A 288,358-nucleotide genomic window follows, 5' to 3' on the forward strand; every position below is an offset into this window, starting at 1 on the left:
CCACGGGATCTACCGTAAAGTAAGCAGCACTTAGCCACACCCCTCCCCTCCTCATCTTTCTGTTCTTCCATCTTCTCAATCTATGGTACGCAAGCTTGTATTAGCCACAGCCTTGGTGTCACGCCAAAGCCTCACCCTGACCCCTTTTGTTTAGTGACTTCGAATAGTGGTTAGGATAGTCATCGCCAGACCGTAAGGCGGCTCAGAGAGAGTTCCATCAGTAGTGACCATTGCAAGAACGCAGAGCCCAGGGTGAGAAGAGCATGCTTGAGTCGCACAGATGTGGCTGTACATAAAGAGAGAGTGAGGGAGTGGGAGGGAGCCGAGTGGGGCTCAGCGGAGTCTGGGAATTGAGAAGCTTCAAAGGGTCAGTGTGCCTGTGATTAGACCAGCTGTGCCCCGTAGCTGGCAACGACTGAAGCTGGGCTCTTCCCTCTCACAGGTGCTGGGGACTGGGCCCTATCTTTAAGTGTTGGCTGCTACAAAGAGTAAATTTACTGTCAGCCTTGAGCTTCCCGAGGCAGGCATTTTGTGTGGGCAGAGACACATTAGGGATGTGGCCATGAATGACTAGAAACTATGTTAGCATTTGCTTCAGCTTTTATGGTGAAAGCTGAGCTCTAGTAGGGAAGAGGGCTTTGAGGAACCTGGCCAGAGTTGTAACCCGGAGAGAGGCTTTGGTGTCAAGAACCTTTTGAGATTTCCATTCACCAGCCCTGTTCTGTGTCCTTTGTCCTTTTAGTTTTCTCCCCCCTCCCCCCGTGCTTACTCCAGGAGTAAGGACACGTCCTAATGCTCTGTGGGGTTTGCCAGTGCTATCTCAGGTTGTCACTTCTCTAATCAACTGTCCACATTTCAGAGAAGCAAATCAGCAAGGTTCTTTGGGCTCAGCTGGGGTAGGAGGCAGGCATCGGTGTGAGGTCAGTGCCTAACAACAGGCTGTGCTGGCTAGAGGAGAGGTGTGCAGAGAGGTCTGGGTCGGAAGCATCAGCCAATCTCACTAACACAAACAAATCATGACAAACTCAAGCTACCGATGTTTAACACTTCTCAAAACCCCTGCCAGCGTGACAAGGTGGACAGTCTCTAAGCAGCCTGCCTCTGGGATAAGCCCCTGGGACACACAGGACTTTCTGCCCTTGGATTTTCATCCCTCAATTTGGGCAGAGCTCATGCAAGCCCAGATCAAGGGTGAGCAGGGTGCTGGGGTTGGTCCTTCTCACAGGATGTTCCTGATCTGGGGCCGATTCACTGGGATAGCTATTCTAAAGTAGAGCTCTCCTCTTGCAAATCCCAAGCCTCAACTCCTGGCCATAAGTGGTGGTGCACACCTGTAATCCCAGCACTTGGGAGGTAGAGGTAAGAGGGTCACTAGAACAAGATTCCAAAATACAAAGAAAAGACGTTGAATTTGGTTCATCATGCTGGTGGCTGCAATGTGCATTCAGCATGGTAACAGCATCTGCTGAGGACCCTCCTGGCTACACTGTAACATGGTGGAGAAGCAGAAGGGAGTGTGGTCCCATGCAGAAGGGGTCAGGCATAGGGCATGGCCTCACCTCATAATGACTAGCTCTCACAGAGACCCAACACAGCCCTGTAAGAAAGTCACTCATTTCTGCTAAGGGCAGAAACCCCTTTACCTACGGCCCTTCCTCCAGGCCATCTTTGAAAGGGTCTAGGACCTTGACACCACCACACTTGAGACAAAACACTTGCCACATGAACCTTAGGGGGATGGCCACGTCTTAACCCTAGCAACATGCGTGGGCCTTTGTATGAGAACCAGAGGGCTGTGTTGGGACCCAGGAGCTGCAAACATGACTGTGCTTTCTGTGTCCTGTATCTCGTGGATCCCTTCCCACTACTGCGACTGTACCACTTAGAGAGTCAGAATCTACTTTGTCCTTTCCTTGGTGACAGTTTTAGTTTGCCTTCTGCTATTGTGATAAAACACCATGACCAAAAGCAGGGGGGTTATTCCACCAGGGAAGCCAGGGCAGGCACTAAAGGCTGGAACGGAAGTGGAGAGGCTGGAGGGATGTTACCTCCTTCCCCGTGTGCCTCAACAACCTTTCTTATACAGCCTAGGACAACCTGCTCAGAGCCGGCACCACCCACAGAAGGCTGGACCTTTCCACGGCAATCAACCAGGGAAATGCCCCACAGACTCGCCTACAGGCCAGCCTGATAGAGTCCTTTCTCAACTGAAGCTATCTCTTCCCACATGCTCCTGGCTTGTGTCAAGTAGACGAAAACAAACAAGCAAAAACCAACCAACACACTGGCATGTCATTGATTGCTCTAAAAAAACTGTAGAAACGATGGCTCTCTACAATTCTATCTTGATGTTCAAATGAATATGACACAGTCTCTGTCCCCATGGAGCTGACACTTGGTGGAATTCAGAGAGAGTAAAGACATACAAGTCAAATGTCAGGCTGTGGTCCAGACATGAGTTTTGAGTGCTTCCTAGAGGACTGGGAGGCTGCCCTGGGAAGGATGCTCAGAGAGCACTCTTGGAGAAGGCAGGGCTGGGAGTGAGCCTTGAGGATGTGTTTCTGGAACAGGCCCAACAGCAACCAGCCAGAGACGCACAATTCAGCACCGACAGCACACCACAGGCTCACACAGTGCCAGAGGACGGCTTCCTGCTCCGTGCAGAGATGTCTGAACAATGCTGCCAGGAAGCAGGTTCGATGAGTGAGCTCTCCCAAGCAATCTGTGGCTCACACTGGAGAACAATCAATGGAATCTGTCCACGAGGAGAGAGGCTCCGACCCCACACGACGTACGCATGGATAGTGGTCGGCTGAGAGTTCTGGTGTGATTAGGAGAAGACTCACAAGCTCAACCAACAGATACAGGGGGATGATCAGGGAAAGTGAAGCTGCCTGGTGCTGACCTGCGACTCAGAGACACAGAGAGGAAGAACATGAGTGACAGTTGAACCAGGTCTCCCAGGTCCCATCACACCCTAGCTCCACATGACCAACACTCCGTGCTCTGTCTTCCTCTTCATGGACTTTGGCTTTGTTCTCTTTCTAGGACTTGACAAAGGCAAAATCCACCTCAGCGTCTCTTAGGCTTTTCCCACCTGGGCTCCATTTTCAGAGGAGTATTTTTGTTTTTGAGATACGGTCTCATGTGGCCGAAGATGACCTTGAACTTCTCATCCTCCTGCTTGGACATGCAGAGGGCTGGGATTATGGGCCTGTACCCCCACGCCTGATTCACAGAACACTTGAGGTTGAACACAGGGCTTCAGAATGCCAGGCAAGGATTCTGCCAACCTTGCTCTACTCCTGCTCTAGCCTAGGAGACATATGACTCCAGGTATATGGGTATATAAAATGAGTATACAAATAAAATAATTACTGGTAATAAATCATCAAGAAATTTACTTTAGCCACAGAAGAGAGAGGAAGGATGAGGAGCCAGAGGGGCCAAGAACACGACCCACAGAATCAGCTAAGCAGAGCTCATATGGGCTCACAGAGACTCCTCCCAGAAGCCGCAGGGTATCATACACAGCAGGGTCTGGGCTAGGTCCTCTGCATATGTGTATGGTTGTGTAGCTGGGTGTTTTTGTGGGACTCCTAACGGTGGGAGTCAGGGGTGTCTCTGGCTCCTTTGTCTGCTCTTTGGGACCCTTTTCTCCTACTGGGTTGCCTCATCCAGCTTTGATGCGAGGGTCTGCACCTTATTGTAACTTGTAATACTTTGTTCAGCTGATAAGCCTGGGAGGTCTGCTTTTTTTTTTTTTTTCAGGAAAAAGGAAAACAAAAACAAAACCAACCAACCAACCAACCAAACAACCCAGAGGAGCAGTAGATCTGGGGGAGAGGGCAGTTCAGGGGACAGACCAAGAGGAGTGGTGGGAGGGCAGGCTGCAGTCAGGATATATTATGTGAGAGAAAAGTAAATAAAAAGAAAAAGTTAATAATTACTTTAAAATAATGCTTTGGTACACATATAATTTTACCATTTATTAGTAATGGAGCCAAATTCACACGCTAATATAGGTATTCATGCTTGCCTAGTCCAATCCAATCCAAATATATTAATTTGATAATTACACGCTGAGGAGCAATCATAGAGAAAGAATAAATATCTTTGTTTCCTATGATTAAGCCTCCATGTTTTCTGTAGTAGAAAATGTCATATATACAATTAAAGTACTGCAAGCGGTAACACACAAGAGTCTTGAGTCCCAGCCATCATGTTTTAGGCAGGGTTTATGGTATAGGCTTTAGAGCTTTTGGTATTGTGTGGAGAGAAGGTAGGCACAGAGCAAACTGCTCAGAGCCAAGGCAGAAGTGAAGTCACACGGTACAGCTCAGGCTAGGGAGTGTTGCCGGAAACACAACAGAGTGCCTGTGTGTTGTTGCTGTGCACTGTTCCATGTTGAATTCAGTTTCAGTTATGAGGTCTTCGGGGAGCTCTGTCACCGTTCTGTTTTTGTGACTCCACTTGGGGTCACAACTCACAGTTTAAGGATCTTCAACCTATTGAACTGTGCAAACTGGAGAGCCTGCTGCATGCTACATAGTATCAAATCACTGTTTCTTTTTCTTCTCTTGTGTATTTACTCATTCAAGAAGTAGGAGCTTGGTCTCAGGAAGGCAACGCAGTACATGGATCTAAAGCGTGGGCTCTGGGACCCCTGTTATGCTCCTTATTAGCTGGGCGACTGAGAGCTACACATGTTGCCTAACTTCTCACAGGTTAATAGGAAAATAATAACCACACCTACAATATGGCTATTTTCAAGGTTAAAAGAGCTAGATAGTCTATGTAGGGTTCTTCATAAATGATTAGGGGCAGAGTTAGCTCCTGAGATGTTTGCTGTATGGCACTGTGATTGTCTGTGGTAGTATACTCATGTTTGTAAGTTTCACTGAGGTGGGGTGAAGGCAACAAAGGCAATCAGGTGACCAACGGTTCAACAATCCTGGCTGTTCAGCTATTGGCTGAGGTGGGTTTGTGTTAATAGCTGTATCACTAGAGCAAGTCCCTGACATGTTCAGGATATCGTTTTCTTCCCACGTACAAAGGGGGGGGGGATAATATTACATACCTGTGCACGAGCATGCTCTTCTCTTGTAAAATTGACTTAGTCTGAGTTGTATGATCAAGTCTGGGGCATCTAAACATCATCTTTGAACAGAGCGCCACCATTCAAATCCATTCAGGTTGGTTTTTGCATTGAAGCACACATGTATAGGACACGTATGTTACAACTAGTGATTTAGCCTGGCACTCATCCTCTGGCCATGGAAGTTGTCTTAGTCAGGGTTTCTATTCTTGCACAAAACATAATGACCAAGAAGCAAACTGGGAAGGTTTATCCAGCTTACACTTCCACACTGCTGTTCATCGCCAAAGGAAGTCAGGGCTGGAACTCAAGCAGGTCAGGAAGCAGGAGCTGATGCAGAAGCCATGGAGGGATGTTACTTACTGGCTTGCTTCCCAGGGATGGCACCACCCACAATGCCCCCCCCCTTGATCACTAATTGAGAAAATGCCCCTCAGCTGGATCTCATGGAGGCATTTCTTCAACTGAAGCTCCTTCTCTGTGATAACTCCAGCTGTGTCAAGTTGACACACAAACCCAGCCGGAACAGAAGTCAGTGTAATAGCCCCCACCCCCTTTTTCCACATACAGTCTGTGATTGCTGTTGCTCCACAGAATTCGGGCTAAAGATACAGGGACAATGATATTCTGTCCCTGATAGAAGAGGTAGTTCACTAGGGGCTGATTTGGCTAAGTCACTAGTTGTGACATGCAGTCTGTGGAGGAGCGGAACTGAGTCTCCTGTTCACGGCCTTCTGAGGGACTTGCCTTCAAAGTCGGCGCCTCACCCTTGGCTGTGTCCACTGGACTGTAGCCATGATACTCAGCAATGCTGTAAGAGATTCTTAAGTTATTGCTACCAAAGGAAACCTCTGAACTCTATCCCAGACGTTGCGGCACATCAAACATCTTGTTTTAAGCTGCTGTGCTTTTTAGCTTATTATAAATAAACTAATTAGTTTCTTACAAGTTAAAAAAAAAGGTCTAAAACACATGCCTTATTTGAGAACATATCTTATTATTTTGTTGTTGTGTAAAAAATTATACATTTTCAGGCCTAGAGAAATAGCCCGGTCGGTAGGAGGGAAAGTCTGCTCTTGGGGGAGACCTGGGTTCAGTTCTCAGCATCCATATCAGGTGGAGGTGGCTCACAGCTGCTTGTAACTCTGTCAAGAACCCAATGTCTCTGGACTCTATGGGCCCTTGCAGCCACGTGTACACACACACACACACACACACACACACACATTAAATAAACAAATCTTTAATACAGTTTTATCTCCTTTGTAGTTACTATTCTAGATGATGTCATACACCTTAGCTATCAATTAGTAATATTCTCATTGATGGTAAAACAAAACAAAACAAAACAAAAACCCATGGACATTTTCCCAGCGTTAACTTTTCCCCTGCCTTTAAAGCAATTTTATCAGATGTTCTGGTTTCTTTCTGTTTAGTAAGCCTCACAAGACACTCTAGCCCTCGTAGCACCAACTGCTCCCCCTGCCTTTCCGTGCTCCCCACACAGAGTGTTTCTACACGAATCACTCACCTCCTCATCAAAGATTATTTTTATATGCTCTTCCTCAAAAATCTTTTTGGTGACAAATACTGTGATTTGCCTGAAGCCACCTTTCTTCTGTCTCCTCTTAAAATTATATGTCCCCGATTGAAGAGGCCGAATCTTAGTCTTTCTTTTTGTCCTAACTTTGAAGACACTTTTCTGTCACTGTCCAGTTTCTTCTTTCCCTGTTTAGAAATTGCCTGTCAATGTTATGACGGCTCCTTGGAGGCGAAGTGTTGTTCTGGCTGATTTTAAGAGTTTTATTTTTTCTTCTGTTTTTCACTTCATATTATTTTTACTGTAATATATGTGTGTGTGGCTTCTTTAGTGTTTACCTTGCTTCATGCTATTAGCAATTAGTGAAGCTCTGTCTTGTTTGCCTGCTATCAATTCCTTAGCCGGTAGCTCTTAGAATATCTTCCTTCTGGCTCCCTTTTTCCTCTCCTGGAATTTTGATTCTGTTTATCTAATTCATCCCTACTCTTCGCATTACATATCTTATATTCAGTTTCTATATGTACTATTTAAAAAATATTGTGATCAAATACAGAAGTGGATGCTCACAACCATCCATTGGACTGAGCACAAGGTCCCCAATGAAGGAGCTAGAGAAAGGACCCAAGGAGCTGAAGGGTCTGAAGCCCCATAGGAGGACATCCATATGAACTAGCCAGTACCCTCAGAGCTCCTTGGAACTAAGCCACCAATCAAAGAAAACACATGGTGGGACTGATGGCTCTAGCTGTGTATGTAGCAGAGGATGGCCTAGTCGGTCATCAGTGGGAGGAGAGGCCCTAGGAACTGTGAAGGTTCTAGGGAATGCCAGGACTAGGAATGGGTTTGGGTGGGTTGGAAAGCAGGGGGAGGGGAAACTAGGAAAGGGGATAACATTTCAAATGTAAATAAAGAAAATAACTAATAAAAATATTTTGGTCTATCTATTTTTTTCTTGACTTGTTTTCTGGTTCACGAATATCTTTTCGATATTTCATTTTTATGTCTGTATCTGTGTGTGAGAGTACATGCCTTGTGTGTGGGTGTCTGTGACGCCAGAAGGAGGAGTCAGATTGTGCAGAGCTGGAGTTCGAGGCAGCTTTGAGCTTTCCAGTATGGGAACTGCTTTCTCTTAGCCACCAAGACTTTGTCCAGCGCACTTTAATTCTTCAGGGTGTTTTTGCTTCCAATCAGATCTAGTTAGTAAGTTCTTAAGTTTAAACATTTTCAGTTGTAAAACATTGGCTCTTGTAGACCAGTCCAGCACTCTGTCAACTAGTTAAAATAGTTAACTAGTTTCTGAGACTTTTTAATCATATATACATTTCAGGATTCATTTTGATTAACTACCATGAGAGCTCTCGATTTTTGTTTGGTTTTTACATTTTCAAAGATCTTGTTTGGGAATTTCATATGTGTATGTAATGTGTTTTGATCCAATCTGCCAGCCATTTGTTTCTGTCCAGTTCCTCCCTACCCCCCACCCATGTCCAGTCGGCTTCCTCTCTATGCCCCGCCTCCCTGCAATGTCCTGTCTGCTTCCTCTCTATGCCCCGCCCCCGCAGTGCCCCGCCCCCTGCTCCCTGCAATATCCCTGTCAGCTTCCTCCCTACCCTGCTTCCAATGTCACGCATTCGTTTTCTAAACCTATAGAGTGCAGTCAGTGCTAGCTGTGTGTGCACACAGGTGTGAGACTCTTTACTTACACCCCTGAAGAGCACCAACATTTTGTCTCCCACTAGCCATCAAATGCTAATAGCTCCTCACATGGGTTAGAACTTCTTGGAGCCCTTCCCCATCCGTGCTGAGGTTTCTGCCAGCTTGATCTTGGCAGGTCTTGCACACGCAGTTCCAGCCACTTTAAGTTTGGGTGTTTAACCGTTATACATCAGTATCTTACAAATCCTGGGACGTTATCTTTCATCTGTGATTTGTCTCGGTTTTCTGTTATCTGTTTATGTCCTCTGGTTTGCCCAGTACATACATTACATACCAAACTTTGTTGAGCTTATTTGATGCTCTGTATATTTGGGTTTGTTTGTTTGTTTGTTTTGTTTAAAGCAGTTTAGAATAATTTAGACGAATTTATGCAATACTGGGCTGGTTGGATTCTAGGCTCCTGTGTGTAAAGCTGCACTCTCTAGTCTCGCTCCTTGAGTATTCCAACTGAAATGTATGCTTCTTTACCCAGTAATTCCTTTCTGAGATATATATATATATATATATATATATATATATATATATATATCTTCATTCCATGTTTTGTCCCTTCATCCTTTAAGACTAACAGAAGTTTATAAACTGCTTAGTGTCACCGAGAAACAGAAGATTGACCTGAGGAGAAAAGGTAAAATCAAAGCTTTGTGTCAGGCTTGCCTCGTTTCTCACACACCCACACTCACGCCCTCTCTTCCCATTAGACTGGGTCCTCAAGTTCCTTGATGTTGGATTGATTTCTGCATGTGGTCACACATGAGCACAGACACATACACACAAACACACACACACACACACACACACACACACACACGTACACTTTTTGAAGCTTTTTGAAACTGTTCCCAGTAGGTGTGTTGGCCTCTATCACAGGAGTGTGTCAACTCGGGAGGGAGAACACTTATATAGTTTTCACAGACCGAATGTATAGCTAGCTCATTTCAGAGTAGGCTGCTTGGTATAGGTCTCAGAACCAGGCCTCTCAAAACCTAAATCATACTGAGAGTTTCAGTAACTGTGTCAGTTCAAGCCAAGAGCCTCCCACACTTGATTTCTCTATGCTTTGCAATGGCTTCCTGGATCCATGTAGGGAAAACTCAAGCTTGCCAAGAACTCAGGTTTGAATCCAGTAGTGAATCTGGAATAGAATTTTATTACTCATTCATTCGTTCATTCATTCATTCATTCATTCATTGTTTGTCTGTGGCAGGCTCTCACTATGAAGCTCAGGCTGGCCTTGAACTCACGATCCTTCTGCTTCTGCCTCTGCTTTCTGGAATTGTAGGTGTGAAATGTCACCACGCATGGCCGAAATGGTGAATTAAAAGATGTCCAAAAGCAAACCCCAGCAATCCAATGCGCAAACATGTATAGACTGTGGCCATTCCACAGTGACGCGGGGCATGTTGGACCCCAGGCTACGCATACCTTTGAAACCATTACCCGTGCTTCTCTAGTCTAGGCAGCTCCTCCAGGAAAACCCAAGTTCTGTGGGCTCTAGCTTGTGTCCTGACTCTGATACTTTCTGTTGTCCATGTGACCAAATGATTTCGAAAGAGAACGGTGACTCCTTACAAACCACCAGTATCCTGGCTCAGACCTGTCCTTTTAAAATTTGGTTGCATTAAAGAGAGGGCCCCCAGTCTTTTAGTATGTTGGAGACAGAACCCAGTATTCTTCATTAAAGGTACTTATTTTCCCAACTCAATCCCAGGATTCAGTGCTGAGACAGAGATGAAGAGACTAATAGACCCTGCTGAGGGAACCACCCGCTAAGTGGTAAATACAGTGTGTTTTAAACTAGTGACAAACCCAAGGGCTGAACTGACTCTTTGATCTTTAAAAGGCTCATAAACAGGGCAGTGCACTTCAGCCTGTATTTATGTATTCAAGTATTGGGAGGAAATCCAAGCAGAGTCTTGGGCTGCAGGAGTTGGCAGTTTAGACAGACGAAGGGCAATTACATGGCCTTTTTACACATGAGGCAGCCTTTCTTTTCCTCCTGTAAACCAATGAGCTAGCAGCTCGGGAGGCTTCTTTTTATGTGACACTTGAACCAATCATTGTACAGATGTAAGATATTTGCGAAGAGAAAGACAGTTGCAACCAAAAGAAAGAATGCTTTTGTTTCCGAGTTACATCTGTGGTCAGAGTCATTCCTGCCCGCTCTGATGAAGGGCTCTGACTACTCCATGCCTCAGTGCCACCCACATACACACATACACATCCCCCTCCCCCACTTTTGCACTGAGATCATGGACCACATCTGGACAGTGAATTTATGAATAGCTTGCCTATCTCATGGAGCAACCAGAGCAGGGGTGCCATAAGGGCTTTGGGGATGGCTGTTGTTAGAGGTAGTTACAGGGGTTAAGAGATAGAGACAACTCATATCTGGGAGTAGCCTCATGCTGGTGTGTTATCTCCTTCTAATTTAAAATGATCAAGTCCTTAAGAAGAAATACACTGTACATTGTGTGTAAGAGTCCCAGGAACCTCCGTAGTAATGCCGGCAGCAGCCATGCTGCCTTTTACCTGATTGCCATGGTGGCTTCCGGTGTGTGTCAGTCACATGACTGGTTGGCTTCTGAGATTCCAAAGGAATTGTGGACAGCAGTGAGCTCAACTGATCAAAAGTACACCTTGATCCGTTATCACTTCACTTAAACCACAGTCTGTGAATTATGATAAAATAAAGGTGTGAATATTCATCATCTAAGCTAATAGAAGATATAGCCTGCCTGGCGTGGTGGCACATGCCTTTAATCCCAGCACTCGGAAGGCAGAGGCAGGCGGATTTTTGAGTTCGAGGTCAGCCTGGTCTACAAAGTGAGTTCCAGGACAGCCAGGGCTACACAGAGAAACCCTGTCTCAAAAAAACTAAAAAAAAAAAAAAAAAAAAAAAAGATATATTCTAGAATCTGCAGTGAATCCTTGTCCCATAAAATATAACCAAACATATTAATTAATTTCCTGTCATTATCACAAAGTACGAGAGACTAGGTATTTTATGGGAAAAAGAAAGAAAGCTAAAAGCTGGAAATCTCAGATGGGTGTTCTCATCAGTTGGTCTTTGCTGAGGGAGCCGGGATGTGCCAGTCCACTGCAGACAGCACGTGATTAGAAGAGATCAGAGGCTGAGCCAGGAGCCAGGATGAGCCCAGGGAAGGGCCAGGGTTGTTCTTTTATCAACTTTCTCATGAGAGTTCATGAAGGTCCCATGAGAGAGAGGCGCACTATTTCCCAAGGCAGCACTCCCAATAGCTTACTTACTTGCTTACCTCCCTCTAACGAACACAGTCCCGATCCTCCCCACATTCCGGGGAAGGCACTTCAGACCTAGAACCGTTTAGAGGGTACTCTGCACTCCGACAACTCTGTAATCACTGAACAGTCTTAATCAGGACCTCAATTTTATGTCAACAGCCACAGATACAGTATCTGGGTGTGTTTGGCTTGGAGTTTCCTATAGATGAAATTATACTCTAGGTATCCACAGTGGTCAGCCATTTTCATCCACATACTCTCTACCATGAGAATGCAACAATGTATTTATCCAGTCTTCAGGTGCAGACCCCTGAGTCTCCAGCTGTTAGGAGCATCTGAGCCTATCTTCTGGTGCTCATGATGAGATACTATGAGATTTTATTCCCTAGTGGTGGGAATGCTTGGACTTTGGACAAAAATGTGTTCATCTTTTTAGAAGTGGTGATACATTGTGTCCCACGATGGTTATATAAATTTATATTCCCAGCTGCGGTGCCAGAGCTCATTCCTGGTCCTGTCCATGTTTTGTATTGTGTCTCTTTTCAGTTTCAGTTTATTATTTGTGGCAGATGGCTACATAAACCTTCAAACTTAATGACGGGTTTCTGTTGCTGTTTGCATGCGAAGATTCCCAGACATGTATTGAATAGTTGGAGAGAAAGATAACAAATGACAAATAAGAATGGTACCTTGGGGGAACTAGGGCCAGTTCCCTGAGGAATTCAGGCCATTACACACCTCTGGGAGGAGAAGGGGGTGGGCAGGCATCAGGGCACCACCACATGGGTGATTCTGGAGATAGTCTAGTGCTTCCCCACAACCAACCTGCCTTCTGTTGCACATGGTAGTACTAGAACATCTGGCAAAACTTGTAGGATGCTGGAAGGAATAAAATCCAAGAGAGACCACTTCTTCCACTAGTCAAATTTTCATGGACATGACTCATGTGTGGGCCGGTTAGGGTTAGGGCTCTCTCTAGTGATGGGGAGCCTCCTGTATATGAGGGATGTTTAGTAGCTGAAGCAAGCCATTGGCCATTCAGAGTTTGGAGGAGAGCTCCACAGACGCTGTGCAGGGCTCTGTCTAACGCAATGCCATCTTCATTCCTTGGGATGTGGTGTTCTTGACCTAACCATCACCTCTGCATTTTAGGGAGGAGGATCAGGAGAGGGGTAAGAGATAAAGAATAAAGCATGCACAGAGGCACACATTTAGGAGAATTCCTGGTAGCTGCCACACCCTGCTGCTCAGATAACATTAGCCAGAAACTTGTCCTTGGGAGCAATAAGTCAGAGGGAGGCTGGGACGTTTGTACTTCCTTCTACGCAGCCATGTGTCTGTCCATGGGGAGGCTGTTTACTGAGGTAAATAGATACGTATGATTGGCAGCTGTGCCTTCTCTGAAGTTCATTAACGGAAGAAAGGTGCTTATGTTTTTGCAGCACAAATCCTATTGCTCTGCATGTTGTAACAGGAAAGCCATTCTCTCCAACAATCAAGGCACTTAGAGAAACCCTTCCTCCATTCTTGACAGCTAGTGTAGGGAGGAGGTGGTGCTCACCGGCAGGCCTCGGCTGAGGGTCAGCTTACCCAGGAAATAAGGCCAAAGGAAGAGAGCATCTCTCACCTGTTAATGTGGAAAGTCAGAGTTCAGCCTTGATGTGGCTCTGCAAAGAGTCAGCCCTAGGTCTCTGGAGGGCTTCTCATCATTGGGTCTGGAGGAACTAGCAAAGATCATTCAGTTCTGTCTCCCCCTCTCCCTGGACCACTAGCCTGGGGCTACAAGATAAACTTGTCTTTCTCCAGACTTCCGTCTTAAGTAATGGCCACTTCATCCTTGGGTTGCTCAACTGCTAAAGTTTTTTCCTTAATCCATCAGCAGATCATCTCTACTTTCCAAGTGAGTTCAAAGTCTTCTTACCTGCTGTACCGCAGTAGTTCTCAGCAGGTTGAGAAAAACTGGAACCGCCCCAGCAACCCAGCTGTGTCCTAGCAACAGAGTCACTTCCTTTGCTCATGATTCTTTCCTCCAGGACAACAGGTTGATCGTTTTCACCCAGATGCCTTGCAGACTCACCAGGGGGTGGGTTAGCCCATCCCATTCTTTTCACTCAAAGCATCAAAACCCCATAGGAAAGTTCTCTAGGATGGCTTTGCAATGGCTGGGACTAGTCTCCTGTTTCAGCTCCATCCATCTCCAGGCAAGCTCCTGTGTTGTGCCCTTGGCAGTTGTTGTTTCTTTTGCCTGGAATAACTCATTCGCTCTCATCACGAGGAGAGAAGCACTTCCCTGGATCCCATCACCCCATCCCATCCCATCCCAGTGCATCCCATCCCAGTGCATCCCATCCCAGTGCATCCCATCCCATCCCATCCCAGTGCATCCCATCCCAGTGCATCCCATCCCAGTGCATCCCATCCCATCCCATCCCATCCCATCCCAGTGCATCCCATCCCAGTGCATCCCATTTCCGTTCCTTTTCATATCACTGACGAATTCACAGGGGGTTGAATCATAAAAAGACATTCTCAAGTTGGGACTTTAGGTTCCTCTGAATATGACCTCATTTGGAGATGAAGTCTTTGTAGATAAATGGAATCAGGACATAGTCACACTTGCAATGTGTCTGGTCCAATGACTGGTGTCTGTATAAGAGCGAAGACATGGGAACACGGAGACTCACTGGGGACGTTGTGTCACTGCAGGAGGCAGGGATGGGACAAGGCCTCAGGGCAAGTGCTTGTCCTTTGTGCTATTACAAAAAAATACTGTGTAATTTATAAACAACAACAACAACAAAATACTGTGTAATTTATAAAGAACAGGAAGTTGTTTTCTCATAGTTCTAGAGAGCAGAAAGCCTAGGGTCATGGAACTGGCTGTCCTGGTGCCTGGTGAGACCCCCTAGAGAGGCTCTGCCTCTCTGCTTTCTAGATGGCACTTTATTGCTGTGTCCCCTGGAGGGGAGAGACACTGTTTGTGATAAGAAAGTGATAGAAGGGGGGAGGCTTGGTACCAGTCCCTTTCAAACATCTTCATGAGATTCCCCGGATCCTATTAATCAGCTCGCCATCCTCTGACAAACTTACTTCCCCAAAGTCACACCTTGTAGCATGATCAGAGGGCAGCTTCAGCCCCCAGCAGCAAGGAACACAGCTGTGGGAAGTGAGAAGAAACAAGGCTCCAAATAGTTCTCCCCCAAAGTCTGCAGAAAGAACAACTTGACTGATACCTTGAGTTAGGCGTTTCATCTTGACCAATAACTGTCTGTCCTTTGAAGCCATCTGGAGATGCACAGATTCATCTGGCATGGGACACACTGCTCATCAGTCTGTCTGCCTCGTCATTAGGAGAGCAAGAATGTCCACAACCATACTTCTTCCTGTGACTTGCGTGGTTCTGGGTAGACAGTCAATACTACACAATACTTCCTGGAAAGTCAAATAAAAGTTTATTCTGCTGGGGCTGATATGGAGGGCTCTCCTTCCCCCTGAACGCAGACATTTTCTGCTCTATCCTCTGTCTTGTCCATTCACAATGGGTGACTGTCCCCTTGGTACCAAAGAAGCACCTTGCTCAGCTGTATCTTTCCAGGCTGCGGACAGACCAGAGCCTCCCTAGGGTCTCTTGCTGAGTCCCTCACTTCAGAGATGTGGTCCCTGTCCCTGGAACTAGGACTTGGGGAGGTTGAATATTACTCTAGCACAATATCTGGGACTTACTCCTGCTGGAATACCCCTTCCCAGATACAGAACATAGGAGAGCTGTGGTTAGTACATCAGCGACGTGCTCACGGCGCGTGGGTATTTCTAACACCACAGGCAATGTACAAAGAACCTTCTGTGCTTCCCTGCAGCCTCAAAACAAACAAAGTTTTCCCACTTTCCGCTTTTGCAGCTTTGTGAGAGGCACAAAGACATTTTGTAATTCACCCAAAGGTCCCGAGGGAGCCTGCGGTAGATCCACGGTTTGATAGGGTTCAGTGTCTCTTGCTCTCTGATGGCCACAGATAGCAATCCTTTAGGGCAATGCAGAAGGAATCTGCAGGGTGTGGTCCAATGAATCGGTAAGAAGCAAGACAGTGTGGAGACCGTTCCCTTTTTCTCTTTCGAACGCATCTTAGGACTCTCGTTTCCCTTTGACAGCTTTATCCTGTGAATTGCATTTAGCTTAGTAAACCTGGTCTTCTGCTTGCACTCCCGGGATCCCTGACTGACAGGGAGAGGTCCTGGGTGACAAACGCAAGCCACACAGGTTAAGTGCCTCTGATTCAGTGGGTGGATTCCCTGAGCCCTGGAATTGGGCGTGTTGACATCACACCCCTTCCCATGGAACTCTTCGTTGGGAAATGATGCAGGTGACAAACAGAATACTTATGTGCTTGCTTCAACTAAATGGCACGTACTGTGCTCCTTCTGCAGAGTCATAGAAGGTGACACTCACAGAACTCATATGAGACCAGAGTCTCTGGGACCTTGCTGTGGCCTTTGTTAGCTGCTGAAGGACAGCCCCACCACTGCCTTCATCTTCTCCTGCTCTTCTGATTGTCTGCCTGTCTCTTGGTCCATATTTCTGTCCTTTTACCTTTTCTTCCAATAGGGTTGGGTTAGATGGCCACCCTCGAGTGCCAGAATTGCACCTTTACCAAATCAACAGCAACCTCATGTCTCAGTCACAGGCTGAGGTGCTGGGAATTAGAGCATCAATGTCATGGCTTAAAAGAGAACACAGTTCAACCCACCATGGTGACTTAGCTACTTTCTCTTTAAACGAGCCCAAGCAAGACCATGTTTGTGTATCTGTGGTTGATCATGCTGCCTTAGACTGTGGCTGAGGTAGCAGCTGAAGCCAGAATGCAATGTGAGGCCCTGGTAGGGACTTGAGCAAAGCCTGGGCTTTGGCAGGAATATAAATCCGAAATTCATAATTTTAACCTGGTAAACTCAATGTCTCAGATGACCTTGGTGGTCCTAGTCTAGGGGCTCTGAGCAGCTGAACAAAGGGCATGTGTGTGTGTGTGTGTGTGTGTGTGTGTGTGCACGTGTGTGTGTGTATGTGTGTTGCGCACAGTTCTGAGAATTGTCTCTTTATTGCCCTTTGGATACAATTCTCACCCCCCCACCCCGGTCTTGTTTAAAAATAATTTTTAATACAATATATGCTGATTGTGGTGTCTCCTCCCCCAACTCCTCCCAGATTCTTCCCTCCTTCTTATGACAGGGTCTCACTTTGTAATCCTGGCTGGTCTGGAACTCACAATGTAGTCTAGGCTGGCCTCAGACTTGCAAAGATCTGCCTGCTTCTGCCTCCCAGGTGCTGGGGCACTGATACAATTGTTCTGACCTTGGCTGGTTCTAATATTTTCTCATTTCCACATGTCCCCACACCTGCACATGGAAAGAGCGTCATGCCATCTCCCTGGACCCCCAACTCCTAGGAGATGCTGCCACTTCCTCATTAGCTCAAGCCCAAGCCCCATCCAGATCACAGGCCGGCATAATGAGTCCTATCTGTCCGTTGAAAGCAAATGGCACTTATTAAAATCTTTCCCAACGTCCTCAGGTTGAGTTTTACAAGTATTTAAAAATGTTTTCCATGCCTAATTACTGCCCCACCTGCTATACTCTGACGGTTCGTTTACCTGGCCGGGAAACTGCCAGCAGTCTAATTTGTGGCTCTCATGCAGAATAGAAATGCAGGGCCTCTTATTAAAAAGTTATTAATAATTTCAAGATGGCAACAGAAGAATAGCCAGGCAAATTCGGGACTCTCTTAACAGTCCAGTCCCTGCAGATGGCCTTGTCTACCTGCCTCGTAGGCCGAGATGAGCCCCCTCACTTCCTGGATCCCTGCCATGCAACGGATGTTGACTGAAGAGATGAAATCAGCAGGAGAGCAGGTCTGATGAAGGTCGGCCATTTTGTGAGTGAGACCTTGCAGTTTAATAGAGCCCTCTTTGCCAGTCGCCACGGTGAGGGGAGACCACGGTGGCACGCAGTTATTTGTCATAACAAATAATGACACTTGTGTGCATGTAAGACTTTTCATCTTCGAAACGTTTCCAAAACATTAATTAATCCTTACAAAAATGCCAATGAAATCGAAACCTAAAGGAGAAGGTGAGATGTGCGGAGTTTAATTACCAATACTAAAATCCGGCTCGCAGACCACACTCATACCAGGAGAGCAGACAGACTCCATGTGCTTTCACTCCAGAGAAAAATGTGGGAGGGCCGGGGGTGCCCTATGTCTAATACAACAGTGAAGGGAGAAGGCTGTCTGTCTCCTGAGGAACATTGCTGTGTGGCTAGCAGGTCACCATGGCAGACAGACAGTAGAGATCAGTTCCCAGTGCTCCAGAGAGCAGGGAGAGTTGTCTGTTCCCGATGGAGCAGAGAGAAGTCTTCACCCAAGGGGCCTGTCCTCACTCTGTCCCCTCTGAGCAGGGGAGCCTGTGGGTTCAGGCTTTCCTGGTGCACTCTGAGTTCTGTCTTCTGAAGGGAAGGGCACTCAGGTCCCCAGAGCATAGAGGAAGGGCTCTGCGTGTGTGTGTGTGTGTGTGTGTGTGTGTGTGTGTGTGTGTGTCTAGGAAGGGCAGGTCTCTAACACCAGTCTAGTTTGAAGACCATACACACAATGTGAAAACAGAAGCCCCCAGGCTAGGTTCATGCCCATTGCAAGCCATTGTTCTCTCTGACTTGGCCTCCTCAGCTAGTCCTGCCGAAGCCCCAGGCAGTGATGTCCTGGGCTACCTCCTTCTAAACCCCTCCTCACTCTAATACCTGATGCTCTCTGCAGTCATCCAGAAGACTAGTTAAGGCCAGTCACCATCTCCCACCACCCAGTGGGAGATGGGCCAGAAGCTTTCCAGAGTGGTGTGTGGCAGGAGGGTGACGAGAGTCGCATAGAATCAAGACTATAATGCTAGTAACAGTTTGGACAGGGAGGAAAGAATTAGTCTTAGAAGTTTCTCAATCACCACCAAAGCCTACCTCCTCTATTTACATAAACAAACATGTACAATGGGACTGGCTTCAGGTGGACACATATATTTTCCACTTCATGTCTACGAATTCCATTTTTTCCTTTTTATAGAGGTGTGTCCGTCCATGTATATGTGTGCACATGTGTGCATGTGTGTAGGTGTTTTGTGTGTGTGTGCATGTGCGTGGACTAAAGGACAACCTTGGTTGTTGCTTTATAGGTTTCTTCTACTTCTTGTTTTGCTTGAGACAGAGTCTCTCACTAACCTGGAACTTGCCAAATATACTGGGCCCCAGGGACCTGCCCCAGGGACCTGCCCATTTCTGTCTCTCCCGTGCTGGGCTTACAAGCACACAGAATCACATGGGCTTCTGATGCAGACTCTAGGAGCTGAGCTCAGGCCCTCCTGTCAGGAGTACTTCGCTGACTGAGATCTCTTTAGCCCTTCTTGTGTTTTAAAGAAGAATTATAACGCACCTCCAAACCCCCTCATAGCTAAAGAACCTTCTGACCCCTGGGGTGCCTGGCCTTCCTTCCCAGGCCCTTAGCCTCAGCAGCCAGGGCTTATTAGAAGTTCTTCTGGGAAGGACTCAGCCTCGAAATTGAAGTGCTTCGTGGAAGAATCTACATGCTGTGTTACAATGCTCCTGGCACCCATCTCAGAACAGACAGACGAAATCGATCTGACAGGGCATAGGTGCTTGTCAAATTGTTTATTTGCCATTCACATGGGTTTGAATATTGGAGTTACAGAAAAGACCATAGTACAAAGGAAAGAAGACATCAGTAGCTTAGGGCTGCCCTGCCCTGGCTCTGCATGGCCCCCAGGAGAGGGGAGCTGCCTCACCGACTGTGTGCAGTGGGCAGGTGCAGTGCCGTGAGTACCCGCTGGCCTGGGCTACTGAGAAGCGTTCTGGGACATTCTCTCTTATCTATGTGCTTTAAGACCTGAGCCTGACAGTGCCCCTTAGGAGGTGTTCTTAATGTTAGTACCAGGAAGGAAAAGGCCCGGGCACTGATTTTGGGATTCCTCACGACCACATCTAACACTTGCCACATGTGTGGGCAGTAGCTGGAGGCTGGAGAACTGCATTTTCTGAGGTGTTTTTTCCCCCCAATACATGTGGTTTACTGCTATTTCAATTTGGAAGTTTTTTGTTTTTCGTTTTTCCATTGATCTTTTTACATCCAGAGTAATAGAAATATCCAACAGTTCATTTGAAGATTGATTTTTTTTGCACATTCATTTCTCCTAGAACATAAGGTGAACTTAAAAAAAAAAACCATTGGAACCATGCTTGTTTATTATGTTTATAAAAGTGAGTAAGAAGCAGCTTGGTTTTTTTTTTTTAAATCTAAAATAAACAAGTGAAGAGAAGCATTTTTCTTCTACAATATTTAGCGAACATAAGAAAAAGTCCTTAGAAACACACACAAAATGTGAAAAAAGTTATTACAGGCATTAACAATATTTTATAATGAAGCATGAAATCTATTTACATACATAAATACAATTGAGTTTGTGGATACAACTCTTCTGAGGAAAAAAAAGAAAAAAAACAGACAAATGATCAGCTTTGGCTATACTGACCCGGCTGAAAGAGGGAAGGCATTTCCGACAAACAGCGAACGGACCAACAGCCAAACCCACCGAATAAAGGTATACTGTAGAGTAAACAAAACAGTCCTTTGTTCAAATAAGGAAAAAAATATATTCTGAGATTGCTGTCAAACTATTTATTTTCATGTATGATAGACCCTCAACATCTCATGCCTTCTCCTACAAACAAAATGAGAAGAACCAAAAAAAAAAAAAAAACAAAAACAAAAACAAAAAAAAACCAAAACAAAAAACCCATCAAAACCAAAAAACCCCTAAGACCGAATGTCCCTGGGGGAAAGTTATTTCAAGAAAGAAATCTGCAGTCCTCAGTTGAGGCCTTTCGAGAGAAACGTATGGAAGAAAAGAGGCAGAAGGAGAGACAGCCTTTGCAGTCCCAGCGTGCGTTTGTCTGCACAGGACGTTTGGGCAGCAGCACAGCTGCTCAGCCACGGGTTGTGATCCTCAGAGTTTCTGCTGCAGTATCTGGGCAGAAAGCAGACTGAAAATGGCTGGTAACGCCTCGTTCTCTTGGGAAAAAAACCCGTGAGCAAGAGAATGGCTGACACACCCTGTTCTTTAATAAACGGAGAAGAACTAGACTTTCTGTGTTCTGGACACTTGGTATGGGGCAGAGGATGTGTGTGTGTGTGTGTGTGTGTGTGTGTGTGTGTGTGTGTGTGTGTTTGGAGGAGGGAAAAGAAAAGTGAGAAGGGCTATTGGGAGGATATAGATGGTGAGAAAACCAGAAGGAATGGAAAGTGTGTTAAAATTATAAATAGGGGCTTGAATAAGCAGTAGGAGTGGCTCATCCCATTTTTCTTTCTCTGGACCAGTATTCCCAACAGCTCCATTATCTCAGAATTGGCTTATGGGTCTTCCTTGAAGACAGTGAATGAGGAGACCCCTTGAAGCACCCGAAGGCAATGAACACAGTTTCTCAGGTAGAGAAATACCTGCCCCGTGGAATCTATCTCCAAGACTACATGTGCCTGATGGATTTTTTTTCTCTGAGACTAAATACTGCCTATGTTGATGAAAGTTTAGGAAGCACTAAATGGCTCTAACACAGTGATAAGCCTTCTTGATGCATGGTGCCCAGGGCAAAAGTTCAATGTGTGAGATTATCTGCTTCTTCTCTAAGGGCTAGAGTATCTTCAGATATCAAAATTAATATGAAAAAATAGAAATCTCTTTCCTTCGTCTTTCCCTACCGTTTTCTCAGGCCAGATACGGCAGCCTATGGTAAGAGGAACATCTAATGTTGGAGAAACAAACTCCTTTTGAGAAATTAAATTTTTAAAAATTTTTCTGACAACACAGCTGTCGAAGTGTTCTGTGGAATAACTGAGTGGAGACCGGATGGAGGAGGAAGGTATGGCTGATATGAAAATCTATTCTGAGTTTCTCTGAATCCTGCTAGCGCTCTTCTCCAGACAAGAACAACCTGGTATCACAGGTTACCAAAGTGCTGCTGCTCTATGTAAGACAAAGAATCAATATATAGATATAGATATAGATAACTCAAAAAACAAGCTGTATTTTTTTTTAAATAAGTCCAGCTGTTTTTGCTGCCTGCAGCCAAAGATCTAATCTGAATGCTTAGATTTATAAAATAATATTAATAATAATAAAAAAATCAAACACTGTGCTGAAGTCCTGCTTTCAAACGCTCTTCGGAGTTGACCTGACATCACTTCAACTAATTTAAGAGGTACATCAAAAAACAAAACAACAAAAAATCCAAACAACCAGATCATTTTGAGCACATGTATGTCAGAACCAGCGGTTAGGCTTCATATGTTGTAGAACAACTGGATTTTAACCAAGTCCTCCACTATAACAATAGTACCATTACATTTACAGTGACACGATGCACATCTGAACCGTAGCCATGGCAGACTGCAGAGACAGGGATCTATCACACTGATGCACCCCAAAGGTCAGGGGCTCGGCCTGGTGGGAGAAGATGCTGGTGAAGGGGCAGCTTCTGAGGAGCATCCTGCACAGGTGGGCGTGGCATCTGCCTCCCTTGACTGATTCCACTAAGACTGGGAGAGGGAAACCAGATCCTTCAGACTTTTGGGGTACACTCTCTTAAAACTCAGCCTTTAGGCCTCAAAGGCACCTGGTCTTACATCTTCTATTTGGATCTTTGGGGTACAGCCTCAAGTTTTGGTTTTCATCAATGAATGGGTACTATTAATGGAAGGCAATTTAAAAATCACATTCAGTGGTTTGGGTCTATGTAAATACTATGTAAGTAACCCCCTGACCAACAGCTTACTTGGTTGAGCTCTGTGATAAAGCATGCCAGAATGAGGAGGCCTTGGGGCAAGTATATCTCCAGGCCAAAATGAAATCCTCTTCAGAGCAAATCCTTGGCACCTCTCTGAACCCTTTCAGGACAGAGTTTCGCCTCTCTTTTTGTAGGGAAGGAGCCAGGTATGAGATTATTTGTTGAGCCTAGCAGAAAATTTTGTACTTCTGACCTTGGAGTGACCCTCAGTGTCTACAGTCCAATTAAAAACATTGCTGCGTTACCTACCAACTTGTTTGAATAACATAAAGGGAGTTTAATGTAAACAATATTTCTAGTTAACCAAGCGATCTCCTTTTTTTCCCAGACATCTTCAACGCAATAATATTTAACTTTGGCTATTATAAAGAAAAATGTAGTACTTGATATCTTTCTTAATATAAGTACATTTAAATAATTAAAAAAGTATCAACACATATGTAAATGTTCAAACATCAGATACATAAATATCTAGGGATTTCTTTGTGGAAATACAGTAGTTAAAAAATGACCCAAAGCTGTAGCTGTCTCTTCAAAAATAAAAACAAAAACAAAAACCAAACACAAATAAAACCCCCAGCTACATGAAAGTCTAAAAGTTAAATAAACCTTACAGAGAAGGGAATTTTATTTCTTTGAGTTGGTCAAAGGAAGAAAAAAGCAAGCTCAAATCTATACACACTTAAAAATAAACGACCACCCAGATGCAAACAGGCATTTTTGCAATCGATAAGGTGCGGAAAAGAAAACTCCGAAATAAGAAATAGATGCCAAACAGGATGGGCTGCGTTTTCCCCACCCCGAACCGAAAACATTCCACACTCTTTGGAATAAACAACGTGGTTAAAAAGTGAAGTCAAGGGTATAAAATCTTTCTTTTATTCACAGCATTGCTAAATCAGAAGCATTCACAGTTTCCCTCCGGGATTCTTCCTGTTGGCCTCCAAGGGCCCTCCTGGCGGGGTCTGTGCATGGACGGCGGGCCCAGTCCCTCTATGGCGATGGCGCTCAGCTCAGTAGGGCCGCCACACGGCCTCCTCCAGGCGCGCGGGGGGCATGTTGGTGGGCGAGTTGCTATGGCTGCCCTCGGTCTCCACCACGTCGCTCTGGCTGGGGAGGCTGGGGTTGAGCAGCGCGGCGCCGGTGGATGCGTTGGTGCAGGGCGGCAGGATGCGCGGGGGCGATCGCTCGCCGCCCACCATGGAGAACTGGTAGGAGCCGGCCGAGGCGCCGTAGTATAGATGGTAGGAGGGCGAGCCTGTCTGGAAGGGCCCGGCCTGCGCCTGCGAGGAGCCGGGGTAGGGCGGCGGCAGGTAGGTGTGGTAGCGAGAGGCCGAGCTCATGGCTGACATGCCGATGCCGATGCCCGACGTGACGGGCGGCGAGTAGGTGAAGGCGCCTGGGTAGTGCATGCGCGGGTCGGAGATGGACGGCAGCGTAGGAAACTGGCGTGGGTCGCCGAAGGCGGTCAGATCCGGAGCGGCTGTGGGCGGGCGGAGGAAGAGAAGGCGTGAGTGTGTGGTCAGGGAGGCTTCCTAGACTGCCTGAGTGCTGCGGCTCAGGACACACAGGATTGCCCAGGGTGCCCCTGCCCACGGTGGTGGGTGGGTGGGGCACAGCGAGTGCTCCTGCCCACGGAGGGGGGACCACAGAGAGTGCCTCTGCCCGTGGAGGGGGCGACACAGAGAGTGCTCCCACCTAGGACACAGGAATGCCCAGACTGGCCCTGCTCATGGGGGGGGGTGCATAGAGAGTACCCCTGCCCCAAATACTGGACTACCCAGAATACCCCTGCCCATGGAGGGGGGCCACAGAGAGTGACCCTGCCCACGGGGAGGGGAGCACAGCAAGTGCTCCTGCCCTAAGACACAGGACTACCCAGAGTGCTCCTGCCCATGGGCGGGGGGCACATCATGTGATCCTGCCCAAACACACAGGACTACCCAGAGTGTTTCTGCCCATGGAGAGGAGGACCACGGAGAGTGCCTTTGCTCATGGAGGGGGCTACACAGAGAGTGCTCCCACACAACACACTGCCCCTGCCTGTGGAAGGGGGGACCACAAAAATTGCTCCCACCCAGGACACAGGACTGCTCAGAGTGTCCCAGACCACCAAGACTGTTTCCAACCAGGTCACACAAGATTGCACAGAATGACTATGGTGGGGGGTGGCACAGGGAGTGCTCCTACTCAGGACACAGAAGAGTGCCCAGACTGGCCCTGACCATGGAGGAGGGAGCACGGAGAGTGCACCCACCGAACACACTGGACTGCCCACAGTTCCCTGCCCAGGGAGGAGGGGACCACTGAGAATATTCCTGCCTGAGATGTACACTTACCTAGAAGTCAACAGGACAGATAACTACCCAAGATACTGTCACTTAAGAAGATGAGATTCTATGCAGAGGGCTGCTGCCAGGGAATGGGGGGGGGTGGCAGGGACTATCTAGCAAGAAGTGGGCTTCCCCCAGCATGTTTGCCATGACAGATGTCAAACAGTGTGACACAGAGCGATGGCAGACGCGTTGCAGGGAGTGGTGGGCGGCATGTGGTATGTATCCTGACACGCCATAGTATATGTACCATATAGGTACCTGTCACACACACTGTAGTGTAATGTAACATTTCCAATACACATAAATGTTAGATCCCAGGTTGGCAAACTGTAGCTCATTGGCTAAGTCTGGCTGGGGAGAAGTTTTATGTGTCCTAGGAATTAAGAATGGATTTTACATTTTCAAATGGTTGTAAGACTTGTACTCTGTTGCAACATAGCCTTAACCTATAGCACAGGGTGGCACCTGTGTGCACTTTCATGGGCGCTAAGTAGCTCCTATTGCTGTTGAGTGACCAGGACAACAGAGTGTCCAAAGCTGAACAACTTCTCTTTACTGGGGGAGAAAAAGGCCTATCCTCTAATGAAAGCATCAATACTGACTGGTATATTGCTAATATAATCAGGACATTGGCATAACAATATTAATACAACAGTATACAATGGCATAACATTAAAATAACTGAGGTAATGCATCCACTGATATGTTGATAGTAGAATATTATATGTTAAGTATGTTATAATAACAATATTATGTCATTGCACTTAGTAGCCAGGTTGGATAATAGAAAACTGTCATTTTTGTAGACTCTGATCCCTTGAAAGTTGGCTAATTTCCCATTATTAGGTGCAGTGCGGCGTGTTGTGGTAGGGATGGCGTGAATGTCGGTGATTGACACATCACTTGCCTCTGTCTCTGCCTTCTGACTTTTTCCCATCTATAGTAACCTTAGACATTTGACTTCTTGTCTCGTCTTTATCTAAGACCTGCGTCACTGTTTTCTTCTTAAAGGTAATTTTACTTTGTGTGGTTATGAGCCTGTGTGTGTGCAGTGCCCCCAGAGGCTAGAAGTGGATGCCAATATCCCACAGAGCAGTGCATGCTCTAAACCACTGAGTCATGGCTCCAGCTGCTGTGTCACTAGCTTCTAACACAAATGGATAGCAAAACTTGTTTTGTCCGGAAATGACAGACTTTCTTTACAAGATTCATTTTGAATTTACAGTTCTACAGACTGCCCTTGCTTCACCGGCTCCCTCTGCACTTGGCACGTGTGCATGCTGCCTTTGAGGCAGACCAGGGGACAGGAGGGACAGGAGGGTTCCCTTGCCAAAAGTGCCACTGCTGGCATCTTTGGGCTGTATTATGTCTAGCGGGTGTTTGGAGACTGACAACTGTTTGGTGGCATCTTCCTTCTTTACCCACAAGATGCCTCTAGTGGCCTCTCCGTCGACCCCCTGCCGGCTACTTCGACATCCAAAAGAATCTTCAGACATTACCAGATAACCTGAGAGTGGTTAGGAAGGGATGCACATCCGCCCACCAGCTGAGTTAGGACGGTGTTTCCGGTAGCTTGTGTCTGTCAGTCAGAGCAAGGGCAGGCTGGGTCTATACTGTTTGCACCAGCACGGCTCAGCAGTAGCAACAACACAGGGCAGAGGCACGAACTAAGTGTTCAAAATGTTAAATTCTCAAATTAAGGTACAGAGTTGAGCCTGCTAGAGAGAAACTTGAGGGGACCGAAAAGCTTCCTTTGAAAGGAAAGCTACCCGGGTGGATTAATCTGTTTTTTGGAAGGCATGGGCTGTGATCAACTTCTTTCTGTTCCAAGCCTATTATTTCAGCACGGAGAGCTAGGGCTTGTGTTCTTGTTTCTCCCTCTCCCCCTCCACCCCCTCTCAATAATCTTTTATTGCTCTAACACGATTTTACAAAAGGAACTCTTGTGTACATTTGGGCTGAATGTGAGAGAAATAGACTCCTCATCAGAGAGGTAATTAGAGTTTATAGGAGCAGCCCAAGTCTGCAGCAAATCCCTCTACTAATGAGGAGACCAGGAGTCTGACTTTCAAACAAACACTCCTGTTAATCTTTTCAAAGCAAGTCAGACATGTGGGCAGGGAAAGGCTGTAAACCAACAGTGGCTCTGGTGCTGCCCTGGTAGGCTGCCCTCTAGCTTCTCCTCCAGCCAGCAGGCCACACCTCATTCCTCAGGGTTCATCTCGCACCCTCACCGGGGACCTCTATGAGCAAACTCTGTGTCACTTGTTTTGCTTACAGAGAGCCATGACATGCTTGAGAGTTAACAGGAAGCTCTACTCCATTTTTTTTTCCAGTTAGATTTATACAGTCTAGGGAGAAGCTGAGGCAGGAGGGAGAGCATTAGGCACACACACAATCAGCCTGTTGTCATCTGATGCAATACACTGGACACAAACAAATGACTCTGCCCATTATCCCTCTTGCTTCATTTGTCCTGAGACAAAAAGGTGAATCCACTGGAAAAAAAAAATGAAGGAGAGGTCACCACGTTTCAGAGCCGTGTCTGAACATGCTCTGCCAGTCTGTCCCAGTTCTTACATGGTAATGTGGTAATGGTACCACGTTACCGGAATCCCGAGTGAGTCCGTGATTTGTCATGGGCATAAGCGCAGGAGTAATGTTACAGTCTCAGCTGCTGGGGGCAGAGTATGTGGAAGATCTGAGATAGTGTGGCGTCTTTCTACGGGAGGTCAGGTTCTCTCTCCCTCCTCCCCCTCCTCCCTCCATCCCTCCCTGTATCGCTTTGCATACACTCTGTAATAAAAAAGACATGGGCCTTTTAGATATGTTCAAATTCAAGTGCTCTATTCAAATACTTGTTCTCATTTACAGCTATTTTATTTTTAGTTAGGGGTGTGTGTGTGTGTGTGTGTGTGTGTGTGCTTGCAGACACTGGAGGAAGGAGAGAGATGCCCTTGAGCTGGAGTTATGGGCAGCTGTGAGCCAGCTAATGTGGGGGGGGGGCTGGGAAGAGCAGCAAAGGTTCCTAACCACTGAGCTACCTCACCAGCTCCCCATGTTTTCATTTTTAAATCCGGTCTAACCTCTTTCCTTACACATCAGCAGTCACACAGAATTTATCCATCACCCAACTACAGCTCCTCTATTCTTTTGGCTAGCCCGGTGCACGCCGCCCCCACCCACCCAATTCAGGTGACGACTGCCCCCCTCCCCCATTCATGGGAGGACTTTAAAAGTAGGAAGTGTGAGGATTAGAAGGTTCAGCTACTTTCACTGGAAGTGTCTCTCCCTCTATGGTGCTAAGTCTCTATCTTGACAGAGCACAGAGTCTTGGCACTAAAGCTTGATGTGGATGAAAGAGGTCCCACCCTAGGCCCCGCCCACTGCCCCCAAAGGATTAAACAACCTGAGCAGATAATGACCGCCTTAAAAGGCTCTTCTGCGTGACTCAGATTAGTGCATGCTGTCTGTCGCCCAGGTTGGCTGCTAAACATTAATTAACCAAAAGAAAAGGAAGAGGGTAAAATAAAGGAAGAAAAGAAACGAGGAGGAAAGATAAACCTTCACGTGGCAGCTCCTTTCAGACAAGGTGTGGAGTCTGTCTGTCTGCAAGGGATAGAGACAGACAGAGCCCGGCTGCTGCAGCGCGCGCATGCGTGTGCGCTGAGCAGCGAAGCAGGTCGGGCTGGGGGAGACTGAAAGCCCAGAACTTGAAGCTGTCACTGGTGGGATTAGAAGGCACATCAGCCACAGAGGGGTCAAGTTCGGCTGACAAACTGTGGGCCTGACAGCCTCTTCCTCTCAGGGACCCCACCTACCCTCTCTGGCCCAGGTTTGTGAGAACACATTACAGGCTTTTGAGGCCTGTGCTCGGGGCTTGGTTTCTAGAGGGAGTTTTGCCAAGTTGAGGCTCACTCTCTATGCCAGTTGTTTGTCATTCTTTGGTCTTCCCTACTGGGCAGCAGAGGGTCACTTTGGGGTCCGGGTGAGGTCTCTCTCCTCTCTCTCTCTCTCTCTCTCTCTCTCTCTCTCTCTCTCTCTCTCTCTCCTCTCTACTCTCTCCTCTCTCTCTCTCTTCCCCCCTCTCTTTCCTGTACTATTAAATAAATACCTTTCCTTCTAGCTTGTATTGTTGAAGTCTGGATCATATAGCCATGAATTAGACCTGATACTTACTTTACTTTGTGTGACAGTGGCTGTGGATAGATTGTGGTAGTGAATGTCCCTAGTCCCATGAGTATATGGGTGGCACTCCCTGCACTCGACTGACAAGAAACACACACACACACACATACACACACACAAAACCTTAAAGGACATGAAGTTCTGAGAGAGACGGTATGGGGAGTTGAAGGGAGGAAGGGACGTGGATACGGTCAAACGGATCATCCCTGTGTACGCCATCCTCAGAGAGTAAATGATGAGTGTTAAAAGCCACTTTTACATGTGATCGCCGGTCAGCCAGAGGAGCTGGCCCCAGGTGCCCGTTTTGGATGGTGACCAAGCTAAAGGACTTATGTAATAAATTTCAAGGGGCAAGTCCACACTGGGGACATTTCCAAGGAAAACAGTATTTCAGATGGAGGCTGTGGCCAGTGGACACAATTGTCACGGGGCGGGGGGAGGGAGTCTGAACGTCGACAGGTGCTGCTGGAATCACACTGTGTCCCCGAGGGGACAGGCTTTTACACACAGCCAGCTGAACAAATGCCAGCATTTCTATGTCACCCTCTTAATTCTGGAGACCGTCAGCTGCCAGGGAGGTGCTGGCACTGACGGCTTCCAGTCAGGTGAAAATGGGAGTGAGCTGGCTTTGGCATTTCAGTCCAGCACCAAGGCCTAGTTGAAGCTAGAAGTTCTCAATGCCCCCAGCTGAGACAAGTGACAATGTCCAGCAACATTTTCTGTGGGTTTGTGTTTGTAGGGGGCGAGTGGGAACATTCTGAGTGTTCAGTGATGAGTACTCTCGCATGCAGGCTCGTGCTTGTGTGCGTGTGCGTGTGTGTGTTCCTCAGCAGCCATCTAACTTGGCTTTTTGAGGCAGGGTCTCTCCCAAGCCTGGAGCTTTCTAATTCAACTAGTCTGGATACTCACATGTCCCCATGTCCCTGTGATGGTACTAGCAGCCTGTGCCACTGCACTTGGCCTTAATACCTGGTCCTCATGTTTGCAAGATAAGGGCTTTGCCCACTGAGCTAGTCCCCAGCCTTGGAGATATTTCTGATGGACAGACAGGGCCATTTACTACTGACATCTGGAGGCCAAGGGTCATCTATCTATTGTTTGGTACATAGGCCAGTCCCCTGTCCCCACAACAAAACATGATACAGCCCAAATGTCAGTATGGTTGCTGGGGAAAGGCGGGGTGAATTGGGGGTGATTGTGAGGGAGCAGCTGACCCGCTGGAGGAGTCTTAAGCAATCGTGGCTGTCTGGAAACGTAGTCTTTCACAACATTTAAAGCAGCAGCCCCAACTCCTCTACCCGCCCCCTCATCTATTCTAATCTGCCTTCAAGAGTCCGAAAGCAAAGCCTGCCCCTCCCCCGGCACACATGGGAGTGCATTCACGGGCCTCTAAAGGATGAAGCTCTCTGAAGTGTTTCACAGTTTGCTTCGGCTCCAATTTCAAAGCCCCAAACAGTAAGTTTCTTCTTTTGCCTTCAACAAAGGAATTTTTTCCCCCCTGTAACTCTGATTTCCCTGCCCAGGAGCGAAGGTGAGTGTGCCAAGCCCAAAGGGCTCATAGGTTAAATGACTAATATTTAATGAGCTCGTATTAACAACAATTATGCTAACCATGACACCTGAGCGTTCTACCTGGTTCCTAGCCTCAGTCTGAACAGCTCTTAGCTGGGAATGTTTATCTTGGGGCGTATTTGTGTCCTATTCCAGTATGTACCCCACTGTGCTGTATGCAGGAGCCATAAAAACTGGCCACCTCTGGAAAGAGTAGCCTCGGTCTAGAATTCAGTTGGGATGTTAATCTCTTGGCCAAAGGAACAAAAATCCTTAGGCCACTTTCACTTATCAGAATAGTAACCCTTGACCACCAACATTTCTCACCAGATATGAGCAAACCCCAAATCCCCAAGGGATGGACTGTCTAAGGCATTGCTGCCTCCTCATCTGGCATCTCTTAGCATGTTAAGAAAGATCAGTGCTCAGGCACTGGACAAGCACAGAGGCAGGAGATTTGGTCTTTGAACCCTTTTCTGGTCCGTTAGCCATGTTCTGCCTTTCCTGTGTCTTTCTGTGTCTCCCCGAGTCTCCTGCAGTCCTCCGAATCCTCCCCTCCAGCCCCGCTGCAGGTGTGTTTTCACAGGGCTTACTTGAGAGTCGACTGGAAAGTTCTGCGGAGAGGCTGGTCATGCCGCTGGCACGGCCGGGTGAAATGGGTGTCGCTGGGTGGACAGAGGAAGAGGTGATGGATCCCAGGTACTGGTAGGACTGGTCATAGGACCACGGTGGGGACGGCTGGATCTGCCTGGCATCTGCAGGGAGACAAGAATGTTGGTCATGGATGGGGTGGGGCAAGGGTTTTAAGACGAAAAATTCTTATCATGATAATTATTAGCCATTATTTAAATGATTGTACATGTGTTTACACAGCTTGTTCACTTGTGTCTAATGAGACCACTAGAGCCCAAGTATTTGATGCCTCTGTTTTACGAAGGCCCATTAAAGATATTGAAGTACAGTTCATGGATTTAGGGAGAGTTTTATTTGGTAACTCTTCCTTCCATCTATCTATCTATCTATCTATCTATCTATCTATCTATCTATCTATAATATATATAGCATATATACATACATATATATATATATTCACACTAATACTGTTGGGAATGGTTTATACTGGACTCTGGTAGTACTGGATCACTTTAAGTGACACTTCAGGATGACACATTCATCCTGGCCAGCAATTACATTTATCATCACCAGAAACATTGTATCGGCTCAGATGGCCACCTGTGTTCAGGAAGCACAAAGGATGTAAGGAGATCTGGAGCGTGGGGGAACCCTGAGGAAAATGTCCATGGGCACGTGTATGTTTCCTACTTCAGCAAATGCCATTCCTCCAATGCCATAGAAACAATAGTGAGAGTGATAGTAAAAAGATAACTCTCCCCCGTACACACACACACACACATACACACACAAAGACAGAGAGAGACAGAGAGAGAGACAGAGAGAGACAGAGAGAGAGACAGAGACAGAGAGAGAGACCATCAGAGAGAGACAGACAGAGAGAGAGAGATACAGACAGACAGACAGACAGACAGTGCAAACATGGTGAACCCGAGAGTTCAGGCAAATGGCTTTTGTGCACTTGACTCCGGAGCTCAATAAGCCTTGTACCTTTCTCTCACTCACTTTGGTTTTAGTGTCCGGGAAAATAAAACACAACAACCACCACAAACTCGACAACGTAAGGACCACAGACCTGCTTGTTCCTGGGCAAACATTTTAACCTGGAATCTCTGGGTGAAGAGACCTCCTGACATCCTCGCAATGGTGGAGAGTTTGTCTGAAGGGACGGCACAGAAAAGGGAGCTGGCACACACTAAACTCATCAGACAAGTGCTGCAATGCAGGTGGAGCCTTGTGCGGTTTTACAGCCGACTGAGGCCTGGAGGTGTGCAGAAACAACACCATCCTGCATCCCACATCACTGTAAGGATCTTGCTCCATTGTGTGTGTGCGGGGAGCCCAAAGCTCACACGCTCAGATGTTTTCCACAAGGCATGCCAGTGCCTTCAATATACACACTTAGCAAATGGACATATACTACTCAAATATTTTAATCACTTAAAAAGCAAACAAAGGAGGTTCTGTAATTGTCATGAAGGCCCCCAGGGTGTGAATTGCGGTATTGTAATCCATGCCTTGTTGTGTAGACAGCCTAGCACCCCAGCCCTGTGTCTAAAACCACACTAAGCATAAAGTGTGGTGCCAGGGTTCATGCTCTGTCATGTTTTACTGTAGTGAAAAACTCAGGCTAGGCCTTTCTAAACTCGTAATTAAACCGTGCGAACGTTGCGTAATATTTCATAGCCTCGCTTCGGTGGAACGGCCTTTATGATTCAGGCTCAGGATCTGCGCCTTCTTCTTTTTTTTTTTTTTAAACACAGGTTATAGATTTGGCATCATCTTACTTCCCACCACAGTGTTGAGTGGGTCACTGACGCCATCAACCATCATTTCCGCCAGCACCAGGAACCTACTCCGGTCCTTTGCCAGGGGTGGGCCAGTAGGTGGTGGTGGTGAGCCTCTTCTTGTGATTTGGGTTGTTTTCAGCTTTTTAATGTTCCATTAAAAACAAAAACAAACCAGACGAGGCACGGAAATACAGTGCATTCTGCGTTTGTGGGAGAGGTTCTGTCCTTGTTAGGATGGGAGGGAGGTGGGGCTAGGAACACAGGAAAGTTAGAATCAGAACAGCCATACTGTTGATTGCCTATCAGAAAAAGGAGCTCTAGGCCCATCTGTTTGCTGAGAGGGCCAGTTGCCCCGGATCAAACCTCCATACTTCTCTCTCAGCAGAGATATGATCTCTAAAACCATCCAGTGGCCACAGGGGAGGTTCCCTGTTAAAAATAGTCCAACTCACCTTTGCTATATGTTGCCCGGGAAGCATCATGTAGGGGACAGGAGTTGAGGGGTAGGTACTTAAAATCGTAACTGTGTGCATTCTGGGAAATGCCACAAGGAGGGATTAAACTGGGAGCTATCCAGAAAAGGCCACTGGCTGAGAGAGTCACCGTTAGGCATTCAGCAAAGTGCAGGTGTACTAGTCTTGAAGGAGTTGCCTCTGGTAAGCCAATCCATCCAAGTGAACAAGAGTTGGTTAAACATATACCATGTGCCAGGCACAAGAAATGTAGCCAGTGATAGTGGTGACTAGGAGCCACATCGCCCCTGCCTTGGCTCATCAGGGAAAGGCTTCTAACTATGTGATGCTTGGAAAGGTTCCTTCCTCATGCACATGTCAGCACACTGAGAGTTGCTTCATTCATTCATTCATTCATGCATTCATTCATGCATGCATTCATTCACCCATTCACTAATTCAAACACTTGTATATTCATAGGCTGGGGAAATTATTTACTTGTTCCCTTATTCATGTTCCCACAAATAGTTTTGCTTCACCCAGGCCCTGGTGGTAGGGATTCACTAGCAAATGGTTTTATGGTCTTTACTTTGTAAGACTTACAGACACGGGATGATGTAAAGGTTGAATGGAGGCTGGCTGCTAAATCACATGACTAATTTGGACTTGCAAATGTCTGCTTCCAAGGTAGAGGCAAGGCAGCAGTGACTTTTGTGACATGCTTATGTTCTGCAGAGGGGAGGAGCAGGGCAGGAAAGCATTAGGATGCAAGTCAACCAGATTTGGGGTTGACTCTTGCCTCCACCATAAACTTAGCTTCAGGCAAGACTCACATTCTTCTGACTACCAAGAATAATATCAAGAAACAAGCAAGCAACAGGAAAAAGACCTGTCACAATATGTGGCCATCAAAAATGGTTAATTAATCTGAGTGATTTCCATGATTGCATTGCTAAAGGAAATTCAGTCCTGCCAAGAGACTTATCTGGTAAGGCAACACACACTTGAACTGGGGTGGGACTCAGGTAAACTACTGGAGTGCTTGGAGCTGAGTATCTTGAGAAGAGGTAGGCTCTGGGGATTAGATGCTGAGTGAGTAAGGAATCTGGAATTGCGTGATACAGAGAAAGCAGGAATTCAGTGTTTTAATCAATTCATGCTTCTGTTTTTAAAAGCACCAGAAAAGTTGAGCCTTCTGTATGCTGGTTGTTTTTGTTTTCAGGACAAATGGTTTTGATGAGATTACATGACCAGGCCATTACAAATAATAGATAAGAGGGGCTCCTTTTACATCCCTGAACCCCATTCCCTTGTATTTGAAATGGAGGTCAAAGATAAGGGGAAAGGTAGGGAGACAGTACAAAGCACCATGACATATTTCACTCAGGAAAAGAATGTCTTAAAGCTACCAACATCAAAACATCTTTAGAGTCCACCATGATGCTGCCAAATAATTCATATCAGAGTGGCCTGCTTCTTCCTTTTTTAGCACTAAAATGTAAAGAGTTTCGGAGTTACCATTCCTGTCCTTAGAACAAGGAAAAAAGTAGAACAGAAGATCCGTTACTTTCCTGTATCTCTCACAGAATTCTAGCAGGAAAGCAGGGTACCACCCAAGTCCTGGGAGGCAGGCAAGCATGTAAAACCAACCCAAAGTCTGTTGATTAGAAACAGAAGCTCATGGGAGTACAACATGGAGATGTCACAAGTTGCTGGAAGCTGAATATAGGCTGAAAATGAGAATACAAGTCTGGAGAGCTATAGTACTTGTACTGGCTATTTTTGTGTCAACTTGACACAGCTGGAGTTATCACAGAGAAAGGAGCTTCAGTTGAGGAAATGCCTCCATGAGATCCAACTGTAAGGCATTTTCTCAATTAGTGATCAAGGGGGAAAGGCCCCTCTTGTGGGTGGGACCATCACTGGGCTGGTAGTCTTGGTTCTATAAGAGAGTAGGCTGAGTAAGCCAGGGGAGGCAAGCCAGTAAAGAACATCCCTCCATGGCCTCTGTATCAGCTCCTGCTCCCTGACCTGTCTGAGTTCCAGTCCTGACTTCCTTTGGTGATGAACAGCAGCATGGAAGTGTAAGCCAAATAAACCCTTTCCTCCCCAACTTGCTTCTTGGTCATGATGTTTGTGCAGGAATAGAAACCCTGACTAAGACAAATTGGTACCAGCAGAGTGGGGTATTCCTGTGACAACCTGACCATGTTTTGGGGAGGACTGTGGAAGGACTTTGGAACTTTGGGCTTGAAGATCCATTCGTTGTTAAGAGCTCTGTCAGATGTTGTGTAGGAGCTTGGAAGGTAATGCTGAGAACAGTGCAGAAGATGGAGGCCTGGTTTGTGAAATTTCAGGGGGAAAATTAAAGACTCTCTTCAGGGCCATTGCTGTTTTTATTGTGAAGATTTTGTAGTTCTGGTTAGCTGGGGCTGAAGAATCAGCTGTGATTAACAAGATACCAGAACTACTAAAGCAAAAACTTTGCATTACTGGGACTATTGATGCTGGTTAGCTGGAGCTAAGAAATTAGCGGTGATTAAGAAGAGACCAGCATCGTTGAGGTGACATCTTCTGGGAAGTGTTTTCTGAAAGCACAAAGAGGCTGTGTTCCAGAGATAGGCAAGGTTGTACTCCTTCTGCAGTGGGACTTGGTAATGTGTAAGGGTCACCCAGGTGGTACTGGTTTTGAAGGCATGAAGGGGTCACACAGCAGCTCAGGCTCGGCACTGTGAGAGGCCATGGAAGGCCATTGGTGAAGGTGCAGCCCCAGTTGTAATTGAAGGCCCAGGACTGAAGAGGTCACGCAGTGTTTTGGAGATGCCAGTACCACGAGATGACCACCAAGAGCAGCAGCAGCAGTGGAGTACAGGCATCTGGAGCCCAGAGGACTACGTGTGTGCTACAAAGGGCATGGCTGGAGAAGTGACCCAAGCCCTTGGAGGAGCCCAGAAGATCGTGAGTTGGATCCCAGACGTTGGACAGTTGGAGATTAATTTTTGCTTTGATTGTGACTGTGCCCTGATATTTTCCCTCTTGAAGGAAGAAACTGTTTTAGTGGAGCCCACAGTTAAGAGACTTTTAATTGTAAAAAGACTTTGGATTTTAAAAGAGATGGATATTTTAAAGAGATTGAAATTTTAAGAATATGTAAAGACTGTGGGACTTTTAAAGTTGTTTAGACCTTGGGGATGAATAAGAATGTAAGGGTTGAGGCTTACTAGTGATGTGTTTGTGTGTCAAGTTGACAAGGGGTCAATTGTACTGGCTATTTTTGTGTCAACTTGACACAGCTGGAGTTATCACAGAGAAAGGAGCTTCAGTTGAGGAAATGCCTCCATGAGATCCAACTGTAAGGCATTTTCTCAATTAGTGATCAAGGGGGAAAGGCCCCTCTTGTGGGTGGGACCATCACTGGGCTGGTAGTCTTGGTTCTATAAGAGAGTAGGCTGAGTAAGCCAGGGGAGGCAAGCCAGTAAAGAACATCCCTCCATGGCCTCTGTATCAGCTCCTGCTCCCTGACCTGTCTGAGTTCCAGTCCTGACTTCCTTTGGTGATGAACAGCAGCATGGAAGTGTAAGCCAAATAAACCCTTTCCTCCCCAACTTGCTTCTTGGTCATGATGTTTGTGCAGGAATAGAAACCCTGACTAAGACAGTACTGTCCAGGAGAAACATGTTTGTGGCCCAGGAACTCAACTGAGTTCTCATGGGTTCCCATCTTATGGTAGACTGCCAACCAAAGAGCTTTAAGCATAGACTAAAGCAGAGTTCATGGGAAGCTCAAAGACAACAAGAGAGGAAGTAACAAAGACACTGGGGGAACTACATGCCTTTGTCAACTATAGCTTTGTAATCATTAAACCCAACTGGACGATCACAGAAAACTCACACCAAAGGTCTAAAGGGAACAAAGTGAAACCAGCCCAGAGTTTTATACCCAGCAAAACTATTCTTCCAGTGCAAAGGGAAAAGCAATACATCTTCTGATGAAATTGAAATCAATGATCACCAACAGACATGTTTAAAGGGCCTCAGACAGAAAGAAAACGAAATGGACCAGAAACTTAGATCTTGGGTAAAAAGGAGGTCATCCCAGAAGAAGTGAAATCAAATAAAATATAGCCCATTTTCTATTCATAATGGATCTGAAAGTTAACTGTTAGAAGTGATAACAGCCACAATTTGTTGGACAGTTACAGCATAAAGATCAAGGAAATAATTGGCAGTAATGACAGATAAGAAAGAAGCGATACAGCTCAGCAGAGTGGCGCTTGTCCAATACACGAGCTTGATCCTCAGGACCCACATGGTGGAAGGAAACCACTAATTCTTGTGAGTTGTCCCTTGACCTCCATATGTACAGTGCAGCACACACACACACACACACACACACACACACACACACACACACACGGGAGGTGGGGGGTGTGAGGTAGGGCAGAAAGGACAGGGAGGGAGGGAGGAGGAGGAGAGGGAGAGGCACACACATATACACAAAAAGAGAGAGACACTAAATTTAAAAATGTAAAAAAAATTAAATATAAGTAACATAACAATTAAGGAATAACATTATTTGATTGTGGGCTTAGTTTTTAAACTCTATAGCAATTATTGAAGCAATTTAAAAATTATTTATCTATTTATTTATTGTTTAATGCATATGAGTGTTGTTTTACTTGCATCATATCTGTGTACCTCATGCTTGTAGTGCCTAGGGAGACCTGAATCGTGTGTTGGATTTCCCTGGGATTGGAGTCAACAGACTGCCTTTAGCCACTAGTGGTTACTAGGAATCAAACCCAGGTCCACTGGAAGAGCATTCAGTGCTTTCGTGTCTGACCCATCTCCCTAGCTCCCACAAAGCAATTAAAAAAAATCATTTGCCTACCCGATAGGCAATAAACAAGCTAAAATGAAGTCACACAAAATGTTTCATTACAGTCAGAGGAGGCAGAAAAGCCGGGGGTGGGACTCAGAACCATGTGCAACAGGCATAAACGTTAGACCATGGCAGATACTAATCCAACTGTATCTATAAAGGTGAATTGTCTAAATCTACCACAGAGGTTGTCAGAACAAGCTACAAATAAAACTTAACTACCTGACGCATACAAATGGCTCATTTAAATGCAGATTCAGATAGGGCAAGCATAAAAGGGTGGAGAGAAATTGTGCTAAGAAAGCCCGAGTTGCTGTATCAAGTTTTCTACAAAGCAGATTGAAGATGGAGCTTTTCAGGGATAAGAGGTAAGTTACATTACGATAGTACGGAAAACCAAAAATACATTTTCCTTAACAGGTGCCCCGAGAACAGAGGGTCTCAACTGAAACACAAGGAAAAGCGGACAAACCCATCCTTATGGAAGGAGACTCTAGCACCCTCTTCCAGTCACCGTTAGACCATGCAAGCAGAAATTCAGACTCGGCTGACCTGGACAGTATCAGTTTGACCTACAGAACACTGGTAGGCTGTTCCTTTCTTCTGAGGCACACAGATCACTCGATAAGGCAGACTACACTTGAGGCCACGGAAGACTACTTGGGCTTAAAGGCATAATCATACGAAGTATTTCCTTAGGCCACAAGGACTTAAACTAAAACCAAACAACACGCTCCCCTCCCCCGAAAAACAAAACAAAACAAAACAACAACAAACACCAGTAACAGAAATATTACTTAGACATTTTCAAAAATTGGAGATTATCTGGAGATGCCATAGCCACCAAATAAGAGAGATCTGAAAAGATGTTCCGACTGTCAGTCACTTAATGAAAATGAAAACACCAACATTTAGGGACTGGAGAAGAGGCAGCTTTGGAAGGGAAATTTCTGGTTCTGAAAACATATTTGCAAGGAAAGCCAGAACACCAGTAACGAATGCTTATGGAATGAGGAGGGGGAGAGAATACTCCACACCCAAGGCAAAGAGAAGTAGCCATATCTAAAGTGGCCAATGAAGCTGACTCGTAAAATCAGAAGAGTAAATAAATGTTGCTGTTTCGAAAACTCAAAAGCATCCCGATTCAGCCTTGTGCCCTCCCTCCCTGTCCAAGGAAAGGACATGTGGGGACATCAGCCTAGTTCACTTGAGCCTTTGGTGGCCCTGGCACCTGACCTCACAGCCTGGGTTTCCTGGGTCAGGACATTGGGGCTCTGCTGTAGTCAGAACTCTGTTCCTTGAGTATTTGGCGGGCATCTCTAAAACAACAAGCCATTTACATTCGATCCATTGAAAATAAACAGTGGGCCATGCAAAGCAGGGCCACTTGCTTCTTAAAGCGCAAAATCTGCTCTGAGAACGAATAAACCCAAGGGGTTTTTCCTTAGAAGACTCCCCTTCTTTCTGCAAGGCAGAAGGCAGAGTCATCCTCAGGGCGCCCTCCCAGTGCAGCTCAGTCATGGGTAGCTGGTGTAATGCCCTCTCGGATGCCTCAGAGAACACAACAGGATGTGAGTCAGGACACAGAGATGTTGAGTCAGTTTCCAGGGTGATGTGTCAGGGCGAGCCCCAGGGGAGGCTTGCACCTTCTCATTTGGGACCCTTGTGAAGAAAGACCCAGGATACCTTGTGTAGGAAAGTGGTGGTGCCCCCAGATGCTTGGAGGCTGCCCCACCCCCACCCTCCACTCTGCAATGTCAGCTTTCACAGCCCTGGGGTTGGGCAGGTGACCCAACTGAAAGGCTGCTTGCCTCTGGTGGTTTTGAGCAGTGTTTCCTTTGGCTTCTGCGGTGGGCAGTAAACCCACAACAGCCCCAGAAGTCAGAACAGATGGGAGTCACCCCAGAGCTCCTTCCCCCAACCCCCACTCCCCAGGTAGCCAGCACTGGATTAGCATCGCCTAAGCACACCAGTGAGAACCAGTGATAACAGGAGTCAGTTCCCACCAGCTCTGGATCCTGGAAGAAAAGAGGGTTGTGAAAGAGCCCTGGGATTTGCCAAGCATTTGTCTCCCACTGGCTGCAGACATTTTGGTTAGTCATGTGCGTCTTGGCTGCGGTCACTGTTCCAACGGTTACTTTGAAGGGAGGCATCCAGAGTGAGCCAGGACGGAGACCTGCCTGGTTAGGCTGTTTCAAAGGCCTTCGGGGTCTGAGGGACCCATTCTAAATGTCATCCATAGACCCAGGAGGTGACAGGCCGCCTGAGAAAGGGAAGAAGGAATTGTGTGGCTTCATCTCCTGTTCCGGTACCCAAATTCCTCGCTTATCCTGGGGAGGCCTCCTGACTTTGTGGTCAGGATGCTACAAATCTGAAACACTTATTCCCAACATCAGGGACACTCCTCACCCTGGTGGCTCTCACCCCAGAATCCTTTTCCTTCCAAATCTCTGCTTCCTCATTTTTTTTTTTAAAATGGGGTTGGGGGGTAACCAGACTCACCTGCCTCCCAGGTGTGAGAGTTAATTAATGTTTGTGGTACAGCTTTGAGATCCACAGATGAAAGGCTCTCTATAAATGCAAAGTGCTATTCCTCATTAGAGCTGCCAGACAGTTCCCAGGGGAAATAGCTCAGTCCTCACCACGAGGGAGGCCGCTCCTCTCAGCCAGCTCAGTCTGAGACACGTCTGGAAAGGGCTCTGTATTTAGGCAGAGTCCTCCCTGTGCAAGGGTTCAGGGAGAAGTCACCCGCTTCTAGAAAAGACGCTGTTTTCATAACACCTCTCATTCTCTGTTGGCACAGTCTCTCCTCCAGACAGAGAGTGGCCTTTGGCATCCAGACAGAACTGTGCTTCTGAGGGCACCAAAGGCCCCGTCTGGTCTCTACAGTGTCCTTTCCTGCAGATAACTTATTTCGCTGAACTTTGTTAAAGAAGCCCCACCCCGACTCCTCACCTGCACGAACCGTCTGCACCTCTGACCTCCACTTATGTTTTCTAGGCCTATAGTCAGGCTCAGCCACCATGTGGCAGGGGCCATCCTAGGAGCACCTGCTGAGTCATCCTTTCCTCCATTTTTTTTCTCTTCTATACAGTCTCCAAAGGCTGAGGGTAAAGATGACTTCCTGTCCCCAGCCCCCAGTGGTTCTTCTCCAGTCCTTACTCCTTCCTTGAATAAGGTGAGGAGAAATTCAGTGTCAGGGGTCAGAGGCCCCAGGTAGTTTAGTTTGGGAGCTTGGGCTCAGCCCTTTGTATGGAGGGACAAGACCGTCACTCATACAGAAGCTCTTGACACCTCCTGTGGGAAGCTGCGAGCAGGAGGACCTCATGCCTCTGGGTGTCTTACAGAGTGGAATGTTCTGGGGATGGTTTACTGACAGTAGCACACACTGCAGGTTCTACTCGTGTGGCTCAGGTCAGGGGATGTTGGAGATATTGGTCCTGGCTGCCTGCAGAAGGTGGCTTGTTCTGTCCAGCTTGCTCTGGGCTGCTGCTGGGTCTTCAGGGTAGCACCAACTGTCTTCAGAAAACTGGATGCAGTAAGAGCTGGCCCTTGGGCGGTCACATTAAGTGAACAGCTGAGACTTTATGAGGGTCCTTAACATGCCTTAGGATGATGGTAGGTACCAAGAAAGGAGTGGCTATTCTTCTTTGGAATTGTAGAGGGTGGTAATGATAGATCTATTATTACCTGTACAATGTCAATCAGGGCCCAGCCTAGATTGAAGTCCGACCTAATCCAGGCTCTGTCATGCCACTAGGTGGCTTTGTTTCCTTTGGGGGTCACCACTACCTGCGCAGCTCCCAGATCTCTGTGCCAAGGGCTGTCACTGAGCCTACACTCGGGACCCTGGTGGGAGAGCAGAGGTCACCTCTACCCCAGCCCCATGGCCTGTGCGTGCTCAACCTTGTAGTCTAGCACTGTATTACTCATTTTGTTAAATGTTAGAACTGCTTGGGAATTTCTAAGGTGGCTTAATGGACAGAACTCAGGCCCTGTCCCCTGTGTTCCTCTGACCAGGGTATTAAGCAGAAATTACAGCATTCATTCTTCCTCAGAGTATTAAGAGAAATTCATATTCGTGGGGTCAGAAAAGAAGATCCAATGCAATATCCTCTAGAATATTCCCCAAAAAAGAACAGAGGATGCCAGTTGTGCTATGGCTTGTACTGGCTCCAAGCATCTCTAGTATCTGGGTACCGCTGCACTGTTCCCTATTCCCGGACCAACAGTGCTCAGGCAATAAGAGAGCAAGGGCATGACTCTCCAGTCTGAGAGGTTGCAATGGAGACACCAGTTTGCCTCTTACTGTTGAGGCAAGTGGGCATACTCCCCTCCTGTGAGGAAGGGTCATTGCATCAGCCTGTGAGGTACTGTTAGGGTGAGATAGTGAGATAGGGTGAGATGGCCTGATCATTAGCAGTTCAGTTGTGGTATGAAAAGGCAAGACAGTCTCCTCTTGCTACCCTTTCAGGGAATGGTAATGGTGTCCAGAGTGAGGACTGCTTGGGCTTTGTCCAGCACAGACTCTTTATCCTCACTGCCGTTGCTCCACCTAGCAGAGACACCGCAAGGCTACCAGGAATGAGACTTGTCTCAGCCAGCCAGAGTTCCAGGGTGCAAACCGTGGTTCCCACAACCATGCGTGTGTGGTTCCGGTGGCTAAGTGCCAATGCAGAGATGCAGCACGAGCGAGTGTCTCCTCCCTGAACACCACAGCTCCAGAGGGAGTCCGTACCTGCTCTGCAGAACACAGGCTCATGGCAGGGTGGCGCTGTGCCTGCCAGGACACAGGGTCTGAAAGCTGAATTGCAAGCCAGCGATTCATTGTCCTTTGTTTTCTGAGGTGTGAGTCATGTCAAAGGGTTGTTCTTTCTTTAAGAGCCTTCATTCCACACTCTCAACTCACAGAAGAACATTTTGACACAGGGTAATAGAAAAATTCCCCAAAGGTGAAGTGCCTAGCCCCCTTTGGTAAATGTTTGCAAGAGAGATCCAGCCAGTGTCTGCCCCCATGTTCTTCTCCTGATGCTTTGTGTATGTGTGTGTGTGGAGGGGTAGGGTTGGAGTTCTGGTCTGGTCTTAAATGACTGTTCTCTCTGGCCTGAACCCGGGACACTGCTGTGTTTTCCTTTCCTACACACCAGACTTGGCCTCTTAGAATCAATTCCCCTTGCAAAGCCCAGAGAGTGGCACCTCAGAGAGTTGTGGGGTGGGGGTGGGGCACTCCCTCTCGCCTCCTGTACCCATCCTCTAGCCAGGCTATGCACAGGTCTCTCTCTGCATCAGAAGAATCTAATAAATAAGTCTAGGGTTTTCCTGATTGGGGGTGGGGGGTGGTCAGCCTTTCATGATTCCTGGCTGTTCTTATCTGGGTTGTTCTAACACATCTTTCACAAGAACTGTCCTGTCTGACTGTCCACACAATGGACATTAATCATTGCACTTCCATTTGATCTTCCATGGCCTCCCCACAGTACTAGAAACAATGGTAGATCAGAGAAGCGTATTCTCATAGGTCTTGTTGTCCACCTAGAAAGATGTAACCCTCACATACCTTACCATCCCTCCTGCTGATGACCTCAAGATGACAGCGAGATGGGTGGCTAGGAACTATCATGAGCCATGCTATGGGCCTCCCAAACTCCAGCCTCTCTTTCATAGATGCGCCTTTTGGAGGCTCGGTGCTCATCACGTGCCATAAACACAAGGTTCCTCCTCCACACCCAGCAAATGCTCTCAGACCCAACTCAGTGTCCGAGGTTCCTAAATTACTCAGATGCTTGCCATGAGGAATAGGGTTGGGGAGAGGGGGCCAAGAAACTTCCCCGCCCCAGGGATTGTGTATCTCTACTCAAGCATTGGCTTGTTTAGGGTTCCCTGATGTCTTCACTTCACTCTCAAACACCGAGGCACCAGACAGTTCTGGCTTCTATGTTTCCCCACCTGTAATCTCTCATTTTCATGGGAGAACCACAGGAGGGGGACTCACTCACTTATATTTGCAGCCCCTTTGCACACCCCAGTAACTGACCTTGATCTGAACTAATTGGGATTGCAATGGATTAGTAACACAGGTTGGTGAGGTAGAGTCTGCCATGCAGGGGAGACCTTTGAAGATAAGAGTCACGCATGCTTTCATAAAGTAATCCCTGGTGCTCTGAACAAAGGACACAAACTAATAAAGGCAGACTCATTTGGGGGCACCCTCCACTCACAGAGGAATTCCACCCTGTGCTCTGATTCAGAGAGGCAAACGGAAGTCTGACAGAATTCTTTTAAACTCTAACACAGATCTCAAAAGACACATACCCATACAGCGTAAAGACTCTCGGTAATAAGCAGGCCTCTGATGATCTAAAGATCCATGGCTTCATTTATTGACTAGCGAAAGTAAATGACATTTCAAATACAACCTTCACACTTGAATAGATGAGGTCACCCTGAGAAAGATGATACCGAACTGAGCCCAGCAGTGGGAGAGCTCCCTCCAGAGAACTCCTTTGATTTACAAGGTCAAGGCAGCCTTTCATACAGAAGCGATAGGTTTTCAGTGACTTGGACGCAGATGGAAGCAAAAAAGCTATGCACAGGTTGAGATTGTGGGACATACCGACACATTTGATCACACAGTGGGACTGGCCAGTGGAGGAAGGAGGTGCCAGAGACCCAGAGGCCGAAGTGATCTGCAGACAGAAACCCAATCAACTCAGTTTTGCACATTGACATCTTATACGCTTGGACTAAACACTTCCGGCTTTTCCAGGCTGGTCTAAACCAGTAGGGAACTCTCCTCTAGAGGACTTTTAGTAATTTCGGGAAACAGGACTACTCTTGATTAGAGTCAGGAGAGCCAGAGACATTGAGTGAGTAGAGACCAGGGGTGCTGTTTGGTAGCTGTTAAGTGCATAAGAAGTTCCCGTAAAAGAATGGTTCAGCTCCCAAAGTCAAGGGTAACTAAAATGACAAGGGAAGACTGACCCAGGGAACGTCACACCGGTAGGGTAGTTTGGCCAACTTCAACATGGAAGCAGAGCATGTGACTTCTAGAGGCTGCTCTGATTTCGAGAGATGTAATCTAGCACGGTGGCCTGGGTGGAAGACCCATGGACTGAGGGGGCTGAGGTGGGGGCAGCCATGGCTAGGCAGCTCCTAAGGAGAACCTCATCTCCACGTCGGTGTTTGCAGAAACTGCTTTCTCACAGTCTCAGTCTGACACGCAGACTTGGCACTGGCTGAATCCAGCCCCAGGGGAGCCACAGGTGTAAATGGCCAATAAGCTTGCCCCTGAGTTGACCACTGGCTTTGCTACCTTGGAAGGGACAGGCCAGCACTTGCTTCTCCTGGGCTTTCTGAGCATGAGTCACATGTAACTAGATAATGGTGTAGATTGTTGTCAACAGTTCTGAGGTCTCATTCCAAAGACTCATGGAATGATGGGGCAGGAAGCAGCCCCAGAGGCTGCCTGTGCCAGCTCCAACTCAGAGAAAGCTGGTGTGCAAGATGAAGGGATGGTCTTTGTTCCCCACACAGGTTGGTGGTAGGATGAAGGTTTACTTCCATAAACCACCCCTCCTCCTACCTAATGATCATACCGGCAAAATGGGAAGGCTTAACCTTCAAAAACTCTAACTGCTGAGGGTGTTGGGGCTTTGAAGAGGGTAGTTCTTCCTATTTTCAGATCTGGGGGTATTCAGAGCTCCGAGGGGTCCCTCAGAATTCTGCCTTTACATTTGTGTCTCCTTTCGTACCCAACGCCTGGATCAAAGACAAAAGTTGGTGTCTTTTACTATAATAATTCACAAATAATTCAAAACCAAGGGCAGGGCAGGAAAAGACCATTTTAGGGTGGTCACAGGGAGGAACCAGGCTTCATAAAACGAGGACGGCGACTGGGGGAGTCACACTGTCACCCTTTGCAGTTCCTCTAATGGCTTTAAGCTGCCAAACACTGCACTGCGCTGACTTGAAACCCTTTTATAGAGAGTGCCATACTCCTTCTGTTCAAATCACTTAAAATAATGAGTTAGCTGCACTTGTATTAGTCTGTCTTTCAAGTGGATTAGATTCATGGGCTTGTTCCCCTCCAGACTCGCAAGCTTTGGCCTGGCTGTCTGAACCTCCAGATTAGACTGACGAGCGAGCGCAGGCCAGACAGCAATGAAATGCAATTACCTAGGCAAACTTTTGAAGGATTTGAGCCCTGGGGCACAGGCTGTTTACCAGAGACTGAAAGCACCGTTTGTACTGAGCAGGGCCAGTTGCTGTGGTCCTGGGAGCTTTGGATCCTGCCTGCCACTGGACTCCAGGCAGGATTTCTGGGGGCCGATAACATCAGCTTCTGTCCGCACTTCAGCACCTCAGGGGCTTTCTGGTTTTCAACAAGAAGACGCAAGCACCAACAAAAGCTGATTATAATATCTCCCTTTGTGTTACTGACTATCTCTCATTGGTGGGGCTCCCCCCTTTCTTTTTCCCATGTATTGTGTACCACCTTGGGGGAAAAAAATCCAGAAGCAATCCTATGGTCGATTGGCTCTGTAAGTTGGTTCTTTGAAAATGAACAGCCTTTCTAAAAAACAGGAACTTCCTGTCTTCTTTTTTAAAAAAGGAACAAAACAAAACACAGCTCATTCAAATCACTTTCCCCTTGATTTGAACAGAAGACCCTCCAAGAGTACCTAGTGAAGGTTCCTCCCAAAGGGGACTAGTGGGCCAGAGGACTTCCTGTGTGGGGGCCACGATCCGACACTCTTTCACACAGATGGTGGGTAAGGAGACAGACAGGTGGATGAGAGAGAGCATCTGGTTGGCTGTCCGAGCACCATCCTGTGACCAGAGAAGGACAATGAGAGGAAGACAAGCCTGACTTTCCTGCGTGGTGGGAGTCATACAGTAAAGTCCCCAGAAGCTGGGGACAGGGCCCTGAAGCCCCTTGACTTGGCACTGGATCAATTATTTTTAAAGAAAAGATTTCTTGTGGTCAGACTAGCCTTGAACTTGTATACGTGAGAACCGAGAATGGCCATAAACTTCTGATCCTCCTGCCTCCACCTCCTGAATGCTGGAATCCAGATGGTACAGAAGTCGGTGGGTGCCAAGTGCTGGGGATAGAATTTAGGGTTCGCACGCCCTAGGAAAGCACTCTCCCAGCTGAGCTCCAGCCCTGGCCCCAGGGCAAGGCTTTATTATGGTGAAAAGGTGGGAGGGAGAGAGAGAGAGAGAGAGAGAGAGAGAGAGAGAGAGAGAGAGAGAGAGAGAGAGAGAGCACTAAATAAAGAGTTTCGAAGGATGGATTTGAAAAAGAATCTAGAAATGTGGGTCTGGGAAGGAAGCAACAGACACACACACACCTGAAGGGCAGGAAGCAGGAACGTGGCTGGTGGAGGCAGTATTGTGCTGTGGTAGGGGTTGGGATCCCCAGGAAGTTGTGGGTAAATAAGACATCTTATTTCAGGGCCTAGGTCTCTAATTAAGCATGCAAAGCAGGTTCAAATATGTGGAAGTTTGCCTCAAGTGAGGCTGAGCTGTCTGCAGAGGAAGGAAGGCAGGGTGTCATGGGAGGAGTATTTGGTGTGGGTCTGGAAACAGCATGGTAGGGAGGGGCGGGTATCCAAGGCTACAACATTATGGGCCATAATGTCAAGAGGCAAAGGGACCTCCCAGTCACTGCGTTGTTTCCTGCCTGGAACTTTGAAATGGGGTTCACACCTACCAGTGCCCCACTTTGACCTGTGTTCCTAAGATCAGAAAAAAAAAATGCTTCTACAGGGGTTGGTGCTGGTCTCTGTACCTCATGGCCTGTATTCCTGAGGACCCAGAGAAGTGAAGGAGGGTTCAAGGGTACTTGGGACTCTGCTGACCCTTCTGTGGGTCTCAGAGCCCAGATGTGTGGGGAAGGCCATGCTGGAGCACATAGATTCTGTCCTCCGGTTAGCAAGCTGTGGTTGTTAACTGGACAGGATGGCGCCTCACTCAGGACAGTGAAGAAAAAGACACTTGACCCCACCACCTCTCAAGTATAACCAGAGAGCAGACATGGGGAGATGTTACAGTGAGAGGGACTGTCAGGCTTGTCTAGGAACTGGGAGAGGACTCGGCTTGGTCCTTGAAGGAAGGGACATGTGAGGATTGCTGAAATATGGGAGAGTGTGGGAACAGGGTGAGGAGGGAACAGGACTAGCCAGAGAGGAAGACAGGTAAGCTAACCTCACATCCACTTGGTACCCACCCCCGACCCCCTGCCTCCGTCCTGCTCCTGTGATTGGCTGAGAGTGATTTCAGAGCTTGGATGGACTAGGGAGCCAGGGAGCCTGGAACACCACAGGAATGGAGGCACTGCTCGAGAAGGGAATTTGATGGGCAGCGAAAAGAGCTCTGTGCACCAAGTCTTTGGCCTTCAGTTGGCTTGAAAGACTTCTTCGGCCGTGGGCATGGCCTTTGAAGGCTACATGATCAGACCAGGTGGACGCACAGGGCCTAGGGGGGTTTATAATGGTCACCGGACTCCCTGAAGGCAAAGGAGCCAAGGGGAAGCCACAGGATCTTCACTTACATTGCCACTCAAGAGTCATAGCAGCAGAAGGCACACTGAGGTCAGAGGCATCATTATTCCTGTACATTGTGGCCATTCTGCTGTGTCTGAAAAGCTGTTCCTGTCCACTGATATCCACATAGACATACAAGATGGCCGACGCAAGATGGCCAAGCAACAATGACTTATGCTACAAGAAGAATGTGAAATTCAAGGAACTTCAAGTCTCCTCAGTCCTCAGTTGCCCATGAGCTAACAGTGTTTGCCTTCCCTGTCGTGCTCAGAGATGGGCTTGGTGTGTAAGGGAGCTCTTTGTAGCTCTGAGAAAGATGGCCACAGGCACCTAAGCTGCCAGCTTACTGGGAGACTGCTGAGTTTTCTGAGTCCCCGAGGCAGGGTGGCAACATGGTGGGGGGCTGAGGGGAAGAGAAGCACCAACGGTTCCTACATGGCCTCCATATCGTGGGCTCTTGCATCACAGAATGCCTGGGATGGTTTGCACAACCCTTGTTTTGAGCCTCCCCTATACAGTTCTGTGAGGATGAGTCCATGGCTGACCAATCTCCCTTTAGGGACACCAACCCTGAGGGGGGCCAACCTGGGCTCTATCTATTGCTGTCAGAGCCTTGGGGCAGGGGGCTGGCTTTGCAGAGTTACAGGTGGGGCTGCCCATCGCCAGCTCAGTTGTCTGTTGACCTTGTGGGAGAGGCAGGCTGGACTGTAGTGAGATGTCTGGAACCTCACCAGTGAGAGATTCCCTTTCTCATGTCAGCAGAGGAAGGGAAGAACGAGAAGAGACACAACCATGAGTTGGGGCGGGGATGGGCTCAGGTTCCAGAGCTGAGTGGTGGTGGGCTAAAGGTTACATCCCCTTCCTTATCCTGTGTCTCTACAGATGGAAATTGATTTCCTAAGAGACCTCTCTCTCCTTATGCTGCAAGACGTTCTTCACACCAGGGCTGCTGTTGGTTAGAAACTATATTTAGTTTCTAAATATAAATTTATTAAATTGGGGGGGGGATGGGAGTGGGCAGGGAGGAGGGGACAGGAAAGGAAAAGAATGCAAGCATTGGCTGACCTAGGACTTCCCTAGTCTTGCCTTGGCTTCTTCAGTTTCCCCTCCTCCCAACTCCTCCCCCAAGTTCTGAAGGCTGGAGATGCCTCTAACAAGGCCCTCATTGTCCCAGACAGGTGTGAGATTGGACTTGATCCTCGGCCAACACCTCCAGCCCCAGAACCAGCCCTGTAAGCTGCAAACACGCACCAGCCCTCCAGTAATGCCTCTGCAGCCAGCCAGAGACTCAACAATTTAAGGCTTAACACGCACAGCATAAATCAAGGGAGGATGGACCAGCCGACCGGCAGCTTCTTGGGCAGGTGCCTGCAGACTGTCTGCAGATCAGACCCTGCCTGTTTGGGTTATTTGAGACACACACACACACACACACTTATAAAATATAAGGATGAGAAATTGGGTGGAGCCGTGTGCACAGGCACACCTGGGTCTGCCCTATCTTGTCCCAACAGCCCCTCGTTCGCCTGGATGGTGTTTGGAAGGGACTCCTTAGGACAGTTCCCTGTGCTACTTCCAAATACCAGGAATGTGTTCAGCGACCGAACCGGAGAAGACAGCCAGGCACTCGGATAACAGTGTATGCCACCTGTGGCAAGTCACTTTCCCCTCCAGGCTGCCATTGCTCCTCTGGGATCTGGAGGTGGTGTGGGGGAGAATCCTTTACGTTTTCCCAGAATGCCCTTCATTGCTCTAGCCTTATCTTCTTTAGAGACTTGTGTTTCTCAGACAGTGGAGGAGGCAAGCCCAGAGTGCAGGTCCCCTGGGAGTTCGGGTCATGACTTGTCAAGAGCACACTCCGTGGGTGGTGAAGGTGGAGATGACAAGCCAGCCGGCAGGGCTAATTAGTGAAGGGAGTCAAGTCGCCATTCTCTTTTGAAACCCGGTTAACTATTAAGTAAATATCACTTAAGAGCCAGGATGCTGGAGTCCTCTGTCTCTCAGTTAAGGAAGGGAGCCAGAAGCCACCATCTATGCAGGATATTGTTCCCTGGTAGCTCGGGTGGGGGCAGAGGGGGCGGGGGGGGGGGGGGACGAGAGTGGTGTCTAATCTTACAAATTCCAAAACGCCTCTGATCTAGCCATTCAAAGCCCTGACTCTGAGTTCATGGCAAAGACTTGGCTGTAACAGGGGCACCTCTGGCTGGATACAGGTCTCGGCTCATGCATGCGGTCTTCTGGGAGTAATGACAGAAGTCTGGCAGGACCATTCTGAACTGGGTCGAGGGGACTGTCCCTCGGCACCTCCCCCCTGTCCCAGCCTAGGGCCTGCCCGGAGTGGCTGTCCTTCCCGCAGCTGTGGCTGTGTCACCTCCCACACTGTTTGTTGTCCTCTTCTGGGTCTGACAGCCTGGGCTGCAGCCGAGAGCAGGCTTACCGTGGTGGATTTGGCAGAGGGAGGTATTGACTTAAAATCAGTCAGGGAGATGAGACCTCATTCAAAGAAACCCTTCAGTAGACGGTAACACTAAAAACACAGAAGAGTCAGGCCACTCATACGAGGCGAGTCTAATTCAAGAAAGCAACGGAGAAGGGAGAAGGGGAGGGACCATCCCCTGAACGCTGCCCAGTCAGGGCCGCTGGGTTCAGGAAGTGACCTGTCAGCTCACTGCAGCTGTTAGCAGTCTGGGAGTGCTTGCTGTGGACTGAAGAGGATGAGAAAGAGTGAATGGCCTTGTATATTTAAAACAAAACAAAAAAACAACCCTATTTTAAAATATATTATTGTAATTATTTCTTAAAAAAAAGTTTTAAAAATAAAATTCAACATTAAGCGAAGAAGAGAAAAGGGACCATAAGAAACTAAATCCTGCCCTCTCCCAGAGCCAAAATCCCATTTCAGGAAAAGGCTGAGTAAGGCTAAGCCAGCGCTGGGGAAATGAGCCGTTCCCCATATGACCGACTTTAGTACAATAGGACAGCCTGGGAGAGCTCAGTTATGGAGGGCACCTGGACCTTCAGGGTGTTGGCTGGGGTGGGGTGGGGTCGTGGGGCAGGGGAGAGGTGCTAGGCAAAGACGTGGATAGTGACTATGGGTGGTCCTGCTGGAGTTTACCCAAGGACCCCAAACTCAAATCACCAAAACTCTAAAGGCCATTGTCACAGAGTGGCTGTGAGCCTCGCAGGACAGGCCTCATGTCAGCCGGAGAGCGGGCAGCAAGAGCTATAGCAGGAATGGCAGTTACGGTTACACAGACGGCGGGAGCAGTCTCGAGAACTTTAGACACGCTGGGTGCTGTGCTCTGCACATCCCAGGATCGCATCTCAGCCTCAGTGAGGGGTTTCTGCAGGAGTGAGCAAGACACAACCATACCAAGACACAACGTGCTGGCCACCCAACACTCTACTCATGCTGACTTCGTCTTCAAGACTATCTCTTGAGTCAGGCATTATGAGCGTGCCCATTTTACAGATGGCAACAGTGTGGCACAGGGACCTGAGTGCTTCCTTCCTTCCTTCAAGGACCTATAACTAGAAAGTAGACAAAGTGGGAGTCTGAGTCCCAAATCATTATGGATTGGCATGAGGCTGTCCTAATGAATTAGGCTTTTCTAGGTACCCCCCTCCCCAAGTTTATTCTGGAGCCCCTCTGATGACCAGGTGTGAAGATGAGTTCTGTGCTGGATGATGGGATGGATGGATGGATGGATGGATGGATGGATGGACAGAGGACTTGTCCTTTTGCCCCAACATCTCCAGGTTCTGGAGTCCTCCTCAGAGGAAGCCATGACTGGCCAGGGAGAAAGTCTGACTGCAAGAGCTACCCTCCGTAGGCCTTCCACCGAGTCTCCCCTCCCCCAAGGCGTGAAGGACTCAAATGGGGAAACCGGGAAAAGCCACGGGACCATGAATAGCAAGGCTTCCTTCCCCTTCCACCTGAGCTGGCTATCTGTAATTTTACACAAATTCAATTTCAAACCCCTGCTTTGTCAGTTATGGAAAATCATATTAAATCAGACAGATCCATGTCTGGGCAGTGGCTTCTCTCATTTAGCAACATATGGTGGCTCTTAGCCTCTCTAAGCTTGATCACACAGCAAAAAGTATCACCCCCACCACTACCACAAAAGTCTGCCAATCAGAAGCAGCAGGGTGGGGTGGGGGCTCTAGGGCATCGAGGTCGGTTTCCCTGAGGGTGTTAGGGGTGACTCTAATCCCTTCAAGATACTGTGCCCACAATTACAAAATGTTTAGGACCAAGCAGTGACTCACTTGCCTGACAGCAAGGCCTAGGAAACTGTAGAGAGCAGTGCCAGGCAGTGGGAGATTCAGTCCGTGAAGCTCTCTCCTCACAAGTAGGAGGCCCTCAGTTTCATCCCGAGGACAGGATGTGGCGGCACATGGCGGTTACCTCAAGGATTACAGCGAGATAGGAGATACAGACAGGGGGACTTCTGGAGTTGGCTGGTCTTCTAGCCTAACCACTGGGCAAAGCAAAAGGCTAATAAGAGGCCCTGTCTCAAGCAAATGTGGCAGTTATTGGAGGCTGACATTTGAGACCGTCCTCCAACACCTGAGGCTGTCCTCCGACTTTCAGGAGTACATGTGTGTGTGTGCTCACCCATATACATCCCCACCCCCACACCCCCAGAGAAAGATATATACGGGGGTGGGGAGTGTCAGGCACTATGAAAAAGAAGGAGTGGCCCACCTGAGCCTTCTAGAGGGTATTTCCTCTGCCTGTGACCTCACCAGACCATTCGCAATCTGTTCTGGTCAACATGAACTATGAAGGCTTTATAATTGCCTTTGGTAAGTGTGTGAACCCAACAATATCATTATGCTAGTCTTTCGTGCCTCAACTACTCTGATGATAATCTGGCTGCAGACACGGTCACGCACCTACCCTGAAGTTTTAAAATTGGGTAGGGGTGACAGTAGGATTAGGTCTGAAGAGCTCTGGGCTCACTCTTAAGAGTGCCAGTGCCTTACTGGAAAACCAATGGAAGCGCAGCCTCAAAAGTGGGCCGTTCCGGTTGGTCTGTGGAGTGGGCGGTTTACCACAAAATACAGATGCTGGCGAGCTGACCTTGGGAGATGTAAATAAACCTCGGAACGGGCAGGAGGGCCAAGTCAAGCCCTTGAGCCTGGGCTGACTTTTACAGATATTTTAATAACCTTATCGTTCTGTAATTTGCCATCTGATATGTGCAGAGAGATGTGCTAATGGAAGGAGAGTGGCCGAGGCAGTGCTGTCGTCCCAGGAGACGCCATAAAGCCATCGTGTTCATTTCCCTTGTGTGAGCAGCAACTCTAAGGCGAGCAGTCCTCAGTCTCATTAGTCCTCTGCCCCTTTTGGTCTGAAGATACTCTCTCAAAGCCACCCGAAGCAGCCCTTCAAAGTGTGCGGAGAGGAAACAGCAAAGATTTAGCTCTGAGCCTCGGATCTGGTCCTGGAACGCCTCATGGGGAGAGGACCACTCCTGCCACGAAGCTGGAGACGGCCCTAATAGGTGAACCATCCCACCCACGAGAAGACCAGTTCATAGACCTTTCTGGGGAAGTTCTACTTTAATCCATCAGTGGCGTCTCTTCATTCCAGAGCAGCATGGTTCTAGCACATCCCCTGCCACACTCCCAGGACTGACTGGTCAACCCTGTGCCCAAGTCTTGATGAGTTTACCTGTGCTACATCCTGGAACCCCAAATTCAGTGCCTCAACAAGTGAAACTGTGTGAGAATTAAGATGGGGCAGGAAGGAACCAGGGACAGACAGACTTGGTGTCCTCAGACGGCATCCCATAGTTGTTGGATGGCATGGAAGGTGTCTACCCATCTGATATGGCAGAGAGATTCCATCCACATAATCCCCTCTTAGAGGAAAAGGCTGCAGTTTTGTGTTTAAAATGAATACCCACCTGTGATGGTTTGTATATGCTTGGCCCAGAGAGTGGCACTATTAGAAAGTGTGGCCCTGTCAGAGTAGGCATGTCACTGTGGGCATGGGCTTAAGACCCTCACTCACCCTAGCTACCTGGAAGTCACTATTCTGCTAGCAGCCTTCAGGTGGCGATGTAGAACTCTCAGCTCCTCCTGCACCATGCCTGTCTGAACTCTGCCATGTTCCCACCTTGATGATAATGGATGAAACCTCTGAACCTGTAAGCCAGCCCCAATTAAATGCTGTTCTTTATAAGTCTTGCCTTGGTCATGGTGTCTGTTCACAGCAGCAAAATCCTAACTAAGACACCAGCTTTCTAAAAAACGGTAAGGTTATGATCCATGGAGATCAGAATTTGAACCATCAGTGACGGTTCAACTCTTGCAAATATGTCTGGAAGGTTCTAAGCCTTGCATGTGCCCGAGGGAGACACTGAGCAATGAGGGAGGCCCAGGTTCTGTAACCTTTCGACCTGAGTCAGAAGTAAGGGTCCCTTCTGGCCAGCCTCTACTACCAGTGGCTTAGAGGCTCATTCTAGCTCAGGAAACATGGTTCTGTTTGCTCTGAAAATGCTCTACTTTTAAAGTGGTAAGCACTGCTCAAAGGAGCCAGGCTCAGCTAGGACTCAGCCTGAAGACCCTCCATCACCTGGTTACAGAGATCAACAGAACAAGGAAATAGCACAGTCCCTGTCCCACTTCTTTCTTGCTCTGTTCTCAGGCATGCACAGAGAGGCACCTGACTGATCTGTGTTTGTTTTCAGGGTGAGTTCTACTCTATTTTTCTCCTTATTAGTTTGTCATATTGACTGTGCCTGGGTAACCGAATCGCCCGACATTGACACATAAAATGTCCTGCCAGAAAGGGATTATGGGAGGAAACTCCGTGGAGAGATGGGAGGCTTGTCAGTAAACAGTGCGTTTGCAGGCTTTCCGAGATCCCTACCTTTAATCTCCACAACAATGGGCTGTTCTGCAGCTCTGCAGGCAATTGTTTAATATGAATATAGAGTCTGTGTGGGGCCAAGAAGTGTGGTAACAGGGCAGAGACTGGGTACTAGGCGGCTATTAAGATAAGGGGTACCATGTGCCTTAGTTCATGGTCCCCTAGAGTTAGGATGGGGTGTCCTGGGAGCCAGGGGGAAACAAGACAAGACAGAGTGATGAAGCCTTTGGGCTGCACTTACAAAGCCCAGCACTGGGAGAACGCCTAGGTGGCCCTTTCAGCCTGACACTGTTCTCTCGGGCCAAACTTTTGGTAAACTTTGACAAAGCTTCACAGCTGCTGTTAAAAATTCTCTTCCCCCTCCAGACTTGAAAGGCTATCTGTGATCTGTGACCTGTGGCTTGGCATGACCGGGGCCCAACGCAAACCATGGTCCTTTTGGCATGGGAATCTGGTTGACAAGACTCTGTGGTAACGCCTGCTGCTTGGTCCTACAAAACAACAACATGCCTGCCTCTGGCCTGGCTTCATCTGGAGGTCGAATTCTTGAGTTCCTCCCAAATGGCTGGCTTTGGGCATCAGGGCAAGTTTTGTTTCTCTGCTCGCTGCTATCTATGTGGCCACAGGATTCTGGAGGCTCCAGGACTCCTGTGTTCTGACATTACACCCTAGGTATTGGGGTAGGGGGATGGAAGCCTCCCTTTCCCACCACCATTGACCCTTTGGCTTCATCTGTATGGGTGCTCTAGAAACACTATATAGCTGATCTTGCCCAGAAAAAAAAAAAAAAAAAGAAAGAAACTCTATTCTCTGACCTGGGGAATGGAAGAATCATGACATGGCTCTGGCAAATGAAGGGCTGAGATGCTGAAGTGCAGATGACAAGACAGGGACACACAGGCATGAACTCACATTTATCTTGACACTAGGTCTACTCTGAGGGACACATGGGAAGGTGCTCACGGGACTGACCGGGATCCATCGGCTAATGTTCTGATGACATCAATATCTTGGTTTTGATCTCGGGCACTGAACGGTGACACCAGAAAGGCCAGGGCCATATTCTGATCGTTAGATTGTGACGAGGATCTCACTGGCAAAGGGGCTGGTCTCTCACACACACAGCTAAGTGAAGGGCCTGACGCTGTCTTGAGTAACCTAGGTCTAGATCCAGTGACACGTGACCTTTAAAGGAGAAGAAGGAGAGATGGAACAGAGAAGAACTGTCAGAAGAGAGGGGGTAGGAAGGATGCAGCCATGGACCAATGAGTGCCTGGGGCTGGCAAGGGTTAGAGGAGGCCAGAGAGTCCTTCTCTTAGGCCTTCAATGGGAGTGCCACCTCGTGTCACCTTAATGTTGGGACTTGTAGCCTCCAATTTTGAGAGAATAAACTCTCATTGTTTTAAGTCACTAAATCTGTGGTCCGTATGTTGCGTCAGCCACAGGAAAACTAGCCAAGATGGTGTTGTCGACAAGGATTATAACAGTGACCGCTCAAAGGACATTCTGACAAGAACAATTACCATTCCCATTTTGCAGATGGGAAGACAGAGGCTTTAAGAGGTTAAACTTCTTGCTAAAAATCTTAGAGTATATGCCGTAGCCAGTTTGGGACAGTATTCTTCCCACCTTATCAGCTAAGGACGTTCCTTTTGAAGCCTCTAATCTTTAACATCACCATTCAGCAAGTACACAAAAGACCACTGAAAGGTCCGGAGGACGAGGTTTAATGCACCTGAGTGCAGCCGCCAGAGTCATTACCCTTAGGGAGAAGTTCGAAGGACGATTTGATCATAGAGACCAAGCCCCATAGTAAGTGATTTTTCCCTTGTAATCAGAAAAGGTGTCCACAAGGGACTAACAGGATCCTGAGAACATGGGCAGACCTCTTTGAGCAACAGTCATGAAACGCTTTGGAAACCAGGTCCTATTAAACTGTGGTTTTGGGTTACAAAGGTGGTGTCAGTTTAAGTGGTAAGTGATTCTTTGAAGGGCTGATTAAGTGTTTGGGGGCAAGGTTAATACATAATACACCAAGGTCGTGACACTGCACAGTTTTAGGGTCCAAGGTGCTGGCACCTGTGCCCATCCTTAAGGTGGCAGGTTGTGTTAGCACCTCACACTCAAGAGATGAGGGGCCCTGATAAGGAGAACACCAAGGCCTGTTGGCGCTTCCTCCCTGACACCCATCTTTCTCTTCTCCTGAATGTCTATGGTACGGTTCCTTAGCCCACACTTTCATACTTTCTTTAGACATAGAGTTTGTGTTGCACCAGCTAAGAATATATATGCACATGGCAGGGCGTCCTCAGTTCCTGCCTAGAAGCGCTTCTCTTTCTATATACTTGGACTACTCCTTCTGTCTTCTCACTGTGGGGTGAGAGGAGGGGAGCACGCACCACGTGGTAGGGGCGGGGCAGCACATACCATGTGACAGAGGCGTGGCAACACATACCACGTGACATGGGCAGGGACTCACACACCAGGTAGCAGGGGCTCTGTAGTCCGCACTCTTTTTTTTTTTTTTTCAGGGTTTTCTCTTATCCACCTCTTCTTTCTCCCTTCCCCTCCCCACTTCCCTGTTTATTGCGTGAACATCTGATTCTGGCGTGTTGTGCGTGTACAACTCCGGTCCTGCAGCTCTTCGGAGTAATTACAGACAGGAGTAATTTTTAAGGGAAAAATTACTTAGTGCTATAAGCAAGCTGCAAGGGTTAATTTTTAGAACTTTATGCTGTGTGCAGAAAATGGAAATGGCCTAGGAAATCAGCAGGCCCATCCCACACTGGCTTTAAACATGTATGTGACTAGGGGTGGAGACAGGCATATGACAAAGACAGAGAGACAAACACAAAAGGTAGCGCGCGCACACACACACACACACACACACACACACACACACACACGCCACACTGATTGGGGGGTGGGGGGAGGCAGAGAAAAGCAGGCAGAGATTCTGAGCAGTCCCATGCTTTACCCCAGGGCGGCAAGGGCTTGCAGGTCCCTGTCTCTCCCCCTGCTTATGCTAGTTATGCTATGTGAGTTGAGTTGGTGGTGGGCAGGACAAGCTGTTTTCACATGCTCTTGTGGCCTGGCTCTCTGGATGCAGGAGTTCGCTCCTTACTCTGGAAGGTGGAAACGCTTCCTTCCCTTCCCCGAAACATGACTTAGCAAGACATCCAGCACACAGTCTGATGTTATTATCAACGTCGACAGCAGCATCAATCTCCAATTACAACCAAACACATTCAGTCCACATCTTCTACACGAGTGGCTAGCCCAACACCTCTCCATGCCTGTCGGCCCAGTAGCACACCAGTCCCTGAGCCAGGAGCACAAGTGTGCCCCTCCACACCACCTTCCTGCCTGTGCCTTCAGAGAGGTCTGGATTTGACTTCATGTCTATCCCCTAACAAAGCTGGAAGAAGTTGGAGAGACTGTGTTTCTGTCTAAAAGTCACACCAGAGATTACCGAGCAAAAAGAACAGTGTAGACCTCGAAGTCTGAGCTCAGCTTCATCACAACGAATCCGAGGAAAGTTAAAATTTACAGCAAGAGGCTTAGAGTACGTATTGGGTCTGAAGGATTTCGGAATCAGTATCTTTACACCTCATCTGCATCCCCCCTACCCCCCCCCCCCCCATAGGCGGAAGTCACGACACCTTCATGATGGTTCCCGAGGAAATCAGAGCCCAAGACCTAAAATGACCCACATGTGTTGCTCGGAGCCATTCCCGAGAGGGAGGTGTGAGGGACCAGGCCCCGATACCCCAGAACTCTGTAATCTGCTCCATCTCCTGCAGAGAAAAGTCCTGAAATTTGGCAGGACTTAACAATGGTGTCCCGACTTGCGTGAACAGGCAGCCATGACAAAACAGCTTTCTGTTCCACTCAAAGACTTGCTCAAATAGGAAGTCGAAATTAACCTCTGCTGTTTTAAAGTTAAAACCTCAACAAACAAAACAGTGGTTTGGTGGCATGGTAACTGTCCTCCCTCGCCATCTGAACCCCAGTGCAGATCACTTGAGGTGTCTATTTGGTAAGATAAGGAAATGTGATATTCTATACCCATGATCCTCTGCTGGCAGAGCCAAGGGGTGGCCCCAGCCTGCAGTCTTCTGCTTCTCCACAGATGCCTCCCTGCAGTGACTGACACCTCTAAGACTGACAAGCATTCTCTCTGTGATGTCCAGGGAACACCGCCCTGGCTACTTCTGGAATAGTTTTCTTAAAACTGTGACTGCCATTTCAGAGAGCCACAGACCCATGGTGCATCGCTTAAATCCCCACCTTAAATAGGCACGTGTGCTCTATGGCTAGGACCAGGCAGTAACTGTCCGTAACGCCAGGAACAATGTGAAGAGCTTGTCTGTTACACTATCCCTGTTAATGTTTACATTTCAAGGGTGAAAAAAAATCAGGAGTCCACTCAAAACTAGATTTGAATAAAATAGCACTTTCTTATAAGAAAAGAAGAGATGCGAGAGGAGAGCCGGAGAAGGGAGAAGGAAGAAAGAAGAGAGGAGAAAAACCCAGCAGGTGGGAGAGAGAACACAAGAAAGAGAAATTGGTTTTATATGCAATATCTTCAATGAGGTTTGAAACCGCGCGTCTGCCTGGAGGCCAGTAAATCCCCGCTTATTAAATTTATATACTGGAGAAATAAAAAAAAAACATCCACAATATAGTCCACACATCTTCTCAGAGTACCAACCAAGCCCCTAGGACACTCTAAGAGCAAGTGCAGTGCTCTGGAGAGCCACTGATGCACACCCACCTGTCCATGACCATGCCTCTGTGCACAGGTGGGCGGATCCAAAGGCCCAGGGCTCCCCTGAGCACCCCCACCCACCCTCTGCAGTTTCTAGGGACGAGGCATGTAAGATGGCAAACAGAAGCAGTCCAGGTTCACGAGGCAGGCAGAGGCGACCATCTGATTTTGCTCCTGCATGGTTTGGCACTGGCTTTCAAGACGCTTACCAGTTTGGGTTTGACTGTCTGTAAGTAAAAGACCAGCCTCCTTCTCAGCTCACTGGCGCTCAGGGCAGCCAGGAGAGGGCAAGAGAACAGCCTTTTCTTTGGGTTTTAGACATGGGGTCCCGGAGGAAACGTATGTGAACTTAAGTGAGGGTAAACAGAAGGCAGAAAAATGTCCTTGGACATCTCCTTCTCCCACAGTCCATCCATCTCACCTAAAGTGTCATTTGCCTCAATTCACCACCGAGCTGCACTGTGGGACCTTGGAAAATTAGTGTGGGTATTTTGAGTGATTATTTGTCACTATTAAACACACATACACACACACACACACACACACAAACACCTAAGGATTTTGGTGTGGCCTTTTTCTAAACATACCTAGGAAGAAAGCCTAATTTTTTGTGTCTGTTCATATAAAAGAGAGGCACCATGCTGTGCTAACACGGTCTCATGTATCTCTGATTGGCTTCAAGCTGGCTACGTAGCCATGGCTGGCCTTGAACTCTTGATTCTGCTGTCTCCATCCTGCAAGTACTATGGTAACTGAACTGTATCACCATGCCTGGGGGTATAGGCTTTCTATATTACATTCTGGAAAATGTGGGCCTATTTGTGAGCCCTGCATGTGTTTCTCCCCAGAGACAGCCATCGGCTCAGATAAAAACTTTATCAAGTAGATGCTGCCTGTACGTCTCCTGTGAAGCTCAGAGGACACTAGTCTTTGCTTTCTGTGAAGGTCAGAGCCCCACTCCTGCTGCCCATCCTCTGCCCCTTTCTCTGTATGGGCTGCTCATCCCTTCATTCGAGTTGCCCAGGCCTGCATCTCTGCAGGAGTATTGCTGTAAGCATGCCATATAAATAGCTGTGTCACAGAGAAAACTGCCTTTCAGTTATTATAATGGTATATCACTGAACAAACAGATTCCGACGTCAGCCGTCCGACTGGGGAAATGCAGTGAGCATTATCTAACTTGGCACAGAGGCTATGTGCAGTTATTACATCTTACAGCATGTTTGCCACTGGTGACTGGCCCACAGAGTGAACAGAACTCACACTACTGAGCTGAAAATGTTCTGCCTGATACAGCCCACACCACATACATACACATGCATGCCTCCTTCTTCATATTTTGAAAGAAGAGATATTAAATGAAAACTTAGCATGAAATCTAAAGGCGACAAGAACTTAAAAATCCCTTGCTGGATTTGTATGTGTATGTGTGTTTATACATGTATACATAACGCATACATGCATACATACATACATGCAAGCAACTGTGTGTATCGTGGCTTCAAGACTAATGGATAGATAAGAAAACAACATAGTAGAAAAGAGTCTTACAAAAACCTCTCGTCAGCTTCTATACAGGAGGCTATTTGTATCTGTAGGTTCTATAGCTAAAGATTAAACTGAAGGTGGGTTGATAATACAGCTTTTTAAATGTACACATATTGAAATGTATTTTCGTCAGGATTCCTTAAGTAATATAACTTAGTGATTGTCAACATAGCATGAATAGCATGTTAGATGTTAGCCGCAGAACGGATTACAGTCTCCAGGATGATGTTCACAGGCCTAGGCAAGTACTAGGACATATTGAACTCCTGTGGAGTTTGATACCTGGAACCGATAACTGCAAGGGTACCAAGAGAGATACACGCGTGTAGCCATGTACACATATGGCTTCCACAGCCACGATTCCCTCCCACGTTCAGCAGCCACACTTCTCAGAGTAGAGATACTCCGCAGATGGAACAGCGTTTTCCTCATTAAGCTCCCAGCTGATGCTGCGGGGTTTCAGCAGTTCCCTTAGAGCACCCAGAAAGGCCTGGCAGCCCCGGTGCTTTCTGCGCCTGGGACTCCAGCAAAGACAGAGGGTAGTGGGCTCCGTGGGGTACTTACCCTGCATCTGACTTTGAGGCTGAGGGTTAAAGGCAGTGGAGTGGTTCAAGGAGGCCCGAGGGTTGGGCGTGGGGGCTGGGTGGTGCGGGCTGACCCTCATGGCCGTGCGCCGCAGCTGCTCCAATTCACTGAGCCGCTCGGAAAAGGACAAACTCCCGGGCTTGGTCTGATCATCTAGTTTCTGCCGATGTCCTAGTGTAGGGACCGGGAGGGGAAGGGAGGAGGAGGAGGAGAGGGAGGCAGGGAAGGAGGGAGGGAAGAGATCAGAAAACGTGTTGTGGAGGGGACTTTTCTTATCTTTCCCCTCCCTCTCCCTTCACCCCCAAGGTGAGCTTGTTGGACATTGCCCCTTGGGCTGGCTGCCTGTGGGAACCAGGGCTATCCTTCCGATAGCCGGCTGAGGTTCCTTCAGCCCACTGGTCCCTGGCTGTTGCCTCAGTCTGGGACTCGGTGCCCACAGCTCTCCGCACATCCCCTCGGGTGGGCAGAACGAGAGACACTAGTGAGTGGAACTGCCGATGGTGGCCCTGGGTAAGAAGCCCGTTGCTTGTTGGCTGTGGGCCTTGGGCTGGGAACAGAACTGTGGCAGCCAAAAAAGGTGCCCTCCTGGGGTCAAGAATGCCCTGCCTTCTTGAAAACCTGAGCAGCAGGTCTGAGAGGTGCCAGAGTGGGCCCTGGAACGTAGCAGCGTGTCCCTTCAACAGGAAATTGGGTGCAGCTGCAAACCCACAGCTGAGGAGTGAGATTTCCTGTTACATGCAGGCAGGCACAGGGCATCCCTCTCTGCCCTCACACACCCAAGCCCCTTCCTCCTTCCTACAGGCTCCTCAGAAGCATCCTTTCTTCCCTGAAGCCCACTCCCTGGGCGGATCCCTAGGAGGAAGTAGGCAGAAAGGTGCAGCCTGGGTCTGTTCCAATATTTCTAGTAGGCCAGGCCCTTGGGAGCTCAGAGGGAGTGGCCAGCTGATCTGCTGATTTTCCCAGGGCCTCGGGAATGAAAGCAAGGTGGGATGCTGTCTTGTAAGGGTGGTAGGTGTCTCTGTTACCAGGAAACAGCAAGTAGGGGCATCCACATGGGCCAGTCAGGAGGGCTGGGCCTCCAGTTTTTTTTTTTTTCTCTCTCTCCATCCCTTTCAAAGTATCATACAGGCTGGAGATTGTAGAGGAGCCCAGCCTCCCACACAGTCACAGTGGAGATCCATTCCTCCTTTTAAGAGGCCGACTTAGTTGTTTCCTCCTCATTCTCAAGGTTTGTTTGACTAGAACCCTTGACTGAGCCAGGGCCATTTTCCTGTCAATGGTTACACAGCCTGAGCCACAATCATCCTCCTGTACACAGCCTCACAACAACACAGGGGAAGCCGTTGGCTTCTGCCCATAGAAATGTTGTTGCTGCTACCCCATCCCAGCCCAGAGCTACACAGAGGACCCTGGACCATTCTCCCAGCACAGGAGTGGTTACAAGGCTACCCCGCCCACCACCTAGTTCCCGATTGCAACAATTATAAAATTATGTCGTAGAAGTTGTGTTATGGTTTCAAATCCCCGCGGCTTGCTATTTCTTCCTGCTACGGGGCCTCCTTGGCACTGCCAACACGGTCTCAGATTCCAGGCCAGAAAAAGGGCCCACTATATTGCAGCGATTTTTATCACTGACAAGACCTGTTTGGCTCCAAATGGAGGGAAAAAAAAAAAAGCTTAAGCATAATATTTGTGTAGTTCACATGCAGCGCTCGCTCTTTCCACGTATCGCCACGGCAAATCTGGACTGTCATTCAGAGCTCACAACACTGGACTCAAACACAAACACCCTGAGTCACGCAGGCTCGGCCGGGGCGCATGGGAGAGGCCTCTTGTAGCCGGAGTATTTAAAGCTCTATGGACAAAAGAGGCCAAGTCCCTGAGCCACCCCCTCCAGCCTTTTACCAGCAGAAGTACAGAAACTTCTTTTTCTAGAGCCTTCTACCTTGCTCAGTCTTAGTATATGTAGTTCCGTGTGCAGCCCTCTCTGGATCCTTCCTCTTCTTTTCTTTGCGACCCAGTCAGTCCCACTCCTCATCCCACCTGAGAAACCTCAAGCTTTCTCACAGAAAACAATTCAAGCTCTAAAGCCATTTAAAGCGTGATGCGGCCCCTTTTAAGTGTCTGCCGTGGTCTCTCATGCCAGTCAAGGAAGAGGAAGGTGGGAAACATGACGCTGGATAGCTTGTATGGTCTCAGAAAGAATGTGGGTCAGCAAGAGCTTGCAGCAGGCTTTGTCTGTGTTGCAGCCTTGCATTCCTGAGGCACCCAGTGACATTTTGGAAGAACACCATGAAGGACAGTGTGTAGCCATAGGAAGGGCATGTGTGTGTGTGTGTGTGTGTGTGTGTGTGTGTGTGTGTGTGTGTGTGCGTGCCCCCTCACTTGTGTGCATGATCATTCTAAAGTCAGAGCATTAGTTATGGTGGTGTCTCTGGCCAGCCTTTGAAGAATGGCTATCTGAGTGTCTGGCTCTGTACATTTGGGGACTTGATCACTGAGAACTTAAACAGGAATTAGCTGTTTGTGGCAAGCGGGCAAGCCACTATGTGGCCAACACACGTGACATATTATTTTTATTTCTCTTCCCTCGTTACTCAATTAAAAAAAAAAAGGACTCCTAATATGTGATCTGTTTTCATAGCAGCTGACACCTGCCAGAATTGTAGTCATTTACAGAGATTAACTGATGACTGCCTGCTCTGGCAGGAATGACTGGGCCCGGCTTCTCAGAGCTGCTTCCTAAGCCCCATGAGTCTAGAAAGTCTCGAGCTGGGTTTAATGCTCTGGATTAGGGAATACTTCATTCCACGCTCTCCCCGTGTGCATTCTGGGAGTCTGTAGGAGAGGTTCTGCCTGAAAGAAAGCCTGAACCCCACGTTCACAGGGTGTTAGAGATTTGCAACACCAGGACACCCAGGGAACTCAGGGCATCATCATGTTCAAGGCGTGGCCCCAAGTGCATTTACAATCAAGAGCCCCTAATTCTCTTCTGAAACCCTTGGGCTTTGTGTGCCAAACAGCAATATTTTGCATGGAACATAGGAGCTTCCGATGGAAACTCTCAGGCTGGGGGAAAATGAATGCTTTATGTCTTTAGTTTCCTGGATCTGCATGCTATTAAAATATCAATTTGCCCCCTGAATTTTAAATGCAGGAGTATGGAAAGTGCCCACTATGAAATCCCCGCTTCACTCTTACTGATTACTGGGCTCTGGAGGGTAACAGGGAATTCAACACTGGATCAAACCACCGGAGGACTGTAACGTAGACTAAACACACACGTTCTGGTAACCTGGGCTTTCAAGTTCACTGCGAGTCCATCGTGAAGGTTTGCAGAGTGGGGCTTCAAGCTGTGACCACAAGGTACTGGGTGCATCTTTCTGAAGCTCGCACAGAGCTGAAAGGAGGTCCCAGATATTCTATTATTATTTTTTTACATATTTTGAGAAAACACTCAACTCAGAATGTTAATATAAATGCACAGCCTAGAAAACAACAAAAAATGGGAAGAGAAAGCTATAATAAAGTAAACTCATGCTACTCTGCCCAGTGGCTCCATCCCAGACAGATCTCTCTATTTCCCTGAGGTGGCTGCCCATCAGAGCACCCCTAAACGTTATTGTATTTTATGGTAGATAATGAGGTCAGTTGCCATCTTCTTTCTGTTAAAAACAGAGCAGAATAGCATGCACAACTCACTACCACCTCAGCTGCCTTTGCCAGGGCACCACTGTGGTCTGTGGCTGGAAATGACTGAAATAGAGCATCTGGTTCTCTATCAAGGCAATGAGGTGGAATTGCCAGATTTTCCTGGAAACATTTGATTAGCCAACCTGTCAGCTCCTATTTCTGACCGCAGTTTTCTGGTTTTCTTGATAGATCACATGGCATATACTGAAAGTCTTGTCCTGCTGAGCAGATTGGAAAAGTCTATACAAAATGGCAACACTGAAAATATTCTCTCTCTCTCTCTCTCTCTCTCTCTCTCTCTCTCTCTCTCTCTCTCTCTCTCTCTTTGTGTGTGTGTATGTGTGTGTAAACTGTGGTTCTCCTAAAATTAATGGTGAATTTTATATATTCACCTTTAAAATGACATCTGCATTTCAGAAAATATCCTTCAGCCAACCCAATGGTGGCTACATGATCTGGGTATAAGAGGCTCACTCTTCTTTGGTTGGGGCAGTTTTATGACTATGGAAGAGGAAGGGCAGTGTAGAGAACACCTCACCTTCTTTGTGTCCCAGTCAGTGGCTAACTGCACTGAACTCAGCTCTGACCCTTCCTTGAACTGTCTTGCAAGTAAGACAAGCCTTCCGACCAGCAAACCGGCTATCTCCCAGCTAATTAAATGTTGAGAAATACCGTCTCCTATTGCATATTATTCACATATTACAAAGCACTGGGCATGTAGCTCAGTGCGAAACTGCTTCCAAACATTCACGAGGCCCCAAGTCTCAGTGCTAGCATCGTAAAAGGAGGAAGAGAGAGAGAAAAAAATCAGTTTAGCAAACATTTAAATTAATTAAACTTCATTTAAATTAATCCACATGCTATACCTAAAACGTGCAATGATATTATATGATGTATGCTAATATATACCCTAATACATTTTATATGTGTATGTTTTTACAGATTGTCTGATGTTATGTGAACTTAGATGGTTTCATCTCGTCTCTTCATTTCCTCTCATGCCATCATGCCAAGAAAACAGGACACAGCTGTTACACCGAAGAACTAGAAAAGGACCAGAGAAATCAGCCATATCTTTTAAAATGACAGATGACAAGTCAAGTTCAGAGAGGTTATAACGTTTAACCCATCTCACACAGCCAGATGGAGGAAGAATACGGGTCCCAACCCACCCTCAGTGCCCCAGTCCTCCCATCTGACACCCAGAGCACCCAGAATGAGTTGTTTTGATTTTGGTGACCCCATCCCTGCCTAAGTGAAGAAATACAGAGACACAACCCAATTGAGACTAGATCACAGGTCATGCACTCCTCTTTGTCCCACTTCTGTCCCCAGTGTGACCCATGGGTGAGGAGGGCCAGAGGGGCACAGTGGTTTGCAGCCCTCTGAGGGATCTCTACGCCCGGAGCACCTGGAGACTCTTGCTAGGAAATGTAAAGACCTGTAGAACTTCAGTTTCTAGAAAGATCTGTGTGCTGCCGCTGTTGCTGGTGCCAGGTATATGTGTGAGAGGAGGGGGGAGGGGCTCCCCCCCCCCCCCCGGCCCGTGAATTTCCCACGAGCTCCATGACTTCCCTTCTCCTACAGACTTCTGCTTTGCAGAGAGCTGGAGAATAAAATACCACTTACAATCCCTACCTCAGTATATGTGGGTGACTGATTGCTTGATTTCTGTATACTACCAAGCCGGTGGCATTCAAGCTTCTGATCTAAACGGCCCCATATTTGTACCTACAACCCATGCATGTCTTCCTGAATTCTTTCCATTGTCTGAAACTCAGATTTTTTTTTTTTTTTACATTGTATCTTTTGGAGAACAACAAGAAGAAAAGTCTTCCCGCTTAATAGACATGCGTTTGTTTGTTTGTTTTTTAAAGAAGAACATTTCTGTTCATTGTTGAATGAGTTGGCATGTGCAGGGCTCATATTTACCAAAGGCTGGTTGTACTCTAAGTTCATGGCCACTTTGTGATGGCCCCGTTTGGTGTGAAGACTGGTGATCTTTTGGCCTGTTTTTAAAACGTTCTTAGGTATATACAGAGAGGCTCTTCCTGCTGATTGTCGTATCTCCTGCTGTGGCTAGATGGCCTTGGTGACAACAGTGGTTCTCAGCTTTCCTAATGCTGCGGCCCTTTAATACAGCTCCTCACGTTGTGGTGAACCCCAACTGCAACATTGTTTTTCATTGCTACCTCATAACAGTAATTTTACGACTGTTATGAATCATAATGTAAATATTTTTGGAGAGAGACGTTTGCCAGCGGGGTTGCAACCCATAGGTTGAGTAGCATGGAGTTAGAGACTCCTCAGAATTCTTGCGGGAGAAGCGGGACCTGCCTTGCCATCAGAGGGAGTGTGACCACAGCAGGGACCATGGTGCTCATACAGAGCTTATTGTTCTATTTAGGACATGTAGCAGGTTAGAGCTCAGAGTGCCCCTGAGGGCCAGGGTGTTAATGCAGCTTCAGACTCCTCCCTGCTGAGAAGGAGACACCACTACCCATCTGGCACCCCCTGTCCTAAGTCTGTGCTTCCTGCAGACTCTTCTGTAGGCTCCTTATCTGCAAGTCTGGAATTAAAGGACTAAGGTGAATTCCTCCCAAGGGCACCCATGGCAATTACGTCTGCCGCCCCCATCTCCTCTGCTGGGGCTGACTGGATGGCTCTACGCTTGCTGCTTCTTAACAACTTCATGGGATGCCTTGGCTCAATTTCCTTAGTGTTTCTTTTAGGCAAATACCTGGTCTTTAGAGCTTGTCCCCACCTAACCATTAAGACAGTCTTTAGAGCTCTGACTGTGTGTGTGTGTGGTGTGTATATATGTGTGTGGTGTGTGTGTGTGGTGTGTGTGTATGTGTGTGTGTGTGTGAGTGTGTGTGTGTATGTGTGTGTGGTGTGTGTATATGTGTGTGTGTGGTGTGTGTGTGTGTATATGTGTGTGTGGTGTGTGTGTGTGTGTGGTGTGTGTATGTGTGGTGTATGTGAGTGTGTGTGTGTGTGTGTGTGGTGTGTGGTGTATGTGTGTGTGTGTGTGGTGTGTGTGTGTGTGTGGTGTGTGAGTGTGTGTGTGTATGTGTGTGTATGTGTGTGTGTACGTGTGTGTGTGTGTGTGTATATGTGTGTGTGTGTGTGGTGTGTGTATATGTGTGTGTGTGTGTGTATGTGTGTGTGGTGTGTGTGTGTGTGTGGTGTGTGTGTGTATGTGTGTGTGTGTATGTGTGTGTGGTGTGTGTATGTGTGTGTGTATGTGTGGTGTATGTGTGTGTGTGTGGTGCATGGTGTGTGTGGTGCATGGTGTGTGTGTGTGTGGTGTGTGTGTGGTGTGTGTGGTGTGTGTGTGTGTGTGTGTGTGTGAGACAGGCTGCCATGTAACCAGGCTCATCTTGAAACCACTATGTAGGATGACCTTGAACTCCTGGTCTTTCTGAGTACTGCAGAGACATGTATCTACACCATACCAAGTTTACACATTGCTAGGGATTAAACTCCGGGCTTTATGCATTCTAAGCACGAACTCTACCCACTGGCTTCACCCTCAGCATCTGGCTTTTTCCACAGCACTGTTGTGTCACTGTGGTGTGTCTGCACCCGCTGAACCTTGAGTCCATGGAGACATGAATCCTGCTGTATCCTTAGTACCTAAGGCTCCGGGCACACATCCTGCTAAGGCTAAATGCTGACTAAAAACCAGCTTTAACCCAGCAAACAGACATTCTTGATCAGCGCCATCCACCCTTCCTACCCAAGACTAGAGGAAAGTAGAATTAATTCATTTGGGGCAAAGGAATCCAGAACTAAGTGTGTGAGCAGTGTGACTGCTGTGTGGACATAGTATGACTGCTGTGAAGATACCTGCTGAGGCAAAGTCTCAGGCTGGGCAGTGTGGCTCCCTGAAGAACTGTCCTGTCAGAGTCAAATCTGTCACCAAACCCCATTCACTTTCTTTTCATCATGCCGAAAAGTAAGACAAGTCCCTTGTGTAGAGCTGAGCACAGCACACTGGCATGAGTCAGCAGCCAGAGTGGATTCTGCTTTTCTCTGATGCATGTGTGTGTTCACACACATGCTTATGCCACACATGCATATGCCACATGCTTATACCATGTGCATTAGATGCATCTACATACACACGTACCACATACTCACACATGTGAATGTCTACATATTCCTATCAACTCATATGTTCACCATGCTGGTATACAGTACATACTTCTATCATATCATACATATATGTAATATATATGTAATGTGTGTGTATATATACATACACACACATATATATACATACATACATATATAAATTACACACATGTATGTAGCACATGTCTACTACACACATATACAAGATAGCACACATATATGTTATATGTACATACATGTACATACAATGTGTTTATATCACATATACATATAGCATGTTCTATATATGTATTATATCTATCACACACACATATAAGTCACACATATATGTATGCATTTGTCATATATGTGTGTGTGTACCTGTGTGTGATCCACCCATGCACACACACACACACACATTCACATTTCTCAATCAGACACAAACTATTTCTTGATCCACACATGGAACAGTAAAGCCTGCGAAGGCCAAATCCAGACCAAGCCTGACAGTCACAGACAACAGGCTGACAGGCCCCGCCTCTCTTGCTCCCTGAGGCTTCAGGACTCCTCTCTCCCTCTCTGAGCCCTGGGATTCAGGGAGAAAAAAAAGCAGCAGTCTCTATCAGTCATTCTCCATTCTGGGCCTTGAGTGACAGACTTCAGGTGTGGTGGCTCCCACGGGACCCTGGTGTCCTGAGAGCAGAGGGGTTTGTCTCTGTGGTCATCACCCTCCTTCACCTCCTGCTTTGTCTGGTGACTAAGGAGGTAATTGTAGCTTAGAGCAGAAGCTGTCTGGTTATCTTGTGCTCCTGACCAGCAGTGGTCCTCCGTGGGGGTGGCTGGCAGGGACTGCCTGTGGGAGAACTGCAGGGAACTCACGCAGCAAGACCTGCTCCTTTGCCAGCCTGTGATCTCAGCTGTTATCTACTCTCCTGAAAGCACGGTCTCAGGACCCCCTCTGTAAAGTGTAATTAAAAAGTAACCTGATGTAACTGTCCCTACCCATCTACCGGCCTAGCTCTGACACAGATGGACTTCAGGGAAGACAACCATGAAAGGTTAAGTCTGAGCTGCAGAGCACAGGCAGAGGTAGGAGAGCTCTATAGTCTCTGAAATGCACCTGGACTCCGGCCTTCAGCAGGGCAAGCCCTAGGTTGCACGGGCCTGGGAGGAAGGAGAAGACACCCAGAGGCCCCCACCTCCATCTCCATGCTCAGTGCTGGGCCTGAGCAACCCTGCCATCTCTCACTTCTCTTAATGAGCTGTCCTTCTTCTCCTGTTCCGGCTGATGCTACATGTGATTGGCAGTGGTGCTGAGTATGTTTGCACAGAGTCCAGATAAACAGAGGCCTCTTGGAGGAGGCTGAGTGATGTCCCTGTAAAACCTGGCTGGACGGAGGAGTGAGAGAGAGAGAGCGAGCGAGCGAGCGAGTGATTGGATGTCCTTCTCCGGGGTTCTCGGCTGGCAGCATCAACAATGATCTTTCTCCCTCCGTGCTTAGGAAAAGGGGTAAAGAAAAGGCACCATCAATCCCTAACCCTGAACGGGGAAAAGAGGAGTTGCCAATCAGAGCTCTAGGCTGGCCTCAAGGAAAAGGACCAAAGAGACAGCACAGGGCCGACGCCGAGCACCTGCCAGTTCACAGTTGTGTTTGAGCAACACACTGGCTGAGTGTCACATTCAAGAAAAGGTTACTTTCAAGTTGTTTGGGGGTGACTCTGTCTCTCAGCCACTGTGGTGTGTGACTGGGGAGGGGGAGGGGGAGGGGAGGCAGCTACAATCCAGGAACGGCCGGCCGAGTGAGCAGAATCTTGTCTATCAGTCACAAGTACCCATCAGCAAGCGGCCATGTACCTGCAGAGCACCGGCCTGGTCACTTACAAAGGGAGAGTTCTACTCATTCCAAATTCTGAGCACACCCCACCTCCCACCCCCATTTGACCCCCTGGTGACCTCATCTCAGGCAAGGAGTAGGGAGCAGTGTGGCTACCTCCCTATCAACCCAAGACAACTTTCTGCCTCTGAGTCCTTCCCACATTTGGCAGTGGTGGGCCTTGTCCCTGGTCACCTAGGGACTGTCCTATGGGAAGCTGGTCAGGTGAGATCCAACTCCCCTCTCTCTGCTGTCTTCTATAGGAAAATCGCTCTTTCCAATGGGTTTTTGAGTCTTTCTTTTTACTATATCTGTTCAGCCCAGACACTGCTGTCTGTTAGGACAAATTTTGGAGCCCAGAAAGAGAATCCCGGAACTGGGCAGACGGCTCTGTTGTCTCTTACAGCCTGGGGGGCGGGGCACCCCATTCCCTTCCTGTTCTCTTCCCCATCCCCCACCCCCACCCCCACCTCCCTCGCCAACACACACACACACACACACACACACACACACACGGTCACCTCTGCTTCCTCCATTTTCTGTGCAGCTGCAGCTGAGGTATAGTAAGGCTACTGTATAGGACTTTGAAAGCAGGGCCGAGCAGGGCTTTCCAGACTCCATACAAGCCAGCTATTCTCTGTCTTGTTTTCTTTGGCTTCGGGTTAAGCAGCACCGAATGAGTCAAACAGTATTAACTTTCAATAGGGAAGTGGTGTGGTCAACCAAAGCTGTTTGTGGCTAGATTGTGGAGATAGGTAGGGCAGGTAATGAGGAAAGGCCCAGCATACGCAAGGGGGGGGGGGGGGGCGGGAGGCAGCCTCACTCAGCAACGCTCTGGCAATTAAGTCAACAGAACTCACACCATCTTTTTTTTTTCCAGTTGGCTGAGGAATTAACACCAAGGTCTCTGGCCGGCCAGCTTTGGGAAGTTGGCCATTAGGCTCGGACAATTGAGCACTTTGTGTGTTTACAGATTTTTTTCCCTTTCTTCTTTTTTTTTCCTAAGGCTGCCAAAGTCATGGGAAATATAGTTTTGATGATTTCCCCTGCTTAAGCCACTCCACTCTGCATTTATTCCCGTCCCTTTGCAGCAGCTTGGGCTAGGTGGGTCGATCCTCCCTCTGGCCCTACTCCATCTTGCTCCTCACTAGCCCCTCCCCCACACTCCCAGTGGCCATCTCTTCTCCATCCCCCTTTGGACACACTCCTCAGAGCAGGTCACCTGCTAGAGGCTGGAAGAGGATGCCTTGCAAGTTCTATTGCTCCTGGAGACATCTAATCAGGCTTTGAGTCGGTCAGCGCCTTAGCCTTCACTGCACCCGCCTCCCAGCTTTGTAGATGACAGAAGTGAAGTTCCAGCAGAAGCTGAGAATGGCACAGAGCCAGGTGGCAGGGCCTCAGGGCTTTCCATTGGGCACTGCCCCCTGCTCAGGACTCAGGAGCCTGCTGAGAAGAGCTCCGCCCTCCAGACTCAGATTTCAATGTTTTCCAGTCCTTCCTCTCTGCACTCTGCTACTTATTTATTTTGAGAATGGCTGAATCACTCTCAGAGCAGAAAAGATTCTCTGATCCTGCCCCCAGCCAGTGTGTTGGCAGATGCACGGACTGCCCAGTGGCCTCCAGAGCCTCAGCATCAAGTAGCTGAAGGGTTTGAAGCAGGCACTGGGCACAGGGTGGATCATTTCACCTCCCAGAAACTGCACACACACACACACACACACACACACTCTAACACACACATTTATGCACATACTCACACATATACAAACAGGCACACACACAGAGACACAGACAAACACACAAACAGACATAAATATTCATACACAGACAGACATACACACTCACAGGCACGCACTCACAGACATACACAAACAGACATAAATACACATATACAGACATATGCACTCACAGACACACAGAGACATACACAGACATATACACTCACAGATACACACAGACATATACAAACACACACACACACACAGAGACATAAATACACATACACAGACAAACAGACATACACATTCAGACACACACTCACAGACGTACACACACAGACATAAATACACTTACACAGACAGACATACCCACTCACAAACACACACTCTCACATAGACACACTCACAGACACACACACAGACATAGACACACACTCTCTAACACACATTCATACACATACAAACAGGCACACACAGACACACACATAGACACACACAGACACACGTAAACATACACAGACACACAGACATGAATACACATACAGAGACACAGACACAGACGTACACTCTCACACTCTCTCTCACCCATACACCCACACAGATATACATAGACACACAGACACACAGATACATACATATATACCACACACACACACACACAGGGAACATAGACTCAGAAGCAGCAGGCTATGCTGTTCTCTCCTATGGTTTTGCTGCTGTGAGAGCCGTCTGCAGAAGAAAAACTATTTGGTCCTGGAAAAGAAAATGAATTTAAGTAAAACTCTGAACTGTTGCTAAAGATTGCTTTCTTTGTTTCCAAGTGCCTTAAAAAGTTTCTGGAGGGAGGCAAACGAAGAGGGAAAAGTTTCTCCAAGTCTAGCTTTACAGTGTTGGCTAATTTAAATGCGGACTTCCCCTGCATCCTCACCAGTCTGACAAGACAAGATGGAACCTATCTTCCAGGCGGAGAGAGAGTACTGCAGTTACGAGCACGCGTTGCTCTTGTAGAAGACCAGAGTTTGGTTCCTAGCACCTACATGGCAGCTCAGAATCATTTGTAACTGTAATTCTAGTTTGAGGGGAGGCAAAGACCTCTTCTGGCCTCCAGGGCACCAGGCATGCATGTGGTACACAAACATACAAGCAGGCAAAACACTCATGCACAAAATATAAAACAAGCAAATCTAACAAAACCAAAATTATCTTTAAGAAAACAATCATTATTTTCCTTAAGATCACTAAGGATCTTGCCCAATACCTGTAAAACATTAGCAGTCGGTTTTCAGGTTGCTTTGTTTGCAAATATCTCATTCATATCTATTGTATTCCTATTATTTAGTGGGTAGGCTATTTCTATTACTTAGTTGATAAGCCACACTTTGATATATACCACTCAAATAAGACGAAACCCTATACAGTAGAGAGACTCCCCTCCCCTGATACTCATAGCTGACCCAGTAGAATTTTCTAGATGCTAGGAGCTTTGGTAGGTGACAGCAACATGGATGCCCAATGTTCTGCTGGGAAACAGAGCTACATATGACAGATAAAGCCTCTATCTGGACCCACCTGCCTGTTCTCTGAAGAGGCAGGCTCGATGCAGGTTTCACAAGGTGGTGCCTTGGTAAGGCTTGGGTTTGGTTTCTGGTGCTTCGGGATTTAAAGTGACCATGAGGTCAAGTTGAAGGAGAAAAGGCTCCAAGTGCTGAGTCCTGTGGAACCAATTTGCCAGGTTTCCCCCTCATCTTTAAATAACTTGGTATTGGTAAATATTTGGTGAACACTTCGGCAGAATTCCATGTGATTCCTTTGGTAAATAAAAGGTTGGGGATGAAGGAGACTGACTTGCCTGTGTTCCTGGTTTGTGTTTTAAATGGTACAGGGTGCTTCTGTGCAGGGCTAGGTGAAGAACCCTCACATGGAAGTCTCCATGCATGGTCTTGCAATCTCTGTGATGAAAGTTTGTTATCAGAGCCAAGACAGTTTGGGAGCTGGAGTCAGGCAGCTAGCCTCAGAGCAATGGCGCCCACCTGGTCTATCTTGTTTCATCCCTTTGGAAGGTGGGCATCTGGAAACCCCTTCTACAGAGGGAAAAACAGAGGCACACAGCCAGTATGTATCAGAGGTCTGACTCCAATTCCCTCTCTTACTCCCTGTCGAACCCTCTGATTCTTTTCTGAAATTTGGGGCTGGGGTCCCAGGAGTACGGTCAGATTAGGAGTCCCTCCCGTACGTTTTCTCGTAGCATTATAAAATGAGTGCACCAGAAACGCCGTGAAGCCACTCACAGGCAAGTGAGGCTGAGATAGATACCTGGGTCAGAATTCCAAAAGGGACCATTAAGTCATCCTGAACTTACGAAGTGACTTATTTCAAATGTTTACATTTTTGCCTCAAATGACTAGAATATGACTTACCAGCCACGGCGTACAAAAGTAAAAAGATCCAGCAAGCAAAAAAATGCCCACTGTTCGGCATTTCAGGGCAGGCAAGTACACTGAACTCTTTTTTTTTTTTTTTTCAGTAACAGAGAGGGCTTTAGTCAATACTTGCTTTAATGGAACCTGGGCATATGGAATTCCTAGGAGCACAAAATTAATGCATCACCATTAATGTACTTCACGAGGGCCTGGGGAGTTGCAGATTAATTCCACTGTGTTGCTTTAAGGGTGGCGTGGGGGCGGGGGTGTTGGTGACGGAGGTGGGGGCAACCCACAGGAAAAGGACTTCCCTTTGGGTGCTTGAATATCTTTCTAACCTTGGCTTTCACTATGGACAGAGACTGAGAAGTCTGATACACTTACAGGTTCTCCCAGGGAAAACCTTAAGATTGACCTTGACGGAAACTGAGCCACTAGGAGGGCTTTTGGCACCTGGCAACAGCCGGTGCTTTCCCGGGTCTGAGGACAGCAGAAACACTCATAGGTGGATTAGAGTTAATGTACCCCCTTCCTAAGGGCACTATCTAATGCTGCCAGAGCCCCAAGGCGGGACACCTTACAAAGGTTTTCCGACACAAAACATGAAAGAAAGAGGCAGATTCAAATGAGCTACAATGAACTTAGATGCAGATCTAAAATGAGGAGGGTGAAGTTTACTTATTTGATCAAAGCTTTGGGGGAAAAATCCTTTTGCGTATGTGTGTGTGTGTGTGTGTCAGTGGCCGGGTCCTTTGAGACACTGTGTACCAGTTTTTTCCTAATGGCCTTTCCCAGCACACAGCTTTACAGGAAAACCTAAACCCTTGGGAAAACTCCCGAGTTCCTTCAAAGCGGAAAAGGGAAAGTGGTTAGGCCTTGAAAGAATTGAAATTGAAAGGGGAGAGGTAGGCATGGTAGTGTGCTCTGACAACAGGGGCTGTCTGCCACAGACCTTCAGCTAGCTAGGAGGTCATTTGTCCCCATGGAAGATGCACAACAGCTGAGTGTCCCAGAGCAACATCCACAGGTAGCAGGAGTGCCCTACACACACACACACACACACACACACACACACACACACACACACACAATGGGAGGGAGCCCTTCAGAAACCTGTCTAGGCTAGGTGCTTCCTGTGTGTGCACTGTGTACAGGTCTTGTTAGAGACTGCAGGCACCCTGGAGTGATGAGCCCAGTACTGTCTGTCTGTCATCTTTCATCCCTCCACATCTGCAGCTGATACAACCCTGGATTCAACCAAATCCAGGCTGAAAATACTTGAAGAAGAAAAAGTGCCTGCACTGAGCACACATGGACTTCCCTAGCAACGCAGTCTCATGGGTATTCATTTATCCAACCTTGTCTCCAGTACTTCAGTAACCCGGACAGTCTACAGGAAGATGCTCACAAGTTATCTACAAATAATCTGCCATTTGATATCAGGGGCTTCTGTGTGGCAGATATCTGCGGTGTTGGTTCCTGGAACAAATCCCCTAAGGTCAGCAAGGGCAGACGGGGGAGGTTCTGCTCTTTTCTAGAGCAATGTGAAGACTCTCCGTTAGCGGTCTCGTGCATACACTGAGGCCCGAGTTTCAGATCTCAGGTGTGAGCTGCTTTGTTACCAGGACATAAGTTTTCTTCAAGTTGTTTACAAAGTACAACATTTGGGGACAAGTCTTTTGGAACCGTGAGGGACTTAGGAACAGTGCCCAGAATATTTTAAGGGGCCATAATATGCCAGAAAAGAAATTTACTGGGCCTAAATAAATAAAAAAAAACTGAAATAAAAAAATCGAAATGCATAAATGTTTAATTACATCTCAAAAAGCGCAACATTAAGGCCACTTCATGAATTTTTAAATTTAGGATTTCACAGATCCCTTTGTTGTTGTTTCTGTCAAAAGTCCTTTCTCAATTTCCACAAGACTCCAAGGTAAATACAAACAATAGCCGACGTCTTCTAAATGTATACTGTGTCCCAGGGAAAGTTCCCAGGGACCCCATGACACTAATATGGATGGCCATTGTCTCTGTTGGATAGAGAGCCAGGTATCAGCATCCCAAAGTTAAGCAGGGCAAGCATGAGATGGCAGAGGGCCCCTTCCTTGGGCCCCTCCCAAGCTGAGGGGCAGAGACATCAGGGCTGTGGGACATTAGGCTTGTTACTTATAGCTAGAGAAACTGAAGATGAATTACAAAGCCCATTCAAAAACAGAGAGAGGGTAGGGGAAGGGAAAAAGAGGAGAGAGAAAGGGAGAGGGGAAGGAGGAGGGAGGGGAAGAGAGAGGGACAGGGAGAGGGAGAATCTGAAGACCACTGTGGAAGCCCTGGTTGGGGACATGAAGGATGATAACCTCCAGGGTTGTGGCCTGTAAAGGGGTCCCGTTTGTGAAGAAGCTATACCTCTGTTTTGCTGACAAGATTTTGTTACCCCAGCTTGAGTGGGAACTAATTTAGAGATTATCTCGTCTCATTGCCTAGTTTGACCCAAGAGGAAACCAAGGACTAAAAAGTACTTAAGATAATTGCCCAAGTTCACACCCCCAGGCCCGATGGCGCCAGGGTGAAAGCCCAGGTCCCGGAGTTAAGGATCCTGAAATCTTTTTACACATTTTAAGATTAAGAACGGAAGCCTCACCAGAGACAGTATTACATTGTTGGGTTCTTTTCTCTCTTTCTGCGCTTCGTACAATCATTCCTAACAAGGACTGTGTATCAGCGTAGACCCCAGTTTCACTGAGATGGTGTTCTAAGTAGCAATATGATTTTGCAGTGCTCTAACTCAAAGAAATACATTCAAAGGAATGGCTTAGCTTCCATTCATTACATGTTTCTTCTCTCTTTCTCCAGGCACCAAACTGAGGAGGTGTCTTGCTTATGCCTGTATAGTCTTACTGGTACCTGGGAAGAACCTGCTTCAGGCAGCAAGAGCCACCTAAACTTTAACAACTTCTGCACAGAAGTGGGGCATTGACTAAAATCTCACTCGGTAATATCAAGGTAGGCTGTTGTTCATGGGTAGTATCATAGTGAACTGTTGCTCATGGGGTAGTGTCATGATGGACTCTTGTTCACAGGCAGTGTCATGATGGACTGCTGTTCATGGGTAATGTCATGAAGGACTGCTGTTCATGAGTGGTGTCATGAAGGACTGCTGTTCATGGGTAATGTCATGAAGGACTGCTGTTCATGAGTGGTGTCATGAAGGACTGCTGCTGTTCACAGAGACAGAAGTATGATCTTTTCTCCCACATCCTCAGTTGCCCCAGAGAAACTTCTAGGCCTTAGTCTGAATTCAGGGAAATCTTGATGCTCACAAAACTCTTCTAGGTCTAGTGTCCAATAACTAAAATAATAAACAGGAAGAGATTCTAACATTCCTTAGAAACACTTAGGCACAGTTATTATTAATGCTTTTAAGAACTGCTTCCCTAAGACTCTAGGTAGTTAGAGAGATTAGCAGAGTGGGAACTAAAATCCTTGGGTGAAGCCCCCCAGAATCTCCTGCTTAACCTGAAATGCCTTCAGACGGGAAGAGTGGGCATACAGAGCACTGCCCTTGACCCTCTATCTTTTGCTTTCCATCTGGGTGGAAGGAAGGAAGGAAGGAAGGAAGGAAGGAAGGAAGGAAGGAAGGAAGGAAAAACTCTCCATTTTCCTTTATGCACCGTGATTCTGCCTTGAATTGATAGACATGTCTGATATTGAACACTCCAAGGACCTGGGAGGCACATGGCACGGTTCCCTGTGAGCACCATGACCAGCCATGGCAACCCTAAGAGCACACACTGAGTGTCCAAGCTTTACCTGGGGACCCTTTGCTAAAGCGGATCCCCGTTTAGACACCTGCCCCCAGGGCTGCTCCGGTCGGTCACTGTCGTAATCTTCTCTTTGGGAATCATATAGGTTTTGCATTAACCCTGGTTTACGTCCCATTGCCACCATGTCCTCAAGCAGACCTCAGTGACCCCCCAGAGCCAATCGTTAGCACATGTGGCAGCAGGCAGCATTGGGAACTCCCTGGGAAGCATGTGGGTAACTCAGTAGACCCACCAGTAGGAAGACTGACTCCAGTCAAACGTCTGGGGCAGCTTCAAAGCTATAGGAAAACCACATGTGAGTCACACCCAAGTTGATAAGCCTTCCTTATCAGAGATACGGCATCACAATGCAGTGAGGCCCAAATACCTTAGTGCTCAGAAGCAGACCTAGGTGTGCAACATCTGGATTCCACAGCTTCCATTCTGGCTGATTAGCTGGGTGACCTTGGGTGTGCTTCTTAATTAGCTTTGGCTTCAACTACCTTAACTGTTTCTCCCAAGATTTTATAAATTAATATGCCTGCAGCACTTTGAAAGGTGCTGGGCAAATAATGAGTACTATATAATGTCAGCCACTATTATTAGGGACTCTTCTAACCCAGAGAAAAGAATATCTTGGAAAAGATCTGCACTGCCTTCAGTGTTAAGAAAAAAGCCACAAACACCCATTTCACTCTTTTCTTTTTGAGTCCATTATCACCGAATGCTTACAGATGTCTTTCATGCATTTTTCTTTTTCATTAGAAATTATTCATCAAATATAAAGGTTCTATTTAATATACATGCATGCATACGTACACATGTAAGATTTTATTTGTTTGTTTGTTTGTTTATTGTTCGCTATGTCCCTTCAAAATCAAAGAAGAAAATAAATTCATGAGACTGAGACACAGTACAGTCAGTAAGGTGTTTGTTGCCCAAGTATGAGGAACTGAATTTAGACCCTCAGCATCCCTGTCTAAAAGCCGGGTGTGGCAGCGCATACCTATAACCCTAGCACTGGTGAGGTCAACATACAAGAATCCTGGAGACTCACTATCAGCCAATCTAGCCAGAATTTCAAGCTCAGTAGGTTCCAGGTTCAGTGAGAGACCCTGACTCAGACAAACAAAAGGGCAGAAGGAGAGCGAAGGACGAAGACACGCGACATCAACCTCTAGCTTCCACGTGGGAACACACTGTAGGTACACCTGCATAAACATGCGTGTGCCACTTCTTACACATGTGTACATGCATGCACACACACATGCAGAAGCATGTGCATTTACTCCCAGGACGACTTCAACAAAACTCTCTAAAAAGCAGTTGGCTGACAAAGAGGCCCTTGAGTTGATCCATTCTAAGGATACTTTCTTTCATCCAGAAATGATCAGTCGGTGAATGTGATGGTTTGGATATACTTGGTCTAGGGAGTGGCACTATTAGAAGGTGTGGCCCTGTCAGAGTAGGCGTGTCACTGTGGGTGTAGGCTGTAAAACCCTTATTCTAGCTGCCTGGAAGCTAGTATTCTCCTCATAGCCTTCAGAAGAAGGCTCCTCCTGCACCATGTCTGCCTGGATGCTGCCACGTTCCTGGCTTGATGATAATGGACTACCTCTGAACCTATAAGCCATTTCCAATTAAATGCTGTCCTTATAAGAGTTGCTTTGGTCATGGTGTCTGTTTGTTTTATTTTGTTCTTTTGTTGTTTTTTTCAAGACAGGGTTTCTCTGTATAGCCCTGACTGTCCTGGAACTCACTTTGTAGACCAGGCTGGCCTTGAACTCAGAAATCTGCCTGCCTTGGCCTCGCAAGTGCTGGGATTAAAGGCATGCACCACCACGCCCGGCTTGGTCTTGGTGTCTGTTCACAGCAGTAAAAGCCTAAGACAAAAGTTGGTACCAGGGAATGGGGTATTGCTGTAATAGGCCTTACCATACTTTTGTTAGGGAAAAATGTAGATTTTGGGACTTTGGATTTGGAAAGCAGTGGAATGCTTTAACTAGGGCTTAATGGGCCATCCTATTAGGACTATGAAAGACTTCATTGCTGAGAGTGATTTGAACTGTTCAGACCTGGCTCAAGAAGTTTCAGTGGAGAAGAATTTCAGTACATGGCCTGGAGCCTGTTTTTGTGGTATTTTGATGAAGAATATGGGTGGCTTTAGTCCTTGTCAGAAGAGTCTGCCTGAGGCTAAGGAGAAGAGACTCAGATTAATTGCAATGGCAAAGGAAATCCAGAAACACCCAGCAGAGACTTTGTTCTCTGGTTAAGTCTCATGAAGAGCATTTTAAACAAGCATAGCAAGCTTAGAAAGGAAAAATATAAAATATATGGTTTAAATATTAAAGGGGCACCAGGAAGCAGAATGGAGCCAACTCCTATGTTCTAGGAGATAGCAGATTAAGGGAGTAGGACTTTGGGGAAAGATCCTATTCAGCTAAATTTAGATCCAGGCATGGGTTTATCCTTGGAGATAAAGTCAAGAAGATCTCAGAGTTCAAGGCCAGCCTGGGACAGAGCAAGTTCTAGGTGAAGAAAAGCTTAAGTCCAGGTGTGGTGGTACACACCTTTAATCCCAGCATTGATAATGTAATAGAACAAGGGGGGCATGTTCCAGCACCAGCAAGCAGCAGAACTCAGCAGTTTGGGCTCAAGCTTTAGAGTCAAGAATAGAAGGGGCTACTGGGAAAATGGATGCTCGTGAGCTGGAGCTACAAAATTAGCAGTGATTAATAAGAGACCAGCATCACTGAGGTGAAATCTTCTGAGAAGTGTTTTCTGAGAATATAAAGAAGCTGTGTTCCAGAGATAGCCAAGGTTGTACCTCATGCTGCAGTGGTACTTGGTAATGTGTAAGAGTCTGCCAGGTGGTATTGGTTTTGAAGGCATGAAGGGGGCATGAAGAGCAGCAGAGGCTTGGCACTGTGAGAGGCCATGTTAGGCCATTGGTGAAGGTGCAGCCTCAGTTGCAGTTGACAGCCCAGGACTGAAAGGGTCCTGCAAAGGATTTGAGGCTTGGACCTAACCTGTAAGCCAGCCCCTATTAAATGTTGCCCTTTTGGTCATGGTGTCTGTTCACAGCAGGAAACCCCAACTAAGGCACTGAGACCTGCATCCTGATGGCTGAGTTTCAAGGAACTGCTCTCTCTTGTTCTCATCACTGTGAATCTCAGAGCTTGAACCGTGACTGCCCAAGACAGCTTTACCAGAGGGCAGAAGGTGTCGCAGGCGGACACAGCCAGTATTTGTTTCTTGACCGTTTTGAATTTTAGTGAAGTCTATTCCCCAAGTCACAGGTACTTGACTTCCCAAGACTCATCACGAGTGGGTTTTACATGTTTCTAGAAATATCAAAGCAACATCAAACCACTCTTAAAATTCTGTTTGTGAAGAGAAAATCCTTTTATGGAGCAGGGCCTGGTGCTAAGGAGATTGCTCAGTCAGTAGAGAGTCTGCCGTCCAAGTATGAGGATTCATGTCCCCATCCCTAGATCGAGTGTAATTGGCTGGGTGATTTGGTATGTCTGCACTAACCCCAGTGCTGGAGAATAGACACATACAGGTTCTTGGAGCTTACTGGCTAGTTAGCATAGTTCAGCAGATGAGCTACAGGTTCACAGAGAGACCCTGTCTCAAAGAACAAGTAGAGAGTTGAAGATGATGATGGTTGATGCTGACCTCCACATGAACCCATAAACACACACAAACACACACACACTTACACTACACACACACATACCCATATACACCCCTCACACACATATACCACCATCCTTGTAGCGTATCTTCTACCACACTATCTTCCAGCATGTTAACAAGTCATAAAATGGTCTACTTACTGCCTGAAAACAAAAACCTTCCGGTGGCACTCTTCCCCTCTAAGGAACTGAATTCCCCCAAGCTCACAGATTTCCCTATTGGCTGGAGATGTAGAAGGATCCCATGGACTGTGTGAAAAGCAAGTTTTGACTTACTCGGGGGCAGAGGGTTACTAGGACTGGCCAGTTACCATCTGAACTGCAAAAGGCTGGGGAGTCCCTGGAGCACACAACCTACTACAATACAGCTTCAGTCCTGACAACCATGTCAGCGTCGAGGTCACCTTGTGCCCTACAGGGCAGCCTCAGAGCTGGGTCCCACATGAGAAATCATGAAAGCCAGTCCACAAGTAAACACAAAGATTCCAAAGGCAGGAGAGAGAACTCATAGGATGTGAAGTGCAGACGGCATGGTATGGATGGACAGATGGACAGATGTGTGGTCCAAAGTCAGACACCAAAGTCAGACAGTGAAACTCGCCCTCCACCCTGTGGCTTCATCATCTTGTTTAAACCTAGAAAGGTTGCCTCCCTTCTCTAGGGCTGATTTTCCTTTTCTTGGAAGGATGAGAGAGGTTCTTTCTGTCTGAGTCTTTGAGTTCCTAAAGTGGGAGAACTGAGCAATGTTGCTCAGTGTGGCAAACACTAGGGTTCTTGGGCCAGACTCATCCAGAATCCATGATCCTTCCTAAATGAGGGGTGGGACAGAGCTCCTAAATCTACACGGCTGCGTCCGTCTGGCAGCCCTGATGGGCACACAGGGTCCTCACTTCTCACTGCATCAAAAAGTGATGATGGGCAGATGATGGGCAGAGCGCCAGTGGAAATGATCAGGGTGCTATGAGAACCGGTATGAGATGTGGTGGCACACGCTGTAACCCCAGCACTCAGGGTCTCTGGAGGCCCGAAGTTCAAAGTCAGCCTGGTTTACATAGCGAGTTCCAGGCAGGCCAGGACGGCATAGCAAGAGCCTGTCTCTCAGCTCAAAGCACAAAAATAAATAAAAAATGATAGGAAGATAATAGTACAATTAACCACTAAGGGTCCACTGTTCTTACAAGTTATAATAGCAGAGGCGGCAAACGCTTTATCTGAATACTTGGTCTATACACATCAGGCAAGCAGCTGCCCCAATATGGGGGCCGTTTCCCTTCCCCCTGCCGTTTGCTTTTGCTAAGGCTCAGCTCCCCCCTCACTTCTTTGGAATGTTCCAGGAAAAAAATACACACAAGGTGAAAGCCTGTCTTTCTTCGGTGTGGAAGAATAAGGAAAATAGAAGGCTTCTCATGGGTCCCCATTTTCAGCTGTTTCCTTGTGCACAGTCATTGTATAATCTGTCCTGGAGGCAGCAGCTGCTTTAGAGAGCCACGGACACCTAAAGGAGCCATCCTGTGAGCAGGGTCACTCTCAGCATCAGTCTTCCTAAACCTCGCCCCTTTTCCTGGTCCTGTGCTAAATCATCACCTCGGCTTGCTTCCTCTCCAGTCCCCTGCACTGGGCCATGGCCCTCGGGTGTTCTGTCATGACTGTCTACTCTGGGAAACCAGGGAGTGCTAAGAGGTTTCCTGGGCTGTGTGAGGACTGTGTGCTACCTTGGTCTGCTGTTCACACTCTTAAAGAAGTAGGGCGTGCTATCCAGCACAAACCCCAGAGTTCCCTGAACCTGATCACAGCTAGGAAATCTCAAGGAGGTTAACAAGGAAAAGCTGAACAGGTTTTGTGGTAGGGAGGAAAAATGGGAGCAGGGTGGGCAGAGTGGAGGGAGCTGCCCAGCCCAGGGAGGGGAGGGAAGCGCAGCCAGGCTGAACACTCTGTCCTGTGGTATTGCTGGTGACTGCGGCTGTTCTCTGTGTGTTACTGCTTCAGGGAAACTGGGGAAATGGAGGCAGAGAGGTGACTGGTTCCAAGGATAGTCCAGATACCAGAAGTCATGACCATGATGGCAAGAGACACTGCCATAGCCACAGTGACCACCAAATTCCCAAGGGCTACTACCTCAGAGCCCAGATGAGATGTCTGTGTGGACAGGCTGCCTGTTGAGGGAATTACCTCAGCAGGCTCAGTGGAGCTACCACATTGAAACGAGGGTCGAGGGTCGAGGCAAGGAAGCTCCACAGGGGATTCCTGACATTCCCTAAACTCATGCCCTGCACCGGGCACGTGACTTCATCTAGTTAAGTTTTAAAATGGTGCTGTCACCTTTACATACATTTTGTACAGGAAACTGAGGTTCTGGCAGGCTCTGAGACTGTTCTAGGGCCCCTGTTCTCAGTACCTTCATTCTTATCAAATAATCTCTCTGCACCATAGTTTCTGGGTACAGGAGGGACGCCATGTTTTCGCATCCCAGCCTCTGAGGGTATCACTTCCCAGGGGCCCCTGACATGGTTTGGAGGTGAGCTGCTCTTCGTTCCGGGCTCATCTGCCTACAGGCTTGGAACTGTGGCACAGCTGCAGCTCCTGGGCCGGGGTGTGGCCCTAGAAGAGTATCACTCCTGTATTTACTCCAAGATAGTCCTTAAGTCACTCTGAAGACATCTTTCCTTCAGACTAAACAACCCCACTCCTTTTTAAACACTCTCCTCACAGGAGTTTCGGGGTATTTTGGAGACTATCTTTCTATATTTACTGGCTTCCCCCAGGGCTCTTCGCCCGTCCCAGGCTCTATTTTAAACAATCCTAGAATAAGATCCCTTCAAGGGAAAAAGAGAGGATGATTTTCACAGGTTTCATCTCTGGCCTTAACAAATTAACACAAGCGTGGATGGTAAGCTATCTCTTCTTGTCCATCCTGACCTTCAGGTCTTCATTGTCACACCCTGTACTTGGCCAATTGTCTATCCACTGCTTGTGTCTGATCACACTGAACATTGTTGTATATGTGAGGGTCTACTCCTTGCCTCAGAAAACAAAAACAAACCCAAAGTGTTCTTAACTCATCTGAGTTGGCCTAATTTCCCTTTGACGTGTAACACAACGCTTTAAAAAGAACCCAGTTCACACAAACAACGTTTGAGAGGTGAGAGACTTGACCTGGAAACGTCTCCTGTCTTCAGGGGCCTGACATCCCTTCAGGAAAGAGGCTGAAGGCACAGATACATTGTGAGACCTGGTGGGTCTTTGTGTACACCAGCCCAGACAGTTACCAGCCCCAAGGGGGCTCACTTACTTCGGGGTTCTCGGGGGCCGTCCACTGTGATTTTGATGGCTCTATGGTAGGTGGCAACTTGTGGCGGGTTTGTAAAGACGGTGATGGTCAGAGTGAAGCTCTTGCCTGTGGAGACAGGAAACAGAATAGAACATAGTGAGGGGTGGTCTGAGCCTCTCCCTGTTATGTCAGTCTATGCTGTCCAGCCCTCAAGCTGGAAAGGCAACAGAGCTGGGGCAGCAGGACTTGTTCTCCTGGTACTCCTGGGTTTTGTTTCCAATCTGGAATGCACACAGTGGGTTCACCAGGTGGGGCATAGTGCATAGTCACGTAGCTATAAGTCAACCATTAATTACCAATAAGATCCGGGAGATCAGAATTTACTCCCATATCAGGACTTTGGGAATTGACAGCTGGGACTCATAGCTATCTACTGCTCACCTCTCTCTGTCTTCCCATTCCTCTGTCTTCCCTGCATATTTGTAAAATCCAGGCAAAAGAAGAAGAAAAGACACCATCACACATTTCTCTCTTTACTCTGTACTTCCGAGGAGTAGAGAAGACTGACTTTCTGGGGCCGGGGTAGGTCAGTGGTTAGGGTGGTGATCTAGCAAGCATGAAGCCCAAGGATCTATGCCAGCATTGTATACACTGGGTGCCAGGCTGCACACCTGTAATCCCAGCACTCAGGTAATGGAGGCAGGAGGATCAGAAGTTCAAAGTCACCCTCAGCTACTCAGTGAGTGTGAGGTTAGCCTGGGCTGCATGAGTCCCTGTCTCAAAACAAATGAGCAGGCCAACCAAAATCAACAAACACCGAGTTTCTAAGTGTAAAAACATGCTGTTAGCATTCTATCTAAACTCCACCTCACAGTTACCTGGCAACATCCAGGTATGCTCCTTCCCACAGTTACCTGACAATAGCCAGGTAGGCCTGATCCACTATAAAAGGGGCTGCTTGCCCCCTCCTCTCTCTCTTGTTCTCTTGCTCTCTTGCTTCTCTTTTGCCCTCTTGGGCTCTTCCCTTCCCCACTCCTTCCCTGTTCCCTGTCCCCTCTTTCCACGTGGTCATGGTCAGCCTCTACTTCTCTACTCCCTCCCTCTCTCTGCATTTCTGTCTCTACTACCCTCTTAACTCCCCTCCCCATGGCCTGAATAAACTCTATTCTATGCTATACTGTCATGTGGCTGGTACCTCAGGGGGAAGGGATGCCTTGGCATGGGCCTCCCAAGGCACCCCCTCCCCCCATACCTCACCACACCTCCATAGAACATATTCTTATTCTCTATCTTTTTATTAACACAGCACATGCTAAGTTAGACGTTATTCTCTGCACCTATTAGAAATTGATGGTTGATGCTAAATAGTATTTATAAATACCCAATGATTAGATGCTACGAAAGCATGGCTGGGATAGAACAGAGCAAGGGACATAGACAGGACAGACAGAGCAGGCTTCAGGGGATGGTTTCTGGGTTTAAATTCCGGATGCTTGACCAGACAAGCCACTAGATCTAGACTTCTCTGTGTTCTTGTTCAGGCTCAGTGTTCTTGCCTAAAAATTGGTATAGGCAATTTTTCCAAATTTCGACCTTTTGGGCCCAAGAGAAAGATAAATGAGGTAAGGCATTGTAATGGTGTCTGCCCATGGGGGTCCGAAGGCTCACACGCACGCACGCACCTCTCCCCGTCTCAGAGCTCTGTATGGAATGCCCGTATTTGGCCGGGTGCAATATGAAGTCTTCTACCTAAATATTAGTTCCTTAGCTAGTACAATCTCTCCTCTTATGTAGTACACAATGAAACTCAAGGGAAATGGGAACAAACCGTGCCCCAAAGGCACTGGCTACTGTAAAACCCAGCTTACCTGCCTAACCTCCTTAGAAAAACCATACCACTTCCAGCTGAAGGGGGAAGGCCACTGAGACGTTCCCAAGGATACCACCTATCACCAGAGCAAGTAGCACTCCCCATCAAGAGGACACTCTCCCAAAGATCCCCGAGCCTCTGAAGTCTGTCTGCTAACTTCTCTGCCAAAGAGAACAATAGTGTCAGGCAAGGTTCAGGCGGAGGCCTCTTGTGCATCTTGAGAGGCCCAGTGGACCAGACAGGAGGGATTTCTGAAGACTGGGGTTCTATGGCCCAAGAGACTTTGTACCTGAATCCTTCCCCAGCTCCCCCAGAAGAAGGCTGCCAGGCTCTGGCACTTGCATCAGACACCTGCGGATACACCCTCAGGGGATATTCCATATGGTTTTCTACCTTAGCATCTAGCAGACTCGGAGGGATGGTCCACAGAGGCTGAGGGTGGACATGTTAAGAATGGTGTGCCGATGTGTAACCTGAGGGAGTTGCTCATCGTTCTCTGTAGCCTTCGACTGTGTAAAGGCAGTGCCCCGGGGCCTGCTGGGTAAGATAAGCAGCCTGCAGACCTCACAGTGGGTCTTCCTTTCTCAGCAAGTACCCATGATGGGCGGGCGAGCCCTTGGTATCATCAACACGGAATCTCAGAGCCAGTTTCCGGAATCTTCTCCCTAGAACCCGCCCCTCTTTCTGCAGCTCATGAGCTCAGCTCTTTAGCCAGTGCCTCGCGACTCTGGGCCTTCTGTACTCAACCCCGCTTCTCCAGCCACCCAGATTCACTCTCTCAAGTCTTCCCAACTTCAAGGCCCAGTGAGTCTCCCACTGACCTGCTTCCCAGGTGACCTTTCCTGAAGGAAGAGTTTGCTTGTGACTAGTTCCGATTGGCCCCATAAATCACTTTTCACCTTGATTAATTAGGCCTTCCGCTTTGACAGCATTTGTGATGGTCCAAGCTTAATCTGCCTGGGGGTGGGGGTGGGGGCAGGGCCCATTTCTCCATTTCTCCAAAGCCTCACATTCCTCAGAAGTGAGAAAGGAGAACAGGAAGAGGCTCTCAGGCAATGGAAGATTGTAAAGCCAGAGGGGAAATAGGTAAAGGACCTTGAAGACACCAGTGACTGATAGGTACATAGCTTGGTCCTGAGCTGGCCTTGGTGTGTGTGTGTGTGTGTGTGTGTGTGTGTGTGTGTGTGTGTGTACATGCGCAAGTGTGAGGAGAGTGAACAGACAATAAGATCTGGTGCCTCTATCTAGAGCGTTCGAAGAGTTGGATTCACCCACATTTTTGCCAATCTGGATCCCAGGTCAAGAGTAGCTACTTGTGGAATAGCTCACAGATCTCCTCTGACAGTGTCTTCTGAGCCGGAGGCAGTAGGATGCCTACATGGGAGCTTGTAGCTCGGTGACAGCTCAAGGTTGTGGAGTACTGTGGCATCTAACATTCTCCAATGCTGGCTTCAGCCATGGCTTGCCTGAAATGCGTCACGAAGGTCTCGAATGATGTCTTCCAAACCTGTGACTATCTAGCACGCTGCCACCACACACAGAATCATGTCCTCTGTTGCTTTCAGCCTCGGAAGTGCAAAGACTTCAGGAACACTGAGTTCAAGCAGTCTTGGGGCTGATGTAATACAGTGCTATGGCTTAATGCACACAGACTCAGTCTCTTGTTCTGGAGACCACAAGGCCTGTAAGACACCTTAGGTGGCAATGGGGGTGATGGGTTCCTTCCTTCTCCTTCTCCTGACTTCCTAAGATTGTCATCAGTATTGACCTTCTGGAGGCACTGTGGTCTCAGTGCCCCGATCACTGCTTTCTACCTTTGTATGCTGCCTCCTTAGAGTATAGCCCTTGTCTCTAAATCTCCCCATCCTTAGAAGTTGTCATGCATGAGCTCCACATGAAGGCCGTCATATGTGAACTCCACATGAAGGCTAACACACATGGTCTCCACATGAAGGTCTTCATGCATGGCCTTAACCTCACTGCATCGGTGAATTTTCTAAATAAGAACATGTTCGGAGATCCTGGGTGGGTGGGGACCGTCCAGGCACATTCTTCATCCTGGCACAAATACAGAGCATCCTGGGCTTAGCATTGCTAAGGGTGTGTGACTTTGACACACACACAGGTTCCTATGACTTTTTGGTCATCCTTTAATGTGCAGATATGAGGAATTCCACTTAGTGATTCCCACCAGGTAGGGAGATTAGGGAGACTGCATGTCTGTAATGGGGTTCACCTGGGAAGAGATAAACTGGTGGCAATCCTCACGATGGGCTCGGGTTGCAGCTGACGTGTGTGCATGTGTATGTGTGTGCACAAACACACATGTGCAGTTTTATGTGGAGGCCACAGGTCAGCCTTAGATATCATTCCTTAAGCTCTGCCCATCTTGTGATTTGAGACGGGATTTCTCACTGGTCTGGAACTCATGGATCCAGCTAGGCCACTGAGCAGTGAGCCCCAGGGATGTGTCTGCCTCCACTTCCCCAGAACTGGGATTTCAAACATGTATTACAAATTTAAAATTTTAAAAGCTAGGCTCTAGGAATAGAACTCGGGACCTCCTGCTTGTGCTGCCGGGATTTCACCAACTGAGCCACCTCCCCAGTCCTGGTGAGAGCTTTGAGTACAAGGACTTCTGCTTATAATCTATAGACCAAGATGACTTCTTTGTCACCAGAGTGTGACTTTTCCCTCTGGTTCGAACCTGACCTCCATTTTCATTTGTATTTTTCCAGCTGGGTTTAGCACCATCCCTGACAATGGCTTCCAGGTAGCCAGAGGCAAATCTCGGGTGCTCAGAATTAGAGAAGCTGCAAGCTCTGCTCTCCACCCACCCAGGCCCGTGGTTGCTCAGACACAGCCCTGCTTGGCCAGCACCTGCAGACGTGGGAGCTAGGGCCTCCAGCGCACATGTGTTGTTAGCCAAATTCCCTTATTAAAATGACCTATGGGCTTGGTATTTTAAGTACATGGGCGTGGAGAGTGAAACACTCTCAAGTGTTTTTCTCCGCTGTAACTTGCAGCCGCCAGGAGAGGAGAGTCTCACAAGGGACCGACCTAGAGGAGTACGGTCAGCAAAATAACACTCGCTTTCCTGGGCTCTTCAGGATCTAAGGCAGGGCAGAGAGACTGGGCTGTCCAAGACGTCACGTTTTAGTCTGTTGCCTGATGGGAGACCCGGCTTTCCCAGAAACCCTGGCTGGCCAGGACATAGATCGCCTTGGTGCTGATCAGGGGCATTGCCTGGAGGCAGAGGCTTTTGGTGGTAGAGGGGCAAGCGGTAAGCCACTGATGCTCTGAGTCATCCAGCCAGTGAGAGGGGTGACAGAGAGGGGGAAGCATCAAAATCTTTATTCTGCTCCTGGTACTGAAGGAACCCGCCACATCAGCTTCAATGGATGGCTGTGATCCTGGAGGACTGATACTTGACAGGAGTGACAAGAGGGCTGAAGGGAAGAGGAAGGAACATCAAAAAAGAAAGACCAGGGGAAGAAGGGGGAAGTCTGGACTCAGCCAAGCATCCAGAGACAAAGCTTGCTCAGAACATTCCAAAGCTGGAAGTACATAGGGAGAGGGCTAAGTGTGAGCGCTCAGCAACCCCAGTATACCTGTGTTCGAATCCCACTTGTTGCCTGTGCAGTTGTACTCACGGGCAACTTTGTTACTGTCTAACAGCCCTAGCTTTCTCTTCTGCAAAATACAAAGTGGTAACAGCTTTTGTGTCTCAGTCTTTTCATGCGGACTAAAGGAAATGAGGAACAGAAGGTCAGGCACCCAGCAAAGTCTTGTGAAAAAATGTCAAAGACAGGACAACCATTCCACAAAGCCCCAGAGATCTGGTGAGGAGGGGTTGGGAGGAGCTGCCCAAGGACACCTGATGGGGGAAGAATTGGGGAAGAGGAGGAGCGCTCAACAGGTGACAGAGTTGCTGCTCAGACTGATTTCCATTTGAACTTGGCGGTTCATGGCTGCAACACCAGCTGGCAACCCTTTAAGGCATCACAGCGAGGGGCTGATCTGTCCTCCTCGACGCCAGTCTGCCCATCCAAAGGGCAGAACAAAAATACGAACTACTTTATTTAGTTGGAAAGGTCATGGGGTGAGCCTTCCTGGACACTTCTTGCTGGGGCCGTGTGGCATGCTCTGCAAGGCCAGGCAGTTCCAGGGTTTTGGGGGAGGGCTCAGTGGTGGACACCGACAGCCCTGGAGTCTAATACAGCATCAGCAGGACCCTGCCTCTCTGTCTAGCCTAGACACACTGCTTCCCTTTGCATGTAGCAAATGACTAAACCGCAGGATCAAGATACTATAACACTGTATATGGCTTCCTCCGGGAGGGCTGAGGGCAGGAAGCAAAAAGTAAGCAAGAAGGTACATGGCTGAAGATCACTGCTTGCCCAGGCTCTAAACATCACTACATTCCAGCTTGACCCCTGCCCCGCCCTCCAAGCCCGGATGGCCTCCAGTCTCTTGCTGGGAGCCCGCTGCCCTTCTTGGCCTGTGGGTGGGCTGCTCTATCCCCACCCCCACCCCCAGTTCTCAGTGGCTCCGTAGCTCTCATTCTCCTTGGTGTAGGTTGGGACACATGAGTCATCTTCTCCTTTTGGGGACTGTTTCTGGGGATGTGAAACTTGCCCTTTGTCACGAAAAGGAAGATTACACATGCAAAGGATCTTCTGCCCTGGGGATGTGGGGTAGCCATTTTCCTTAAGCAGTACCCGTAACATCCCTCTCTTTGTGTCTCTGTGAGGGAACCTTCTGCACGTTGCTACTTTAGGCACCCCCAAAGCATGTGAAAGGAAACTTTCCTTTTAAAATGTTGCCTTTGAAAAAATCAAAACAGCCAGGAAGGGCTGGGAGGGAGGTCTGCTCTTCACAAATTCAGGAAATCCCCGAAGATTCTCAAAGGTTACAGGGACTGTAGATTATGCCGTGTCTTATTGTGGGTACAAATAACTCTGAGCATTGAAATGCACGCACCCAGGCCAGCGACAGGGCTCAGTGAGTGAAGGCCTGCGGCTAAGCCCAGTCACCTGAGTTCAGTCCCTGGCACCTATACTGTAAAAGGAGAGACTGGTTCCCACAAATTATCCTCTGAGATCCACACATGTGTACACATGTGCAAGCCTAAACACACATAACACACACACACACACACACACACACACACACACACACACACACGGCTGGGACTTTTTTTTCCAAGGAAATGAATGCTCTCCCCTAGATTCCAGGGATAACTTCTGTGTTTGCAGGATATTTCCAGCATGCACTTGGCATTTTCCCCCTTATTTTCCCACTGGTTGCTTCCTAACAGCCGACACTTACGCGTGTGTCCATTCTATTTCCCTTCCTCTTCCTATTTCCACCATGATCTGTTGACGGTAGAGTTGCATAATTTACTTAGGGACTTATAGGCAGTACACAACCCATTGGACTTGCACAGCTCCTGTAGGCTGAATGATATTCATGCGAAGAGCCCTTGTGTCCAGCTGGCCTGACCCTGTCCTGTCTGTGTCCATGTAGGCAGAATGCAGACCAGAGTCTCTGCTCTTGGCCATTGTCCAAGCCTCAAGAGCCTAACTGAAAACTTGAAGCACAGAACTCAGTTCTCCATAGAAACAACCTTTGCCTGGTTGTGCGGAGTGACCAGCAGTTTGAGAGTGAGCCATCCACTTGGAGAATGGGAAAGCCATGTGGGACATTCTCTGGGGTTCTCTGGAAGTGACTCAGTAGAGCTCAGGGGCTGGGCTTGGACCCTATTTGTGTCTTTTGTTCTAATATTATTTAAATTAAATAGAGCAGGGCAGTTATACCCCACTTTAATCCCAGCACTCGGGAGGCAGAGGCAAGCAGATCTCTGTGAGTTTGAGGTCAGCCTGGTCTACAGAGTGAGTTCCAGGACAGCCAGTGTTACACAGAGAAAGCTTGTCTCAAAAAAACCAAACCCAAACAAAATAAAAACAAAAACAAAACAAAGAATAAAGGAGGGCTGATGGGCTGGGAGATGCTCAGGAGATAAGGAGCTTGCTGCACAAGCATGAAGACCTGTGTTCGGACGCCCAGCACTGTGTCAAATGCCAGTGGGCAGCAGGCACCTATACCCTGATTTCTGGGGGTTGATACAAATGGATTTGGGGGAGGGGGGCTGCCAACTGAAATGGTGAACTCCGGGTTCAGTCACAGACCTTTCCTCAAAAAAGCAAGTGATGAAAGAGTGTGGACAGCAGCAGCTGCTTCCACATACACACCTGCACACACATGTGCACACACACACAAATTTGATATAGTGAATCAACGAGTTCTGCCGACTTTCAGCGACGGCTGCCCCTGCCTGGGAAGCATGGCTGTACTTGACGTGCTGGGTTGAAAACAACCTTAGGGAAGAAATGAACGCAGTGGGTCCTGTCTCTGTCTCTGAGGGTCCGGCCCACCACCGCTCAAACATACAGGACAGAGATACGGCATCTGCTGTGCGGCAGGTAGGGTAAAATCATTCTGAGATGACACAAACTCGATACAGAAGAGGAAAGAGAGTGGATTGCACACAAATGCTATACCTGTGCCCACTTTAATAAGGTAAAGAGATGTTTATAGATTCTGCCATCTTATAGGAAACATCCTAAAATTGGATCAACACTTATATTGCTTGCCCACCGCACCAAAGCATCAAGAGAGTCCCAAGGACTCTGCTTTCTTTCTTCACGCTGCATGTTCTCTCCTGTCTTACTCACTTGGAATCCTAGCCCCACATTATCTCAGATGACTAGCCTGTTTTTAGCCCAGACATGCACAAGAGTCTCTTTAGATTAAGGCCACGTGCTCTTCTGTCCTTCCATTCAGCGACTTCTTTCGTTGATAGATGCCCAGATTCCCCAAGCTGTGCTGGTCTATCTGCCTTGTGTAGGGGCCATGCAGGGAAAATGCCTAAGGTGGCTTCCCAAGGCTGCCTGACTAATCCCCCTGCCTGTACCTGTGGTCTAGAGTGTCATGCACACAGCATCCTGTGCTGGAGTAGCAGGGAGTCTGGGTATGAGTGTGGGCATTCAGGAGGGAGGGGAGTGTTGGGGTCTGCAGTTCCTGCTCACCAGCTTCTTGAACTTTTGCTGTTCTGAAAGGAGGCAGGGCAGGTGGACTGGATGCTAACGGAAGAGAGGAAATCTGGAGACCAGCCTGAGGTGGGTGCTAATGCTAAATGGGGCTATTTGCGAGCTCTCCATGCACAGATCTGAGGCTGCCTGAGAGGAGACATGAGTAAGGCTGGTTTCTGAGCACCCCAGAGCCCCCAAACAAATTCCCTACTCTGCACACTGCAGTCTAAGTTTGTGCACCACACCTGTGTGGCGATGTACGTCTCTGCCAAGGATCTGTTGGCTGCTTGCCAGGGCACTGGCATCAGACCTAGTGCCCAGGATGGATGTCAAGGTCCTTAAAGCATCCTCAGCCCGCCGTACGCCAAGGCCTCCAGAGCAGGACACCCTAGTATCTCTCAGTTCCTCGACAGACAAGGTGAGCCCCTACATCCCCGCCAAATGCACACTTTGTTGCCTCCCACAGGTTTCAAGAGAGATGACGAGCTGCCTGGGGAAACTATCTGCCCTTCGCTAGGTTACACACAACTTGTATTTGCCCCCCGTTGCACCTGTCCTTTGTCACAGAGACGTCCACACAGAACAGTGAAGGCCTGCTTCACTGTCACCCCTCATGAACCCTTGACCTTGAGAATGCCTCTTCAGCGGACTCACGATCCTCTAGTGCTAGCCGACACAATAGGTGCACAGCAGATGTGCGATGATGAATCAAGAAATAGATGAACGGGGACATGGCAGGCTGAGGCAGGAGGATCACTGTGAATTCCAGGCCAGCCTGGGCGGAACAGTGTTAACTCTGTTTCCAAAAAAGCAAAAGAGAAGAATGAATGAGTGAATGAATGAATGAATGAATGAATGAAATGCTCTCCTTAAATGCCTTTAGGAGACGGGGTAAGCAAACAGACACAGGGAAGGGAAGTCGATTGCATATGCACAACACACAGGGCCCAGACAGTGCCCTGAAAATGATTAGTTGTTTATTACTGTTATGCATGCATTGATTTATGAATAAGTGTGATGCCTCCGTTTTATCAGGTCCTTAGCAGAACAAAGGGATAAAAGTTCCTTGTCATGGATGAGAGGCAGCACCTCCTTCCCTAACTTCCTGTCATCTCCTCCCTCCTCTTCCCACAATCCCACCCTTCAGTAGGAAGAGCCGCCACGCCTCATCTCCTAAATCTCCTCATAAGTACACCATCTTGCTATGATTATTATTATTATTATTAACAACCCTGTGAGGCCTGAGTGAAAGGCGCCACCATGCCCATTACACAGGAGGAAAAACCAAGGCTCACACATCTCAGGGCATCCTGAGCACTTCTCAGACTCCCTCACACAGCCTTCCAAAGACCCACCGAATCATTCTGAAGAGATACGTGTTTCTGTGGAATTGCAATGAATCAGAGGAATCGGGTGGCTTTACTGTGACCCAGAGTCCAGGAATTTGGCCAGAATGCAAGTCAACGGTGCAGCAAGAGGCGGCAGCAAACCACAGTGCACATCAACTCTCTGGGTGCTCTGTGTCCACCAGAGAAGACCCAAGTGTGAGCACTCCCTTGAAAATTATTAAAAACAATGAGATAAGAATGGCTTCCGGTAACACGGGGTGGCCTGGAGCACCGTCCAGAGTCCGTTCACCCGGGTCACATAGACATAAACCTCCCCTAAGCTTGGGTGGAGACAGCAGTTACCACTCGGGAAGAATGTGATGCCGGGTGCCAGCCTGCACAGCTCTGCTACGGGACAAAGGGATTATTCTGCCCCATTGTCAAAATGCACTGTTTATTGTTAAAATACACACGGGAATTAGAAGGGGCATGTATGAATCATAAATATTTGCATGCTATTAACGGTTGGACAAAAGAGTTGGACTGGCTAAGTTGGGAGAACTTCTTTTCCCATGAAAAACAGTGCTTCATATTACAGTCCATATTTAATTTCCTCTCTCCCATTGCTAATCTGAAATCTCAGTGTTCGCTGGGTATAACCCTTTCGGGCCCTCAGAGTTCTAGGAGCCTGGCTGGGCAGGAAGGGTAGGCTAGGAAGCTTTCTCTCTCAGAAATCCACAAGGAGCCACAAGAAACAGGTCTATCAGTGACCCTGCCAATGTCCCTGTCTCCTCTGGGGACACTGTCCCTGCTGAGACCTGACCCAGGATGGAGACTGGAGCCAGCTTGTTCTGACCCAGGGAAGGCATAATCTAACCAGTGTCCAGTGTTTATCTCTGAAATTGATCCTCAAGGCTCCTCCCTTGGGCAAAAGCGGCAGAGATCGGACGGGTGCAGAGGGAAGTGGTTCCGAAGTTCCCCACCCTCAGGCGAGGAGGGTTGATAGTGTCTGCAGATATTTCAGATGGTCACCAGGAGTAAGGTGGGGGTTGCTGCTATGCTGTCAAACATTCAACAAAGCATGACACAGCCATTCTCCAATTTTCCCCTGATGGAAAGGCATCCTCAAGGTAATGGGTGCTCTTAAGTGTCAACGGGGGACATCCTCTCCGCTCTCTGTTAAGAAGACGGTAAGGTCTACAGCCTAGAGTCGTTAAACAGTGCTAAGAGCCTAGAGTTGAACAGTTAAGCAGGGATCTGAGTGGGTGCCTACCTGCCAGGCAGGAATTGCCCACTGAGGGCACCACTGGGCAGCGCTGGGAATGCGGGGGGAGGGATATCACAAAAGTCCATTCGTCGGGACTTCTGGACATGTTCTTATTCATTTACTATTTCTTTTCTTTTCTTTTTTTTTTTTTTTTTACACACAGTTTCTTATAGACCAGGCTGGCCTGGAACTCAACACAAAGCCAAGGGTGATCTTGAACTTCTGATCCTCCTGTCTGCTGTCTCCTCTTTGACTCAGTGTGAATACCATGAATTAAAATTTTCACGGATTCTTTTTTTTTTCAAGGAAGGAAAAGAGCGGAAGGAGGAGGAGCAAGGGAGATAGCTACCTAACAACAGATTCATCTAAGTGTTGGGTCAGGTCCGGCTTTCTCCAGTCCTGGCATGATTAAAGATTTAGAATTGGTCTTTGTTTGGGGTGGGAGGGGTTATTATACACATAATAGGGTGTTTAGCAGATCTCGGGCCTTATCCCCTGGATAGTAGGGACCACTCCTCTAGCCCAGTGGGTGACAATCAAAAACATCCGCAGACGCAGACCTCATTAAATGTCCCTTAGGGGTCAAAACTCATCCCAGCAGAGATAAACTGAGCCAGAGGCTCATCAAAACTGATCAATCACCGACCTAGGAAATAGGGAAGGGGACCTGCCTCTTGGGTGGTTTAAATACAAGGATGAAAATGGGGCCCTTACTGCATGCAGGTTCTGCAGACATTGTTTAAAAAGACAAAGAGCCTTATGAATGATCCAGGCTCAGATAGCTTCTCATTGATAAGAGACAGAAACTGATAGAGGCTGAATATACTCCATACAGACATCTCAAATAGAAATAAAAATGTCTGTGAAGACCCACAGCCAATACTGTAAGCAAACAGGAGTCCTTTCCACCTCCAGACAGTCCCTCCCTTCTTGTCTTATCCACAAAGATCTGATACGGATGCAGATGAATTCCATACAACTCCTTCCTTTGCATAAAGTGACTGGATTAGAGGCACACAGTTCCCTAGAGGACACTGGCCAGCCCTCCCATTCTCTGGACCTGAGCCTCCTGGGATCAGGTGTTGGGGAGGTGGTACTGCTGGGTCCATGTGTTCATGAAGAAGGACTTAAGTCTCTAAAAGCATGGAGTACTTTGAGTCAGATAATTTGCTTCCAATTCACTTCCATCTTCTCTGAGAGGCATGGAGTTTGCGTGGCTCCTGAGTGTTTCCTCCTTGGCTTAGGAAGCCAGAGGCAACATGCTGGGGCTCCAGCACTGCAGCCTGAGCCTGTCACAGGAGACCACTGGGATTTCTGTACACTCGTGGGGACCCATGTAGCCTGGTTCGCTGGCTGGAGAGTGTTTGGGCATAGCAAATAGAGTTCCCAAACTGGATAGGCTGTCCAATATAGGCTAATAGAGGCTGGGCTGTGAGCTGGGACCCCCAACGCAGTGCAGAGTAAAACTGGACGGTGTCGTTAGCTCCACCCTCCACACACCCTCCACATGTGTGGATGTGAGATTCACTGCAGAGCCAGGCACGGAGGACATAGAGGCATTGCCTGAAACGCACTAGTGCGTGTTTATAAACACAGGCCTGAAGTGACCAGCTAGCTTACCGTTACCCACCCGCTCCCTGATAGGCAGCTGGCACGCTGGGACATTTTCACAGACAGCTTGCTCACCCATTCTTGTTAATTGCTTGACTGGGGCTTCATGTGCACTGGGGCTTCAAGAACATTTTAGTCCAAGAACTCTCTCAATGAAAGTAGAGGCTCCTCTGCCTAATGGCCCAACAGAGTCTACAAACAGCATACCACTACCATGAGTCGGTCCTATGTCCATGGGTCCCCTGGATTCAAGAAGTTGCAATCACAAATATCTGTGGGGAAATCCATTTGTACTGAACATATATGTGGACTTATTTTATTTTTTTTCATTATCATTCCCTAAACAATACCGCAGCAACTATTTATGTGCAAGCGATATTCTGTTAGCTAGATTCATAAATAATCTAGGCGTGATGTAAACTATGCTAGAGGGTGTGCTGAGGGTCATTTACTAAGGCTGTGCCATTTTGTATAAATGGCTGGAGCAGCTGCAGATGTCTGAATTGAATGGAGGGGGTTTCTGGACCAACCTTCCACAGACACCGAGTGTGACTCCACAGTCATTCTTAAACACCCCCTACTGTTCTCAGCTTGTTTTATAATCAACAGCAGGGAGGAGACACTCACCAGACATTATACCATCTCTCTGCTTCAACAAGTAATTTTTCTTAAAAAAATATCCTGAAACAGAATATATTCTTCTATAACTAGCCTACTCCCAGTACCAAAAAGAAGGTGAGGAAGAGGAAGAGAAAGAGGAAGAGGAAGAGGAGGAAGAGGGGGGAGGAGGAAGAGAAGGAGGAGGAGGAGGGGGAGGAGGACGAGGAAGAAGAGGGGGAGGAGGAGGGGGAGGAGGAGGATGAGGGGGAGGAGGAGGAGGAGGAGGAGGAGGAGGAGGGGGAGGAGGAGGAGGAGGAGGAGGAGGGGGAGGAGGAGGAGGGGGAGAAAGAAAGAGCTAGCAGGTTGAATTTGTTAGAACTATTCTCACTGATTGGCTAGCTGGATCACTGTTTATGTCTATGATGCTGTCAAACAGAAAATTCTAAAAGTCACTCAACCATTATTCCTCTCACTGGTACTTTCTGATGGATAGCCTTTAGTCCTGACCAAAAAGGGCTGGCTCACTAAAGGAAAGCCTAGCTGCTGGGGAAGGGATGGAGCGGGGCTCCATAGGAGGACTGCTTCTGCCCCACAGGGAAAATTCCTAAGCATGCAAATAACCTCGGCTACAAAAGCTATGTGACACCATGCCTGGCACTTTGTAAAGCCCGCTGGGGTAGAGCGTGACACTACAGTTTCCATCAGGGACAGCGTCCAGCGGGCAGCTCCTGGTCCCTGCTGAGGCTCTGCCCACCCCATGCTTTAAGCTGGACAGGGAGAAGCTTGCTTGAGCAAAGTGTTGCTAACCCTCTTATTGTGGAATAAAGAGAAGGGGAAACCTGATCCTTACAGGCAGGTTCTGAGTCAGTGCCATGGGTTCTGGGGTGAAGCTTGTTGGCCTGCTGTGGAAAGGAAGTGTTTGCTAGGACCGGCCGGGGCTTGTTCTCCGAGGGGCCCAGGCTTCCCTTAGTTTTGTTGGCTTTTGCTTAGGTTTTATTTTTGTTGTGTACCATTTTATCCTTGTTTGTTTGTAGCTAAATCCGAAGAAAACAGATTTTACTACATGCGCTATTACAAACCGTGAACCAAAAAAAACAGAAAGAAAACGGAAGAAAAGTGGACATTGGATTTTAACATAGCGCACACCTTTTCCTCTTGTTCTCCCTAGGAGACCCAACAATCAGTTTCTAGTGCTTACATGGACTGCTCTCCGAGAAACATCCCTGGGGCTGGCAGTTGGATTTCTTCTTCCTCTATGAATTTGTGATCAAATAGAGAATGATATGGATCCTGTGATAACATCATGAGTCACTAAGACCAACTCTCCGGGAAAAGCCGCACACCAAGGCGGCCCTCCCTGTTCGGAGCGCCAGAACAGTTTATCCTTCCCGCAACGTGTCTCCACCACAGCCTTCCGCTCAGCCGAGAGACAACATCCCACACTGTACCCCAAATCACGTAAAAGAGGAATGGAAATGCTTAAAGAAACCGACACTACACAAATATGAAGGAGCCCAGACTGTGGCGGGATAAATATTATGTCTGGGGGGGGGGAGGAAGATGTGGGGGTGGGGTGGGGTGGGGACATCGACAGTGAGAGTCCAGGGAGGAATTTCACTTCAGAAAAGCACAAACTGGGCAAGTTCTGAGCTGCCAGGATGTCAACGTAAACAGCAGATTCCACTAAGAAAGGAGACCTGTTCCTGGCAAGCAGAGAATATTGGTTTTCTGGGGACGTGTGTGTCACTGCAGCCAGGACTGACAGTCACTAGGGAAGAGACTGCTCTGCCAATGGTGGCTTTGCTCCCACACAGACGATTACATCCAGCCATATGCCTAGTGGTCCACCAGATGCCTGCCCTGGCCTTTTAAATTGCTATACCTTTCTACCCTCTACCAACTAGGTCCCGAGTCTACAGATATCACCGCCATCCATACAACAGAGGGGCACAGGAAAATGTCAACCTTGTGGGTCCTCGTGTATATTTATCTTCTGGGTGTGGGCTGAGTTTAAGACTTGGCGTTGAACTGACCCTCAGCAGGGTCACGTTTTAGTATCTGCACGTCCCAGGAAGATCCAGAAACAATCCCGAAACTAAGCTGCACAACAGAAGTCTGGGCCCGTGTGCATTTTTTTTTTTTGGACCTTGGGAAATCTTTGGGGGGATTTTCAGAATCATCTATGACAGCTTCCAGAGAGATTAAAAGAATCACCAAACTTGGGACAAGTGGGCATTGGCTCTGGTCTCCCTCCTTACATTTGCCACACGGCCGTTGTCATGTTTGGTAGTTATGTGATCTGTTTCCCTGTGACAGGCATCATTAAAGCTAAGTTCACTGATGGATCAATTCTCGGGCAGCTGGTAAAATACCCCAGCAGGAAATGGGTGCTTGCAGATGTCACTGCCAAGGTTTCTTAAATGTTTGTCACCTCACTCCCTAGCTCACAGGAGCAAGTTACAGACCGAGGAAAAGGCTCAGTTAATTGACCTCCCTCAGAAAGAGATCTCTTTTTGACCCTGAACTCGGAGATGACTGATAATCTCAGGCCCTGTGACTAAAGCATGCATTGTTCTGGGCAGCCACTTGAGCGCCCTCCTAATCTCTGGACTTCAGAGAGGGTCTCCCAAGATCCCCTCTGATTTTCACCGCACCCTAAACTCCCAACCGGGAGCAGCTATCTCTCCTTCCTTTGTAGAGCCATACAGATAATCAACATGCAGATTGGGAATCAAAGGGAGAAACATTCCTATGAGGAGATACACCCGAGCTGATCTAAACTACAGGAGAGCAGGTGGAAGCCATGGTCATGGAGGGAGCAGGCAGGAGCTTCCTCTGCCTTCACCAGGTTTTCACAGGGGCCAGCAGGCAGCCAGGGCTTAGAAGCCAGACAGGCAGGTTTTCCCAGTCACAGGCTGAACCCGAGGTTAGAACTGAGCATCAGCCAGCTCCCAGACAGATCCATTTCTTGGAACAGAGAAAAACCCTTCCTTGGTTAACTGGCAATTTCTGTGAGGGTCACAATCCCCAACATCTGGCATCTGGTAAAAAGAAAGGGGGGGTGCCCGTTCATGTCATCTCTACCCTTTATCCCACACGGAGTACCCAGGCCCCTCGGAGAAGCCATCACTGACAGAACCCCAAACTGACCTTACGGAGTGGGCATGAGTTGGAAGGCCAGGACCTTCTGGGCCAGTGTGTGACCTCTGAGGGCATATTTTTAGGCACATTTAAGAAAAAAAACGAAAAATGAAATAGTCGGGTCTTAAGATCGTTCACTAAAGCATAACGCAACGTTTAAAGGATAAAGTTCAGCCAGGGAGATGAGGGCTAATTGTGAGAATTAGCGAGAGTCGTTTCTTCAGTTTCTAATGGGAAGCAAATCGCAAGAGAGAAGGAGAGAAAGAGAGTGAGAGAGGGTGGGGTGGGCTGGGCTGGGGAATATCCAGCAGGCTTTGATGGCATGAAAAAGCAAAATAAAATCATATTTTGTGACTACAAAGTGAAATTATGAGATAAAGCCATGTTTATTATACTGACAGCTCACTTGTCTTGGTATTGACACGAGAAATTTAAACCATAAAAACTCAAGACCAACATTATTTATAGAAACCATAACTGGGTCAAGTGGTCAATTAGTCTTCCTGAGTTTTAATTACTCGTTACCACTCATGAAGAGGAGAGCCTGCTCAAGTCACATATAATCCAATTTTTTGCATCTGATTAATTTTTTCATTCCAGGGTATGGGAAACCAGCCTGGCCTTGGGTGCTGCTGTTTTCCTGGGGGGGGGGGGGTGTTATGCAAACTCAAGTGCACACTGGCACCAATCAGACGGCAGAGTGCAAACACACCACGCCTTGGGGAAACAGTCCACCGTTCCTCAGGTAAACACCAGCACCTCTTAGTCACCCACTCAAAACAGAAATGGCCAAAGAGGGATAGGCGACCAGCACACAGCACCACACAGGTAGGCAAGCACGCTGCTTTCAAAACCCCACTCTTGATCATCATCAACTGGCTGCCCCGGTCGTCACAAAGTCACCATGCGACTCCCTACGGGAAAATGTCACTGGAATAGGCCATTAAATCGTCTTCGAAACTTCCATAGCCAAACATGACAAAAAGACCCACTTAGATGCCTAGGAGTATGGAGACATGTTCTCTGGCAACCCAGCTAGGTCCTACGAACTAAGTTTATTGCTAGGCAGGTGGGTGTGGGCCTGGCTGTTGGGGTCTTCCTTTCTTCTTGGCCTCCTACCGGCTCGGCCAGCGACTCATCTGAAACCTCCCTGACATTTTCTAAACACACGTCTCTGAACCGTAATGCGAATTCCATTTGCTGAAAGGCAGACCTTCAATATTCCAAGTGGATCCACTTAATGGCGCAGGCTCTCCCAGGCCTTCGATAAGTGGGCAGACTCTTCTTTCAATCACCCTATTATTAGCACAGTAGCACGAACACATATTTTCAATAACATTATATGTTCTCTACATTTTTTTCCTCCAGCTGTGACATCATTCTGAAACTGCCCTGAGCATCTGGGGGTGGGGGTGGGGGAGCAAACACAGAAGTCCAGGCTCACACTCTTAACCCTCTCCTCTTTCTCACTATGAACACGGAATTTCTACTGTTCTGAACGCCTTCAGAATCAGCAGTAATGATCCCTTTGCTTGATATTTCCTGCTTGTTGCCAGTCTACCTGCTTTGTTTTGCTTGCTTGGTGCTGGGGATCAAACTAAAGGCCTTACACATGGAAGGCTCTACCACCGAGCTATGGACATGACTAGCGCCTCCCTGTGTCTTCCCCTCTTCGAGAACTGATAGTATGATTTAGATCTATGTCATTCCGCTTTGATTAAGCTAGAGATACCATTTACGGCTAAGATCATTCAATTCTACATTACGAAGGTGAGGGTTTAAGCAAAGACCCCTCACTCCTAGACTCTCACTACCTGCTGATGTTTGTAAAATATGCCGTAGCTCCTTGAAATGAAGAGAGAACACACACACCCCTCGGAAGATGACTGGAAAGCAGACAAGCCTACAGTGAGAGCAGGTTCCTCTTTCTACTCCAATAGTTTAATAACTGGTTAAAGGTGAGGCATAATAACTGCATGTCCAGCTGGGCTAAGGAAATAATTTGGTCTCTCACATGAGCAGTATCTAAATGTTAAGTGAGTCTGGCTTCTCCCACCAAACCATAATAGACTTCACAAAGAATGCATAGTGAAGCTCACGCTGCTCTCAGATGTACCAATAAGAATCCATTTTTTTAATCCTAGGAATATAAGCTTACTTAAAACTATATCAGTAAGGGTTCCCCAAAAATTATTGATGTGACCAACTGAAACCCTGTCGCATGTTCGAGGGAGCATAAGTACCACATGATAAAGGCTCATGGCTTTGATTATACCATAGTGACCACCCATTATACAATGTCAGTCCTCATTCTGGGGTGGTTCCTTCACTTATCTCAGTTTAGGAAAACGGTGGAATGTTTTATTGAACTTCACAATTCATGTATCACACGCTGTGCATTCCAAGTCAGTTGTAAGCCAATTTAGTCATCAAAACGTGATAATAGCCAGTTGGTAGGTATCAAATAAACATTATCTTAAATAAATATCATTATGCCGCATCAGTAATAAGAAACGGGCTACTATTTGGAAAACCCGGGTTCGAATTTCACACCCATCCGTGACAGATACGCACCTCTACCACTCCGCCCGACAAACCTGAGGTCGTTGAATCTCGCCACCTGGTTCTTCATGGCCGCGGTAGCATTTCTCAGCTCTGCCGAGTAGTTTTCATCGTTGCCTGCCATGACAGTGACCAGAGTGCCATCCGGGACGTCCCCCAGTGCCACCACCTAGACATCAACCAAGGGACAAATGCAGACATCAGTGCTGTCACAGGCACCTGGCTGTGTCATTTGTCTGGCAATTGCTCTGATGTTAAACTTAATGCTTAATGGTGACACTTTCTAGTTTATAGAAGAGCCGTCATCATTTGATCATCGTGACAGAAACAGCTTGCTGCGAGTCCTGCGATGCAGAGACGGGTGTGGATTTTCAAATAAGGAAGACACAGAGATTCAAGGAGAAAAGCCACAGAAGGTCACAGGACACAGTGGGAACAAGACAAACAGGGACAGGAATTCTGAAAAGCTACTGTTGCTCATCGGTACAGTTATCTCTTAAGACCTCATATTCGAAAGACAGAAAGTCTTGTGTTTGTAGATTTGTGATCTAATTCACTTTTAAAAAAAAGATTTATCTTGGTATTTTGAATTAAGTGTATGTGGGTGGGCATTTTTTTGAGAGCAGGCCATGAAGGCCAGAGGAGCACGGTACCCTGGGACTGGAGTTGTAGGCAGATGTAGGCACCTGACATAGGTTCTAGAAATCAGACCCATTCTCTGTACCATGCATCATGTTGGTAACCACTGAGTCATCTCTCTGGCCCCACCTTTTACTTGCTTGGCCCATCCTTGGTGCGCCTAAAGAAACCTGGACGAAAGTATTTAAATTTAATTCTGCTCTGAATTTGCTACTGGTTTTTGTTGTTGTTGTTGTTTGAGGCAGGGTCTCAGATAGCCCAGGCTGGCTCCAGGCTCACTGTATAACAGAGAGTGATCTTGAACCCCCGATCTTCCTCTCTTCTCTGCTAGTGCTGGGGTTAGAGGTGTGTGTGCCACCCAGTGTGCAGCTTCCCAGCATGACCTGGAGATACTTAAGCTGTCTGTCTGCAGCTAATCTCTGCCACCTCTTCCTGCCACTCTTGGACACTCACCAGCAGCAAACTCTTGCACCCAAGGAGAAAAACTAGACACGGGCCACTTCTTTATTATTAATTACAAGAGGGATGACCTCAGTGACCACGGGTGCTCCAGTGTAGTCATTCTCCTCAAATCAAAGGTAGAAGCAGACTGCAGTTTGGCATCTGCATTAACTGTGTTCTGAGGGATTCCGTTACTGCCACTGAAAAGGTAAGGGCTTACGATATTTGGGAAGACAGCTTGTAGATGAGCTTGCTATCATATCCAGAAAACCAAAAGGCAGTAATTCCATATTAAAACACTCTGAAGCACGCGCCTTGAAAGTGCTTCACAAAACATTACCCACTGCTTGACTGCTCTTTGATCCTTTTTGTTTTGTTTTAGAGAGCTAAGGTTTCACGATGGAGCCTAGCATGGCCTTGAACTCCCAGTCCTCTTCTCTTAGCCTTCGAGGTCAGGATTTACAGGTGTGCACCACCAAGCCTGGCGTTCTTTGACTTCAGCTAAAGTTTTCAGTTTTGACTTGATTTGGTTATGTTTGCCTTGTTCTATATTCAAAGTGACCACGGGATTTCAAATCGCCCTGCCCCGAGAGTTCAGTTTGTTCCAACCATTCCAGACACATGCTGTCAGTCTTCGGTGAGATGTCTATTATTTAACTCAGTTGTGTGGTCATCCTTGGGCAGGTTTTCCCAGGATGGCAGTGGAAACATCTCTTCTTCTACTGCCACTTTGTTTTTCTCAGTTTTTGTACATTGGCTGCTTCACAATCTATCAGAGGGATATTTCTCATTCCGTATGAAATAACCCTGCCGCAGATTTGCTAATCTGGTATCAAGGTCCGGTCTCTCTGCTCGCCATCCTTACTGGGTGCTTAGTCATGTCTCCTTCCCGCTGTTCGATGTCCTGCAGATGGCTATCTGGGTGATTTTATTCATTGTGGCTGCTCTATCTCCTGCGTTCTAAAGAACCTATGTCAGGAAATTGCCCCAGCTACCCTGAGAAATGGACAGAGGGGCCCCCTAAGACATCACCAGGACACTCTGCTCTCTAGGACTGGGTATGTATCTTGCTATCTCTTTAATTTTTATCTGTTTTCACTCACTTGCTTTGTGAAACAAGGACCCTGTGGCCCCTTGCCTCTGCTTTTAACCCTTTCATGTCAAATGTTGGACGTGTTTTCTACAAAGGAGATTTTAAAAACGCTTATTCTCCAAGCAATCTGTAATTAGATGTTTCTATCCCACCACAAATGTTTGATGGCCTTTAATTAGCAGTGGTAATAAGACAACTCTTTTGTTTCAAAGAACATCATTGAAATACATCCCCCTGCTTGGTTAATTGATCATTATTATCTTTTCTTTCTATTCCTACAAAATGTTACTCCTGTAAATTCTGTTTTCTGTCTATTTTTCCCCCATCTCTCTCGTCAATGTTTTCATTTCCCTCTGCACAGTTTGCTCACAATGATGAGATGCCCTCTGTGGAAATGCTTCACTTCCTTGCCTTCATCTCCCCGTGGAGACGTAGGCCTTTCCAGTTCATCTCAACACCCACTGGGCTCCCAGGGCACTGAATCGACAGCCGGGCTTCCAGTCTGAATGCCTGACTGTTGGGGCCCATATCTCCTAAGAGGCCAAAATGAATAAATCCTGTTCCATAGCGCCCAAAGGCACGCCAAGTCATGAGTTCCCACTGTGCCCCACTGTGCCTCAGTTTACCACGGTTGCTCCAGGGATCCCTCATTACCTAGAAGTCAAACCCGTGAGGCCCCCCCATCTACAGCACGAGAGGATCATGGTGGCCAAGAAAAGCTTGTTGATGTTGGAATTCAAAAGTCTAAAAATTAGGAGTTTAAATTGCATCACCCCCATTTCTAAAGGAAGCAGGAAGGGGGCATCCAGGGGCTCGGTTACCACTTCTTGGGCTTCTTGATTTATCTCCAAGGAGTTTTGATGGAGAAGGGAAGGAGCCAAAATTAAATCCAGGGACATTTAACTCTGTACTTAAAACAATGACAAGCACACCTAGGCTAGGTTACTAGTGATGTTGTTGTCCTATTTAAAGCTAAGATGTCTTCCGATTTGATATAGATTTTTGTCACTGAGAGATGATATAAAAAGAATGAAAAGAAATCAAACTTCAAACAGAAATACAAAGCAGTGCCTGCAGTAAAAAGCTATAAACAATAGGTAAGGCAAGAGAAACATTTACATTTAGCACAGACCAAACAGACAAGAAGGGACTTGCTGGCCAAAGATAGCTCATATTTTGTTGAACTTCTCTGTTCTTCAAGTATCAGGAAGTTGGGCCAAATATCAGCTGTCTTCTCTGCTCTGAGGACTTCCCAGCACTGTTCTTGGCTAGCCTATTCTTAGTTTGAAACTGGCATTTTCCAACAATTTTACAGGTTGAAATTAAAGTAATAACTTATTTACTGCAAATTCTCTAATCTTCCAGAGTTTCAAAGAGGCTGTGGAGTGGAACATAGAATTTATCTGAGATGACATTTAATGTATACCTAGGGACCATGGTCTTCCTGCCAGAATATTATTTATTTATTTATTTATTTATTTTTATGGAAAGCATATTCCATCAGCACCCATGGTCTTTGAACTTCCCTGATGAAGGTATGTTTATATTTTTGTGCTCTGGTGTACCAGGGGCTAAACAAATTCTTCTATTACAGTATTATAAAATCTACTGCAAGTCACCTAGACAACTTTGTAGGCAGTATCTCCAAATACTGCGTAGTAGGGAGCAGATTTCCCAGTTTCTCGGCAGTGAAATTAAGTGTTTCTTCTATGCTGAGATAAACAGTCTATAGGTGGAAAGAGGGGTGGAGGATGGGAGGACTAATTAGCATAATTTTAATCAATTTTCAAGGGACTTCATGATTTTAAGTCTCCTGATAATTCTGAAGATTAAAGCGGAGGACTTAACAAGATTCCGGAAGATTCCGGGAGATGCTCTTCCACAAGTGATCTGAACAGGGCTTCACATCATCTGATTTTTATCTGGGGGTGGTGGTGGCAGCGGGGAATAGGATAACTCCTGCAGGGTTAACCCCTAAAGAAATTCCCGAATTTTAATTCACATGTAAATGTAAAGACACACTATTGGTAGAAACTAACTGCTTTTGTGTGTTTGGTAGGAGCTGGCACACAGAGGGGCCAGGGGCCCATAGAAAATACAGCAAGGAAGATGGTCTGTTTCCAAGTCACCCAGCCTTTAAATCTCCTTTCCCTCCGCAAATTCTATCTACTGACTGGTGAGCTCCTTGAAGCAGCCGTCCCTCTGTGGGACAGCATAGGTGGTGACAGATATTAATCCAGAGGTCTGATTTTTCAACTTCCCTGTCCACCGTGACCTTTGTCATGGCTACTGGCTGTCACTCAGGGAAACACACTGAGGTCTTTCCAAAATCATCTGTAAAAGGGAAATCTCTACGGCAGTGATTATTTTTGTTAAAAGGAAAAAATTTTTTCGTGGCTTGTAAAGGCAATATGTAAGGTCTTTAATTCTTTTGAAAAGAAAAATAAACATTTCCGTGTGGCAGCTCAAGACGGTACCATGTCAACTCCTGAAGACCATTTTAAAAATCAATTATTTAGTGTCTTGATAAACTGGGATTCCCTGGTAGACTAAGAAGAAGAACAACAACCACAACAACAACCACCACAACAACAAAGCTCAGAAAAGACCCAATTTCTTCCCCAAGGAAGCCACAGTCCCTTTAGCTAGGCTGGGCAGGGAGACCTACCTTAACTGGCCCTTTCCTTGACTACAATAAGTTTGAGTTCTCTCTGTTCTCTGTAAGTGACCTTAGGGCTGAGCTCAGATAGGTCAGGGTAAACAGAAGACAACACCAGCTAAATTTGTTTTTCTAAAGGAATTGGGAGGGATTCCCCAATAATTGGAAGGGAAGGAAAAACCAAGTGCCTGGCTCCCTCAGACTCTCAACCCCACTTCTATGCCTTTAAAAAGTTGCTTTCACAACAGTGGTAAAGGTGGCAATTCTACAGACAGAGTCGGCAGCAAATTCTACTTCTGTGATTTTTTTTTTAAATGTGGATGGTCTTTTTAGCATAAAAAGGGGAACCGGACAGCACTTTTCAAAAAGTGAGCATTATTCATTGTAATTAGATCAAGATCCAGCTGAGGCCTGGAACTACGAAAAGCTTAAATTAAATTAATCTCCCTCCTAAATGAGACAATTATTCAGCTAAATTGAAAAAAAGAAAAAAGAAAAAAGAAAAAAAGAAAAAAGAAAAAAAGAAAAAAGAGAGCCGCTTCCCTTTCCAGCTCGGGTCCCCGCCTTCATTAGCCTTTTAAAAACACAACTTGACAGAGTCATTTTGCTTTCAGCTGTACCTTTCAAAACCCACCTCAGGAGAAGACCAAAGAAGAGAATCTAAATTCCTCCAGCTCCCTGCCAGAGTTGTAGGGTGGTTCGTTCTTTCTTTCTTTCTTCTTCTTCTTTTTTTTTAAACCGCCCGAGGTTGTTTATATATAGCTTCTGAAAGCCAAGTTTTAGATGCAACTCAAAGCTAGGGCAAGGTCAGGGTGAAAAGCGACCAGACCAACGTGAGCTGCCCACCTGAAGTTGCCGGGTCTATAAGGCCCCCTCCTCAAACAGAAAAGCTGCTGGATTGGACCTTTTCGGGAAGACACCTTGTCACCTTTCTTGCCTGGGGCTTAATTTAGGTGAGCCAGCGATAATATTCTGGAGGTTTCCAGAAAAGACAACAGGATTCACTACTTGCGGCTTCTGGCAGGAGCAGGCTACAGGCTCGAAAAACTCCGGACTTTGGCAAACTTAACCAACTACTCCTGCCGCGGACTTTGGACACGCTGAATCTTATAGCGCGATTAAAAAAAAAAAAAAAGCGGCAGGGCGGGCGTGGGGTGGGGGTGTGTGTGGGATCCCTGGCTGTTTATTTATTTATTTATTTATTATTATTATTATTATTATTATTATTATTATTATTATTATTTTTACTGACCCGAAGGTACTAAAGCATCTCTTATTTTATTTCCTGATGCTTTCATTTGAGAGATACAAAACGGTCTGGGTGTCCATCCAGAGGTTCGGGGAACCTTAAGGAAGATGGACTGGCCCGCTCCAAGGTTCTAACTTTTTCTATTTCGTAGCAAAGATAAGGAAGGTCCTTGGTAGGCGTTCTGAAATTATCCTGATTTTTTTTTTTAAACTCCCTCTTGGATAACTCTGAGGCTGACCCTCCCGAGGGTCGCCACGGTAACGCAGCATCCCCCCACATCCCAAACTCAGTGAGAAAGACCAGAGGCTTCTACTACAGGAAGCACCCTTCTCTAGAAGCTGCCTTAGCCTCTGCCCCCTAGGCTCACTCTGGCCATCGGCTGACCTCCACCTGCTCCTCCCGCCACCCTCTCCAGGCAGGAGTACCTTGAAAGCGATGGGCAGGGTCTTGTTGCAGCGCCAGTGAGTGGGCAGCACGGAGCAGAGGAAGTTGGGGCTGTCGGTGCGCACTAGCTCGCCGGGGTGGTCAGCTAGTACCTCCACCATGCTGCGGTCGCCGCTCCTCAGCTTGCTGGCCAGGGCGGCGCCGCCATCCGGGGCGCCCAGCGGCAGCGCCTCGCTCATCTTGCCGGGGCTCAGCGCGGTGGAAGGCGGCGTGAAGCGGCGGCTCGTGCTGGCATCTACGGGGATACGCATCACAACAAGCCGATTGAGTAAGGACCCTGAAAACAGCTCCTACTAGACGGCGACAGGGACTCGGATCTTCTGCAAGCTGCTCCCGGGAGACCAACATACAAGTTCAGAAGCCTTTATTACTACCGGAGGGTTGTGGGGGTAGGAGACTAAATTACCATCAGTCCCGGACTGAGATCTAGTTACACGGATCGGCCTCACACCCAAGCAGGGCCGCTTAGTGCGTTGAAAAATGGGCAACCAGAATTCAAAGTCAAATGCCCAAAGGAGCCTCGCTTTGAGAGTTGAAGTTCAGTCTTTGGCTATTACAAACGGTCCCGGAGGCAAAATTCCCATACACGTCCTAAAATATTTATGCGCACAACAACAACAACAACCAAAAAATGACCAGCAAAAACTAGATTTGGAAGTTCCAGCAGTTAGCTGCCTGTCAGTTTGTTTTTCTTTCTTGCGGGTCAGTTTTGTTTAGAGTCTCAACAAAATACAAAACTTAGGAGTGTCTTCCAAACAGAGCGCCCCTCTTACCATGAAAAACTCACTTCGTTTCTCAAAAGCAAGAGCCGTAACTTTAAAAGATTGTGCTACTAATGTATGTGCTCGTATATATAAATATATACATATGATCTACTTCATAAAATATTTACAATACAATCTGTAGAGAATTTAAACACAACAGAAATCCATTAATGTTTGCTGCAGTTTTTTTTTTTTTTTTTTTTTTTAAGTAGCCTTGAAAATCAGCTTCAGTAGTTGGAAGGCTGGGATAGGATCACTTGTCATTACTCTCTCAATTAAATTCTGGCCAAATAAATGGTCAGTGCTTTACAAAGATCTGTAGCTAATCTTAAAAAAAAAAAGTCAAACTCGATGACACTCAGGGTAGAGCTTCCCACAGCTGAGGACTCTGGTTTGGGAACGCTGGTTAAGTTTGTGGCTGATCCTGTGGTTTGGTGGGAGTTGAGCCGCAGTTGGGTCACACACACAGGCAGACACGCACTCTTCGGAAGTCAGCCACTGTCTACATTGGTTGAGTGAGTCAGCCCAGAGTCTGGCAAGATGATCTTCCTCCAACGTCGCCCGGCGGTGGCTGGTTTTCTGCTGGGGCGCACAAATACCCACGAGCGAGCACCGTGTAACCGCAGCAGGTGGAGCGGGCCTGGGAGGAGGCACCGTAGACCAGTAGGCTCAAGTTACACACGCTCACTCCCACGCACCCTGCCACGCACACGCAACTTCACCGCTCGCCTGGAACTCCGGAACACTTTCTCCCGCAGTTGTCAAAAGAAACAATCGGAGAAAAGTTCACAGCCTAGAAGTTGAAACATCCAAAGACTAGAAGCCGGTTCATTCAAAAGTAAGAAAGGAAAAATAAAAATAAAAATTAAAAAAAAAAAAGGAAAGGAAAACAAGAAGGTCTAACGCAGATCTAGAAAGAGCCGCAAAGGGTGACTTTCTTGCGTCTCCGGGAGCTCAGGATGGAAGTGCCAGTCGCGGGGCCGGGCAGCGTGGTGCCCTGGCTGGGTCCGGCCGCGGGGCGCCCGTCCTGCCCGCGCCCGCTGGCTCTATGAATGAGAGTGCCTGGAAATGAACGTGCTTTTACTGTAAGCCCGACCCGAGGAATTCCATTCCCTCAGCTCGTTTGCATAGAGGAGACCGACGGCCAATCACAGGCCTTTCCGGTATCAGCCTGGGCGCGGCCGGCTGCCGCGCTCCTGGAATTGGCCCGCGCGCCCCCGCGCGCTACTGTACGCTGCCCGGCCCGGGACTCGGTGGCAGCCCCTACCGTCCCCAGCTCCCGCACCCACGCCGACCCCGCACACACAGGAACACGCTGCCATGTTTGCCCGAAGCCAGGCCCAGGTTCAGACCCCACGCCAGGCAGCCACGCGCGGTGCTGCACTCGCCCTGGGTGGGTTTGCCGGGCGCAGCGGCGCCACTGGTGGCCTCGGTCCTGGAGACCCCGAAACAGGAATCGAGAGACCGGTCGGGCTTGGGGACCGAGAGCTGCGTCCGGAGAAGCCCTGGGCCTGGAGACCAGCGGGAGGGAGACGCCCTGTGCGCCCTGAACACAAAGCTGCCACCGCGAGGCTTCGGGGACCTGGGCTGGCATCCGGGAATGGTCCCTAGGCAGCCTTGCACTGCAGTCCATGAGCCAAGGCTTGGGGTCCTGGGAGGACAGGGAGGACAGGCCGCAAGAGGGTTGGAGGGCTGATGGCCGAGTGGGGGGAAGCTCTGAGCGCCTCCCTGGGCCAGGCTAGCAGGTGAGGCGAAGTGGCACCGAGTCATTTAAACAAGGCCCGCCGCTGCTCCGCCGCAGAAGTTTTGGATTTTAAGCATCCTCTCCTTCGCAGAGTTGCTTTATTTAGTGTCTTTTCTCTGCGGCTGGGCTGCGGCTTGATTACGCAGCGCGCCGCGTTCTGAGTGTGCGCAGCGGCTGGAGAGGAGATAGTTTTCTAACCAAGGCCTCAAAGAACTCTAGACTACAAAAAAAGTTGAAAGCATGGGGGGCGCAGGCCACCCCGAACTCATGAGCTCGAATCCACCCTCCAGCTCCGGCGGGAGGCCGGAGCTCTCCTTTAGGCAACGAACCCACTCCGCTTGAGCAATGTAGGGGCACCTCCCCCACCTTGTTCGTCCCCGCGGCGCCGAGGGCATTTTCCCCGAAGAGCTTTAAGGGTCTCCTTCCTGCTTGGCGCGCGGCCGGCTACTGTCCCCAGCCGGAGCAGCTGGCCTGTGCTCCGGGGTCCCTTACTTCTCTTGGGCCTTGCTTCCTCCGGAACTTCTTACTACCCACTCCATGGAGCCCGCTACTGTCCACATATTGACCGAACCCCTCCACTTTCATCTGTGCTCGGGTCCCTGGCTGGTCCCCGCGAGTATCTTCCTTCCACACGCATCTGCGCAGCCTGGGTTCAGTGGAAGAGGAAGAAGCTGTGGAGGTCCCGGCACGGAGGCCTTGTCTGAAGTTTGGGGTGACTTCTCTTACCCCAGGCGGGTAGGAGCTGGCGGCATGGAGGATCAGGCAGGCCTTTCACGGTCATGTCGGGGCTCAAGTTGGACGCCAGGGGGCAGCAGCGGCCCTCGTTAGGCGTCCTGGGAAGCCGAGCAGGGCACTGGGCACGCCCGGACGGCGGGAGGATCACTCACCTGGAGGTCCTTAGGGTCGATCTTGTGAGTTTGGGGACAAACACTAGGCAGTGGCCACCAGAACCCACCTGAGCGCCCCCGTCTCTCAGACCGGTGGTAGCCAGTCCAGCTTGCATGGGAATCCCCCGGCTGGTGGGTCTCTACTGTCGTGGTGATCCACCCAAATTAGGGTCTCATCTCTTCTCAAAGCCTTTTTGCCTGGGCTCCGCCTTATGCTAGTTCAGGACCATGAGTTCCTCAGGTGTCCAGCGATCGTCAGCGAAGGCTCAACTTCTCCAGCCTTCTGTATTTTTCCGAGTGGGCCCGACTTTCCTCCTTCAGCACTAAGATCGTGACAGCAGGGCAAAGCTCAGTGCTCCCCTGGCGTTTGGGGGGATCCGGAGCTTTGGGAAGACATTTTTTCCCCTTGCTTTTCTTTTAAAACGAATCTCAAAGAAGTCCCAATTCAGGGGTCGAATCCCGCTGCCTGCGCTCCCCTGCCAGGGCCACAGCTTCCTAGTGCAGCCAGGTTCCGGGTGTGCCGGCTTTACTGGAGAGTTCATGGCCAGTGGAAGCGAGACTCCCTCAAATAGCTAGCTAGACTCCCCTCAAATGCATTTTCTGAGCAGCCTACTTCAGATCCAGTGCTCCTGGAGCCACAGCCAAGCACATCCACACAGACCCACCGAGCCAGGGCTGAATCAAAACAGTGTGGCAGAGACAAAGCTCGACCTTGACTCCAGGGAAAAGGGTGGCTCTCCGGCCCTTCAAACGATTAAAGGAAGCGCGATGGGGTCAAACATCAAACCCTGTATGGAGTTTAGGGTTGTCTGTCTGGCAGAAGCCTAGGAAAGACAGTTACATGAACACACGCACCAAGTTTGGCTTTCAAGGTTCGCACCTTGAGCGTTGCTCAGCTGAGTTACTAAGTTCGAAGCCCTATCATGATAAAGCAACGAAAAGCTGCAAAAATCCGGCCTCGGGCATCCCTGGACCTGTCTGGGTTGTCACTGAGCCACTTGACACGCACTTGAAAAACACAGACAAACAAAATCATCGCCCCGTCTTTGCTGCAAAATAGTAACCAGCAAGCGCGCAGCTGGGACTCAACCGAGGGGCACCGTGAACGCGCAGTCCTTGCGGCTTTGGACAGAGTTCATGCAAGCCCTGCAGCGCGAGAGGGAAATGAGGAATTCCTTCCCACCCAGAGTGCGCATTTCACTGTCAATGCTCACTTTCTCTCTCTTGCCTCACCAAGAGCTAAAGGAAAGGTTTACAACTTTCACTTCCAGGCTTCCCCCAGAGTGACACTAAAATTTACATGATTTAAAAAAAAAAAAGGAAAAAAACTGTGAGGGAAAGATTTGTTTAAGCTGCTACTGTGTGACAGTCTGACAAATTTGTTGCTGGGGAAGTTTAAAAGTGAGCACAACAGGATTTGGACTCTCTACTATGAATTTAAAAAGTAGTGTTTGGTTCAGTGAGAGGCAGGCAACCATTTCAATGGAGGACGGAGCGGTTTTATTGACTTATTCTTCTACATCCTTACGTGACTGGCTAACTGTGGTCTCAGAAAACTGAAAGTTTTGTGTGCTTATTCTATGAAATCAACTCCAAAATAAAAAATATATAATAGTTCTCTTAAATAAAAATTACCCCTCCAATATAATACTCTATCTAAATCAGATTCTAAGCATGCAATAGTTTTAAAGTTATTTCCTCCTCCTCCTCCCCCTCCCCTCCTCCTCCCCTTCCCTCCTCCTCCTCCTCCTCCTCCTCTTCCTCCTCTAAAACTACTGTAGTTTTAGACCAACTCCTTGCAGTTGGTACTTTCACAGGCACTGAGCCATTCCAGTGAGCAGTAACCACTACATAAGTGACTGGCTGTCCATGCTGTCTGACTCTCCACATTGGAACTTACATTTTTCTCTCAGGTGAAGAACCTGCATGCTTATGTCACTTTTCACATTTGTTTACTATTGTTTAGGACCAAACTCCTGAATTCTTGCACCGCATCCTCCCTCTCTGAATATTTCTATGCTGTGCTGGGGGGACACTCAATTCTAGCTTCATACCTTTCCCCCAACCCCCGTACAACTTACAAAACTTACAAGGAGCAAATTGAAAATATTTCTCCTTTTCCCACAAAATTCGTGGTGCTTAGTAAACATTTTACCCTCATAAAATTTTGCGTCACCGTTGCTCTAACAAGTGTAATAAACTCTGTCATAGTTGACGGAAGCCAAGCCACATTTTTTTCAGAGAGTCACACAGTCATTTAATCACAGCAGAATGTGTGAATGGTGAACGCCATAGAGCTGAGGGTATCATTTAAGATTTCATTGGGGTATTTTATGTGGTATGACAGCTACAATATGGATTGCTCCTTTTAAGTATATTTGAATCAGCAAAAAAAAGCTTTAATTATTTGGCAAAGTGATATCATAAAGTATATACGGAAACACATCAATAGACAATCATACATATATGTGTATATGAATATATACTTCATTAAAAATATAAATTGGAATCTAACACATCATGAACCTCTCTAGGATTCACTTTATGTATGCACTCCAAAATAATAGAAAATAAAAATAAGCCCATGAATAAAGAGAAAGCTAAAATTTTCATAATAATTCCAGTACTTGCCAGCTTAAAAAAAAAAACAAAACAGATTCTCTACTGAATTCTTTTACTTTTCCTATTTCATCACTTGCCATCTTTTTGAGCACTGGGAGTTTTATATCACCGTCCAAATAAATCCGTCATCATTGGCACAAAATTAAAATAGTAAATCACCACGTAAGTGAACTGTGATCTGTCTAGAGTGTGGCTTTATGCGCTTTCTGTCCGTGCTGGATTCAGAATGCGGAATCTCCGTGTCTCAGGCGCTCTGAGTTGCATGCACAAACACATGAATTAGCTGCATGCATGAACACATGTGAAGTATTTACTAAAGCTCTGGGGATGACTCAGAACTCCAGGTGAGATTAAAACCAAATCCCAGCTTAATACAAAATGGTTTTAAAATCAGTAACAAGGCAGAGGCTAAGCACAAGGAGAAAAAAAAATCTGAGTATCATTCCAACAATTTATTTCCTTAAAGCCAGTGTTTATCCAAATAAACAATTTAGAATACATTTTCTAAAAGAGATTACCTGGTGCTTCTGTGTTCCAGTTGCTTTCCTCTAGTGGTAGATCATTTCAGAAACACCTCCCCCTTGTTGGTTCCCTCCCCCTCCTCCCTCCCCCTCCCCCTTTAAGCTAGGAAAGCAGTTTGTTTACATTGACACCACTCTTTCTTGAAATGACACAGCCTTAAATATTGTTGGAAATCATCAGCATATGCTAAGATCCCAGGAAGACACTTTCCTTCCTGCAGTCTGTTGCTTCTAAGGTACAGGGAAGCCCACACCAAAACTGTGCTCATTTCCTTGGGTATTTACAGATAATGTGAGTTAGAAATTACCCTTCCTTAGCCTTGTACACTGACAGTGGTCAGTACCCAGTGACAGCAAGGGCACATGGTTGATCTCAAAGCCTTAGGATTTGGGTAGCCACATTCCATAGCAGGACAAGACGGCTTATCAACAATGTTGTGAAGAAGAAGAAGAAGAAGAAGAAGAAGAAGAAGAAGAAGAAGAAGAAGAAGAAGAAGAAGAAGAAGAAGAAGAAGAAGAAGAAGAGGAGGAGCAGAAGGAAGAAGAAGAGGAGGAAGAGGAGGAGGAAGAAGGAAAGGAAGAGGAGGAGGAATGGGAAGAGGAAGAGGAAGAAAAACAGGAAGAGGAAGAAGAAGAACTGGAAGAGAAAGAGGAGGAGGAGGAAGAGGAGGAGGAGGAGAAGAAGAAAAAGAAGAAGAGGAGGAGGAGGAGGAGGAAGAGAGCTAATTACTTCAGATTTCCAGACGCTGTTTAAATAGGCAGGAGGACAAGGTTTGCAGCTCCGTAGTCATATATTTTTTTGCAAAAGCAAAAAAAGAACAAATAAAATAGGAAAGGCCTCCACAGGGCTGCCTTCTAATGACAGACTGAGGGACTTAAACGTGTGGCCTCCAAGGAACAACCTTAAAATAATTTTTAAAAGATCTTGGTTTACAAGGACATAAAAAACCTCCATAAAGTTTCCTTTTTTTGAACACAGTAGGGACAGAACGATTTGCACTAATTATTAAGGTAGGATGAGGTAAGAAATAACAAATGGACTCTGAAGTTAAGGCAAGCTTGGTTCTAACTGGTGAGCATTGGACCGAACAGACTGACCCAGTAAGACTGACCAGACCAGGTAAATTTATTCCAGAGACCTGGTGGAGCCAACCCCCCCCCCCCCCCGACATTCTCTCATGAGACCCAGAGACACCTCTCCACCTCAGGCTGAGTGGCTGGAAAAGCAGAACGGAGCGCAGATCTCTGTACATACCCTTAATACTTCGACAATTCTTAGAGAAAAGCCAAAGTGGCAAAAGCGACTGTGCTTGGAGAGGACTGTGTGTCATTGTGAAGAACAGGGAAACTGGCTGAACTCAGTGAACAGACACTTATAGATAAAGGCAAACCTGTGGAATTATGAAGGGATTTCTACCTCCAGGAGCTGGGGAAGATGCCACCCTGGGGCTTGGAGAGAGACGAGAGGCTACATACTCATTAGTGGAAGCTAGATAGGACACGATCTCCCTTCCTTGCCCACTGTATGCCATCATAGAACCGGCAGTGATTGGATTGTCTCCCTGCTTAATCCTGGGAATCCCACAGTCACTCCCATTTTATAGGCCAGGAGCCTCCCCTTTAGGGAGCTTAGGAAACTTGCCTGTGGACACACATGAATGCCCATGTACACATGCAGATTTAGTGTGCACACACAGGCACAAGTATGCACAGACATGCACACTCACCCCCACACCATACATACCCATGCAGATGTGAGTACCACACACACATGCAGACACACAGGCACATGAACACACACATGTACACATGTACACCTGCACACACAGGCACTGGTACACACACTCAAATGCATACACAAGCCCATGCACAGCCACAGGCATGGGTCAGCTATGTTTCTTAGGTACAATTGACAGCTTTGAGAAAATTTAACTCTTAGTATGTCCTCTTTCCTCCCCATTTCTTGTAATTCCAGCACTTGGGAGGCAGAGGCAGGCAGATTTCTGATTTGAGGCCAGCCTGGTCTACAGAGTGAGTTCCAGGACAGCCAGGGCTATACAGAGAAACCCTGTCTCAAAAAAAAAAAATCTCAAAAATTCATCATGTGCGAATCTCAGATATGTAGAATTCCTATCCTGTCATTATTTCTTGTCACCGAGAGTGTTTGGACAGGCAATCGCTATTTGGTTGAGAGATTTTTAAAATCTATAATAGGCTTTTAGTCTTTTCTGACCTCTAGTCTTTTCAAATGGTAACTCCTAGACTCTCTGAGAGCATAAAACATTTGATTTTCTTCCTCCCAGCCTTCCTAGAATGGTCCTTATGTGTCAGGGTTCTAGGCTCATTGATGACAGAGGACAAATAACAGACAGCAAATGGGGTATCATGGCTACTGGCAGGCATGTGTACATGGTCCAGAGAACAGAGGGAAGGGACAAGGGAGAACGAGGGCAGCAGCACCTGGGGATGCTTAGAAGAGGCTCTGGTGCTAATACTGGTGATGTGTCCTTGACTTAGAAGATGAATAGAGCTTCTACTTTCTGAATCCCAGAGAAGGGGCTAGAGAGGCTGTGGTGAGCTGGACAAAGTTGCTCCAGGGAGGAGGATCGTAGAGAGCAAAGCTAGGCACTTGTGGTTCAGGTCACGGTGCCGTTGCCAGTAGAGACTGAGTTGGAGTGGGGTGTGGTAGCTCACATAAGCTGAGAGGACTGAACCTCAATATGAAGACAGTGGGTTCCACTACAGCCAAGGATACAGCCTAGCCGAGTGGGTACTTTAGAAAAACGAGTCCACCAAAAGTGTATAGGTGACTGGAGGAGAGAGAGAGAGAGAGAGAGAGAGAGAGAGAGAGAGAGAGAGAGAGAGAGAGAGAGAGAGAACACTTGAGAATTGTGTCCTGCATGTCAAGCTGGCTTTGCCGCTGCCGCTTTCATTGTAGTTATACCAAGTCTCTGGATTTGAACCCATGGACTTACTTGTGTCTCCCTTCCTTTTGTTGCTAAGTCCTCTGAGTAGTGTTTTTTTTTTTTTTTTTTTTAGCATTGGTTGTTATGATTTCTCTCCTCTTCCCATGCCCATCCCAATTGCTCCCACCCCAGGGCTAGTTCTCTGACTTCTTGTCAGATTTCTTGCAAATATACCCTGACAAGGGATTCCCACAGTTTTTCTACACCAGTCCTTCTCGCAGGCTTCTGCTAACCTTGTATCTCTACATACCCAGAACCCAGGGCCAGCTCTTCAGCTCAGTGCTGCAGGACTACCCTCCCTGTTCCGATCACAGAGGCATGTGTCAGCTTTCTTGCTCAGGTTAGATTCCCTCTCATGGATTATCCTAATATTTCATCATGGTCTCCATGTCTCCCAGATGACCTTTGAACTATACTTGGTGTCTCAGCTATTGAAATGATGGAGGGCGAGGTTGGTAAGAGGCCACCTTCCCCTGGCTTCAGGTTTCTATGTAGAACAACATTCCTCAGTGTGCAATCCTTGGCCCCTTTCCACACCCCCATTTATCCTCAACCAGGAGAGATTCAATTACTCTGCCAGCAACTTAGGAAGCAGAAGCAAGAATATGAGGAAGAATCCTAAAATAGACCCTTAAGATTGTCCATCCTAAACAGAACAGTGAGGGAGAGGAACCCATATGAGCTGGTTGTAGAGCAGGGAGCAGACAGAGGGCTTTTGACAGTAGTTAAGGCTGTTATTCAGTTGGACTCCAGTCAGCAAGCAGAGTTGATCCTAGTTGCTACAATGTAGCCAAAGGAGATGGTTAAAAATGGTAAGTTTTTCTGCCTGGGGCTGGAGTGAAGCCAGCTGTTGCTCTAGCCGAAGAAGACAGAAGACGGTGAGAGAGAGAGAGAGAGAGAGAGAGAGAGAGAGAGAGAGAGAGAGAGAGAGAGAGAGAGAGAGAGAGAGAGAGAGAGAGAGAGAGAGAGAGAGAGAGAGAGAGAGAGAGAGAGAGAGAGAGAGAGAGAGAGCTGTCCTAATTCTCTGACCCTCGCCCTGGCAGCCAGCCAGCAAGGAAGCAGGGCCTGTCTTTCTTGAGGTTTATAGAACTGCATTCCGCCAGCTACCTGTGTGACCTTGGAGGAACATTGCCCCCTAAAGACTCAAGTTAAGAGCTTAGCTTGGCCAACCTCTTGATGGAGAATCCAGGGAGACTAGTGGGCGTGCTGACTGTGAGCTAATAACCGGGTGTTCATTAAACTGAGGTTTTTAAACTTGTGGTCTGATAGCAGTGGAGAACTAGCACACTGACCTTCAGTTCTCCTGATAGGCTCAGGAGACACAGCCTGTGCTTGGGTGAGTATGGGCACCAGCACTCGGAAGCCACATACCAAGCCACATTTTCCAAAAGTTCTGACTGTGGTAAGCTTGCTATTCTGATTCTCCATGCTTTGTCTAGCATACCGGTTGTTCTGGGCCACTAGGGAGCAGAAGTCTTTTTATTGAGTCCCCACAGAGACACTATATAATATCTTATTCCCTTCTGAGTCATTGCACCCCCCCCCCCCCCATACCCTTGTGCATGCTGCACACATGACCCCTGGATGTTTGCACACCTTGTCCATGAGGCTGTCTAACTCATATTTCAATTTTTTTGGCACCACTGTGCAAAACAAACGTGATGGGAAGCCCCAGGGCTCTTATTAAGCAGAGGCTCTGACTCAGCAGGTCTGGGGAGAGACCCAGGACTTCATTTCCAACAAGCTTCCAATGATGTCATGGTGGCTGCTGGTCCATGATGCACACCTATAGTTGACAAGGTCCCTGGAAGCTCTTGGGTCTCCAAACAAAACTGTGTCCAGCATAACCCTTTAGACAGACGACAGAAGGGCTTTTCATAGATAACATTATAAAATATGAATCCATAGCAAGTCATCATAGACAGGGCTCTTTAAACTGTCATCAATGGGCTGAATATTTGGTGTCTGTTTGGAAAGCCCTCTGTCAGAGACCTAATCCCCTGTGGGATGGTAAAGCTTGTGGGGCCTTTGGAAGGAGACTGGATAAAGACCAGAGAATGGAGGTGGGACGAGTATCCTTATATGGCTTTCTTTTGCTGGGTGTGGTGGTGTACACCTTTAATCTCAGCACTGAGAAGGCAGAAGCTGAGGCCAACCTGGTCTACATGCCCTAGGCTATCTAGGGTTCACAGTGAGACTCTTATCTCCAAAAGGTCAGATTCTCCACTTCCCTTTCTCCTCCCTCCCTCTCTCCCTCCCTCCCTCCCTCCCTCCGTCCCTCCCTCCCTCCCTCCCTCCCTCCCTCCCTCCCTCCCATTTGCCCTCTCCTCCCTCCTCATTCCTTTAGACATTCTTTAGGGTCTCACATGTGGCCTCACAGTCACTGGATATGTGTTCCAGAGGGAAACTAGAATATACACATAAGCAGCCTTTTCCCTCCCCATTTGGACTTCCAGAAGATGTGGCCAGGACACAGCCAATCACCTGGGGCACAGAGCCTGGCAGGCATGTGCAATCATGTGCATCATACCAGCCATATATAAACCAACAGGGAAGCACCTCTCCTTCTGCAGAAACAACGCAGTACATGTGATTTAGACTTTCCCAATACCCAGGGTTTTCTACTCTTGTAAGCAAGCAGATGGTGTCCATGAAGTCATCCGTTACTTAATTAGGATTCATTCATTTGTGTACTGTGTGGGCAAGCATGCTGCATGCAGCTTGTGTGGAGGAGGTCAGAGAACAACTCCTGGGACTTGCTTTGGCTTCTTCCCTTCCACTGCATGGGGCCTGGGCTCACATTCAAGTCACCAGGCTTTGGCAGCAAGCACCTTTATCTGCCGAGCCATCTTGCCAGCCCAAAAGTAACTTCCATAATGGTTTATTTAACCATGATCCAAACCCATTGTCAATACAAAATTAGATATTTTCTATCTCTTTTTTAAAATCCTATTTTCAAAAGTCTATGCGTGTTCTGTGCCTACAGTACGTCTCGTTCTGGTTTGTCTGGCTGTTGGTGTTCAGTAGCTGCTTGGGACAGGTGACAACTGTATTGGTTGGAGCAAGACTGGAGTGGCTACTCAACAAGCAATCAATGCTGACAGCAACTTTGACACTTTTCTCCTGCAACCCCAGGGGGCTGTTTCTTCCCTGCTGTAGGTGAGGCATGCAGGTCTCTTCCCTGACTTAGGTTTTCCCTCTGAGCATACAGTTTATTGTTTGAGACACTCCTACACTGTAGCCCTGGCTAGCCCTGCCCTCGTGCCCCCCTGGCTCTTGGAGGTTGTTCTGCTCTTGCCTCCTGAGTGGTGAACTTCGAGTCATTTTCACAGCATCACATGGTTGAGTGGAAAGCAGTAGAACCCATGTGCAGGGCTCCAGCGACTGCTGCAGGAGGCTGGCTTCTATGGTCAGCATGCTCCTGCATTTTGCAGCCCAGGTAAGCCCTGAGCTAATCTCCTGCTTCCTACACTGCCTCTTCACACCCACCAGCTGTGATGGCTCAGCCTGTGAGACAACTTTGGTTCCTTCGCAGTCTGAAGCAACATCACAGAAAGGATTAAGCTAGTTCTCTATGAGATTTGTGGACTGGATTATTATTATTATTATTATTATTATTATTATTATTATTTTAAATAGCTTATACATATGAGTGTTTTGCCTACATGTATGCCTGTGCACCATATGCACGCAGTGCTCACAGAAGCCAGAGGAGGGCGCTGAATCCCCCAGGACTGGAATTATGAATGGTTGAGAGCTGCTTTGAGTGTACTAGAAACCAAACCTGGCTCCTCTGTGAGAGCAGCCAGTACTCTCGACCACGGAGCTGTCTCTCCAGTGCCCATGGGCTGCACTGATAAACACCGGCTAGGACTGGATGTTCTGTTTCTCACAGGCCACAAGTTTTAAATTGCTGGTGCTCTCTCTCAAGTAGGAATTCCTACAGTGTGTTTATCTGGAAATACAGCATAAAGGGGTTTTTCAAATTGCCTCTTTGTTAGCCAAACCAGCCGCCATCCATCCCTCTGCAACTCAGTACAGTAGTTTGGTAATGTGTAGTGAAAGCCTGGTTGTAGGAGAGTTAGAGGGACAGCAAGAGAGGAGGGGGAGGGGGAGGGGAGGGAGGAGGGAGAAGGAGAGGGTGTGGGAGGAGGAGAAAAAGGGGTAGGAGAAAGGAGAGGGAAAAGGGGAGGGAGAGGGAAAAGAGGTGGGAAAGGGAAAAAGGAAGGGGAAGGGTATGGAAGGGGGAGGGGAAGGGGGAAGGGGGATAGGGAGGGGGAGGGAGAAGGAGAGGGAAGTATCATGACAGGAGGATTTTAATTTAATTCTTATTTTATGTGTATGTGGGTATGTCTGTTTGGAGGCATGCACACACATCTGGAATGCAGCACCTCTAGATGTTAGAAGAGGTTACCAGGTCCCCTGGAACTGGAGTCACAGGTGGTGATGAGCTGCCCGACATGGGTGCTGGGATGAGGGTGTTCACTCCCTGGCAGGAGCAGCCAACAGCACTAATCACTGGGCCATCTCTCCCATCTGAAGTAGCCTCGAAAGCCATATCTATCATGTTTGCTTGTGGGACTAGAGACTTGCCATACTCCACAGACTTTAACTTCATGTCTATGAAATAAAAAACTGTAGCTGAAGAAGTCAGCCATGGTGGTAGTGAGAATTCTCACGTCTAATTCATATGCGTTTTCACTTAAAATGTCATAAAATCACTAAAGTCTGTACAGACCTGGTTACATACTTTCATATCGGATCAGGAACATATACTTAAGGTTCAGGAAATGGTCGCACTTCGGTGGATCACACATCCTGCCCCAAAGCTAGTGAACATTTCTGAGGCCAGTTCTTATAAAACTCAACCCGTCCAGTCTCTCTATCAAGCAATGGTTAAGTCAGAAGTAAGCTTTAAAAAAAAAAAGATTGTTTCAGGTTTGCCTAGAACCGTGCTGCCCTCTGAATCTCCCTTGTAAAACACAAAGCAGAATTTTACTACCTTCCCCTGAGAGCACACAGCAGGAATTCTCTGGAGCTTAGCTTCTTGGAGGGGAAGAGAGTGAGTCAGGGAGAGAGGCATTTCTGAGAGCAGATATTATCTAGTGTTCAGCTTACATTCACAGGCAGAGTGAAAGCCATCCTCAGAAGCAGGCTCAAAGTGATTAAAAATGGTCAAGACCAAAAATAACATTTGAAGAATTTTGCACTCTTTTTCTTTTTCTTTCAGGGTAGGTAGGCTTTAAAAATAAAATAGCCACAGCCAAGCAACAGATGTTTGCCCACACATAACCACAAATGACCTCAAACTGAATTCAAACTCACTTCTAGTGTGACCATTGGCCAGGCAGACACAGACATTTTACTGCTGGCCCATGGTCCCCACTTTCTCCTAATATTTCTCTAATCACTTTAACAATTTAAATGCCCATGAAGATGTCCGCTCTGAGGGTAACTTTTCACATGAAGATTTCTGCTCTGAGGCACAGGAAGATGTCTGCTCTGAGGGTAGCTTTTCACATGAAGATGTCTGCTCTGAGGCACAGGAAGATGTCGGCTCTGAGGGTAGCTTTTCACATGCAGAGCCAGTTAACACAGCCCTTTCGAGTAGGTTGCAAGAGGGATTTGAAGGAAGATTGTCGTAGAAATGTGGACTTTTAAGTTTTTAGTTGTAATCTTTTAGTGCTCAGATCTAAGTAGCTCTGTAATCAAGTCAGGCCCTTGATTTAAGAACATCCCATATGTCAGGGGAAAATATTGTGGATGATGTCAGCTTGTGCTGGTTGTGTGTTGGGAAGGGTCTCAGGCAGCTCACGCAGGGCAGGCACTTACTTTGCAGCTAGGGACAAATTTGGAGTCTCAATCTTCTTGCCTCTGGCTCCCGAGTCAGAAAATGTATAGTGTGTAAAAGGGTAACAGTCTTGTTTAGCCAAACCCCCCTTTGAGCAGAAGCCACCCAAGTCCCCTCAGAAGTCAAGAAGAGGGTCGTTCTAGCACAGGCTGAGATATGGAAGAGAACTGGCTTCCCTATTAGCTGAATGACAGTTGTCACAGACAGGAGGTGAGAGGGCAGGGGTGGGGTGGGGTGGGAGGTGGAGTAGGAGGTGGGGGAGGGGGGAGGGGTACACGGGGGTGGGGTGGATGGGTGGGTGGGCAGATTCCTCCCCTCACTATCCCAGCCCACAGGAGGATTCTTGCTTTCTTCCTTTTGCCTCAGGCATATCCAGGATGGCAACTTTCACCCCTTGGTTGAAGTGCTACATGCCTTTCTTCCATCTTGCCCAAACATCAGAAAAGAAGTAGTCTCCAGGTTAAACCCACTCCTTATACAAACTTCCATAGTCATATTTTTTCTGACCAGATGCCCACTGGTCTGGTTGACCACACCCTCCCTAAAGTTTGTCTGTAGCAAAGACTGAGGCTCAAAGATAAGAAAACAAAACAGCACCCATGTTCCTCAGAATGTTACCCACCTCCATTGTCTTTATGTAGAAGTGTTCACAGCTGGGCAGCACCCCCCACTCAGGGAATGCCAATGCAGGGGAGCTCTGGCCACACAGGGAGACACCATCTTACTCCACCACCACCACCACTAACAGCAAAGGGGTTTTTCAGATGCAAGCTAGGACGTTGTACAACAACAGCAACAAAGAGCACAATGGACTCCCCACGGTAAAGAGAATGCAGGAGGAGACCAGGGGTCCTTTTCCTGGTCTTTACCTTCTGTAGTAGCGGATCAAGGGGAACCAAGAGCATTGGAAGATGTCTAGAAAGTGCTGGGTCACCTGAACCTCATCAAGGAAAATTTTTCCCCCCTGCAGAAGTTAAAAATAAAACTTCTATAACAAAAACATCCTCTTCTTATTGATTTTTAAGATTTTTGGAACATTGAGGTCCTAAGTACCTGCACCTTAAGTGACTTTGCTGCAGCAGCTCAAGAGCAAAGCCCCTCGCTTCACTCCAGGGATGTTTGTTGTGGTATGAATAAATAAATAAGTAAATAAATAAGTAAATAAGAGACGGGCTTCTTCACCTTCCTAAAATCTCAAGTCCTTCCTACATGGATGCTTAGATACTCAAACGTAACCATGGTTCTTGTCTGTGCTTTGAAGATTAATACATAAGTACGCACAGCATTGCCTTAGGAGGCCAAAGAAGTAATTTATCTTTCCTGCCACAAAGAGTCCAGTGAGCAGGGCAGCAGGCTCTGTTGCCCCTGGATCGCTAATGCTGGGGTGTGATAGGTTGGGGTTCATGAAGAAAAAGATGGGACCTCTGATCTTAACCTTGGGGGAGCCATCGAGTGCCTCATGTATATAAAGACAGAAAGTCGTGGGATCTCAGAAATAAAAGCCTTGTTTATGTCGATGGGGTTTTGTCAGCCAAGCCAATGTGCATGACCAGACACCAGTGGTCTGCAGTATCTTCGGAGCTATTCTGAGCGTCACAGTCGTGACTAAGGCTTTTTGTGCACTATCTTATTTAATCTAAAGTCAATAAGTTAGGACCATCCCCCTAGGCCAAAAGACTTGCCTAAAGCCGGAGAAGAGCAATGCTCATCTCTCATGTGTACACACATGTTTTCATGTGTGTGTGCATATGTGTGTGTATATCTGTGTGTGTGTATGTGTTTGTGCATGTGTGCGTATATGTGTGTGTGTGTATCTGTGTATGTGTTTGTGTGTGTGTAAGCCAAAGATAGCCCCAGGACTCACTCCTTTGATGCTTTCCTTATTGCTATCAAGACAGTGTTTCTGACTGGCCTGGAACTCACAGTGAACCCCAAGATCTTCATCCCCAGACCATAATGCTCACCTGTGTCTCATGGCCCTGGGACTGAACTCAGGCTCTCCACGAATGGAGCAGATGATCTTCCAATTGTGGGCATTTTGACCCTTTTTTGTTTTGTTTTGTTTTTGTTTTTGTGTGTTTTTCTTTTTCTTTCTTTCTTTTTTTTTTTTTTTTTTTTTTTTGGTTTTTCGAGACAGGGTTTCTCTGTGTAGCCCTGGCTGTCCTGGAACTCACTTTGTAGACCAGGCTGGCCTCGAACTCAGAAATCCGCCTGCCTCTGCCTCCCAAGTGCTGGGATTAAAGGTGTGCGCCACCACCGCCCGGCTTGTGTTGTTTTTTGAGACAGGGTTTCTCTGTATATCCCTGGCTGTCCTGGAACTCACTCTGTAGACCAAGCTGGCCTTGAACTCAGAAATCTGCCTGCCTCTGCCTCCCAAGTGCTGGAATTAAAGGTGTGTGACACCACCGCCCGGGGCATTTTGAAAACAACATTGTTCGCCTCCCTAATTCCAGAAGTTTCTTAGAGATGCCTTTTTGGAAGGACTGCTTGGCTTGCTGGGGACAGCCTCCCACCAGGCACAGCGGGCAGATGGATGTGCCAACAGTCCTGTTCTAGCTGTACGTCTAAGGAAATGAGCTGTTTTAACAACACAGAACCCAGCAAGCTGGATAGATAGTTCAATGACTTTTCCAGAATGGTACTTAAGGAGCAGAGCCCATCTCCACTTGGGTTTGAGCCCATGGCCTTATGGTTTAAATATAAAACGCATTACAGCTCTTTATTTAGAGAGCCATATGCCATTTTTAGGGAGCAGCCTCCGTTTTCTCTCTGACTTTGGTGGTGGACAGTGCAGATAGGTGTCTCAGCGCTGTCATTAGTATCCATTATTTATTAGGTTTTGATGGTGGATTAGAAACCAGCTGGGAGGGTTATGCGCCCCTTCAGTGAAAACCTCCTCACTAAGGTCAGGACTTCCAAGTGTAACCTTTGGAAGCTCAGGAGAGGGCAAGGGACCCAGCATAGTTCAGGCCTCCAAAGTTCAAGGTCAGGGAGAAGAGGGAGACTTCAAAATTTAAAAAATAGCCTCAGGTTTTCTGCCACAGAATAGACTCCATTAGTAAAGAAGAAACGAAGGCTAGATGAAACACCAGGCAATGGTCTAATGCCACCCAGGGAGCAATGCTTGCTTTCCCAAAGATCAAACCATGGCAAAGGCCTTCTGGCTACAAAGAAGTCTGAAACCTTCTGACCAGAGGGAAGTCCATCTGAGAACACAGTCTGTCACGTGAGTTCCATGGCTAAGTGTGGTAACACTGCGCGTGACTCTGCAGATTCCCTGCCTTCTCTGTGTCCCTCTTTCCTCCATTGCCAAGTCTGAAACCATGCTGTTCTCAACACAGTACAAAGAAGACCAGACTGAGTTAGAACTGCTGGAGCAGTTTGAGATGCAGGAGCACCCTGAGATGCAGGAGCACTCTGAGATGCTGGAGTACCCTGAGATGCTGGAGTACCCTGAGATGCAGGAGCACTCTGAGATGCTGGAGCACTCTGAGATGCAGGAGCACTCTGAGATGCTGGAGTACCCTGAGATGCAGGAGCACTCTGAGATGCTGGAGCACTCTGAGATGCTGGAGCACTCTGAGATGCAGGAATACTCTGAGATGCTGGAGTACCCTGAGATACTGGAGTACCTTGAGATACAGGAGCACTCTGAGATGCAGGAGCACTCTGAGATGCTGGGGCACTCTGAGATACAGGAACACTCTGAGATGCTGGAGTACCCTGAGATACTGGAGTACCCTGAGATGCAGGAGCACTCTGAGATGCTGGAGCACTCTGAGATGCAGGAACACTCTGAGATGCTGGAGCACTCTGAGATGCTGGAGCTGGTCACCCACACGAAAGGACATTTCTGAAGTAAGTGAGAGAACAGGGTTGCTCCAGTGGCTACCTTTCTGTGGTAGATGCTGCTAAGCATTTTCCTCCAGACAGACGTACAGAGCAAGTGGGCTCCTAGAAACAAGTTGACTTCTCTCAGCTTGCCCATCTCGCAGGCCTGGGACCCTCCCTCTGAGAAGGCTGTCTCACCCTCCACTCTAGCCCTGTGCCTCTTCCATTGGCCATTTTGTAACTTCCCTAAAATCAGGAGGGTCTTGTGAAATTTTCTCTAGAAGAAATTTAGAAATTACTCCTGGAAAGCTCCAGCGGGCCTCTTCTCCTTCAAAGTCCTTTCCTGAGAGCAATCCACAAGTTTAAATCCAGTTCCCGAAAGTCCCAGGAACCAACAACCTGATCTCTGGAAAAACACAAATGAAGCATTCTTAGGAATTCTCAAGCTATGGTACAGTGAGATGGAAAGGGGCTGGCATTAACGGGCTCTCAGGATCTAACTGAGTATTTTTTTTATTTCTTGATTTTTCTATTTCTTGATTTTTTCTTATTTCTTGATTTTAATAGTTAAGAGCAGAAAAGGAGGTCTTACTCAACGAGGCCACGTTGGACTGAGGAACAAAGAGGCCGTCTTCCTGGACAAAATGTCCAACTTCAGGGACATTTATTTTTTAAATAGCATGGTGGAAGGGGGGGGACTTTTTTTTCTTTAATGACCTAAGCTGAAACAAAGGCGACAACAACAACAACTACACCCGAAATATCTTTGTCTTTCCTCAGGAGAAGTGTCTTAGGACAGAGTGGCTGCTACAGAGGTGTTGCTCAATGTTGTGTTACAACACTATTCCAACTGTCACTGGGGCCGGGATGGCAGTCTTGCATCAACCCCCTGCAAGGTGTTTCCTGGACTTTGCAGACAGCACTGGGGGAGGTGCTGCTCCTCTTGTGAAGGCAGATAATGCCTCCCGCTCCCTCAGCTATCTTCTGGGGCTCGCCCTGTAGATAACAACTTCACTGCCTGAGGGAGCCCCACACTCCCAATTTGTAGATCTATATTGATGAAGCTTTTTGTGTTTATCAGACACAGTTTTATCATTCCTCTCCAAATGCCCCCAGTCACACGCAGCCTTTGAACTTTGGCGCATTTATCAAATGGGAGCAATGATTGAAGAGATGTAAAGGCTTATGTGTAATTCTAAAGAAAGACAAACCGAGCCATGGATCTCTCTGCTAGAGCAGGTCTTTTGAGTGTGTGTGTTTGTGTGCATGGGCTTGTGTTTGTGTGTGCTTGTGTGTGTACGTGTGCACACATGAGCACAGGCATGTGTGTTTACACATGCACACGGGCACATGGAGACAGAGGAAGATGTTTCTTATCTGGGGCAGTAGATTGCGCTATGTAGACATCTTATGCATTTTGTTTTCCTGGACACCTTGTCTTGGATCTTTCTCAAGGCCCCAGAGCAGGTGGTTGAGCTCAGCCTGATTCGCAGACTCTCGGTGTGCACAGAATGACAGGCCCTGCATGAGACCCACTTTGCCCTCATTTAGATCAGGACTTTCTGAAACCAAGTATCAGCCCTTGAATGGGATTCATGCTGGCTTGTGTTACTTGTATCTTCTTAACAGGCAAACAGCACGAGGCTTTTGAAAGGTTCCAGGCACTTTTAGAATCTTGTTCCTTCTTTTTTTTTTTTTTGTCTTGTTCCTTCTTTTTTTGTCTACTTTTCTCCCCCCCCCATCTCTCTTTGTCTCTGTCTCTCTCTGTCTCTCCGTCTCTCTCTCATTCTTTTATCAAATTCTACTCTGCAAATCAATCTAGAAAGGCAGGGAGCTGGGGACAGATCAAGAGGATGAGGCCCCTCCTTATGCTGGCACAGAGGCCCCTGAGATGCTCTCAAGACCAGAGAGAGTGGTAGGGGAGGAAGGAGGAGAGAGAAGGGGAAAAGAGGGGGAAGGAAGGAGATGAGAGGGAGAGGGAAGGAGAGGGAGGGGAGGGAAGAAGACGAAAGGGAAAGCACTAGTTACAGACCTGGAGGGAATTTCAGAAGGGAGTCCCTGCCCCAGAGTCCCCGTTCTTCCTTGGGTTTGTCCTCCAATCTCTCAGCAGGCTGTCCTTCTGAGAGGTACGATTGATTACTCACCATTGGCAGCTATGGGAAAGGCAGCCTGACGATGAGACTGAGATGAGGACTTTCATCAAATGATCTCTGCCATTATGGCCCCACCCTTTCCTCCTCTCCTTATTCCCCCTTCTCCTCATCTCTCCCTCCACCCCAACTCCTTTTCCTTTATTCATCCTTAACTTCCTGACTGCTAGTGAGCACACAGGGACATGCACACACACACACACACACACACACACACACACACACAGAGGCACACACACATACACAGAGGATGAGAGAGAGAAAGAAGAGAGGAGGAGAGGGGGAGGGGGAAGGGGGAGGGGGAGGGAGGAGGAGAAGAGAAAGAGGGAGAGGGGGAGGGGGAGGGGGAGGGGGAGGAGGAGGGGGGAGGAGAAGAGAAAGAGGGAGAGGGAGAGGGGGAGGGGGAGGAGGAGGGGGGAGGGGGAGGGAGGAGGAGAAGAGAAAGAGGGAGAGGGGGAGGGGGAGGGGGAGGGGGGGAGGGGGAGGGGGAGGGAGAGGCTGTTGCAACACTGTACAGAGTCTGGGCACTGCCTGTTGGGTGGCCACTGTCCTCAATCCCTGGCCAGCACCTGGCCAGGGTGTCTTGCCACCACACTACACCCTCGCTGACTGCTATGGTTTACACTGATGTTTAAAGTAGAGACAGCATGATTTTTTCAGTACAAGGTCTGTCGCAAGGGCACAAGAAGTCTTTAATAAAAACTCTTTGGGGACAGTAGGAACTGTCAGTAAGGGATCAGATAGGTCATGTCTAGATCCAAGCTTATGAGCTCCCGTGGTGGAGCGGGGCCTGTGGATACTGAGTGGCTAACGTTGTTGTTTACCATAACATCCAAATGCAGTTGCTGGACAGTGTAAGAAACAGGGGTATTAACAAGAGTCGCTGCAGTGTCTATCGCTGGAGAACGTAGACTAGACCTCTGACAGTTCTAGGAATCCTGCATCCATGAGACACAGAGAAGGAGCCATGCCATACCTGGCAAGACTAGACCTGTGTGTGGAGAGAGGAATGGCCTACCACTGGCTCAGGGTTGGGAGCTCTGGTTGGGAGGAAGGAGGTACAGCTCTTCCCAGCAGCTCCATGGGATTACTGTCTCCATTATCTCATTCTGGAGCGGCTGCCTGATCACCCTGACAGCTTCTGCTCCAGCCTCCCTGCAATCAAAGGGTCAGAGTAAAGGAAATCGGACCCGGTCTCTCCTCCAGACAGAGTGTTCCGGGGCGCAGAGAATCCCAGGCCCTGTGGGAAGTTAGCCCAGCCACAGCATGGCCTAAATACCACTGCTCAGCTTACCACGCCACGTTGCTTATTCTGCCCACAGATACCGAAATCTCCTCCTTCCTTGGAACCTTTTAGCATCTCTCCCTGAGCCAGGGACACACCCCTCAACCTCCCAGTTTTTGTCATGGCTGCTCAGTTATCTAGGAAAGTATGAGCTGAAGCAATCTCCCTTCTTATGTCTGGTATCAAGTCGTTCACTGGACTCTTTCCTACCATCTCGTTATGAGTCCTTGTCTGATGCAGACCTCAGACTGAAGGGATGGCTATCTCTAGGTGTTTAGTCGTTCAAGGAAACCAAATCAAAAACCAAACCTAGTCTCTGTCCATCTCAATGCTAACTCCACTTTCAGTGTAGGACAACAGACCCACACAGGACTCTCCCCATGTCCTGTCTTCCTTGGGACCTCCAGGGTTTTGGAGGTTAGGAGGTCAGCAATCTGAGGAACTCCTGAGACCACATTGGTGTTTTGGGCACAGTGGTAACCACAAGTGGCCAGTGGTAGCCTCCTCATCACACCCCTGCCCTGTGTATGCGAACTCATGGACTTTCTCTTTGGTAAACATTTCTGGCAAAACAAAAATCACAGGGACAGAGTGAGGGTGACATCTCACTACTGTGCTCTGCTTGTCTCTGGGGCTCGAGGAGAGTTGGGTAGAGATGGCTTCTCTGTATTTGAGGAAGCTGTGTTGTAAGCAAGTCTGTTTTTTTTTTTTTTTTTTTGGACAGGCTTTCTCTGTGTAGCCCTGGCTGTCCTGGAACTCACTCTGTAGACCAGGCTGGCCTTGAACTCAGGAATCCACCTGCCTCTGCTTCCCAAGTGCTGGGATTAAAGGTGTGCGCCATCACTGCCTGGCTTTGGAGCAAGTCTTGAAACTCCAGGTCAAACTTCTTTCTGTACATATAGGACATGTGTGAAGTGACTGGAGCAAAGTTAAGTAGCCCAAGTTGATACAAACCAGGTTGTGATGGCGGTACTTCCTTTCTATCATGGGGGTTTCATCCTGGGTCCTCTCTATCACTGGCTCTGACAGAGTAAAACTCCCTTCCCACAGGGCTCTGTAATCATGTAAGAATGGCCACGGAGCTCACTGTAACACTGGGAAGGCTCTGGACACTGTCCACTGAGACGTCACTCTCCTGACCAATCCTGGGACCTGGGTGGGCTTGTCCTTGAACCACATGGTCACTGATGCTTCATGCCCACACCACAGCAGTGAGTCTTACCAGGACACTTCACTGAGTAGAGTATTGCCCTGAAAAGGAACAGACCTGCAGGGCTCTGAGGCAGGCTACTCAACCACAAAGGAAAGAAAGCATTGTTGGGGGAGCAGACTGCCTGGGGATGAGCTGGGCTCCTTGCAATCCAAGATGGGAGCAGCCTAGCTGGGGAAAACACTTGAGCAGAGCTGACCCCATCCCTGCTTCCATCAGACACTTTATTCTTAAGGCCTGTCACCTCTCTGTTACTACTACTACTATTATTATTGTTATTATTATTATTATTCTGTTTGTCATCTTACTTTATACTATTTTCCATGGGGACCCATGAGAGCATGGGCATTTTTTAGTACCCTCTAACATCAGGTTTCAGTTGGGGGGCAGGCATGGGGACCCTTTACATCGCATTCTTTAATAATTCAAGTGGCAGCATTGTAGGGCTTCTCTTAACTGCTTCTTAAAAGTAATTAATTGATTTTCTGACATATCAGTTAACAATGTATTACTCTGACACAAAGTTGTGTTTCAGCTCTTGTTTGGAACAGAGTGCTGTATGGATTCAATTCGGCTCAGAGTTTAGCTCGGGAGACACTAAAAATATGCCTCTATAAAAAGAAACCCTCTTTACATGGAGTGTTGTCTAAAAATCTAACCCATATGTTCTTTCCGGGGCTCTCAATGGGGTGACGTATAGGTTCAAATTTTTGTGGCTGTTCAGGCTTGGAACATTCAAGAAGCATGGAATAACGCACTGTTACTCAATATACTCTGTGGTCTAGAGGGGGAAACATCACCCAGGCTGTGCTGAGCACAACAGGAGGCTCCCCATCTAAACACAGCGTGCTAAGTTTCTGTCCTGGGTGTGAGTGTCTACCAGCAGCCAGGTTCTCTCTGTAGCTGAGATTGTAAGATTCACTCACTGCAGGCCTGTGGTGGGGATCCACCAATGGGAGGAGGACTCCCTTCCATTATGTAGACACTCTGCATGGCAACTCTCAGAGCAGTATTGTAACTGGCTTGCCCTGGGACGTGTGGTGTGGAATGTGGGCACTAAGCATGGTCTCTTGGCCTCTACAGAGATGCCTGAGACAAACTTCTGCACCGAGGGAGGTAGCACTCCCTCCTGGGAGTCACCACATTTACTTCAATATATACTGGAAGCTCTCGATAGATCCATTTTGGTAGTGTGGTATTTCTTCACCACTGTGGACGTACGTCACTGGGGCCCTGGTGTGACTCTAGGCACTTTGCACTTGGTGTGGGCTGAAGATGGGTGAAGGGTAGAGAGCACAGGAGACCCAGTTCCCACCTCATCCTGCCTTCCAGTGATAGGGCCTGGTGTGTAGGCTCATGTCTTCATGATTTACAGGTCCAGCACTGGTTCAGCTTCGTTTGAGACAGGGGAGTGACCTCGACACGAGGCAGTTGATGCTCCTCCATTCATAATCCTCACTTCCCAGCAGGCAATGCAGTTGTGACCCTGGCTTTCTGACTTGTGTGTGTCTCACTTCTTCATGACTGTGTCTGAACTGATCCTTTCCTCAGGAAGGCAGCCCTTCATCAAAGTCTTTCAAGCATTAGCAGCACCAAAGAGATCTGGCATAAAGCCAGGAAACAAACCCTTGGGAGGGAGACCCCAGAGTGAGTGGATGGAGGTCTTGCTTCCTCTGTGTGTCTCGCAGGCTGGCCATTTAGTCTGTCTCTTTAGTTGCAGAATGAGGACAGCGGTTGCTAATTTACCACACTCCTGTGATGACTGAATGGCACAAACCCCGCGAGGAAGCTTTTACAGAGCTCAGCAGCAGCCGCTCAATTAAGGGAACGCGAGCTACTGTAGTTTTCTCTTGCTAAAGTACAGGAACGATGAGAAAAATTGATGAAAAATATTACAACGTGTTCCTAATAGTTGGTTTGCCTTTCAGTATTTGAAAGCATTTTAAGTTCTGAGGCTTATAAGGAAGGGACCTTAGCAGAAAGAGCAATGGACAGATGGGGAGAAAGAAGTGACTTCAGGAGGCATAGGGAATGACAGACAGGCAGAGACAGGCTCGAAGCAGGGACCCACTAAGGACAGACATTCCTTGCCTTTCCTTGGATGATCACACCTTTTTTTATGCCTTGCCTACTCAGAATCTATGTGGGCAGCAAAGACTCCTGCCCCTCAAGGATGGCTGTTGTGATGACCCTCAAGGGAGGAGAGCATTGGAAAGACAATCAGAGAAACACATGTGAATATAGACTGGCATTACTTGCTATTAATGTCTGAATATTTCGATCCCGTCTCTTGCTATGTTTGTACTTCCTTGGTCAAATGGACAGTGTCACCAGACTGGAGAAATGAATAAAAGACATCAATATTGTTGCTAGTGACTCATCCCCGACTTTTCTCTGGATATAAATACTTGTGGATTCCATTTTTCTAGGCTAGTGTTACAAAAGTTAACATCACAAAAGTCTGTAAAAATAAATAAATAAGTAAAGAAAGAAAGAAAGAAAGAAAGAAAGAAGGAAAGAAAGAAAGGAAGGAAGAAGGAAGGAAGGAAGGAAGGAAGGAAGGAAGGAAGGAAGGAAGAAAGAATCCTTGGATATCTGAAGTGTGGACTATCAACAACTTCTTCCCATTTTTATTCTTGGAAATAAAAGCTTTTATCCTGAAACATAGGCTGTCTTTACTCCTCAAAAGCCTGCTGATAGTACAGATTCTGAGAGTTATTCCAGAATGAGAGAGGATTTTCTTTTCGTTTTCTTTTTTAGTAGGGGTGTGGGGAAGAGACATGAATTATTTACCATGGCTCTAGAGTCGGGAGAGAGCTTTAGGATTTTGCTCAAGTCTCAGATTGATTTTCTGACACACCAAGTGAAATGAAACTGGAGAGCTTGGTGCCACGTCAGACACCCGATCCGCAGCAAACTGCAGAGTCGCTGCTCAGCGGCGGTGCGCTTACGTGTCTGGGATAGGACAGGAGTTGATCCCTGCTGCTTTGCAATGAACACACTCTATAAAGCGTTTGAAGAAATTAGACTGCGAACTGTACACTCAATTAATACAGAGCAAGTACTCCTCACGAGATAAGTCCCATCCTGTGCATTTTGGGGGATGGCAGGGGTAGAATTTGATTGAACGACCCCACCCTTTAACAACTGTATAGTCCAGTGTGGGGATGGCAGGTTGATCTACAAAAGAATCGGTGAATGTGATCGTAAGTTGTCAACCACAGGTTACAAGAGCCTGGGATGGGAGAGTAATGGGTCCCATCAAGAAGGGCTGGGGAAGCTTAGAGGAGGAAAGGATGGGTGGATTGAGTCTGGAAGAAGTGTAGGGTTTGGATATTAAAAAGGGAAAGGCAGACAAGTTATATGGTAATGCAAGCCAAGAAAAGAGGACGGATGTAGAATGTCACTGAGTGGCTCACTTGGGAGCCCGCTGCAGCACACACTTGCTTGAGGTGCGTGCAGAGGGTGGGCTGGAGGGGTGCAGCATTTTGAAGTTGTCAGAGCCTGAGTGAGTCTTTTTATGCATCTCCTCTCACTGAAAACTCATCACAACCATTGAAGAAAGGATCATGGAAGGTCTCACATCACACAGATATACAGTGCCAGACAGCAAGACTCAAAGCCTCCCTGTCATTATAGCAGCAGAGCCAAGCCGTAGACTCTGTCAGAGCAACGTGGATGCTGTGAGCCATGGCGTTCCCAGTTTTGGCATGCTAGAAGCACTATAACTTAACCTCTGAAACTAAGGGGTTTGAATGCCTTTTTCCTAAAGGCAAGTGGCCATTATTCAGGGGATTTGACCGAAAGATCATGTGAGCAGTTATGCCTGAGACTACAGTGAGAAGGGTGTGTGAACAGACACTGAGCCAACCAGGTTTGGAGACATCTGAGTGAGGGACTATGGGGAGAAAATGGACCCCAGAGCTATGAAGCTGGACAGAGGGAAGGGGCCATCATGTAGGTGAAGACACCCTGGTGTTTAGCCTGGGGGGCAGAGACAGAAAGCCCACATTAGAAATCGTGCAAGCTTTTAGTTGAGTTATTGGAATTGGAATTTTGCCTGAGCACCCAGCATCCTGGTTCCTAAGGCATGGCCCCTTGATCATTAGCCCATAAAAGTGATGTTGGACAGAGTTGGGATTCTAAGTGGAGTCAGGGATGATGCTCCTGTTGAGGGAGAGAAGTGACAAAGTGACATTGCCTTTCGATTTCTCTCCACTCTCAGGTAGGAAAACTGAGAGTGGCGGGAGGCACATTAACTAGCATGCCTGGATTCCCCAGTCTTCATATGACTGCCACAAGGGGACTTTGGTGGCTACCCAAGACAAGCCTATCATTGTCCCTGGAACTTGGAGTCGGTTTGTAAGGTGGCTCACCCCGACCTCGGATGCATCAACAGAAGTATAAGGCTTTAACATTGGCTTTTACCCAAGCTGTGAGCCTAGGTGAACATCAGACTGGTCGGAGACATCCCCCACCCCCCATGGTGTTCTTGGCATGGGAAGGCAAGGGCACAATGACCCTTGCCTCACCGTAAAAACATCTTGAGGACATGTCCTGACATATCCTCACAAGTGCCCTCTGACCTTTGTACCTAAATTACCCATCCAGTGCCAGCCTTGCCAAGTTCACACTGACTGCGAGGGAAAGCAAGGTGTATGTGGAAGGGTCTGTGCTTGACTGATCATTGAAAAAGCATTTTCATCTCCATCTCCATTGGGATTGCCTTAGTGCTCTTGATTTTACTCTCTGTTGAGATGCGTCGACTTTTTACTAATGGGGGCTCTACGGCAGATCTTTTACAAACTTCTAAGACCACACTAAATAAGACGCGGACAATATGGAAGTTAAACTGAGGAAGAATAGAATGCTTCACACGTGCCAGACACTATTGCAATACATCATGTCATTGTTGAGCGACACAAATCCCTTTCGTTGTCTATTGCTGTGAGCTAGTTCTTGCTTTTATGCACGTTCAGTAGATGAAGAAACTGAGGCACACAGACATTCACAAGGTCGCCTAATGTCATAGCACATAACAAATGGAGCCAGGGGTAGAACCCAGGCAAGTGGGTTCCTGAATGTGTGCTCTTGTCTGTATCCTCCATACCAAAACCTCTCAGTCCTTGGCAAGGGACCGCAAGCTCAGTCTGTGGCAAGTGCTGATGGTGGAGAGAGGGGATGGTGGGAGAAAGGGTCTAATCTAGTGATAAGTGAAAACCAAGGTAAGAGACTCGTCATGATTACATTTAGAGATGAGCCAGGCTGCTGTGGAATAAAGGACCCAGCTGGCTTTTGGGTCTTCTTGGCCTCTGGATATCTGATTATCTATAGATTCTCTCCTCTCTGCTCACCAGGTGCCACTGGCCTACCTTTTGCTTCACTGTGTTGGGTGGGCTCTACTCCCTTCTTAGAGGCCTGGTTCTCTACCAAACATCTGGCTCATTTCCCCCAGAGCCTCCCTCTTCAGAGAGAGGTGATGACTGACCAAATTAGCATGGAGATAAAAATACTTCCTTCTTCAACTGAGTGATCTCCGCATAGACCGGAAACAGAATCAGATCTAGGAAGTGACAAGTATTTTTGGTAACTGATGTTCGATAGTTGAGCATATTACATTCAGGTTTATGCTGGTTTTAGAAAATACTAGAAAACGATCATTTCAGATGAACCCATCTTAGGTCTCAGTCAACTTGAGAAGGAAGCACGCACACTTTAGAGTAGTTCATTATATTTGTGCAGCACACTAGTAAGTAAATAGAAAAGCTTTATGTTTGATCGTTTGTTCATTCATTCGCTCATTCATTCATTCATTCATTCACTCCTTTAATGGCCAATCACTGATCAGGGACTGTTAGAAATCCCTCATTTGGTTCTCTGATGAGCATACTGAACAAAACAGCAAAGCCTTCTGGAAGTCCACATTCAGTGATCAGACGGAGAAACCAGAATGAATTCAAGCCCATGTTTGAAGACCAGATGCTACAAAAATAATTATTATCAAAGGAGAAAATGTTTTCCCTCTTCAACATCTTGATTCGGACTGACTTTCCCTCCAGGGTTGGGGATTCTCAAGGATTTTCTTTAAAGCTGTATTTTATATTTTAGCAAGTAAGTAACAGTTACAGCCTCACTCCCAACCCCTCTAATAAATATTTATCTTGATGTTTTCTCATTATAACCAAAACCTTTCCAAAGACCCCAGGCTGTCTTCCACCTGATGGTAAATCGTGGGCAAGTCTCTAGGAACAAGGATTACTCTGTTATGTTCCTGGATGATGAGATGAAGCAAGAAGAAATGCCCGAGGCTCTCGGCACCACCCGGGAGAAGTAGATTCCAACCAGACACACCAAGACGCTTGCCAACTTCTGACCACATTGAACAGCCAGGAGAACAAAACCCTTTCTGAGCAGGTCCCTCTTTATACCTCATATGTCAGTGGAGGCACTGCCTTCCTGGGAACACCTGGCTGTGTCCTTTGGGTGACTTTTGGGAGAAAGTCTTCACACTTGGCATTGCCATGGCTCTTTCGGCTTCTAATCCGAAACCTACAGTGAAACTTGCGGGCTCTGAGGCCCCCCGAAGCCCCTCTGTTCCTCTGTACACAGTGTGTTCATACACGCACCACAAAGCCCTTTTGTGTGAATAGCAAGACCTCTACTAACATTACTCCTTCCCACATCTCTTTGATAATGGAAAACCATACCCAACATAGCATTTTCTATCGTAATCATTGTCAACTGTATGGTCCCACGAGGTAGGTTACATCCATGCATGCTGTTTTGTGACTGTCACCTACCATCCATCACCAGATCATTCTTATTTTAACTGAAATGGTATCATATTTTAACAACTCAGAATTTCTCCCTCTTGCGAATACTTGGCAATCTACCTACTCTATGTCTCCGTGGCTTCACTAGCTTTCTGTACCTTCATGAAGGGGAATCGTATAGCGTCTTTCTTCTTCCTTCTTTTAAAGACTGGTTTCTTCTGGGTCCAACTACGCTGTGGACTACCTCCTTTCATGTATGTGTGCATGTGTACAAGTGTGCCTATGATGATGTGTGTGCATGACTGTGTGTATGTGTGTATATGTGCACATGTGTAGGAGAGAGAATATACATGTGCACGTGTTTGAATGTGTAAGTGTGTGAGTCAGAAGTGAACTTCTTATGTCGTCTCCTGGAGCTGTCTATCTTTTTTTTTTTTTTAATTCTATTTAATAGAAGAAGTGAGTCCCAGAGAGGATATACAATGTGTTATTTATGGTTCACATAGCTGGTAATTGGATGGGTGGGGATGGGTATATGATAGCCCTCAGGTTCAGATGGTCATTATCCACGTGCCAATGTCCTGTTTATATGCCACCCCTTGTATTCTGCTTCCTCTCCTTAACATGATACATTGAGGGCCTTGCTTCGCCTTCTTTTAAAAAAAGTAATGTATTTACTTTTATTTTGTGTGCATTGGTGTTTTGCCTAGATGTATGTCTGTGTAAGAGTGTCAGGTCTTGGAGTTACAGACAGATGTGAGCTGCCATGTGGTTGTTAGGAATTGAACAAGGGTCCTCTGGAAGAACACCCAGTGCTCTTAACCTATGAGCCATCTCTCCAGCTCCTTGTCTATCCTTCTGAAAGGACAGTGTGCCCCTGGCTGTTAGGACAGGTGGCTGAGTAGCTCCACCCGGAAGGAAAAGACAAGACTATCAGGCACTGTGGGCTGTTGATTCTCTTTCATCTTGTGTAACAGTAGAGATGCAATATCTATATTTAAGCTGTATTCTGTAAGAGGCAGGCCGCCATTGTCCGTTAGCTTTGTGGTTTTCATTTCTTTCCAGTTCACACTTGAACTTGTGAAGAAATCACAAAGGCGACGAGCGAAGCTGAGCTGGGCTCTGCTTGCTCCTGATGACAGTTATGTACATTTTAAGGTCGGTGATGTCATAAAATTGGGAGGCAAATTTCCAGAGTCGGAACTTGATCTCAAGTAAAACTCTAATTATAGTTGCCACTGGAAAAAAAATAAAAAGATCGAAGCCCCCAAACCCCAAGCCCTAGCTTTTAATTTCGTGAAGTTGAGACATCCCACAGGAAAGCAAAATACTCCAGTGTGAAACTCAACTGAAGACGACTGGCTCCCAAGCCCATTGGGTGGTCTCCTCGATGCATCCAGTGATCAATTCTTTTTTTTTTTTTTTTTTTTTTTTTGGTTTTTCGAGACAGGGTTTCTCTGTGGAGCCCTGGCTGTCCTGGAACTCACTTTGTAGACCAGGCTGGCCTCAAACTCAGAAATCCGCCTGCCTCTGCCTCCCGAGTGCTGGGATTAAAGGCGTGCGCCACCACGCCCGGCAATTCTTTTTCTCATTGCTCAAAAGGGAGGTCACAGCTATTCTTCCTCAGTCGCCCCACTGGTTTTTGTCTTTTTTATGTCCCATATTCCTCATCCTTTCCCCATTGTCTGGAACTTCTCATATTCCCTGTGTCCAGCCTTGGCCATGTCATCTTCAATACCCCTGCTCAGTCATGCCTCTCCAGTTTAAGTTTGAATGTGATTTTCTGAATGGGACTTTCTGTCGTCGCTAACCCCTGGAGCACAGTCCGTGTTTGGAGCTCCACCATGTGCTCTACACCACCTCTCCTTGTAGATCTAATGGCTTCATTGTGTCGGTTTTCGTGTGGTTTTGTAGTGTACAAACCATCTCACCAATTAGGGACCTTACTAACGGGTACCTTACATGGCAAGATGGGCCTTTCTCTCCTGGCAGTTCACCACAGTTGACAGGAGCTTGGTCACTAGTCTTGAGATACCATTCCTCTGTCAGGCCCTAGCTGCGTCTATCCCCTCATTTCCTTTTCTTTAGAATTCAAGTAAAGTCAATGTCACTGGCTCCACAGAGATTAGGTGCTAAGAAGTAGGCTCTGTGCTATTTGTTGAGACTACAGAAAGGGTACAGTCTCTGTCCTGAGCCTTTCAGGTTAACAGTCACACAAGGGTACTGGCAGCAGCCATTGGAATAGGACTGATTCTCTTGGGAGGTTCAAGATTCCTGGACTTCAGGATGTCAGGGTTAGGCAAGCAGAAGGGTGATCTGTGGTGGTGGCAACAAGAGAGGGGCCATTGCAGAGTAAGAGACGTGTGCATGAATGTGGACAAATGACAGACGACATCTGAGACCCCTGGAGTTTCAGTGGCTCTGAATACTTTGGGAGCATGAGGTAAGACAGTGAGCTAAGGACCCAAAGAAGAAGTCCCCTGCTTACTAGACTTAAGAGTCCCAGCTGTCCCTCTTCCTCAGGGGTTCCTCCCCTCTCTGCCTCACTTAGCTAATGCTATCTAGACCAAGAAACCTAAATGACACGTATGGGTCGTAGTTCTGCAGCGGAGAAGTCCAATGTCAAGGGCGTGGGACGGTGAAAGGTAGCTTGGATCCCGGGTGAGCTAAGGTTTGATGACCCGGAGTCCCTGAAGGGACAGCAGGTGGTGTGTCTTGTTCCCGCACACCAGGCCCGTCACTAGACACAGTCCCCCATAGATTTATGGCCACCAGTCACATAAGGGCAACACCCCAAGCCCCTCCACAGGTAGAGGACATGCCTGTGGTCACAAAGACTGGAGACAGATCTCCATTTTAACGAGGTACCTTAAGGCCTGGAGGGCTTAGCCAATAAGCTTTCCTTCCTAGACACTCCTCTCTGAAAAAGGTATTTAATCTCAGGCCCACCCTGAGAAGTGGGGTAAAACCATTTACACATCCATTTTCCACCATGACAATAAATGTCTTAAAACCATGGACTGCATCTTTTCATTGGGATCCTCAGTGGGGAGCCATGGAGAAGGACTTTGCCTTTACAACTGCAGTCTAATCTCCCATAGAAGGCCTCTCTATGCTTCCAGCCATGACCAAGCCAAGTTCAAGCCCACTGCTGTCAAGCAAGAACTCCTCACCGTGGGACCAGCTGGAGTTCCCCCTTTCTCCCCACCATGGCTAGATCCAGCCTGCAGACCCCCACTTAGTTCTCAGCTGTTCCATGGCTTCTAGCAGCACCTGGATGTCCAAGAGCCTGAGAACCAGACAGCCCAGGCCTCCTGGCAGGCCCGGGACCCCTGAGCCAGCTCCGTCTGTCTGGCCCCTCAGACTGCCCTTCCCAATTCCAGAGCCGTGTCCCAGTGCTTCATCACAGCCTAAGACCCACCCAGTGATGGCATGGGGTAAGCCTGGTCAAACTTCCTGCATCCTGCCTCCCTGAGCAGCCGAGTCCTGTGGAGGAACAGAGCCACAAAGGTGCCATCAGATTTGATTCTGTTTCCTGGTTGTCACTTGGAGACCTTGCCATTGTCTCCTCATAGGATGGAGAGAGAAGCAAGCTATAGTGCCTCTGTTTGAAGGGTGCCAATCCCCCTCAGTAACCCATGAGTAACCCATGACTTCTCAAGAGTTATGTCTTCTTATACGCCATTAGTATTTAAGGCTCCAATGCTTCATCGTATGGATGGAGGTGCTGGAGATTCATCTAAGCTCCATAGATTCCATAAATGCTTTGTGCTTCCAAGCCATCTCCTTCTCCTAGAAAAACCATGAGCATTTCCATACCACTGATAGTTTGGGTCAGGTATCTGAAGACTTAACGTACACAGACCTCTTATTATTCTCGAATGGGATGGAACAAGCTTATTTTGACTTCCGAAGTGTTACAGACTGAATCGTGTTCCCTCTGCCCCCTTCCCCACGCCAAGCTAAACTGAACTCCCAGTTTTCAGGAGTGGTATAGGTAGCTGCTTTTGGAAGTAAAATCTTTACCACTTATAATCAAGTTAAGATTAGTGTGACCCCTGGTCCAGCGTGCCTGGTATCTTTATGTATTGTGTGGCTCTTTCCTCCAAGTTGAAGCATTCCTCTGTGGTGGGAGGGGGAAGGCTCAGCGTATTCATGATACAAGACTCTTGAGTCACCAGCAAGGAGAGGAGGGACTGTTCAGAGGCATAGACACCTACAAGCTGCATAGAAGACTCAAGTGGTTCAACTTTCATACATGGTCCCCCATGCTACCAGAAGCTTTGCTGAGATAAAGCCACCTGTGGGATACCTCCTTATGTAAGTGACCCCTCCCCCACGCCTCCATTAGCATCCCCATCAAACACATTAGTCCAGCAAACTCAGTTCAAGACGCAATCCTTTCTTTGGGCCACTGTTGCTCTCTCTGGGGTGAGTAGACATAGTCTTCCCAGAAAAGGTAAAGAGAGACATTACAGACGGAACAGAGCATCATGGAAAGACAAAGACACAGAAGGAGAATGTCCTGGGAGTCAGCAGCGGAGACTGAAATGATGCAGTCCCAAGTCAAGAGATGAGGAGTGGCAAGGATAATTCTCCAGTGGAGTGTGGCCTGTCACACATGATCAGGGACAGAGACAACAATGTTCTGCCGTTTTGATCTGGTTACTATGCAGAACTTTCTTAACACTAGCTTGAGAAAAATCCAAGATATCAGACTACTGTTGGTTGTCCGTTCCTTAGAGGCACAAAGTAGAAGGGATAGCTTAGCATTATGAGAGCACGGCTCAGAAAGGTGCCTAAGAATGTTGAATTGGCACAGCGTGTGTGTGTGTGTGTGTGTGTGTGTGTGTGTGTGTGTGTGTGCACATATACATGAAGGAGGCTTGTGCCTAGGGAGTTACCAGCGTGGAATCAGTGGTGTTTGTTAAGCAGCAGGGCCACAGAGCACCCTTCTTGCCATCTCTTTGGGCAGTGGGAACACTGTAGTTCTCCAGCATTTAAAGTGGTCTCTCTGTGGCCATTAGAATCAAGACTACGGGCAGAACATACATGAGTTGTTAACAGAAGCTGTCCCCAGAGTGTGATATTTTGGACAATTTTGACCAACTTTTTGCTTAAGTTCGAAAGGAACATGTATTCTTTGATGGCAAGAAGCAAAAAAGTGCCTACTGTGGATAGGCAGCCTGTATTTACTATTGATTAAGCCTGTCAGCAGTTTGATCCCCAGCAAACACAAGCTGGAGTTCTCTAAAGCTCTCTGGGGCCTCTCATAAAGGCAGGCTTTTAAGCCAATGTTTTGAATAGATCAGGTTAAGGTATGTTAATATAATACACGAGCACTGGGGTTGAAGACAGGATTTTGTTCTCCTCGAGAGAGAGAATGAGATGGGTGCATTCTTCATACAGAGCTGTTAGCTGAGACTGCTGGCCAGACAGGTAAGACAGGTGCTCCCAAAAGACATCAGCACCTCGCTCAGACCATCAAAACCACTGCACCGAGAAGCAGGAAGGCAGCCGTGCTGTCTGCAAGGGGTGGCCTGGAAGCCTAGAGTGGTTCCTCTCTCTGCACTTCTTTTCCCCAGAGTCCCAAGTCTTTCCCTTTGGCTAAAGTGCTGTCAACAGGTCAGCTGCTGAAATGAGTCATTTAGTGAGAGAAAAAGTGTGAATTCAAGCATTTCAGAGACCTTGACTGTACTATAAGAATGAGAGGAAATTCACAAACGAAAGTAGGCCAATTAAAGAACCATCATTTGCCAGTATAGGTCTGGGAAGCAGTCAGACCTGTGAAGCCCCCACTGAAGAACTGAATCACTGACAGGTAGGGCCCCACTCTCCTTCCTTATCACGGTCCTTGCAACAGAGAACTCACAGGCTACCAGGCTATGTGTGGATTCTTTGACACCATCAGGGAATCTGTTGTTTGTATATTAGAGAGAATTAGTGTCTCTTCTTAATATGAAACCTGTTTTCAAGCCATGATGTTTTCCCTTGGACAGAAGGTGTGTGTGTGTGGGGTGTGTGTGTGTGTGTGTGTGTGTTGATGGTGGTGGCAGGCAAGGGCCCCAGGCTAAAGATGGATTCTCTCTTGTTATGTGGTTTGGGTGGGCGCAGAGCAAGGAAGAGCTCTTTGCTCCAGTGGCCTTTTTTTTTTTGACTACAGGTGATATATATATATATATATTCAAAGCCTGAATTCATAAAGTTTTCTTGGCTTGTGTCTATCATTTACTTGACATTGACAGTCATATTCAAAAGCATAATATCACACAAGAGGTATTTTTAGATGATAGTAAGTGTTGCTAAGAATAGATGAAATATAGTACCTATCACAGACTAGGTCCTTCATCATGCTTTCTGAGAAGAGCATGCTTCAGAGATAAAACTGTATGTTGCATGGAGGGTTTTCAGGGATTCAGATCACTGTGTTGACGAGTGGAGCAGTCACCTGGTCCTGACAATGCCTTTCCTGGAACAAACGATTGCTCAGGACAAAGACGTGGTGGTTGATACCGACGGTCAACTTGACAAGATCTAGAGTTCCTCTGGAGATGAGCTTTTGGTATATTTACAAAGAATTGTTTTGGTTACGTTAACTAAAGTGGGAGGACCCATCCTAGAAGTGGGTGACACCGTTGCCTGGGCTTGTGTCTGTACTGAACTCAGGGAAGAAAGCTAGCTAAGTGTGGGAATTCACATCCCTGTGCTTCCTAACTGAACGCGGTGTGGCCAGCTAGCTGCCCCAGTGAAGCTTCTACAGCTGAGGTTTTCTGCTGGATGACAGACTGTATCCCAAAATGTAATTTTCTACCTTAAGTTGCTTTTGTCTGGATATTTTGATCACAGTCATAAGAAGAATTAGGCAGACAAATAACCTGAAGTGTCCTTTAAAATGATTATGTCTAAGATATTTCTGGGAACAGAAATTATTCCTTAGTATTAAAATGAATTCTTCAGAAAATGAGCGAAGTAGCATTGAGAACCAGGCAGTGATTCTGTGTTAACACAGCTCTCTCTCTCGTCATGTGGATTGAACTACATGTAAATCTACTGTATAATACATAAAGTTAGTTCCTCAGCTGCAATAAACACCAGGTCACTCAACTGCAGCATGAAAATAGTGACTGACATAATCAATTACAGAGTCAGGATTTCCCATCATTTAGAAATTTCTATTGTTATCGACTGAGTCTAGCGTTCTGGATTTTTAGCGTGGCTTCAATAAATGCTAAATAACAACACTGCCAATAAAAATTAAGTAAAATGCACTTGCTCTCGTTCTTTTAACTTGCTGCTAGTCTCTGAAAGGATAAAGTTAAATTAATTTATTTAAAATGTTTGGTCACTGCCCAATTCTAGACAAATAAATCCAATGTTCATGTCAGAGCCCTAGGGGGAGATAGCCCTAGTTATTTTCCCATGGTGGCTACATTCATTTTATGGCCAAGTCACTTGAGGGGACAGGCAGAACTTTGATAATTTCTAGGCATCAGAAAGAACCCAAGAATCTTGTGTTTATTTCTCTAGATCTCTTTGGGATTTCATGCAAACAATCTGTCTTTAGAACTCTGTCTTCTCCCATGAGTCCTTGAGTGCATTGGAAGCATCTAGCTATGTCCTTCATTCCAGATGTAGATCAGCCTGGAGAAATTTGTTACCCCAAAAGCAAAAGGTGAGAAACAGGCTTCCCCTTAAACATAGTAAGGGGCAGAGCTCAGAGCTGCACTTCAGCAGTCCATCTGTTCTGTGTTTGTTTAAGGGTTTCTTTGCCCATAGCTGGGGGGGCAGTGCCATATCTGGGAACAGACTACCCTAGACATTTAGACTCATGTTGAACTTATAGAAGAACATTTTGGGGGTATCGAGCACAGAACCTAAGAGAAAGGGAGAGCTCAGGGAGAAGGGCAGTCCCCCTGCTCCTTGTGCAGGAGCCAGGGAGTCTCACGGTCTTAACATTTAATGGGCTTTGCCATAGAGTTTCATAGTGCTCAAGGAATGCAGATCAATGCTTCCAGAGAAATACATTTTTGTTGAACACTGTGAGCACTAGTGGACAGAACGGCACAGGATTTGATAATATACCAGGGAGTAAACAATATTGAGCCTTATCCTCAGGACGGGGGAGACGAGTCACCAGTTAAAATGGTTCCCTTAAGAGTCTCCCGCAGAAGATCTGAGTTTGGTCATTAGCGTCCCCACCCAGCAGCTCACACCACTCCACACTCCTGCTCCTGGGGAGCCAACGCCTCTGCCTCTGTATGCACCCGCCTTCATTTGCACACATCCCCTGCCCTATCTACATACATATAATTAAAAATAAAAATAGCATATAATACATCTGTAAAAATGTATTCTATGCCAAGAACCAAGATCTCCTCAAGAAAATTCTATTTTAATGTTCTCTACTGAAGTCTCTTCAGTTGCCAGGCCTTCATTAAACACACACACACACACACACACACACCCTTGTTGGGCATTCTTCAGAGCTCTGAGAAGTGCGATGTATATATTTGAATTGTCACCCTGAGAAGCTCTGAAACGTCGATGTTAATCATTTTCAAAGGCACCAAAATATGCACAAGACATAGTTCTTTGGTGTTTAAAGATAGACTATACATCCTTTAAGAATTAATAATAATCAATATAACCGGTTATATGACCTAACTGCTTGGTGTGTTGAGCTTTGAGAAGAAAAGGCCACAACCTAACCATATTTAAAAGTATTTGTGCGCCGGGCGTGGTGGCGCACCCCTTTAATCCCAGCACTTGGGAGACAGAGGCAGGCGGATTTCTGAGTTCGAGGCCTGCCTGGTCTACAGAGTGAGTTCCAGGACAGCCAGGACTACCCAGAGAAACCCTGTCTCGAAAAACCAAAAAAAAAAAAAAGTATTTGTGCAATCCCCTGACCGAGTTCATCTACCTCTTGATTTTGAGGACAGCACTGCTCCGAATCTCAGACCTCCCCCCCCAGCCCCCCATCATTTCCTGGCTGAATCCGCAAGGCAGGGCGTGTTCCATATTCTACCAGCTCACGAGCAGGCACTGCACTCTGAGGAAAGCTGGGTAGAACTGGTGAGCAGCCCCTTCACTGTCACCTGCTTGACACTCAGACTGGAGTCAGATGTGTTTTGTACAGTAGGGGGATGATCTCATCCACCTCTGAGTTGTCCTGTGTGGTTCTTGGTGCCCAGGACCCCGTGAATACACAGCAGGACGTTTACAGTATTTCATCGCTGTCATCTTCACGCACATGTGCTTAGAGGTGACTCATCCCTTTAAGATTGCTTTAATATTGTTATTTTTCTAAGTGTCTGGTAGGCAGTGTCTAGGATTCTTGAGCAGTGTTTACATTTGAAGATGAGTTAGTCAACAAGTCTACTCCTCACAACTCAATTGCAACAGTAAACAGACAGTCTCAACCCAAGTTAGATGCTGCCCCCATTTCTCTTGACGAGATGCCTAGAGATAGGACAGACAATGACGTTTACCTGGAGTCAGACCTCTGCGTGATTGACACTGTCTTGGGAGAAGACTCTGAGACCAGAAAGGAGAGCCCTGGTTAATTATTAATGTCTGCAGTAGACATAAGGGGAAGATGTGGCTGGATCTACAAATCTTCAAACACCTGAACGTGCAGAAGAGACAGTGGGAGGTAGGAAGCACTAGATAGGTAAGCTCACGTTGAAGAGAGAGGTTGGAAAGTTTTGATTGAATTCTTTAGGCAGTGGAACATTCTGGACGAGATGTAAACATGCCATTCCTGGCAGCAGATTTAACCCTGGAGGAAACCAGCTGGCCTGGTATGCAAGGAAAGCTGGCATAAGAACTGCTTTCCTGTGTTTGCTGTAATAGTGAGTTTCAAGAAGAAAAATGCTTTAAGACATATGCTCTTCTCTCAGGGAGGAGCAATCCTCTTGGGAGACATGTCTTGCTTCTCACCTTTGGTTTGGCTGGACACACAGCTCACAGATATGGCTTCCTAATATAGTGGACTAATTCATGCATCTCTGCCTACATACCAGAACACACGAAAGTCTTCCCACGTATGAAGTGAGGAACTAGAAACATGTGTGCTCCCTCGGCAAGATGCAGAAGAGCTGTTCTTACCTAGTGGCTGTCTGGGAGTGTTGAACAGCAGCCTGCAGGGATAGGTTGCCCTACTGAGTGAATTTGTAATCCATGACAAACAGCAGATGGGAGAATCCAGAAACTCGCCCTTTTCTAAGACACACCGGATTCGCATAGCTTTTTAGAATATGTCTTGAGATGTCAACTGGGTTTGCTATAGGTCCTGACCATAAATCATGACTAGCTCAGCCACGACTATCTTAAAGGGTCTTCCTCTTCCTTTCCCCCTTGAGATTATTTATCCTATGGGTCCAGTCGAATACAGCATTAGCATGGCATCTGTGGACATAAGTTCTGCTCTCTAGCCATCCGTCTTAGGCCAAGATCCATTTGTGAACATTTTGCTAGACTCTAAGATCCCGGAGGGCAGAGAATGGGCTCTGCTTATCCCTCTGTTGATAACATCTCTATCTTTACTTCATATTTGCTGAATAAAGTGTCCAGTTGACCAGCAGAGGATGGTTAGCCAAGGGGATCAGAGTCTCTCAGCTAAGCTTAGCTTTGAGGTTCATGCTGTGCACAGCCTGGACCCAAATGCTGGTCCAGCCTGCATGGCTCATACCATTGACACAAACGATGCTCGAGCCTGCATGGTCTTGGCAGTGCCTGGTGAACTGAGAGTTCTAAGCTCACAGGTTTTAGGTGGCAGACAAGGCACATCAGAGAAACAGACATTGAAGGCATGGGGTCATCTTGTGACCCTGGTCCCACAGCGGTGACAGTAATGGATTCCTAGGGTCAAAGCTCTGATGGGCTTTGACTGTCTTGGAAGGAAGGAGGTTCTGTGGGTGTCAGAGAAGAGAATGGAGTCAGGTCTGAGAGGGGACAGAAGGCTAAATAGGAGCCTCACAGTGGGAGACTTTCTGCTACCCACCAGGAAACGCCAGGCAGGCACTCCCTTCATGCCCCCTCCTCTCCGTTTTGTTGGACTTCTCCATACTCATTCTTTCTATTTGCCATTCATTCTATTTTTTCCATTCACTCTCGCTCCAGTATTCCTCCCAATTCCCATTCTGTCTTCATTCTAAATTTGCAGGTTAAAAACATGACCTCAGGAGCTTGAGATGGCTGTCTCCTGAAAGACTCTGCCAGAGCCTGCTCAATACAGGTGCAGATGCTCACAGCTAACCATTGGACTGAGCACAGGGACCCCAGTGGAACAGTTAGAGGAGGGGCTGAAGGAGCTGAAGGGGTTTGCAACCCCATAAGAGGAACAACAATATCAACCCCACCCCCACCCCAGAGCTCCCAGGGACTAAACCACCAACCAAGGAGTACACATGGAGGGACCCATGACTCGAGTTGCATATGTAGCAGAGGATAGCCTTGTTGGGCATCAATGGGAGGAGAGGCCCTTGGTTCTGTGAAGGCTCGATGCCCCAGCATAGGGGAATGCCAGGGTGGGGAGAGAGGAGTAGGTGGGTGGGTAGGGGAGCACCCTCATAGGATCAGGGGGAGGGAAGATGGGATAGGGGGCTTCTGGGGGGTACTGGAAAGGGGATAACATTTGAAATGTAAAAAAAAAAAAATCAAATTAGAAAAATCAAATTAGAAAAAATACATGACCTCTTTTACACTTAATAAATCCCAAACCCAATGAGAGTTTTAAAAAGAATGAAGTTAATAAAGAGGCTTAGAGAGGAAACCAAAGTGCGCTCCTCTAATGGAAGTTGCGCACTGCCGGGTGCTAGCTGAGTCTGCTGAAAGTGCCCCTGAAGACCATGAACAGAACCCAGCCATGGGAGCCGCAGCTGGTGGCTTGCCTTTCTGGGCAAGGTTTTCTATTATAGAGCTTTGGTGATTCCTAACTGGGCTGGGGTAGGACAAAAACCTGGATTTAAAATTTACTACTGGGGGCGAAGGGATGGCTCAGCTTGAGAAGGCCCTGCCTTGCAAGCATCACAACCAGGGCATGGTGTGTAGATCTGTAATCGTAGTTCAGGGGAGCCAGAGGTAGGCTGTTCTCGGGGGCTTAGTGGCCGGCTAGCCTAGCATAATGGGTGAGCTCTGGGTCAGTGAGCAAGTGTCTCAGAAAACAAGCCTGAGGAATGAGACCTGATATAGTCCTCAGTCTCTGTACTCATGAAGGACATCCATGCATGTGTATATTTGCACATATAATACACAGACAGACAGACACACACACACAGACATACATAGACACACACACACAGACACACACACACACACACAGACACACACACACACACTCCTGCATCTGGTATTTAATTATTACATAGTTTGAACACTTGGCTTCTTAGTTTCTTCTCAGTACTGCTGATATCTGAGGCTAGACAACTGTTTGGCAGGGAAAACTTTGCTGTGTACTGTCTACAGTCCAGCAGCCTTGACTTCTATCAACTAGAAGCCAGTACGATCCCCTGTTCTGATGCCACATGCAAAACTGTCTCCAGATGTTGCCAAACGTCCTCCTAGATGGGGACTGTGGAGCAGGGTGTTCCCAGGGGAGCCAGTGTCCCATCCATGTGTTAATGCTTCCGATGAGACTCAGAGGATAAGGATGATGGATGCTCCCACAAACGGCAATGTTCTTGGTAGCAGCAGGTCAACATGACAGTCTTTGCTAACCTTCAAGTGCACAGCTTTTCAGCTACACTTCCAACCACAGGAAGAGAATAACATGGCGGGCAAGGGCTGGGAAACCACCCTTCCCTGTCTTCCGAGTCATGATACATATGTGAGTAGCAGTGTAAACTGATTTACGACCTGATCGCTATTTGTCCACATACATCAAATAAAATTTGAGCCTCGAAGCCGCAGGCTGCCACGATCATCCCCCCACCCCCACGCCCACGCCCTGCTCCTGTGAGACAACCGTCCAGAACTCTGCCTCTCTGCTGCTTTTTAAACAATGGCCTTCTGTCATTTCCAGAAAATGTTTTAAATTAGTATAAAACTTGGCTAAATTTAGCTTTTATAGAAGAAAGAATAAAACATAATTAACTGTTTAAAGAAGCAAACAGAAACCACATGAAGGCATCAGAGTCGCTGGCCAGGAATCTAACAGTAGTGCCTGGTAGCTAACCCATCTCCTGCACAACAGATGTTCTCACATTTAAATGGAAACAGGGTCGGCTTTCCCTCCCATGGAAGGCGTTTGTGCTGAGAAGCTGCGGACTCTACGGAGGTGAGCTGTCCAGGTGTGGTGCGCCAGTGCTCCAGTGGTAGGGAGACAGAACTGTCGGGACCCTGGGCTGGGCGAAACATCTCAACGTCACAAGAGATATTGTCAGAGAGAATGCGTTGAGGGTATGTGATGCTTGCTAATGCCTGACAGGTGGGCAGGAGAGTCAGCACTGGATTCGAAAGCCCTCAGATTTCTCAGATTTTAGCGGAGCAGAGAATATCTTCAGAATTTTCATGTAAGTGCTTGTCAGTTCAGAAGTTCCACCCCATCCAGGCTATTTATGGTGTTTTATTGGGGAGAAGGGGGCAGAAGGTAAATTTGATTAAAGATTGAAATGGATTCTCTGTTTCTTCTTCTTCTTTTCCTTAAAAAAAAAAATTCTGCCTGGAGCAGAGACAAAGGGTCCTATTGTGCCCTGACCTAGGTGTGCCGCGTCTCAGACAGAGGCCTAGCCCAAGGCGCACCGCATCACCTCACACACATGGACCCAATCTTTGTCACCTAATAAAGACTCATGGAATCAAAGGGCAGGTTATCATTTATTCTGTAGACTGACTAATGCACCGTTCTTCCTTTCGAGCACTCTTTTCTGAAGACTCAAACAATTAGGCTTTATTATTGTTGCTGTTGCTGTTACTGTAATATTTTAAAAACACAAATAGACCTGCTAATGTGCCATTGTAACAGGATGGCTGTAGGCCAAAAAAAAAAAAAAAAAAAAAAAAAAACCAAACCAAACCCAAAAAACACAATAATCTATTGTTGTGCTGAATTTCTCTGTAAATGGTGGTCTCTGGGACGTCTCTGAAAACCTAGCAGTGACTTAATCCATTCATTTATCTTTTGTTCTCCAGTGTCAATGTTCCACCCCTGGGCACACCTGAGAGGGCTTAACCTCTCCGCAGTCACTTTAGACTTCAGATCAACCTATCTCATGGAAAGAATCATTTTCCTCAGTTTAACAAATCTGAAAAATGGGCTCTGTGTGAATTAATTTTTTTCCTTAGTGTCCAGTTTGACCATTGGGTGCTGAGGAGGCCCGAGAACAAACAGAAAGGAGAGTCGTGAGCTGCTCCCATGGTGCGGGAAGGAGAAAAGGTCCTGCTAACTCGGTCACCCCATTCCATCTCTCTCTTATTTTTCTGTAGAAAATACCAGCGCGCGCGCAGGGGGGGGGGGTACTTCTTTTCCCAAGAGTTGCACCCAGTTTGGCTCACGGATGCTGCCACAGCCCCAGTGTCTCAGAGAAATTAGGGGTCAGACTCAGCGCCTCCTTCCTTCCATGCCTTTCCCAAACATCTCAGCTCTGCAGTCATGAGCTGCTGAGGCCTCACACCCTGCAGGCAGCCCGCATTTCAGCTCTACCAGGCTCTGCTCCAGAGACTCACAGTCTCTAAAATCACGGTTTTGATGAGCAGGATCAATTAGTAAGCCATGAGTCAGAGGCGGTATTCACGCTGAAAAGCTCCTCACGCCAGGATGGATGAGACCGCACGTGTGACTTTATTCTGAAATAGTCTCCCATCAACTGTGTTTCTGAGGGGATAAACCTTGGTCCCTTTCTCATCTCTATCAAAACAGAAAAGTCGGCAAGTCCTCTCTCAGAACTTAATATTTATCTCAACTATTCCTGTTTCTAATTTAGGGCTAAATTAGTTCTCATTAGAAGGAGAAGTTGGAATCAGTTTCTTCCCTCTTGAGCCTGAGTTCTCCTAGCCTGACATCTTGCTGAGGCTCCAGCGAGACCAGCTTTGTTTATCTCCTCTCAATTTTGTCTCTGCTCCGCATTCACTCTCCTTGTCTTTGATTCTTGGAAATGAATGCTTTCCTTTATGCGGGCATCCTTCTGACCTGCCAAATACCACATCTGTCAAATGCTGAATAGACATTGTTTAAACAAGAGGGTGGAAACTCAGCCCTTCATTAAAATCTCTAAAGCAAACGCTACCCTCTTTCCTCTCAACACATTTTTTTTTTGGTGTGTGCACTCGATATTAGCATTTAATAATAATGCCTCACTACGTCTTGGCCCAAAGTGCCAAATGGAAAGGCTTTCTGATGACAACCCTTAAGGAGACAGCCAGATGATCACCCCAGGAAGCATGATGCTGGTTTCACTGCTTATCTGGCCAAACAACGAGACCAAAAGAAGCCGTACACACCCTCCTGGCCAGAGTCATTCTGAGTTCATTTTGTCTAGATTCGATTCCTCTGAAAACACATTCCATACTTTGAATGCTGTCTTCACCAAAGGTCTACAGGTGAACTGTTTAAGTAGATCAGAACTAAGTCATGATCATTTGATGCTTTAGATAAATATGTAAATGGTGACCTATAGTGAGAATCCTAATGGACCGTATGCATTTCTATTAGATCATCACCCAAAAGACTAAGTCATTAGATAAGGTAACTTATCTAAAGATACGCTTCCCTTCTCTCCAAGCTACAGAGGAGACAGAGCATCTGAAGATCTGACTTTATCCTCCTGCCTCAGTTTCCTTCTCGCATGCTTGTCCATGGCTTTATCTACGGCCCAATTGGACACTGAATGGCCTCTGTTGGTGAAGATCATCCTGCCTTCACATGTGGCAAGGGTACCCCCTTTCACAGCAGGAAACGTGTAAGAGAGGATGTGCCCCACCAAACTGAAGTACAGCTGCCGTGCTGGAGTAGGAAGACATAGAAGGCTCCTGTCCCCATGTCAGGCACCTCAAACCGACAGCAGCTGGGCCCCAGAGTTCAGCCTTGTGCACCAAGGAGTTGAGCTTTATAACAAAGGCACCAAGGACTCTCTGGGCCATAAGAAGGGCTGGCTGACAGGGTTTATCATCTGCTCAGCAGTGTCTCAGAACACATCTGCAAGAACAACTGTCTTTGGAAGCAGAGCTCCACATCACAGGGATGCTAGACCCGAAACAAATTCTACACGGGTGTTTTTTGAAAATTCTGGAACATTTCAAGTTCTGTGATCTTTGGATCACTCTGCTTCCAGGTTTTGTTTTTATTGTTTTTTTTAAAAAGTCTTCTTCCCAGAGAAGTGCTTTCAGACTAGGCCAGCAGTTGTGCAACTTAACCGAGCTATGCCTCTCTCTTTAATATTTGCTTTCATTTTGAGTTTAAAGAGAAATCAGCAGCAACGAGAGAGCAAGGCTTCAACCTCATTATGTTTTTTGGATTCTTTAGAGTGTCAAAAAGTAGTATTAGCATCTTTCAGCATACGGTTAACGCCAAGTGCTCTTGCTTTGCGTGTCCAGGGGATGGGCATGGGCTGTGGAGCTGTGGAAGGATGCCCGAAGGTGGCTATTGAGAACCTTGTGGAATGGGAGCTGTCAGTAGAATGGAGACGCATTAATGATTTATGAGGCAAGTTAATAATGCCAGCTTCTATAGAAGGACCAGCCCAGAATTCTTGGACCATCAGTAAAGGATTGCCTGTGGTGTACCAAGTGGCAAGCATTCATTAGTTCTTTAGTGTCCCAGTTAAATGAGTTTTACATTCGTCATCAACATCTAGAATTTCTCAAACCAAGTCATAAACACACAGGGAAGAGTAAAATAGTTCAAGAGGAATAATTATGATGATTTTAAAAGTTGATTTTCTTTGACAGGCCAATGTCCATATTCTTGTATGTCTAAGGACAATAGAGGCAGGCATGGGGTAACCTTAAGATAGGGATTATAATTATAAACAGCTGGCACCAAATGCTTGAATGGGTCTCTACATCCTAAATCAGCGGAGAGAAGACACCAGGTCTTTGTGTCCCGGGAGTGTGAAACTTGCTAGCATTTCAGGGGTCTCACTGTGAGCTCATTTACCAAGCCTTGAGCTTTTCTTCTCCCACAAACAGGAACATGAAGGTCTACCTCGCATTTTCATAAGGAGGCAGAGGAATTTTCTGGCCCTTTAAAGAGTGTTGATTAGTAGGCGTCTCTTCCACCAGGCTCAGAACCCTTTAATTTGTGTTTCCGGTTTGTCCAAGAGAGATTTGCCCTTTTCAACTTAAAATGAAACAAACGCAGTCCAGGTTTGCCTCCATGAGAGCAATGACCTGATACTATTAAAATACCATCTCAGAGAACTGGAAATACTGGAGCCTCCCACCACGTGAGGATTATGGGCATCACTGAACCCAAGAGGCAGGAATGGCCCTCCCTCAAGTCTCTGAGTTCTGGTTATCATGCTTTCTCTAGCCTCGGTCATCTGATGAACATAGCAACAAGCAAATTTTCCTTCCAGAAAGCCTTCACCCAGTCAGGACAGATGCTATCCCATGTTGCCCCAAAGTCATGGCAGTGCCTTGGTCTCAGACAAGAATGGCAGAGGCTCAGTGATGGACTCGTAGGCTCATAGGAGAACTAGATCTACCCATGAGACATTGGTCTAACTCGATGTGGTGGGAAAACCAAGTGAGGATTAGAGCCCATTCAGGTGTGTTCAGTGTCTTGCTGTGCTAGGATGCAACACTGAGGACCAACAAGGCTGGGGGTGCCGCTCCCAGGGTAGAGCTCTGGATTAACACATTGAAGAGGTTCCGTGCTTTAGCCCCAGCATCTCACAAGCCAGAGGTGGTCATCCCTATAAGCCTTGTACTTGGTAGAGGAAAGAGAATCAGATGTTAAGCTCTACTATATAGCAAGTTCAAGGATAGCCTGAGATAGATGAAGTCCTTCTTCAAGACACACACACACACACACACACACACACACACACACACACACACCTGAAAAAGCAAAACCCTAAGCCCCAAAGAACCTCCTTTATTGTTTTAAGCAAGTTTACAGTTTTATGGTAAGCCATACTCATAGCCATCTTGGGCTACATGCAGCCCTATGTTGTAGGTTGAACACTCTTGGTGCTGTCTTCTCCTTCTAACTCAGAGACTTGGGGCAGTCTCCTTTTTGCTCCTGAGTTCCCACACCTGCCTTCTATCTCCATCCACCACATCTGTCTTGGGTTAGCCATCCTGAAGCCTATGTAAGGATGTCTGGGAACTAACTATGTGTCTACCAGCCTTGGGCTTTCAGTCAGCAGTGCTAGGCAGTTCACCATCTCTGCCCCCACCTCCTCTCTTTCCTAAGGTAAGAGGACTAAGCGAAAGTAGACAAGGTTGAAAGTGAAAGGCAAGCCTGAGGCTGACCTAGGTCACACCCGTGGAGGGAGATCTCTGAAGCTGGAGACTACATCAAAGACACCAGCCCCAAGTGCGACTTTTCTTTCTTCCAGAAGGTTCAGGCCCTCTGCCCAGCAGTGCACCTCTTTACAGTGCACCTCACAACATGACACAGAACAAAACCAACTAGCTGACACCTAAAACTATCTTCCCACTCTCCCACAGGGTTTAACCGCTGCTCTGAGCACACTGCGAGCCTGACAGTGGGACACACTTGCATGAGGTTCGAGGATGAATTCTTGCCTTGTGATTCCCAACGCTGCCTGCCAGCCGGTCTTTCAAAATCCTTACTTTCTCTGTATGCAAACTCTTAGCAAAGAGCCCTCTTGCATGCCAGAGCATACGCTCAGCAAGAGATGTTAGTCTCTGTTTGCCCACATTCTTTATCAAGGTCATTTTGCCAAAGCCAGATAACTGAAGACGAACGTGTGGAATCTAACTTCTTAGTAGTACTCGAGGCTAAAAATAGTTTGATTGTTTGATGTTTAGCTATAGATGGTGAGTCTCTTTCTTTCTTTCTTTCTTTCTTTCTTTTTTTTTTTTAAAGTCTGGAGGATTATTTAATGAGAGACACGTGTGGCAAGTCACAGCATGCAAGCTTTCTTCATCTCAGCAATGCAGAAAAATTCCTCAGACTCTGGGTTTGCCTTTGGAGGGCATTCTAAACCATGCAAAATATGGTGTGAGCTCTCAAGGAGGAGGAGGTGGGTGAGGAGCAGGAGGGGGAGAGAAGAAGAGGGGAAGGGGGAGGAAGAAGAAGGGGGATGAGGAGGATGGGGAGGGAGGAAGAAGAGGACACAGCTGCGGCTACAAACTAGATGAGACTCTCTTGCCACCTCCATCCAATCAGGAAAGAATCTGAGAGATTCAAATGCTAGAGATGTTCCGGTACTGGGATGCTCAGAAACCATTGCCCAGGCCTCTCTCCTGGCTGAGGTGAACCTCTCTACCTATAGGAACAGAGTGTGAGAATAGACTCCGGCATATGCACACTTGTTAGCTCGGGTGATCCCCCATATATTATTTATATTCGGTTTTCTAAGGCATCACACTGTGTCTCTCTGGTCTTCTGCTAATATGCTCACACATTAACAAGTGACCTATTCGAATCTGCCCACTCATGACTCAGTCTAGGGCTGTGCACACGTAGTTGTACACATACGTCCACTTAATTGGTCCACGGTTCGGGTTTCATAGTCACTGGACAATCACTTGCCAGCTGCTTCAAGGAGCTCACACCTTCCTCCACTCTACTCCAAGTTCAGGACCAGGTGTCCATTATGGCTAAGAGCTAGTCTGGATTGGGCTTAATTGACAGCTCCATTAGTCTGATGAACACAAATGGCATCAAACACCAGGATCGGACACAAATTGAAGATGAGAGCTCCTTTGCATCCATTGGGAAGGCAAGCAGGGATTTTTAAGACAGACTAGTGAGGACAATTAGCAGGATTAATGGGCTCCCCAGTAGGGAGATGACACCAGATGCTCTCTGCTGCACAGTTCTGTGTGCATTCCATAGCAAGTCCCACTGGCTTCAGAGCCAGCCGACTGCATTCAGTAATGGTGCAACCTCGTATCTCTAAACCAGTAGGCTTGTAGGTGGGCTGAAGCCTTGGGTCAGGTCAACGTAAGTTTGGTCCCTTGCCTCCCGTAGCAGACATCCCCAGTGACTGTAAGCTCAGAAGTTCCGTGGAGTCATTAGCATGACTTCCCTGCCTACTGATCAGCCTGAGAGTGATTCTGGCTTTTCACACATGTCCCTCTCCCTGCCTGCACCAGCACACTGTATATCTCCAAGTAACTGGAATATATAGAGAGAGCATAAATGGAAGATGTCCACAGGGAAAGATCAATCATGTCACCAAGATCCATTTCTGAAGAAAACAACCGCAAATGTTTTAGCGAATATAAACGAATCTCACCCTGGTCGTTCCACTGTTCTGAGTTTTATGACTATGTTTTTTTCACACTGTGTGGAAAAATACAAAGAAGTGCCCAGGAACTAAAAACAGAAATGGATCTGTTTTAAGGAGTGTTTCCCCCTTGATTTCTTTGCTGTATTTACCAGATGTTGCCTACCCAGATGTAACCCAGCCAGCCTCCAACAAGAACCACACCGTAGACCTGAGGTCTGTTCCAGCACATGAGAACTGGAGCCAGGATTCTTAAAGCTTAAGAAAGAAAGAAGGAAAGAAGGAAAGAAGGAAAGAAGGAAGGAAGGAAAGAAAGAAAGGAAGGAAGGAAGGAAGGAAGGAAGGAAGGAAGGAAGGAAGGAAGAAGGAAGAAAGAAGGAAAGAAAGAAAAAGAAAGATCTTTACAATCTTCTTGCTTTAGATTATTACATGAATTTCCAGTCTTCCAGTTGTTACCCCAAAGAAAGACAGTGTGTGTGTGTGTGTGTGTGTGTGTGTGTGTGTGTGTCTAACTCACCACAAGCCATTTATTTAAGACAAAAGAGAGATGTTACAGAAAGTCTGTGGCCCTGGCTTGAGGAGACCAGGTGGCGGTCCACACGACTTATATCAACATTTCTCACTTCATGAAGATCAGGGCTTTACAAAAGTGTGTTCTAGGGGATCTCGGAGTTCTTTTGTGCCTAAGTGAAAGTTGTGTGTCTTACCTGGACCCTGACAAAAGGGTCTTATAGACATGGGAGAGGGGAAGAACAGGAATCTTGTCAAATCTGCTGTCTAAATTTGACTGAGTTACATAGTTCCCACTTTGTACTCATTTGGCAGTGACAGTTGTGCGGGTAGTTCTATGGGAGAAGTTTGCCCCAATGAAGCATTTGCTAGATGTCACCTTGTGTCTTCCCCAATTTTATGTGTTCATGGTGTGCATGCGTACGTGCATGCATGCGTGCGTGAGTGTCTGTCAGTCTGTGATTGTGTGTACAAGTACATCTGGCCATGTGTACAGCCAGAGGTTGACGTCAGGTGTCCTTCTCGGGTTCTTCCCAGCTTATTCTTTGGAGACAGGGTCTCCTGTTGACCCTAGAGTTCAGCAGTTCCCTTACACTGGGTGGCCAGCAAGCTGCAGAGATCTGTCTGGCGATGCCTTCCCTGCCACGGTTACAAACAATGCTCAATATCATGCCTGCTTTGGTAGGGATGTCAGGGATCCGAACTAATGTCTTCACACTGCATCCTCACCCCAACCATATCAACAGCTTTCTTAGTCTTTGAGCTTCTCGCCATTACTGAACAATCATGCAGAAATATTGCTGAACTGTGCAAGAACCAGGGCAGACTGGATTTAGAGAGCGTGACCTTCTGAGAAGTAGGTAGAGAGAGAGAGAGCACGCTCATTTTCCCAACTGGTTAACATCTGTGTGCCTCAGCATGCCAGCACAGGAAGTGTGTGGCTAGATATTGTATTACTTTATCAGCCTGCTGGGTGCTTCTTCCAGCACATAGACTGTGGCAGGCCTGGCTCTCACATTCCAAATGAAATCTCCAAGGCTGGGGACATGGCTCTGTGGCAGAATGCTCAACTAGTGCATGTAGAATCCTTGGTTCAATTCCTAGTATTGGAGCAAAGAAAATGTCTGGTTTCGTAAGAAGCTGTCATCTCATTCTGGGTCTGAAAGCCTACGCTAGAGACTGTGACCAGTACAGCTGGAGACAGCTGAAGATGCATGGGCTGTGTCTGGAGTTCACACCCCATCAAAATCACCTTGGGATGCAGGTGGTGATGAAGTAAAGAGAAATATTTCATTTTCAGTTACCAATGAGCATTTGAAAATAAATTCGCAACTCCAGGACATTCTTTGGCGATATTCAGTAATCAGTGATCTAAATTTAAAATACTTCAAGTTGAAAGAATATTGTCTATTAGCAACGTACAGAATGCTGTAACTTAGTGACATGGCTCATGTTGGTGAATTGCTTCTCCCGGTGATGAGGGTGACTGTGGACTGAGCTCCCATCTGCCACCCAGGGTCATGAAAGAATACTGTATGAAATGCCCTCGGCCATGGAAAAGACTGACATTTAAAGCATTTTCTTCCAGATGTTTTTGCACACTATCTAAAGAGGAATCATGGTTATGTTAGGACTGACTGGTGCATCTCTTTTCCCTACACTCTTTCCTGCATTGTCTTTTGACACCTGATGCTGATGAGTGCAACTAAATCATCATGCCGAGTGAAGACTTAGCAATGGGGATCTTATCAAGACAGGCAATTTGTCAAAACGTTATTTGTCGAGTGTCCTCTGTGTTGGGGTGCGGTAGGAGATCTTTATATTCTATACAGTGAGTAGACTATGATCCCATGTGAAATTTCAGGTGGACTGGAATAGCCCGATTACGTAAAACACGGTCAGGGGCATCCCAGAATTATTCTTGTCAGTAATGAAACAATTCCACCATCTCCCACACATGTGCTGATATGCCCAGGTCATTACCCGAATATGGAAGCACCTTATAAACTTCACTATTTCCTTCCATGAGAGTGTGTGTTCTCCTGTCCCACCTCTTGGCCTCATGTGCTTACCACAGTGCCCCCACCTTTCACCACAAAGTTCTCACTTTGTGGCCCAGGGCCCTACTCTTGCCTCCCACTGTTCTCCTGAAATGTCTTCTCAAATGTCTCCACAGTTAACTCTGGCTGAGTCACTTTTTCCCATCCAGACATCTTGGTCTTGGTCTACTTCATGTGGTAGGACCTGAGGTTTCACCCCCTGTCTGAGGATGCTTTCCACCTCTGTTCTTTCCTCCAAAGATAATTGTCTTCATTGTGTTTGTCTGTTTAATTATTTGCTTGATGCAACCATCTGTTGCACACCTTTGCATTTTCTGGGCTTCAGTTATTGGATCTATGAATTGACTGTCATTGTCCTTCATACCTAGCTTGTCCTTGGATTCCAGCTCACTGCCTCCCTTGGCTAGCCGAACTCTCACTTCTTGATTATGTTTGGCTCTCAAAGACATCCTCAAAGGTAATGGTTCTCAGCCTGCCTAAGGCTCTTTTATATTTAATACAACTCTTTAATACCATCCTTCATGTTGAGGTGGCCCAACGTACTGAGTTATTTTTGTTGCTACTTCATAACTGTAATTTTATACTCTTATGAGCTGTAATGTAAATATCTGATATTCAGGAAGGTCTTAGATGACCCTTATGAAGGGTCATTTGATGCCCAAAGGGGTTGTGACTCATAGGTTGAGAACCAGTAGGTTCACTGTTCAAAGGGTAGAAGGGTTTCAGAGGGGCAGGGAGGAAAAATAGGAGGAATTGGCAATAAAATGCCCCTAAATTATCAATATACATATGTACACATGCATGCATGTAATTGTCAAATGATGATGATGATGTGAGTAAAAGAAAGCCATTTCCCGAGAAGGGCTTGGACCCCTTTCCTCAAGACTTTCTCACTTTTTTTCTCTGCCCTTGAACCTGACCCCTCTTCCTTCTGTCAGTAAGTGTCCTGGTCTGTTTCTCCTGGACAACCTTTGGGTTTGTCTGCCACCTCCTCCCTTTAGCCCTGGGTAGTTGTCTCTGTGACTGGGCATGACTCCCTAAGTCCCTTCCCATGCCCCAAGTCCTCCTGGGTAATCTTCTTGAAATTGGCATCACTGTGATATTTCTTTCCTCCCAAATACTGCATTGGGTTCTGATGCCCAACCTCATGCCTTTAGGATTTCCTTCTGCTTTTCCTAATACTTATAACCACCGTCCTTCATGCTCCATGGCTGTGGTGCCTGGGTTCAGATCACACATGCCACTTCCCTCTCTGCCTGCTCTGTGTCCTTCTAGCTGCATGGGCATCTTCGTTCACCCTCCTTGCTTTAATCCCTGTTCTGTCATCAGCCTTACTTGGTGTCCTCTTTTTGTCACTGCTTGGAAAACCTCACAAAGTTCTTGCTCTTCTTTCCCTTGGTCTGACGGGTGCCTTCCAGAAGATAAAGATGAGCAGCATCTCCTACCAACACAGTGACGTGTGCTTGACAACTCAACCGAGGACAAAGCTTTTGAGTAGGGAGCTATGCTTACCACAGCTCTGCAAGCTTAAGAGCCCCTGAGTCAGGGGGATGGCTGGCATTGCTCAGCAGGACTGGCATCATGGGGAATCTGAACAATGGCCATTGCTGTCTTTGGACTCTGCTGCTCATCGCAAAGGCTCAGGTGAGTGCTGTACCGACAGAGACTGTCTACATCTCAGCTTCAGAATGCAAGTGAGTCCTTCCTCCTCAGCCATGCGCCGCCTACCTGTCCTGCCCGGGTCTGTACTCACAGACCTCTCACCTTGGCCAAACTAGCATATCCTCTGAAGGCAACCATTTGACTCGCTTCTTCCCTTTTCTGACTGCCTGTGACACCACATCTGGGTCTTAGTTGGCCTTGAATGTTCTTCCTTGTTTTATATACGCTATCTCACCAAATGACCTGCCAGAAGCTTCATTCTGTGTTAGCATTTGACGCAGCCTCTGACCCCTTTGCTCCTACAAGTCTGTTGCATGCTAGCTCTTTACTCCTAACCAGGATTTAACTAAAAATTATTAATTAATTAAACTAATAATCATTAACTTATTTGCTGCTTCTGCCTTATTCTCTAAAGCAACTAAACAGCAGGCAGACAGAGCTGGAAGGCAGGGAAGAGGGAGTGTAAGATGCCTCAATGCACTCCCTGAGGGAGAGTGTGCTAAATGACACCCAGAAGTTCTTGGTAAACAACCAACATGGATGTGGCTGTTGGGATAAATATGCCCACTAGTTCCTTTGGGAGAACTGGGGTGTTGGGGGTGGGTTCTCTGATGACAGTTTAAAACCAGTAGCCTATGCCTTGTTGATTAAGTAGCTCCAAGTGTTGAACTGTGAAGTGACTTTTTAAAGAAAATAAAATTGATCACTAGAAGAAAGAAAGAAAGAAAGAAAGAAAGAAAGAAAGAAAGAAAGAAAGGAAGGAAGGAAGGAAGGAAGGAAGGAAGGAAGGAAGGAAGAAAGAAAGAAAGAAAGAAAGAAAGAAAGAAAGAAAGAAAGAAAGAGGAAAGGAGAGGAGGGGAGAGGAGAGGAGAGGAGAGGAGAGGAGAGAAAAGGAAAGGAAAGGAAAGGAAAGGAAAGGAAAGGAAAGGAAAGGAAAGGAAAGGAAAGGAAAGGAAAGGAAAGGAAAGGAAAGGAAAGGAAAACAATTACCCATCCTAAGAGTTGAGAGATAGCTTTTAGTGGTGGGGAGATATTTTACATGGTTAGGTTAATTGTTGGGGCTATGGACTGGTTTGGGTAACAGTTTTAAAATGTCATTATGTCTCTCTAGTTGGCCATTTGCTTGGCAATAAAGAGCAATACCAAAGAAGGTGACCCTCCAGCTCTGGAGATGCCCCCACTATAGCTCAGCCATACCAACGAGGAAAGGTCAGAACAGCCACCTGGGGCCCTGGCAGAGTGCAAAGTGAACCCCCCTCATCCTCTCTCTTCCCCACCTACATTTAGCTCACCAATACCAAATATTTTCAGTCATCTCTCTATTGGCCCTGAGGGCACAGAGATGAGTAATATCCCAGGCCCCTGGTCCAGGGTTCCATAGTGCTTCCAAGACATAGTGGGGTGTCCCTCTGATGTGGGTGAGGACGGCTATGGCCTCTTGTGCTTAGAGCTGCTGAAACCCCATTGACCTGACATTCTGGGATCATAGGATTTTATTCTATGACGGGGACCTTAAAAATCTTCTAGCAAGCAAAATGAAATGTCACAGGTCTTTATAAGTGCTCAGAGCTAAACAAACATAATTATTGTGGTTCTAGGCTTCTCAGATTGCATAGCAGACAGATTAATACAAAATTAAATGATTGTCTTGCATTTTATAGCTGTATGTTGCAAAGGTTGCTTAACACGGATAACCCATATTTAACTTTTCTGTTTAGTATTCATAATTAGTATTTTATCTTTCAAATTATATGATAAATAATAGATACAAATTATGAAACCGCATCAAGGAAATATTGGAATTTTTTTCTTGTGCATCTAAGGTATAATTAACAAGCATAGTATGTAAGCAAAAATTATTTTCAATCTCTTATAAGAAAGTATTTGAGTGGCAATTGATTTTTTTATATAAATATGGGATGATTTGGTGGCATTTTAGAGAATATCTGTGGTATGCAGTAGTCCCTCAAGACCCCCACCCTAATCCCCAGTGTCTGCCTCAGAGCCAGTATCCAAAGTGGACTAGAAATGACACCAAAGTCTTAGCGATTCCTCAAGAAGGAAATTCAAGCTCTGAAAGTTGGTCAGTTTCATGTATTCAGGCCTAGGTTGAAAAGCTCTCTTTGGCTCAGGTAGGAGGGGAGCTGAGGAGGAGATGGCTCCTGTGGGTGGAGCTCTTTTGAGTTATCATCTAGGGTAGGAGGCCATTTGCTGGCTGATCCATTGTAATAGCGGTTCTCAACTTCTGGGAGCTGAGACCCTTTTCTTACAGTTCCTCATGTTGTGGTGGCCCCCAACCATAAATTGTTTTGTTGCAGCTTCATAACTGTAATTTTTCTACTGTTATAAATCACAGTGTAAATGCCTGGTATGTGGGATCAGTGACGCCCGTGAAAGGGTCACATGACCCCTCTCCACAAAGGGGTTGCCAGACGCATTACAAGGTGTTACAAGGACCATGGTGGATCCAACTCTTAACGCAGATGGCAGAAGGGCAGGAAGACAGATGAGCTGAAGAGAGAGACCCCCGCCCTACAGTCTGATGAAAGCCATTCCCCAGCTGACCATAAGCCCCTGCTCCTACCAGGCTGAGGCGCAGAAGTGTTCTATGCGGCTATCCAGCCCCGTGTCCCCACTGTGGTGAAACTAGCTCTTGCATTTCAGATGTCACAGCTGCAAAATGGAGGCAGCCTAGGGCCCATAGTCCTTGCCTGGGGGCAGGGGTGCTCTGGTGGAAGGCTTGCCCTCAAAATATGGGTCTTTGTGTGAGAGAAAAGCAAGTTTTTGCTGTATAAAGTTACCAAAACCTGGGGATTACTGTAGGGCAAGTGGGCATTAAACACTGATTCTGATAGTGCTCTCCGGCAGGACAAGTTTCTATTATCCTTCGTAAAGTGAGAGGCATAGCTCTGTGATTAGGAGTCTGGGATTTGCTGTTGGTATGATGTCAGCCTCAGTTTGATTACTGAGTGTGTCTAGACAAGTTTCCTAACCAATCAGAGCCCAATTTCTAGCTAATCTGATGGGAATTTCTGTTTTACCTCTTTGACAGGACAATGGTTTTGGAAATGTGGCTGTATAGACCCCTCATGTTAGAAATGACCTATGTACTGCTGAAGTCTGTTAAACGCATGACACTGAGTGTCCTGCCAGAAGACCCTGAACGCAGGTGTTTATGAAATGGACAAGGCAACATAAGTCTGTATCAATGAATGGATAAATGAGCAAATTGATTGTGTATATATGCATGTGGGAGTATGTGGCCATGTGTGTGTGTGTGTTTGTCACACACACACACACACACACACACACACACACACATGTATACACGTGAAGACCAGAGGTCAACACCAGGGGTCATTCCTCCAGAGTTGTTTACCTTATCTTCTGAAGAGAAGGTCTTCCTGTGATCTGGAGCTCTCTGTTTAGGCTAGGCTAGCAGGCCCTTGAGCTCTGAAGACCTGTTTGTGCCTCCACAGCCCTGGGACTGCAGCATACACTACGCCACCAGCTTTGTATGTAGGTGCTGGCCATCCAACACAGGTCCTAATGCTCAGGTGACAGGCACTTTACTGTCTGAGTTGTGGCCCCATCTACAGCTCTGAGCTTTTTAATAAGTTCCACCGGTGACCCCCAAGCTCACAAAGGTTTCTGAGAGAGCAATTCTATAGGGCAGAGGGGCTTATATGAGACACTATGTGTGGGTATCAGGGTTCATGATCAATCAATGGGAGTCATTATTTTTGTTTCCAGAAGATGGAGTGATGTAAATGTTCGTTTACTCAGAAAAGTACGGCAAGTGCGTGGAAGGTGAAAACGAGGGGTGTCCTTGTTTTCTTTAGAATTTAAGGGAGACAAGAAGAACTCCAAAGGAGGCTTGGGGTCCATTGCTATGACGTCTTGAGCATTCACTGACAAAATGACCTGGAGACACACAAAGGAGAGGGTCCCTTTCTCAGCAGCAAAACCCCTCAAGACTCAGGGGCTTCAGGAAGGTGGATTTTCATGTAGCTAATGAACGAGTCAAGGTGTGGCTGGAGGCGAGCATGGTGCCTGGAGCCCTGCTGGAAGTTATTGACAGCTATATTGCTTATCCCTGTAGCGGTTAGGAAATGAAATACCTCAGTCTAATCAAGTAATTGCATTAAGGAGCTACAGGGGACCTGCAGCTACTTTTCTGGAACAGACAGGCAGTCAACTGTACTACAACCAGGTTAACTGTCAGGAGGAGTTTGACTCAAATCTCTTTTTAGTTCAGCTAACATACTCCGAGCCACCCCTACAGATGTAAGCAAAAGACGGGGGGGGGGTGGTGGTGGTGGTGGTGGTGGTGGCAACTAACAGTCAAAAGAAAACAGCTGGTAATATGTGGCTCATATTTCCAGAGCGAAATTCAGCAGAATTCATATTTATTGTTTTGAGCAGGGGGTTGGAGGGTGGGTTGTGGGTTTAGGCAATGGTAGGCCCTAAAATAAGTATTGGTTCTTGGGATGAGCAAGCTCTTCAGAGGCGCAGGCAGGCAGCTGCCTGGCCACTTTGCTCAGCCGGGAGAGGGCCACGCACGTGCTTCTCCCCTCCAAGCTGATGGACAGTCATAGTCAGGGTGATGATAATTATCCAGGAGATTCGGAATGAAAATCTGAGGCGTTCTCATTTGAAGGATGAGCCAGAGGAAAATAGTGACCCCAAAGTATAGGACCATCAGAAAAACAGCCAGTTTGTGTTAGAGCTGTTCTTGTGATGTTTCCAGTGTTGTGGGTCTTTCAGGCACATCGGTTTGAGTTGCTGAAGCTTTGACATCACTCCCCTCCCTCCCAGGCTCGTATACACAGCACTGCCCAGGACTGTGTATTACTGCACCGTGTATCTCAGTCCTCAAAGCTTACAAAATCACTTCCATTTGTGAGGTAACCTTGCGCTTTCCCGCTCAGCCTTGAATTTGCCCACCAGGCTTGCTGTGAAGAATAAACTTAAAAATAAACTATTTCCATGTGGCTGGACCCTGGGATCCCAAACACAGGCCGTACCATCAGGACAGGCATCATACTGTTCTCGTTTGAAGGCTGGCGTTTTATGAAAGGTGACAAGAGACAGCAGCTGCCTCCCAGCCTCTGAGCTTGGTGTCATGATGCCTGTCCTGTCCTGTCCTGTCCTGACCTGCGGCCTGCATCACCCCAGTCCCTTGCAGTATGCACATGGGGAGAGAAGCGCTGACTTAACGAGTGTTCGGGAGATATTCGCTGACTGCTTTGAAGATGAAAAGCATTATGGGGCACTAAGTACAATAATTATTAGTATAAAACCTCACACACCTCCTTGGAAAACGAAGGACAAATGGGCAGGCAATATAAACGCCTGTGACAGGAGGCGAGGAGCCAGGGTGGCTTGTGAAATGGGAGGACGTAGCATCATCATTAGGGAGAGCCCGGGAACTCAGAGACCTTGGACTGAAGGAAGAGAACAGTGAAGCAGGCTTCCCAGGAGAACTGCATTCCTCAACACCAGTGGGATTCTGGGTAGTGGATCCTGGAGGGTGGCCTCTTTTCTAAAAGGAATACAACCAGAGCATTGACCCATGGGTGCTATGGACGGAGAAGCCCACTCAGAGTTCGTCTTGGGATCCTCCATTACCTCGCCTCCCCTCTATCACAGTAACAGGGTGGTAGTGTGCTAACTGGAGATCTTTGGGCCACACATACGTTCTTGACAACATCATAGCCGTTGACTCCTTTACCCAGGTCCTAGAATAAGACGTGCTTACCTTCTCTGGCCATTTAAAGGTGTTTGCAAACCCAAGCTCTCTGATTCTGATAATCTCTAATCTTCTCTGGGTATCCTGGGGTCATTAAGTTTGTGCTGCAGCTGGCTATTGGCTCATGCAAAGTGATTGACTTTGATGGTCTCATCCCAGAGATGCTGGGCAAGGTGTCTTTGTCAATATCAGAACTTTCCCCATGTATGAACAGAAATGGGGCCTCATCCCAGCCTGGTCCCCAAGCCTTCCCTGAACTTTCTCTCCTATCAGCTGGGAGCAGATCAGGATAGTCAAAGCCTGTACTCTGATATGATTGAGGAGTTCTGGGGGCTGGGGGCAGGGGATGCAATACCACTTGTCTACATGAATTTCTTTGGTAAATCAATTTGTGGTATTTAAGTTAGCTGGAGTGTAGCTGTTGTGGACAGGGTTAATCTAAGGGTAAGTTCAATGGGATTTTGAGACCTTCTTTGGTCTTTAGTAGCAATGGAAGCCCTCTCGCATTTGACCACTAACCTGCAAGATGACTGGCTTAGTTCTTGGGCAACTGTGTTGAATTTTTACCCCTAGAATAACTTAAGGGGATATCCATGATCACGTGAGCTGACATAGCATTTAATGTGTTCGTAAACCCTGCGGAGAGTATGGGAGAAAGCATGTCATGAACTAGGGTCTAGTTAGTGTCTTGGGGTTGGAATTCGTGACAACAGAAAATGAAGGGACTTGACCTGCAAAGGAGTCCTCCCATTCAGGAAAAATTTCACCAACTAACTCCCTCAAGGCTTTAGTTGGTGACTGTTAAGATAAAGTATCAGCTAGCATAAGAAGCCGTAAGAAGCACGCTTTCTTGTGACCTGATTTTAACAAAACCTAACACTTTTTTGTATGTATGTGTTTGCATGTATGTGCTCACGTGTGTGAATGTGGCGCGGAGGCCAGAGGTCTACATTGAGTGTCTTCTTCAGTCTCTCTCTGCCTTGTAGTTTGAGGCGAGATCTCCCATTGAACCTAGAAGTGGCTGCCAATCAAGCCCCAGAAATTGTCCTTACCCTGAAGTTGTAGGCACACTCTGATGTGCTTGGATGTCTTAAATGTGGGTCACAGGAGGTCAAGACAGATCCATAGCTTGCGCTTTGTACCTGGAACCATCTCTCTAGACCCCAGCAAGCTTTCGAACGAAGGATATTCATAAACTCCCCAAGTGTCTTGGTTTGGCGCTTGAGAGCAGATAAATTAATGGTCACGTGCAGACTGGGTTCATTTTCACAGACTTTGAAGTCTAGTGAGATTCATTTATGGAACTCCAGTCCCTGGGATGTTGTGAGGACCCTATGACTCTCACTAACTGCTACACTGAAAGGTATGACTTCAAGGCAAAGTGGGGACAGCGCCCAAGGGTGATGCATCTGACCTGGACTCAGCCTGTTAGTCTAGTTTCTAAAGTCAGGATTGGCATCAGTCAGGGTGGATAGGTGATATGCCTTCCTAAGGGAGCCTTCTGTGAGAAGTGGGGGGACCCTGTCTGCCAGGTCTTAGGGTGACCTCTTCTCCGGGTGAATTATGTCTCTGAGCTATACTGCTCTGCCTCTCTCCATTTGTGCTCTTCTGAATTTCAAAGTTCTTTTAATGGAAATTCTATTTGTGTTTCTAAATTTATAGATTTTTTGATGTCTTGTAAGTTCACTGCACTTTGTGTTTTGCTTCCTCTAAACCTTTTAGAAAACACAGAGTCTGTGTTTAGCCAAAGGCAAGAGGAGACCAAGCTCCCTTTGCAACTTAGGAGTTTGCTGAGGATTCCGATGGACCGTCTGTTTGGACAAAACAAAATGGAGTCTCTGCTATTAATTCCACGGCTCACTTACTGCTTCCCATAGGTCTGAAAGCATGCTCTATCAGGCAGTCAGTAGGACAATGAGATAGAGATTTGGAATCACAAGGTCTCTTGATACTGACATTGCTGTTGTGTGGGTGTCCCCACCCCCTTTTCATGTCACTGCCCACATCCATAATGACACACCTACTTCAACAGGACCACACCTTCTAACAGTGCCACTCCCTGGGCTGAACATATACAAACCATCACAATACCTCTCTGAGGGAAGAAACACTTTAACTGAAAAGGAGCTGAAGGAATGAACTTCATCACACACACACACACACGCACACACACCACACTACACATACTATACACACATATACACACACAAACTACACACACACACACACTCATACACACATACACACACACACTACACACACTGCACACACTATACACACATACACACACACACTACACACTACACACAAACACTATACATGCTCATACTACACATACTCATACACACACACTACACACACACTACACACACTCATACACACATACTACACATACTCATACACACATTACACACACAACACACACACACTATACACACATGTACACACACTATACATACACACTACACATATTCATACACACACATTACACACAGTCATACACACACTACACACACTCATACACACACTACACATATTCATATACACACACTAGACACACACACTACACACACACACTATACACACACACTACACACATATAACAGACACACTAAACACACTACACACACACTACATACACTCATACACACACTACACACACACACTACACACACACACACACACACATACACACAGGAAGGTAAGGACAAAAGGTGGGTGGCAAGGGTTCTTCTACTCTCATCTGCAAGAAAGATAAACTTAAAAAAAAGTAAAGGATGCATGTGCTATGTTTGTTTAAAGAACAGTATGCTCTTGCTTACTTGTAGTGGAGACCCCATTGCCTTTCCAGGATTTCTGGTGGGCATACTCACCATTTATGGGGCTCATCAGATGAAAATCAGAGATACAGAGAATGTACCACAGGCACACATGCATGCACGCACAGATATGGACAGGGAAATGCTGTGTGCGACTCTGTGCATCACAGCCACTTCCATATCCTTCTCACTCTTGACCTGGTTCCACGGCTTCACGGGAAAGCTCGTGAGGTCTTGAACTGGGTGGGATGGGGCTTCCACACCATGATGAACAGCTGGGAAAACTCACACTGATAGCTCCCAGTCCTATCCCTGCTCCCACAGGGATGGCTAGGGACTAGCCACATCCCATGTGGGCCACCATGGAGCTGTCCCTGCAGTGTCACCCTGATGTCCTCATCAGAACAACATCCTGCCGAAGCACTTGCCTTCTTCCATCTCATCTGCCCATTAGCATAAATGCCAGAGCTCCGTTTAATCAATGCGGAAACAAAGGCTTAGAGGCTCATTTGCCCAATTTCACCACAGGTAAGAGGAAGAGTGAGGACCTGACACGTCACCTACATCTAAATATAGTTCCTTGGTTATGGTGGCAGAGAAATAACAATAATGTCTAAAGACAGTAGATAATAATAGATGATAATGGATGCGTTACTAAATGCCCTGCACCGTTTTTAGTAGAGTTAATGATCAGTTTGCTTCACTCTCATAGTCTTATGAGACAGGTACATTTGTTACCCACAGGAAACAATTGGGGAAATCACGTCCCTAAAGTTAAGTGGCTTCCCAGAAGCCATATAGCCCGGGAAGGGAGAAGGAGACAATTTGGTCTAACTTCACAGCTGTCCAGAGCATGATCGGTCTTCCAGGCACAGCGACATATGAACGACACCTCCATTGTGGGCATCCCTGCAAGGCTCCACAGTCACTACATTAAAGACAATTCCTCAGACGAGTTCTCCATGTGCTCCAACCTAAGAAACCTTAGGGACAGAGCTGGTCACAGGTCCCCAGGAAGAGAACTTCTCCTAGGCATGCCTGAGGTGCCCCAGAGCCATTTCTGATCTTTTAAAGATGACAAAGGTATTGTAGCCCCACAGGGGTGAAAAGCAGCAGTTAGCTTGGGATGGTGAGGTATGGTGAAATGCTAATGGCTAATGGCTAGACGAGGTATGGAGTGAGTCCTGGGAGCCTCTGAGATGCCCTAGCAGGCTTCTCTGCCATGCCTGTAAGTAGAGGACTGACAGACCTATGCTACACTCTACATGGGGCAATGGCCACTTGTTTCCCAAGGCAGTTTCCATCAATGGGATCACTCAGTCAGTCATTTCAGAGGGACATCTTTTCTGTGACAGATGAAGACTTGTTTTGAGGGCACTTGAATGCAGGTGTTGAGGGGAACTCACACAGAGGCACCAGATGTTTCCCTGCCCCCTCTCCTCTTTGCTCCAGCACTGGGCCTATGTGCACAACAATGACAGACATTTGGGGCTGCTCTGGCTCCTTCCCAGACTCACACCCTGTGTCCAGCTTCCTGAAACCTTCCCAAGCTTTAGCGCTCAGGACACAGGATGAAGACTCTCTAGGCTCTAGGACAACGCACAGGTTTGCTCTCCTTGAACAGGACCCAGGAGACAGAACTGCTTTGGCCTCAGAATCCCTTCAAAGCTACACGTGTCAACCTAGGCTGCCTCAGGCCAGCAAAGCACTATGGGAGAAAGTGAAAGGTGTGGTTGTGCTTGGTGAGACTCTTTGACGTAGCCTCTACTGAGTCCAAATGTGAACAGGGCTCTCTAAGACTCAGTGACTTAGGAAGCCACTGGTATGGAGACTGACCAGTTGGGTTTGCTGTCATTCTTAAGACCCACTGTTTATACCTACACCGAGGCAACTGCCTCTCTCTACCTTATGACGAAAGTGGCTTCTTTCGTTGTCTTGTCAATTCAAGACCATGACTTCCCAGGACATCCTTTTATCCTGAGTCCAGATGCCAATATTGACAATGGAGTCCACATGAGGAGTGAATTAGCGGGCCTCGTTCCTAGCCACTCTCTTGTGGAGGACCAGAGGCTTCTGGAACATTCTAACACTGCTGTGGGAAGAGTCAGCAAAGCAGCTATCCCAGTGAGCAAGTGGCTCAGCTGTGTGAGCAGTAGGAGGCCGGGGCTGCCCTTTATGATCAGGATATGGTTGCCAACAGGGAGTTTTGTTTCTTGTTGAGACCGTCTGCCCAGGCAAGGTGAGGGCCAGGCGTCTGTAGTCTTTGGAAGCCATGTTTGAGTTTGCACAAGATGCCTGCCATTCAGCAACCACACAGGCAATTCTGAAACAGGACTTGGAGCAATGAAGTCAAGGGGGGAAACACTGTCTCCCTACTTAGAAACTGTGAGCAGAGAGGCCCAAGTCAGACTTTTCAAACCCCAGGTCCTTCTGTGAGCCGAGGAAATACAGTTTTCACTTATCTTTGGAGCCTTTGAAGTACAAACCTCCCTCAGCTTAATAGCACAAGCCAGTGAGAGGAAGGTGGATTCCGTTTGCATTAAACAGACCCAAGTCCAAAAAGGCAAAAGTATTATTTGTAAACAAGTAGACATTGGGGCCATTGCTCACAAACATCCTTGACATGACTGCTCATAGGACAGACATCTAAGTCACTATAACAGGAAATGGGCAGGAGAGGCAGCTGATGGTTTTCCAGTCTCTCCTCTATTGGACTCTCAGAGCATCTTATCAAGAGATGAAATGTGTGAATTTGCTCGACTGCATGTGTAGAGAGAGAGAGAGAGGGCGAGAGAGAGAGAGAGAGAGAGAGAAGAGAGAGAGAGAGGGGGGGAGAGAGGAGAGGAGAGAGGAGAAACAGAGAGGGAGGGAGTGAGGAGGAGGAGAGAGAGAAAGAGAGAAAGAGCAGAGAGAGGCAAAGAGAGGAAAGAAAGAAGGAGAGAGAGCAGAAAAGGAGGGTTGGAGAGAGGAGAGGAGAAGAGAGGAGAGGAGAGGAGAGGAGAGGAGAGGAGAGGAGAGGAGAGGAGAGGAGAGGAGAGGAGAGGAGAGGAGAGGAGAGGAGAGGAGAGAGAGGAAATGAAAAAGTCTTTGCTGTGCAGTTTCTTCTCCTGCCTGACCCAATTATCAGATTGTGCATTTAAGTTTGAGACAGAAGATCAAACAGCAAGAGGCCCTTTGTACTTCTGCCAGGAGACCATATGATATCTCTCAGCGACTCTCCTGCATGCCAGGAATACGGAACCATGCCTCTCAGCTGGGCCTGCTTATGGTTCAATGTGTAAAAAAAAAGGGGGGGGGGAGAGGTGGGGGCGGGGGAGAAGAAGAGAAAGAAGGAAAGAAAAGAAAAAGAGCAAAACATGTGACTGCCCTCATGGATCACGGCCAGGAGTTTTAGCAGTTTATCAGTTACAGAAGAAAAGGCAAAAGGCCCAATCTAATTATAACTCGCCACAAATAAGTCAGAAGCCGAGTGAGGACCGAGCCTGTGTCGGGCTTACGCTGTAAAACTGATCACGTCAAGGGGTGATCATGGCATACAGATTGTGTTACAAGGTATGGATCGGATCTGTTCTGGCAACGTCTATGGCAGTGTGTCCATGAGTGGGAGGGGCTGGATGCTGAAGCTGTGCCTCTCTCTTCCCCGGTTTATGGCTTATCTCCTGAGGGGATTGCTGTAAGGGCACACTACGCTATGGAGTGGTGTGTGCGAGTGATGTGGTGGGGTGGGGTTTCTTGTCTTCATGAAGACTTTACATCCCAATGAAAAGAGATGCCTTGGGAAAGTCACTTCCTGGACTCAGAGACTCAGGGGACCCTGACCTACACGGCAAGGCTGTCAGCATATGGGACATGAGTTGCAGCATACTGTCACCCCTTCATGAACAACAGCAGAATCAGGTTGTACCCCAAAGCACTTATCTTTCCCAATACACCTGGTCCCCTGGAGGCTTTGTTAAACTTGAGCCCCACCTTTTTGGGATGTGACCAAGCATGCTTTGTCTGGCTACTGGTGGTGAAGTGGTCTCAGGCAGACCCCATAACTCCTGTCCTCCAAGGCCTTGCTCAGTTCCTGGTCATTTCCTTCACCTGCATTCCTGCATCAGCCAGCGGTCCTGCTCTGCGCTCCGTGATGGTCAGTGCATGGGCCTTGTTCTTTGTGTCTGTGTGCTCAGACAGTCCTCCCACTGATGGAAGAGCCCGTTTTCCTAACTATTATGGACCCATAGCTGGCCCATAGAAAACAAATCCCGAGCTTGTGGCAAGACATGAACAGTCGGCCAGTCTGAACAGAGATGGTCTTTGCATCATTAGTGTAAGTTCTCTGTGTGTTCAGATTATTTCAAAATGTAAAGAGAAAGCCAGAGATGGAAAGACTTAGATAATTCTGGGTCTTGGGATCAGAGCAGTGACAGACTGGCTTTTGGTAAATAGAGGTGTGTGTGTAGGTGTGTGTATCCTATACATGCCTATATATCATCTATGTTATCATAGACACATATATTTATGTGCCTACTCAATCACTTCAATCTTATAAAGTTACATAAATATCATTTATCACAATTGTATACATGAGGACGCAGGATCTAAGAGATTAATTAAAATAGAAGTCTGGGGCCAGTGAGATGTTTCAGTGGGTAAAGGCCCCTGCCACCAAGCTCAATAACCTGAGTCTGATCGATCCCTGGGCTCCACATGGAGAGAGAAACAACTCAAGTTGACCTCCTACCTCCTTATGCACACCATGGTGTATGTGCCCCTGCCACATACACATAAATAAAGAAGTGTCAAAAAAAGTATAAATGTAAAAACAAAAGTATGTGCGTGGGTGCCCTGTGTTAACTGATGCACAGTGGGGATGGACTCAGTAACACAGTGTGGAGCTGTGAAGACACACACTCTGCTCTTCCCAGCAAACGATGTCCATCCAAATACACCATGGTTGCCAATCAAAGCCTAGACCTTGAGAGAGGCTGCATGGAACTTGGCATTCCTTAACTTCCTCTAATTGAGTCTGAATAATAAATGAGTAACGAGAGGCTGAGATCTGGAAGTCTGTTAACTCCAGAATACTTGTAATCATAACAAAGTTGGTTTTTAAAATTTAGCTTAAGATGGGGCTGGAGAGATGGCTCAGGGGTTAAGAGTATTTATTGATCACGTGATCATTGATTTAGTTCCAAGGGGATCTGACCTCCTCTTCTGGCTTCTGCAGGCCCTGCTTGCCCATGATGCACAGACATACATGCAGGCCAAACACACATTTACATAAAAATAAATCTTTAAAAAAGTATTTTAAGGAAGTATATCATCTTAGTATATTATATCTAGGTATAATAGTAACTATTATAGTTAGTTACAATGCTATTGGTTTGAAGAGACATCATGACCAATACTGCTTATGGAAGGAAATATTTAATTGGGGCCTTGCTTACAGTTACAGAGGCTGAGTCTATGGGCATCACGGCAGGGAGCATGGTGGCAGGCAAGCGCGGAGCTGGAGCAGTAGTTAAGAGCTTAAAGCATCCTGGTCCACAGGTAGCAAGAAGGGGGTTGGGAGGGTAAGCCTGCTGTGGACTTTTGAAACCTAAAAGCTCAACCTGTCCCCCCATGCCCAGGGACATACTTTCTCCAGCAAGGCTACACTTTCTTATATTTTCCAAATGGTCCACCAAACCGGGAGCCACGCATTCAAACATACAAGTCTATGGGAGCCTCCCACATAGTCATTCAAACCTCCACATTTATCACTTGGCCACTTTGAAGGCACATTATTACCCTTTTTTACTCATCATCTACCTATCATTTCTCCAGCATCTACCCAACCCCGAGTCCATTCACATCCCACCCATCCTTCCGTGACCCTTCATGTGTACCTCATGCCCTGTGCTCAAACACAGTCTTTGTCGAGGGGGAGGTGAGTGTTTTGTCTTGGCTGAGTTGAGGAAGAAGCTGGGTATATCAGAAGTTAGAGCTCAGTCAGCAAGAGAGCAGGAGACATGAAGAGAAGAGCAGGCGGCGGCAGGGCAGGGCAGGGCGGCGTACCTCTTCCCTGAGGCCCCCGATCCGATTGCTGCAATCAAACCTCAAGCACCACGTATTTTACAGAACAAGCATAACGACACGTTGTGTGGTTCACCAGCGCTCTATGAAGGGTTTCTGTGGCTGCCCAGATGAGGCAGCCACTGAGCCGACGGGCTCCCTTGAAAGAGCCACTTCTGGGACATCATTAATGACCCATTGCGTGCTGGTAGGATCACTTACAGACCTAATCTCCTAACTACGGCTTAGAATACTTTCTCCTAAACTCATTAGCAGTCTACTCTTGAGCATCATGTGACACTTTTACGTCTCGCTGCTTGGCTCTTTCTGTGCTTCATTCACGTTAGTAATACCCAGATTAGTTCATTTTCACCAGTAAAACTGGAAATGTCACTGTCTATTGCTTGGACTTTCAGATATTTATAGCATACTGAATTAGAGAGCCCAGTGTTAATTTCTCTCTCTCTCTCTCTCTCTCTCTCTCTCTCTCTCTCTCTCTCTCTCTCTCTCTCTCTCTCTCTGTGTGTGTGTGTATGTGTGTGTGTGTATAGGGAGATGTACATTTGGTTTTGGGCTCCACATCAATACTCTAGAACAAAAGATCTTCCAATCCTATCATAATTAAATAAGTAGAAGTTCTTACTAGGCTCTGTGCCAAGACGTCTCTGCATGTGAGATCAATTCTATTTACTGGCCCCATTTGACCCTTTTTATTCTCTACATAAAGACAGTTGTCACACACAAAGAGAAAACAAATGAAGCACCCCAAAGCAAACACATGTTCCTAAAACGAGTTGGAAATCTAAGTCTTGTTTGTTCCTTGGTGACATACACTGTGTGGGCCCCTTACCAAGGACACTGGCTATTGGGAAGACTTCCACCGTGAGTCTATGGTGAAACTATAACATTACCCCCCCCCAATCAATCTTGTGTAGAGCCGGTGTTTATGCATCTGCCTTATTTATTATAGACTATAGCCTTCAATGGCGAGTAAAGACATGAGTTTGTACTTAAAGGGAAAAGTGGTCTGGGATTTTGTATTGATCAGTTCTGCAGAATGGTGAGAGTTCACCTTGCTGCTGGTGGAGCTCAGACTGTGCAGCCACCCTTCACCAACCTTCCCAAGCTGTCTCATGTCGCCTCAAAGGCCTGGGGCTACCTTTGACCCACTTCACTTTCAGAGATTTTCTGGGTCTTGCCATTAAATTCGACTTTCCGGTAGTGATCGGTCAGCTCTCATCTCCTGAGTTCTGCCCTTAGACTCACTGACTTAAATCTCTGAATGATCGTCAAACCTTGTATTTTTCATGCGAGTCCCCCAAACTAGTATAGCCCAGACTGAATCCCGATGCGGACAGATTTGCTAGCTTGCTGGATGTCAGCCCCTTGTAAGTCTTCCTTCCTAGGTTCTTTGGTGTGGATCTGTGCAGAGGGAGGGCACAGATGTGGGAGGCTTCCATCCTTGTTCCCCAGTGTCCTGATAGACGTTCTCACTGTGGCACCTGTGACCTCAGAGTGCACAGGTTGGTGCAGGTTTTGTCTGTGGGTGAAAAAGATGGACAAATTGCCAGATGTCCACTTTTACAAGCTCCTTGACCTCACACACTCTCTCCAGGAACTAGATCCAGTAGATCCATATGTGGAGAATATTTGTGTCTGGATTTTTACATCACCACAAGGATGAGCTATTTTTAATAAGCCATTCATTTTCCCTAGAAGCTTTCAATGTAATCAATGCCTTGTTGCAGTCTCAACACATCCTTTCTCATGTTACTGGACACCAGGCTATAGAAGCATCCCCAGTGAAGGGTGGGAGAGACGGCTTAGTCAATAAAGTGCTTCCTGTGAAAGTCTGAAGACTTGAAGTCAATCACCAGAACCCACACGAAACGTCAAGTGTGCTGGTACACACACATAATCCCAGCACTGGGGAAGTGGAGCCATGCAGAACTAGGGCTTGCTGACCATCGCATCTAGACTGCTTAGTTCTATGTCCCAGAGAGAGACTCTGTCTCAAAAAACAAGATGCGGTATCTCTGAAAGAGTGACACCAAGAGTTGACCTCTGACCTCCTGGGCACCTGCGTGAACACCCACCCCTCTGCACACACTCCCATGGAGGGAAAACTGGTGTTGTGTCAGTCCATGCTTGTGGGGGCTCCTAAGTTTGTCCATCTTCACTATCTCAGGGATACTGAAGACTTGGGGGTCTCAGCCTGGATTATTCTCAGGATGACTTCAGATTTCTTCTCTGCTTCCTTCTGCATGTGGAACTTTTAGAACAAGCTCCTCTCCTGCGCTGGCTCATTTTCATTTTGCTGTCATTGCTCTTGGAAACATCCACGAGCAAGGAGATGAACTAATCCATGATGCTTCTTTTTTCTACGCTCGATGTTTCCCAGTCGTGTAAATCATTGCAGAAATGAAGCTACTCAAGCCCTGGGTTTTCAGAGGCAGACCCAGAAGCACCCCCCTCAATGCTGGCTGACCCGAGGTGCCAATGAAGCCGAGTCCATATTAGCTCAAGCTGTGCCCAAGCTCTGCCAAGGGAACACTTCTGAAACTGGGGCAGACTTTGCATGAAACCTCATTTTCAAACTGAAACCATGAAGAAGAAAAAAAAAAAAGGTGGTTCAGTGTGGTTTTTTTTACTCAAAACCAGGTGAACCTTTGTGGTTCAGCCAAGTTTTGACTTGAAGACAGAGAGGGCTCGCCGTGTGTGGCTGGGTCTCGTTTCAGCTTTCATGTTCCATTTGGTTCTATTTCCCAGACCTGAAATCTTGGGGTCAAAGGAGGGTAGAACATGAATAAGATGAGGTTGGCATGAAATGGGGTGCAGATGACAGCAACCTCAGCTTTCTAGGGCCTTACGCATTTCTGTTTGCCTCCTCTTCTCTGAGGACTCCTTGGAAAGATCTTCCAGTCAGACTTTTAAAATTATTATTAAAGGAAGAGAGCTATTAACACCATACAAAAATAGCTAAGGTGATTGGCCTCTCGTTTATGCTAACGAATCCATTAATAAATCTGTTTTGGTAGCTCAGTTATTGAAAGCACGGAGGAAAACATTTTAAAGCAAAGGGTGGTGACATCACACATGCCCGAATTTCCGTGCTTTAAGTGTCTGCCCTGCAGCACGTACATGAACTTGCCACATTCTTAGAATGAGTCTTGATAGTTTACAGACAAGGAAGCTAAGCTCTTAGAAATTGGATGGCTTGCCCACACACTAAGCGAGAAACCATGCAAGTATAATGCAGGCTAAGACCCCTTATCTGAGATACTTGGAAGCAAAAGCGTTTTGGATTTCAGGATTCATTATATTTAGAAGATTTGTGTGTATGTAATGAAGTATCTAGGACTGACTTAAGACCCAAATCTAAGCATGAATTTTACTGATTTCTCCTCGTGTACACAGGCTGATAGTAATTTCATTTTTGTCTTAGTATCATTTCTACCGCTATGAAAAACACCCTGACCAAAGGTGGCTTTGAGGAGAAAAGGGTTTATTCAGCTTACAGCTCCAAGTTACAGTTGGCCATTTTGAGAAAGTCCAAGGTAGGAACCCAAGCAGCTAGTCATACCACATCCACAGCCAAGAGAAAAGAGAGAAAATATGCACCCTTGGTGTTTGCAGTCACTGGCTTTCTCCTGCCTCACACAGTTCAGAACGCCCTACCTAGGGAATGGCGCCGCCCAGAGGGGTTGACGTTAGTTACCAGTCAAGACGGTTCCCCGCAGACAAGCTCAGAGGCTAACCTGATCTAGACAGTCCCTCAATCGAGGCCCTCCTCTCAGGTGATTCTAAGTGGTGGGAAGCTGACAAATCCTAAACACTACAATATGATATTTTCCAGATATATGCATTTCAACTCAGTAAATGTTTGGAGTTTTCACATAAGACAGCGCAGGTCTATGATATTGGGTTGGGAACATTTCAGATTTTCAGACTGTTGACATTCTACCTACACCAAATAGATTACCAACCAGTTGATCAGTGGTAGGGGAAAATCCCTCTAGATTTTGCCTTCATTCCTTCTATTTGCCAAATTTCTGTCCCACAGAAACTTTTTAACTTGTTAAGCATACTACAAGATACACTTAAAGCCATAACATCTGGGTAAGGGTTGCCGAGTACCCTGGGATCTCCCCCAGGGAGCTCTATGGGGAAAGGGATGGTGGGGAGAGAAGAGGGGAGAGGAAGAGAGGGGAAAGAGGAGCAGGAGAGGAGGGGAGAGAAAGGATCATTTCCGGTTTTGAAGGCAGGTGGGTAGAGAGGGGCAGAGACTGAAACATCTTTGTAAGGCAGTAGCATTTGGGGCTCTGAAGAAGACGGAAGCATCCTGGAGTTCAGGAAGAGGAAAGAGAGTCTTGGAAGAGACACAGGCTGGGAAGAACAGGGATGTGAGAGGCACAGGAGTGGAGTGTTTATAGTGAAGAATTGCAGAAAGTAAATTTTGTAAGAGAATTTGGGCCTAAATCACAAGGGATTTACTAAGTATTCCAAAAGCATAAATACCCATGTTTTCTATTCATATGTATTTTAGCGTTCAAAATGAAGTAAACTGTTGGAAAAGTTACAGGATCTATGTACTGCTGAATCCCCTACTCTTCCCAAAGATCAATCATTCATTATTCCCAGGAATGGAGGTTTGATTGACATGAGGCTGATAGACAGGAGTGTTGTTATTTCTCAATAACCTAAAGTTGGAGACTTATTTATTGGAAAAGCTACTGATTCCGTATGCACACTAGAGAAGCATCCTCTGAAACCCATCTCTAAAGGGTCATCTTTGATCTTGAGCTGAGAATATACGTTCTGAGCCAGTTGCCAATCTGGTCAATTTACTCAAGTCATTGACTCCATCCCGTTAGCCAAAGTTCTTATCGGATGGTTCATTGTGCCAAGTTATTGCTGGCTGCTTCGCTGGGAAGAATGGCTGAGATGCAACCCCTAAATGGACTTTGAGCCACCATTACAACACAAGCATTTGAGAGCTGGGGTAGTTAGATATTTGCTGTGGGTTTGAGTAGACATAACTTCACTCTTGGGTAAGACACTGCAATCAATGAAGATGCAGGAAAACACACTGGTACTACCAGACTGTAAACCTGTAACTGCATAGCCTGGATTCAGTGTCTGTCTGATTAATATTCTCACGTGGCCCAAAGTTATGGAAGACACCCTGCCAGCCCCTCATTTACTCTATAGTTTTGTTGTGAGCCCACAAGGCAACACAGAAAATACCCAGCATCTTCCTGGTCTAGGGAATGCCTTACGCCAGAAGCGTCCTCTGTGAAAACATTCTCAATAAGCAGGGACGTACTGTGGACGAGGGCACTCCTCTGCTGGTTTTCCACAGAATTCCACAGTCAGCCACCCATGTGGGCAGAGGACTGGGGATGTTACTGTATTTAAAAGCAGCAGAAATGGACATGTCTCCCTTTTGACTGACTGCCTGTAAGTACAGGACAGAAACCCAGTTCTTAATTTATACTTTTGTTATTATTTATACTTTTTTTTCAGGAGGGAAAAAGATACTGTCAAACTTAAGGATTTTTCTTTTTAATCTCGAGCGAGCAACAAGATGCCTGGGCAAGCATTAGTAATTTGAAAGAAGACTGGTTTATTACTGCTGTGTGTGTGTGTGTTGTCTGCACGGATGTCTGTGTATAACTTTTATAGAGTGCCCATTGAGGTCCAGAAGGAGTCACATCCCTTGGAAATGGATTTACAGACAGTTGGGAGCAACCGTGTGGGTTCTGGGAATTGAACCTGGTCCTCTGGAAAAGCAGCCAGTGCTCCTAACCACTGAGCCATCTTTCCAGCCCCTGAGCATTATTTTGTTTTGCTTTGTCTCGTCACGTGTCTGCCACAGTTTCATGTCTTTCACGATTGTTTTTCCCAGTCGGAAAGCAACAGTTATTTTTTTTTCCCCTGATCTTTGCTGCTCACTTGTGAGCCAGATCCAGGCAACAAAATCCCAGCATTTATGAACAGCCATAGAAATAGCTTAAACGGATAGACGGAAAATTCTGCCAGCTCTGATAAACCACGAGCTGGCTATTATTTAAGTCTCCGTCTTCTTGAGGACTCATTTTTCGTGTCCAGAGACATGTTCTCCTGAGCCACCTGGATGAAACATTTAAAAAGAGAGAAAAATGTTTCAGTGACCTCAGAGTCTCCCTTGCCAGAATTTTCAGACAGAACAGGACTTTTCGTCTGTGCCGAGCCAGGCAGGCTCCTTGTACTCCAGGAGACAGATTGCCATTCTTTGTATTGAGGAGGGTCAGATTTTCATCCTCCTGGGCTGAGCTTCCAGTTCTGAGATCTTCAGCTACGCATGGATAACTGGAGCTGCTGAGAAATCAGGACCATTGCTAATATTCTGGGATGTCTCCCGTGACCCTACAGCCTCAGAGATGACAGAAGGATCCAGAATCTGTGCTTGGGAGACATGCTTTAAGCGTTATTTATCCACTGGAGAATCCTCTTGAGCCTTTCCTGTAAGTCGTTGTCGTACTGGTTAATATTTTTTCCCTGTTTGTTTGTTTGCATAGGTTGACAATCCAGAGGCTAGTGCCAAGCATTCTGCATAATTACAATTCTCAACTACCTTTATTGAGAACAGTCTGCAATGTGTTCAGCCAAGTGATTGATTGGGGAATGACACAGGTACATTTGTGGCTTAGAGGTGAAGATTTATTTTCGGACAGACCTGGACAAATAGATTGCTAGTATCAAACCACCAGACCAACATCCAGTCTGCCTGGGGGGGAGGGGGATACATTGCTCCTTGTGCGGCTGCCGTCCTTGGTAGTATTTTACCTATCTGTACCCTGATATTTTGATTACCTTCCCTGAAGATATATAGCGTAACAGATCCCTTAATAACAGGGATATGTTCTGAGATAGGTGCTGTTAGGGAAATCTCATTCTTGAGCGAGTGTCCTATATAGGGTGTAGTTGTACAAGCCAAGACAGATTTGGCATGGCTGGGCAATACACAACCTCAAGAGACCACCATTAGACACATGTGATCTACTGTTTACTGAAACATGGCTAGGTATCACGTAATCCTCCATCATCATCTGGTAATCTATTCAGCATCGACATCTGGCTTCAGCTCCCATCTGTTCTGAAGTTCATTTGATCATGGTCTGATGATGTGTTTTTAGAGACATGAAAAATGTAAGTTGTGAAAAGTTGGGCTGAATTGCTATTTGCAGTCCTTTCTCCTCTTGCTCCCCAAACAATAGAATAGAGAGAGTGCAAAGGGCAGAACTGAGAGAGAGAGAGAGAGAGAGAGAGAGAGAGAGAGAGAGAGAGAGAGAGAGGAGAGAGAGCTAGGCACGCCTATTAGAGCTCTGTGGACTCTGGAGACAAGGCTCCCTTGTCCTGAGCACAGGTCTGCCCTTGACAGCACCTGGCCTAGAGTTCTACTTATGCTATGATAGGATTACAATACCGACTTAACAAGTTGTCAGATGCATTGAGTCACTGCACATGAAGCATTAGCACACACACACTGCAATGTGTGAACAGCATCTACGGTCCAGAGCATCACCCTGACCTTAGCATCTCTACTGAGGAGGGCTTTGGACCTCTCTGGATATCACTCTTTTTTCTGTGATCTGAAGGTTAAGTGCTGAAACCACTTATCAATATTATTTTGCTTTTAGATAAGAACTCACGTCGCTCCCTAGGGAAAGCCACACAAAGGAAGAGACCAAAATATATGAAAATCTCTATGCAAGCCCGTGGGAAAGGCCAGGCTAGTGCGACAGCTAATCCTGGAGCTGGTTTGTCCGGAGCCATATACAGACTGTAAAGACACGAGGGCAAGGTAGTTGGTTCCTACAATAACTGACACATTGAAACAGGACTCGGGTCTAAAAAGCCATTTCAAATCGAGTTTGGCTGAGCAGTGGTGGCGCATGCCTTTAATCCCAGCACTTGGGAGGCAGAGGCAGACGGATTTCTGAGTTCAAGGCCAGCCTGGTCTACAGAGTGAGTTCCAGGACAGCCAAGGCTATACAGAGAAACCCTGTCTTGAAAAACCAAAAATAAATAAATAAATAAATAAATAAATAAATAAATAAATAAATAAATAATAGATTGAGTTTGGCCCATGGTCTTTCACTGTCCTACTTCATATCTTCCTGCCTTATGGGAAGGTTCATCATCAATGAGATCATATGATGGGTGATGTGGTGGTTATCTGTATTGTCTACTTGACGGTATTTAGAGTCACCAAGGAGAAGTGAGCTATGTGTGCACTGTCCTTTGTCTCTCTCGGCGTTTAGACCGTGGACACGATGAAACCAACCAACCTTAGCTCCAGCCATCATGGCTTTCTGACTTGATAGATTGCACCTTCAAACTGTGAGCCAAAATAAACGCTCTCTCAACTTGCTCCTGTCAGATCTTCCACAGCAACGAGAAAAGTCACTAGCACGGCCACTGAAGAAAGCCTAGAAGGGAAGACTTAGCCAGGCAGATGTCACTAAGCTGAGATTTTCCTGTGGAGCCCTCTCTGTTATCCCGAGAGAAACATTTTCCCTGTTACTGATGGAAAGTTAAGCCTCCCTCAAAGAAGGCCTCCTTTCCAGAAACACCAAACAAGAAAAAAGCATTAGACCATGCGATTTTGTGTCAACCAGGAGCCTTTTCCAAAGATTCGAATGGAATAATTTGTTTTTCATGGTTTATAGGTAGCAGATAAAACTTACATGGAAAAGCGGGCAGGCAGAAGTGGAAAATGAGATGCAGAACCTGGAATCGTCAGCTTAAAAAGCAATTTGTTTCATTTCAGCTGAGCCCAGGAATAACTTGAGGTTAACAAGTAAATATTTCTACTGGAAAGATCGGCTACAATTAGGTCACCAACTGAGAAAAGACGTAGGCGGAAATTTAAGCTCCAACTCTATCATTAAAAAGGTACTCCGTCAGCAGAACTGTCAGCTGTGATGACGAAGCTAAAATATCAAAGGAGAACACAAGGAGGCTTTGGAAGAGCCTACCCCCTCCTCAGATCAACAGCCACCCGGCTTCCAAAAATGGAGAAGGGGTTGAAATAACACATTGGGGGACTTGGTTTGAACTCCTTGCCTTCCACACCAGTCTAAAATGAGAAAAATTGATGCTTCCTTTGAGGCTCCAAGTGCTGCCAAAGACTGCAAAGGCGACGCTTTTAATTTTGGCAGTGGCAAAATGCTATTTTTTAGATACCGAGAGATGCTAATTTTATTTTGCTATCATACTGAGGAATGAACAGACTTAAGAACCGGTAACAATGGGGGTTCGAAAGCATACCATTCAAATGAGGACCAGGGAGGCAGGGGGCTGGATGTACTTCCCAAAATCCTTGCTGTATGAGAATGAGAACCTCAGGTCAATCCCCTGCACCCAAGTTAAGTATGATGCAAATCACCTCAAGCCACATGGGATGGTGGACACATGAGATCCACGTGAAAAGCCACATGGGATGGTGGACACATGAGATCCACGTGAAAAGCCACATGTGATGGTGGATACTTGAGATCCTAATTATGGACAGGTAGAGACAGAAAGAGTGAACATCAAGCCCCAGGTCTCTCTGAGAAACCTAGTTTCAACAACACACTTGCAAACACACACTTGCAAACACACACACACACACACACACACACACACACACACACACACGGTACATGGCTCTCGAGGGATGCATGTAGGCAGTAGTGTAAAGGCTGAAGACCTGTTTGAGAAGTAGACTGCGGACAGTCAGTGCTGTAACAGATAGGGACTCAGACAAGAACAGGTTTCTTTACTCTTGGATGTTTATTAGAGAGTCTGAAAAGACGCTGTTATTAATTTGATGTGTATTTTTCATGTTACTTGAGGATTTACTAATGACCAGATTTTGCTAAGATTTAGGTCTACCTAAGCTATGGAATTTTGTAGAATACTAATTTTTTGTTTTGCTCATCACTGAACTCTTTTGTTTGTTTGTTTGTTTTGTTTTTGTTTTTTGAGACAGGGTTTCTCTCGAAACCCTGGCTGTCCTGGAACTCACTCTGTAGACCAGGCTGTCCTCGAACTCAGAAATCCGCCTGCCTCTGCCTCCCAAGTGCTGGGATTAAAGGTGTGTGCTGGCAATTCATTTATCTACTTGGTTTAATTGTTCATATATCCAAACAATGGGCTTTCCCCCTCTTTTCCAAATCTTTCACCACAGGAGCCTGGCTTGAGTTACACGATGAGTCTCTTTCTTTGGGACTGTAAACTTTCTGAGACGTGTGCTTTTGGTGGATGCAGGCTCACAGTCATGAGCATAGTTAGGTCCTCTAGCCAGTCTCTATTCCTCAAAAGGGGCTGATACTGGGTCAGACTTCCTAAAGGGTGGGTCCTACCATAGCTGCCCAACCACCATGCCCCTGGAAAGGGAGGTGGGGCTCCTAGGGGAGGTGGTTTGGGCCATGCTGAGCAGAGGAAGGTACCTACAGGAGGAGAGGCATTGCTTCATCCTCTGGTCCTTCTGCTTGGTTCCCTTCGTCAGATGTATGAACGCACAGCTGATGCCCTAACTCCAAGTTTCTAAATCTTTTCTCTTCTAGCAAAAAATTACATTCATCAATTTCTTATTCCCTGTTCCATGATGAAATATTGTCGGGCCTTGTCTTATGCAGGTAGCACATTTGCCATTAATTTATAGCACATGATCTATACCTTTTCCCACATGACATAAATAGTGTCTTCTGCTACATACTAGACACAGCTTTCTAGGAATGGACCATTAAATACAACCTCCTTCTATCACATGCTCACCCAAGCAAAGAAGGCTGCCTGTTACAGGAGGATAGCTCTTACTGGGGTCCTCAGGTCAGTCAGGATTTAATTATAAAGTCAGAAGATGTGTGTGTGTGTGTGTGTGTGTGTGTGTGTGTGTGTGTGTGTGTGTCGCATGCCTGTGCTTGTGTATCATGTGGAGAGGGTGATCAGGTATTATGAACCCTTAGAATTGCACAGTCAGCCATTAGCTTATCCGTGGGAGAGACCCCATTGCCTTGGTTCCAACTGTGAAGTCTGGAGACAAAAGATGGTTGAGATAAACCAACCTTTCAGAGGAAGGGATAGGAGAATGGAGATAATTAAGATGGAGACCTGAAGGAACAGCAGAGGCAGAAAGGAGGTGTTTGCAGACCAGAGCAATGCCTAGCTGGTAGAGAAAAATCCAGGAGAGGAAAGGAAAGGAAGGAGAGGAGGCGTGTGGAGCACACCAGTTTGCAGCACCCATTCTGAGTGCAACTTTGAGCACCCATTGATCATTCAAGAAGGTAAAGAAGTCTGAGGGAAGATGGACGGGGTTAGTTAGTAGGAACGATCCATAGAAAGGCCCCTTGCCTTTTCACAGTCCAGCCACCATGGCTCAGAGCAGATTCATGGAGCAGGGAGCTGTGGTTGGGTTGATGGGGAAACTTGTCCTGTGGCCAAGGCCAGGGTCTAGGAGCATCATGGCAGAACAAAGAGTATCACAGGTGTCGTCATGGAGACCGGCAGTGAGCCTGCAAGGATGGCGAATGCAGCCATCAGGAGTGAGGAAGCGAGATGAGGAAGAAGGCAGGTGTGTGTGTGTGTGTGTGTGTGTGTGTGTGTGTGTGTGTGTGTGTGTGTGTGTAGAGGAACATTCCAGAACATGATCTCATGGAGACAGTACTGCATCTGCTCTGAAAGCAGTTAGCCTGTGATGAAGGAAGACATTCTGAGGATAGCCACCCCCTCACCTACCCCTGTCCTGCCCTAGTTTTAAATGTTGGAAGGAGGCAGGAGGGTCTCAGTGTCCTATGGGGTTCCTGAGTTCATCCTCAGTGGGGTGGTTGTCCTTCCTCACGGGGGGGGGGGGAGGAGGAGAATCATCTCGCTTCTGTGTTATAGGATTACAGTCATTTTGCCCTATCCAGCATTTCCTTCTACAGCATGACCTCAGGTGTGATATGTTCTAAAAGTGTCTGTTGGTCTCTGTTAGGGAAGTCTTTGGATCCATCCCTTAAGCTCTTAGAACCTAGTCCTCTCCTCTAGGGTGCACTGGGTTAACTCCCACCGCTCTCTCCTTCAAGTCCCATCATGCCTGTCACTTATCAAAGGCAGGCACAGCCTCATCAAGAAAGGGGAAAGATCAAGATTTGGCACCAAGTACCACCACGTAGCCTGTGTAAGAGGTTCCAAAATCGAGACTGGCAACTGTTAATGCCAAAAGACAGATTCAGGAGAGCCCATGGATGATGCAGCAAGAGAGTTGGGGGTTCTTGTCATCTCTCCAGTAAAGAGAGTTGGGGTCCTTGTTTGACATCTCCCCAATAGTCAGGCCTTCCCAGGGCTCTTGGCTTAAGACTCCTTTTAGAATAAGCTCTCTATGGATGTGGTGACCCTGGCAGCAGTCACAGGGAATTGGGTTGATGCTAAAGTCAGTGACCAATATCTTTTTCAAAAAGGAGATCCACAGGCGTTCAAGGGAAGGCACACCATGAAGACAGAAGCAAGGCCCACAAGCATGCAGGCAGCTAGAATCTAAATGAGATGCACCAGTGGCTGTCTGGACCCCCAGACCTGGGAAGCAGCAAGGGGGAGTTGTTCTCTACTGGAGAAGAATGGCAGTCTATGATACCTTGACCTGGAACTTCCACACCCAAGAACTGTGAGGGAACAAATTTCTGTTATTTTCAAACACCCTATTGTGATCTGTTACAGCCATGGAGGACCTGGCCACCCAGTTTTTCCCTGCCTACTCAGGAAGCCCCACCCAGTGGACCACACTGTCCCTGAAGCCAGTCCCAGTGCAACTAGCATGATTTAAAGGTCTGGGAAGCCTCACCCACGAGGCTTCATGCCCAGGTAAGTGTGTTTCTTGGGCCCACCCTCGTCATTACTGACTTCCATCTGTGTTCCTTTGAACTTCAATCAATGGCTGAACCCAGAAGGCTGTTTTGACTGCTGGCTTCTAAACTCCCCACTGTGTGGTTTTTTTGGGTCAGACAGTCAGGCTTACTTCTGTGAATCATCACCCAAAGATTCAATTAGCTCTGGCTTCATCCACCTTGTGGCCGGGCCTTCAGGGACAGAGCGAGAACAGAATCATTTGGGCAATGGCTGAGGAAAGCCAGGCATGCCAGGGGCTCAAGGTGCTGACACAGGCAGGGAGCAGGAAGATTAGAGTGTTAGGACAGCAGGGAAGAATGAAGTCACTGGGGCTCAGGGTCTGGCACAGGGACAGCTGCTGATTCCTGACAGTAATTCAGGGCGAGAGAGAAAGTGAAGAGGCTTTGCTGTGTGACAGAGGGGAGACAGAGGCCAGAGTCAACCAGAGGTGAGACACGTGTTAGCAACACAGTGCTTTTACCAAGACAGAGACTGAATCCCAGGCCCAAGTCTGCTGGGATAGAAATGGCTGGAAAGCTTCCTTTGAAGTCTGACATCATTAACAAAAATTCACATAAAACCAAAAAGGGAGAAGAAAGGGAGGGAGAGGGAGAAGGTGGATGGGAGGGAGACTGAGTTTATCTTAACAAAGACGACGGTAACAAAGAATGAACAGAGAGCTGCTTAAGATTTTCAGCATAGAAGGGAATTCCGTTAAACCCATCACAAAGAAAAAGTCAAGCAAACAAGCAAACAAATGAACAAGGTTTCTTGCCGGGGCCTGGAAGGTGCTGTGCTGTGGATGGGCTTGGTCCATGAGGCAGAGCCCCAAGGAGCACCGCTAGATTCAGGCTGAGAAATGGCTTGCTTCCTGATACAGGGGTGGCCCTGAAGTCACAGACCAGGGTTTGGTTTCCATTGAGATGGGATGATTTTTGCTGGCCCCTTCTTCTGCTCTGGCAGGAGTTTCCCAGTGTGCTCCAGGAACTACTGGTCATGACTTGACTGGAATTCTCTAAGCAGGAGCAGTGGAGCACACGCAAGCAAAGGAGATCCCTGACTGAGGCTGGACTCCAGTCACCCTGGAATTCCACCGACTCCTGCTGGTCCAGGTCCACTCTGCTGAGCACTGTGATATCACCTACTGCTTTTAGAGTGTTCCTGAACCTGGCTTTGGGACCTCTCCTTTCCTCCCCGGCTACTAAACTCCTTCTGCCTAGGCCCCTGAGTCCTACTGATGAGGGACCACCTGCACCAAGAGACCGTGACCTGTAGTTTGTGATTTCTACAGAGGACACATTTCCTACTTCTCCCTTGGCTGTAGAGCTACGAAATGGAGAGTCAACACCCTGTGATTTGCTTCGGACAGATTTCTCCCACACCTGCCATGCCATCTCATGCCTTTGACACTCTGCCTGTGACAGTCCCTTGCATATACAGTTGGGTGTGTCAAGGGATGCTTCATTCTCATCTAGTAACTGACCACAGGCAGGACACCTTCAGGACCCTGTGAGAAAAGCTGGAGCACCTGTCTTTCCTAGCTCAGAGAGGATATTATCAATAGATTTTATTCAGAACAGCGAGAAGAGCCAGTTTGGCGCACTCAGAGCCCCTGCAGTGACCTTCATTGTTCTACACCCCATTTGGGATAACCTCTTAGTTCATACTAACGTGTGAGAAATTGATAGTCTCACTAATTCTGGTATAGGTGGCCCCTCCAGCAAATCAGGGCAAAAGCCAAGAACCCAGGCAATGGTCTAGTGCTGGGCGGTTCATCTCAATTTCTCAAACAAAACAACAATAACAACAACAAAGAACACATGAGTCCCATAGGAGTCCCTGGAGTCTGCTGTGGTTCTAGACATGAAGGATAGGTTATGCAGAAAGCCTGATTGCAGGACACACTCCATGTAGGTAACACACTACAGAGGGCCACGTGCCAGTCAACAGATATGTTACAATTTCAGATAGTAACAGGGCAATAAAATAAATCCACTTTCCAAAAGATGAGAAAATCAAACAAGACAGAGCTCACACGTTGAGTGACCTAGGCCACGTGATGGTCACATGCTCAGGCATGTCGTCTCGGAAGTCTTGGTTCACACTTCAGTCAGTGGTCAGAATGTCCAGCTGGGGTCACAGGGCAGGCCAACTTGTGGCCAGAGGGGCCTTTACAAGTTTGGTTTCTCCACCTTAAGTCCAGCAATAAAACGGATGACGCTGCAGGCAGCCTCCTTTGACCTTGGCAGGAGGGAACACAATCTCCTGGTGCCCAGCTTCCTTGGGAGTTGGCAGCCAGGCCCAGTGTTCCCCGAAAGGACCATGTTTTCTTTTCCCTGCCTGGAAGAGCTTTGGGGTCTGAGGGAAGTGTTGGGTTGGTGGGAGGGGTGCTGGTTGCTTCCATGCCTGTGTGGGATTCTAAGGTGCATCTTTGGGGAGGAGATATGTGGTGATTCTAGGACTTGACAAGCCTCCAGAGGAACCCAGGCAAACTTCCCAAATTGAACCTTGGTGTCTTGGTGGTTGTGACTCATAGACACGGTAGTATTAAATGCATGCAAAGGGACTTAGGGGCAAGGAAAGATGATGGAGACACAGGTCATATTAAAGACGGATAATAAAAATTGTGGTTTTGAGAGAATAATTTTGGGGTGATCGGGATGTCTAAAGGCAAACAAAGCTTCCCTGAGGGTTACCTGTCCCTCAGTGACTTTTCATTGGAGTGGCCTTCTCGGAGTTATCTGAGCTAGGACAGGAGCCCAGGGGAGAGGGCCTTTTTGCTAGCTTCAGGGTCTCTCTCTGTGTCTCTCTCTGTCTCTCTCTCTCTCTCTCTCTCTCTCTCTCTCTTTCTCTGTGTGTGTTTTTGTCTGTGTCTGTCTGTCTGTCTGTCTGTCTTTCCTTCCCTCCTTCTCTCTCTCTCAACTGAAGTAAAGGCCCAGGGATAAATAAAGTTTATGCCCAAATTTCTTCCTTGTCAGCCCCTGGGATTCTGGGATTTTTGTTTTCCTGAATATTTCTAAACAATGATTCTTTTCCCCTATGCTTTGGAGCCAGGCAAGTGACTTTGGGGAAAGCCATAGCTTCTGGCGTGGCTGGCCACAGACTGCTCCCCATAGCTCTGTTAGTACACAAACAGGGCCACTTCCTTGGGAAGGGGGGAGATAGCAGAGTTCATGATCACAGGGATGTAAGAGACCCCAGGGATCCAATGAGGCAGGGAACTCATTTTGACAGCTGTGGGGCTGATCCAGGGCTCCAGAACATTCAAGGAAGGGAGCTGCTTTCCTTACAGTGGCAATTCAACGTTTAAAACCAGAATAAAATAATTGAAGAAATGTTCTAAGCTTGCCAAAAGAGTAAAACATTTACGTAGATTGTCACGTCTCTGACAGAAATGAGTGATTTTTTTTCTATTAATAAAGACTTGGATGTGGATGCTTTCACACCAGGAACTGCCTCTGACACCCTGTGCATGCCGAGCGAGTGTTCTACCACTACACTCTCTGCACATCCTTCTCACAGCCTCATTAGCCGATAGCTGCAAGCCACCTCAGCCACCTCAGGAAAATGGGAATAATTTCCAGCCTGGATATGGCTGGCCACCTCTGCTCGCATCCACCCCGAGCTCTCAGCCAGTCCTGGGGCCCTGACTGCTCTCCTGCCTGGGATGGTGACTTGTCCCCAGCCATGCCCATGAACAGGTTGCAGGAAGCACAGGACACAAGAGTCAGCTCTGGGCTGGTACCAGGTGGCCTGGGGACTGGAAAGGAAGCTTGACCACTTGTGGTTCACAGCAGGCTCTGGGAGAGCTGTGTGAGGATGGGTGAGGAGTGGGGAGTGGCTGGCTCCTGAGCATGGCTGGGGACCGCAACTTCCCAGGCACCCACACACACTGGCCTCCACCCTTCCCAGCAGACTTGTAGCTCATCCAGCTGTGACCACAAAGGGTGGAACCGAATGGCCTGGGAACCAACTTCTTATTGGTTTTGGTAAATTCAAATGATAGACTGAGTAACGCATTGGCATCTTCAGATGAAGTTATATTACAGAGCTGGGAATAGAGTTCTGTGGTAAAAGGCTTGCCCGGCACACACGAGGTCCTGGGTTCAATTCCAACACCACTCAGACACAGACAGACAGAGAGACAGATAGACAGAGACAGATATGCCTGTATCACTCTCACACAGTAAATACATGTGCAAGAGTGCATGTGCACACACACACACACACCTACACACACACACACACACACACACACACCAGTAGTAATCACAGCTCTCTTTGAGGAGGTGACCCTGTCTCATTGAAAGATTGGTACTAGTTACTTTCTTGGCTATAATTTGAGGTTTAAATGCTGTCATTTTCTTGTTCCCTGCTATCATTCTGTTTATAGGACAGGCCGTTGGGAGCTAATGGTTTCTTTTTTTCCCTCCACTCTGTTCTTTCTGTGCCCTCTGTCTGTCTCTTGGAATGTACACAATGGGGCAAAAGGACCCATATCCTGTGCCTCCCCTCCCCCTGCTGCCCAGAAGATACCATACCCTCAGCCAGGCAGCGTTCTCTTGCAGAAGTTTGAACACAGGGAATTGTGTTAGAGAAACATATCTGTTTGATGCTTCTGTGTCCTGTCCACAGGGATGTAAGATCATGCAATGCCAGGCCAGGAGGAGTGGGCCTATTAATGTGTCCCCTTGTTGCTGGGCAGGAATTGTCCCAGGTAGTGCCATCTTTGAGCTCGTCCCAGTGTCAGGTTTCCCTGAAGCAGGTCTGATCTCTGAATCAGTCCCTCAGCCTAGCTGTGGGGTTCAGACAGGAGTCAGTGTCCAGGAGAGAGGCAGGGAGTCCAGTGGAGGGAACAGACAGAGACGCCTGTGTTGGGATGCAGAAGAGGCAATGGGAAAAAAGGAAGGCTACCTCTGGGGACCTGGGGTGTGTCTTCATCTTGTCCAGGGTTTAAGACCACAGACATCCCTATTGCAGTGCCTGCAGCAGCACATGTCTGGCCCTTGGCGACTCTTTCTCAAGCACTGTGGACATGTTTATGAAGTAGACCACGAGCTCCTGGGGTCCCGTGGGGAAGGTAAAGAGGAGGGCAGGATCTTTGACCTAAAAACAGACTTCCCGGCATAGTGTTGACACTTCTCAAATAACAGCTAGCTGAAAAAGAAAACCCCAAAACCAGGAAACCAAGCTCTTTCCCCTCTATGTGCTGTCTGAATGGACTCCACCTCACTGTAGAGTGTTCCTTGACACAGTCTGAGGGGGTGGGGTGGGGTATTGAAAAATCTGGTCACAGAAAGTGTTACCAACAAATGATGCAGGAATCCTGGTGTTTTTGGCTTGGCTCCCTAAGCTTATCGCTTTTCCTTACGCAGGGAAGCCAGGAGGTTAAAAAGGAGACTCAGGGCTGCAGGGACAGATCTCTCAGGCAGTAAAGAGCTTGCTGCAGAAGCAAGAGGATTGAACTGAACCCATGCAAAACAGCTTGGATTGCAAATAATTCCTTGGTAATCTCGGGCCTGGGGTGGGAACCAGGGAGCAGAGAGAAGGATCCCTGAGATTTGCCTGCAGCCAAACTGAGGAGCTCCGGGCTAGTGAGAACTCTGTCTCAAAAGACAAAGTGGACAGCCACTGAGCAACCTCCTCCAGCCCTCACCTCTGGCACCCCCTGTGCCAGAACACACACACGTGCATGCACATGCATGCAGTACAAAAAGTTGAAAAGACATATGTGCACACACAAGCACACAAATAACCTGCCCAATTATTTAAAACAAAACAAAACAAAACAAAACAAAACAAAACAAAACCAAACCAAAACGCATGTATGTAAGAGATCAGGTCTTAAGCAACAGGATATAGATACAGATACCATCATATTTTTTTCAAAATATAGAAATATTGCCACATTTTCCATGAGGTTAAATTTTGAGGCGAAAGGGTAATTTTGAACCTATGATTTCTTAAAAAAAAAATCTCTTAGCCAAAGCAGAAACATTTTCTTGGGAGAGGAAAATGACTGAGTTGTCATAGTCAGAGCGGGGTGGGGGACATTCTCCAGGTTCTCTCATTGCTTCCTAACGTCACAGGCTGGGCTTTGGTTACACATTCATAACACCGTATAAATGTGAACAAAATCTTGCAAGGAAGAGCCAAATGGCCGATGACAGAAGCGCACTGGCGCCAAGGCCATCCACCCCAGCCCAAGAGCCCATATTTAAATTTAAGCTGGGAGTCATTTCTTCCCTTCACAATCTCAAAAATGGCGTCTTCTCGCCTCCGTGAGATGGGGGAGTGGAGGCTTTGAGTGGGTTTCTTCCTGCAGTGTGTCTGGCCTTGGGTTCTTAGAGTCAGCTAACATCAAAGGAAGCAGAAGAAATGGTGTGAGGACCACAGATAACTGGGGGGGGAGGGGATTGCTAAAATTAGGGGTGGGGTAGCCTGGGCTCTGGCAAGGACTGTGTGGACCATCTCCAGAGGATACACTCTTACTTACAGTCTCACCTTCAAAGAGAAAGGCTTACTCCACAGGCCTGAGGGTCTTCCAGAACTGCATAGCTCTGTGGCCTCGGGTCCTTCCTAACAATTCTCCATGCTGATATTCAAATCCATTGCTTTGTGCTGCGGGGCCCTGTGTAATCCCGAAGTTGACAGACATGTCTCTTGGCCTGCAGATGGTCTAAGATGGCTTCCATAATCAGACACATCCTACACGCTCCCCCCCCCCCCATTTCCTTCTGCTCAAGATCCTTTACAGAATTCTCTCTGCATTTGGGATGCATCTGGTGAGGGGGGGGGGTGTTGCAAGCTGGGGTAGCAAAGTTAGGGCCAGCCCCATGTGTGGGCTGAGGGAGTGGTCACCTGGGACGCTGTGCAGTATCTCACTTTCTCCCTCTCTCTCTCATGATGCACGTGTTTCCCTAGCTACTGTATCTAAATGTCTACCCTTCAGGATTTATGCTTTGAGGATAGCTATCACATCCCGGCTGGGCCCATCACGAAAGGGTTGAACTTTTTTTCTGTGAATATTTTGGCTTCCCTAATTTCCTTCCTCTTCAAAGAATTTACGGACACCAGAAAGTTTGAGAAAGGATGAAGAGAAGCCAATTTGACTCAAGTGGGGACCACAGAGATCAACCCTATTTCCCTAAGAAAGCCCTTGTGGGCCTTCTCAGAAAGCCGCCATGTCCAGAGAGCACGACAGGACAGTCAGAGATAAGAGGAGCTGTCCCTGTGGATCTTGGCCCCTTCCCTCCTTTCCCCTGCCACACTCATCTTCCTCCTTTTGGGAGATCTTTTTTAGGCTTTGAGCACCAGATGCCTCAAATTTGGAGAGTGAGGGGAGAGCCAGAGAGCCTCATCCACTTAGTCAGCTCTGCTTGTCTTCTGTCCTAAACAAACCACAAACTGCCTCACCCCAACACATACATGGCAAGCACAGCCCCAGAGTGGATGTCCCTGTCCCACCCTGGCCTATCCACCATAAGCACCGCCCCTAAGTGGATGTCCCAGAATAGAACCCCTTGCCTCAAAGAGGCCAGCCTCCAAAGCTCTCTTTCACTAAGCAGAGGGGTGCATGGTAAGTGGGTAAGTTACAGGTCAGCATAGGGGTCTCAGAATTCAGGCCTGAGGGCGAACAGGGCACAGCTGGGCAGAGAGGGCCTTTATCTCCTGCCAGTTGGACCCAGAGATGGTTTTGGAGGCTGGAGTGCTCTGTGTGTTCCTGGCAGATGTTTCCCAAGCTCCTCTGGTGGCTGTGGCTCTGGGCCTAGCCCAGAATAACACATTGTTAGCATATGTTAACAGTCTGCCTTTTCTCCAAAGCTCACATAATGCTTCCACTTAGTGTCTGTCTCGCAAGTGTTACTATCTGTTTTATGGTCAACAAAACTGAGATACAGTGAGGTTGGGGAGCACCCACATCTGAGTGGGAATGGATTGGGGGGGGGGCTTGACCCTGGAGACCTGTGCTTCCTGAGTCTCAGCTGTTATTCACCAAGGGCCCTCCTCACCGGTTCCTTCCAGAATGCTCTCTCTGGCTGACAGATCTCAAGATCTGGTAGGAGTTAAAAGGAACCCATATGTTCTGATCTCCCCAGTCTCTCTCTCTCTCTCTCTCTCTCTCTCTCTCTCTCTCTCTCACACACACACACACACACACACACACTTCAGTGTTTAGCATGTGGTGACAGATGAAAGAGGAGGGACTCTGTTTCGGTACAGGGTTTTGTGACCACACATGGTTTCTTTCCTTCGCCCCAGAGGAAACACATGAAATGGAGACTGAGCTCCAGGGTTGCCCGCCTCTCTTCCCTCCCTTCCCGCCTGTTCTTCCTCCATCTGAAGCCCAACTCTTTCTGTCCCCTGAACTTTCTTAGTAACTGGTCACTGATACCATTCCCCAGAAAGAGGAACCACCGGGCTGAAGTGAAGTGGAAATTTCCAGAAGACTTCAGTGGCTCTGAACAAGGACAGCTCCATGCTGCTGGGGCAGGAGATAAGCTTGCAGGGGGGCTGCTGACTTAGGCTGACTCCCTCGTAGGCAGAGGACTCCATAACTGTCACTCAAATGAAAGCAAGAGATCTCCTGGGTGGAGACACCTAACAGAAGAGCTAGAAATGTAGAAAGCCAAGTCCTTAGGAAAATAACAACAGAGCAAAAGTTGTCAGGACGGAAGGTTACAAAGCACAGCCTGGAAATTAAAGACCTGAATGAACGGAAAGACAAAACCATTGAGAGACTGTGCTCCATGCTATTGAGAGACTGTGATCCATGCCATTGAGAGACTGTGCTCCATGCCATTGAGAGACTGTGCGCCATGCCACTGAGAGACTGTGCACCATGCCATTGAGAGACTGTGCTCCATGCCATTGAGAGACTGTGCTCCATGCCATTGAGAGACTGTGCTCCATGCCATTGAGAGACTGTGCTCCATGCCATTGAGAGACTGTGCTCCATGCCATTGAGAGACTGTGCTCCATGCTATTGAGAGACTGTGATCCATGCCATTGAGAGACTGTGATCCATGCCACTGAGAGGACAATCAAGCAATCTACAGATTGAATGTAGTACTTGCTGAAACCCCAATGGAATCTCTCTCTCTCTCTCTCACTCTCTCCATGAGTGTGTGTGTGTGTGTGTGTGTGTATATATATGTATATGTGTGCACACATATATGTGCAGATGTGTGTGGAGGTAGGAGGTGGGGACACACACCTCAGATAGTGTTTGATAGTGCTCTGTTGTTGTTGTTTTTCTTTTTTCCTAGACAGGGTCTCTCACGGCCTGGACCTTACTGAGTAGGTGAGGCTGGCTCACTTGATGTATTTCTCACCATTGAGGATCGCCATCTTTGTCACTGCTACATTACCAGGACAGAACACATAATAAGCACATAGACAATCCTCAAGATAACAACTTACTGAATGCACACGGAGGAGATAAATATATCTGCACCTTGCCTTTTTGCAATAAAGCAAGTGAATACTAGGGGAATTTTGTAGTGCCCTGGGGAGCACAGTCGTGCTGGACGGTGAATTGTCACCACACACGTGAAGAAGCAGTGCTGATTTCTTTTGCTTCCTCCATCTGAGAAGCAAGTTTGCTCCTCTGGGCTGTTTCCAGATCCTCACATCCAAGGCTTGGCTCCCTGGATCATAATCCATGTGAAATCACTTCCCCATCTGAGAAAGTCATCAGGGGATCTTAATCCATCTTAATCATCGATGGCGAAGGGGCCCTGAGAGTGGAGATGCAGTTATGACTGTGTGGGATGCCAGCACTTGGCTTCATCTGGGTGAGAGCGAGTCTCCATAGCAAGGAGCCGACAGCTGGCAGGAACATTGCAGAGCTGTCTGCAAGTGACTGAGCTGGATAGGCCGGAATGGGAGCCTCCCGCAGGGAGACACTTAGGACTTGTAGACGCGACTACGTCCAAACAAATGTTCAATTTCATGCTTAACTGATGATCTCCACTTTGATGACGAGTGACCAAGAGGAAAGCTGTCTGTTAAAAGGTGACTCACCCGCCTCTCGTTTTAAATCAATCTTGGGAACATGGTCCTGAATTACATCACTGACCTCCTGAAGACGGGAAGTCTCTGAGAGAACACATCCCAGAACCACAGATTCTGTGTGAGGGTTGATACCTTGTGAGGAAGCCTCTTCGTTCTCAGGAATGGCTGTTACCAAAGGACAGGAGGACTGAGCTGTCCCTGAGATCAGCAAGAAGAATTTCCTACCCTGGTGGCAGTGACAGTGACTGTCACTGATTGCCTAACCTGAGCACGTGTGAAGCATCTTCAAAGTAATAACAGAACTAAGGGATGGCTTATGTTTTGCAAGCACAAGGACTTGAGTTCAAAAGATGCCCTGTCTCAAAAAACAAACAGGTATAGAAAGCACCAGGACATGCCTTTTGTATGCACCCATAAGCTGTGGAGGTTCATGCCATTGCATAAATCTGGAATCCTGGCATGTGGGAGGTTGAGGCATGAGGATTGTGGATCTGGGGGCAGCCTGGGCTACTTAATGTTAGGCCAGCCTAGGCAAGCTAGCAAGATTCTGTCTCAAAACAACAAACAGACAAAAAACAGGCCAGCAAACTAAAAAAGTCTACATGAAGACTATAGATAAATGATAGATAGGAGTGTGAGACATAGGTTGCTCTGTAAGCATCCTGGCACAGCACTAGCAGTGAAGACTTTAGTCTTATAGCACATTTCAAAGGCCCCAGAATGAAATCAGCTCCCATCTATGAGAATTTTAAGACAAGGCAAGGCTGAATCTCAAAGTCAAAGTTCACGCTCACAAATTCCGTCTTCATCTCTTCATTCTTTGCTGATAGACTATCTCACTCTCCTGGGTGGATCAGCGATTATGTGAACTAAACACACGACTCCTTCCCATCCCCCTACCCCTATTTCCAGCCCATCCTGTGGCCTCTGTATGGGCAGATTCCCTTCTGTAATGAGACCATGCCTCTGCAGAGAGGAAACACTGACGGTTCTAGGGCAGAATGGAGACAGGCTCCCACTTCTGGCATCTTGGGGAGGTGACTGTCCTAGGCTTCCAGTGGACATTCTGCCCTGGAGGACACCAAACCTCCAAGAACACAGCAGCAGTGCCCTGGCTTTAAGTCCTTGCCATGTCACTGTCACTGTCACTGTCACTGTCACTGTCACCGAGCAATGTTTCTCTGATTCTCTCCAAGGCCCCAGGCTGGGACATTTTGAGTGTCAGTTTCATTTTTTGTGCCTCTGTTTCATGACTAACTCAGCCACATCACTCCCCTTTCTGCATCACAAACCTCAAAGCCTGCTGCCCTACTGGGTAGAGAACAGAAAAGATCTACAGGTTTCTTGAAGGATCTATGCTTTGTTGGGGTTGGATTTTGTTCTTAGCAAGCATGTTAATCCTAGTCGATAGAGTGATGGAGGAAAGGGAGAGATGGAGACAGAGTTAAGTGTGTAGATGGATGAACGGACAGTGAATGAGCAGAGAGCAGAGAGATGGGTAGGTGGGTGAGTAGATGGATAGATAGACAGGTAGACATAGACAGACAGATATATAGGTTTCATTTTTACCCCCACAGCCCATACACTACCTAAAGTCCTATAAACAACATTAGAATTCTATAAACCCATTTTTATGTCCCAGGACAATCATGCTTTTACTTCTAGAGCACCATGTTCAACACAGCAGTCTTGGGTTAGATGGCGCATAACTCCTGAGCTTGCTGCCCTACTGGGTAGAGAACAGAATGACTACCTGTGATGTCATTATCCTAAAACATTGCATGTGAAGTATTTTGCAATACATATATTCTCCATCCATCTATTTTTAAGCCTAGGAATTACCTGTTTTTTCAATTGTAATATATATGACTTAGAAGAGTCTCTGAGGTCCCACCCTTGTCACCATCTCTGTAAGAGACATCTGCTCTCTCTCAGCTCCATTTCAGCTCTTGTGAGAACCCAGCCTCTGGTGGGAGAGCCTGCTGGGGAGTGTGGGGCCATTGGTTGGGCTCAGTGCCTGTGCTGCTGTAAATACTGAACAGGGAGGAGGAGAAAGTGGGCTTGTGATCATAGCTGGGAGCTCTCATCCCTCGAATACCTTTGAGACAGCTTTGTGTCTCTCGTAGATTCCTGGGACTGTGGCCACACATTGTTAGGTTATTTCCCACTGTGCTTTGCAGGTTTGTCACATGACCTCGACACATTCGAACTTACTTTTCAGCTGTAATGTGACAGCCATCTCCCTAGCTATCCTGGCTTCCTTCATCGCGAATGGCCGAGGTTGGATTTTACCGGATAGCATGGCCCCATCTGAGCAGAATCCCTCAGAGGCCTTACCTCCTTGTTGGCAGACTCACCCCATCTTAAGTAGACCTCTGAGATAAGGGGGCAGAGAGACTTATCTACTGTTACTGGCAGGTCCTTCAGTGCTAAGGAGCTAAACTGCAGCTCAATGGCCAGGAGTTGTATTAGAGAAAAGGATATGGACAAGGAGGTGGGGCACGCACACATTGATGACCAAAGGTGAAGTTGAATGGTCTCAGTGTATGGATAGAAATATTACTTTGCTTCTGCAAAAGCCCCAAGTAGAAAGTTTACCTAAATGTCCCTTTCAGAAAATACAAAAAGAAGGACGTTCTATCTGGTTGAATAAACGTAGATTCTCCTCTCCATCCACCCACCTTCTGAGGCACCCTTCCTCTAGCAGCCACAGAAGAAACCTTCTCATGTGGTCCAGAGGTGAGGAACATGGAGGATTTGAGACCTGGCTCCAAAGGGTGACTCAGGTAAGTTAGGTGAGCCCTCTGATCCTATGAATATAATAGTGCCAGTATTTTGGCTATTGCATGTGAAGTGCTGGGCACAGTATTTTTGCATGTGAAGTGCTGGGCACAGTACTACTTCTGGAGGAGATAAAATTACATCTCTCTTAGGAAGTCATGCAAAACCGTACCTGAGAAGATCTACTGATCCGATGGGGGAAACACCGAGGAAGAGAAAGAAAGCACAACAGAACGCAGAGGCCCACTGGTAATGAAGAGACCGGCAATTGGCTTTGGAACCGCTGGTCATCTGTGTGTTGAATTACAGGCAATTATCAGTGGGCTCCCTGTTGGCCATAATGTAGAGCCATGTGTCAAAGGGAAACCTGATCTCTAAGGAGGGAAGCCCCACAGCATCTTTTAACCCTGAGCCAACTCTGCTGGGTCCAAACCTTTCCATGGTGAATTTTTATTCTTGAAATCCATCTAATAATTATTGGTAAAAGTTGCTGTGAGTTTAAGCGTCTCTACCAGATCATCTGGTTTTCAGAAGCTCCAACTGGGGTCATGAACATAGGCAACTTTGAAGACTGAAATAAATCCTGCTTTATGTCTTCCATACTGTTTAGCAGTCTATTCTCCAGACACCTGCATGTTGTTTACTGGGATGGTCTTTGTTAAATTCTTGTGTGTGTGTGTGTATGTGTGTGTGTGTGTGTTTGGGGGCTTATGTGCATATGTGTGCAGTAGGGTGTGTACGAATGGAGGCTAGTATCTTCCTTAGCCCCTCTCCACCTGGTTCTTTGAGATGGAGTCTCTTACTGAACCTGAAGATCACTGCTTCAGCTCAACAAGCTGAGCACTAAGCACCCAGCATCCTCCTGTCCTTGCTCTCCAGTACGAGGAGTACACGTCTTGTTGCATCCAACTTTTCGTGTGACTACTGGGGATGTGAACTCAGATCTTCCTGTTGGGCAGCAAGCCATCTACCTATACCACTGAGCCATCTCCACAGCCCCACCCAAATGATTATGGTGTTCTGGAACCTTGCAGCTTCATTCATCAGAGAACAACAGGCAGCTTCGTGCATTTTGGCCATGAGTTACACTTCCTTATACTCCCGAGTACTTGGACACTGGAGCTGATCCGATTCCTGAGCATACATCACTGAAAGAAGAGACTTCCAGGCATCACAAATGGTGTGTAAAGCTAGGCCCGCTGGAAAGCGATTGGTACCTCTCCCACACGTATCCTGGCCCAGTCGGAGCCATCCTTGTCCACCTCTGTCCCCAGGTCCCCATTATAGCCAACATGTGTGCTTCAATCTGGAAGAACTGAGGCTAGCAGGTACAGAGCATTGAAGCTCATTGCTAAGTGACGGCTCCTTCTAGCTTCCTGTTCTCCAGGTCAGTTTAGGATATTCACACAAAGTAAACTGTGGGCCTTCCGGCTTTAGATTTCTGAGCTTTGGTTTCCACAAGTGCAAAAGGTGGGCTTGGCTACTCCCAGGCTTAAGTGTGCTATCAGCTTACACTGCATGCATCAACTATGCAAACCGCACTCTACCTAAATACCCCAGAAAAGGCCTGTCCTCCGACAGAACTGCTCAGGGAAAGCCCAAATGTTGGTGGATGCTAGGTGGGGCTCGGACTGTAAAGCACACGTAAGCCACATTGCACCTTCTAGTTTCAAGGAGGTATTTCCCACATTAGAGCTCCTCTATCAGCAAAGAATTAACTCCATAAAGCCTGGAATTAAAATTAAAAGATGCCCTCAATACCACAGATAATGACAACCAAGGCCTGGAATGTAATATTTTACTAGTTTCTTCTCATTTTTGTTTTTGAGACAGGATCTCATGTAGCTGGGGGCCAGCCTGGATCTCCCTGATCTTTCTGCCTTTTCCTTTCAAATGCTGGGATTGCAGGCATGTGCCACCGGGCTTGGTAAGTATTAGGCCACTTACCATTGTTCATCTTAAATATGCAGGCATCCCCATGACTGGGACTCACAGACTTTGACACCCCTACCCCATTTTCCAAGCCCTGAGAATGTAAAAGTTGATGAGAATGCTCCTGTCTGCTTGGGTTTTATATTTTCTTCCTATTCTTACCTTCTGGACCATGACTTGGTATGTTATGATTAATAGAATCTTGTTAATGTGAGCCAGCGGGTGAAGACTACAGCCAGTCAGCTACTCTGTCTCCATGAAGGCACTAGCCCACTGATTCTGAATGTGTCCTGTGGAAGAAATTGTCATCAGCCACTGGCAGGAATTAAAGAAACACCCCATGTCTTGGTCTATCTCCCAGTCTCAGGCCTAGGGCATACCTGACTCCTGAGCCCTGATGTCTGTCCTACAGAAAGGGATTCTAGAACTCCAGCTCTAGGCACTGGGGTAAGAGCCGAGATGATATCAAGTCCCTGCCTATTCTCTGTCTGATGATGAATATGCAAACACATTCAGATAAGGCAGGTCACAGTAGGGGAAGCCAACACAATAAAGACAACCTGGACTAGAACGTCCTTGGCCACAGGCATAAGGGTAATAGCTGATAAAACGATAGGAATCAAAACAGGCCTGGGAGTCATCATCAAACATCATGTGTGGGGGTTGGGGGAGGGTCATCATCTGACATGACTGAGGCAGGAGAGCAGCTATGGCTTCAAGCAGGAAGATGACTTTTATAATTACCGCTTGTGTTGTAAGGCACAGTGGGATTCTGGACACCCGTCTCCCCGAGCCAGCTTTGCTCCTGACCTTTGAGTGGGCAATGCTGCTGTGATTTCTCAGTTCAAATGAAGTCTATAGAGAGCCAAAGAGAGGATGTGGACCCCAAAGCTGGCTTAACGGCCCTTGGGAGGCAGCTGGCTTGTAACATGATCAGGGCCTGCTCCTTCTTTGTGTGCTGGGCTCTGGCCCTAAGAACCGGTTATTGGATGTCTCTTGGCAGGTGCTATGGGATTAAGGAGGTGGCTGGCCAGAGGCAAACTTTGAATTAGGGTAGTTTAGTAAAAAAGTAGGTGCCTAAGGTAAATACGATCTTTAGCTTAATCCCCCATAGCTAACGTTTGGTTCGAATTTAATAGCAAGGTTTGAAAGGTTGGTTGGCATGTGTATCTGTCATTTGTCTGTATGTCTTTGCGCTGCACACCAGGAGTTATATTTTTAACTCAGTGATGAAGTCTATATTTACCAGGCCTAGCAATCCTCAAATACCAAGTGCATTATTTTTCCTTCTTTTGGAGACACAACAGGGTGGAATACTAAAATGTTGGGCAATTTATTTCTTAAATCACGTTTTTCCTTCAGTTGCTAGGAATGGACCCAGTGAGCTCTCACACGTGTCCAGTACATGTTCTTCCTTTGAGGACTCAGAGCCTCCCTGTTATTTCTTATAAACTTTGAGGGCACTTACATTCTAAGGTGGTCTCTGAATTTATGCTGTGAACTCATGGTCTTCCTGCCTCATCTCCAAACAGCTGCAGTGACAGGACTTCACCACCAGCAAAGCTTCTAAAGTCACTCTTAGAGAATATCGCAAGGTCTGTAATTTCCACTCATACAATTCTGAGCCATGATAAAGGACACACACACACATTATGTAATGACCATCACACATTCCAAAAGTTGCTTCAGGTTCCTGAATCACTGAAGCAAGACCGACCTCAGAGCTGGGAATGTTAGCTGCACTGGTATAGTGCCTGCCCACCATGTGTAAGACCCTCAGTTAGATCCCAAGCATCATGGAAAGGGTAGAGTACATCTCTAATCCCAGAACTTAGGAGCTATGTGTTTAAAGGTCACCCTGGGCTATATAGGGTTTGAGGTCAGCCTGGGCTACATGGATGGCACCTTCCTGTTTTCCCGGCATTGATTCCCTTGCCACACCTACTCATCAAGCCAGCAAGAACTGCTCATCCCTGTGCTTCTCACTCATAGGACATGTGTGCATGCACACCTTGTGTCTGTAGCTACCATCCCCACATGTATGTTACCCAAGAGAGGTGTAACCTATGAGGGGAGTTTTGGAAAGCAACAGTACACACTAACTGATCAACAGAGACAAAAGAGGGTCCCCAGTATGGCGACTCTTTGTATGTAAAATGGTAAGATCCCAAATTTGAAGTTTCAAGACCAATTTTGCATGCAACTTTGGACAATCATTCAGCCTTAGAGAGGTTTGTCTGCCTCCCGAGGGGCTACAGCAGCAGTGGCAGTTGCTACTATGTAGCAGACAAAGTGCACACCCTGAAATGCGTTTGTTTACTATGTTTCTCTCTTTGCCTCTCTCCCTCAGCCCTTCTCTCTTTTCCTGTGTGTGTATATGTGTGTGTTTGCTTGTTGGTGTGTATGTATATGCATGCAGAAGGTCAACTAGATATTGATTTTCAGGAGACATCCACCTTTTTCTTTTGAGCCATGAATCTGGGTCTCACTGAATATGTTGGGTTGGCTGACCCAAGCGTTCCCAGGGATCTGCCTGACTCATCCTTCCTAGACTTGGATTACAAGAAGGATCTACATTCCTGGCTCTTTGACAGAGGGCTTGAAAAGATTTTTTGTATGGTTAGTCTGGGAACTTTCCCAGTCAAGCTGTCTCCCTAGCCTTGAGATGCTAAAGCGTTAGGCAGGAAGCTAGTAGAAAGGAAGGCATCAATGATTTCTTACTGGTCATGATTTTAAGACCAGAAATTCATTTTGGTATTTGGAGACTCTCTGGACACTTTTGGGGAATCCCTTTGATTCTCTTTTTCACCATAGGCTTGGGCCAGGCCATCTCTCTGAAGACAAGGAAGCCTGTCTCCTCCTTTTTATTCTGTGTATTCCTTGTGGTCCATTCTCCATCACTGTGGCTTACTCCTGTATCTCTCTTTTAGACATATGGCAATGCTTCAGTAAGAGCTGGATCCCCCAAACTTGAATCTTAACAGCTTCTCCAAACGTGACTGAATGACAAAAGTACTGCTGTATGGTTTAATGGTCCCAGGCTGAGGACAGGGGCAGGGGCTACTGAGCTCCACACAGGTTAGGTAAAGGAGTGAAAATGGCGGCGTATAGAGAAGTGCCTGACTCTGAGGCTGTGAGGACAGGGGTGGGGCTGAGCCCGCGACACCTTCCCACCCAGACCCACAGATGTGGGTGAGGCTTCCCAGCTAGCTCTGCGAGTGGAAAGCCTGGACTTTGCTTATTGACCCCAGCTTATTGACTTGGACTATCATGGTTTGCTCATCATTGCACAGGGAGAGGTGAGAGACAGCAGCAATCCCAGAGCACAGAGAAGCGGGGGCAGTCGAATATCATTAGGCGAGGTGCAATTTGAGTATTTCGTGAAGTTTCCAAAAATGTCAGTTTTGCAAGATGTGTGTTTAAACACTCGCTTGCAAAATTCCTGGAAATTAGCAATCAACACTCATAAGAGTGGATAAGCAAGAACCATTGGCAGCCATGTTGTGGCTGCAGGGGGAGGAGGCAGGTCTTCAGGGAACTCAGCTTCATGGTGTGGGGAATGACTGACATGTGACCCTGTCCCTCCTACACAGAGCCACCTCCACCCAGCTGCTTTAAATTGACCCAAGAATCCAGTGGCAGTCCCATCCAGTCCCCTGAACTTTTGCTTTCTGTACTTGTAGCAGATACAAATCAGAAGTAATAGGGTCAAGGAAACCGTGGGGAAACTGAGGTTTGGGAGTCAGCATGATCCACAAGGAGGACTACTGGGATGCAGGGCACAGTGAGACTGAAGACAGCATCTGTACTTACCAGAAATTTTAGGTTGTCACAGACTTATTTATTTTTTAAAGCTAGGGTTTCATGTAGCTCAGGCTATCCTAGAACTTGGGTTGTAGCCCAGGGTGACCTTGAACTCCTGACACTACAGATGTGTGCTACCACATTCTGGGTGTGCGGTGCTGGGAATGGAACCCAGGGCCTCATACTTGCCATGCAAGCACTCCATCCAATGAGTTACATCACCAGTCCCAGATTACATTAAAAAAAAAAAACAAAAGCATTAAATTTAAAATAATTCATAAAATGCAGGCATGTATATGAAGTTATTGTGCATTTACATTTTATTATATTACATGGTTTACATATTATATAGCCTGTTTTTCCACACTTTTTTTACTATATACTACATTTATACCAAGTGTGTGTGTGTGTGTGTGTGTGTGTGTGTGTGTGTGTGTGTGTGTGTGTGTTAAATAGATATAAATTCGCCAGCAAATTTAGCTTGGGCTGGCTCAAGAGTGGAAGGACCCACCTCTCTCCCTTCCTTACAATACATGTTCCTGAGTTTACTTAAGTTCTGGCCAGGGAATTGTGAACAGATTCTGTTCTTGCAGGGAACAGCACATGGTCCCTTCAATACTTTCTCCTTTTGCCTGCAGAGTAGAGATGCTGTGTCAGGGACAGCAGCAGCCATCTTGAATGAAGTGCTATAAGACAGTCATGACAGAAGGCAGGTGGTCAAGGTAGAAGAAACCTGCTTCTCTGTTATAGTAAAGATGCCATACCATATCTACATAAAAGAGAAACACACCTCACATCTCTGGCCTTGCTCAAGCCCTAACAGCTTGTCTACGGACTTAAACACTGGAGTGTGCCTGTGCTAAAAGTATACTCTGGGTGTTCTCCAAAGTCTCCATGTGATATTAATTCACTTTCTACATCCAGACCCCTTTAATGTCTCAGGCCGTGAATTCTAGTGCTCTGGTGAGGAGCCTGTCCTGAAAACAGGGCATTGCAGAGCTCCCAGGTCCTCTGTGGTCTCGCTTCCTGCCATCTCAGTTAACCGAAGCTAACTGTAACCTGAACACATTAAATGGAAAATTCCTCAAATGAACATAAGGTCTAAACGTTGCACAGCTCTAAATGGCCTGAATCAGCACATGCAGCCCCCACCTGGGCCATCAGTCATCTTTGTCCAGAGTATCCACGTGTTGTGTGCTACCCTCCCGTCAGGGCCTTGGCATCGTCTCAGTCATCAATCCGATAAACGTTAGTGACACTCCAGTGTTCATGTTCATTAAAGTAAGTTTTATTTTACTTAACATTGACCCAAAGCATGAGTGTGAGGATGTCCGATAGTGAGAAACATCACGGAGAAGCCAGCAGGAGCTTACAGATCTCTACCAAGAAGGAGGGGAAAAATATATGCTGAGGTTGCTAACATCTTTGGTAAGATCTGCCCTATCATGATCCATGCCAGGCTTCCTGTCACCTGCATAGACTGTGGCAGTTATAGCCTGGTGAGTGGCAATTAGTAGGATAAAGCTATCAGGAAGAGTCTGACCCTCTATTGGTTTCAGGCAATCATGGGAGTCTTTGAGAGCATCCCTCAGAAGAGAAGAGATCCTTACTGCTATGCCAGGCTGCATTCTTACTGTTCTGTTCTGTTCTGTTCTGTTCTGTTCTGTTCTGTTCTGTTCTGTTCTGTTCTGTTCTGTTCTGTTCTGTTCTGTTCTGTTGTTCTGTTTTCTGTTTGCTAGGCACAACCCAGAGTGAAGCTAACCCTCTGAGCGCACACATTCTCTATCACAGTCTGACAAGACCACCTTCACCCCAGTCACTTTGTAACTCCACACTCTCCTCCCATGATGCAGAAGCACCCATATTAACTAGGAGTTCATAGCATGGACCGTATTCTGGGCAATGTCTGTCGTGCTCAGAGGAGAGGTGACCGGGCTGAACTTTAGGATCAGCCAGAAGCCACGGAGGACACGTGTCTTTGGAGGCTAGCAGTATTCATTCTGGTTAAAAAAAAAATGAAGTGGAACCTAAAAGAAGAAAGGGAATTTTCTCTCCTTTCATCAGTTCAGTAACTCAAAAAGTTACCTCAAATGAGCAGACCCTAGAGTCTTTACAATAGTGACACCGTCTGAATGGTGTCTTGGCCGAAGAAGAAGTTGGAGGGTACAGTTAGAAGTGTGGAAACTCTGACATGTATCTTTATAATCAATCTCTCAGCCTACACACTGTCATATGTTTATAACAACATTTCACAGGAAGGAAGCCCACTTGACTTCTTTCATGAAAATGGTTAAAACAGTAATGGGACAGTTTGGGTCACTCCCTGACAACCCCTTCCTTAGCTTTCTTACAATGGGGCTCTGTGTTACCTGAAGCCTCCAAGTATCCTTCAGGATGTCCCACGTCTTACACTCATCTCATGAGACAGCTGGGTTCCCCCAATGGACTCCATCTCATGAGCCAACGGAGCTGAGACACACTCTCTCCACCCCTAAGACATGGACATTCTTTGGCCTGAATCTTTGCTCCTTCGGGATTGTCAACTTAAGCTGTTTATTACCAGTGTCTGTGCTAGCAACTGTACAGAGATGCCTGGGTATCTGGGCTAGGCGCAGATATCTCAGCAGAAGTTAGATGAGAAGAGCCACTCCAGAGCGAGGCCGTGGGGAGAAAGACACCAAAGGACAGACATGTACAGAGGAGAGCCGTGCACAGTGCCAGCCACTCAGGGGACTTGCTCAGTGGAATTGATGTCCATTTTAAAGAGCTTCCTGGAAGAGGAGATGGGAAAATCACAGGGATTTTCTAGAAGTCCTTAAGAATAGACTGGATTCTTCCCCCCAACCAAGATTTTTGTACTTTTATTTTATGTGTATGAATGAGTGCCAGCATGTGTGTCTGTGCACCACGTGAGAGCAGTGCATCAAGAGGCCAGTAGAGGGCGTTGGTGCCCTGATATGAATTGCAGGCGGTTGTGCACTGCTGGGTGAGTGCAGGGAGCTGAATCCATGTTCTCTGTAAGAGTAGCATACACTTAACCACTGGGCGGTCTCTCCAACCACCACGTTAATTTTGTTTTTGTTATTAATCTTTAGTTAGCATAAAAATAGCAGGTTTCACTATGACATTTCTATGTATATAAACACACATGTAAATGTATATGCGTATGTATATGTGTATACATATATGTGCATGTATATGTGTATATGTATATGTGCATGTATATGTGTATATGTATATGTGTACATGTATATGTATATAGTATTTTGCTCATATTTATCTCTAGCACTCTCCAAATCCCCTTACCTCACTGCCCTCCCTCTGGTCCCCCTTCTGTTGTCAGGACATGGATGTAAGAACATATTTATCCGGCTTTCTATTCATCAGATACACACAGACAGTGATGAAGGGTATTGGTGGTCTTTTCCCTGTGTTCTTGAGAATAGCAAAGGTGAACTTGAAACTCCAACTTAGGTGTCAGGATCCAGAAGGCCCTCGGGGATAAAGGGGACACCATCATGTGTTGCACAGTGGCCCCTTCTTGGATGACTTAACAACAGCTCTTAGATGCCATTTGCTGTGACATAAGATATCCACTTAAGTGGTTGTGTGTGTGTGTGTGCGTGTGTGTGTGCATGTGTGTGCACATGTGTGTGCATGTGTGTGTCCACTTTATAGCCCACCACAGCCTCAGAGTCATTGCAATTCCCCTGCCTCAGCTTCCTCCAAGCCGGGATTATAGGTTGTAGCCACCACACTGACTGTCACTACTTCGAGAAGCAGGTCCTATGGAGCCAAGAAGGCAGCTTTCCTGTTGATTCTCAATAGCACTCTCTGCTTCGGAGGGTCAAGCTGTTTGGTTCCCAGTGAGTTTGTGGTCATACCAGCGGTTACCCACTGACTTCTCATCTGCCTAGCTTATCTGATAACAGGCAAATGGGGAAGAGCTTTTAACACCCCCCGAAAGGGGAAGGAAGATGGGCACGCAGCTATTCACAGTGTGGAACCAGGCCAGGGCACATGACTCCAAGAAGGAAAACTACCTCCATGCTGGACTCTGGTGTCCCCTTTGCTTTTGAATCTGGTATTTCATCTCTCTGTGCCCATCTTTCTGTGTGTCTCTGTCTGACTGTGTGTCTCTCTCTGTGTCTGTCTTTCTCTCTGTCTGTCTCTGCCTGTCTCTGTCTTCCTCTGTGTCTCTGTCTCTTTATCCTTCTCTCCCTTCCTCCCTCTCTCCTCTATTAAAACCAGGTCACAATAGCCCACGACACAGAAAGACAAGAACTCTAGGATCTAAATGTGTCATTTTCAAGACAGTTTAGTTCAATACCAGGGTCTGCAAGCCTTGCCATTCCCCCGACTCCTGTAGTCCCCCCAGGTGTCAGCAGCCCATCAGGAGTCAGGGTTCCCTGTTACTCTCTGATCAGCTATGCACTGCACTAAGGAGTTTTTTAAGGAAAGCAATGGTCCCAGTGGCTGAAGGGTCCAGTAAGTGGCTGGTAGAGCCAGCAAGGAGAGCGATGGAGGGATGGTGTGAGGAGGAGACAGGAAGGGAGGCGGTGACACAGGCCTTCACAGGGCCGCTGCAGCTAGGAACTGCTGCAAAAGCAAGCTGCCCACGTTATCAGTGGCGCGCAGGCCTGCGGTTTTCTCGCTCTTGCAACCCGGCTTCAACTGCCGGTTTATTTTTCGACAAACAGGATGCCTCCATCTGAGGCTGTCAGCATCCCAGGCTCTTTGAGAAGAAAAGAGGTAGTGAGGGCCCCACCCTAGAGCCCAGTCGGGAGGGGTGGGTGAGAGGTCCTGTTTCTAGATGCTTCCCAGAGAAGTGAGAACCTAGCAGGTGCAGTTGCCAGGGTTCAGGAGTGTGTCAGGAAGGGTGGAGGTGGAACTTACACCTCCCACCCCCACCAAACTCAAACGTACTCCGTGGGCCCCACCTCTGCATGGGTCCCAAGGCTAAGAGTTCCAACTATAAGGGGATGGACAGCTTGGGCATGGAGAAGCTTGCTTCTGAATGCCTGTGCAGAACACTTGAGGGCCACCAAGTGCTGATCCTCTGGTCCACAGACCAACCAGTCCTAAGATGGGAAGTGTTAGGGCTGTTAGCATGAAAATGCTTAAGGATGCACAAGGATGTAGTGGGTGGGAGGGTGAGTGTGTGAATTTATTCCCTGGTTTTATGAGAGCTACTTTGTTAATGGGAAATGGAGTTCCTTTATGTTCTAGAAGGAACAGGAGTTTGAGTCAGGGAAGGGATTTGAAAACCCCAGCTAGAGAGATGACTCAGCTGTGAGGAGCGCTTACTGTACTCTCAGAGGACCAGAGTTCTGTTCCCGGCATCCACCTCAGGCGGCCCAGACTGCCTCTAACTCCAGCTCCAGAGTAATTAGGTACTTCTGGCCTCTGAGAGTATCTGCAGTCACATAAAGACACTCACACAGGCATGTACACGCACACAGACATAGAAACACATACATACATACACAGAAACACAAATACACATGAAGCACCCACATACACACACATACGTTCATGCACACACCACACACACACACAGAGAGAGAGAGAGAGAGAGAGAGAGAGAGAGAGAGAGAGAGAGAGAGAGAGAGAGAGTACAGATATCTACATTTATGCACACACACATCCACACACACACACACACACACACACATCCATCCACATCCACACAAACACACAAACACACAACACACACACAAACACACACACACACACACAATAATAAAATCTTTTTAAAAATCCTAGCTGGGAACGCCTTCAGAAACTGGGGAGAACCCGGATCGGTCTTTCACCCAAAGGATGGAAGGATCTGACAGAAAATAATCCAAGCAGTGCAGCCAAGCCAGAACCCTGCTTGTCCCCGGAAGCAGACTTGTTCTCCATGTGGATCTTCACAGACACAGCTTTACAGAAACTGGGTTGTATTTAACGGCTCAGAATTTAGATTCCAAATTTCAGATCCCAAAGCTTAACTTGTTCTCAAACTAAGTCTAGCAGTGTGGCCTGAACTTTAAAAAAACGAATACCCTGAATTTCATATAATTAGCAGTGTCCTACGTGGAGAACGGAGGAAGCAGACTAGGAAATCCACTGTGTTTGGATTGCTCACCAGCGAGAAGGCACAAAAACTACCAGATGCTCCGTGTAAGCCTGAAGTTACATCAAGATTCCATTTTGACATCACCACAACCAGTCAGGGCGTCCTGTTACAGACTGTCACTCAAAGACCTTGGAAGCTACAAGGACTATTAAGGTACAGAGTTTCGGGCTCCCCCAGACTTGGGGTTTCTCAGGTGAGCTGTAGAAATCTGTATTGTCAAGCCAAGGACTCGGTGGTATGCGAAGTTCAAGCAACTTTACTGTGGCCTTCTGAGCGCAGGCCAGGTTGCCCCGGCCTGGTCTGATGCCATTCTCGGGTTGCTGATGTCCTGCTGAGTTAATTTTTTATTTACAGAGTGTTTTGGGTCTAACTTTGCCTCTCTACCTAGATGGCAAGTTCTGGGAGGCAGTTATAGGTAGTTTAATGCTGGCACGGCAGGTCATTTTGTAGCAGAGAGTCACACACGTGGACCACCCCAGAAGATCTACGGATGCTCGTGACTGCTAAGTGAGCTAACAGTCTTACCTACATGGCTTTGGTTTCAGAAGAAGAAGCTAAGAGGAAAAATGAGGTAGCAAGTGGGGAACATTTCATAGGAACCTGGTTATGTGGTTAGTGGGAGTGGGGGAGGAGAATGGGGGAGGGGACTGGGGGAGGGGAGCGTGGATCTGCTCAGCTGTCAGCTGTGTGGATTACAGAGAGAATGGCTTCCAATGTTTTACAACATATTCTAGCTTCAACTCACCACCTCCATAGACCAAATGGTGGGTGTTTTCTCTACACTCTCACCCTCCAAAGGTGGATGGCCTGGGTGGCTTCTTCCACTGTCTTCTTCTCTTGTTGCTCTACCTGGCTTCCCCCATTTTCTGCTTGACTTGTGGTCATTCCAAAACCTCACTTCCAAGCTCGTCAGAGGGGCTTTTAGTCTCTTACATATAGCTAGGCAGAATAAAGGCATGCATATATATGACTGAATCAGATTAAGGTACTTTAGGAAAAGCAATAGAAATACCCCACTTAATCCCAACACGGCGAGCATAATTGGCCGTGTGGTCTTGGGTTCCGTTCTTAACCTTCCATGGTATTGGCTGGTCATCTGAACTCTGAGGCACAGTGTGTTCATTTTGCACATCAGCTTGACCACACTGGCTCATGACGCTTTGGGTAGCTGCATGAGAGATACGTGATGAGCTTTGGAGAAAGCCAGGGGTCCCAGTCTTTCCATGCAGGTTACTTCTTTAAGGAAAACTTCCCGGTGTTCCTGGCCCTTCCTTCTCTTGGGTCCACTGTCCTTGGGTCTTTAGTTTCCCCCCTGAAGGGAATCTTTTGGTTTCTGTAGGAATCCCATTCTTTTGGAATGCAAGACTATTCCCATTTGTCATCTGGTCACCCACAACCTCTCCCTGACTCTGCAGCGAGGACCCCCTCCCTTCCCCTTATCTTGTCCCTCCAGCCTTTGATCTCAGTCTTTAAAGGCTTTCAGCCGGACTACCTCATCTTATATCTCTTGCTTCTCTGATCCTTGAAGTCCCTATGAGAGCCTGCAGTCCTTGTGCTTAGGGTGGCAGTTCTCTTCTTTGCAGGACACAGGGAGTAAGATCCCCTCAGAATGCTGAGGTCTGCCTTCCACAGATAACAGGTCCCCAAAGGGCCGAGCATCTCAGCTGTCATAATTTCTGAGACCTTTCAACTTTTGTAGTTGCATTTTTTTTTTACAGGGAATTGGGCTGTGGTCTTAAGATGTACCCAGTTGCTTTCTCAATTCTGGTAGTGGTGGTAGGTGTGTGTGTGTGTGTGTGTGTGTGAGTGTATGTGTGTGTGTGTCTGTGTGTGTGTATGTCTGTGTGTGTGTGAGTGTATGTGTGTGTGTGTCTGTGTGTGTGTGTGTCTGTGTGTGTGTGTGTCTGTGTGAGTGTATGTGTGTGTGTGTGTGTGAGTGTATGTGTGTGTGTGTCTGTGTGTGTGTGTGTGTGTGTCTGTGTGTGTGTGAGTGTATGTGTGTGTGTGTCTGTGTGTGTGTGAGTGTATGTGTGTGTGTGTCTGTGTGTGTGTGTCTGTGTGTGTGTGTGTCTGTGTGTGTCTGTGTGTGTGTGTCTGTGTGTCTGTGTGTCTGTGTGTGTGTGTCTGTGTGTGTGTGTGTCTGTGTGTGTCTGTGTGTGTGTGAGTGTATGTGTGTGTGTGTCTGTGTGTGTGTGTCTGTGTGTGTGTGTGTCTGTGTGTGTCTGTGTGTGTGTGTCTGTGTGTCTGTGTGTCTGTGTGTGTGTGTCTGTGTGTGTGTGTGTCTGTGTGTGTCTGTGTGTGTGTGAGTGTATGTGTGTGTGTGTCTGTGTGTGTGTGTCTGTGTGTGTGTGTGTCTGTGTGTGTCTGTGTGTGTGTGTCTGTGTGTGTGTGTGTCTGTGTGTGTGTGTCTCTGTGTGTGTGTGTCTGTGTGTGTCTGTGTGTGTGTGTCTGTGTGTGTGTGAGTGTATGTGTGTGTGTGTCTGTGTGTGTGTGTGAGTGTATGCGTGTGTGTGTGTGTGTCTGTGTGTGTGTGTCTGTGTGTGTGTGAGTGTATGTGTGTGTGTGTCTGTGTGTGTGTGTGAGTGTATGCGTGTGTGTGTGTGTGTCTGTGTGTGTGTCTGTGTGTGTGTGAGTGTATGTGTGTGTGTGTCTGTGTGTGTGTGTGTCTGTGTGTGTCTGTGTGTGTGTGTCTGTGTGTGTGTGTGTGTCTGTGTGTGTCTGTGTGTGTGTGAGTATATGTGTGTGTGTGTCTGTGTGTGTCTGTGTGTGTGTGAGTGTATGCGTGTGTGTGTGTGTGTGTGTTATTTTCTAGGAAATGGAATTGGAGGAGTATAAAGGATAAAATCTTTCCCTTGTAATCCTGGTGATTGTATGAGGTTGGACTTCTCTTCCTTGTCCTCCTTTGGGTGGAACGTTTCTTGTTTGGAGTTTTCCCATGAACTGAATGTGTGTTGTGGCATCTTTAGACTTCACCTACTCATTTGTTGCTAATATCTTCCCCCTCCTCTCTCTCACTTGAGTTGTGACAACCACAGACAACTCCAGACATTGATAAGTCACCCTTCTGTCCTCACATGGCTTCCTTCCCCTTGTTATAAACCAGAGGTGTATGGCACTCTCCTGTTGTAGAAGAAATCTGATAAGGAACCTTACTCTGCAAAGCCATCATATATGACCTAAGAAGCGAGAAAGAAGTTGAATGAACAGGCCTGCTAGAAAGACCGAATCTAAAGAAAGAGTGAAAATGATGAAGCAATTAACCAGCAACAGATGAACTGTGGGTACAAACCACTCAAAGGAGCAGAAGCCTCTTGCTTTTGGTTTGGATGAAGACTCATCATATGAGACCCTAAAGGCCTGATGGCCAACGTGAAAATAGACAAACGGGACTGTAGCAAATTGGAAAGTCTTTCCAGTAAACTAAGCAATTAGCAGGGTAAAAAGGTGTCCTGATGAACCAGGGGACATATGGACATATTTGAAATCATATCTCTGCTAAGGGTTTCATCTTCTGCATACACATAGAACCCAGCAACTTGACTGCAAGACAAGAAATAACCAGATCAAAATGTGGGCAGGGGACTTGGAAAAATTATTTCCCCAAGACATACGAAATGGCCCAGGAGTGTATTTAAATTTGACCAACACCTCTAACTGTCAGGGAAATACAGAGTAAAGCCTCAATCACAGGCCACCTCGGATCTTTAGGACAGATGATATTAAACATTCCAGAGACTCCATAGCTGTGGAAATGTGGGGGGGTCTGAAGAGATATGAAGAAATGGACCCACTGTGTGCTGCTGGTATGAATACAAATCAGTATAGCCACTATGGAATAAAGTTTGGAAGTCCCTTAACAGCTGAAAATCAAACTCGTGTATCACCCTATCTGACGGTTAGTGTTGTCAACTGACAAGCTCCAGTGTTTGCCAGGAGTAATGCGTGCCTGTCAAGGGGTTTCTAGGCTGGGTTAACTGAAGTGAGAAGTCCTGCCTTGACTTTGGGCAGTAGCATCACGACTTGGTGTTCTGGACTTAGCAAAAAGGAGCCTGTGAAGCTAAGCACCAGTATTTGCCTCTCTCTGCTTCCTGAGCTGATGCAGAGGGAGCCACTGCCTCGAGCTCTGGGTACCATGCCTTCCCCACTGTGAGGGACTGAACCTTCAAACTGTAAGCTAAATACACCCGTCCTTCCTCAGGCTGCTCCTGTGAGACACTCCAGTGCAGAAATGAGAAAAGTAACCAATACACCCAGCACACACACAAACACACACACACACAGACACACACAACCAGACACACAGAGAGAGACACACACTCAGATACACAGATACACACACACCTAGACACACATACACACACACATACACACACACATACACAGGCACACACAGACACACAGGAACACAGGCACACGCAGACACATACCCAGACTCACACACACACACACACACACACACACACACACACACACACACACAGATACAGAGACACACACACACACACCCAAACACACACACACACAGACACACACACACACACACAGAGACACACACACACACAGATACACATACACCTAGACACACAGACACACAGACACACACAGACACAGACACACACACACACAGACACATATACAGAGACACATACACAGAGACACACACACCCAGAGACACACGGACACAGACACACACACCTAGACACACAGAGACACACACTCACCCAGACACACACACACATACACACATACACACACATACAGAGACACACATACACACCCAGACACACAGAGACACACACACACACCCAAACACACACACAGAGACACACACACACAGACACCCAGACACACAAAGAGACACAGAACATGTACATACACAGATATACTGACCCACAAGCACACATGCCCACACACATACACACACACATGTGTACACACACACACACACACACATGCAGACATACCCATGTACCCACACTCAGCACCCAGACACACAGACACACACACACAGACAAAGGCACAGAGAAACAAGTATGGACACATGCACACAGATACCACACAATAAATGTAATGTAAAAATATTCCTTTGACTGTTAAAAAGGAAAATATTAAATACTATTTTTGGGTAAAACTAGAAGATGCCTGTCTACACATATGTAGTCCCTTAAAAAAATGTCCTTTGGAGCAGATAACAGAGCACACGTGTCCCCAGGCCTGGGGGAAATGGACTAATTGTTAGGACTCGTCCTGTGACTTTACTGTTATAGTTAATCTTCTAGTTGCTGTGACAAACACTGGACAGACACATCTTAAGGAAGGAAGGAAGCGTTTATTTAGCTCAGTCTGTGGGTACCATGAAACTCGTCCAGGAAGGCCTGGCAGCAGAAGCCCAAGGCAGCTGTGCCCACTGTGTCCACAGTCAGGAAGCAGAGGGACATGGGTGATGGGCTCAGCTCACTTTTTCCTTTTGTCAAGACTTGGCCCACTCTCATCAGAACATGCTGCCTACAAGCTGAGTGGGCCCTCTCTCTTGAACATGTTTATTCTGCAAACACACTCATAGACCTATCCAGAGGTGCATTTCTATGGTGCGTCCTCTTTCCCTTAAGTTGACAATGAGGACGAACCATCAGAGACACCGACCCTGTATATAGGCCATGACTCGGGCTGCTTAGTCTGACACTCTCTTCAAGACAAAAGTTGAGCAGCCTACATTCCAACAGCTGAATTGTGTGTCTCTCCTTTTTGTTGATTACAGGAGTTAAGAGCAGAGGCAAAAGGCGTCAGGGAGGGATCATGCCAACGGGCAGTACCTTCCTGCTGCTAATGGTGTGTGGTGTGTGTGTGTGTGTAAGGTATGGTATGTGTGTGTGAGTGGGGTGTGGTGTGGTGTGTGTGTCTTGTGATTGTGTGTCTTGTTAGTGTGTGTCTTGTGAGTGTGTGTGTGGTATGTGTGTGTGGGGATGTGGTATGTGTGTGTGTGTGTCGTTTGTGTCTTGTGAGCGTGTGTGTGTGCACGTGTGCATGCACGCAGCACACACACGTGCACATGTCCAAGATCACTGTTACCTCTATGACTGTTTAGAGTCAAACCTGCCACTTACACAGAAGTAGCTGGTGTGTTAACTCTGTCCTGATTTTCAGTTCAGAGTCTGCCATTACGGGTTGCTGGAAGACTCCCCAGGCAAGTCCTAAGTTCTGACTGAAGGTAACAGCAGACACCACTATGAGGAAAAAGGAAGGCAGATGAGAAGCAGGGGCACCTGGCTGGCTGGCCCTGGGGTGTACACAGACATGCAGAAAGATCATAAGGAGGGCTAGCGGGGCTTCGAAGTGCCTTCCTCGAGCCTTGGGTTTTGATTTCCCAGTCTATCGTAGCCTTGCGCAGGCAAAGCAGGGCCCTGGCCTTCTCCAACGGAGCTTTATTATTTTATTACTGTTTTTTATTACGGGATAATAATTAGCTTGAGCACCTTTTAATTTCTTCCCATCAAGATGTTTGCACAGCAACAATTAGAGGCTGGCAGCGCCTAGCATCTACAGAGAGAGTCTCTCAGAGCCAGCTGCTGGAGCTGGCAGGGGGACTCATCGCTAAGGTATCCTCCCTTGGGGGCCAGCAGAGACCAGAAGGGAATTGGCGAGAATTTGGTAATCCCTGGCACGGATGTCAGGGAGAGAGGAGCCTCTGAAACAAGTGTGGCTCAAAGGAAGAAAGCACACCATATCCGCAAACCTCAGGACTCAGTGGGACCAAGGCCCCACAGCGGGATCGCAGGATGGGCCACCAGACTTTCGAGGTGATAAATGTTTCTAGAGAAAGCTCTACCATGTCCAAGCCCTTCTCCCTCGGGAAGCATATCAGTGCTTGCTGTGTGACTGGCAGGCGATGACAGGAAGGTCCTGTTCGCAGGCCCACTTTGCTGTCACAGCTGAGTCAACTGCTTCCGGCTAGAGTCTTTATTTCAACCACCGAAATAATGAAATGAAGGGTTTGGTGTAAGGCTCTGTGCAAACCCTGGCCAGGGTCAGAGGTCACAGTCAGGATCATGTGGGTGCTGGCTCCCAGAGCTTCCTATATTTTTGAAGGGCATCCTGGTGATGGGACATCCTGTGGACTCTCTAAGTCTCTTCACTCTCTAGGTCTCAGGGCCTATGTTAGCATGGGGTCAGAAAAGAGTCTCAGACAAGTTAGAGCTGCCTTCCGGGTCAAGGTCAGGCAAATGCAGGGTCTGATGTGAACAACTTCCACAAACTCCTCTTAAAGATTTTCATGGGATGTTCTCAGGACAAAGACAAAGGACATAAAATGAAAGCATCCCTATTAGATACCTGTTGGGTCACAAAGATGTCCAAAATGTCACCTCCTTCTATGTCTGAGGGATCTAAAGACTGAAAAAAGCCATGGACTACTGTGGAACACTGAACGGTTGACTGTCCCCAGCATGCTGAGAGGGCCAGGATGGACGTTCAGGCTTGAGTGCTGCTGGCTTGGGGGAGCATAGGCCCCCTGGGGGAGCCTAGGGGAAGACAAAGTCTCCCTCAAAGGGCAGCTGTGTTGGGGAAGAGCCTGAAAGTGTGGACAGTAAGACAGGAAGCACGGCCTGCCCTGGAGAGAACTTAGGCCACTGAATGCATCTAGGAACACCAGAGAAGTTCAAGAGAGGGAACAGTACCCTCTCAGAGCTGACCCTACTGTCCTCAGGATATGGGAGCCATGGCAAGCTTTTGTCTCCAAAAGGCTTGACTTCCTTGAGAGTCATAGAGACAGTCTTTTTGTACTGTTTTGGTTTGGTTTTGGTTTTGGAGACCAGTTTCTCATGTAGCCCACGCTGGCCTGAGGCTTCTGATCTTCCTGTATCCACCTCCTGAGTACCACGACTGTAGGTATAGACCACCAAGCCCAGTTTTGACAGTGCTGGAAATCCAGCCCAGGGCTTTGTGCATGCTTATCAAAGCATCTTATCAAAGCAGCAACATCCCCAGACCCACATTGACGTCCTTAAAACCCACGTGTAACCTCTGCAGGCAGACACTGGGCTCTGTATCCCAGTGAGTGCTTCTGTTTGGATTGGGCCAGCATTGTCCCTGCAGTCTGACCCCAGGTAATTTCCTTTGCGCTGCATGTTATGTAGAAGGGTCATTGTGAGAACACAGCTCATGGGGTCATGTGAAGAATTCAATGCTGTAAGTGTACTTGTCTCACACCTAGTAGGTGCTCAAGGAACGCCTGTCGCCCTAAGCTTAGTTTAAATGGATTTAAGTTAACCCTCAGCCTGGGGCACTCACTTTACCAGAGACTGAGACGAATGGGCTGTTTTCTCCTTCTCAGGTGCACGGTTCCAGGAAACACCACAAAGCCACCTTTTGAAGGTAACAGAGGCGGCTCCCCTGCCTCAGATCCACGGCAGTCTCCACAATTGCTTGTTACTTACTTCTTGACATTCTCTGGGTATCTCCCGTCGTGTGTGTTTCATCTCCAGCCTTTTGATAGGTCTGCAAGGGTTGGGTCATTTCCTTACTTTACAAATGGGACTCCAAAAGGTGAAAACATGGCTCCAGTTGACTCTGGTAGTAGATCCTAGTGACTGGGTAGGAACCAATGGCTGGGTGCAAGGCCTTCCCCAAGAGGGTGGGAACCAATGGATAGGTGCAAGGCCTTCCCCAAGAGGGTGGGAACCAATGGATAGGTGCAAGGCCTTTCCCAAGAGGATAGGAGCCAATGGTTGGGTGCAAGGCCTTCCCCAAGAGGGTGGGAACCAATGGATAGGTGCAAGGCCTTTCCCAAGAGGATAGGAGCCAATGGTTGGGTGCAAGGCCTTCCCCAAGAGGATAGGAGCCAATGGTTGGGTGCAAGGCCTCCCCAAGGCCCCTGTCTGCCCAGGTCTCTGTGTGTTAGTCTCCCTCTGAGGATGGCCCATTGAAGAGGGTCTAATGGTCCAGAATACTTGAGCCCTCTTGGATCCCTGCTGGAATGATTGGAATGGTCCTGTGAGTGGAAAAATGGAAGTTCTGAAGGAGAGGCAGAGGTTTGTGAGGATTCAGGGATTCTCTGATTCAGGGATGTCCTCAGAAGGGTGGGAAAGGACATCCCGACTTGTGTTTGAAGCTTTTCAATTTCATTCGAGCTGTGCTTTACAATGCAGATTCTACAACAGTGGTGGTGTGGGCGTGTCACATATAAATAAAGACCTATGCGAAGATTGTGGGCCTGCTTAACAGTTTGCCAGGCTTGGTAGCAACATTAAGAGCCTGAGGTGGCTGGTACTCCTGCTGCCCATGGAGAAAGCTTCCTCTAAGTCAGTGTGTCCCGAGAGTGCTGGTGGGTTCCCTGAGGCATGTCCATTTTGAGTGCTGGCCCGTGTGCACGTGACGGTGGTGTGAGGGGAGAGCTTCATTTCTCCCGAGAGGAGAGAAGGTATTTTTGGCCTCATGAGTCAGGAACCCCGAGCTTTGTTCAGAGTAGGAACTATAGTCTTGTTTCAAAATTTCTATGCCAGCTTCTCCTGCTTTTCAACAACACCCCCTCCCCAATCCGGAGGTTACCCCATTCTCTACATCCATGACCATGTTCCGAGAGCTGCTTTAAATTTCACCATAGACACCCATTCAAACCAAGCTACTTAAGAGCACGGTAGTCCAAAGAACAGATGGATGTATCCTCGGTGCTGGGTTTATGGGAGATGGAGTCTCCATGGGACCCATGTTCCTATCATGAGCCTAAGGAACGTGCCAACAGCTCAGGGACCTTACATGTTGTTTGCTTAGTGTTTGTATTCACATAGATGCTTGGCCTGCAACGGGCTCTGGGGTCTGACCAAGGCAGAGGATTACTGATGTCTGCTAACTCTTTAGAGGCTCGAACTGTAGCAATCACACAGATATAGTGTTAACAAAGCTCTGAGAGACAGAGGGTAAGACTCAGATAAGACCTCTGATAAGCCAATCTCCCAAAGCGCTGACGCAGCTTCCCCAAAATTACTCTATCCAGGGCCTAGGGACAAATCTCAAAAAGTAAAGTATTTGCTTTGTAAGCATGAAAACTTGAGCCCAATCCCCAGACCACAAATAAAAAGCCAGGCACCATGGTAACATGAGCTTGTGAGCTTAGAGTCTCTGTGGAAGGGGACTCACTGGCCGGCCAGCCTTACCTACTTGGCTCTCTCCAGGCAGTGTATCTGAGGAGGTACAGCTGTTATTGTCCTCTGACCTCTGCAGACATACATCACACATGTGCATGCACACTGTCCTGGCACACACATAAAGACACATGCCCATCCCTCACCACACACACAGTGAAATGGTTCCAGCGAAGGTTTCTGCCCAAACATTCTGATCTCTCTTTCTAGTTATTTAAGAAAAATACATAGTTACAGCTTTATAACATAGTGACAAGTGTCAAATGAAACTGCAGAGCCATTGTGAGGCTACACACAAAAAAAATATAGATTTTACACACACACACACACGCACACGCACACGCACACGCACAAAACTATATATGAAACATACACGTATCTATAAAGTGTCACCATGTGGAATAGTATCTCATCTCATGGTTCAATGTCTTTGGTCATTTGGACTTTAGACAGATTCCTCTAACTCTGTGCCCCAGTTATTTGCTTTGACAATGAGAAGCAGATGAGAGGCAAAAACTTTTGAAAAGAAAAAAATGGTAGTGTGGTTGACTGAGCGCTGAGCATGGCCTCCTGCACTGCTCTGTGGAAACCCGGTGCATGAGAGTCCTAATTGGTTAGCACGACCGCTGACTTCCTTTATTCCCTAGGAAGCTGAGGGCAGGTAGCGGTGGATACATGGTTCATTCACTGACCTTTACAAAACTGCAAATGGCCTTTCTGGTCATACCTGTCAACAGCCACACTGTGAGGAGAGCGAAGGGAGCTGATGCTCAAGGCTGTGACCATGTTCCTTTTCTCAGAGTTCCTCCAGTCCTTGTATGGGTTTGGGGTTTCAGACTTTATAAATGGTATTTTCTCAAGGTGGGTCAGAGGGGACTCGGCTGTGACACTGAGCAGGTGAGATAGACCTGTTTAGATGCGGCTCACAGAGGGTGTGCAAAGTGCAGACAGACTGTGGGGGAAGCTAGCCTCAGCGGCTGGTGCTAAAGCTGCTCCCAGAAACCATGGCGGCAGAGCCAAGGCCTTTGGTACATTTGGAGGCTGTAGTCCAGGAAAGGACCAGGGACAGCTAGCTATGTTTTGAATTTTTTACAGGAAAAGGCAAGTGCTCATTCACTGACCAGTAACATGCCTGTTTGGCATGCTTATAAGAAACTCAGCTATGGGGAAGGTGGCACATACAGACATGCAAGGGTGCAATACACACATTCAGATGAAAGACATATACACACACATGAACATGCACACATACAAACACACACATATGAATACACGGACACATACTCTTCCTTCCTTCCTTCCTTCCTTCCTTCCTTCCTTCCTTCCTTCCTTCCTTCCTTCGTCTCTCTTTCTTTTTTTCTTTCCTTTTTTCAGTATTGGTAACTTAACCAAAAGTCTCACACATACCAGGGCTGCTCTTGATTAGCAAGCAGATCTCTTCTTCTTCTTTTATTTTGTATTTTGAGATGACTTCTCACTAACTTACCCAGCTGACCCTAAACTTGCAATCCTCCTGCCTCAGCTCCCAAGTGGCTGAGAGACAAGGCCTAAGCCACTAGGTGGGGCCTGATTCCCTTTGCTCTTTACCACGCACTCTTCTCTGCAAGTTGAGCATAACAGCAATTGCTAGAGTTCTCTTTGGGCTCTCCTAAAGAAGCCCTTCTTTGTCACATTTTCAGAAGAATACTGTCCTTGCGTGACCATGATAAACTTGCAAGGAAGGAGGAAATGCTGCCTCCTGGAGCAGCTTCCTGGGCAGTTTGGTTTGTTGAGCAGTCTTATTTCATTTTCCATTCAAAGAAGTCCCTTCCAAAGAGTCCTCCTGTGAGAGCTGCTCACCCCTACCTGCCTGTGCACACAGTTTCCCTGGCTGACACACACATAGAGGCTTGATTTAGAACCACCAGAATGTGGCTTCACATTTGGACCAGTGGATGTAAGTCTTTAGACTAGTCAACCCAAGAAAGAAACTCAGAACTCTATTTTTGTGACTGTTTCTATTGGAGTTGGGGGGAGGAGGTAGATAAAATGTCTGGGAGAATGATTGGTTTAAAAGAAGCCTGTGCAAAAATAGGTACCTAAGGGGTCGGAAATGGGAGGGTATGCAGTGTACAGCATCAACAGTTATCAAAATGAGCACCCATCTTGCTGCAACGTGAAATGAGAGGTGTGTATTATTTCCTGTCTCAAAGGAAACAGAATAAGGACTTTCTTTCTTTCCTCTCTTTTTTCTTTAAACGAGGCATTGAGAGATTTGCATCCAGACTCCGGAAGCCGGCAGGGCCAGTAATTACCAAGCAAAACCAACCTCCCCCTCACTGCCATATGAGGTATGGATGAAAACCATCCTAGAAAGAGAGCCGCTCCATGGTTATTATCTTTTAGTTTTTATTTCTATGTAAAATAAAAACATCTTTAAGTAAATTGATGGTAAGTCATTTGAAACTAAGTTTCACTTGATTAAGGGATAGAGAGAGGGCTGGGGTATGAATAAGGGCCAGAGTGTGTACAAGGCCCTGGGTTCTATCACCCGAGCCACAGGGGAACATGAAGAAAATTCAAAGGGAAAAAGAAGGAAGGGAGAGAGGGAGGGGGAGATAAGAGATGGAAATAATTCTATAATGATTCTATGGAAAATTATTTTATAAGAAGCAAAATAAATCTATTGAAGACACACGTTAGCCCCTGGCCAATGGTAGTGGTTCTAATGGGAATCTTTTCATCGGATCGCTAGCAAGTTGGGGATTAAGTATGATTTTGAACTTTGACATTGTAAATTGTCACACCTTGTTTCCCATTGAATCAGCTCCCTCCCCTACCAATGACTGCCTTGTCTTAGTGAATCAAGGGTAAACAGCCACTTCAGCCTCCATCTGCCACTTCTGAGGAGAACCACAGAGGAAGTTGGAGATTCTGTGAGAACACAGCTACCTCTTGATGTCCCGTAAAGGGAGGGGTCCAAGTGTCCCCACCCCTATAGAGGACAAAGTCTTTCTTACAATGTTATAATATTTGCATAGAACCTATGTACATCCTTCTAGACATGCGAATTCACCTCTCAATGACTTTCATATCTAACACTATGTAAAGGCCATGCAAACGAGGGTGTACCATACTGCTTAGGGAAAACAGATAAGAAAAAAAAATCAAGTGTGATATTCAATTCGGATGTAATTTTTCCCTCAGTATTTTCCCCTTCTGTTGCTAGTTGAAGCCACAGACGGGGAACCCTGGTATAGAGACAGCCAATCATATTCGTAGAGCATAGTCAGCTTAGAAAACAAAGATACAAGACAGGAAGGTAGGGTCTGCCCGGGAGCTCAACCACTGGATGTTGGACCATCCTCACATTCCTGCCTTCTGCATCCCATGTTTCTCTTCCTTTGCTAGATGTTTATTATGTTGCCAAACTGCCTGCTAAATAGTTACATTTCTCAGCAGCTCTCGAAGCCGGGCAGGCAGCTTCTTTTGTAACAGGGAACAGTTAAGGCGGAGACTCCTAACTTCAGAAAGCACTGAGAATAAGTGAGAGATGAATGTTCATCCCTAGAAGGGACATTTTTTAAAATCAGCTTCCTTCCCCATCACCATGGCCCCAACAAGACTTGCGGAAGACAGGGGAAGAAGCAGAAAGAACCTACGAGCCAAATAATGGAGAGGAGCGCCATGAAATGTGGGTTGTTGTCTGGACGTGGCATGCGTGGCCACCACAGGTATGGTTTCTTGCTTGCCTGCACAAGATCCACCTAAGATCCAGCTCATTACACTTCCAGCACAAACTGAGAGGGCTAAGGAGGTTTAATCCTAGCCGAACAACTCTTTGGGGTTGATGGGTAGTGAGGGAGCACTATTCTTTGTGGGCGTGGTCATTGTTAGTTGCTCAAGCTCCCCTACGCATACGGTCAAGACAAAGTGGACTCAGTGGGTGGTGGTTAGAAATGAAAATAAGGGCTCTCCAGTGATGGCTCCGTGGTTAAGAATTCTCAGTGCCCTTGTCCAGGATTTGGGCTCAGTTTCCAGCACCCACATAATAGCTATAACTGTCTGTAACTCTAGCTCAAGCTCCAGGGGCTGCACACACACTCAGACACTTAAATATGCACAATTAATCAATCGATCAGTCAAGCAATCAATAAAGAGAAGAAGAGGGAAGGAAGTTGGGAGGAGGTATGATGTTCCAGGGCAGATATGGGTGGAACTGGAAGGGAAACAGGGAGTGGGTTTGAGTATATTTCATGGTAGAGGTGTATGAAATTCTCAACAAATAGATTGAAAAATATACCAAAAATATAAATGAAACTTCCCTTTCTAAACAACAAGGCCAGTCCATATGATGCAGAGGCCTGCTGACACTTTTCTGCCTACACAGGGCCTCAGGTGCTCAGCCATCTTGGCCCTGGCACAGCCTGGTGGGCTACAAAACAGGGATGTCTTATGTCCTTTGTGCACCAGTCTGGGCTGCTGGCTCCACACACAGACCAGCCTTGTGTGCACGAGCTGCTGTGGTCAGCTTCTCCTCTATGTGCAGCCAGCACATGTTCACTGAGGAATCCAAGCAAAAGTTTGGTTCTCCCCTTGTAATAAAACATATCATTGCCGGCACCCTTGGGCACGGTGTTCATCTCCGTGCTGTGCCCCCTTGGCACCAGTCAGTGTTATCAGGGCTGCAGAGAGGAAGATGGAGAAAAGTGAGGGCAGAGGAGATGACATCGGGAAGCTGAGATAGCCCAAGAGAACACAGCAGCCCTGCCTGAGCTTGTCTGATGTGGATGGTGATAGGTGGTTCAGACCCAACCCCATTTAATGTGAGATATCCTTGGCTTCCATCATAACACTTCCTGATGGTGGCCATTGTCTCCAAAGACGTCAAAGAAAACACACATTCCCCCTTCCCTCCCCTCCCCTTCCTTCCCCTCCCGTCCCCTCCCCTGCTTTTCTTTCCTTTTCTTCCCTTTTCTTCTTTCCTGAGACAGGGTCTCTGTATCCCAGGATAGCCTCAGACTCCATGTACCTAAGTATATCTTGAACTCATGTTTATAAATATTAGGAAAACAGGATGTGCCCACCTCCCCCAGTTTCTGTAGTGCTAGAAACGGAGCCCAGGGCTCAGTGCATGGCAGGCAAGTGCTCTTCAAAGTGGGCTCCGTCACCCACCGGCCTGGAGACACTCCTTTTCTGCATCTTGAGGGGTGCCATGGTTGTATTTTTGCAGGGTTAATAATGTCACAAAAGACCTAACATCTTGTCTAAGTTTGAGGCTTCTTATAGGCAGAAAAAGCACGGTGTTTGGTGGCTCATGATGAGAAAGGACAGTGGGGACCAGGGGATGGGAGTTGTGGGAAAGCTGTGGGGTGAATACTATGTTTGTACACTAAAGCACGTTCAGTCCATATCTCCTGCACATGAAATGGTACAAAACTTTTCATACCAACGTAAAACATTAAAACAACAACAAACCTTGCTCACATTGCTAAGCTGTCATGTGTTTTATGGTTTCTAAGGAGTTCAAAGACTTCACACAGGAACTTGGTCATTGGGCAGCTAGCTCTTCTAGAATGTTCCTAACCCCTTTTGCAGAACTCGGAGTAGACAGAGCTTCACTATTGACTCATCTAGGTCACTGGGAAGTTACCTGAGAAACGCCTGAACTTCCTGTGTGGGCCTCCCCGCCTGGCCCCAACCAGACAAGAACCCAGGAGCCTTTATCTCTGAGCTTTGACAAAGACTTGTCAATGACAAATATCATGGAGGAGAAGAGGAAACCACTGGCTGTCAGAGTCCCAGAGACCCTGCATGTGGTTCAACAGGCAAAATGGCTTTCTTTAGAAGAGCCTTCTAGACCCTAAGGCTACACCCAGATTCTCAAAAAAAAAAGTGCCTCTGCTCTCCCTGTGTTCTGAGCCAAGGCTCAGCCTGGCTGGGTCTGTAGAAATTGCACCAATGTTCAGTGGACTCTGAGATGCCTCTCCCCTCCTGTGGTCACTGGCAAGGAGGAAGGGTGGGAGCTGATTAGCGCTTTGCCTCCTGTGTCTCTGTGTACAGAGTCTTCCTTAGCTCCATGTTGAGATCTCTGTTGGACCACTCTCTCCTCCGCTATCTTCCCTACTTCTAGAAATTCTGCCACTTCCTCCAGGGAGCCTTCCTGGCGCCCTCCATCATTATTGTGAGAGACTTCTTCCCTGAGTGGCTAGCACAGGTCAGCCAGCTTAGCGGCTGCTGTCTTAGGTAACCAGATCTTTGCTAGCTAACCACTGTTAACGCTGCTCTAGAGGAGCTGAACTCATCCATGGGCCATTCAGTACTTTAACCGTTTGTACGGCAAGATAACAAGACTGAGGTTTAGTCAGGCATGGTGGTGTGTGCCTTTTATTCCTTTAAAAAATATTTTAATACTTCTCTGAGAATTAAGTAAAACCTATTTTGATCATATTCACTCAATTCTCCACCTTAACTGTTTCCAGATCAACCAGCACACACTTTAACCCAGCTCAGCGGTCCTCGCCCTTCCTGACGCTGCGGCCCTTTAACACGGCTCCTCATGCTGGGCTGACCCCAAACCATAAAATCATTTTCGTTGCTACTTCACAACTGTAATTTTTCTACTGTGATGAATCCTAATGTAAGTATCTGTGTTTTCCGATGGTCTTAGGCGACCCCGAAGAAGGGTCATTAGAGAACTGCCGGATTAGGAAGATAGATCCCTGTGAGTCTCAGGCCAGCCTGGTCTACACAGCGAGTTCCAGTGATGGAGCGAGAGCCCATCTCAAGTCTCAAGTCTCAAGCAAACAAGTAAAACCAACTGAAGCACCTTCTGAAAAACCAACAGTACCACTCGCTAAGCAAACAGCGGAACAAGAAAACTGGAGCTTCAGGGATCCTGGGCTTCGACTGAAGGGAGGAAAGGAGAGAGCCATCCTGTGGAGCTACCTGAGTGCACTCAGGCTGCAAATCTCCCATCGCCGCCTCTGCTAACAGCAGCCCGCCCTGCTGTGTCCCAGCCGCAGCCAGCCTCAGTCAGCCCTGTTCCATCCCAGCAGCAGCCACCAGCCCTGCTGTGTCCCAGTCCCAGCCAGCCTTGCTCTGCTGCTTCCCAGCAAAGGGCCACAACTTTCTTGAGCTCATCTTAGGTCTCTTTCCAGAACACAGAGGGATCTCGTTGCTTCTAACTGCTTTGAGAGGCTCTCTGATGATCCTTGCCTATCCACTCATCTATCCACTGTCCTCTCCTCTTTGTGCATGCCCATGTTTATGACAATGTGTCTGTGCACACCTTGTGTCTGTGTGTGAGTGTGTACATAGGCATTCCTGTGGAAGACACAGGCAACTCCTGTCTCACCTCCTATCACAACAGGAACACAGAGATTGCACATGTGAGCATCTGGCTTTTTATGTATGATCTGGGGATTCAAACTCAGCTCCTTACGCTTATGACAAGTGTGTCACACAGAAAGCCGCCCCTCCAGTTCCACCCACCACTTCCTGTCCAATGTGTCACACAGAAAGTCGTCCCTCCAGTTCCACCAACCACTTCCTGTCCTGTACTTAATATGTGAACTTCTGCAGGGTCCTCCTACCCCCTGTCACTCAGCCAAGGTTGGCAAGATGTCCTTGGGGTCCGACTGAGGCACAAGGCAATCCTGCTAGAGGGAGCAGGGTGGAGATGGTGGGTTCTTCAGGCTCTTCTGAAGCTTGACCTTCTTGGGCTTCCATTAGGTCACTGTCAAGTGTGACTCAGTGTACAGAAAGAGTATGGGGCGAGAGCTGTGAAGACGAGCCTAGATCATTTAAAAAAAAAACCTTAAAAAAATAGTTTCATAATGCGTAGGCAGCCTCAGATGTGAAACTTCATCTCACAGGGATGGCAGGGTCTGAGTCTCAAATGTCCAGAGATCCATCTGGCCACTTGCTTCATGCTGGTCTCCTTAAGGACCAAAGGAGGCAGGTTTGCCAAGACACCATGTCAGGGGCTGCATTATTCCTGGACACAAGTCCACACATTCAGGTTTTAACGGCAAGTTCCTCAGAATGTGACTGTCCTGGGTATGGAACATTCTAGAAGCAATCAGGAAGTATGAGAGTGTGCTATGCCCTGTCTGATGACCTTCTACGAGGAGGTGAGGAGCTGGCTTTGGGAAATCTCTCCAGCAATTCTAAGACTCGGTAATTTTAAGAGGCTGGGCAGGAAGAATGTTTTGATTCAAGGCTATCCTGGGCTACACAGTGAGTGCTAGATCAGCCTGGGCTAAATATTGAACCATTGAGAGAGAGAGAGAGAGAGAGAGAGAGAGAGAGAGAGAGAGAGAGAGAGAGAGAGAGAGAGAGAGAGTCAAACAGAGACAGAGAGAAGGAGAGAAAGAGAAACATGAGCCCAAAGAGGCAACACGTAAGTGAACGAGACAGATCTCTCTCTCACACACACACACAAAAACAACAACAAAGTGTTGATATTTTGACCTCAAACTTCTGGCCTCCAGACCATGAGGAAACATATTTCTGCTTTTTAAGCCACCAAGTTTGTGGTATTTTGTTACAGTAGCCTGCTCACTCACTAACAGGTTTTGCATGGTGGACAAAGCCACGCATAGCTCCATCTAGGGCTGGCTGTCACCTAAGTCTTCAGTGGTGTGAGAGGAAGTGTCTTCATGCTTGTAAACAGTTGTAAACTCTGTGTTTACAGGAGAACACAGCTGGCCTCGGTTCTTTGATTCCTGTCGAACAGCTCTGCCGGATGACTCGAGGCACAGAGCCACACTGCTGAGATTTCTACCCGTGGTTCTAGGAACTCAGCATCGCAGGCACTCCGGCTTTGCCTAGACCACTAAGCCACTTCTAAGAGCAAGGTTGCCTGAGGCGTTTTGAAAAAATAAAAGGAGAAAAATGTATAGCAGCTCCCTCCCCACCCCTCCCCAATGCGTCAGTCATCTTTTGTATGCAGTTCATTGCACCTTCTGCGGGGACCAAGTTGGGGTTCTGCAAGAGTTTCATGTCGCCAACCACATGTGATAGTTCCTGGGAGTCTCAGTCGAGTCTTATCGTCTTGCTTAGGCAGACTAAGTGGGAACCTGGTGTGGGGCGATAGAGGGGGAGAGGAGCTCTCTGTGGTAGACCACATTCTTTTTGCGTGCCAGTGTCTCAGATGCTGGCCCGACTCTCACGAGAAAGGGAACAATGGCTTGCTTGGTTCCCCATCTCTGTTTTCTCCCGTTTCCACAGTGGTATCAGGCTGAAAGTGAGTTACAGGTTTCCTCCTGCGAGGATTGCCGGGACTGATAAAGTACCATCCCAGGAGGAAAACAAGATGCTGTGAGCCTGTGAGCTGCTCACAGTGGCTGCTCAGGAGGGAGCACAGGCTGTAAATTACAGGCAGAAGCAGCCACCAGTGAGGAGCCCTAGGAGTGGCAGGCTGTGGTGTGGGGGGCCAGGAGACTGCAGACCGGTGAAGGGGGTGGGGTCTGGAGCTGGGTCCAAGTGAGAAGAAAAAGAAGCAAAGTTTTGCCGCGGTGCTGGCTAGCATGAGTGGCGTGGATAGCCAATATGGGCCATTTAAACCCTTGTGTTGACAGGTCCTTAGGATGGAATAATATTAACAAGGGAGCTGCCAAGAGCTCCCTTAGGTTCTAGAGCCGAGCCTCCGAGTTATTTATCAGCCTGTGGATTCTGACAACCCCTTTCCCTCCATCAGTTCCAATTTGCTCAGAGGAGGAAGTGAGGCCTTTTCAGATGAACCATGCTAATTAAACAAAACAAAAGAAAAGAAAACACCCAACCCCTGTGTATGTATGTGATATATGCATGCTGTGTGCATGTGTGCAAATCCATGTGGGGGAGTGTGAACTCATGCATGTCACAGAGTTTGTGTGTGTGTGTGTGTGTGTGTGTGTGTGTAAGCCAGAGGGTAACCTTACAAGTTGGTCCTCACCTCCCACCTTGTTTGAGGCAGGGTCTCTTTGGTTTTGGGTGCTACCCATGTACTCCAGACTAGCTGACCTATGGGCTTCTAGGGAGCCCCTGTCTCTAACTCCTGTCTCCCCACAGGAATGCCAGGGTTATAGATGGAACACAGCACTGCACCTGGCTTTTATGAAGGTTCTAGGGATTCGAACTTAGATCTCCATGCTTGCACTGTAAGCATTCACTCTTCTGATCTGTTTCTGGGTTTTGATAAGACCAAGGTAGCCCGTTGAATATGAACAGACTCTGGCTCCCTAGCCAGTGCAGGCGCTGCAGGTGGTGCAGGCAGAAGGCTTGTTCCCTGTTACCACATCCCTAACTGTCTTTCTGTTGAACTCATACAGGGATTGCCAGGAGGGCAGCACAGGCTGCAGCCAACCTACTGCCCAGGGGGAATGTTCAGAGTTCTCTGCTTCTGTCTTCCTGAGGTCATCTAATAGGAAACAGCAAGCGTTCGGAGCATGCATTGAGAGGAGAGTAAGCCAGGAATTTTCCTTCAAAGATGGCTTCCTTAGCTTGTTGGCTGCCGGGAGGAAACACAGCCAGTGAGCAGCTGGTGGCTTCTCACCAGGGGCCCCTGAGACTGCTGTCTCTGCCTAACTCTCTGCAGGACACTGGATGATACATGACTCAGACCTGTCCCCATGAGTCAACCTCACTCAGATTTCTCTGTCACCAGCACGGGAGTGCTTGGAAGCCCTTAATTTAAAGCTTGAAATTGGTTAATGACTTACTTTTTTTCCTTCTCTTTAAATCCTGATGCACCCCCCAAACCTACAAACACATGTGCCACCACACACACACACACACACACACACACACACTCCACACATATATACCACATACATATAGACACATGCCACATCTCATTCACACACACACTTGTACCACACATACATATGCATACACACACACCACACCACACCACACACACATACACATACACACATACCACACACACACACATACATATATACCACACACATATACATACACACACCACATACATACATACACACACACATACACACGCCTTCCTCCAGTTTTCACGTTTCAGCATAGATGAGCCATCACAACCTCAATAGCCTTTGTTGTGACAAAGTAGCCAGCAAGCCCTCGCATTCCCCTACTCATTTGGCTGTATGAATAAATAATGATTCACAGATACTGGCTGGGTGTGCAGAATAATTTGTATCCAGAAAACAAATGATTTCTTCCCCATCCCATCCCACTCCATTTTAGCTCTGCCAGAGCATCATACCACAAGCTACACGTCCTGATACACGGCCACGTCTTTGTGAGCTCTTTATGCCACTGTTTTTATTTACTTAAGCTCAGTCCTTATCCTGAAAGACCCAACAAGCACACATGGGCACTATGGCTGAACTCCAGCTTTGTAAGTTCCATAAGACTGCTGTAAAAAAGGCAGGAAGGTTCAGGGACCTACGTGGTGCCAACCCATAAGTCTGTAATCTAGTAATTTCTGCTGTGACAGTGCGTGGACTTAGGAAATGGCTTCATAGTTCTTTCTGAGAGAGACTGTGTACCACAACTTGCTGGCTTTCTGTCTTGAGCAATGCCGGCTGCCTCTTTCAATTGAGGCTGAAAGAAAAACCACAGCACAGCATCTTCTGATGGCTTTTCCCAGAACGAGTCTGCCCAGATCCTGCCCTCTGTGGACTTGCCACTTTGGCCCTGAAATCTCTGCACTGATCCAAGGTATACCTGTGAGCTGCCTCTCGGAGACCACTCTGCTGGCACCGGCTCTTCCGGCCAGCTAAGTACTGAGCCTGCTAAACCCAAGGGCAAGCCAAACTCAGCACCAGGGCCAGACAGCTTGCTGCCATCAGAGTAAGTGCAAGCGAATCATTCAGGGCAAGGCACAGCCAGATAAAATCCAAAGAGTGTCCTCCGCGCCAGCCTTCTAATCTCTGGGACTTTAACTGAGAGCGGCTCAGAGCACTTGACACAACTTTCACCCAGCGACCAAATATTCCAACAGCCTAAGCATTTTCTAAAACATCCCCGCAGCACGGCGTCTGACAAATAATAATCTCGTGGTCTCAGAGTCAACAGCCTCTGTTTGAATTCCTCCCCCCCACAAGCAGGCAGGGACTTCAGGCAGGCACCGGAGGGTCCATGGGCTGCCATCTTAGTCTGTGCAAAGCTGAGCAAAATCAGATATAAAAAAAGACCAGCGTACTCACCTCTCATGAAGCACTGTGGATATGAAGGAAATGACTCAAAAATGCTGTCTGAAGCCATTGTTTCCTTTCGAAAACGCACCTCTCCTGAAGGCGGGGGATTCTATAATTTCTTTCACCTTCAGAGCAAAAACCAAGAAAGGTCACTTACTCTGACCCCACTTCCCACCATGGCTCCCCACGTCTCTTTCTACCCCCAACCCTAACACCTCTGATACTCCATGGGTCCTATGGGGTGGGGGTGGGGGAAAGAATTATTGCAGAAACAAATATTCAAATTGTTAAAGATTAAAAAAAGGAAAAAAAAAAAAAGACGAAAGCACCGCCTATGCTGTGGGCTGAGCTGCTCACCGCTCTGCGAAAGCCTGTGGTTTGCATTCAGTGTGATTCGTCCTGCCTGCTGACCACTGTGCTGGGCTTACACTTCTGACACTGCCAGGCTACCCAACTTGTGGTTCTGTGGTTGTTTATGAGGTCCAAAGAAGTTTTCACACAACCCAAATTACAAATTTAACTGTTCCCCTTTCCACAGCCCACCGCCATTGGCTCTTGCCAATCACGTGACTTAAGTGATGTCAATTTTTTTTTTTTAAACTTTCTGAGCTATGCCCTTCCTGCCCTCCACCTGCCCTCCCCCAGGCTGTGTAAGGAAACAGTTGAGCAGAGCTTAGCAGAGAGGGGCTGTAGGAGAAAATAAGCACAACAAACAAACAAGCAAACAGAAATCCCCTGCCTCAGTCTTTTCTTGCTCTCTCTGTCCTGTGCGGATTTGGTGGCTTTCGGATCCTGTTGTTATTTGTGGTTTGGGGAACAACTGATTATTTAGATAAAGATTGTCTTGCTGTTTATTCAACAGCAATTCAACGTTGGCACCAACTTGCTGCTGAGCCCGGATGCGGCTCTCATCACTTAAATGCTGGGCACCAGCCCGGGAAGAGCTGGGTTCTTGGTGAAAGCAAGTGAGACAGGAAAGTAGAAAAGAAGACCAGGAGCCCTTTTCCCTGAGTGGCTGATCCTGAGAGGGCTAGGCTGGCAACTTACTGACATCTCAAAGCTTGGGAACAGTATAACACGTTTGAATTGTGGGATGAAGAGACCACTTTGCTCAAAACCCAAATGATGTCGTCCGTGGCTTTCTTTCCCCTTGGTGGACAGGCTTAGCATGGGCATCTCTTGGTAAGTAGAGGGAACAGTGGCGTTCTCTTCACACTGGCACCAGTTCCCACGCTCACTTGCATTAGGAAGTTTTGTGGAGAGCAAAGGAGGGGAGTTTCCTCACTCAGCAGAGCTGTGGCCTGTGGGCAGCTATCTGTTCATTGTGTGTACCAATAAAGCCTACTGATAGCCTTTCTGTGCTCCACTCAAAGAAATGTGCCAAGCCTACCCCGCTAGGGATAATTACTCTTTGAATCCATGAAGAGTAACTTGCAACTACCCAAGATCCTGCCTCCTCCTGGCTGCCCCCGGAGGGGGATATTACACAGCCCTCTGCCTCCAGAAGTCGCATGGCCAGGGGACAGACAATAAAGACAAGATGATTCTGTGGGTGTGAGCTCTTCTGTTTGCCTCCACCTAGTGACCTCTCCGTTCTCTCTGTTTTACTTGCTGAGAAGTGAAGCCTTAGTCTTCCTGGGATCCCCAGGCAGGGCCTGGCCTTCCTTTCCTTACTTGGGTCTTCCTTTCCTCTGTTCAGTTTCCCTCCATTTCAAGGTGACGCCCGATGAGAGGCTGGGCCTTGAGCAGCGTAGCTCCAAGTGCCAGCCCCGGATCCCAAGTTCCAGGCATGCAAGGTACTTCTCTAAGTCTGAGCCCCCGAGGGAACTCTCATTTGGTTTTCATGGAGCTAATTTTGCACACACAGAGAGACCCAGGGTATTAATGACACAGGTCTTTCCAAAGGACCAGACTCCATTTTTACTTAATCCTGTTTTAACCTAGGCAGGAATTAGAAACCTAGGCATTTCTTTCTCCCAGCCTCTCTGAGCAGTTAGCAGCAAATACCCACACTTGGCTCGCACTTGAAAAACAGTGGCTGCCCGTCTTTTATGAAGCTTATTAATATCTAAACACAACGTGCGCTTCAGGTTGCCTCTCAATTCACATCCCTTGTTAATATAATCCCCATTATTCAAATCCCTTGTTAATATAATCCCCATTATGTCTCTGTGCTGTTGCTTCTGAACAAATTCCACCCCTGCCCCCCACCCCCTAGTAGGATCTCCAGCCAGGTTGTGTTATCTTCTACCCCTGCTCTGCCTTGGAAGCCTGTAGCTGCAGCTGACTTCTTGAAGGTGACTCACTTCCCCAAAATCGAGACACTTAAATGTCCACGCCGATCAATCCTGTAGTCATTTCACTTCAGAAATTCCCAGATGCTTTTAGCCTTAAGCATCCTCATGCCCACAAGGATGGTTTAGATGCCCAGAGTATCTCTGCCTTTGGGGGTCTCCATAGGGCAAGGCGGGCGGATGAAAAGCCTTCAGGATAGCCTTCAGGTCCACTTCTGGCCTGCAAGTCCCACTGCAGGCTGTCACCTCTGGGTCCCGGCTGCCGCGTGGCAGCAGGGGGCAGACTACAAAGGCGGCAGTCCCTGGTGAGTCCTGTGATGATAGTCATAGAAGTCCAAGCAAGACTGCAGGGCTCACCAAGGAGGCAGCAGTTGAAGCCTCTCTCTAAGGCCAGAATGGCTAGGAGAGATTCAGGTGGCTGCCAGCAAACTGCTTTTTACACTTCCTTGAGAGCCCAAGACAAAAAGACACGTCTGTCACCGCTGAACTGCCTAAAGAAATGCTTAATCCCATTTTAGGCAGAGCTGTTGAAGATTCTTTAAGTTCTCCTGTGGACCCACCCTGCCAGTCTCTGTTCCTGTTGTTGACTCAGACCCCAGGCTGCCTGCCTGGGAACCGACCTGGAGCTGCTGCAGGGGACTGTGGCTCTGCCAAATAATGCCACAGCAATCTTCATCCTCTGATTGGCAAAGTTACTGAGATGCCACTCTCAAGGGTGGGGTGGGGAAACGCTCAGGTGTCTTTGTTAATGGCCCTATAAAAATACCGGGGAAGGTTGAAAGATGCAGGGTTGCATAACCCTGTAATTAATGTCGAGAGCGCTGTGTGCAACTCCATCCAATTAAAACACTCTCTCTGGTCAGGGTTTTCATTGTCTGGTTATTCTGTGCTCCTTCTAAAGTCTACATACACATAGATACACAGATTCTCTGGACAGAAAGCATGGGTATGGATGGATACCCTCAAATTAGTCTGTAGCAAAAATCCTCAGATGGTAACACTAATGCAAAATAATTTCTATAGAGTGTAGATTATGTATGTGTGTGGGTACATGCATGTCTGTGTTCAAGTAAGTGCCCAGTGTGTGGAAGCCAAAGGTCTTTCTCAAGTGCTAGCCTCTTTGTTTTTCCATTTAAAGACAGGGTCCTTCAGTGGCCTGGGGCTTGCTAATTAGGCTATACTGGCCAGTGAGTCGAGAGATGCTCCTGTTCCTGCCTACCCAGTGCTGGGATTACAAGTGCAGACCCCTTAATGTGGATTCTTGGGGTCAAACTCGGGCCCTGCAAGGCCATCTTTGCCCCCTGAGCTCTCTCCAGACCTATCACAGGTGCTTTTGATCTGTTATATCTTTGCTCCGAGACAGAGGCAGGAGCTGTAAACTGTGTTATGCTAGCCACAAGCTCGGGGATTTATAACCGATGCACAGATATCATAGCTTTCTGGACTGAACAGAGCCTGCTCCGGGCAGTTCTGACAGCTAAATTGACTGGAGAACCTGAGACTTTAACTAGTTACCAGCTTTCCTCTCTGGACACTTACATGTACATGTGCATGTGTGTGTACGTGCATGTGCATGTGTGTGCGTGGTGTGTGTGTACATGTGTGTAGTGTGTATATGTGTGAGTGTCTGCTTAGTATATGCATGTATGTGTGGTGTGTGTGTGTGTGGTGTGGTTCACACATGTGGTATGTTTGTGTGTGTGTGCATGTGTATTTTGTATGTATGTATGTATATGTTTGTGGTGTGTGTGTGTGTGTGGGTGTTTGTGCATGCATGTGGGGAGGTGTGAGGAATGTGGTATATACATGTATATGCATGTATGTGTGTATGCGTCCATGTATATGTGTTGTATATGGTATGTGCATGTGTGTTTTATGATATATGCATATATGTGTGGCGTGTGTGTGTGCATGTGTGTGTACAGTTCTGGAGTTTTCCTCATTTGGGTAAAAGTGTAAATTTTGGTCCTTAGAAGACCAGGAGGGCCAGGATGGCCAGGATGGCCAGGAGGGGTTTTAATACTCATTTCCATGACCTTCCTAGATAACATTATAGTGTACCCAGGAAAGCAGGAAATAGAAAGTAAAGAAGAAAGGAAGAACGGAAGGAAGGAGGAAGGGCGGAAGGGAGGAAGAAAGAGAACCATCGAAACCAAGTTAAAAGAACACGGTCTAAAGATTTGACAGCCATCTAGTGACACGTTTATAGTGAAGATTTCGAGTCATTTTGCTGTCATCCAGAGACCCCGAAGCAGCAGCTATGACCAGTCTGTGAACTTGCCAGGAATCAAAGCCTTGGCTCCATTCTCAGTCTCCCAAGTCAAAACCAGTCACAGTCCTGGCCCCCCAACTCCTGTGTACACTGACGCTGGAAGAGACTGCTGAGAGAGAGAGAGGAAGGAGCCTCACTCAGACACTCCAGCATTGGGAAAGAAAAGGGAAGGAGGAAGACCACCGCTTGACCCTGTAACACCCCCCACCCAATCCATAGTGGCCGAGGCAGTTAGATTCCCATCCTGCTGCCCTGGCAGACGTCCCACACAGCAGCCCCCTCTAAGCTCTGGTTTACATCCCGCGGTGGCACTGTCAAAGGCAGTCTGGACCCCTCACGTTGTGCTCGACAGCTTGACATTCTGTGCAGAAGGTTCTTGCTCGCTCGGGTGCTGTCTCGCTGGTGACCACCTGGCTCAACAGTGGCCTCCTGATGCAGGGGCATCAGGACTCTCGGTTTCACTGACTTTGCAGTTTTGAATGTGTGTGGAGTGCTGCGATCAGTGCCAGGCAGTCACCATGAGTCCTAACAGCAGCCAGCCCTGAAGGTGGCCTTGGCAGCGCCCCCCTCCCCATCGGCTGGCCCACCCCCAGGTCCTTCCCATGCTCTGCAGTCATAGCTACCCTGATGCCTTTCTCTGACCTTTGATCAGAGGAAGGGCTCATCTTTTGTCCACATCTCCAATGACTTACTCAAGCTTCCTGCTACAGTCGCGGCATTTCCACAGGTACCCTGGAGGCTGGTCACTGTCCACTGGAGCATCCGATCACTTCAGGCCTGCCTCAGGCCAGAGAACTTGTTTGGGGTAGCTCTTCTTACAGAGTGTTGGCCTTGCTGCTCTTTGCCGCTTGCTACCAGGAGGGCAAACCTAGGCAAGCCAAATCCACTTTGGTAGAAATGTACAGTGTTCGCGGTTTGGTCAAACAATGGAGAGAGTCAGTAGTGCTCGGCTTCCCAGCCTAGCATAGAGGCTAATCCTATCATGCAAAGAACTCCAAGGGAAACCCAAATTTCTGTGAGAGAAGCCAGAGTTCACTGGGTCAGAAGGCTCCACGTCTGATCTGGGGTTCAATGAGCACTTGGTTCTGCGGACTTGGGACTTTTACTGTGAGTGTTGCCTCTTTTCCGCCTTCATTGTCAGTCAAATGCACAGCCTTCCACAAGACGAGGCACAACGCCACCTTTATGACAGGGGTGCCATGAGGATCAGTAACTGTTTGGACTATGCAAAATGATTTTTGAATGAACTAAGAGAGAATTGTGGTTGGCATTTCAATATGGAAACATCCAACATGTGAATTTTAATATGGACACTCGCCAAATATCATACAGGCATGGCGCCAGGGACATAGAGGTGCCAGGGACATAGAGGTTGGAGTTGAAAACAGCCTTTGTAGTTGATGTTAGAGAAATCGCAAGTGTTTGTCACTTTGTGTGGTGTGTGTGTCTCTCTGTGTATGTGTGTGTGTGTGTCTGTGTGTGTGGTTGCCTTCCACACTGTTTGAAGCAGACTCCCTTTGTTGTTGGATGTTGTGTTTTATGTCCCACCTCCCACGTCACTCTATGAGCACTGGGATATAGATTCACTCTGCTTCATCTGGCTTTAATGGGTTCTGGAGATTCGAACTGGGATCCTAACATTTGCCCAGCCAGCATTTGACCCACTGAGCCATTGCCTGACTCCAGTTTTGTCTTGATAGAGTCTCACTACATATCTAAGGCAAGGTTGACTTTAAAACCACAATCCTCCTGCCTCTGACTACCTGCTGAGTTCACAGGAGTACAACTCCAGGCCTGCATTGTTCACCTTTGAGCCCCTTGCTTTGAAATAATATAACCTAGTCCTGTATATGCAGGCTAAAATTCTCTCAGAACCTCAAAATCTCAAAAACAAATTAAGTACACTGAGAAACAAAATATTGGCACTTAAAATGATGCAGTGTGTGTTTTAGTCTCCTTCATTTTGTATTCTTTTTTCTTCCCGTGGACCATTTAGAAACTGGCTGTATTTCTGGAAAGAGCAGGCAGGAAGTCTAGTCCACGGTGCTGGTTCTGATTCCTCTCCTCGGGTTCTGGGTTAGTAACAGCAGAGAAGGAAACTGAGGTATTGCCCTGAAGCACATCTAAGTACCATGTCCAACCTGAGTGGCCCGGGGACTTGGCCTCTCTGTGGTCACACCCTTACTCTGACTGAGCTTGACCAATAAGATGACCACAAGCCTGGCAAGAAGAGATCTGAAATGGGAGAGCGCTTTCACTCCAGGGAGAGTGTTTGCACGCCAGGGAGAGCACTTGCACGCCAGCATAGGCCCGGGTTAGTGCAGAAGAAAGCCATTTGTCCCAGCTGAGAGCATCTGCACTCCTCCACAAGCCCCACTCCAATCCAGAACTACAGATCTGGAGGTGGGCATGGCTATGACAGCCCAGGGAGGTACACTGAGCATCTGCAGACCTTGGGAGAACTGAGCTAACCTAACCATGAGGCCCAGAAAAAGCCAGGCAGCACAGACAAGCAGCCTGCTGGTTCCCCTTTGTCTCCCTCCTCGTCTTTCCAAGCATGAAGGTGTGAGGGTTCACCTAGCATGTTTTCCAGGTCTACTTGTGTTGTAGCATACACAAAAATGGCATTTCTTTCTTGAGGCAGAATAATATTCCAGCGTATGTGAGAACCACGTTTTGTTTATCCACAGGAAGCGTAGACAAGACTGCTGTAGAAGCAAAGAGCTTACATTCTACCAACTGTCCATTGGTTCCAATAAAGCTTGCCACGTTGGCGTCTGAGACTGTGATTTACTGGCCAAAGGACCTTTCTTATCTAGTCAAGCAGTAGAGAAAGGGTCATCCTACAGAGGGGTGATGGGATAGGGTTATCCCAGTGCTTGCAGTTCATCATAAGCCAAGGCTAGCCTTGTCTATACAGTGAGACCTTGTGTCTTCATCAAGGAAAACAACAGGAATGAGTATTGTCAAAAAAAAAAAGCCAAATAGCTTTTAGGAACGTGAATGCAAGGCAAATCACCTGCCAACAGGGAGCGATTGAACGGGCGTTCTCAGCAGCTCCTCTCTGGCATTAATCTATCACTGACCAAACGTAACTTGGGCAGGAAAGAGTTTATGCAGCTTACAAGTCCTGATCGCAGTCCATTATGGAAGGCATCCTTGACAGGAAGTCAAGCAGGAGCCCTGGAAGCCACGGGAGAGAGATGTTTCCCATCCTGCTTCTGGGTCTGTGGTCAGCTCCCTTTCTTCTGCATCCCAAGACCACCCGCCCAGGAATGGCACTGCCCAGAGTGAGCTGGCCCTCCCACATTAATCAATAGTCAAGAAAATACTCAATGGACATGCCCATAGGCTGATCTGATGGAGGAAGCCATTTCCTCAGCTGTGGATGCTTTTCTCCTAGGTATGTTGACAACCAAAATTAGCCATGGACAGGAAGTCAAGCAGAAGCCCTGGAGGCCATGGGAGAGAGTTCCTGTCTTGGATTCCTTCTGCCTCAGAAAGAAATGCCATTTTGGTATGTGCTAAAACATCGGTAGACCTGGAAAACATGCTTAGTGAAATAAACCAGACATCAACCAACATTGTGACTCCGTTGATATGAGGTACTGGGAGTGGGCAGGTTCACGGAGAACAGAAGTGGCATCGCTAGAGGCAGAGAGGAGGGAGAAGTGGGCCACTGTTCCCTGGAGGAGGGAGAGGGGAGCCACTGCTCCCGAGCAAGGAACGTCAGAGCAGGAAGGGGACCTTTCTGGAGCGGGTTAGAGGGAGTGGCTCCACGACGTCTGTATTGTGAGTTGCATGGTTTGGAAGAGTTGCATAGGAAGCACTGATTGTGTACTTTACCACAATAATTAAAATGAACAAAACAAGAGGCATTTGTCTTCAGACCCAAGGAGTTCTTTGCGACCCAAACAACTGTTTAAACCACAGTGGGGCCCTGGGAGTGTTCCGCACGGCTGCTGGATGATGAACAGAGGGAATGGTTTTATTATTATTATTGCTCACCTTGTCCTCTTAGCCATGCAGGGCAGGATAATCTGGAACAGGTACGTCGAGGCACAGTTTTGTTTTTTGTTTTCTGGGTTTTTTTTTTGTTTGTTTGTTTTGTTTTGTTTTTTTGTCATTATGGGATTGTGTTGTTGTGGTCTGTTTACATCTGCAGTCGTTTCATAAAGCGTGTTTAAGTTGGTGTGTGCCACAGTTAGGCAGCACTCGGCCACCTAGCCAACGCTTACTAAATCTTCACTGCCTTAGTGAGAAGGGCTGCCCTGAGCGGTGATGGCTGCTCCGGGGGCCTGTGCTTTTGGATCTACCTTTTGTTGTAAGTCTCTTTAATTTCTCCTTTTACATGGAAGTCCAAAGATACCTCTCTCTCTCTCCCCCCCAAAAGTGTGTGTGTGTGTGTGTGTTTGTGTTTGTGTGTGTGTGTGTACAAGTGTCTGAGGAGGCCAAAAGTGTCTTGGATCTCCTGGAGCTGGAGTTACAGGTGATTGTGTACAACGTGTGTGGATGCTGGGATTCAAATTTGGGTCCTCTGGTAGAGCACCAATCACTCTTATTTTAACCACTGAGCCATCTTTTCAGCCCCTTAAGTTGGATCTTAATTAGAATAAAACGTATGCGAGTTTTTCCTTTATAGGAAATCCCCTGTAGCAATGCTGACTTCAGAAGCCACCAAGAACCCCCCCACTTCCCCCAACTCAGTCCATACCCCTCTGAAATTCAGGGTCTTAGTTTCTGTCTTCCTGTACTCACGTGGCATGAATGTGCTGCAAGCCCCAACTTCTTATAATCCTTTAGCTCTCCATTCTTGGAACTCGCTCTGTAGACCAGGCTGGCCTCAAGTCACAGAGATCCACCTCTGCCTCTCAAGGGCTGGGATTAATAGCGCGTGCCACCGTGCCCAGTGGCAGTCTTAAAGTTAGTCTACTACACGGAGAGCTGATCTGAGCCTGAGGCAGCGGGGTTACTGGTCATTCCGGTGATTGATCGTTGTTTCCTGTGCCGTCTTCATACATGGATGAAGACGATTTTGCTTGATTGGCAGTGGACAGCTGTTATCAGTCCCGTCTTCCTTTGGATCTACCCAGATGTCTAAGGACAGCTTTATAGGCTTCTGTCACCTCAGGTACCATGGGATTGTGTCACAAATGTCTCCCACTGTCAATGGAAATGCAAATGGAGAAACCTAGTTGTGAGCCCATGTGAGGAGCATGGTGACTCTGTACTGTGCCCAACTCAGGACCTTATGGACTTTGAATCCCTGAGAGACTTTCTCATTTAGGAACGGGGATGGAGCAGCAGTGAGATTTTATGGGCAGAGTCCGTAACCTCTGGAAACACCTCAGGATGTTTAATTAGCTTCGCTGACCACCACAGCAGACTTTAGCTTATTTGGTTGGTTAGAACAAATGAACTATACAGAGTCATGTGACTCTACAGTGTGGCCACCAAGCCCTCACCTGAATGGAGTGCCATATTTACTCCAAGGATCAAATTAACTGTTACCAAATATGCTCTCCTTTGAAATAAGGAGGCCAGGCTAGGGAGTTAGCAGAAATTAAAAAAAAAAAGCAAAGCAAACACCACAATGGAGTGTATCGTTAATTTTGAATTTTAGAGAGACAATGAAAATGTCTGTACATGGCCCCAGTGCTGTATGGAATATGAGGGAGTAAAGAGGGTTTTGTTTTTGACTTGTTGATATGAACTCAAATTTAACCAGGTAGAATTCCGAGAATCTCTGTGTGCCTGCTTGCCTGTGTACACAACACATGCGCGTGGAAAAGAATGGTGTCGGATCCTCTGGAGCTGGAGTTACAAGTGGTTTGAGACGCCTTATGTGGGTGCTGAGAATCAATCCAGGTCCTCTCTGTAAGAGCAGCGAGTGTGTTTATCTGCTGAGATATCTGTCCAGCTCCACTGCGTAAATTTTAATTAAATTCATTTTACTCATGTATCAACCATATACCCATGGCCAAGACGTGAGTGAGATCCGAGTGGGTGCGTGTGTCTCAGGAAGGCAGGCTTGTCTTGTGTCCAGAGCAGCAGTGAGGATGCCCGGGACCTTCCATCCCTGTGAACTGCTGTGGGTTTCCCTCCTTCCTTGTCCTGCACCCCTTTCTGAGGCCCCGGAGGACTGTTAAACACCAGCCTTCCCTCTTGAGAGGCTTGCCCAGCTGTAAGGAACAATGGCCAAAGGGATCCTTCTCTCTGTTTTTCTGTGTTGGACTCACCTGCTTCTGGCCCGGGAGGACACATGCATTATTGTTCTTCTCCACTTCTTTCCAAAGGGGAGCCCAGGCGTGTTAATTACTGGGCGGCGGCTATGTTAGCTGCGTGGATGGCAGCTGGGTGCTGGGCACGCTCTTCGAGGAGCGTTTTGGGTTTCCATTGTGGTCCAGGTTGTAATCCCGGACCTTCCATCTGCCCTAACTGTTGTTTTAGGTCAGGAACAATTGGCCAGGGCCGAAAACATAAACACCTCCCCGCGCTGGTCCTTATCATTTTCTTTTCATGTTGGCTTAGGAAATACACCTGAGAGAGCGAAGGCTCACAATGAACCCAGCAATTACCAACCACCATGGGCAGGCTGCAAATGTTCAGAAACAGAGCCCCAGGAAGGGTGGCTGCAGGCTGCAGGCTTGCCTCAGGGCCACGTGGCCACATCAACGCTGAAGACACAGCGCTCCCTCCTCTATCCTGAGCAGATCAATTTTCCAACCACCAGAAATGGTTTGGAAGCTTCCTCTGATTTATTTTGAACAAATAGCTACTAGTTCTGGCAGGGTATGTGCGGTGCTGGGTGCTGGGAAATCTACTTCATAAAGACGTGGTAGGGCATAACCGGTTTGTCATCTACGACAGTTAATTGCAAAAGTATTAAAAGCAAAATTGGATATGCAACCCCCCTTTCTCTCCCAGGTATGGCCTTGGAAGGAAAGTCCCAGAGAAACGTTGGACATGGAGATGTCCTTACAGTGCAGATCCTGTGTTCCAGGCATCATGTCAGTCAACAAAAATAACAGACAAAATTAGACCTTTATCATTAAGTCCTGGATCAAGAAGGCCATGATATGAGAGTGAACATGGAAAGCACTGTGCATGGGTTCGAATCCCAGCTCAGGCACCTCAGCCACCTCCACTCTACCTGCCTCCAGGCTTAAGAAATGCATGCTTGGCTTCCTCGTCTGCTGAATGGGAAGCACACTATTGTGTCTTTGCAAGATTGCTGTGAAGTGGCAGTAATGGTGTTTAGGAGTCCCCTAGGGTCATGGTGAGGACTAAGCCGGTGTTTAAGAATCGCTTAGAGAGATGCTTGTCACAAACCAAGGACACGGTGACTCTCCTGATGAGCTTCTGTTGGAAACTGACAAGTGTGCCACTGTGTGATCTTTTCCATAAATGATGGAGAACGGAAAAGTACTACTGAACTTATTAGGAGTCTGGGAAGACACAGCTTCATGCTCTTGATCCCACTTACCAAGCAATATTAAATTCGTTAAATTGTTACGGTCGGTTTCTATTTTGGGCCTCAGATGTCAAGGATGTCATTTCTTTACCCAAATCTCCAAAGATCATTAGAATACCAGTAACGTGAACCATCAGCCAAAACACTTACATTCATTACGACCTAGTCAGAAATCACAATGGCCTTTTGATAGTTAATATGGATTGTTAACAGGAACTGCAATCACCTCCCAGAGGACACACCACTCTGCCCATGTCAGTGAGAGAACTTTTAGACTGAGTTTGTTGAGGTGGGAAGATATACTGTAAACATGGGTGCCACCACTGCATGGGATGGCATCCACATCCGAGTAAGAAGGAGAAGGTGGGAAAACCATTTCTCCTGACTGCAGACACAATGTGACCAGCTGCCTCATGCTCCTGCCTCTACCCTTGTTCTGCATCACCATGGTCCATCGTGAAGTCTAAACAAACACTTCTTTCCTTAAGTTTCCTTTGTGGGTATTTTACTATAGCAAGGAGAGAAGCAACTGCCACGGGCAGGCCTCAGTGGGTGGTAGGACTGAACACTCTATATTCATGGCGGGTCATACATCCTGATCCTTTGTTCTTCCTAGAGACTGACACCATGACATGGTTAAGGTGTCAGTGACATGCCACTCAAGGGAAAAGCCAGCCACTGATATTGGGGGGAGTCTGTGGTCACAGTCAAGTTCACCAGGATGACACCTTTGGCTTCAACCAATATCCAACAAGTCTGTTCCTCTCGTCTTCTCTCATCTAATGATTGATCACTTGTTGGCTGGCTCGTTAGTGTGGAAAGCAGAGATGCTTTCTGTGCTAAAAGGAAGGAAAGCAAAGGAAAGCATCCCCACCGATTCCTTACTAAATCACTGTGGATGTGCAGGCTGTGCACATTCACCATTTCTTTACCTGTCCATTTATTTAACACGCCTTGGATGGGTACCAAACTTGTGTTGGGCTCTGGGCTTGGTACTGGGGGAAGAAGACAGATGAAGTCAGTTGAGAAATGAATGAGACAGGCTCCTGACCTCAGTCAGGGTGCTTACCCGATGAGAGAGAGACCCTAGGAAGAAGGCATATGATATTCTAGACATTTGTTTTGCTGGGCCAAGTAATGTTATACTCTACTATCCAGCTCAAGTTTCATTGTCCCTACATAGGATATTTTATGAGTTGGTATTGACTTTAGGCTACCCTCATTCACTACAATTATTTGGGTTGAAACTGCAATAAGCAGCCATTATACCTCAACTTTCCAGGCTCCGTGTTAGTTATCTAGACCCCAGTCACTTCTGTTTGGGACAAATCTCTTGACTCATCAAATTTCTTCTGTTTTGATATCCCATAACTTTGTTGGAGGGGAATATGTGCATCCTGTTCTTATGACAAATATTTTAACTAAAAAAACAACTTAATTGGAGAAAAGGGCTTATTTTGGCTCAAGTGTGCAGCAAAATCAGGAGGGGAACTGAAGCAAGAACCAGAGATGGGCCTGATTGCTGTTGTACACAGCACTACCTCTGACCAAGGAACTCACTTCACAGCCAAACGAGGTTTGGAAGAAACCATAGAGGATGCTACTTGCTGCCTGGCTCCCAGGCTGGCTTGTGCTCAGCTACCTTCCTTCAGTAGTTGAAGACCACTTCCTAGGAATGGTGCCACCCACAGTGGGCTGGGTTCTCCTACTTCAATTAACCATCAAGAACATCCCCTACCCCCAGACACGTTGCCAAGTCAGTCCAACCTAGGCAATTCGTCAACTGAGATTCCTTTCTCAGATGGCTCTAGACTGTGTAGAGTAGATACTTCAAGCTAATTGGGACAGAAGGTAAATTCTTTTCCTGCAGTTTTCTTTCCCACAAATATCTAGATGTTCAATGCTACAAATATATTTTTGGTATACATTTTCTTGCCAGAACTTTATGGTTGTACTCTTCTCTGCTCTCCTGTTCTCTTGTATTCCTATATATTCTGGGGACAGCAGTATGTGAATAAAAATTCCTTAAATTTGATCATTTTTTTCCAGGCTTCTGGGTGTACAAGATATCTGGTTATCAACCGATTCCAATTTTATTATGTCTTAACCTCTCGTAAACACTAGAATAAGTCAGATCAACATTTTTTTGTAGTCACAGAGATATGAAATTTCTAAAGGATGGGCCCTCAATTACATAAAAGACACAAGATGACCAGAATTCGTCTTCTAACAATTTTACTTTTACTTGCAAAGTGATCAGAAGAGGGAAAGAGCTCTGCTCTAGCTTGCTTTTTGTTGTCGTGATCAAACACCGTGACCAAAAGCACTGAGGTGGAAGAAACGTTTTATATGGTCTATAAGTTGCAGTCATCAAGGGAAACCAAGGTGAGAGCTGAAGGTGGGAACAGGAGGCATAGACTGAAGCACAGACTATGGAGGACACTGCATACTGGCTTGTTCTCCAGGACTTGCTCAGCCTGCATTCTTACAGTCCAAGACCACCTGCCTAGGGAACTCACCACCCACAGTTGGCAAGGCCCTTCCAGATCAGTCATTGATCAAGACAATGCCAACAGACATGTTCACAGGTCAGTCTGGTGAAGGCAATCCCTTAACTGATCCTCTGTCTTCCCAGGTGACTCTAGCTTGTGTCAAGTTGAAGAAAAGCTAACCAGCACAATTCTCTCATTTATTTTAATTATTTAATTATCAAGTCAACAATCTCTGAAATGACAATCCCTTTAAAAAGGAAAACAAGAATTAGACAATAAATGATAGGCAAATATCCACTGGTAACTTCATCTACACTTGAACTAATTAGCAAGAGTTTACTAACTGTAGCCAGATGTGATGTCATGAGCCTGTAATACAAGCACCTTGGAGGTTGGGACAGGAGGATCAGGAGTTCAAGACCAGCCTTGGCTACATAGTTTGAGGCCAGCATTGGCTACATGAAACCCTCTATTTAAAAAACAAATAAAGCAATCATTAGCAACAGTTGGAGTTGATTAGTTTATAACAGCTGCCATTAGCCGATCACCTGACAAGCAATGGCACCGAGTGTTGATTCTTATTCATATTATCTTATATTATGTGTGTGTATCTTATCTCATGCTCTCAGCATCCATTATATGCCTGCTATTACAGTTTGAATGTAAAATGGCTCCTGTATGGAGTGCATGACTTCCAGCTGATGCCTCTCTACTGGGAGTGTTGTAGAAACTGGAGGCAGGGACTACATAGAGAAAGTAGACCACAGGTCCCCAGTCCCCTCATCTGTCTCCATGCTCTATCCTTCAGGAATGGAGGACAAGCCCCTGTCACAAGTCCCTGCCTCATGAGGCCAAAATATCATGGACCTTCTGAGACTGTGGGACAAAACAGCCATCATTCCCTAAATTGTTTCTGCCATGGATATTGGCAGAGTAATGAGAAAATTAACCAACAGACCCATTTTGCAGACGAGAAAACTAAGGCATCATGGAGCTATATAGTTTGCAGAGACACATGGGAAAAGTGGAGAGCCATAGCTCCCCACCCAGGCGGACTGGCTCCAAATGGCCCAAGTCATCCATGGACTGCACTGTTCAGCTACTCCACAGCATGTTCTTCATTCTTGATTCTAGTTCTTAACCAGAGAACTGCCTGAGATAGGAAAGAGGGGATTTACCTCATCAGGAATTCAAATTTCACACGCTCTGGGATCATTTACTTGAGATGAATAGAAACATTTTCTTTAAAGTTCAGAGAGTTCGTAGGAGGCAGTGCCCAGTTTTATTGTCTTTTGTCTGCACGGCACATATTATTTATAAGGTGTTCAATTAGACTACAAAGCGACCCTGGGATCCCTTGGAGATTTAAGAAGACTTGTGGTGGGATGATGCAGCTTGGCCATGTCTGGGCCTGCACTTCTCTAAGTCTTTATGAAAGGGAGGGTGCCTTTGGGTCACATTAGATCTTATTCAATGGAAGGTGGTATGACCCAATCACTCACTGCAAACTAATTCACAATGACAATTCTGGCCACTTCTTAGCCACTCATGCTGTTGGTGCTGTCCAAGTCTGGCTGGTAGCTAGACTTACCTTCTGTGACAGTTTGTAATATTTGGGCTACAAAGAGGTGAGCGATTAATATAGTGCCTTTAGCAGTAGGACTGTGACACGTGTTTTGTAGAGTAGGGCATCGGTTATCTGTTGCCACAATCCTGCTGCATCACACAAACTCCCAAAGAAGGATCTTAGCATGAAGGCCATTCCTCTCAGGTCTGTGGACCAGCATGGCCCCAACAAGAGGCTCAGGTTGGGTGACCAGCTCTGCTGATGTTGGCTGAGATCTCCCACATGTTGAGATTGGTTGGTCTAGGAGGCTGAAGTCAGCATGAGTCTCCTTCCTGTGACCCCTGATTCTTTAGAATGTTGGGGCAGGTGGGACCACTTGCAGGTTATAGAGAACAAACAGACGTGAGTGTAGTTCTCTGGTTTGAAACAAGCTTGTAAGACGTGGTTACCATTTCTGCTGCTTTCCTGCAGCTAAAGACAGTTATAAGCCCAGCCCAGAGCAAAAAGCGCAGTGGTTGGTTCTCAACTTAAGAGTTGCATATCAGATATTTGCATTAGAATTCATAACAGTAGCAAAAGTACAGTTATGGAGAAGGAACGAAACAATCTTACAATCATGGGTCACCACAACATGAGGAATTGTATCAAGGGTCACAGAATGAGGAATGTTGAGAACCACAGAAGGAGTGGAAGCTACCCTTGGTCAGAAGTGACTCAAAGTCACAGTCAGAGGATCATGCATGCAGGAAGAGTGAAGAACTAGGGTGGAGTCAGAATTAATCAGCTATGAGTAGAATAAACAAAAACGCCCCCAGTTGGCCTGACACTGTTCCTAGTTTCTTTAAAAATTTGTTTATTATTTTGTGTGCATAAGTGTTTTGCCTACAGTATATGTGTACTGCACGTGTTCCTGGTTGCCCTGGGGGACAGAAGAGGGTGTTGCATCTCCTAAAACTGGAGTTATAGATGGTTGTGAGCCACCATGTAGGTGCTAGGAATTGAACTCAGGACCTGTGACAGAGCAGCCGGTGCTCTTAACCGCTGAGCCATTTCTCCAGCCTCAGTTTCAAGTCTCTTAACTGAGGCTAATTACTGGCGTGGGGAGAAGGAAAACCTGGTTCAGGCTTTTGCTAGCTATACCTTGTGGTGGTCTGAGTGAGAACAGCCCTTATCCGCTTGCAGATTTGAGTGTTTGTTCACTGGGGAGTGGCCATATTTGAAAGTATTAGGAGGTGTGGTCTGGTTGGAGGAAGTGGTCACTGGGGGGGGGGGGGCGGGCTTAGAGGGTTCAAAAACCCATGCCGACTCCAGAGTTTCGATCTCCCTCTCTCTCTCTCTCTCTCTCTCTCTCTCTCTCTCTCTCTCTCTCTCTCTCTCTGCCTACAGATCAGGGTCTAGCTCTCTCAGCTTCTGCTCCAGCACCTGCCTGCATACTGCCATGCTCCCCACCATGATGATAATGGACTGAAGCTCTGAAATTGTAAGCCAGCCCCAATTAAATTCTTTCTTTTAATACGAGTTGCTGTAGTCATGGTGTCTCAACTCAGCGATAGAACACTGACTAAGACGTATTTCCTTGAACATAAACTAATGTCCTCATGTCCTTGGTCAGTTTCTCCCTTCCCCACATCATCATGGAACTCCACTGGGGCATTGTCCATTGATGGCTTCAGAAGTTTAAAGTCTGGGTGCATATGGGAACTCTCACTGGTGACATCTAATTAGGTGTCAGGAAGTCTGCCCCCACCGTCCCCAAATGGACAGACACCAAATGATCTCTACAGAGAATGTGTAAATCTACCGAAACTATAGTTTTCTTACACCTCCCCAAGAGTAAGTCTGGCACAGCCCAAGACGCAGCAAAAGCTGTTCATAGGAGTGGAGTCCTCACGAAGATGGGAAACACGGATTTTAGACATGGGGTATCCCTCCCACCCTTGGGAAGAAGAAACACTTACTTGGCTCTGGTTCCTATATCCAAGGAGACTGCATACCAAAAACTGATGTCTGAATTTGTTTCTACCTGTGGGACCAACTCTTCAAAACAAACCCAGTTCTCTTTATTCAGATGTGTGTGTGTGTGTGTGTGTGTGTGTGTGTGTGTGATGGCATAATGTTACAGAATGTTTGTTTGTGAGTTTTTGTTGTTGCTTTTTGAGAGGGGGTTTCATGTCTCCCAAACTTGCCTTGAACTTTCTAGATAGCTAAGGGTGACCATGAACTTCTAATTCTCCTGCCTCTGCCTCAGAAGTGGAGTTTCTGGGATGGCAGATGTGAAGTATAACACCTGCTTTATGCAGCCCTGGGGATCAAACCTGGGCTTCCAGTACACTAAGCAAGCATTCCATTAATTGAATCACATCTCTAACCCGTGGCCTTCGCTTTCTGTGGTTGCTTTTATTCCAGGCCCTCCTGGAGATGAGAAATAACCTCTGTAGACATCAGTAAGGGCATCACTATGACTACTTGAGCTAATGCGTTCCTGCCACTCCAGAGTTCCCTATGGTGCAGAAGACAACGGGACTGCTCATGAGAAGGTTCAGCCAGGAAAGGGTTCCTGCCATCATGCTCAGATATCTGACTTTGATCTCTGGGTCCCACATTTTAGAAGGAAAGAATGGATCCCCACAAGTTGTCCACAGGCACAGAATGTCAGGTGAGTAGGTGCATATTCACACAGTAAATAATGCAATATTAAAAACAATCGTGGTACATTTCACACAAATGACTTGCAAAACGCCCTTTGCCCACTCTAGGGTCTGATCCAGATTGTATGACATCCAGGGGAAAGACTCAACCTGCATGACTTTGTGTTGGAGAAAGCACTCGCTGTCTGCCTGTACATGTGGAGCCCTTAGTCAGCAGTTAATGCTTCAGACCAGATCTGTGGGTACCAGCAAACATGCATGCGCATGCGCTTGCTCATGGAGGCCAGAAGTGCATGTCAGATCCCTGGAGCTGAACTTATAGGAAGTTGTGAGCAACCATGTGGGTGCCAGGAAATGAACTTAAGACCCCTGGAAGAGCAGCAATGGCTCTTAACCACTGGGCTATCTCTCCAGCCTCCTCCCTCTCCTGCTCCACTTTTCTTTTCTAAAAGATATGCCATGCCTGTGTACACCCCCAAAGCTCAAAATCACCATAAATGTCATTACATGCAGAATGTACAAAAATGTCATTTCTAAACCTACAGCATGGATTTGGGGCCTTCCTCTTGGTATTGCCAGAACTCATGTGCTGCATGAAGTTCCACGAGGCCTTTGTTTACACCCAGTCCCCGGTGCAAGCGCACACAGTCCTTAAGTCCAGTGGAGCTAGGTTGGATTGGGCTAGTTCATCCCTTCCCTGTCCCGTGTATAGAAGGTGGCCTTGGATGGAGGCTCCTTCCCGTGGACTTCCTTGGGCTCTCAGTTGTCAGAGCAAAATGGCTGATGGCTGCTTTAGTTAGGGATCTGGGAATGACCGCGCAGGGCAATCTGGTGCAGATCTGGCCAGCAGCAGCAGCTACGCGGTGGTGGAAAAGACAGTGCTATGCTGTTTTCATTAAGTGTATTTATAAACACACTGAACATGAAACATTTTCCCTTTCTTCACAGTGATGGATGATTATATATCTATGAAATGTTTTCATTTATTTGGCGCCAGGGTAATCAAAATCAGTTGAAACTGTCCCAGCGAAGGGAGAGAAAACAAGGCAGCCTGGGACAGCCCCGGCCGCTTCCCTCTTGCTCTCTGGGTAGGAGCTGCCTGGCAGTGAGGGTCCTTCACAGAGGAACCAGCTCTTGGGAGGGGTAATTGCTCCCAGCCCTGTTCATGGCTGCAGTCCACCAAAGCTGCAGCTAGGAAGAGCTTTCAAAGAGCTCGCCTGCCTTCTGGAAGCAGCGTGGGAGCAGCGGGGCCAGCCTGTGCGTGACTCTGTTTAGGCTGAGAGGGAGCTTCGTCCCAGAAAACCTTTGTGAATGAAACGAAGCGGGCTTTCATGTCTGCCCTGGCCCGTGTTCTGGGTCAGGCGCCCTGATCTCCAACATCCTGTTTAAACTGGTGTTTTCCACTACATACAGACAAAACTATTTCTATTCTGAGCTCTTCGTGATTGCACAGAGACTAGCAATGGGGATTAGGTAGGGATGCAGGGTGGCCCTGCTGGGGAGAGACATACAGAAAGCAGACGCTCGATCCTCTGCTTTTGATGTTTCTTTCTTCCCCCTTTTCTTTTCTTTTTCTCTTTTGGACAGCTACAGGACTTAGATCGGTGCTTTACAAGTTCAGCCTTCAGTCGAGGAGGCCACTGTTTTAGTGAGTTTATCCAGCCTAAACCACAGGATAATGTTGTTCGCTTCTGGTCCTTGCCTTTGCCGTTTGGTTCCAACATGGACCTGTTGACGGGCCAGAATTAAAACCTCGGTGCAAGAAAGAAAAACAGCATTTCCCTGGCCATCACTCATCACCTTTAAGGGAATTAAGCTGACTGTCAGGGCAGGGAAAAGACCTTCACCTTGTGGATAGGCCCAAGAAATTGTTTAAGAGAATGGAGGGATTTCTCTGTGGTTTGTTATGGTAGAAATAGGCTACTAGCGTGGTGAAGGATACATTGACACTCACCCAGGTTATTTTCCTGAGAGCTTGAGCTAACTGAGTAAATAGTCCTTTTCATTTTCCAGACTTCTTAAGGAGTAGAAAGGGTCTAGAGCCAGACTGCTTGCTGTTAAAAGGCGACAAAATTGTGAGCATGCACTTCCGCCATTTTGACCTTGTGGAACGGAGCAAGCAGTAAGGGAGCATGGAAAAGCCAAGTAAAGTAAATCCTTTTTATCAATAAATTAATAAACGATTTCATTTTTGGAGGGTGACCTTTGAGGGCATCTGTTTTCTTAGTTCTAAGAAAATTATAACTGTCTCCCAGCACCCTAGATAAATGCACGTTTCCCAGTTCCAGGCTGTGCAGTCCCTCCCTGTGGTCTCTTAAGCTCGGACAGTGGAGTTGATGAGCTCAATCTGATTTGCCCTGCATGCTGCTGGAGCACACATCACACACTTGTAAGGATGCGATTGGAATAAAAATAGTCACCTTAAGATGTGTCTGACACAAACAAAAGTGTCTTCTCTGAAGGGACCACGGGGTAGCTCAGGCCCTTGATTAGCCAATGAGGTTTCCCATTTCTTAAGTTGCCACTTTTGCCTATGAAGTTGGAAGTTGTCCAGTTTCTAAATGTAACTAAGGTTGAAAGTAATATAAGGGCTTAAGCTATTTAAAATTGCTTCTGGGGTGCCAGCACAGCTTTAGAAAGACAAACTATATCAGTTTTCTCTCGCCGCTAGGATGAAACACCTTAACCTAAAGCCGCTTGGGGAGGAAAGGGTTAATTGGCTTAGACTTCTACACCACTGTCAACTATCAAAGCAAGGCAGGCCAGGAATCCAAGGCAGGAACCTAGAGGCAGGCACCACGGAAACAGAAGCTGTGGAGGAAAGGGGCTTATTGGCTTGCTCCGCTCACTTTCTTATACAATCCAGGACCACGTGCCCAGGGATGGTACCACCCTTTCTGGGATTGGTCCCCTGGGATGGGCCTTCCCGCACCACTTAATAATCAAGGAGTAGCCCAGGAACTTGCCTACAAGCCAATCTGATGGAGACATTTTTTTTTTCAGTTGAAGTTCCCTCTTCCCAGATGGCCTTCGCTTGTGTCAAGTTGGCAAAGGCTAATCAGCACACAAATGTTAAGTATGGCTGGAAAAAAATCCATGTCCTATATCAGTTTTTCATAATTAAAAACTAGCTACTGTGATTTAAATATATATTAGTAGTAATTATAAAGGAATATGAGAGAAAGATACTTTGACCCAAAAAGATGGATTGAGTAATTTTCAAGATGGTGACCTTGACTTTGAACGTTTAGATTTTCAATTAGTTGGTGTGAAACCTGGTACTTTACTAAGAGGGGAACTAATTAATTCAGTAACAGGCAGAGACCCAAGTTCCTCCCAGGGAGATAAGATGACATCACCTCAGAGTCTGAGGAGGCAGTATGCAGCTATAACTTCAGATCAGCCAATCATACATACTGAGAGAGAGTGAGCATAGCCAATTGTGATCACTCATCTTCCTTCATAAGCCCCTTTATGTCAGCCTCCAGAAAAAAGCCTGATGAGCTGAGAGGGGCATCCAGCCAAGTCTTACACAAATCCCTGTGATACATTTATCTCTGGATAAATAGATCATTTCACTGACTTCTGTGGCAGAGAGATCCACTGAATGGTATGATGTTGGTGACTTCCTAGGGAACGTATTTCCACCATTACAGCCAAACTGACTTGTTTAAAAGGAACTTAGTTTCTTTCTTTCTTTCTTTCTTTCTTTCTTTCTTTCTTTCTTTCTTTCTTTCTTTCTTTCTATTTTTATAGGCATTTCAGCTAGTTTCATTCAATTTTTATCTAAAGTGGGAGCATGTTCTCAGATATTGTATATGAACGTCGAGGAAGACCCTTACTCAGAGTTTAGCTTCATCTACATTATTAACTATCATTTCTGGCCAGCATGCTACACATTTCTTAATAGTGAGATGCTCTCATCCCTTCTTGGTCAGTGTGTAGCAGGCTCCATGGTCCTTGTTTCTGCTCATTACTTCTTCAGTGTTTGGCTTCACTCCCACACACTTCCTGGTCTCCCAAGCATCTCAGTACCTCTCATTCCTACTACAGAACATTCCAGGTCTTTTTTTTTTTTTTTTTTTTTTTTTTTGGTTTTTCGAGACAGGGTTTCTCTGTATAGCCCGGGCTGTCCTGGAACTCACTTTGTAGACCAGGCTGGCCTCGAACTCAGAAATCCGCCTGCCTCTGCCTCCCGAGTGCTGGGATTAAAGGCGTGCGCCACCACGCCCGGCTTCATTCCAGGTCTTTATGTAGGCCCAAGACCTCACACACTTATCCACCCAGCTACACTTAGCTGAGCCTTTACAATTTGTGAATGTCCTAGACATTTTTACCGCTACAGTGAAGGGCAACACACTGGGTAGTTTATAAACAACAGGTGCCCGTTTGGCTCAGAGTTCTGGAGGCTGGGAAGTCCAAATGGTACATGCAGGTGAAGGGCTTGGGGCTAATGAAGGATGGAAATAATGGGAGGCAGAAGGGCATGAGAAATAGACATAGAAAAGGCCAAATATGCTTTTATGTCAGTGCACTATCGAAATAAGTATACCCTAGTCAACAACATTGGCCAATTCCCGAAGACAAAGCCCATGAGGTAATGGGGTCAACCCACATATGGAGGCCACGCCCACACACGGAGGCCACACCCATGCACGGAGGTCACACTCATACATGGAGGTCAGGCCCGCTCATGAAGGCCACTGAAGTCCTCTTACTAAGTCCTCCTCCCCAGCACTGTTGGCAATTAACTTCCCAACACCTGATCTTAAGGGATTCAATCAAACCATGTCATCCTATATAAAGTAAAAAAATGGGTCCCTTGTTCAAAACTCACTAAGAATGTCAAAATGGTGGCTGAAGGGCCTTAAACCAAGGGTGAGCACGGGAGCTTGGGCAGGCTCTCAGGGTACATGCTGGAGAAGCTGGAGCGGACTATACCAGCAACCATACTCTCACAGGCATCCCTCGCAGGCATGCAACATAGGACGTCCTTAGAGCACGTGGACGTTGGCCCTTTTACTAAATCCCCTTTTAACCCAGCACCAAGTGTTCAGAACTCAGATCTGAGTGCTTTCGTTCCTCCCTTGATCTGAGTAAGGACACACACATCCATTTCCTGCAGTCTGAGTGACTTGTTCGTTCAAAGGCCGTGCTAATTAGTTTTCTGCTTATAAGTACACTATATAGAAAACTAAAAGTAATGAGGAAGAAAAAACTCACTACCCACAACATGGCAACAGTTAACGGCAAAGGCTGTTTCACTTTGCTTTCTGCTGATGAGATAAAATGCTTTGGTCAAAAGCAACTAGTGAAGGAAAGGAATTGTTGGCTTCTATCTGCAAATCACAGCCCATTGCTGATGAAAGTCAAGGCAGGAGCCAAGGCAGGAACCACAAAGGAAGGCTGCATACCAGCTTCCTTTCTGTCTTGTGACTAGTTTCTTGTACAGCACAGATCCATCCACCTGGCTAACATGGTACCGCCCACAGTGGGCACAGGGGACTGGGCTCTTCCACATCAACCATCAGTCAAGACCCTCTCTTACAGACATGGACCCAGGCTCATTTGATCCCCATTGAAATGCCCTTTTCCCAGGAGACTCTGGGTTGATTAAAAACTAACCAGAACACCTACTATTCAGATTTTTCTATGCACCCTTCTAAACTGTATTTTTTTTCTATACATTTTTAGGTAAGAGTTTGTATAGGTTTGTGTGAGCTTTTCAAGTCTAAAGTGGGGCCACATGATCTTTCTTTCACTTAGCAATGGCAACACAAGCCATTTGTATGTTAAGAAATATCTGTAAAGTGTTCTGTCTACATAGCAATTGACATCATAATCTCCCATGGTTGGTTAAGGATTATAGGGGTGAGTGAGAGGTGTTCAGCAGAAAACAAAGCCAATACAATCGGTGCTAATTGCTTTTGCTGCTGTAAGTTCTACTCCACATTAATCCAAAGCAAGCGATTATTCAAGCCAATGTGAAATCTGAACCCAGGTCCACACAAAGGTAGAGGTAGCCCAAGACCTGCAGGGACCTGTGATTTACAGCTTGGTGCAGAAGAAAGGCCCCAGCGCCTGCACATCCTCCAGAGACTTGGACACTGCAGGCTTGGCAGTTGTTCTGCTGTGGAGAGAAGGGAGCCAGAAGAGTTCCTGAAAGAGAGAGTGGGGACGGAGATTTGCAGTGGTGTTGACAAGTGATGAACAGGGCAGCTCCTGAGCCAAGGAAGTGTCACCGTAGAAACAATCCTCTCACTAATGGCCAGTCTTCTGGTCGCAGTTAGTTAGTTCACACACTGGGAGGATCTAGCCAAGCTCTTCTTACTTACGAGAGACAAATGCAGGGAGGGGGTTGGTTTCCATTTTCAGCAGCCCAGCGTTTTAAATTCCCTGGCCATATGTCTTCAAGAGAGAATTCAGGGCAATTTTATTACTATACTTCTTAGAAAACGTTTTTTGTTTTTTTGTTTTTTAACGAAAATCACTTGTATATTATTTCCTTGATGTCAAGCAGTTTACTCTTATGAGACAGCCCCCTAGTGCTTAATCACTTGGTTTGTGATAGACATTCCGAGTACAGAAGCCTCATTCTCAAAGAGGATGGGAAATGTTCCTGGTACTTACATCAGATCAAAGAATCGCACAATGTGTTACAGCAGCTTACTGGGTTCCCATACAGACTGAAAAATGAGCCCTCCTGGTGGTACACCAGAAGAGGTTTCATCAAATGGCCACCAACTTAGTGGCCTCTAAGAACGAAAGATTTTTCTTTCAATAGTATTGGAATCCTGAAGTCCACAATCAAGGTTGTATGCAGGGCTATCCTTGTCTCTCCCTTGCTCCATTGCCCCAGGTGACCCTGGGCTGTATCAGTCTCTGCCTTCATCTTCTCAAGGCCTCCTCTGTGTTTGTATTGTCACCTCTGTCCCTAACCCGGACACTTGCCTGTAGAGAAAGTCCCTTGTGTACTGTATGGATGCAGCAGCTATCCGTTAAAGTTGATTGGCCTGAAGCAGAGGCAGGAAATAGAAGGTGGGACATCCTATAGGCAGAAAGGATTCTGGGACAGAGCGAAGCTCGGGACATTGGCACGGGAACATGGAAGAGGGCAGAAGCATGGGGGCTGAGCAGAGGTAACCAGCCACATGGCAGAACTTAGATCAGAATAAAATTCTGAGTTTATTCTAATCGGAGAATTAATACTAGTTGGAGAATAAGCCAAAGCTTATGCCCAAGATGTTTGTATTTGAATATTTTAAGTGTCAGAGTTGTTATTCTGGGAACTTTGGGACAGGAGGGAAACCCCTGTTTTTATTCTTGCCATTGGAATAAGGGCTTACCGGGATATCCAGGGTGATCTCATCTCAAGATCATTAACCTGTAAAGACCTTGATCTAGTTATCCTGACCTAGTTAGCTGTAGTTATCACAGCCTGGAGATATCTGAGAAAATGGTCTCAATTGAGTGAGAGATTTCTCAGGAGTGGCTTGTGGGTGCGTGGACAGAGATTTTCTTGGCTGTTGATATAGGAGGGCCCAGGCCACTCTGGACAGCACTGTCCCTGGTTCTGGGCTGTGTTCAGGAAGCTGGGAAAGCATGGGTGTATGAGTGGGGCAGCAAGCATGTTCCTGCAGTTTCTGTTGTCCTTTCTTGGTTGGAGGTAATACCCCATGGAATACCACGTGAGCGTGCTTTGAGTTCCTCAATGATGAACTGTGACCTATGAGTTTGAGCTCAAATTAACTCTTTCATCCCTTTAGTCAATTTTGATCCGAGTGTCTTATCTCAGCAATAGAGAGGAAACTATGACATCATCTCTAACAAGGCTGTTCTCATGGGTGTCAAGGGCTATGAAGTAGACACATTTTGAGGGCCACCACTATGACAGAGCTGCTGGCGTGTCCCTAGACAGGGCTTCTGAGTCTGTGTGGGTAGACATGCTCCTCCTGCTTTCCTCTGAGTCCTTGTGGGTAGATGTGGTTAGCTTGCTCTCCTTTGGGTCTTGGTGGGTTAGCCATGGGTCAGCCTGCTTTCCTCTGGGTCCTTGTGGAGAGATGCGGTCAGCCCACTCTCCTCTGGGTCTTTGTGGGTAGACGTGAGTCAGTCTGCTTCCCTCTGGGTCCTCGTGGGCAGACGTGGGCAGCCCATTTTCCTGGGTAAGGCTGTGGTAAGCAAGGAAGAAACTGGAGCTAAGGGCTGTCTGGGTTGAAAGGCAGTCAGGGCTGGCTGACTCTCTCCAAATCTCTACTGCAAAATGGTGTTTATGGGCGCTGAGAGTCATTCAGGAAGTAGAGGGAGAGTGAACTGTGCTTGATGTGTAGTGCCATGTGAGGTGACAACAAAACGGACATGCCTAGACGATAGGATTCCTGCTGTCCCACCATGTCATGGTATCTGGTCTGAGATCCAGCTCTAGGGAAGAAGATCATGTGATGCTAAAAGAGGCAGGCATCCCATCCCACTGAAGGGCAGGAGGCCCAGGAGAAGTGGGAGGAGCTGTCTGTCTGTCCTTTTCTTTGTATCCTGTTAGAACTCTCCAGATAAACAAAACCATTAGGAACTTACATATGTGTACATATACACACGTAATACACGTTCATACATGCATACACTCACACACATACACAGATACCTTACACATACACATATAAGCACACTTACATTCATAACCATACATATGTGCACACACACAGAACACATACATACATACATACATACATACATACACACATGTACACACACTCTCTCATATACACACAACCTCTTTTTCACTTTCACACACACTTGTGCATGCACACACACACACACACAGAGTTGAAGACCCCCACTGGTATGAAGCTGGAGAGAGCTGAGGTTGAATCAGTATGGATTCCATGGTGCAGTCTTGAGAATTCCTTCCTTGCGAAGCTACAACAGACTTTACATTTAAGACCGTCAGCAAGGCTGCTGGATAACTCTACCATACTCACAGTCTACAGAGGTAAATATTAACTAGATGCAAATTATTCATTCACTATCTTACCAACCAGACTGCATTGACACCTCAAGAGAGCTGCCACACAGACACACTAGCAGGCATGGGCCTGTTCTTTGGATGTCTCTGGGCATCTGGTCAATGCCAGAATTGTGCTAGGTGTTGCAGATATGATTGTGGGCATGGGCCACCTGGCCTGTACTGTTAGAACCTACAGTGGGGTTGCTCAGCCAGCCCAAGCCACCATGGAGGTTTGAGTACCCTGGAGTGGTGGAGGCTATTGGTAGAATAGTGACTGGGGCCCCAGGAAGGTCCAGGATTGTCTTCTCAGATTGATAGAAAAAGAATTATGAGCCAGGGATGTGGGGAGACAGAGGAAGGAGGAAGAAGGAAGAGGAAGCTGATGAACCAAGCTAATGTGGGAGACAGTAAAAGGAGGATGTTCTCTGCAGAGAGGCTTAGAGTTACAGAATACAAGAAGCCTACGGGATTGACATAGACTAGAAGGGCAGTGTGGCCAGAGGAGTGGCTTGGAACTGACTATCCTGTACCTCCTCTGAAATGCTGAAGTCAGGGTCACTGCAGGCCACAGAGGGCTGCTGAATTAGGGACCATGTGGTTAGACTTTCTGGGGATGATCACCTACATGAAATGCTTCATACCCCACAGTCTTTGCTGCCCTTGGCCTCAGGGGCTCCTGCTCCCGTGGTACCTCAGAAGCGCCTGTTCCCATGGTACATCAGATGCGGAAATCCTCCTCCTCCTTAGCAGTCTCTTGCCTTTCATGGAGAAGATCAAAACTGGAGTGAGTTACCATCAAACATTATTCAACCTTTCCATATTAAAGGGAACATGAGATCAAATTGTCAGTTTTCCCAAACTTTATGTCAGTTCGAATCAGATTACCATCCACACGCCAGGACAGAGCTCATACAGGCCCAGAGGGGAAGGAATCTTCAAAGTGGGCCAAATCTATAATGTGAAGAAAAAGAGAGGAAAAAGAAAAGGCAGAAAGCCACATCATAAGCAAAGCAAAGTGTATTTGAACATGAACGCGCCACCAGCTCTGGACTTTGGGGGTCGAGTGAGCTCAGCCCACATCGACTGTTGGGGTCCCTCATGTATCACCCTACACCCCCAAGCAGTCTGACTTGTATCAAACCAGAACATGCTCTGCCAGACGCCCCCCTCACAGTTCCAATGTGCGTGCCTTGTGTGGAGTGGAATCCAAGTATTTCTTATCCATTTACCCTTAAACTGTCAGGATACTGTCCAGGGATGCCTCTGTGACTCACAGATCTCTCTGTCTTCCTTGCTTTTCATCTGAAAAAGGAAGTAAGACTTTGCAGAGTGTAGACCTGAAGCTTCAAATTTGTACAATGAAGCAAAATATGGATCTGCTGCATCTCTTTCTTTTTCTGTTTCCTGAGCTTCAAAGATGAGATTGTCAACTTGGTAAATGCACAACTTGCCAGGATGGCCCCAAGTAGCGGTCAGTCTCCTGTTCATATTACTCTCAAGTACTCCACGGCAAGGAAAGGAATAGAGGCAAGGCAGGGGAAAGGCACGGAAAGAAAGAGGGGATAGTTCACAGAGAAAATGACAAGAAGAAAGGGTGCAAAGGCCTGAAGGGCGGCCAGAGGGGAAGAGTTTAAATGTGGTTTTCTGTGGGAGTGCATGGCTGTCTGTGTATGTGGGAGGTCAGAGGATTGGAGAGAGGATGAGCATGGCCGCCTCACTCTTTTTGAGACAGGATTTCACATTTATTGAACTCAAGTAGCTTAGCCTTGCTGGCAATCGAGCCTCCAAGAGTCACCTGACTCTCCATCCCTGGTGTGGGGATTACCAGCTCATGCCACCACGTTCTTCAGTTCTTCCACAGGTTATGAGCATCCAATACAGGTCCTGGAACTTGAAAAGCAAGCGCTCAACTAACGAGGGATCTCTCCAGCCTGAGAAGTAAAAACAACTCTAACACATGGGACATTTGTATACCCAGGTCGAAGGAGTGGGCCGCAGCCCTCTGGAGGAATGGCTTGCAGTAGCCACCACTTGTAGTAGTCACTGCTTGTAGTAGCCAGGTGTCTTTCCATCTGCTCGTTGACAAGAAACAAAGATGGAGACAGGCTCTTTGATAGTCTTTCTACCTAGAGTCTGGCCTGTTCCCTCTCTGCTGGAGTCTATGTTGGCCTGTGACTGCTTTGACCAAAACAGTTTTGTGCTCATGAGGCTAAAGCAGTGTTGAATTACCTTCACTGTGGCCTCCAGAAATTAGTCAGCAATATGGAGGCCAGTTAACAGCCCCACTACTTTCCTTTATTTTATTTATTTATTTATTTTGCTATTTCTAGACAGGGTTTCTCTGTGTAACCCTGGCTGTCCTGGAACTTACTCTGTAGACCAGGCTGGCCTCGAACTCAGAAATCCACCTGCCTCTGCCTCCCAAGTGCTGGGATTAAAGGCGTGAGCCACCACCGCCCGATCTACTTTCCTATTTTGCCAGTCTTTTTTTCTGGATCCCCAAAGTTGCTTTTCTGGAAAACCTTTGTTAATGTTAAAGTGTTTGCTGCAGCTCTGGAACTTTTGGACGAATCTTCAGAAGTTCTGTATCGTTGCTGGCATCTATGAATGACTTGCACAATCTTTTCTATCTCCTTGGATACTCACTGCCTTCTTAGAAGCTGTGTATGTCACAGATGACTTGATTTAAGAGAGATGTGCTCTTTGAATAAGACTCTTATTGTCTGTTTATCTGTCTATCTATCATCTATCTATCTATCTATCCATCTATCTATCCATCTATCTATCCATCTATCTATTATCTATCTAATCTATTTATCATCTATCTAACATATCATCGATCGATCTATCTACCTATTATCATCTAATTAGTTACTATTATCAATCTATTTATTATCTCTATTATCAATTATCTATGTATCTAGCTATTATCAGTCATCTACTTACATCAATTTGTCTACCTGTTATCTATCCATCCAACTCAAATTTCTAATGTGCCTCACATATATCTACTATGTAGAAACATTCCTGCAGGCCGTCATTTTAATGTATTTACCATGACACACATTAGTTAATAAATACTCATTTTAACTTCATAATTCCTTAAATGGATCAGCAGATTCAGTAATTTTAACTTTTTAAATGCCCCTGTTTTGTGTTCTGCCCTCATGGACTTTGATTTGGGTGTGATCTGAAGGGACTGTATGGACAACTCCTGAAAACCCCCTACTTGATCCCCACATGGCTTCCTGTAGTTTGCTTTCTCCCCTCTACCTTTTCATGTATAGCAGTAAATTGATTTGTTCAATGGCCATTTTGAGGAACATTGTGGACCAAAATTATGAAAACCACAGCACAAATACCATCCCAATTCACCCTCACAACAACGCCCGGAAGCGGGCACTGTCTTCCCATTTTATAGCTAAGGAAACAGCTGCTTGCTGAGTTCCAGACCCTCTCAGGGTCACACACTTGGTGTTAGGCAGGTGGTTGGTGTCCAGAGCTGTCCGTGAGACCACAGCCTGCAGCCTTATCTCCTATACACAGACTGATGCACAGGAATTTATTTGTTCGCGGGACAAGACATCTTGAAAGTGCCCAGACATCCTCTGGGTTAAGTAGTTAGCAAAGGGGCAATAAAACAGAGCAAGGCCATTGTTCATGTTTGTAAGAAGATTATTTGATTTAATCAGTGAAATGGGATTCCTACGGAAATTGGTGCGGAGGTTCCTCAAAAAGCTAAAAGTAAGTCTACTGTATGGTCCAGCTCTACCGCTCTTGGGCATATACCCAAAGGGCTCTGCGTCCTATTATAGAGATACCAGCTCATTGATGGACATTGCTGTTTTTCTCACAATAGCCAAGAAATGGGAAAGGCCTGAGTGTTCTTACTTCCCTTAGGGCTCCAGTCAGCAAAGGCTGTGTTATGATGTGGTAACAAATGATAGGACAGTTTCGGCGGGTTAAAGCTAGACCCATTTCTTGCCCTTGATGTGTCTTCCTCATGGTTTGCAGTATTTTCTTCATGTTGCCATCCTTTCTACTTTGACACCAGAGCTGTCCAGCACATTAATAGTTACTGTGACAAAATAAGAGGGGACTCTGGATATTTCAGGTGGATCAGGACACATGCCAACGGAAAGTGAGGCCCTTTGCAAACATATCATACATTGGCTACAGCTGGGAAGTAGCTCCCAGTACAGAAAGCCAGGGTGGAAAGAGAGTAACCAGAGTGGCTGGAGCAAGTGCTAAGGACATCACACATAGCATCATCAGTGTGTGGAGTTTGGAAATAAACAATGGCTATGTATGAGCTATCAGGGTCATGGGACTCGCCTGGGAACGCCGTTACTCTAAGACTTCCTCTGCTCCTTCCTTCCAGACTGTCTTGCGAGAGGAGCAGAGAGGTAACAGAAACATCACCAAGTCCTCTAGTTTTGGGTTTCTACATTCACAGGAGACTTGGGTCTTTCAGCTAGGAGCATGAGGTGATCCAATCGTGCCTTCAAGATGGAGAAGAGCCAGACAGTTGAATGATGAGCATGTTTGCACATGCGTGCTAGCACGTGCACACCTCACATGCACACAATCTGTGTGAAAACCACCAAACTGGGCTCTGTTTAGGGTCTGATGTCTTGTGAAGGAAGGGCAGTTGTAATGAAGAGCCTAGAATACTATGCTGGCCTGAGGATACAGCGATAGATGCTCATGTCTATGGAGGCGTGAAGAGGAAAGAAAGCTCAGAAACGGGGACTAGCTCTCCAATCTGTGTTTGTCCTACAGGTCTCGTCGAGAGGCAGACAAGACAGAGAAACCAGCTGCTTAAAATCTATAAGGTAGATGTAGAGTTCCTATACACTCATGATACTCACTGGACGAGAAGATAGGTTAGTTCAGGGCCTGCCAGCTAGAAGAGTGTCGTTAACAAGCCAGCAGCTGCTTCTGGGATCTCCTATAGACACCCAAATCCACGATGTGTGTCTGTCACTCTGTAGAACAGTATAGTAGCTCCACGGTCCCTGCACATCCCCCATACCATTTAAGTCATCCTTAGGCTGCTTGTAACAGCTGCCATGCCAGTGCCAAGCAAATTGTTGTTATGCTGTGCTGCTGAGAAGACAGGAAAGGGAAGCCTATACTTGTTCTGCATAGATACAATCATAGGCCTGAGGATAATCACACAGAGACTCAAAATGCATCTCATTCAGAGGAGGAGAGAATAAAGCCTTGGGGAACGGTAGCAGCCTGAAGCCATGTGTGCCTGCGCAACTTCCCACTGTTCAGTTCAGAAAATTCACGTATTGTTTTGGAGATTTGGGGTAGTTATAAAAATCACCCCCCATCCCCCCCACCCCCCCACCCCCCCCCCCACCATCTATTTTTACAGAAGTTCTCACTGTCTAGCCCAGATAAGCTTAAAGTCACAATGTAGTCCAGGCTGGCTTTGAACTCTTGCCTCAGCCTCTGAACATCGAGACTATCGTAACGCCTGACCACGTGAACAGTTGTTCATGACCCTCTTCATGCCATTGTCAGTTGGTTCTGAGATCTGAAGCCCACGGATTCATGTTTGTGTGTGGAAATCACGTATTGATATGAACATGAGAGCCTGGTGAACCCACGGGAAGAATGAAGTTGGATGAGCTACACAATAAGATTTCAATGTTTATTATAAAACAGCAGGTTATGTGGAAGCAATACAAAGGCCCACAGTACAAGTCAGCACAGCCTCTTTTAGGAAAAGAGAAATAAGGACAAGGGAATTGGAGAATGAAGGCTGCATCCAGGGGACAAAGGGTGGGCTGTCAAACACTCATTAAGGATGCACACATAACAGTGCGTTCAGTCCCACCGCACACCATACACACAAATTAGCTATGGCTGTCTAGTAGCTTTGACTATGGAAGGTAAAGGTTAAACTTCAAAACTTCCAGAGGATAATTTAGATCATATCTTCACTTCTGTGGAGCAGGCAGAAATATATTAACAGGGACAGAAAGCACCTTAAGTATTTAGTAAATTACTGTTAGCCTTACATCCAACAGAGGGCTAATATAAAAAAATATACAAAGAACTCAAGAAGTTAGACATAAACAAACCAAGTAATCCAATTTAAAAATGGAATGGCTACAAAAAATATTTACACAATGGAGTACTACTCAGTTATTAAAAAGAATGAATTTATGAAATTCCTAGGCAAATGGTTGGACCTGGAGGGCATCATCCTGAGTGAGGTAACCCAATCGTAAAAGAACTCAAATGATATGTACTCACTGATAAGTGGATATTAGCCCAGAAACTTAGGATACCCAAGATATAAGATACAATTTGTGAAACACATGAAACTCAAGAACGAAGACCAAAGTGTGGACACTTTGACCCTTCTTAGAATTGGGAACAAAACACCCATGGAAGGAGTTACAGAGACAAAGTTTGGAGCTGAGACAAAAGGATGGACCATCTAGAGACTGCCATATCCAAGAATCCATCCCATAATCAGGCTCCAAACGCTGACACCATTGCATACATAGCAAGATTTTGCTGAAAGGACCCTGATATAGCTTGTGAGACTATGCCGGGGTCCTAGCACAGTCAGCTATTGGAAGGATCACAGGGTCCCCAATGGAGGAGCTAGAGAAAGTACCCAAGGAGCTAAAGGGATCTGCAACCCTATAGGTGGAACAACAATATGAACTAACCAGTACCCCCGAACTCTTGTCTCTAGCTGCATATCTATCAAAAGATGGCCTAGTTGGCCATCACTGGAAAGAGAGGCCCATTGGACATGCAAACTTTATATGCCCCAGTACAGGGGAATGCCAGGGCCAAAAAGTGGGACTGGGTGGGTAGGGGGGTGGGGGGGAGGGTATGGGGGACTTTTGGGATAGCATTGGAAATGTAAATGAGGAAAATACCTAATAAAAATATTTAAAAAGTATAAAATGATAGCTATTAAAATAAATAAATAAAAATGGGGTACAGACCCAAACAGAGAATTCTCAACACAGGAATCTCTAATGGCCAAAAAGCATTTAAAGAAATGTTCAACATCTTTAGTTATTGGGCAAATGCAAATCAAAATGACTCAGAAATTCCACCGTATATCCATCATAATGGCTACGATAAAAACAAACAAACAAACAAACAAACCTCAAGGGACAGCAAATGCTGGCAAGGATGTGGATCAAGGGGGCCTCTCCTGAATTTCTGGTGGGAGTGTAACCACTCTCGAAATCAGTTTGGTGGTTTCTCAGAAAATTGGAAATAGTTCTACCTCAGGACCCAGCTATACCATTCCTGGGCATATATCCAAAAGATCCTATACCATACCACAAGGACACATGTTCTACTAGGTTCACATCAGCCTTATTTGTAATAACAAGAAAATGGAAACAACTGAAGAATGGATGAAGAAAATGTGGTACATTTACACAATGGAATACTACTCAACTATTAAAAACAAGGACATCATGAAATTTGCAGGCAAATGAATGGAACTAAAAAAATATCATCCTGAGTGAGGGAAACCAGACCCCAAAGGACATGCATGAAATGTACCCACTGACAAGTGGATATTAGTTATAAAGTACAGGATAAACATGGTACAATCTACAGACTCAAACAAGCTAAGTAACAAGGAGGACTCAAGAGAGGATGCTTAAATATCACGTAGAAGGAGAAATAAAACAGTCATCAGAGGTGAAGGGAGGGAACTGGATGGGAGAGTAGATGGGGAGGGGAGAGAGGTGGATCAAGTGTAGGGAAAGCTGGGAAGAGAGGGCTGGGAGAGAGTGAATAGAAATTGGTGTGCAGGGATTGGGGGCATCTTAAGGATGTACCAGAGACCCGGTAGGGGGGAGGCTCCCGGGAGTCTGTGAGGGTGACTCGAGCTGAGACTCCTAACAGTGGGGGATATGGAGTCTGAAGTGGCCACCTCCTGTAGCCAGGCAGGAATCCCAGTGGAGGGATAAGGACACCAACCCACCCACAATACCTTTGACATGAAATTTGTCCTGCCTACAAGAAGTTCAGGGACAACGATGGAGCAGAGTCTGAGGGAACGGACAACCAATGATCTCCCCCACTTGAGAACCATCCCGTGGGCAAGAACCAATTCTTGACATTCTTAGTGATTCTTCATTATGTTTGCAGATAGGAGCCTAGAATAACTGCCCTCTGAGAGGCTCCACCCAGCAGCTGATGGAAACAGATGCAGATACCCATAGCCAAACGTTAATAGAGCTCAGGAAGTCTTATGAAAGAGTTGGAAAAAGATTGAAGAACACAAAGGGGATAGGGACTCCACAGGAAAACCAACAGAGTAAACTAACCTGGACCCTTGGGGGCTCCCAGAAATTGAACCACCAACCAAAGAGCTTATATGGGCTGGACCTAGTTCCCAGGCACTTATAGGTAGCAGGTGTGCACTTTGGTCTTCATGTGGGCTTCCCCAAAACATGGAGTGGGAGCTAATTCTGATTCTGTTGCCTGCCTGTGAATCCTGGTCTCCTAGCTGGGATTCCTTGTCTGGCCTCAGTGGGAGAGGATGTTCCTTGTCCCGCAGTGACTCGAGGTGCCAGAGTGGGTTGGTACCCAAGGGGGACCTCCTCCTTCTCAGAGGAGAAAGGGAAAGGGGAACGGGGCAGAGGTGGTATGAGTGGGGACTGTGAGGAGAGGGAGGCTGCAATAGGGTTGTAAAGCAAATGAATAAATTAGTGGTGAACAGTAAACTATTATTGAATTGGATCATATTAAGAACTTCTGCTCATCACATCACTTGCCATCATTAAATGGGTTAAGTGTGTGTGTGTGTGAAACAGAGAAAGAGAGACAGAGAGAGATGCAGAAAGAGGCAAAGAGATACAGATTTGTGAGCATGTATTTAACGAGGGGTCCATAAGAAATCCATAAGAAAAAGACAACTAAGTAGAAAAAGGATCAAATATATTTAGTACACACTGTAAGAAAAAAGTGATTAACAAGAAACAAAGATGCTCCAGCCAAGGGAGGCCACATAATTTGACACAGAATGGCACCACTCTCCCATCAGAGTGACCCAGCAAAATGACACTGCCCACATTATAACAGGCAACAGATTAGTCACTTCTCTCGCTTCTGTGACAGAGATCTCTTAAAGGAGGAAGGACTGCCTGACGTTTTAGTAGAGAGGGATAGAACACTTAATGCTGGGGACCATGAGATGGCAGGTGCACGAGGCCACTTGCTCACATGCTGGAGGGTGAGGAAGTAGTGCTCAGGCCAGAACTGGGGCTTAGCTACAATTCCAAAGGGCTTCCTGGCACCCAGTGACTCACTTCCTGCAGCTTGGCTCCATCTCTTAGTCTCTTAAATGATTTCCCAAAGGAACAGCGTAGTCTGAGGACCCTGTGTTCAAATACCCTAACGTGGTGTGGGGTAATTTCACATTTACACTATTACAGATGAGATCTTATTTAAACTCTCAAGTTCTCGTATTGCTAGGAGGAATACACACAGACACACCGACACACAGACACACACACACAAAATATTAATATGGAAAATATTTGAACATTTTACTGAAGTTGAAGGGTGTACACATGTCCTCTGATTAGAAATTGAAGAAACCAAATTTATAAAAGAAGATATCTATATACTGTTGTGTGACAAGACTTTTCCTGGGAAGACACAACACACAAGTCTACTCATTTCAGATAGAGATCCCATGACAGAACAAAGTATGAATACCAACAGAGTCCAGTTTGGTGAACCAATGAGTTTTATTGGACTACTTATAGGAATATGGGAGAGGAGTTACTCACAGAAGCAGAAATCATTGAACTACAGCTATGAAGCCCAGTGCATCATGGGAAACAGCTCACAAAAGCTGAGAACATGGAACGCACTGCACAGACTGCAGGCAGCTCACTGGATTGAAGACTGTCCTTTCTAAATGACTCAGTTGGTCTAAACCTCTCCTAGGCAACCCGGGTGGTTCCTGCTTCTTCTAAGAAGCAGGTCTGGTCTCACAATCTCCTTTGCAGCTTTGATCTTCTGAAAACGACTCTCTGCGGCCTCTATTGCTTACTCTGACAGGGAGGGGTTGAGTCAAGCTGGTCAGTCCCAGGGCCCTGGTGAAGCTGTTTGGCATTGTTTACCTTCGGGTTTTAAGAGCTTTCCGACAGGACGGAATGTTTCAGTCTTGAGGAAAGTGCTATGCAATTTTCATAACTGAAGTACAGATATGAGTAGTAAAGCCACATGTAAGGAATATTATTAGGGACATGAGACACTCTCACAAGCATTATTCTTAATAGCCACAAATGTTAAGCAATAGAAAAATGGATACAATGCGTGATCATAGAATGGGATACCATGCAGTAAAATAAATGAATAAATGAGTTGTTGGTACACAGAGGAATGTCACAGTTGAAAGTTGAGGCGACCTTATCTCATCATCTATATAAATTTTACCCAAATGCACACTTAGGCAATGCTGAGAGTGCAAACATATTTATGTATAGGTATTATAATAGTTACTTGACTTGTCTCTATGACAAAGTACTATGACAAAAGCATTTGAAGGGGAAAGAGGTTATTTTGGCTCACAACTGGACTGAAGTGCATCCATCTGGACAGAAAAGTCATGTGACTTAGAACTAGAGGCAGCTGGTCACCTGCCATCCTCAATCAAGAAGCAGAGAACAGTGAATGTCTTGCTCAGTTCATGTTCTCCTCTCTCTCTCTCTCTCTCTCTCTCTCTCTATATATATATATATATATATATATATATATATATATATATACATACATACATACATACATACTGGAACGTCAGCCTAGGGTATAGTGCCACCCATGGTAGGCAGGTCTTCTCGCCTCAATTAAACTAATAAAGATAACACTTCACCCACCCTCCATAGGCATACGCAGGAGACCCATATCCCAGGTGATTTTATATTTCAGCTAGTTTACAATCAAAATTAAACACTGAAGGCAGCAAAGGAGAAATGGAGAGTTTCGGAAAGTGACAATGTTTCGTTTTCTTATTTGTGCGCTGCTTTATAAGTTTGGCCATCTTGTAATTAATCAAGTTTTACAAAATCTGCATCGATGTCTATCTTTATCTATATCATTTATATATCACTTCACTCGAAGTTCTCACCTAAAGACAATACAATCCTATCAGGCAGTTTTAATGGATCTTGGCCAAAGGTTCAATTTTCATATTATTGCAATAGATTCATTTTGCCCAACAGAAAATGGTCAGGTTGTAATTTTAATGTTTTCTGTGAGAAAAGTAATCACATGTCAGAATAAACATGTAAAATAAAAATGCCTGTGACTCCTTGATGCTTTTAGTTTTACTTGGATTTCTGTTGCAAATACATATGGAAACAAAAGAAAAAGTTCTGTAGGTTGAATCATGAATCAGTCCATTAAAGAGTTTTAATTTTTTTCCTGAATTTTGTTACCAAGTAAAATCATGAGGTCAGTTCTTTACAATAGGGTCATCTTCCCATGCCCAAAGCACACTGACACATTTCATTTTTGTTCTTCCTTATTTAAAATGAACAGTGGGAGTTCAATGACAACTCATCTTCTGTAATAACTCCGCAAAGCAGGCTGGGAAAGAATGACTCCACTTCCTTGTAATGATGAGCAAACTGCTGTGTGGGGCTGCTACCATGGTGATGAGCAAACTGTACTGTGTGGAGCTGCTACCCTGGTTCTTGAGGATCACACATAGGGTAGAGACCAGGAGCTAGAATGCAGAGGTGGGGACGGTGGCTGATGTGGGGTTTCCCCCTCATCTAAATGTTCTCTGGGTCTGGGGTGAGAAAATTCAGAGTCCTTGGTTTCTGCTCAGCACTGGCAAAACTGTGAAGGTGAGCTGTGTGCTAGGGAAGGCTCAGCTCCTGAAGTGTGACCTGAATTCCATCCCTAGAATCTACACAAAAGCATAGAGCCTGGTGGCCTACCCTTGTGAGCCCAACACTGGGAGGCAGGAAAAGGAGGATCCATGGGGCTAACTGGTAATGGGTCTGAGACGACTTCTCAGTGAGAGTGGATAACCTTGTCATGTCCAAGGCTGTCTGTCCTATGGCTGCCATGCTTTTATACAGACCTACACACACACACACACACACTCATAGACACTCACATACTCTCTCACACACACAAACACACACATATGAACACTCATCAACACACACTCATACTCTCACACAGGCACATACACACACACTCACACACTCTTACACACAAACACACACATACAAACACTCACCAACATACACTCATACACACACACACACACACACACACACACACACATACAAAGAAGGAAAGTCATCATTAGACAACCCGGAATTGACCTGTTGAAGACCTAGAGAGAGACATGACTGGTACCCGATTTTCATGAATAGATCCTCAGGAAGTTATAGAAGAATGAGCCCAGTCTGATGGCATAGACTTGAATTCCCAGCTCCCGAGGAAGCTGATTTAGGAGGATAGTGAGTTCAAGGTCAACCTAGGTAATTTGGAGAGAATTTATGTAAGAATAAAAAAAAAATCTATAAGAACTTGGGGTTTGGTTCAGTAGTAGGGCTTTTGGATAGCATACCCAGGGCCCTGGGTTCAACTCTAAATAGCGTAAAAAAATAAAAGTAGAAAAATGAGATATTCTGTTCTATATTTGTATTGACTTAAAAGGCAGAAAATGAAAAGTATGCAGAATAATATAGTGAAAACCTAGTTTCAATATGACACATCTGTTTCTTAAAAGGTTCCACTGTTCCATAAAGCAGAACTTAAAATCTACCAACCCCTCTGAACTGCTTCCTGGTGTCCTTTGTCTGGAAAGTCACTAGGAGGACTGCCTTGTGAGAGTGCAGGATATCCCAGAGCATGGGGAGGAGGAGGAAGAAAGACAGCATGGGAAGTGGAGGAGCATGGGGAGGAGAATGGAGAGCATGGGATCTGGAGGAGCATGGGGAGGAGGAGGAAGAAAGACAGCATGGGAAGTGGAGGAGCATGGGGAGGAGGAGGGAGAAAGACAGCATGGGAAGTGGAGGAGCATGGGGAGGAGGAGGGAGAAAGACAGCATGGGAAGTGGAGGAGCATGGGGAGGAGGAGGGAGAAAGAGAGCATGGGAAGTGGAGGAGCATGGGGAGGAGGAGGGAGAAAGAGAGCATGGGAAGTGGAGGAGCATGGGGAGGAGGAGGGAGAAAGAGAGCATGGGAAGTGGAGGAGCATGGGGAGGAGGAGGGAGAAAGAGAGCATGGGAAGTGGAGGAGCATGGGGAGGAGGAGGGAGAAAGACAGCATGGGAAGTAGAGGAGCATGGGGGAAGGAGGAAGAGGAGGAGGGAGAGCATGGGAAATGGAGGAGCATGGGGAGGAAGAGGGAGAAAGAGAGCATGGGAAGTGGGGGAGCATGGGGAGGAGGAGGAAGAGGAGGAGGAGCGAGAGTATGGGAAATGGAAGAGCATGGGGGAGGAGGAAGAGGAGGAGGAGCGAGAGTATGGGAAATGGAAGAGCATGGGGGAGGAGGAAGAGGAGGAGGAGCGAGAGTATGGGAAGTGGAGGAGCATGGGGAGGAGGAGGGAGAGGAGGAGGAGTAAGAGTATGGGAAGTGGAGGAGCATGGGGAGGAGGAGGAAGAGGAGGAGGAGTGAGAGTATGGGAAGTGGAGGAGTATGGGGAGGAGGAGGGAGAGCATGGGGAGCATGGGAAAGATAAGAAGAAGAGATGGAGGAGAAGGAAGAGCATGGGAAGTGGAGGAAGATGGGGAGAAGGAAGAGGAGGAGGAAGACACCAGCTCATTATCCAAACTCAGTGGCACCAAGAGAGACCAGAGACTCCATCCCCTTGGCGTTCTCTGAGGCCATAGCCTGTGGCCACAATGGATGTACAGATCTCAGCTTCTCTCTGAGCCCCCTGTTTAGCCCTTACAGGGCATGGTGTACCTGCAAACCACCTGTGCTCCTCCCAAGATGAGCGAGTTGGGATGATCTGTGTTGAATTTTGAAATACTTCAGGCTTATTCTCTATGAATTTGAAATATCCTTTGACAAGTCAGACCTTCCTCCCTAGATATCGAATCCTCTACGTTCTGGCACTCACAATCACACATATTTCTTCCACATCCCAGAGATAATTGATCATCCCACCTGCCTCTGCTACTGGCCATGCCCCTGGTAGTCCACATGGGAGAGAAAAATTCTCCCCTGAGCCCAGAGTAGGTTTCCCTCCTTTTCACCATTGCTAACTCCTATATTCTTTCTGATTCACTGGTGAGCCTCAAGGGTTATAGAGGGTTATAGACACAGCTGTAAAGGTCATGGTCAGATTCTGATGTGGGACCTAAGGGTCTTTGCACTGGTGCTGCTGTATGGATTGGTGAACCGATGCCAACAAGCAGAAAGCATCATGGCTCAAGCAGTGTGGGAACTACATCATCCTCTTTGTCACCCTTCAAGAGTGGGGGGTGGGGGGGGATGGGGGATGGGGGGTTTCACCTCTGGTGCAGCAGATGGCTTCTGTCATCAGGGTCCCAAGCCTTTTCTATTCTTCCTCTCTGTGGTCTTTGACCAGTTGGGCCAGAAAACAAAACTTCATATTTATCACCTCATGATCACAAGATGGCTGACGTAACCCCCACAAGGCGTTCTCCTCTCAGCACCACAAACAGGAAGGAAGGAGCTGATGCAGACGTTGTTGTCTTTTGATTTAGAAAGCGAATCCCATTCTGCTTCCCTTTCCTCTCGGTGTGGAGACCTAATTATGTTCCTGTCGCTCAAAGATGATCGGTGAGGACAAGTAGGTCCCCCAGACATTTGTGTTGAGAACAGGACTGACCTACTTTGAGAACAAAGAGAACTCTGTTCAATGTCTGGAACACAAGATTGGGAGGTGTTCTAGTTTGATGGCTGTTGCTTTGATGAGACCCTCTGACTAAGGGCACTTCAGGAAGTTAAGGGTTTATTTACTCTTTCAGGGCACTGTCTGTCACTGAAGGATGTCAGCATGAGTCTATGTGGATTAACTAGCCTGACTGGGGAGCTCTCCCCAGCCTCAGAGGCTACGACAGGAAGCATGGAGGAACTCATGGCTCATGCTCTGCTTTCTTTTTCTCTTCTTTCTGATCTAATTTTCACTTTATGTGTGTAAGTGTTTTTGCCTGACCTGGGTGTGAATGACTTGTCTGCCTCACACCCCAGGGAGGCCAGAAGAGGGCGTCAGAGTCCCCAGAACTAGAATTACAGGTGGTTGTGAATCACCATATTGGTGCTGGGAACTGAACTCAGGTCCTTGGCAAGAGCAGCAAGTGCCCTTAACCACTGAGCCATATCACCATCTCTCTAGCCTTCTTAGACAGCTCTCTTATACACCCCAAGACCACCTGTCCGTTGTGGACTGGGCCCTCCTACGTCAACTGACAATCAAGACCACACATGTCTACCAGATATTCCCATAGGCCAATTCTGTCTGATAGGCTAATTTAATCTTGCTAATCTATCAGTTAAGACCCCCTTCTCAGGTGACTCTAGTCTATGTAAAGTCAACAGCTAAAACCAGGGCATGAGGAAACAGCTATGGGGTATGCAACCAGGAAGCCAGTCTAGGTATTCTGCTCTGAGAGAGTTGGTCTAGCTTTGATAACCTTCTTTGCCTTTGACTGTGACCTGAGATTAAGAAAAAAATGAATACTGTGTGCAGCGTGCCTGATTAGTGAAGGGATGAGCACACGCCTCCCTCATGTGTGAAGGGACAGGCACCTGGCTCCTCCAGTCCACGTATGTGTGAGTGGTCACATGAGCACCTTCATCCTTGCACATGCAGACTTACCAGGACTTTGTCTTCATTCTCACATTTACCTCCTGGAAGGGACCACTTCAAGCTTCCTTGCACACTGGTCATGTTTTTTATCATCTTGTCTATTTATAATTCCCCACTCTAGGCTTCCAGGAAGCCTGTCTCTATCATGTTCCTTTTTTTTTCTGAGCAGGCTTCCTCTCGTCAGCCCCTTTCCTTTCTTCCTCTCGGCCGTGTTCTCATAGTGGCTGTGCCTGCCACCACTCTGTTGCTTCTTACTGTATTTTTTAATGCGTTATTTTTCATACAATTATATTTTGATTATGTTTTCTCTTCTTCAAATCCTCCCGGATCATCCTCACCTTCCAATACACCCAACTTTATGTTCTCCGTCTCTATTCCTTGGGGGCAGGGGTGGGGGGAGACCTCTAAGAAACAAAATCAAGCAGGAAGCAGCCCTTTCAAACCACAAAAACTGAAGATCAAACAAATAAACAACAAAAAGCCAAATAGTTAAAAGACCATTATGACAAAAAAAAAAAAAGAAATTCTGAAACAAAGCAATATGAAAACAAAAACAACAACAACAAAACCCACAAAAATACCATTGAGTTCATATTGTATTGGCCAGCCACTGCTGGGCACAGGACCTGCCCTGGCGTGTGGCTCTGTAACATCACTGATTTAAGTGTGAAGTTAGATGAGCTTTAGAAATCACTGTAAATCAGATACAGATTATGTTTATCATCCTCAAGATCAGGACGATCCTTCACCCTGCTTCCCCTTTGCCAGACAGCTAGTTCATTCCTTCATGAAGTAAGGCTTTCTTCCACTCATGGCTTTGACTGGCAGGCAGGAGCTCCATTCTTTGTTTGTTTGTTTGTTTGTTTGTTTTGGTTTTTTTGAGGCAGGGTTTCTCTGTATAGCCCTGGCTGTCCTGGAACTCACTCTGTAGACCAGGCTGGCCACCAACTCAGAAATCTGCCTGCCTCTGCCTCCCAAGTGCTGAGATTAAAGGCGTGCACCCAAAATCCACTGGAAGAAAGAAAATGTTTGGTGATAATAGCAGAAGAATGTTAAGTTGCATCCAAGCAGAGATAGCCTGGTTGGTCAATGGCTCTTCCGATAGAAGGAGTTTAGTGTGATCCCCCCACCTTCAGAGGGTGTGATGAGTTTCATGTTAGACTTCTGTCCTCCAGAGCTGAGGTGGGCAGGCACAGCTTACTGAGATAGAATACACAGAGCACATTGGGCATGCCCTGTGAACACAATGGGAAACTTCTGGGCTTTTCTTCCTTATTGGCTGTCTGTCCCCATCTTCCCCTCATGTACACAGGAACACACCTTACTTTATACCCCACCTAAACACTCTCAAACATTCGCATGTGTGCCTTTTATCTTCCTGGCATAGAATTTGGAAGGGTTTTGACCAACAGCTAAGACGTCACCACTTTTCTTCCCTTTGATCCAAATGTCTGTGTCCCAGAAAATCATATGTTGAAATGTTTACCCCAAGACGATGGGTTTTGGGGGTTTGGCCTTTGGAGGTAATTGGGTCACGTAAGCTGAGTTTTAACATTCTTATAGGCAAAGCTCAGAGTGACATAAGCTCTTTACACCAGAGAGAATATGCCATCTGTGAACCAGGCAACATGCTTCACCAGATGCCAAATCTACCGGCACCCTGCTATTGAACTTCCCACTTCCAAAATGAAGAAATAAACTTGTATTGCTTATAAATCACCTGCCCATGGATTTCCCCGAGGCAGCTGACACACTGATCCCTGAGATTGCAGCTTACCCATTGTCCCCTTGAGGAGCTTTCCGGACGTTCCCAGCAGAATCAATGCTTCCCTTTTCTGGATTCATTTAGGAACGTGGACACATGCTGGGCTGGGGAGGTAGCTC

General features: G+C 47.0%; 1 protein-coding gene across 2 annotated transcripts; it reads right to left on the bottom strand.

Annotated features, from left to right (window-relative positions):
- Positions 1-19,312: 19,312 nt before the first annotated feature.
- On the bottom strand, positions 19,313-243,350 carry Runx1 (RUNX family transcription factor 1). Of its 2 annotated transcripts, XM_021184936.3 has the most exons (8): positions 243,265-243,350; positions 242,917-243,032; positions 113,243-113,496; positions 106,749-106,905; positions 87,285-87,389; positions 62,650-62,841; positions 31,171-31,332; positions 19,313-23,985 (listed from the first exon to the last, which is right to left on the bottom strand). In XM_021184936.3, the coding sequence occupies exons 2-8, from the start codon at positions 242,972-242,974 to the stop codon at positions 23,516-23,518; spliced, it is 1,398 nt and encodes a 465-aa protein (XP_021040595.1). In that variant the 5' UTR covers positions 242,975-243,032; positions 243,265-243,350; the 3' UTR covers positions 19,313-23,515. The 2 variants fall into 2 exon arrangements, with proteins under 2 accessions (XP_021040595.1, XP_021040596.1); XM_021184937.2 differs by lacking the exon at positions 62,650-62,841.
- Between the last annotated feature and the right edge of the window lie 45,008 nt (positions 243,351-288,358).

The sequence above is a fragment of the Mus caroli genome, unplaced genomic scaffold (assembly GCF_978045245.1).
Source record: "Mus caroli unplaced genomic scaffold, Mus_caroli_1 scaffold_17, whole genome shotgun sequence".
Taxonomy (NCBI): domain Eukaryota; kingdom Metazoa; phylum Chordata; class Mammalia; order Rodentia; family Muridae; genus Mus; species Mus caroli.

What these genes read in the sequence shown, in the direction of transcription:
- Runx1 (XM_021184936.3), bottom strand. Translation starts at nt 242,974, where the DNA reads ATGGCTTCAGACAGCATTTTTGAGTCATTTCCTTCATATCCACAGTGC. An exon ending in CCCTGCCCATCGCTTTCAAG is followed by an intron (nt 106,906 to 113,242) that starts GTACTCCTGCCT and finishes GTTGATGTCTAG; the next exon opens with GTGGTGGCACTGGGGGACGT. An exon ending in TGTCGGGCGGAGTGGTAGAG is followed by an intron (nt 87,390 to 106,748) that starts GTGCGTATCTGT and finishes CTGTCTCCACAG; the next exon opens with GCAAGAGCTTCACTCTGACC.